The sequence below is a fragment of the Capra hircus genome, chromosome 18 (genome assembly GCF_001704415.2).
Source record: "Capra hircus breed San Clemente chromosome 18, ASM170441v1, whole genome shotgun sequence".
Classification (NCBI taxonomy): domain Eukaryota; kingdom Metazoa; phylum Chordata; class Mammalia; order Artiodactyla; family Bovidae; genus Capra; species Capra hircus.
The window spans coordinates 503,682-792,039 of NC_030825.1; the positions used below are offsets into that span (position 1 = coordinate 503,682).

Below are 288,358 nucleotides of genomic sequence, written 5' to 3' on the forward strand. Positions count from 1 at the left end.
GAGAGTAGATTCATATTTTTATCATTCCACCTGCATAGCATTTTAGACACATTTATATTCCTGAAAGCATAATAATACATAACATTTAGCATTTAATTTATGACTCCTGCCACATCTGGTAAAAAACTCCTTTTGAAGCAATAAATCAACCTCTTCATGTCAAATTGCCATTCATTCTTTGACCTCCTCCATAATTTATGGTTTGTGAGTGCAAAATGGGAGAAGCAGCTTAAATCAAGTGGATTTTAATTAACAATCTTAGAAAATTCAGAAGAATATTTGCAATTTATTCATGAGGGGAGAGGACTTGGTTGCTAGAAGGAAGAGAAAAAAAAATGCAGCTCATTTCCATGGGTACAAATTGAAGTCTATTCTGGGTGCTTCGAAACCACAACATGAAGATTTTTCTCCGCTTTGAGTTAGAAAGACAAAGTGATTCTGATAGAAAAAGCTGTCCAAGCTCCCAGGACAGAATCAATTTTCTAGTAGAGATTTTGAGGGAAAAGAGTAGGGGGAGACATGTAGCCATCTTCTGCTTATGCAGGCTTTAACAGAGTTGCCTGGCTGCTGACACGGTGCCTTTCATGTCAAACAATTTTATTTCTAAGCTTTTCACAGTGTGTCCTAAGTACCTTCTATTAGCATTGTCCTGTCCGTTTCCTTGGCAACAGAGCTGGTCAATTTAGACACCATTTAAGAGCTGTGGAAAAAGCAACAGCCAGCAGTGTGTTGGGCAAAATTACAGAGAACAAGCTGAATACAATCCTCACTGGAGGAGATGCATTTTCTTCCAGGGCCCATTTTATTTTAATTAAAATTGAAAAGCTCTTTTAAACAGGGCCCTAGATTAAGTACAAACCAGAGTCATCTAGTGTACAACCACTACAGCTGCATTCCTTAATGTTATCTCTTTAACCTTAATGGATTGCTTGCACTTTTAAAAATAAACAAGGAGGGAAAACCTCGGGGCAATATGGTAACTTCTTATTATTCATCTTTAGAGTAAATAGAGAATGGAGAGAGACAAATCTTTTCCTGTCTGGAGTCATGTTTAAATGGAGCACAAGATCCTCCAGCTTTACATACAATAATTCTAGTTTATCCTGCATGAGAAAATCAACTTTTACTTAAATGTCATCAGTAGTCTTGTTTGCTGTTAATCTCGCTTCATTACTTGTGACTTTATGTAGCCATTTTCTCCCAGTAAATTTACATGAGTCATTTTGAACATGAACTCAACTAGAACTTTGAAAAATTTCAGGACTGAGTTTTATGTTGGTATTTGGCTTTGCACTTACCATTGCACTCACAGCTTTTCGTATGTAGGATAGGATGGAACATAATTTGAGATAGGGGAGAACTATTCTTCTAGTACAGGGTATTTTAAAATCCTTGTCCTCTGGGATGAAAGGAAGTTGATTTATATACTATGTATATTTGCAAATGAGACAAGAAGATTGATTACTTCTATAGGAACTTGTTCAGTTCAGTTCAGTTGCTCAGTCACGTCCAACTCTTTGTGACCCCATGGACTGCAGCACACCAGGCCTCCCTGTCCATCACCAACTCCTGGAGTTTACTCAAACTCATGTCCACTGAGTTGGTGATGCCATCCAACCATCTCATCTTCTGTTGTCCCCTTCTCCTGCTGCCTTCAATCTTTCCCAGCATCAGCGTCTTTTCCAATGAGTCAGTTCTTTGCATGAGGTGGCCAAAGTATTGGAGTTTTAGCTTCAGCATCAGTCCTTCCAATGAATATTCAGGACTGATATCCTTTAGGATGGACTTGTTCTTGCAGTACAAGGGACTCTGAAGAGTCTTTTCCAACTCCACAGTTCAAAAGCATCAATTCTTTGGTGCTCAGCTTTCTTTATAGTCCAGCTCTCACATCCCTACATGACCACTGGAAAAACTATAGCTTTGACTAGATGGACCTTTGTTGGCAGAGTAATATCTCTGCTTTTTAATATGCTGTCTAGTTTGGTCATAACTTTTCTTCCAAGGAGCAATCGTCTTTTAATTTCATGGCTGCAATCACCATCTGCAGTGATTTTGGAGCCCCCCAAAATAAAGTCAGCCACTGTTTCCACTGTTTCCCCATCTATTTCCCATGAAGTGATGGAACTAGAGACCATTATCTTTTTTTTCTGAATGTTGAGCTTTAAGCCAATTTTTTCACTCTCCTCTTTATTTTCATCAAGAGGCTCTTTAGTTCTTCTTCACTTTCTGCCATAAGGGTGGTGTCATCTGCATATCTGAGGTTATTGATATTTCTCCCAGCAATCTTGCTTCCAGCTTGTGCTTCATCTAGCCCAGCATTTCTCATGATGTACTCTGCATATAAGTTAAATAAGCAGGGTGACAATATACAGCCTTGATGTATTCCTTTCCCGATTTGGAACCATATTCTGTTCCATATCCAGTTCTAACTATTGCTTTCTGACTTGCATACAGATTTCTCAGGAGGCAGGTCAGGTTGTCTGGTACTCCCATCTCTTTCAGAATTTTCCACAGTTTGTTGTGACCTACACAGTCAAAGGCTTTGGCATAGTCAATAAAGCAGAAGTAGATATTTTTCTGGAACTCTCTTGCTTTTTCCATGATCCAGTGGATGTTGGCAATTCGATCTCTGGTTCCTCTGCCTTTTCTAAAACCAGCTTGAACATCTGGAAGTTCACAGTTCACGTACTGTTGAAACCTGGCTTGGAGAATTTTGAGCATTCCTTTGCTAGCATGTGAGATGAGTGCAATTGTATGGTAGTTTGAACCTTCTTTGGCATTGCCGTTCTTTGGGATTGGAATGAAAACTGACCTTCTCTAGTCCTGTGGCCACTGCTGAGTTTTCCAGATTTTCTGGCCTATTGAGTGCAGCACTTTAGCAGCATCATCTTTTAGGATTTGATGTAGTTCAACTGAAGTTCCATCACCTAGCTTTGTGAGGAACTTTAAGATAGCTTTAATTTCATTTTCACTTTAAGAAGTTTGGACAGAGAGTTTGTATTTAGGAATACTGCCTCTACTGCCTCTACTATGGTGAGTTCACTGGGGCACTTCAGAGTTCGCATGCTTCTAAATTCAGTTCAGTTCATTTCAGTTGCTCAGTCATGTCCGACTCTTTGCGACCCCATGAATCACAGCATGCCAGGCCTCCCTGTCCATCACCAGCTCCCGGAGTTTACCAAACTCATGTCCATCAAGTTGGTGATGCCATTCAGCCTTCTCATCCTCTGTCATCCCCTTCTCCTCCTGCCCCTGATTCCTCCCAGCATCAGGGTCTTTTCCAATGAGTCACCGCTTCTCATGAGGTGGCCAAAGTATTGGAGTTTCAGCTTCAGCATCAGTCCTTCCAATGAACACTCAGGACTGATCTCCTTTAGGATGGACTAGTTGAATCTCTGCAGTCCAAGGGACTCTCAAGAGTCTTCTCCAACACCACAGTTCAAAAGCATGAATTCTTCAGTGCTCAGCCTTCTTCACAGTCCAACTCTCACATCCATACATGACCACTGGAAAAACCATAGGCTTGACTAGATGGACCTTTGTTGGCAAAGTAATGTCTCTGCTTTTTAAGTTAGTCTCATCTAAATGGAACCTTGTAAGGCAGTGGATGCCTATTTATAGAAAACATCAAAGCAGAGACATTAAACTTGCTGTTGGAGATATCTTAAGCAGGGTTCATGCCCCAGTAGAATGCTCAATTTGATGATTTCTAAAATCCATTTTTATGCTGACACTTCATGGTCCTGTCCTTGAATTTGGGACCAAATATATATTCCCCTAAGTAGTCCAGAAGTTAGTGAGAGAAAATGACCCCTGAACTTTGTTTTTCCACCGTAATCATGCTTTATCTCTTTCTATAGGCTCCTCTGTTTAGGGGGAGGGGTGGAGAAATACAGATATGTTCATTTCCAAGCCTTTTGGATCCCTTTCTGATCTTATCAACAAATATAATAAATGACTCTGTTTCATGAAAGTTCTTGATTAAATGTTACTAGGATCATAAAGTTTCTGAGATTTATCTGTATCTTTTTTTTCCATTCAGTAAGAATCAGCCTGAATCATGCTTCCTGTTGAAAGGGTTACTGGAGCCTTAAAGCCATCAGGATCTCCATGACTAGATAACAAAGATGCCAATTAATGCTGGTTGTAAAGGGGAACAGCAGGGCCCCCCAGTCATTTTCCCATATGGCACACAAGAACAATTAGATACATAGGCTGACATTTCATCTTTGGTATTTACATAATGTATACTACGGTGATTGATAGGAAAGAGGTGCATAGACGTGACAGACTGACAGAGGATAAGGGCAGGAGCCGTCCATCTTTTTCATGATGATGACCATTTTAACGAACAGACCAACTCATTTCTGCAGTCCATTAAATCATTTGACAGTGTAAACATGTGGAGAATAGCCCTGGGAATTGGGTTTGTCAGGTGAGGGCTCTTCAGCTAGCAGGGAGGGGTTGTGAGACTCTTCTGGGGCTGCTGATTCTGGGGAGAGCCACTGCCATCCATCACAGGGGACCCTGCTTTTCTCATCACCAGAGGCTCAGGATGTGGAAAATATTCGTGCCTCCAAGATGGCCTCTAGCAGAGAGCACTTTTCTGTCCTTTTACATTCTTTTGGAATTCTCTGCAATGTCAGGTCTCTGTTTCCTGAGCTCTGAACCTGATTCATTGAATAACCTTGAGCAAATGACAGCCCCTCCTAGCCTCCTGTTTTTTCATCTGTGAAATGAGGCTCGCTCCTACTCCCAGTTCCCTTTCCCGATGGAATAACTCTTTCTGAAAACCATTTTGATCTCCATAGGGAAAGGTGTTATACAGCAGCACAGAATTGTATTTGATTCTGTGCCACCCACAAGTTCAATTTGTGTGGTCCCAGCCTGACTCCATAAGCAAGCTAAGTGCTTCTCGGTGTGTGTAGGTAATAAACACCTGAGAGAGGAAGCCGTTTACATTTCAAAGTGAGGAGCACGAGATACCATGTTTCTCCTGCCCTTGATCCAGTAAAGCAGGGTTTCTAGTTTTGGCTCTGTTGGCATTTGGGTGTGAATAATTCTTTTCCGTGAGAAGCTGTCCTATGCATTGTTTACTAGATTTACTGTGCATGTTTATTAGATCCTAGTATCACCTTCCCCTCCTTCCCTGAGTTGTGACTAGCAAAAAATGTCTCCAGGCATTACCAGATGTCTGCTGGGTGTAGAATTACCCAGTTGAGACACTCTGCTCTCAAATGTGCTTGGATAGTCACCCCGCAACTCAAGATGGGGCTTGTACTTGAATCTGGCCTATGCTGGTGCTTATATAAACTTCCAAGATTTGAAGCAAATTCAAGAAAGAAAAAAAATCCTTTTTTTGTATTTTAGTACAGCTAGTTACATGAGAGTCTCCTGGCATTTCCCCCCACAGGATTGCTGCTGCCTCTCACGGTGACAGAACAAACAAGGAATGCTGGTCTCTGTGCTGTGAGCTTTTCTTAGTTGAAGACTAAGGAAACTGTTGGGTCTATTTAAAGTCTATGGATTGAAAAGCAGACACCCAGTCATGCTATATGAGATACAGTCTTCTCTACTAACGATGCTGTATGTTTTCTTGGAAAAGCGTCCGGCTTCACAGTTGTGGCTCATTAGCTGGTTTTGTATCCAACAAGCATACGCATCGACTGTTCGCATATTCAGGGTGCTGGCCCACTCTGCTGGGCCGGTATAGTCTAGAAGCATAATGTAATCATCATAATTAAGTCATAAAACAATCAGAAAGGACCCTGGCCCGAATAACTAAGAGATGAAATACTTCATCTGCGACAGAAGGCCAAGGAACAGAAAAGTATTTGGAGATATGGTTAATTATTCTGCCACCTGAAAATGCTGCGTGTATTTTTTGAAAAGCAAAATTAAATGTTACCAGAAGAAGGTCTTTTTTTCTGAAAGAAGCCAAGCATTTAAGAATTTAGAATCCTTTTTTTTTTGTTGTCTCGGAAAGTGCCATGGTCACACGTGTGTTCACTGAATGCTATTTTCTGCAGTGAAATTTATCAGATACTTTACAGAACTGGAATTTGATAGTTTCTTCTTTCCAGGAAACAAATATGGAATCAGGGGGTTAAAAAATTCTCTTAACAATCAGAAGAGATCCCCCAAACTTAGACATCAAGATTTGTGTGTGTTAATTGATCAATTAAATAATTAATTTCACATCCATTCAATGATGATCGGTTCCCAGAGAAGAAGCTCAGGTCTGGGAAACAGGTTTCATGCTGTCTACTGAGAGTCTAGAGGGGGAATGTGGGCTCCAGGTGGGCATTTTATCTTGTCTCTTTGGACTGTGTGGCCTACATGGTGAGGGGCACTGCTGGGAAAGGGGCAGAGTAAAGTCCTTTAAAGGCCAAAGACCAGAGGAGGGACTCTTTCACCTACTTGTCTTAATAATCAACCCTGTGCCAGAATCTGGTTGAAACAAGAGCAGATATTGTTGGCCTGAGTTAGGTGTGTTAATATACACGAGCCACTGGAAAGAGTATCTGGCACAAGTAGGCACTCTGTAGATGTGAGCTACATATACTGTTATTAGTGCTGGAAAAACTAACCAATTTCTGGCTCTCAATTTATTTTGGCACACTTGAAAAAAGTGTACAGAGATCACTTGAAAAAGGAAAAGTTTTAAACAAATTCCATTGTAGCCATTGCATTCCTACAGACAGTAGCCCTCTTGGTAGTATATGCTGCCTGTTGCTTTAGGGGTTCCCTTAGGGACCTTGCAGATAGCCCTTTCCTGTAGGTATTCATGGATGGCCTCATGCTGTCCCTAATGTAGGCTCCAGACAGGTATGGTGGTGCCTTTGGAAAGCCCCTGGGCACAGTGACCAGGGTCCTCATTGGACAAGGTATAATGCCCATCTGTAACAAGCTGAAGAACAAAGAACATGTGATTGAGGCCCTACACAGGGCCAAGTTCAAGTTCTCTGGCTGTGGGAAGATCCACATCTCTAAGAACTGGAGATTTACTGAGTGTAGTGAGGATGAATTTGGAAGCATGGTGGCAGAAGAGCAGTTCATCCCAGGTGGCTACAGAGTCAAATCCATCTCAAATTGCAGCTCCCGGAAAAATGTCAGGTCCTGCACTCATGAGGGCTGTGGTGGTGTCCCTGTCTTACTCATGCCCACCAATAAGTCCTACTCTGCTGTCAAATAAATAAACGCATGAACACAATTTTGAACAAACAAAATTTCCTGGTGCTGCAGACTTTGAGGATTGGTGGCTTACTGAAAAATTGTTGAGGGCTCAAGATCACACCTGTGGCCCATCCCACCACGTCTCTGGATCAATGCTTCTGTCTGTCATTCACAGTGCCCAACACCTTCTCCTGGACCTTGTTTTACTATCTAATAAATATTTAGCTTAGTCAGGGGAAGAGTCTGATGACAGAGTAGACAAATCAGTCTAAGGTCACTGGTGCTGCTGGGAAAACTACTCAAAGTATATCCTGTAAGTGGCTTCCCTTCAAGGATTAACTACGATTTTGACCTTAGAGCTCAATTGTTTGGTCAGGTGCTTATTGATCTATTATTTAGACTTTACTTCCAGAGCAATAGTTGGCTTGCTTGTTTTTTCTAAATGTGTAATAAATTAAAACAAGTTCTGGCTATATGAGTAACTGATTTTCTTAGTAATCTGCTTCACGAATCCTTTAAGAATATTGCTGGCTAACTGTGTCAAAACATAGATGATAAATTGAGTTTTAAAATTTTAAAAGTGATGCAACTTTTTTCTGCTTCATCACCTCTGCATCATTGAACTCCACATGAATCCAGAGTGGGACTGACTGTGGATTTTCTGAGTTAACATATCAAGGTGTCAACTCAGGCTCATTTATTACTTCTGAATGCCAGAAATTCTGTCCAAAAGTCTGAAAATAGCAAGGGCCTCCAGAATGAATCATCTCAATTCATTTTCGGCTTTCAGCTTCCACTGAGTAATTTTTACAATTCAGTTCATCTAGTTGGGGAGAAGTCTAACCGGTGGGACTGTGACAAATCAGGGTTGGAAACTTGATAACGAAAAGGAGGACTTGGTAATGTCAAACTTAAAAATTTTTGGTTTTCACTGCTGGGCAAAATGTGTTGCAATTCAATCAGTAAGAGGCTGGCTGTAAGTCCGAGAGAGTGATCCAAAGCTATTTAAAAGCTACAGGATTTATTTTATGCCATGTTGATCCATTTCATGCTATCAGAATTAGTTCCCTAGCAAGATAATTGTGTCATGACATAAAATTCATTCAAAACATGAACATATTTATTTTTTTCTGAAATAATAAGGTCATCTGGTAGGGAAACATTTGTCTTTTTTCCCTCATATCCTTGGTTCATTCCCCTTTAAATTGGTACTGCCTTTCTCTTTCCTCATTAATAAATCTCTTTGTTTCCTGCAGAGGAGAATAAATAAACCTTTCCCTTCTCCTTGCAGAAGAGCCTACTGTTTATGTGTATGTTGTCTACTCACTTTTATTTGTGATGAATTTGTGATTAGAAAGATCCCCACATTGCCCTGTTCTGTCAATCAGCTGAAGGAGAGCTGAGAGCTCACTCATGTAAACATATAGGAGAATAGCTACGTATTTTTAATATCTTCATCTTATAGGAATGTTAATAGAATGATCACTCTTAGTAGTTTCTGAGTCACTTGATAAAAACCTCATTTAATATGCGATGGTCTCTTGAGATTAGACATTAAACTGAGGCTCTTGTCTCAGTATCAAGACTGAATCAGAAAATAATTTAAGTGAATCGAGTTTTTCTTTGGGAAGATGATCTCCTTTGGGGGCGTATCGTAGCATCTAGTTTTCTTGTGTTGACCAAGATCCTCGGAAATATACCAGGCTCTTGATTTCCTTTTTCCTCTATTTCCCCCTTGCACATGTGTTCATCTTTTTATATATTCCCTCAGCATTGTTCTTTGTTCTTTCAAGGTGGCAGCCGTCTAAACGGAGAAGTTAATGCTGACAGAATTTAGATATATATTTAGGAAGTGTCATAAGGAATTCTAAGTCCACCCCTTCATTTTATAGAAGTGGGAATTGTGTCCAAATGAAGTCAAAGATTGTGCACAAGAGTCCGCTATGACTTAGAGACAAAATGCTGGCATGGGAGCCTGGGTCCAGACTGGGGATCTTTTCCTGGCAATTTCCACCTTTCTGATTTGCCAGTGGCTGCTAGCCCCCTTCTCAAGATCAGTTTGATTTAAATGGGAACTCCGGAGAACACATTGCAAGAAGCTGAAGAAAGGACTCTGGCAAGAACATGAGAGACAGTAGCAGGCTGGTATGGGTGCTCTTTTAGGGGAGAACAGTCTTTTACATGCTTTCAAATCCACACTGCTTGGTGATGGTGAGATCTGCCTAGCAACCAAGGCTGGCCACATGTAGCTGCTGCTGAGTTGTTGCCATTTGCCTCCAGTAAGCTTTGTGGGACCTGTCCACCCAGCTTTCTTCCAGTTATATAATTACAGTCTTCACTTTCATTTCCAGGCAATTAAAATGGAATAAGGCAACATTTTCTTTCCAGTTTTCCTTTGTTCCTCAAAGTGCTTTTTAATTAAAAATACTTATTCTTTGTAGAAAATTTGAAAAATACCAGACGGGTTGAAAGAAAAAAAATCGTCACGTACTGTCTTGTTAAAGTCAGTCACTGTTAACACTGGTATTTTGCCTTTCTATTTTAATCTCATTCCTTTTTCAAGGTAAAGACTAAGGGTAATATTTTTCTTTCTTTCTCTTTTCTCGACCACTCTTTTTTTCCCCCTGAAAAGTAATATATGACCTTTAAAGAAAAAATGGAGAATGTAGGCAACTAATGAATTATTAATAGGCTTGCACCCAGAGCTAGTCTGAGTGACATGTTTGTTTACAGCCTCTTAACAAAAAATAAATCCATATTTCCCCATTTCACTTCTTAATCATAAGTTAACCAGCGTAAAGCTAAAAGGAGTTGCTGATGTTTTGCAGTTGGGTAAGGTGAAGACCTTTCAATTAGTTGCTAAAATCTGTTTGAATTTGAGGCAAAATCAGATACAGGTGAGCTCTCGATTCAAAAGAAGACTTCAGGTTGGACTCCCTATCCTAGTTCACATTTTAAAGCCTATGATGGAACATTTTGAACACAGTAGAGGTGCATTCTAAAATGTCAAGAATAATTGTAACCTCTTTCAGCAAGGTCGTTTTTTTGTCCTTTTCAGAATGCTAGAGATGAGGCAAGCAGAATTTGTGGTCATAGGTGGGGATCTTGGTAATATATAATATGAAGCGATCTCTCGTAGAAAGGATGCTCCCAGTTTAAGTGCACTCCAAGGACTGTGGCCCGTTACTGCTAGCTGTCTCTGAGTGAGCATACTTTATTGTTAATCTCAGATCACCAGTGTCTTAAGTATTCCTTCACTTTCCTTGGCCTGTGTCTCTTCCTTTTGACAAAAGGGAAAGTGCAGTCTAAGAACAGTGTCTGATGGAGCCAGAATGATTGGCTGACTCTTCTCCTAACGTACCTTTAGCTCAGCTTGTGCCTCCAAATCACAGTGGTCATGGTTTAGTCATTAAGTTTTGTCCGATCTTATGACCCCATGGACTATAGCCCACCAGGCTCCTCTGTCCAAGGGGTTTCCCAGGCAAGAATACTGGAGTGGGTTGCTATTTCCTTCTCCAGAGAATCTTCCTGACCCAGGGACTGAACTGGGATCTCCTGCATTGCAGGTGGTTTCTTTACCTACTAAGCCCCCAAGGAAGCCCTCAAGTTGCAGTACCCTTGATTATCTAATGGAATTATTTATAGCCTTCTTGCTCATGTACCCCACCACAGGTACTCTTTCTGAGCTCCAGTGGCAGTTGCTACTCTGATTTTTACTGGGGGTAATGAAGCTTAGGATATGTGGGCATTGTTCTTATACCTACACCTTCTCCGTGCAACATCATAGATCTTCTGCCTATTTTCTTCACTTCCTAAATTCCCAAAGACTGCATGAGGGGGAGAGAAATCTCTATTCTCTTCTTACTCAGTACCATAGGGACATCTGCAAAAATTTAACCCAACTCAGTGACAATCAAAACTCTCCTTCCTCTGCAAATAGCTCTCCAGTTGCTTCTTTCAGGCCACAGAAAAGAAGCGCTCATCCAACGATCAGAGAGATCCCTGGGTGGGCACAGCCAGATATGTCTTCCCTGGATGAGATGTCATAGGCTTTTAACTTGTTTCCAAGTTGGGGGAAGAGTGAGTCCCCTCTGAATCACACTAGGATAATAATAGCCTGTCCCAAATGTTCTGAACTGTGTGTGTAGACTCAATGGGGGCAATCCATCATCTTCAAAATGTGTATCTTTTGCCATCATTCCCCTGACAGCCCCACCTCCTGCACTGAGGTGACTGAGTTGACTTTCTCTTCTCTCTGGTGAAGAAAGAAAAACACTGTGGTCAAGTGTCAGTGACAGATAAAGTGGAAGGAAATATTTTCTGACATTTGCTGCCAGGATCACCAGATAAGTGACTTAGTCTGAGTCAACGGTGAATATTCCCTTATTGCCAAGAAAGGACTGATGGGTCCCACTACATTTGACATGTACTGTCTTTGATACATATCGCTCCTCCCCACGAGTCAGTGACATGAGCAGCCCTGGCTTTGGATGGCTGACTTTCAACTAATCTTGCATTTTACCTTTAATATGCTTTTTTTCAAGTCTTATTTATTTATTTCTCCACCTATTTTAAAATCCACTACTGGATTTATATATATTCACCTCCCCAAATTAAAGTACGGTAAACATGTAGGCTTGATCTGAGAATTTTTAAAAAATTGTTTTCTTACTAAAAGAAGTTGAGACAGGAGCCTTAGTTTCTAGTTTCACAGAACAGTAGATGCATTGCTCAGACCCTCTGTGACCTGGCTCCCCTGCCTCATGAATGAAACAGATGATACCTGAAGAATTTATCAAGAGGAATAAAACTGACTGTTTTTGAGATGTTCCCTGTCAGTTGTGCTTTTCATTAGGTGGGGACCAGCTAGTAAAACTAGCTCCCGGCTCTGTTCCTAGGTGTTTTGTTTAACTTTGTTTTGCATTTTCTAGACACAATTCTCTGATATGAGTGGAGGATCCATCACTTTGAGCTCTTTAGGTTTATTTCAGTTGTGGGTTGAATTGTAAATCTCTGTTTTTATAAGTGCAGAGATGGGCATATCCACGCAACACATGCTGGAATGTGTTGTTAGTTATTGCCATGTGTCTGAGGACCTGGAAACAAATGGTGTTTAGAATCACAGAGAGCTAGCCAGAGAGGTGAGCGATAGTTGAGTGGTTGTGATCAATCTGAAATGGACAATCCGATCAAGTGGATAATCGGTTTAACGTAGATGCTGAGCAGCTCTCCCGCCTTTGCAACAGCAGGATGCAGGGGTAATTATTTAGGTTTTAGGTAATTATTTCCACTATTCAATTTCACCTTTTCTGGGACAGTACATAAGATGGTCACCTCCTCTTTAAAAAGTAAGTTCTAAATGTTAGTAACTCTGATCTAAAGATGTTTAAAAAGGAAATTATTGATCTTTACTGTCAAGAGTCCTGTTACAAGGTGATTGTTTCCCTACTCATAGCAGAGACTGAAGGTGAAGAAAGTGTTAGTCACTCAGTCATGTGACCCCATGGACTGTAGCCTGGGAGGCTCCTCTGTCCATGTAATTTTCCAGGTAGCAATACTGGAGTGGGTTGCCATTTCCTTCGCCAAGGCATCTTCCCAACCCAAGGATCGAATCAGTGTCTCTTGCATCTCCTGCATTGACAGACAGATTGACCTTCTGAGCCACCAGGGAAGTTCATAGGAGAGATTAAGACTCTAAATTTTGTGAGGTTTCTGTTTTTAATATAATAAAATTATATTATATTAGCTTTATTGATGTATGTTTTAAATACCATTCAATAGCTGTTATATTTGCAAAGTTGTGGAACTATCACCATCACTGATTTTAGAACATTTTCATGACCCTGAAAAGTAACCCTGTATACAGTAGCAGTTACTCCCCATTTGCCCTGTTGCCCATCTCCTGCCCAGACTTCTGGCAGCACTGATTAATTTTCCATAGTGGTTTAATTGCTAAGTTGTGTCTGACTCTTGTGACCCCAGGGACTGTAGCTCACCAGGCTCCTGTGTCCGTGGATAGCTTCCAGGCAAGAATAAGGGAGTGGGTTGCCATTTCCTTCTCCAGGGGATCTTCCTGACCCAGGGGTTGAACCCCAGTCTCCTGCACTGCAGGTGGATTCTTTACCCACTGAACTACCAAGGAAGCCCTATGGATTTTCCTGTTCTGCACATTTTAAATAAACAGAATCATACAGTTTGTGGTCTTTTTTTTTTTTTTTTTTTTACTTTTTCATGTGGTGTAATGTTTTCAAAGCTCACTTATTTTGTAGCATGTATTTATAACTTCTATTTACTCTTCACTGGATCATCTTGAATATTCACATTAAATTTTTAGTTTCATACAATCTCACAAAAATAATTATATTATCCTACTCTAAGATCTTTTAAAAAAATGCCTGAAAACATTATTTATCTTGAAAATTTTGTAAACAAGATTTAAAAAATACAGATCTCAGAGTTACCCTTAGATATTTATTTAGTACAAAAAATAATAATTTTTATGGACTTATTCCCCCATTGTTTTTTCTTTTGAATTTCTACATATTCTTTTTCAGGCTGAAATATGAATTAGAAACATTTTTCAGGAGTGTTTGTGTGCCATGGTTACTTTAGAAGCTTCATTGGTTTAAGTAAAATTCAATAGTTTTCCAAATTTGGATAGGTTATCTCAACAAACAGAACAGATTCCTAGAACCATTTAAAATCTATTCATCTGAAAGTTTTGGGGGACTCTCTTTTCAAAGAAAGCAAAGAAAAAAAAGATATGCTAAAAGCATAGTTTGGAAATAAGGATAATTTTCTCTTCTAATGACATACCCCTTTTTGTGGATTCCTTGCCTTCATCCCTCACCTGGAGGATGGTGTGGTGAATGAAAGATGTGATCATTTTGATGGCTTAGGCCTTGAAGAAAGACCTAAATTGTTTTAGTGTATTGGTCTACTACTAGTTTTGGAACACTGTTTTGTCATTTTCAACAGTGAGATTAAATGACTATAGAGAACAAATCACCAACATATTAATGCTGACGGTTTATGAGAGCAAATGCAATCTATTTATTTGTAGATGCATCCACTTTTATCTGTGTCCTTCCTATGTTCCTGAGACAAATAGTGACTAGGTAGAACTTTCTAGAAGGGAATAAAGGCTATTTAGCTACACCCGTGCATACCGTGCTCAGTTGCTCAGTCTTGTCCGACTCGTTGTGACCCCATGGACTGTAGGCTCCCAGGCTCCTCTGTCCATGGAAATTTCCCAGGCAAGAATATTGGAGTGCCATTTCCTACTCCAGGGGATCTTCCCAACCAAGCAATCGAACTCGTGTCTCTTGTGTCCCTGCATTGGCTGGCACATTCTTTACCGCTGTGCCACTTGGCTTAATCACAGCTAAATTTAAAATGTGAGCTGTGAAGAACAATCAATTAAATGGAAATCATAGAAATAAAAAGGATAATTCTGATTGTAAAGCCAGGTAGGTTCAAAAGGGGCTTTAAGATTATTACAGGATGTATAACTGTAATGAAAATAAGGACCCAACATATTATGGCCAGTTCTTAATTACATTAGCATTAAAGAAGTAATTAATAAGAATATGTGCATACTATGCAAATCATCTTGTATGTAGTGATTTGCAGGACTGTTTAATGCATGGTGAGCCAGAGTTCATGGATCCACAGAAGGCTAAATTGTATTGCTTGATATAAAATCTAATTGGGCAGTTTAAAATTTTATGACCTCCAGCACAGCATGCTTCTAGGAAATTAAAGTGAATTGTTCTGTTACTCAGAGATCATTTTTTAGGATATCCAGTATGTCCTCCATATATGTATAGTGCTTCTGTAACATTCCTTCTTATGTTAGCCTTCCTTTCCTTTAACATAGAACACAGAAAGAATACATTAATCATTGCCATTGCTTTTTGAACTCTACAAGTAACAGGTTTAGCATAAAGAGTACACAGTGAACAAACAGCATTTTTGTTATGAAATCTTAGAAGTGTCGATTGTATTTATTTTGGAACCAAAGGATTTGTACAGTGGACAGTATTTTTTCATATTGTTATTATACCAAAGACTTGTGATATTAAGAAATGCAGGTTTTGTTTATTGTCTTTTTGGTTAATAGCCTACACTTGAGAAAAGAGATGTAATTGGAATCTTGGACTAAAGAGGAATTCTGATTGAGGGTTCAGTTTTGCTGCATGTTTGATTTTGTTATACATCAGTAACCTTTGCAAAAATATTCTCCTGGCAGTAACAACATTAAATCTCAAGTAGCATACGATGCAATTTGTGTCAACTACCTCATTCTAGATGCTGGGCTAAGACAACATTGCCCTAAGTGCTTTGAGCAATCATCCTTAACTGGAAAGGCCATGCTAACCATACTGTAAAATGAGTTGGTTCAAAATGAGCAGGCTGAAATAAGAGATGATTTAGTTCCATGATCCACTTGGAACCTGGGGCATATTCAAAATCAGCTGTGAACTGCCAGATGTTATTAGAAGCATGCAGCCTGCTAGGTTAAACTTAAAGCCCAATTTTTACAAATAAACCTGCTGGGAGTGGGCTGCCATTAGTGGCCGAGTGATGCCACAAATTGCTTTTCAATGGCAAGTCACTTCCTGTGCTGTTTCCAAAATACTATGAAAAGGTATAAAGAGCAGGAGGAGAGGGATGACTTTTATCTCCTTTAAAAAGTGTTATATCATGTAAGACACAGTTTTGGGACTTTACTGTGTGAAGCATCTCCAGCCCGCAAGGCCTCCTGAGAGGACAGGGCTGCCTTTCTCTTCTCATCATAACTGTGAGGACAGCCTTCTGGAGTTTGCTAGTGATTGAACTGACATTTGGTTCCTGTACTTTTTTTAGTTGTATAGTCAGACTCTATACTTTTTAGTTGACCTGTCTTTATACTTAGAAATGTCTCTTAATAGAAGGCTTCCCTGGTGGCTCAGATGATAAAGAATCTTCCTGCAATGCAGGACACCTGTGTTGGACCCCTGGGTTGGGAAGATCCCCTGGGGAAGGAAATGGCAACCCACTCCAGTATTCTTGCCTGGAGAATTCCATGGACAAAGGAGCTCACCAACAGTTCATGGGGTTGCAAAGAGTCGGACATGACTGAGCAACTATCACTCACTCACTCACATGGTCAGGCTCTGTGATATATTTTTGAGTGTCCTCTCTTTATCTATATTGTATTAACTGCTAATGGAGTGGGGGAAGAAATTAGAAAATGAAAGCTGTGGGTCATTGTCCTCAGGAAGCTTATACTGTGGTTTTCTTAGTCAAGAAACACTGAGGCCCAATGTCTTCAAGTTATGCTGGATTTTTTCTCACCAGGTGTATAGTTGTACACCCAGAACTCTGATGGATGAAAGAGGAAAGTCTACTTGGGACTCTAGAGTTTGCAATCAAGGTGGAAAAAAGGAACAGACCTGTCTCTTTACTTTCAGTCATTTGCTACCATAAGTTCTGGTTGAGTCTGTGAAATTAATGATTATTATTACAGTGCTGGAAAAGTAACGTGTGAACAGATTAATCAGAAACACCTCTTTGGATGTGGCAGATTGATGTTTCTTGGTGTTACCAGAAACTGTCAAACTTCTCATGTTTATGCCAAATATTGCTGCTGGTGGAGAATTAATTTCTAGTTTGGATACCTGTTAGGTAGCTGTTCTTTTTGCTAAAGTGGATGAAATATATCTTCCCTCAATTTGTTTATTCATACATGTTTATTGTGCACCTATTAGCTTTGGGCTGCCTGGTAAACTAGATGAAACAGTCGTTTCTCTTGGAGCTTATGATCCAGATATGTAGAACATGAATGATGAGAAAGAACAAGGATGTAAAATAAAATTAGAGGGAAATCACTCCCAGTTGATAAGTCAAATGATGGGTAGCTTAATTTGCAAAGCATATATATACATATAGGCATGTACATATATATAGCTTCTGAACATATTGTTAGTTCTAAAAGGTCTTGTAGGTCATATAAAACCGTTCAACTTCAGTTTCTTCAGCATTACTGGTTGGGTCCGTCCCTGACCTTGGACCTGCGGGCATAGACTTGGATAATTGTGATATTGAATGGTTTGCCTTGGAGACGAACAGAGATCATTCTGTCGTTTTTGAGATTGCATCCAAGTACTGCATTTTGAACTCTTTTGTTGACCACGATGGCTACTCCATTTCTTCTGAGGGATTCCTGCCCGCAGTAGTAGATATAATGGTCATCTGAGTGAAATTCACCCATTCCAGTCCATTTTAGTTCTCTGATTCCTAGAATGTCGACATTCACCCTTGTCATCTCCTATTTGACCACTTCCAATTTGCCTTGATTCATGGACCTGACATTACAGGTTCCTATGCAATATTGCTCTTTACAGCATCAGATCTTGCTTCTATCACCAGTCACATCCACAACTGGGTATTGTTTTTGCTTTGGCTCCATCCCTTCATTTTTTCTAGAGTTATTTCTCCACTGATCTCCAGTAGCATATTGGGCACCTAATGACCTGGGGATTTCCTCTTTCGGTATCCTATCATTTTGCCTTTTCATACTGCTCATGGGGTTCTCAAGGCAAGAATACTGAAGTGGCTTGCCATTCCCTTCTCCAGTGGACCACATTCTGTCAGACCTCTCCACCATGACCCACCTGTCTTGGGTTGCCCCGCAGGCATGGCTTGGTTTCATTGAGTTAGACAAGGCTGTGGTCCTAGTGTGATTAGATTGACTAGTTTTCTGTGAGTATGGTTTCAGTGTGTCTGCCCTCTGATGCCCTCTTGCAGCACCTACCATCTTACTTGGGTTTCTCTTACCTTGGGCATGGGGTATCTCTTCGCGGCTGCTCCAGCAAAGCACAGTCGCTGCTCCTTACCTTGTACGAGGGTTATCTCCTTACTGCCACCGTTCCTGACCTTCAACGTGGGATAGCTCCTCTAGGCCCTCCTGTGCCTGCTCAGCCAGCTCCTTGGGTGGCTCCTCCCAGCTGCCGCCCCTGGCCTCGGGCTCGGGGTGTCTCCTCCTGGCCGCCACTGGCCTCAGACGCGGGGTAGCTCCTCTTGGCCGCTGCCCCTGACCTCGGACGCGGGGTGGCTCCTCCAGGCTGTTCCTGCACCGTCGCAGCCTGGCACTCTGGGCCGCTGTCCCTGACTTCGAACGTGGGGTAGCTCTCAGCTGCTTTGGAAGGAATGATGCTAAAGCTGAAGCTCCAGTACTTTGGCCACCTCATGCGAAGAGTTGACTCATTGGAAAAGACCCTGATGCTGGGAGGGATTGGGGGCAGGAGGAGAAGGGGACGACCGAAGATGAGATGGCTGGATGGCATCACGGACTCGATGGACGTGAGTCTGAGTGAACTCTGGGAGATGGTGATGGACAGGGAGGCCTGGTGTGCTGTGATTCACGGGGTCGCAAAGAGTCAGACACGACTGAGCGACTGAACTGAACTGAACATATTGGAGGCAGACACTTTAACCTCTGAGCCACCAGGGAAGCCCCTATATATATGTATGCCACCGAAAAGGCACATCTACTGCAAAAGGACTGATGTGTATAATATATCTGAACAAAAAGACATGGGACCTCTTCCTGGATCTGTGTGGGCATCTTGCCCCAGTTATACACCCACCTTATTTTGAGCCACATTTTCTGAGAAGCGCTCTCTCTCTATATATATATATAGAGATGCAGGTTCAACCCCTGGGTCAGGAATATTCCATGGAGGAGGAAATGGAAACCCACTCCAGTATTCTTGCCTGGAAAATCCCATGGACAGAGAAGCCTGGTGGGCTATATAGTCCAGAGGGTCACAAAGAGTCAGATATGACTGAGTGACTGAGCATGCATGTGTATACACACACACACACACACACACATATAAATCTCATTAGAACTACATATTCAGATAAACTGGAAAGGGTTTCATGCTTGATGGGGTTTTCCTAAAAATAGCATACTGCATTTCTTTTATGTTGCATATTATTATGGCATAAAAACAAAGCCAAAAATACTTATTGAATTTTTATAAAATTTCCAAATAATTTATGCTCAAAATTTTTAATGATAAATTTGTGCTTGCTCCTCTGAACATTACCACTTTATATCAGGTTTTATGTTTGAAATGGCTAATGAAAGTCTTGATTAAGACTCAATGATCTTTCTGAATTCTTAAGAGATGAATTCGTTTTGCATTCTTATGAGAATTATTTTTCACCAGCAGGTGATTTCAAATTTAAAGCCATTTTACAACCATTCAAAATGTATAATTATTGATATTTTAGGTAAAGGATCTAACATTATTCATATTTCAATATTAACCATAATAATGAAATTTCATGTGATAATATGAATGAATTTTGAGTTTTATCATAGTATTTTTATATCAAGTTTTTCAAAATGAAGATTGAACTGAATTTGCAGACGATGCATGTGAGTGTTAAAGCAGTCACTTTACTACTGACTTGGATGCCGCTGAAAAGGCGCATCTACTGCAAAGGACTGATGTGCATAATATATGTGAACAAAGAAATGTGGGACCTCTTCCTGGGTCTGTGTGGGCATCTTGCCCCAGTTGCACACCCACCTTATTTTGAGCCACATTTTCTGATTCTTGGGAAACTGGATTAACTCCTTCAGTGTTCCTTGTCCACAATGGCAGTAGTGCAATCACAGCTGGCTACAGGACTTGGTATCCAGATGGTCACCTTGTCCAGAGCCACAACGTTGTGGGGTTAAGCAGCATGTTCTAGAGGGCCCTCATCATATGTGCTGCCTACAGGGACTGTTGTATGGCCATCAGTCCCTTTTACTTTCAGGGTGTCTTCTGAGAATCCCAGGCAAGACTTCTCACAGCTGCAGAGGGGTCATCTGGGGATTCCTACAATCTCAGGTTCTGGCAGGCTACCCTGAGAGCTGATGAAAGCCGTATCTCCCACTTAATTGTAATGCATTCTCAGCTCATCAAGAAAACAGCCCTTGGAAAGCTCTGTTCTGAGTAGGGACTTTTGAACATTTGAAATAATGACCCACAGATCTACTCAGGACGTCCTTACCCACCAGTGCACACGCCTGAAACAAATGGTTTAGAAATATTTAGTCTTATATAATTCCTTCTGATAGTTTTTCTTCTATTTTATTTCAAATTTTAAAACTCCAGTTATGATGCACTAAATTGATTTTGCTGTGTACTGGAAGGTTGTGATATGCAGTGTGAAAGCACTGCACTAAAATAGTAATGAAAGATGAATTCTACCCTATGTGACTGCAAGGCCATTTACCAAAATAATGACTGCAAAGTCGTGGTTGATTTTTACTCTTTCTCTTTGGACTTTCCTGTATCTTCTATACCTTCTGATGTAAACTGCTATTTGACAAGCAGTGCACTTCATTTAATGTATCAATAAATTTTCTTATCTCTGTTCTGTGAGTTTAAACTTTATTACCAATTTTTTTTTCTCTCTTGAAAATTCTTCACATGTTGGCTGATTCCATGAATATTTTTTCCAATAATGCTTTAATATTGATTTGTTGGTTTTTTTATTCCAATGACATGAAACAGAATTTACGGGGAAATTTACCTTTCAGCAACAAAATAGGACTTACCTGAACAAAGGCCAAACACGAGCTGGTGGTCATTATGCTCATTCTACTGGATGGTACTCCAGTGAAAGGCAGCATGGAAGAAGTTAAATCCACATGCCATTAAAAGTAGAAAGCTTTTGTCTCTATGGATTAAAACAAAGGATCTATTTGGAGTTAGTTACCTTAAAACTGCAAAGAGTCTTGCCAAATAAGCTTTCCCTGGAGAGAGTCTTACCAAGAAGGACATCATGGTTAATGAAGCATGTTGGTTAGTCCTCAGTATTGAAAAAAATGATACTCCATGCCAAGCCGACACTTTTTTTCTTTTGCCTTCTGAGCTGGAAAAAGATAAATTAAAATTTCTAGTGGTCAATAGACATAATATATTATTAAACAAAATAGTGAAGACACAGAGCAGCTATGTAATGATTACAATTTTGAAAAAAATGCAAAGGAATAAAAAATAAGGGGAAACAATAAAATAATGACTGCAGCAAGAGTCATGGGTAATTATACTCTTTTTATTTGAACTTTCTAGTATTTTCCACACCTTCTACCATAAACATTTAGGCATCTGATAATCAAAAGACTAAAAGTAATTTGAGTTTTTGATAAGCTTTTGGCAAGTGTTTGTTTACTCTTTTGACAATATCTAATAAAGTCACTTAAAGTATAGCATGAAATAAATCCTTACAAATAGTTCTAGAAAAAGTTTGAAATACTTTATTTCTTTGCCTGTAAGCTGTAATAGTTTGAGACCAAAGAAATATATGCTCTTATTTCTAGTTCCCAATTTAACCTAATTCCATGGACATATCTCTTCATAGTAATTTGAACCCAGGATTTTGTTAACTTCTACTTTTCAAAAATCACTAATTCTTTAGTTGCACAATAAATTAGGAGCTTGGACTGAAGAAAGTTAAGATTAATTTTTAAACACTTAACCAAAATATATGTGTTGAAGAGAACTGTATACTCTTTAAGTTATTGTTTGTATTGCTATCACTCAGATCTATGAATTTTGTCTTAGACACTACCCAAGAGCACGTTTATAAACCGTACTTAAACTCAAATGGTTTTTTCCAAGAGTTTGCTATTCTATCATAAAGACCTTTGATAAATTCAAAAGAAAGTCACATCTGTCCTCAAAGGATAAAGATGAGTGCCAGCCCCTTGCCTCTTGTCAAGTACAGCATATGTATTGTCTGCTTCTCAAACTTGTACATTTGATTAGGCTGTTGAGACGCCTCTCTTCTTCTTTCTTTGTAAAAGTCTTACTTGTCCTTGGAAGCCTAGAACCTCCTAGTGAGAACTGGTTGTGATCTTTTTGTGCTGCGCAAGTGGTTCACACCTCAATTTTGCTACATAGCTCTGTAGTGCATTTTCACGTGTGGCTTCATTTTTCATAGAATTTATATGTTTCTTGATGCTTGATTCCACTTTGAGTCTTCAGTGTCTATCAAAATTCCTGGGTCATGATAGTTTATGATGATTATTTTTTGAACAAATTTAATATGAGAGTAATGCAATGAGATAATCAAAAAAGCAAGAGAGTTCCAGAAAAACATTTATTTCTCCTTTATTGACTATGCCAAAGCCTTTGACTGTGTGGATCACAATAAACTGTGGAAAATTCTGAAAGAGATGGGAATACCAGACCACCTGACCTGCCTCTTGAGAAATCCGTACGCAGGTCAGGAAGCAACAGTTAGAACTGGACATGGAACAACAGACTGGTTCCAAATAGGAAAAGGAAGGAGTATGTCAAGGCTGTATATTGTCACCCTGCTTATTTAATTTATCTGCAGAGTACATCACGAGAAACGCTGGGCTGGAAGAAGTACCAGCTGGAATCAAGGTTGCCGGGAGAAATATCAATAATCTCAGATATGCAGATGACACCACCCTTATGGCAGAAAGTGAAGAGAAACTAAAAAACCTCTTGATGAAAGTGAAAGAGGAGAATGAAAAAGTTGGCTTAAAGCTCAACATTCAGAAAACGAAGATCATGGCATCCAGTCCCATCACTTCATGGGAAATAGATGGGGAAACAGTGGAAACAGTGTCAGACTTTATTTGTTTGGGCTCCCAAATCACTGCAGATGGTGATTGCAGCCATGAAATTAAAAGATGCTTACTCCTTGGAAGAAAAGTTATGACCAACCTAGATAGCATATTGAAAAGCAGAGATATTACTTTGACAACAAAGGTCCATCTCGTCAAGGCTATGGTCTTTCCAGTGGTCATGTATGGATGTGAGAGTTGGACTGTGAAGAAGGCTGAGGGCCGAAGAATTGATGCTTTTGAACTGTGGTGTTGGAGAAGACTCTCAAGAGTCCCTTGGATTACAAGGAGATCCAACCAGTCCATTCTAAATGAGATCAGTCCTGGGTGTTCTTTGGAAGGAATGATGCCGAAGCTGAAACTCCAATACTTTGGCCACCTTATGGGAAGAGTTGACTCATTGGAAAGGACTCTGATGCTGGGAGGGATTGAGGGCAGGAGGAGAAGGGGACGACAGAGGATGAGATGGCTGGATGGCATCACTGACTCGATGGATGTGAGTCTGAGTGAACTCTGGGAGATGGTGATGGACAGGGAGGCCTGGCGTGCTATGATTCATGGGGTCGCAAAGTGTTGGACATGACTGAGCGACTGAACTGAACTGAACTGAATGTGATGAGAGAATTATTATGCTTGTATTAAATAACAAAAATATCTTTAAATCATGTGTGTAACACTCAAGGTTACCACCCTGAAGGGATACAGTCTTCATGAAAATACTTAGGTTTTCAAATGTCTGTTAAAAATATTATTTTATGCTTAAACTCCATGTATATCTGCTCTGGACAAGGCATGTCTTGAGTATCATGGGGCAAAACTCAACTCTTATTCCCAAGGAACTTATGCTGTAGTTTATGAAGTTAATAATTGTTTGTGTGAAAATCATCTTTTGTTCTTTAATGTGTATGTACCAACAAGTGCGGGGCATGCTGGGAGGAATGGGGGGCATACTGGGAACTGGGAGGAGCATGGTTATTCCAGCACCTAGATGGGGAGACGCAGCCTGTGAGAAAAGTGAAAAAAAAAAAAAAAAGAATGGGTAAGATTTGATGTGGGTGTGTGTGTTTAAGGATGAATTTTTCTTTTAAGAAGAAGCCCTGTGTTTTTCTGGATCTTGAGGGAGCTTCACGCCACAGTTTTGGTGGCTTCCCTATTCATGCCTGAATGTGAAGGAGGCCAAGTGCCTCGTTGACATGCTTGCTTTCTTCCTACCGGTTTTTGCTAAACCATATTGTTGAAAAGAGGGAATTCCTAATAAGTTGTGAGAGAAATGTAGAAAACTTATCATCTTCCTTGGAGAAAGCCTGATTGATGTTCAGAAGGTTTGTTTGAAAAGAAAGGAAGTCAGCTACCCAAAACATACACATTTGAAATGCTGTGCAGAGCAGATCTGCTTGAGATGAACTTGTGACTAAGGCAAAGGCCATGTCGGGGAGAAATGCTCTGGGTAGCAACTCATTTCATATTTTTGAAAAATCATCATCCTCCAAGAAGAGTCCATGCTCTGGAAACAAACACACATGCTTCAAAGGAGGTTGGGCTTCAGAGGAGCTATAGGAAAGTGGATGACACAGAAAAGCGACCGGCTAGAAGCTAGCTCCTCATCCTTCTTTTAGACTGGAGAGTAGTGAATGCTTTAAGACACAAGGGAGAGGGTGATGGGTGAGATGCAGAGAACCCTTGCTCTTTGCCAAGTGACTCAGTGAGCCGGGATGATGTTCTGTGTGGGAACAGAGTGATGGTACTATCTACTGACACCATTTATACACCCCAGTTATGTCTGACAACCCACTCCAGTGTTCTTGCCTGGAGAATCCCAGGGACGGGGGAGCCTGGTGGGCTGCTGTCTCTGGGGTTGCACAGCGTCGGACATGACTGAAGTGACTTAGTTAGCAGCAGCAGCAGCAGTTATGTCTGATGCTACTTTGGTTTGTTGAATTTTTTTTCTTTTTTAATTTGGTAAATAGTTCCATTCTAAGTACTTACAAGGAGATGGTGTAGGGCAGGCAGTCAGAATGAGCTGAATTCCCTCCTGGCTCAACCTGGTAATCTTAATAGGTCACTTAATCTTTCTGAGCCTCAAAATCTCTTCATTTGAAAAAGTAGAGATTACATTTGTCTCTTAAAGTCATTGTGATGGTTAGGAAAAAAATGTATCCAAAAATGCCTACTGGTGTGGTTAGCACATAGAAGCACACGAGATGTTGATAATAATAATGACATCAAGGTCATGTAGGGCTGTTGACAATGGTCTGTTTTTCTAGAACTGCAGACTTTGAAGTAGTGTAATGTGCTCTCCCGCAAAGAGTCCTGGGTTCTGTAAGTTAGAGGACCCTCAGTATCAGAGCCCCACCATGCACTCTCTCATCTGTGGCAGAGGTATGCCTGCAAATCTGAATAGCAGTCATGGGAGTTGCTCACAGGCACTCTCCTGTCTCCTTCTACACTTAAGTTCTGGTTCCACTGGCTAGAGGGCAAGTACCCACGTATGAGAGGAAATTGAAAAAATGTGCTCTAACTTGTTTAACTTCGGTGAGCCATCTCCCACATTAATGAAGTTAGCTTGGCACATGTGGTGCTCAGCGGGTGACTGCCTCCCACACGCACAGTTCAGAGCTGAAGTTGAGTCATCCTCTTACATTTATTCACACACACAAATTTAGAGCCTCTGCAGGCTTTGCAAATTATTTCCTTTCACTTCAAAAATAATTTGAATTTCAGATACATTAAAAAAAGAGAATCCTACTACTGACAGAAGAACACAGTCCTTCCTCAGTTCATGTTCTTTGGAAATGTTGAAGGCCTTTGGGAAGGAGATGGATTGAAATATTTCTTGAAAAATACTGAAACCAAGATAAAAATTGAATAGGCTGGGTAGAAATAACATATAAATCCAGTGGGATTTGCTGACATATACAGATTCGTGAAATTATATTATTTTTGTATTTACAAGAAATTTATCCATTAAATATGCATCAGGCAGTGGTTTAAAAGAGGACTGAGCAGTTGGGAAGTGGGTATAATGCCAGCAATTACTTTTGAATCTAAACTGGCTAGGGTAGAGGTCTTTTTAAACAATTGGTTGCACCATCCTTTTTTATTTATTTTTAGATTACACTTATATTTTGAATTGGAGAAGGAAATGGTAACCCATTCTAATATTCTTGCCTGGAGAATTCCATGGACAGAGGAGTCTGGCAGGCTACAGTCCAATGGGGTCCCAAAGAGTCGGACTGAGCGACTATCACTATATGTTGAATAAGGAAACATGGTTTAATATTAAAAAATTATAAAAGTTAGCAAAAATATTTCCTTCCCAATGCCTTTCCCCAGTCTCCTATGTTCTCTTTCTTGTATTTTTTCAGCCATGTCTTATGTGTATAAGAAAATGTATGTATTTATATGTGTAATTTTGTTAGACATTGCCAAAGCATTCTCCGAAGAGTACCACCCTTGCCAAATTTATATCGCCTCCTTGGCTGACAGCAGATTTTACCCAAGTTTTCCCTCTAGAAGTTTTATGCCTTTTCCCATATTTTTGCCCCATCAGGATATTTTTACATAGTAGAAAATGAGAGGTTTTTGAAATCAGTATTACTTAAAAAATCTAAACAGTGCATAACATTTAAAATTCTGGGTTCTCAAGGTAAGTTGCTTGGATGAATCCAGACTCCAGTGCTTTCTAGCTGTGTGGGCTTAGGATAGTTATTTCACCTCTTTGATCTTAATATATAGTCCCTGGGGTCCCAAACAGTTGGACACGACTGAGTGACTGAATAACAACAAAGTGGGGAAGATAGTTTGCCTTGCTGACATGGTGTTAGGAATAAATAAGATAATACATGTAAAGTCTGGAACTTTGTTGTTATGTTGCTAAGTCATGTCTGACTCTTTGTGACCCCATGAATTGCAGCATGCCAGGCTTCCCTGTCCTTCACTATCTTCCAGTGTTTGCTCAAACCCATGTCCATTGAGTGGGTGATGCCATCCAACCATCTCATCCTCTGATGCCCCCTTTCCTCTGCCCTCAATCTTTTCCGGCATCAGGGTCTTTTCCAGTGAGTTGGCTCTTCACATCAGGTGGTCAGAGGATTGGAGCTGCAGCTTCAGCATCAGTCCTTTCAACGAATATTCAGGGTTGATTTCCTTTAGTATTGACTGGCTTGATCTCCTTGCAGTCCAAGGGACTCTTAAGAGTCCTCACTGGCACCACAGTTTGAAGACATCAATTCTTTGGTGCTCAACCTTCTTTATGGTTCAATTCTCACATCCATACATGACTACACGACTACTGGAAAGACCGCAGCTTTGACTATACAGACCTTTGTCAGCAAAGTGATGTCTTTCCTTTTTAATATGCTGTCTAAGTTTGTCATAACTTTTCTTCCAAGGAGCATCTTTTTAATTTTGTGGCTGTAGTCACTGTCAGCAGTGATTTTGGAGCCCAAGAAAATAAAATCTGTCACTGTTTGCACTTTCCCCCCTATCTATTTGCCATGAAGTGATGAGACTGGCTGCCATGATCTTTGTTTTTTAAAAGTTGAGTTTTAAGCCAGCCTTTTCACTGTCCTCTTTCACCCTCATCAACAGGCTATTTAGTTCCTCTTTGCTTTCTGCCATTAGAGTGGTATCATCTGCATATCTGAGGTTGTTGATGTTTATCATGGCAGTCTTGATTCCAGCTTGTGATTCATCCACCCCAGCGTTTTGCATTATGTACTCTGCATATAAGTTAAATAAGCAAGGTGATAGTATATAGCCTTGACGTATTCCTTTCCTGCTATTTAACCAGTTTGTTGTCCCAAATCTGGTTCTAACTGTTGCTTCTTGTCCTACATACAGGTTTCTCAGCAGATGGGTCGGGTGGTCTGGTATTCCCATCTCTTTAAGAATTTTCCACAGTTGGTTGTGATCCACACAGCCAAAGCATTTAGTGTAGTTGATGAAGTAGAAGTATGTTATTTTTAGAATTCCCTTGCTTTTTTGTAATCCAAAAGATGTTGGCAATTTGATCTCTGGTTCCTTGACCCTTCTAAACCCAACTTGTACATCTGGAAATTCTCAGTTCACATACTGCTGAAGCCTAGCTTGAAGGATTTTGAGCATTACTTTGGTAGCATGTGAAATGAGTGCAATTGTACAAGAGTTTGGACATTCTTTGGTATTGCCTTTGGGATTAGAATGAAAACTGACCTTTCCAGTCCTGTGGTCACTGCTGAGTTTTCCAAATTTGCTGGCATATTGAGTGCAACACTTTCACAACATCTTCTTTTAGGATTTGAAATAGCTCAGCTGGAATTCCATCACCTCCACTAGCTTTGTTTGTAGTAATGCTTCATAAACCCATTTGACTTCACACTCCAGGATGTCTGACTCTAGTTAAGTGACCATACCATCATGGTTATCTGGGTCATTAAGACCTTTTTTTGTAAAGTTCTTCTCTTTCTGATTTACTTCACTCTGTATAATAGGTTCTAGGTTCATCCACCTCATCAGAATGGACTCAAATGCATTTCTTTTTATGGCTGAGTAATATTCCATTGTGTCTATGTACCATAACTTCTTTATCCATTCATCTGTAGATGGGCATATAGGTTGCTTCCATGTTCTAGCTATTGTAAATAGTGCTGCAGTGAACAGTGGAATACATGTGTCTCTTTCAATTTTGGTTTCTCAGAGATATGCCTAGGAGTGGGATTACTGGGTCATATGGTGGTTTTATTCCTAGTTTTTTAAGGAATCTCCATACCATCTTCCATAGTGGCTGTATCAATTTACATTCCCACCAACAGTGCAAGAGTGTTCCCTTTTCTCCACACTCTCTCCAGCATCTATTGCTTGTAGACTTCTTGATGAGCCATTCTAACTGGTGTGAGGTGATATCTCATTGTAGTTTTGATTTGCATTTCTCTATTAATGAGCAATGTTGAGCATCTTTTCATGTGTTTGTTAGCCATCTGTATGTCTTCTTTGGAGAAATGTCTGTTTAGGTCTTTTTGCTACTTTTTGATTGGGTTGTTTATTTTTCTGGTATTGTGTTGTATGAGCTGCTTGCCTATTTTAGAAATTAATCCTTTGTCAGTTGTTTCATTTGCTATTATTTTCTCCCATTCTGAGGGTTGTCTTTTCACCTTGCTTATAGCTTCCTTTGCTGTGCAAAAGCTTTTAAGTTTAATCAGGTCCCACTTGTTTACTTTTGCTTTTTAGTTCCATTACTCTAGGAGGTTGGTCATAGAGCATCTCGCTTTTATTTATGTCATCGAGTGTTCTGCCTATGTTTTCCTGTAAGAATTTTAGTTTCTGGTCTTACATGTAGGTCTTTAATCCATTTTGAGTTTATCTTTGTGTATGGTTTTATAAAGTGTTCTAATTTCATTCTTTTCCATGTAGCTGTTTAATTTTCCCAGCACCATTTATTGAAGAGGCTATCCTTGCCCCACTGTATATTCCTGCCTCCTTTGTCAAAAATAAGGTACCCATAGGTGCATGGTTTATTTCTGGGCTTTCTATCTTGTTTCATTGGTTTATAGTTCTGTTTTTGTGCTAGTACCATACTGTCGTGATGCCTGTAGCTTTGTAGTGTGATCTAAAGTCAGGAAGGTTGATTCCTCCTGCTCCATTCTTCTTTCTCAAGACTGCTTTGGCTATTTGGGGTTTTTGTGTTTCCATATGAATTGCGAAATTTTTTGTTCTAGTTCTGTGAAAATGCCATTGGTAATTTGATAGGGATCACATTGAATCTGTAGATTGTGTTTGGTAGTATAGTCATTTTCACAATATTGATTCTTCCTACCCAGGAACATGGAATATCTCGCCATCTGTTTATGTCATCTTTGATTTCTTTCATCAGTGTCATAATTTTCTGTGTACAGTTCTTTTGTCTCCTTAGGTAAGTTTATTCCTAGATATTCAATCTTTTTGTTGCAATAGTGAGTGGGATTGATCCCTTAATTTCTCTTTCTGATTTTTCATTGTTAGTATATAGAAATGCAAGTGATTTCTGTGTATTGATTTTGTATCCTGCAACTTTGCTAAATTCACTGATTAGCTCTAGTAATTTTCTGATACTGTCTTTAGGGTTTTCTACGTACAGTATCATGTCATCTGCAAACAGTGAGAGCTTTACTTCTTTTCTGATCTGGATTCTTTTTATTGCTTTTTCTTCTCTGATTGCTATAGCTAGGATTTCCAGGACTATGTTGAATAATAGTGGTGAAAGTGGACACCCTTGTCTTGTTCCTGATCTTAGGGGGAATGCTTTCAGTTTTTCACCATTGAGAATAATGTTTGCTGTAAGCTTATCATATATGGCCTTTTCTATGTTGAGATAGGTTCCTTTTATGCCCATTTTTGGAAGAGTTTTAATCATAAATGGGTGCTAAATTTTGTTAAAGGCTTTTCTGCATCTATTGAGATGATTATATGGTTTTTATTTTTCAGTTTGTTAATATGGTGTATCACCATATTGATTGATTTGTGTATACTGAAGAATCTTTGCATCCCTGGAATAAACCCAACTTGATCATGGCGTATGAGCTTTTTGATGTTTTGCTGAATTCTGTTTGCTAAAATTTTGTTGAGGATTTTTGCATCTATATTCATCAGTGATATTGGCCTGTAGTTTTCGTTTTCAGTGTTGTTTTTGTCTGGTTTTGGTATCAGGGTAATGGTGGCCTCGTAGAATGAGATTGGAAGTGTTCCTTCCTCTGCAATTTTTTGAAAGAGTTTTGAAAGGATAGGCAAGCTCTTCTCTAAATGTTTGATAGGATTTTCCTGTGAAGCCGTCTGGTCCTGGGCTTTTGTTTTTTGGGAGATTTTTGATCACAGCTTCAATTTCAGTGCTTGTAACTGGACTGTTCATAATTTCTATCTCTTCCTGGTTCAGTCTTGGAAGATTGAACTTTTCTAAGAATCTGTCCATTTCTTCCAGGTTATCCATTTTATTGCCATATAGTTGTTCATAATAGTCTCCTATAATCCTTTGTATTTCTGTATTGTCTATTGTAACTTCTTTTTAATTTATAATTTTGTTGATTTGATTCTTCTCTCTTTTTTCTTGATGAGTCTGGCTAAGGGTTTATCTTCTTAAAGAACCAGCTTTTAGTTTTATTAATCTTTACTATTGTTTCTTTCATCTCTTTTTCATTTATTTCTGCTCAGATCTTTGATTTCTTTCCTTCTACTAATTTTTTTTTTCTTCTTTTACCAGTTGTTTTAGGTGTAAAGTTAGGTTGTCTATTCGATGTTTTTCTTGAGGTAGGATTGTATTTCTATAAACTTCCTTCTTAGGACTGCTTTTGTTGCATCCCATAGGTTTTGAGTTGTGTTTTCATTGTCATTTGTTTCTAGAAATTTTTTGATTTCCCTTTTGATTTCTTCAGTAACCTGTTGGTTATTTAGAAACGTGTTGTTTAATCTCTGTGTGTTTGTGTTTCTTGCAGGTTTTTTTTTTTTCTTGTAATTGATATCTAGTCTCATAGCATTGTGGTCAGAGAAGATACTTGATATAATTTCAATTTTCTTAAATTTACTGAGGTTTGATTTGTGACCCAAGATGTGGTCTATCCTGGAGAATGTTCCACTGCACTTATGAAGAATGTGTATTCTGCATTAGTATGGAATGTCTTGAAGATATCAATGAGATCCAACTCTTCTAATGTATCATTTAAGACTTGTGTTTCCTTATTAATTTTCTGTTTTGATGATCTGTCCATTGGTGTGAGTGGGGTGTTAAAGTCTCCTACTATTATTGTGTTACTGTCAGTTTCTCCTTTTATGTCTGTTAGTGCTTGTCTTATATATTGTGGTACTCCTATGTTGGGTGCATAGTTATTTACAATTGTTATGTCTTCCTCTTGGATTGATCCCTTGAACATTATGTAGTGTCCTTCCTTATCTCTTGCAATATTCTTTATTTTAAGGTCTATTTTTTCTGATATAAGGATTGCTTCTCCAGCTTTCTTTTGCTTCCCATTTCCATCCTCTCACTTTCTGTCTATATGTGTCTTTAGGTCTGAAGTGGGTTTCTTATAGACAGCATATATATGGGTCTTGTTTTTGTATCCATTCAGCCAGTCTGTGTCTTTTGGTTGGAGCATTTAATCCATTTACATTTAAAGTAATTATCAATATATATATATATTCCTGTTGCCATTTTCTTAATTGTTTGGGGTTGCTTTTGTAGATCTTTTTCTTCTGTATAGTATTTCTTGACTATATAAGTCCCTTTAACATTCATTGTAAAGCTGGTTTGGTGGTACTGAATTCTCTTAACTTTTGCTTGTCTGAAAAGATTTTTTATTTTTCCATCAATATTGAATGAGATCTTTGCTGAGTACAGTAATCTTGGTTGTAGATTTTTCCCTTTCAGTACTTTAAATATATCCTGCCATTCCCTTCTGGCCTGCAGAGTTTCTGCTGAAAGATCAGCTATTAAGCTTAAGGATTTTCCCTTGTATTTTACTTATTGCTTCTCCCTTAATGCTTTTAATAGTCTTTTCTTGTGTTTAGTCTTGTTAGTTTGATTAGTATGTGTCTTGGTGTGTTTCTCCTTGGGTTTATCCTGTATGGGACTCTTTGTGCCTCTTGGACTTGATTGACTATTTCCTTTTCCATGTTGGGGAAAGTTTCACATTATAGTTGAAAATAGTCAAAAATTTTCTCATACCCTTTCCTTTTCTCTTCTTCTGGGATCCCTATAACTTGAATGTTGGTGCATTTGATATTGTCCCAGGGGTCTCTGAGATTGTCCTCAGTTCTTTTTATTCTTTTTACTTTATTCTGCTCTTCAGAAGTTTTTTCCACCATTTTACCTTCCAGCTCACTGATTCAGTCTTCTGCTTCAGATATTCTGCTATTGATTCCGTTTAGAGTATTTTTAATTTCAGTAATTGTATTGTTTGTCTCTGTATGTTTATTCTTTAATTCTTCTAGGTCTTTGTTAATTGATTCTTGCATTTTCTCTATTTTGTTTTCAAGGTTTTTGATCATCTTTACTATCCTTATTCTGAATTCTTTTTTCAAGTAGTTTGCCTATTTCCTCTTCATTTATTTGGACTTCTGTGTTTCTAGTTTCTTCCTTCATTTGTGTAGTATTTCTCTGCCTTTTCATTATTATTATTATTATTTTAACATTGTGTTTGAGGTCTCCCTTTCCCAGGCTTCAAGGAAAGTTGAATTCTTTCCTTGAAGAAGGTTGAATTCTTTCTTTTGTTTTCTGCCCTCCTAAGGTTGGTCCATTGGTTTGTGTAAGCTTCATATAGGGTGAATTTTGTGCTGAGTTTTTGTTTGTTTGTTTTTCCTCTGATGGGCAAAGCTGAGTGAAGTGGTAATCCTGTCAGCTGATGATTGGGTTTGTATTTTTGTTTTGTTCGTTGTTTAGATGAGGCATCCTGCACAGGGTGCTCCTGGTGGTTGGGTGATTCTGGGTCTCCTATTCAAGTGGTTTCCTTTGTGTGAGTTCTCACTATTTGATATTCACTAAGGTTAGTTCTCTGGTAGTCTAGGGTCTTGGAGTCAGTGCTCCCACTCCAAAGGCTCAGGGCTTGATCTTAGATCACTGGCTTATTATAAAAGGATCTGACTCAGGAACAGGCAGATGGATGAGATGCAGGGGGCAAAGGCTGGGGAAAGGGTGTGGGGCTTCCATGCTCTCTCCAGACCTTCCAATCTCTCTTGCCACCTCTTCTTAATCTCTTCTGTTTCTGTTAGATCCTTGCCATTTCTGTCCTTTATTGTGCTCATCATTGCATGAAATGTTCCCTTGGTAGCTCTAATTTTCTCAAAGAGATCTCCAGTCTTTCCCATTCTGTTGTTTTCCTCTATTTCTTTGCATTGTTCACTTAAGAAGGTGAACATTGTTCACTTATCTCTCCTTGCTGTTCTCTGGAAGTCTGCTTTCAGTTGGGACTTGGAATGATGCATGAAAGATGCATCATGCTGAAAGATGCATGAAAGATAATTTGTATGATAGTTAGTGCCATTATTAACAAAATCTGTGCCATGTGCTATTCATACTTCATTGAATATATAAATAGACTTAAATGGTATATATAAATAGACAGGTTAGATGTTAATGGCAACAAAGTTCACATTTTAAGGGGAAACTTTTATACTTGAATATTAAAAAAAATCCATATAATGAAGAATCAGGGTGGTAGAGAAAACAGAAAACAAACACTGAATTTGGGGTCACTTTCTATTTATTGGTTGTGGAAGAGTCACCAAAAAAACCTGTTTGCCAAGCAAAGCTAAGTTCATTAGACTTACTTCAAGTCTAAAGCAGGATGCTATGTAAGACTGTTTCTTCACTAGAGGCAAATCAGTGAAGGTTACTTATAGGGACTTGGGGGCGTGGGCTGGGTACTTTTACCAGTTGGAACTGGACAGAATTTATGACATAAGACTTTGGATTGGTGGGCACAGTGAGGTAAGGATCTTGAAGTCAGCATTAGTATGTGGGATGCTAGTTTCAACAAGTTAATTTTATTTGGTTGACAGTCTTACCATTCAGGAATAAGTACTCCCTGGAGCAAAAAGTTGTTATTTTTTTTTTCTGGATCAGTTATTGTTTAGGAAATTGGAAGTAAGAAATTGTTTTAAGAAATTATAACCATTAGGAAATTGGAAAGAATTTTTCATCCTAAAATGTTTTCACACAGGCACAGGAGAATCTGCTTTGTCTCAGAATTAGTTAGAATTACTATGTCAGTTTTCGTTCTAAATCCCAGCTTTGTTGCAAATAAAATATGTAACTCTGGGCAAGACACTCAATATGCCATGTATTTCTTCCCCTCTTCAATGCCTGAAAAGGCGAGTGGAAGCTCTGTCTTCTGAGGAAAATGAGATTCAGGGCAGGGAGGCAAAATGGAGAGCATTCTGGGCCCTGGAGGAAATAAGACCTGGAGGAAGGGAAAGTAAATGAGAGCATGTAATGTGAGCAGAGATTCAGAAATAGTGCTGCACATGAAAATGGAGGTTTTGACGGTGATAAAATGAAAAAGTGAGGAGTCCTTTGGTAGCGAAAGTGCTAGGATGAGGCTGGAGTCAGGTGAAAGAAGCAGGTGGGGAGAGAAGTTCAGAACCAGAGACTGAATGGAGGGTTTGTACTGGGCCAACCTTTCTTGTGCTGCCATTCTGATATTTTGGCATTTGGTTTGGTGGTTAAAGGGGCCCTTCAGCCTGGATACAACCTCAGGTGTCATTTTACTCAACTGAATGATGGGTACAGAAACCTGACCTACATAACTAACAATGACTCCAGAAATCAACTAAAGTAAGAAGTGGAACCTACTTTATATATTGCAATGATTTCTCAACCTAAGATGTGGATTTAGTCATGACTTAGCAACTAAGCAACGACAGCAGCTCAGTGTGAGATGTGGATACTAACATTTTAATTTTGAATCACAGTTATAAAGGAGAGGTTTCAGAATCAGGAATTCCTTATGTATACATCAGGCAACATCATACAGGCAGTTTCTTTTTCTCATTATATGTAAGACCGATTTAGGTTGTAGGACAGCGTACAAAAATGGGGAAAGATACAAATTCTTGGCTATACATCAGGCAATGCACAGTTGATAGAACCAGCAGGCAGGTGGTCAAAATATTTCCTGCAATGGATACTACTTAATTTGGTTAAAATTCACCCTCCTCCATGAGGGATAATAGTATATTTCAAGAAATTTTGATTCAGGTAAGGCTTATTGAAAATCTATTGTACATCTTTGAGCACTGTGTTCTTTTGCATCCATTATCTCATTAGATTCTTACAACCATATGTGAGGTGGGCATGATTATCATTTTATGAAACAGTATCTTGAAACGTTTGCTTGGACAGGGATATTTCAATTGTTAAGATTCACTGCCAGGAACTGTACGTGATGTTTTCTTCTGTCTTAAAACATTTTTCTCATGTTATGTAGTCACAGGCTTAATGTCATGCCCTGGACTTGGTTCATAGAGCAGCAAATGGCAGAACTGAACTGAGATCAACTCTGGAGCATTTGACAATTTACTTTAAAATAATGATCTCAGACTCTGAAGGGAAATGGTCTCAGATATAAACAATTTTGCTTGGTGAAGGCCAAGGACAAGATAATGTTTATTCAGTTACTTTTGGCCCTCTGGAGTGTAAAGATAGATGATCCAGAGAAAGAAAAGAGGCATTTAGACAGGTCAGCATGCCTTAGATCCTGGTAAGGGTGTTTTTATTCCTTTTTTTCATATCTCCAGTAGTACTTAAATAAATAAAAGTCTATTTAGCTAACAGTCTAAGTAAACTTAATAAAAAAGAGGAGAGTCACCTTGACAGAGCCTAATATAGGAACTTGGTTGTATTAATGGGTTTAAATGTGGCCAGTGTTGGGGATTCTCTACCAGCTGAGCCACAGGGAAGCCCAAGAATACTGGAGTGGGTAGCCTATCCCTTCTCCAGCAGATCTTCCCGAGCCAGGATTTGAACCAGGGTCTGCTGCATTGCAGGTGGATTCTTTACCAACTGAGCTATGAGGGAAGCCTAATGTGGGAGACCTGAGTTTGATCACTGGGTTGGGAAGATACCCTGGAGAAGGGAAAGGCTACCCACTCCAGTATTCTGGCTTGGAGAATTCCATGGACTGTGTAGTCCATGGGCTCACAAAGAGTTGGACACAACTGAGCAGCTTTCCCTTTCTAAGGGCTTCCTCCTTCCCTGAAGGAATATTTTGTAAAGCCTCATGGAACAACAGACTGGTTCCAAATAGGAAAAGGAGTATGTCAAGGCGGTATATTGTCACCCTGCTTATTTAACTTATATGCAGAGTACATCATGAGAAATGCTGGACTGGAGAAACACAAGCTGGAATCAAGATTGCCGGGAGAAATATCAATAACCTCAGATATGCAGATGACACCACCCTTATGGCAGAAAGTGAAGAGGAGCTAAAAAGCCTCTTGATGAAAGTGAAAGTGGAGAGCGAAAAAGTTGGCTTAAAGCTCAACATTCAGAAAACAAAGATCATGGTATCCGGTCCCATCACTCCATGGGAAATAGATGGGGAAACAGTGTCAGACTTTATTTTTTTGGGCTTCCAAATCACTGCAGATGGTGATTGCAGCCATGAAATTAAAAGACTCTTACTCCTTGGAAGAAAAGTTATGACCATCCTAGACAGTATATTCAAAAGCAGAGACATTACTTTGCCGACTAAGGTCTATCTAGTCAAGGCTATGGTTTATCCTGTGGTCAGGTATGGATGTGAGAGTTGGACTGTGAAGAAGGCTGAGTACCAAAGAATTGATGCTTTAGAACTGTGGTGTTGGAGAAGACTCTTGAGAGTCCCTTGGACTGCAAGGAGATCCACCCAGTCCATTCTGAAGGAGATCATCCCTGGGATTTCTTTGGAAGGAATGATGCTAAAGCTGAAACTCCAATACTTTGGCCACCTCATGCGAAGAGTTGACTCATTGGAAAAGACTCTGATGCTGGGAGGGATTGGGGGCAGGAGGAGAAGGGGACGACAGAGGATGACATGGCTGGATGGCATCACCAACTCCTTGGACGTGAGTCTGAGTGAACTCCGGGAGTTGGTGATGGACAGGGAGGCCTGGCGTGCTGCGATTCATGGGGTCGCAGAGTCCGAGACGACTGAGTGACTGAACTGAATTGAACATGACAATGTTTCTTATAGTAAAAAAACGCATATACACTATGACCTGACAATTCCATTTCTGGATATATGTCCTAGAATATTCTAGGGTACAAGCTATGCAAATCACAGCATTATTTGTAAGAAGGTAAAAAGAGTCCTCAAATTCTCATCAATAGGGAAATGGAAAAATAAATTGTTTATCCAGGATATAATACAGTGAAGTAAGTGAAATATATAAATATATGTGAGTGGATTTCACAATATCTAAAGTTGAGTAAAAACAAGCAAATTGTGTAAAGTTGCATAAAATATAACATCTATGTAAATTATACTATATTATATATGTATATTTATTTTCAAATGAATATTAATTACAAATACATAAAAATATAAATTGCATGCTCAAAAAAAACACAGGATAGTCAATTGATACTGGGAATAGAGGGAGAAGTATACAATTGAGAAGAGGTTTAGAAAAGAGGTCAATTTTAACCGTAGTATTTTTGAATACTTTTATGAAAGCGAAGATCTAGATGAACTCTGAGTGATGGATACACATATACTTGTATTAATTTTGCTAATATTCTGGAAAAAATTTCTAAAAAGGATTACTAAGACATTCACATAACATAATCACACAATTATTGAGCCTTTAAAACAAACACACAAACAAACAATTTCCTATTACTTTACTTCTCTCTAGTTTTTGTGTATGTTGCCCTCTAGGTCTTTTAGAGTCAGGACTACAGTTTTCATTAACTGAGAAACAGTGATCAGAGGTACACAATTCAACACTCCTTGTCTGCTTCCCCAAACCAGTACCCTATTATTCTAACCAGAACTTGTCTTGAGTCACCTTTCAAAGGCCATCTCCTCCCAAGCCTGCACATATCTCAGCATGCTTTTTCTTATGATCTGGAATTACCAGAACATAATTTTAGAAATATATTTCAAAAAGGCGTTAGACTTTTGGAAACAGAAACAGATGTGCTTCTGTATGGAAGTATGTATCAAAGGAACCGTAAAAAGCTTGCTTTGAGTGAATCAAAACAAAGTTAGAAAATGCTGCTTGGATGCTGTGAAAAGGAAAAGGATTATTATTGATTGCTCAATGTGGTTGTTCAAATTTCCTGTGAGGCCAAAGAATGACATATCATAACACTATGAAATTTAACATGTATGAGGTGGCTTGGAAGTGTGCAACTTTGGAGTGAAATAGACCAGTGCTGTTTTTTTAACCCGGGCTGTAGTTTATAAAGTTCCAGAGTCTGGACACCTGTGTGGCAATCAGAGTTTTAGGAGAGAAAGGACTACTTCTGCATCAAGAACTAGAATCTTGAATAATTGATGGTACTACTTTTTGTCAGTTTTATTTCAGTATCTGATGAGTGAATTTCTGAAGGGTGATTCCTATTTCTGTCTCATTTTATTTATATTTCACCAGTTTTTATAGTTTGTCTAGCAAGTACCAAGCACTGTGCATTGATATGGAGGTAAGAACTATAATTTTCTGCATTTCAGAAATGAAATAGTTACTGATCTTATAAAATAATTAGTTTTGAGGATGTTGTTAATGAATTGAAGGTAGTAAACCAACAAAACTTGAAAGTCCTGACTTCAGTGAAGGATGAAACTGTCTATCTAACTTAATGAATTGGTACCAAAGATATGTAGTAAAAGAAAAATGTACCATTTGCTTCCTTAAAAGCTGTTTTATTGAAATCTTCCCCAAACTTCCTTGTGTAGATAGCCATAGAATTATATAGGAAGAAGGTTTACAGAATCCCATCAAATTTCTAAGTGCAGTTCAGGGACTTTTAGTATCATTTGCCATTTCATTCTCCTGTGATGCTTTGTAAATGAAGCCCTCCATCCCGCTGTAAGGAACAAAGGAAGTCATGGAGTATCTGGGATTGTTGCCTAAGAAAGAACTGCAGAATTTGACCTTACTTTTTTAAGCTAACACTTAGCCTTTTCTGATATTTTGTAACAGTAAAGCCCAAAGTTTTATGTTAGGAAAGGACCTTCAGGTCTGTGCCACCTGGGGCTCCATCTGTTCACTCCCTATTCTGATGAGAGACCTGGACTCTTCTTACTGTGCTAAGCTAAACAAAAGGTGCTTCTTTCATCACCGAGTATAGAAAAACTGAGCCACATAAAAAAAATCCCACCTGAATGAAAGCAACAATAAGCATTTGTGATTTCTACTATTATAAACCAACAGTAATTTATATTCATGTACATCCAAATCTAGGCCAGCAGTACATTTGTGCCTGGCTTCCCTTTTTGTGAAGCCTGAAAAGCCTCGTGAATGGAGAGGGCACAAACCCCAGTCTTTATTCTTGCTTTGGAACCTTTGTGGATTTCTTTCAACCTGATGCTTTTTGGAAACTTCTTTATGGTTTAATATTCCTGAGGTTTTATTGATAAGGATGAACTATACAAAGAGCTACATTAGTGCAGAATATTTTTCCAAAGAAGCATGTCAAAACTCATTATGCAGGAGACAAAGAGAAAAGTGTGTGCAAAATCTCTGTTTACTTTATAGTAGAAAGGGTTCTGTTACCATTCTAGACCTGAAGTCACCCCTCTGTTGCCATTTACAGTCTGGAGAAGCTATGAGTGTAAGTCAGTGAGCAAGAATACCATCTAGAGGGGGTTGAATAGTGTCCTTTCAAAATTCATGTCTACGCAAAAACTCTAGATGTGACCATATTTGGAAATAAAGTCTGTGGCAGATGTGGATTCTTAGTTAAGGATTTGAAGATGAAATCATCCTGGTGTTTTATGAGAAGACAAGAATATCCTGATGTTCTTTATAGGAACACAGGTGTCTTTATAAGAAGAGAAGACACAGGGAGACACAAGAAGGCAATGTGGAGATGGATGCAGAGATGAGAATAATGCACCTTCAAACCAGGGAATGCCAAGGATCTCTGGCAGCCATCAGAAGCTAAGAAAGAGAGGCAAGGGGCAGTTTCTCCCTCTGAGCCTCCAGAAGGAGCCAGTCCCTTGCTTGGGGTCTCTGGTCTCCTGAAATGGGACAATAACTTTTTTTTTCTTGTTCAAAGTTGCACAGTTCCTGGCAATTTGTTATGACAACCCTAGATAAAAATTACAGCATCCTACATCCAGTCATGTTCTCCTGAGGAATTGTCTTGACCCTTGTCCTTGCCACCCCCACCCCCCGCCTTTTTTGGCTGTAATATTTAAGTGTTCTAGGAGATATAAGGCTAGCATATCACAATACAGAAAAAAACTCTTTAGCTTTAATTCTTTAAAGCTATAGCCACTAAATTTAACAGGGTAGTGAAAAGATGCTGTTTGAGCATTTTTTTTCAGTGGCACTTCAACCATCTAGTTCCATAGGATCCTGACAGCTCAAAGTTGTGCTGATTGGAATTTCCATTGAGAAAGCTTTTTTCAATGTCATAAATCTGTAAAATTGAGTAATGGATATATTTCTCACACAGCACACACACACACACAAATATAGAGATGAAAAGAAAGTGAGATTAAAGAAGTATTAATACATGAAATATTAGCAGTAAATATCTTTTATTTTTGGAGTTGCTCTTGTCAATTAGCCATTCAATCAACAATTAAACATCGAGTATCTACCATGTGCCAGGTGCTACTTAAGCTGTTGAAGATACAATAGTGAACGAAGTCAAAGTTTCTGCTCTTACTGGACTTAGTTTCTAGAAGATGAATGTGGCAGGCAGAATAGTAGTCTCCCAAAGATGTCCATGCCCTGATTCCTGGAACCTGTGAATTTGTTAGGTTACATGGCAAAGGGGTATTAAAATTGCAGATGGAATTAAGTTTGCCGATTACCTCTACTCAAGAAAGGGAGGTTCCCCTGTATTATCTAGATGGGCCTAATATATTCCATAAAAATGGCGGAGGGAAGCAGAGTAGGAGTCATTCAGAGAAAGAGTTGAGTACAGAAGGAAAGCAGAGAAAGGTGTGCTGTTGATAGTTCAAGGATGGAGGAAGGGGGCATGAGGCAAGGAAAGGGAGTGGCCTCTAGAGGCTGGAAAAGGCAAGGAAACAGACCTAGAGTTTCCCAATAGGGAACACAGTTCTTCCAACATCTTGATTTTAGCATGTAGAACCATTTTGATCAGAGCTGTAAGGTAAGCAGTTTGTAAGAGAAAATTACTATACGTGAGAAAGAAAATAATCATATAAATAGATTAATAACAAATGAGACAGGATTACTTTAGCTCTATACATTCTACGAAGAAGACAAAATAAGTGCAATAATGTAGTAAGAGTTTCACCTGAAGTCTTCCTTCACTCCTTGCTTTCCTCACTTTAGGGAAAGTACGATTCCTGTGCAGAAATAGAAGGCTTCTGTTACACTTTGTGGTCCTTTGTTATTACGCTCAGCACAGTGCTTTGCGTTGGTCTCTCAATAACCTGTGAGTTTCTGATGGGGACTCTGGATTTTATATTTGTATCTTCCTGGGATTGTTCTATACATTGCTGATCCTCAGCACATGATCACTGAATGAATTAGGCTTCCAAAGAGAAAGTCTTAAGTAATCCAAATGTGTGACAAAGGAAGAAACATGTCAAACAATCTCTGAGCAATATTTATTTTCTTTTTTCTATGTCTTTGAAGGGAAGGAGGACTTTGGATGATGAATGAATGGATAGAGCAAGTGTAGCTCATGATTCCAGCAATTCAAGGAATAGTTATCTCCAGAGACTGTTCTTGTGGGTTAGAAAAGAGCTTTGAGTATGAGTTTGCTTGTGATCAATTTTATTCACACTACACAGAGAACTGCACGATGTCAGGGACTGGTATTCATTCTTGTTTCCCTGGTGCCTGTGTGTTTGTAGAGTGCTACTTCTGTGTCTGAATGGTGGCTCTGTTCAGCTGCTTTAGTATGTGATGCAAAAACTGAGGCTTGGTAAGGGTAAGTAACTTGCATAAAGTCACACAAGAAATCAGTGGCAGGACCAGTATCAGGACTCAGATATCCTGAATCTAGACCTTTTTTGTTTTTAATGAAACTAAGTAAATAATTTAAAAATGAAGCAGATTCTTAAATTTCTCAGAATAATTTCATATAGCTGTCCACTGCCTGTCCCTGAGTGGTTAGCAAGGTCTAATAACTTCAGCACGTGTGTCATCAAAGTGTGCCTCACATTGTTGTTGGTATATCATAAACCACTGACTCGTGCACTCACTGGTCATGAACTGATGGCTTGTGTCAGCATCAGTGACCTCTGTAATTTTTTTTTTAAAGTGGATTTTAGAGAAATAACTAGTAATAGATATGGAAACTAGCTTCTTAATTCACTGAAGTGAAAAAAAAGTCCTAAAAACTTCATGGAAAAGGAGAAGGAAGATTGCCATATACTTGCATTTTTATCAGGCTCAGTGTCAGGGTAAAGTTGCAGAGTAGGTGTAACTGATAACCTATGGGATTCATATTGTTGAGACAGCTAGTCCTCTTTTCCAGGAAGTTGCGAAAGCTTTGGTTTCCTCTCCTGGATGATCCCAGATGCACCTCCTCTATTTTCAGTTCACCAGGGAATCAGAGGAATAAACTCACTGCCCAGCTCCTCTGCCCCATTTAGTAGGAGAACCATGAACTGGATTCGTTTGATTTAGAAAGAAATTACTGATTTGAGTGGGCAGAAAATGATGGGCACTGTCAAGGTGCTTTCAAAAACCTAGAATGTTTTGAAGGTTGGAATGGGGTAAAAGTAAAACCATTTGAGTTCAGGCCATTTAATAAAAGGTTCTTTGGAAAGACATCATTATTTACCCTGTCTCTGGCTATCATAAGGGAGGTGACTGTAAACCGTGAAGAGCTGAGTTATTTGCATTTTAAAATTAATTGTGTTTACTGATCCTCTTATTTTTTAGTGTGCTCTCCTTGTTCTTTTCTGTTTGTCAAGAGCACATCTAATGTTTCTCTTAGTTTCATCATCTGGAAAATTAGGAAAATAACAGGTCTTACTTCACAGTGTTATTGTAAGGATTAATTAATTAATGTATGAAAGTGCTTAGGATAATGCCTGACATGTGTCATCATGATGACAATGAACCTTCAAAATCTAGCTCGGATCCTCTTTACTCTGACTAGCCTTTCTAAACACTGTTATGGGAAATAATATTTTTCTACATCAACTACTATGGTATGTATTGGTTGTGCTTATTTGGGATAGTGTTATTGGTTATTTTATCATGTGCACAGTATTTCATTCAACAGATATTAATTGAGCACCTACTATGAGCTAAACACTATGCTGATCTTGATGAACAAACCATGTGATTCCTTCTCTCATAGAGTTTACAGTTTAGTGGCTTAATTTACTTCTGGACAGACTGTGCTAATGTTAACCTCACTTGTAAGCAAATGGCCTACAGATTAATGCAGATTTCTTTGGTACAGTCTAGAGTACAGAAGGGGCAGGTCAAAAGGGCAGCTTTTTGCTTCTGGTCCCATTAGTTGGTGGTCTTTTACATAGTTACATCACCCCAGGACAGTTGTGGGTTTTTCCTGATGCCTACTGGGACACCCTACTCTTTTGGTGAGAAGAAGTATGAACTTCCTGATGTTTCTTGGGTTGAGGACTCTAGAAACAAGTGTTCAGTGACTTGTGTAGCTCCTCTCCCTCCCCTGCCCCAGGGATTCCCACCTTTTGATTTCAACTTTTGTCTGACTCTATAGCCAGGCAGGTGGCAGTCCAGTATCTTGAGCACTTGGCCAGCCATTCCCTGATCTGGACAACTGAACACATCTTTGACTTGAGTTAACAGTAAATATTTATTTCTGCTCAGAGCAGCCTTTGATAGCATCAGACTTGTTTAACTGGGGCATGGAAAGGATTTGTTTTGTGTAAAGGTACCTTTGCTCCTCAACACAGTTTTCTATGAAATCTACAGGTGCAAAGACCATGTGTATAGACTTAATCTTTTCTTTTTCTCTTGGTAATTCCTTTAAGGCCTGGCTCAAATATTACTTTGGATGCTCTTTGCATTTTACTACTCTTTAAGTAGAACTACTTACCATCCTTTTGTCCAGCTACTTACCTGATTATACTAATATTTAACTCCTCTTTCAGAAAGCTAATTTAGAGTGAACAATTAATTCCTTGACAATGGGAACTTATAGGTTCTGCCATCTAATTTACCACTCTATCCTTATCTCATGGTTGTCTCCCCACTACTCACTAAGTCCCAGCCTTGCTGACTCTTTCACAGTTTCCACTAGAAGAAGCTCTTCTGCCAGAGGCCCTCTGCACTGGCCTTTCCTTGTGCCTGGAATAAATTTTCTCTTGGCACCATCTCACCCTTGAAGCATCAGCTTCCGTAACTCCATCATATCAAATAGGTTTTTCTCAGTTGCAAAATTTGGCCTATTTTTTCATTATGATCTTTGTTTGATGAATGTGTTTCTGTGTTAGCACACCATTCCATGAGGATAGGGACTCTATCCTGTTTCCTATTATATTCCAAATACAGTACATGGCACATAGTAAGCCATCAAGAATATGTGATGTTGTTGATAAGTAGAAAACATAGACATAGATCAAATATTTCTACTAATCATGGTTATCAACTGTGCTACATGTCATAAAGCCAAAATTTTGGAGCTTTGAGGACATATTACAGAGAATTAGGGATGGCTTCACTTCACTTCACTTTGCTTCTCTGAGAAAGCAGTATTTATTTTGACGCCTGAAGAATGAGTAATGTGTTCCACAGTAAAGGCAAAGGGCACTTTCCAAGTGAGAGGGAGGAGTGTATGTTTAGGCCCTGGGATAGGAGGTAGCATGACGCATTCAACCACCTAAATGAAGCCCAGTGTGCTGGCATTCAGAGCATGAGCAGAAGGCAAGATAGCAAAGAAGGACAGACTGTGTGCATGCTTTTCTCCCCCAGGAGATTGCAAACTCTCTACATGGAGTTGAGTTGAGTTGGGGTTGGGTATGAGGATGGGGTGGTCAGTGTCTTCTTTTCTTTTCTTTTTTTGCTATCTCTATTATAATGGCTGACAGGTATATGGAGCTCAATTAATGATATTTAAGCAGAAGGGGACTGGAGTTAGTACTTCTTCCCAAAGTCAGCTCATGTGCGGCATTGAAGATCAGTAATTGCACAGCATAGGAAATGGCTATTTCTGTAGGGAGCCTGGCTCCCATAATTGTTGGTGAACAGAATCATCATTTATGCCTAGACTTCCTTATTTCATCAACAAAACATCGTCACATTTTGTTCCTTATTATCTCAGTGGTATCAAGTTTTAGAAAATGTCTGTGTCCAAAAAGCTGACCAGTATAATCTGGCTAACCAATGAGCAACATCAGCATTAGACTTTGGTTTACAGTATAGACCAAACAGTACAGTCTTACAGCAGCAGACTTCCTGCTGCCAAGTCGCTTCAGTCGTGTCCGACTCTGTGCGACCCCATAGACGGCCGCCCACCAGGCTCCCCCGTCCCTGGGATTCTCCAGGCAAGAGCACTGGAGTGGGGTGCCATTTCCTTCTCCAATGCATGAAAGTGAAAAATGAAAGTGAAGTCGTTCAGTTGTGTCTGACCCTCAGCGACCCCACGGACTGCATGCAGCCTTCCAGGCTCCTCCATCCATGGGATTTTCCAGGCAAGAGTACTGGAGTGGGGTGCCATTGCCTTCTCTGAGAAGGATATCTATTACCCACTTAAAAATTATTTATTTGGCTGCACTGGGTCTTAGTTGCAGCATATGGGATCTAGTTCCCTGACCGAGGATTGAACCTTGGCCCTCTGCATTGGGCCTACAGTCTTAACCACTAGACCACCAGGGAAGTCCCTCTGTCACCCATTTTTAAAGGCAGAATTAAACTCTGATTTGTGCTTTGATTAGAGAAAAAATGTTCAAACTACTCCAAACAAACACGCTTCTCTCAAGATCTCATTTATTTCTATTTTTTAAAGTATCTTAAATAGTCAAGGGAATTTGTTTAAAATAAAGCAAAGTGGAGATGAAATGCTTTCCTTTTAAAGCATCCTTGCATTTTGTTTATGAGATTGCAGTTCTTTGAACATGTTCTTGGTGAGTTAAAAATTCGAGAAGAATGAGGGAAATCCAATAGATTTAGGTACCAATAGTTAGTAGAAACATGCAACTGCTTTATATTATTTCTGTAGAAGTAAGACCAAAGCGTTTTGTAAGGAGCTTTGCCCTAGAAGCTAGTCATGAGTATATTTGAAAGTAGAAGGTATTAACATTCACAAAATAAAGCTTTGTTGCACATTTATTTTAAAACTTACTTCACTTGGTTATTGCTATGAAGGTCAGATTAACTGTAGTCAAGAAATGCATTCTAACAAGATGAAATGGAATTGCACACTCCTATTGCCATGTTTAATTTGTACTTTATACCTTAACATTCAATATGATGGAATGTCATTAAACTGTGAAACTGGCATTAATGAGGTCACCTGGTTTATGTCAGGCTTTCTCGTGCATTTATTGATTTGATTGACTTCAGAAATTCTATTTTGAATAATATTTTAAATGAAAGATAGGAGTGTTAAGAAATGTCCTCGTTCTTCATCTTAAACATGGAGTTTCAAAGGTTTAAAAGAGGACTTTATTCCACTTTTATTCTAAACAGCTTTCCTTATTTAGCATACTCTATCAAGTACCCATGAAAAGTTTTAAACATAAATTTAAACTTTTAGTTATTTTGTGGTGTTATTTTATTATGCAAATTGTATTTTTAAAAAGTGCTGATAATCAGAAAGAGTAATTAATATAATTATAAAATTCATATTAAAATTCTACTAATGACTGTTAGTGATATCTAAATTTGTATTAATGCCAAGATAATGTTGAAAAATGATAGTTTTATTATGAGCTTAATTTCCCAACCTATTACTTATCTCTCTCCCCTGTGTTCTTTTTCATTTAGATATGACAGATTCTTTGGCAAATAAATCTTGGAGGGTTAAGTAGAGTATTATTTAACCTCCAAAGCATACTAACAGACAAAAAGTCTGTTTATTAAGTAGAGCGACTGATTCAAAATAGGCCAGGATGGATTCAAAAATAAGTATATAACTGCAAATAATTTTCTTGCCCAGGAGATTATCTCCATAGCAGCCAACTTTTTAGAACTAAATGGCAGTTATTTATGACTGACTTAGAAGTATGGTTTTAATATCTGAAGAGCAAGATCAATGGTTTTCAGTGAACCAAATATCATAGGTGTGCAGGATGACTGACACACGGTGGGTGCCTAGCAGGTAATCAGCTTTCTCTCCTTTGCTGTCACTGCAGCTCTCAGTATGTAGTGCCCAGACCAGCAGCATCACCACCATCTGTGAACCTGTTAGAAATGCAGTCTCAGGCTCCATCCTAGATTTACCAAATTAGTTACTCTGGAGCTGAGGCTTAGCAATCCAAGTTTTAGTAAGCCCTCCAGAAGATTGTGAGCTCTGCTCTAGAAGCTTGAATGTGTTGAGCTTTCATTAATTTTCTAGTATATTGGTAACTGAACCTGAATTCTACTTAATTTTTCTTTAACACTTTCTTAGCACAGCTAATATTTGTTAAGTTCTTCGCATTGTATCTGCATTATACCTGCCTTTTAAGAGATTATCTCAATCATTATAAAGTATACTAATATTATGGTCAAGGATGCTGGGATTGAAATCCAAGTTGTCTGATATTTGATTTTCATCATTGCTCTATATAGCTTTTCGTTATTGCATACTTGGTGGTGGTGAAGTCGCTCAGTCGTGTCCGACTCTTTGCAACCCCAGGGACTGTAGCCTACCAGGATCCTCCATCCGTGGGATTCTCCAGGAAAGGATACTGGAGTGGGTTGCTATTTCCTTCTCCAATTATTGCATAATTATTGCATAAGTATAGTGTAGCTAAAGCTCCTAAGAAAACCTGTTCTGACAAATCTGTTATTCCCCCTTACCCTTGATCTTTCCAACCGTAATCTAAAACGAGTGATGATATTCTGGACTAGTAGTAGTAGTTCAGATTGATATGCCCCCAAAGGTTGGAGCTGGTCGTAACCTTAAAAATGTACTAGCCAACAGAATTTCACTTTGACTCCATGCTCAGAACAAATGTGCATGGAATACAGATATTTTACTGCTTGGAAAACAGTGGCATATGTTGACCCAGTGAATTAGTAGAAGATAAAACAGAGAGGAGAAAACCACTGTTTTCAGCGAAACTGGGGAGCTTGGAAATGGGGGCAGATAAGAGAATGAACAACACCGACACATACTCCAGGGAATAAGAATACCAAGCACAGCATCCTTCTTAGAACGGTGGAATTCGTGACCAGTTGTATGAATTTTGTACAGAGTTTTATACAGTTTTGTACAGGTTGTCCAGAGTTTCCGGTTGTAAAGCCCCAAGTGAGCCATATCAGCAAGCATTCTCAACACTAGGCCCTGGGTTTTATTTAATGGGCTCAAATATGAGAAATTATGGAATGAGAGAGTTCAGCTGAGAGTGAAGAGTGCCCTAAGGAAAGCAGATGATTGGAAGGGTTGATAGAGTCAGGCAATGTCTCTGCTGTTCAGTTCTCTTTTTTTTCTTTACCTTCCCTCAACCTTCATGTTTTAAAATCAACTCTCAATTTATTTGTGTGTCCTTGGAATTTCTGTATCATATTTGTCTTCTGTTTGTCACTTGTCAGTGACAGGCAATGATGCTGGAATTCAGATGGGGAAAATGATCCAATTATATTTAGGGGCACTTCAGGTCTTCAGTAAGCAGCGGAGTTGGGCTGTTTTCATCCTGTAATGAAGCTTCATCTTCTGCCATCAGTGGCTTGGCTTGTGGAACCTCATAAGATATCTCTAGAAGGTCAGCTCCTCAACAGCGCATTTAAAGAACTGGACCCTACAGGTCACAAGAAAAGGCTTTGAACAATTGAGTGTAATCTTCTTTTTAATGTTATGTTTTCCCCAGGATAATACCTAATTGCTTTGTAAATGGTCCTGGTTTCTGCCTTTAACAATCTTGCATGGAAGGCAATTAAGAATTTTTTTTTTTTAATGTGTAAAATACTTTCTTAGGTCTATTTCTTTCAACTTGTATTTATGCTGCCTGGTTATCATAGCTGTAAAGCTTGCAGTTATTATTCCTTGTCATCTTCCAAGGTATGTCCTTCGTTCTTAAGATTTTCATTTTCTTTGATGAAGAAGTGAATTACCAGGTGGCCACATCATCTGTACGTACGTGGCTTGCTATCAAGGTGAAAAGGGACTCCTTCATTTTTCATGTAATTGACGTGGCTCTCAAATGCTCAGATCTCTGTTTCTAAGATTGGACAGCAGCCTTGGGTAGAGAATTTGGGAGCCATGAAAGCAGGTTCTTGTGGAGACAAGCTAGATGCTAAAGTGACCTTCCTAGAAGCTATTAAATCTTAATTGCTGTTCAGATTTTAGAACTGGGGTTATTTCTTAAATGCAAAGTGCACCTTTCCTCTGAGCAGCACGGCAGTCTGTAGTAGGAGGGTGGGCTCTGCATATCAAATCTGTGTGCAGAACCATTTTAGTCTTCAGAGACCAAAGCTATTAGATCTCAATTTTTTCCCTCTTCCTTCCAGGGCAGTGTCCCTGTTTTTTTCTTCACAATTACTCTATTAGTCCTCATTGCTAGAAGAATGGGTCATTTCTAGATCTTTATAGTCATGAATCTTAATTATTCTGCCCACATTACTTGTCTATATGACTGTGAGCCAACCTTTTATTTGAAAAATTCATGAAAAGGGGATTTGGAGTATCTTATCTTTGTAACTAAAAAAAAAAATTTCTGAGATTATGCAAGTTTTATTACCTTGTTCTTCAGAAAAATGTAATTGTTATGTGTAATAGTATTTGTTCTCTTTCCATTACCGTTTTTTGATGACCAAATGGCACTATGGATATTTGTGACCTTGAAAGATAAGAATGTAACTGTTACCTATGCATAAACTGCATTAGAAGGGATTTGGTTTTTCTCTTTTTTGTTTGGTTATTGGTTTGGTTTTAAATATTGTTTTCATTTGACTATAAAGGTAAAGCAACTTCGATGATTTATTGCAAAGCTATTATGGATTTAAATACCTTGTTTTTGTTGTCTCTGATGAAACCTGTGTCCTTTTTCCTATTAATTTATGGTTAAGCTGATTTTGTGAATACATTGGTGTACTTCCACTTGGAGATCAGGATGCTTGGGACAAATTCAGGGACCTGCAAATTCTGAGATTTGGATTCTCTGTCAGGCTGCACCTTTAGCCAGCTGCTGGATCTTGTCCAGTCAGGTAACTGCTCTGGACCTGTGTTTTCGCAAGCATGCATTGAACAAGTCTTCTGCGTGGATGCTGTCACTCAGTCATGTCCAATTCTTTGTGATCCCATGAATTGTAGCCCACTAGACTCTCTGTCAATGGCATTTTCCAGGCAAGAATACTGGAGTGGGTTGCCATTTCCTGCTTCAGGGGATGTTCTCAACTCAGGGACTGAACCTGCATCTCCTGTGTTTCCTGCATTGGCAGGTGGATTCTTTACCACTGAACCTTTTGGGAAGCTGTGCAGAATTGATGCTTTTGAACTGGGGTGCTGGAGAAGACTCACGAGAGTCCCTTGGACTGAAAGGAGACCCAACCAGTCCATCCTAAAGAGAAACAACCCTGAATATTGGTTGAAAGGACTGATGCTGAAGCTCCAATACTTTGGCCACCTGATGCAAAGAGCTGACTCATTGGAAAAGACCCTGATGCTGGGAAAGATTGAAGGCAGGAGGAGAATGTGATGACAGAGGGCAAGGTGGTTGGATGGCATCACCAACTCAATGGATATGAGTTTTAACAAGCTCCTGGGACATGGTGAAGGACAGGGAAGTCTGGCATGCTGCTGTCCAGGTGGTCACAAAGAGTTGGACATGACTGAGTGACTGAACAATAACCAAAGTTGTGTTTCAGTTTTAAGTCTTGATTTCTTGTTTTATATGTCCAGTGATCAGAGAAGTACTAATAGGACATAAGCTAATAAAGACCCTCCTTTAGAGGGATGGTGTTCTGTGCTAGGTCAGTTTGATCCTATTGCTGAAGTGTGAGGCAAACTTGAAGTAATTGACAGTATTACCATCGGTTAAATAAATGGAGATGGTTTGCCTGAAGGGCTCAACTTTCCTGGTAAGATCTTGAGATAGGAAGTCAGTATTCATCAATAATTTCTCCACAAAGGGAATGAATCTCACAGATCCTTAGAAGTTATCTTTCCAAACTTTTCATTACATTTTGTGTTGCTTATAAACAAAGTAATATTGAATGTAGAGTTATGTATCTTGTTCTGTTCTCTTATCTTTAGATTATGTTATTAAAAATTTTCAAAAATATTTCTTCTCTGAGCCTCATTGTACATTAGTTAAATGTATATTTCTGGTCTGTTTTAGTCCATTTTGAAGATCCTTTTTCTTCATACTCCATGGCTTGGATTCACTGAGTACTTTCTACCTACTAATTACTTTAAATGTGTGATCTCTTTCATTTTCACAATACTGTTATGAAGTAGGTATTATGATTATTGTCATTTCACAAACCTGGCAGCTAAGCGTTAAAAATTTTAAGTATAATAACTTTCCTGAAGTTACCCAGCTAGTAAGTGGAGAAGCCAGGATCCACACCCACGAAATCTGAATCTAGATCACAGGTCCTTAGCAACTACTCTTAACAATGACACTATAATACTCAGACTACCTTTGTCTATTAAGTCATATTCAGTCAGTTCAGTTCAGTCGCTCAGTTGTGTCCGACTCTTTGTGACCCCATGAATCACAGCACACCAGGCCTCCCTGTCCATCACCAACTCCCGGAATTCACCCAAACTCATGTGTATCGGGTTGGTGATGCCATCCAACCATCTTATCCTCTGTTGTCCCCTTCTCCTCCTGCCCCCAATCCCTCCCAGCATCAGGGTCTTTTCCAATGAGTCAGCTCTTCGCATGAGGTGGCCAAAGTGTTGGAGTTTCAGCCTCAGCATCAGTCCTTCCAATGAACACCCAGGACTGATCTCCTTTAGGATGGACTGGTTGGATCTCCTTGCAGTCCAAGGGACTCTCAAGAGTCTTCTCCAACACCACAGTTTGAAATCATGAATTTGTCAATGCTCAGCTTTCTTCAAAGTCCAACTCTCACATCCATACATGACCACTGGAAAAACCATAGCCTTGACTAGATGGAACTTTGTTGGCAAAGTAATGTCTCTGCTTTTTAATATGCTATCTAGGTTGGTCATAACTTTCCTTCCAAGGAGTAAGCAACTTTTAATTTCATGGCTGCAATCACCATCTGCAGTGATTTTGGAGCCCCCCAAAATACAGTCTGACACTGTTTCCATTGTTTCCCCATCTATTTCCCATGAAGTGATGGGACCAAATGCCATGATCTTCGTTTTCCGAATGTTGAGCTTTAAGCCAACTTTTTCATTTTCCTCTTTCACTTTCATCAAGAGGCTTTTTAGCTCCTCTTCACTTTCTGCTATGAAGGTGGTATCATCTGCATATCTGAGGTTTTTGATATTACTCCCAGCAATCTTGATTCCAGCTTGTGCTTTTTCCAGCCCAGCGTTTCTCATGATATATTCTGCATAGAAGTTAAATAGGCAGGGTGACAATATACAGCCTGACGTACTCCTTTTTCCCTATTTTGGAACCCAAGTCCTGTCTGTTGTTCCATGTCCAGTTTTTATACACGTCGGTGCTATAAAGCAAATAGATGTTCTAACTCTTTGCTTTTTATATTTTTTATTTGGTTTCTTTTCTAACACTGCAGCTGATTCTGGTTCCATGTGAGCTGCTTGGTTTTATTTCTCATATGAGTGCTTTTTATTTGCATTTTATTGTTTCTTTAATGGATGCTGTTCAGTTTGTGGCTCTGGTATTTCTCAATGAGTGCAGCACTTTCATAGCATTATCTTTCAAGATTTGAAATAGCTCAACTGGGATTCCATCACCTCCACTAGCTTTGTTCGTAGTGATGCTTTCTAAGGTCCACTTGACTTCACATTCTAGGAACCTGACTCTAGGTGAGTGATCACACCATCGTGATTATCTGGATCATGAAGATCTTTTTTTGTACAGTTCTGTATATTCTTGCCACCTCTTCTTAATATCTTCTGCTTCTGTCATTCATATTAGAGACTCCTTATTCTTATTTTTTATATGAAATATTTGTACAATTAAGAGAATGACCATCTGACCTATATAAGTCATTTCACTTATCCAAGTTTTAAATTTCTTATCTATACAATGGATGGTTTGTTAACAACAATTCTTAACTCCAAAGACTGTAGTGAAGATTGAAATAGCAAATGTGAAAATGCCTTAGAAACTGACAGCAAAGCACATTGCCTTCCAAGGAGGGATTCTAAGTAAGTGGCTTTTAAAATATCCTGAACTTTGAGGTATTTTTGGCAAGAAACACCCTGATAACTAAAATCAATTTTCTCTCTTGAATGAATCATGAATCAGATTTTTCCTTGACTGTCAGACTTCCATTTGAAAAAATATATTTGAAACTCTATAAGACTCTTTTTCAAAAGAGATTTGAACAAGGAATGAACTGATTGTGCCACAAAGGATTTAAGCATTCATTGAACAAATCATAACTGTTTCCACAACATGCCCAGGCACTGGTGTATGCTGGGACAACCACAATAAAGAGGGGTCTCAACCCTGACAAAGCTCTCCATGGCCATTTGTCATAAAGCTTGGCTAACAGGTCCTCTAATAAATGTGAGGGATGCCACTGGTTTATCATTTTACAGATGAGAAAATTGAGGCCTGGAGATATGAAAAAACTTGACCATGTTTGATCAGCTGGCCAGTAATCCAAATGGAACTAAACATAACCAGCCCCAGAACCCCATGCTCCTTTTTAGTTCCAAATAAACAGTACCTACACATGAGCAATGAATTAGAGGGAGATGCCAGTGCCTTTGTGCTTGAAAAGTACTAGGTGGATGTTTGTGTACAAGACACAGTTGATTTTTCTTTCCATCCTAATTTGTGCAGAAACATTTCTGGCTTCCTTGGAAGCTTGTTTTCGGGGTGACCAGCCTGTGTTTGCTTCCCCTCCTGATCATAAATGCTGTAGCACTGTTCCCCTGGTCTCAAATTCACTTGCTATATTTCTTGGCCACTTGGCACATTATTTGACAGTTATTTACACTTATCTGCATTTTCCATCTTCTAAGTCCACATATAACATGTAATAATGTAAAATCCTAGGCTGCCGCTTGGCATTTGGGTAGCTTATTATTTACTGTGCTCTGTCTCCCTCCCTGTTTAATGTGATCTGCAAATCTTGTCCTCAGTACCAAGTCACTTGTATATGTAATTAAAATATGCAGTTCCTTCCAATACTGATCCTTGTCATATGTCTTCCTAGTAAATTTTCCCAAGATGGTGAATATTTTGCTTTCATTTATTTCACTCCTTGAAAAGAGATGGGCCAGGGTATGCTCAGTGACGTTTCAGAAGCCTAACCCTATTCTTTAAAGTTCTAAAGAATGATGGCAGCTTTATTAGCCTTTACTCCTTTTCTGAATGATCTCTGATGTTTCTTTTTAGTGAAAAGTCCTGACCATTGATGGCAGTAAATGTATATTAATGGCCCATTTATGATGGGGAATCATTTCTCCCATTTACAGGCTTTACAACTGGAGATAAGATTTGAGTTTATTAGCACTGGTGCCAGGCTGCTCATTGTTTTCCTCTCTAATGTCATGCAGGGACCATTTCTGGATAAAGGATATTGCACCAGACAACTGGTACTAAGATTTTAATGGCTCTGAAGCTGTTAACTAGAGGCCTGATTGCATTGGGACCTAGAGTGAGTTAACTCTCAGAGACATCTGGCAAATTGCTTCCCAAACAGCTATTGCATGGTTGGGAAATTCTCTGATGTTTGGAACTTTCTGCTATTTGAATAAGGAGTATTTAACGGTGTGAACCAATGAAGCTGTCCTCATTTTTAAGCAGAAGTGTCCGTGTGGAGTTGTTTATAAGCACTCCGGCACCCACATATTTATTCCCAAACTTCTTAGACTTCCTTCACCAGCTTAGATGTTTAACAGGTGTCATATATCTGCCATTTCTTAATTAGATGAGGTTTTAACATTCATGGGCCTTTGGGATAGTACTGGATTGATTTAAATGAACATTGATGTGTACAAGAACTAATTTCCAAAGTTGAGGGCTATCAGGGAGGGTTGAGGGGAGAGGGAAAAATGCCAGTGGAGTGAGGTGGGAGGGAGGAGGGTGTAGTGTGTGGTATTTTCCTAAGTGAAGGGACCTTTAAGGCTCTAAAAACTGCTGCATTAATGCACAGCATTGCTTGAGATTTAATCCTCCACGTTGACACAATTTACCCACACTCAGGGTTATAAGGACAGCCTGTTGAGAGCCTTCTTGGAATGCAGTCGTTTGTACCTTTTGGGAACATTTAAGAATTAAGAAAGACTGGGATTTAGAGAGTACGATAAAATGTAAGAGATTGAGATTTTTGTGGGGACCAGACTATATGAAGTTAAGTCTTGATGGCTTGAAATACGGCTGATGTTGCATTCATCCTTGGCCTTTTATGGGCATAGCCTGACTAGAAGACTGAATGACTCAGGCCATGATGTATTTTCTTTGAGTGGTGACTACAGCTTGGGGGACCTGGGTTTACAGGTGGGTGTCTCTTTTCACATGGGCCTTGAGTAGCCGTAGGGCAGTGGCTCTATCTTGATGCCAAGAATCTGAACCAGGCTTATATTTGTTACAGAGTAATAGGAGATCTGAGCACATGATTAGGAAACTAGAACCTAAGCCCTTCTTTTACTCCCAACTTGTTAATTAATATTTGATGTCTTATTATTTAAGAATCTTTTTGATTAAGATACGATAAACTCAGTAACTCTATATTAGGATATCAGTTACTCATGGAATGGTGGATAATATAGACGTTAGAAACTAACCACTGAGTTTCTTATGACATTCAATGGTAGAGAATATGGCCCTGAGAAAATAGTAGGCAAACACCTCCAAATTTGATGGAAAAAAAGAGATTTTCAAGAAGTCTCATATCCTGTTGGTTAAAGTATAAGTCGAAATAGCCACTTTAGAAATTGTTTGACAGTACTTACTAAGGTTGAGTGTAAGTATGCATTATGACCAAAACTTTAAAAATATATTAGTATTTTAATAAATGTAAATGGTTAATAAATATATATAATACTAAACATATACATATATTTACTGAAAGAAATGAATTAGAGTATCTATAGCAGAGTTATTCATAATAACCCCAAGTTGGAAGCTATTCAGATGTCCATCTGGATGAATAAATTGTAACATATTCACACAAGATGTGTTTATAAAAATGAAAATAAATGATCTACAACCATGCAACAATATAAATGAATGTCACTAGCAAAATATTGAGCTCAAGAAGCCAAACACAAAAGAGTTCATGCTATATGATTCCACTGATACAAAGTACAAAAGAGCAAGCTATGTTGTTAGAGGCCAGAGTATTTTTTACCACTGGTGAGTCACATTTTCTGAAACAAAGTACAAAAGCAGTTTCTGGGGTGCTGGTAATAGGATTCTCTTCACAATATAAGTGCTCATTATACAGGAGTGTTTGGTTTTGGAAAATTCATTGAGCCAGTTGTGCAGTTTTCTATATAAGTATTTTACTATCATAGAAGATTGAAGAATTCACCTACAAAAAAAGTAGTCAGGGTGGTAACCAGGATTGCTAGGGTAGATGGGATTACACAAAACAAAAGTTATTGTGGGGTATATCCAAGATAAATTTGGGCCAGTTATGTGTATTTGAGGGGCTCCAAAATCACTGCAGATGGTGATTGCAGCCATGAAATTATAAGACACTTACTCCTTGGAAGGAAAGTTATGACCAACCTAGACAGCATGTTAAAAAGCAGAGACATTACTTTGCCAACAAAGGTCGGTCTAGTCAAGGCTATGGTTTTCCCAGTAGTCATGTATGAATGTGAGAGTTGGACTGTGAAGAAAGCTGAGCACCAAAGAATTGATGCTTTTGAACTGTGGTGTTGGAGAAGACTCTTGAGAGTCCCTTGGACTGCAAGGAGATCCAACCAGTCCATCCTAAAGGAGATCAGTCCTGGGTGTTCATTGGAAGGACTGATGCTGAGGCTAAAACTCCAACACTTTGGCCACCTCACGCGAAGAGCTGACTCACTGGAAAAGAGCCTGATGCTGGGAGGGATTGAGAGCAGGAGGAAAAGGGGGTGACAGAGGATGAGATGGCTGGATGGCATCACTGACTCGATGGACATGAGTTTGAGTGAACTCGGGGAGTTGGTGATGGACAGGGAGGCCTGGCGTGCTGTGATTCTTGGGGGTCACAAAGAGTCAGACACAACTGAGCGACTGAACTGAACTGAATATGAATGTAGGAAACTCTGTTTCCTGGAGGTGATTCTGTGGGCTCATGGGTCTATACTATATGATATGACCTTCATTCCCTGACATATTCAAATATAATATTCAAGATTTACAATGTTTATTTCTATCCTGATTTCATCTTTACAGAGGATTTGAGACAACTTAAAAGAATTGTGGGTCAACTACTTGGTGATCAGGTTTTTTGATAAAAGTCAAATGACATAATTTAGAGAAAAAAATCAGTAGAATTTTCCTTTGTTGTACAGAAGCTTTTAATTTTAATTAGATCCCATTTGTTTATTTTTGCTTTTATTTCCAGAATTCTGGGAGGTGGATCATAGAGGATCCTGCTGTGATTTATGTCTGAGAGTGTTTTGCCTATGTTCTCCTCTAGGAGTTTTATAGTTTCTGATCTTACATTTAGATCTTTAATCCATTTTGAGTTTATTTTTGTGTACGGTGATAGAAAGTGATCTAGTTTCATTCTTTTACAAGTGGTTGACCAGTTTTCCCAGCACCACTTGTTAAAGAGATTGTCTTTACTCCATTGTATATTCTTGCCTCCTTTGTCAAAGATAAGGTGTCCATATGTGTGTGGATTTATCTCTGGGCTTTCTATTTTGTTCCATTGATCTATATGTCTGTCTTTGTGCCAGTACCATACTGTCTTGATGACTGTGGCTTTGTAGTAGAGCCTGAAGTCAGGCAAGTTGATTCCTCCAGTTCCATTCTTCTTTCTCAAGATTGCTTTGGCTATTCGAGGTTTTTTGTATTTCCATACAAATCTTGAAATTATTTGTTCTAGTTCTGCGAAAAATGTGGCTGGTAGCTTGATAGGGATTAATTAAAATTAAAAGCTTCTGTACAACAAAGGAAAATATAAGCAAGGTGAAAAGACAGCCTTCTGAATGGGAGAAAATAATAGCAACTGAAACAACTGACAAACAACTAATCTCAAAAATATACAAGCAACTTCTGCAGCTCAATTCCAGAAAAATAAACGACCCAATCAAAAAATGGGCCAAAGAACTAAGTAGACATTTCTCCAAAGAAGACATACGGATGGCTAACAAACACATGAAAAGATGCTCAACATCACTCATTATTAGAGAAATGCAAATCAAAACCACAATGAGGTACCACTTCACATCAGTCAGAATGGCTGCGATCCAAAAATCTGCAAGCAATAAATGCTGGAGAGGGTGTGGAGAAAAGGGAACCCTCCTACACTGTTGGTGGGAATGCAAACTAGTACAGCCACTATGGAGAACAGTGTGGAGATTCCTTAAAAAATTGCAAATAGAACTACCTTATGACCCAGCAATCCCACTTCTGGGCATACACACCGAGGAAACCAGAATTGAAAGAGACACATGTACCCCAATGTTCATCGCAGCACTGTTTACAATAGCCAGGACATGGAAACAACCTAGATGTCCATCAGCAGATGAATGGATAAGAAAGCTGTGGTACATATACACAATGGAGTATTACTCAGCCGTTAAAAAGAATTCATTTGAATCAGTTCTGATGAGATGGGTGAAACTGGAGCCAATTATACAGAGTGAAGTAAGCCAGAAAGAAAAACACCAATACAGTATACTAACACATATATATGGAATTTAGGAAGATGGCAATGACGACCCTGTATGCAAGACAGGAAAAAAGACACAGATATGTATACCAGACTTTTGGACTCAGAGGGAGAGGGAGAGGGTGGGATGATTTGGGAGAATGGGAATTATAACATGTATACTGTCATGTAAGAATTGAATCGCCAGTCCATGTCTGACATAGGGTGCAGCTTGCTTGGGGCTGGTGCATGGGGATGACCCAGAGAGATGTTGTGGGGAGGGAGGTGGGAGGGGGGTTCATGTTTGGGAACGCATGTAAGAATTAAAGATTTTAAAATTTAAAAAAAATAAAAAATTAAAAAAAAAATCAGTAGAATTACTTTCAATAGTTTTCTAATGATTAGAAAAGCCAACTGCACTACCCAATATCCCAAATAATTATCAACTTTAATTTTCTGTACACTCTGTTCTATTCTTATTTCTTAGTAATTAACTATGCGTGATCTTGAGCAAGTCATAAAACTCTCCAACCCCAAGAGTAATTTGATTACCTTGACTTTTTGTTACAGTTAAAGTACTTGTTACTATCTGAGATTATCTTTTTCCCCTTGTTATTTTTTTTTTCAGATTCCCTTCTGTCTCAAAATTCCTTAACTCCATATTTTAATTCATTGCTATTTTCTTTGTGCTAGAACAGTGCATGGCACATGGTGGAAAATCATTTATTTAATGAATGAAAAAGTTGAGCTAGATTACCAGGCACTTTCTGGGTATCACTTTCTGGAACTCTGACATTGCACAAGTGATTTTTCAGGTCCAGAAGGGATTCAGGAGTTAACAAAGTTCTGATTCCAGAATCAGAATAAAGGTAAAGTGTAGGACAGTGGTTCTTAGAGCATGATCTAGGAACACTAGAGGGTCCCAACAACACTTAGGAATCCATGAGGTCAAAACTACTGTTACAATAATGCTAAGATATTATTTATAGTTATAACTTTTATTTTCTCATGCGTATACACTGGAATTTTCCAGAGGTCACATGACTTATGTGCAACAGACTGAATGTATAAGCAAATATTACAATCCTGCTATCTTCTATTATGCTAAATATTAAAGAGATTTGTGAGACTGTAAATTATTGCCTCTCTTCTTGTTATTTTTTGTTTAGGGAAATATAATTATTTTTTTCTTAAATCTACTTTTCATTAACATATGATGAGTTTAGTGTTTTTATTTTTTAATGAATTAATAATTAAATATATTTAAAATTATAATTTCTAATGTTAAATGTAAATTGATTATAGCCCACATAAAATGAAACTCTCTGCAGGTCCTCAGTAATTTTTGAGAGTTTAAATGTAGCTTGAGACAAAAACTTTGAGGACAAGTGACGCAGGGAGCATTTGCAAGAAAAGAACAGGGAAAGTAGGATGGCCTAGAATAGGCTGACAAGAATGGAATAACTCTTTTTGACTTACCCTTTCCTCCTTCAGGCTGTGAACCTACTCTATCAGTTCAGTTCAGTTCAGTCACTCAGTCGAGTCTGACTCTTTGAGACCCCATGAATCGCACCACGCCAGGCATCCCTGTCTATCACCAACTCCCCGAGTTCACTCAAATTCATGTCCATCGAGCCAGTGATGTCATCCAGCCATGTCATCCTCGGTCGTCCCCTTCTCCTCCTGCCCTCAATCCCTCCAGTCAACTCTTCGCATGAGGTGGCCAAAGTATTGGAGTTTCAGCTTCAGCATCAGTCCTTCCAATGAACACACAGGACTGATCTCCTTTAGGATGGACTGGCTGGATCTCCTTGCAGTCCAAGGGACTCTCAAGAGTCTTCTCCAACACCACAGTTCAAAAGCAGCAATTCTTTGGCACTCAGCTTTCTTCACAGTCCAACTCTCACATCCATACATGACCACTGGAAAAAACATAGCCTTGACTAGACAGACCTTTGTTGGCAAAGTAATGTCTCTGCTTTTTAATATGCTATTTGGTTGGTCATAACTTTCCTTCCAAGGAGTAAAGTGAAAGTGAAGTCCTCAGTCATGTCTGACTCTTTGTGGCCCCATGGACTGTAGCCCTCCAGGCTCCTCCATCCATGGGATTTTCCAGGCAAGAATACTGGAGTGGGTTGCCATTGCCTTCTCCAGGGGATCTTCCTGATCCAAGGATCAAACCTGGGCCTCCTGCATCACAGGCAGATGCTTTACTCTCTAAGCCATCTAAGTCTGGTCCAAGGAGTGTGTCTTTTAATTTCATGGCTGCAATCACCATCTACAGTGATTTTGGAGCCCAAAAATATAAAATCAGCCACTGTTTCCACTGTTTCCCCATCTATTTCCCATGAAGTAATGGGACCAGATGCCATGATCTTAGTCTTCTGAATATTGAGCTTTAAACCAACTTTTTCACTCTCCTCTTTCACTTTCATCAAGAGGCTTTTTAGTTCCTCTTCACTTTCTGCCATAAGGGTGGTGTCATCTGCATATCTGAGGTTATTGATGTTTCTCCCGGCAACCTTGATTCCAGCATGTGCTTCTTCCAGCCCAGTGTTTCTCATGATGTGCTCTGCATATAAGTTAAGTAAGCAGGGTGGCAATATACAGCCTTGATGTGCTCCTTTTCTTATTTGGAACCAGTCTGTTGTTCCATGTCCAGTTCTAACTGTTGCTTCCTGACCTGCATATAGGTTTGTCAAGAGGCAAGTCAGGTGGTCTGGTATTCTCATCTCTTTCAGAATTTTCCACAGTTCATTGTGATCCACACAGTCAAAGGCTTTGGCATAGTCAATAAAGCAGAAATCGGTGTTTTTCTGGAACTCTCTTGCTTTTTCCATGATCCAGCAGATGTTGGCAGTTTGATCTCTGGTTCCTCTGCCTTTTCTAAAACCAGCTTGAACATCTGGAAGTTCATGGTTCACGTATTGCTGAAGCCTGGCTTGGAGAATTTTGAGGATTACTTTAGTAGTGTGTGAGATGAGTGCAATTGTGTGGTAGTTTGAGCATTCTTTGGCATTGCCTTTCTTTGGGATTGGAATGAAAACTGACCTTTTCCAGCCCTGTGGCCACTGCTGAGTTTTCCAAATTTTCTGGCATATTGAGTGCAGCACTTTCACAGCATCATCTTTTAGGATTTGAAATAGCTAAACTGGGATTCCATCACCTCCACTAGCTTTATGCATAGTGATGATTTCTAAGGCCCACTTGACTTCACATTCCAAGATGTCTGGCTCTAGGTGAGTGATCACACCATCGTGATTATCTTGGTTGTGAAGATCTTTTTCATACAGTTCTTCTGTGTATTCTTGCCACTTTTTACTGCCTTCTGCTTCTGTTAGGTCCAGACCATTTCTGTCCTTTATTGAGCCCATCTTTGCATGAAATGTTCCCTTGGTATCTGTAATTTTCTTGAAGAGATCTCTAGTCTTTCCCATTCTGTTGTTTTCCTCTATTTCTTTGCATTGATCTCCGAGGAAGGCTTTCTTATCTCTCCTTGCTATTCTGAACTCTGCATTCAGATGCTTATATCTTTCCTTTTTTCCTTTGTTTTTTGCTTCTCTTCGTTTCACAGCTATTTGTAAAGCCTCCCCAGACAGCCATTTTGCTTTTTTCATTTCTTTTCTATGGGGATGGTCTTGATCCCTGTCTCCTGTACAATGTCATGAACCTCATTCCATAGTTCATCAGGCACTCTTATCTATCAGATCTAGTCCCTTAAATCTATTTCTCACTTCTGCTGTATTCTGTATAATCGTAAGGGATTTGATTGAGGTCATACCTGAATGGTCTAGTGGTTTACCCTACTTTCTTCAATTTCAGTCTGAATTTGGCAATAAGGAGTTCATGATCTGAGCCACAGTCAGCTCCTGGTCTTGTTTTTGCTGACTGTATAGAGCTTCTCCATCTTTGGCTGCAAAAAATATAATCAGTCTATCTTGGTGTTGACCGTCTGGTTATGCCCATGTGTAGAATCTTCTCTTGTGCTGTTGGAAGAGGGTGTTTGCTATGACCAGTGCGTTCTCTTGGCAAAACTCTATTAGCCTTTGCCCTGCTTCATTCTGTACTCCAAGGCCAAATTTGCCTGTTACTCCAGCTGTTTCTTGATTTCCTACTTTTGCATTCCAGTCCCCTATAATGAAAAGGACATATTTTTTGGGTGTTAGTTCTAAAAGGTCTTGTAGGTCTTCATAGAACCGTTTAACTTCAGCTTCTTCAGCATTACTGGTTGTGGCATAGGCTTGGATTACCATGATATTGAATGGTTTGCCTTGGAAACAAACAGAGATTATTCTGTCATTTTTGAGATTACATCCAAGTACTGCATTTTGGACTCTTTTGTTGACCATGATTGCCGGGGTTCAGTCCCGGTGGATCCAGGGAATTCGAAGGGTGGACGGAGTCGGCGATTGACTGAGAGAGAGATAGATAAGGAAAGAATGTTGTAGATAAGAAAATAGAGGAGAGAAGAAAAGAGGCTGATGTTCCTTGGTTTATACAAAAAATCAATAAATTCTCAAGACAAGAGACTTGCACTGTCTACGTAAGGCCACAGGTGCCCTCCCGGTCTCCCGAGGGAGTGAAGGCGCAGGGCACCTTCCCTTTCAGGTCTTAGAAACCCAGGCAAATAAGTAGACATGGTGGACCTCTGTATTCCAGATGGGAACCAGCCTGAAAGAGAGAGTAAGAGGAGGAGAGAATGATTGACATAGGGAGACCAAGCTGTTTCGGTGAACAAAGCCCAATAACTTTATTTTTTAAAGGACTATATACCTTTCCCACAAATGATGTTGTGTACATTATCTTCTGGCCTTGGAGGCCTGTGAAACATTTTAAGACCCTCCTTTTGATGAAGGCTGCTCAACCAGAAGACTTATTTTCCCTTGAAGTATTTTTTCTTTATATTTCTAATCCATGTCAGCCTCAGAAAGTATCAAACAAAGTTACATTTTCATGAAGCAATGCAGCAGTTACAACAAAGAACCAATTAGCTCAAAAGTCTGATGTGGTTAGTTTCAAGGCTACACTTGTTTTTCTTACATTCTTGCTATGTTAACTAATGCACTCCCAGGTGCACAGTGGATAAGAGATACGGGAACTTAGCAACAAGCATTGGCTCAACAGTGAAATCTTACACCAGCACTACCCTAATAACTTTTAACTCTTTGAAAGGCTTTATGTTTTAGGCTTCCCGTGCCTCTCACAGTTGGGGGGCTGTAAACAATCACATGCATAGTTGTAAAAGTCCAGGTAAGGCAAGTTAGAGAGCCATCAGAGGGGTTTGAGCTGAAACACTCCTTTCAAATGCAGAAGACTGAAGCCCTAAGTTAACTTTTTCCAGAGAGTGTCAGAAGAGTGGAAAAGCACAGTACAATAAGGCAGGCAGACTCTGGTTTTTGGAGGTAGATGTTCAGGAAAACTCAGGGGGAACCCCTGAAGCCAGATCACGCCTTTGCGTTTTGTCGGCTTCCTTCCTCATGACCTTTGCCATGGGTGGGATTCCTCATGCTGGCTCCAGGCACATGATGGCTACTCCATTTCTTCTAAGGGATTCCTGCCCACAGTAGTAGATATAATGGTCATCTGAGTTAAATTCACCCATTCCAGTCCATTTCAGTTCACTGATTCCTAGAATGTCGATGTTCACTCTTACCATCTCCTGTTTGACCACTTCCAATTTGCCTTGATTCATGGACCTGACATTCCAGGTTCCTATGCAATATTGCTCTTTACAGCATCGGACCTTGCTTCTGTCACCAGTCACATACAAAACTGGGTATTATTTTTGCTTTGGCTCCATCTCTTCATTCTTTCTGGAGTTATTTATCTACTGATCTCTAGTAGCATATCGGGCTCTTCCTGACCTGGGGAGTTCCTCTTTTAGTATCCTATCATTTTGCCTCTTCATACTGTCTATGGGGGCCTCAAAACAAGAATACTGAAGTGGTTTGCCATTCCCTTCTCCAGTGGACCACAATTCTGTCAGACCTCTCCACCATGACCTGTCCATCTTGGGCGGCCCCACATGGCATGGCTTAGTTTCACTGAGTTAGACAAGGCTGTGGTCCATGTGATCAGACTGGCTAGTTTTCTGTGATTATGGTTTCGGTGTGTCTGCCCTCTGATGCCCTCTTGCAACACCTACCGTCTTACCGGCCACCCCTCCTGACACTGAACGTGGAGTAGCTGACCCTGCTCTATAGTCTGCCCCACTGACAATGCATCCTACTCAATCCTGTTTTCTAGAAATCTCCATCACTGTAGTACTCTTCCTTTATGTCAGTTGCTGAGATAGCAACAGCATGAATAGGAAATTATTCCATCGCTATTTAGCAAACATCCACAGAACCTGTGTATCGAATGTCAGTGTTTGACCAGGAGAATTTCTCTTGCCTGGCTTTCATTGCTTTCCATTTTCCATGGCTGAGAGTTGTATTTTCCCTGGAGAGTGGACTCCGACACTTTAGCTGCTTTTCTTCTGGTGCAATTCAGCACATTTCAGAAGTGCCAGGGCAGCATCTTTTCGTCTGTCCACACCATTTCTTACCCTGAGCAAGGAGCCTCAGGAAAGGATAAACACAGTTGGCTGAACAGCTGCTCCCAATGATTTTGGTTGGACATGTGTGCCTGCCTTCTACTTCAGAGCCACGATCCCTAAGGAGATGCTGGCTCTGTTCAGATGAGTGCAAGTTTGGAGGAGGACCAAGATTTTAAAAGACAAAGCTACCCCTAATTCCTCCTGCTTCTTTCCCCACTATCCTTATTTACTAACATAATATAATGTTTCACTATTAAGAGGCACATATGTTTTAGGCATTTTTAAAATGAGAATTGGATGCTAAAACTAAAATTACTTTGTGATCCTGGAATTTCAGGTAACAATGAAAAGTGGAGGGAACCCCCCAGAGAGTCTCACCTTGTTGGGGCACAGAGAATGAAGTGAACTAGGACCAAGGTCCTCTTGCATATTGATGACAGGTTTATCTTTATACAACCTGTTCCTGTATGACATTTTAGTTGATTTTGAGGACAACTCTGTGAAGTCACTTAACAATCATACTTTCTTTTCCTTAGTGCTACAGGGTGATGCTGTGGAAATAGTACAGGGTCCACAGGTTAAGGAACCTTAAATCTTATGTTGGTTACGTGCTAATAGTATGATTTTGGACAAGCTGCTTAACAGTTTGGAGTCTCATTTTTTCTCTCCATAGTAAACCTGGGATAATACTTTCTATTTCATAGAATGATTGTAAGTTGCATTAGGTATATTTGAAATAATTTCTCAATGATAAAGCGTTCATGAGTTTAAACATTTTTTAAAATCATATTACTGTCATTTGTGAGTTTTGATTTAGCCCTGCTATTACTGTAATTCTACCTGATAAGTTTCATTTTTATTCTAAGGATAATAGTTCACAACTCTTCCACATCTGCCTGCTCTTGAAGTGAAAATTATCTAGTATCATCGTTCCTTCTTGAAGCTTAAGTGAACTCCAACACTCAAAAATTAAGTTTATAATTTTCAAAATTCCCCCAAGAAGTTGAATGGTAAAATAACCTCACTTTTATTATTATTATTATTTTTTTTTTACTGTTTCATTACTTACCAAGGGAAGGCACCAAAGAGAGGAGAGACACAGCTCTTTGCTCGGAGGAGTGGAATACGTCAGTTCGAGTCCTCCTCCCATGGTTCCTCCTTTTCCAGACGGCTCCACACATGGTGGCAAGCTGGCTTCTGTGGTCTTAACTGTCACTTTTATAATTTTGTTCAGCTAGAACCCCACTCCAGTACTCTTGCCTGGAAAATCCCATGGACGGAGGAGCCTGGTGGGCTGCGGTCCATGGGATTGCTAAGAGTCAGACATGACTGAGCGACTTCACATTCACTTTTCACTTTCATGCATTGGAGAAGGAATAGGCAACCCACTCCAGTGTTCTTGCCTGGAGAATCCCAGGGACAGGGGAGCCTGGTAGGCTGCCATCTATGGGGTCGCACAGAGTCGGACATGACTGAAACGACTTAGCAGCAGCAGCAGAAATGTGATAGGGGCTTCCCTAGCATGACAGTTGTTGTTGTTCAGTTGCTAAGTTGTGTCCGGTTTTTTGCGACCTCATGAACTGCAGCCATGCCAAGCTTGCCTGTCCTTCACTATCTCCCCTAGTTTACTCAAACTCATATTCACTGAATCAGTGACGCCATCTAACCATTTCGTCACGTGTTCCCCCCTTCTCCTCCTGCCTTCAATCTTTCCCAGCATCAGTATCTTTTCCAGTGAGTCAGCTTTTCGCATTAGGGGGCCAAAGTATTGGAGCTTCAGCTTCAGCATCAGTCTTTCCAATTTCTTTAGGATTGACTGATTTGATCTCCTTACAGTCCAAGGGACTCTCAAGAGTCTTCTGCAACACCACAGATTGAAAGCATTGATTCTTTGATGCTCAGCTTTCTTTATGGGTCAGCCCTCACATCTGTGCATGACTACTGGAAAAACCATAGCTTTGACTACGCGGACCTTTTTCGACAAAGTGAGGTCTCTGCATAAGAGTTAATTTTGGAGTTTGATATACCTAAATCTGAGTTGCAGTTTGGTCTTTCATTAGCTCTGTGACCTTTGGCAAGTGTGTAATGTAAGTGTATTAGGTTTCTGTTGCTGCTGTAATAAACAGCAAACAATTAGTGACTTAAAATAGATTTATTATCTCTCAGTTTTGTAGGTGTAGACTGGTTCCTCCAGCTCAGCTGGTTTTTCTGTTCCAGGTTAACAAGTTTAAAATCAAAGTACTGACTGGACTCTTATTGGCAAACTCTGGGAAGAATCAGTTTCCATGTCCGTTCAGGTTGTTGGCAGAATATTGTTCCTTATGGTTGTAACTCACGGAGGTCCCATTTCCTCGCTGGCTGTCAGCTGGGGGTGTCCTTAACTCCTGGAAGGCTCTCCCTGGTTCTTGCATGTGAACCCTTATACCTCAAAGCCAGCAGTATTGCATCTTCTTTCTCAGGCTTGAAATCTCTTTTCCTTCCTCTTCTGCCATAACTTTTCTCCTAGTCAGAGAAAATTGCCAGCTTTTAAGGACTCAGATGATTAGATTGAGTTCCCCTGGATAATCTGGGATAATCTTTCTGTTTTGAGGTCTATAATCTTAATTACATTTGCACAGTACATGTAATTACAAAGTACATTACCATGTTCTCTAGCATAAGCACAAATTCCAGGGATTAGGGTGTGAACATCTTTGGGGTCTTTTTTGTTGTTGTTCAGGCATACCTTGAGATACTGTGGGTTCAATTCTAGACCACTGCAATAAAGTGAATACTGTAATAAAATCACATGAATTGTTTTGGTGTCCCAGTGCATATGAAAGTTATGCTTATACTCTGCTACTGCTACTGCTAAGTCACTTCAGTCGTGTCCGACTCTGTGCAACCCCATAGACGGCAGCGCACCAGGCTCCCCCGTCCCTGGGATTCTCCAGGCAAGAACACCGGAGTGGGTTGCCATCTCCCTCTCCAATGCATGAAAGTGAAAAGTGAAAGTGAAGTCGCTCAGTCGTGTCCGACCCTCAGCGACCCCATGGACTGCAGCCTTCCAGGCTACTCCGTCCATGGGATTTTCCAGGCAAGAGTACTGGAGTGGGTTGCCATTGCCTTACTATAGTCTATAAGTATGTAGAAGGCAGTGGCATCCCACTCCAGTACTCCTGCCTGGCAAACCCCATGGATGGAGGAGCTTGGAAGGCTGCAGTCCATGGGGTCGTTAAGAGTCAGACACGACTGAGCGACTTCACTTTCACTTTTCACTTTGATGTATTGGAGAAGGAAATGGCAACCCACTCCGGTGTTCTTGCCTGCAGAATCCCAGGGATGGGGGAGCCTGGTGGGCTGCCATCTCTGGGGTCACACAGAGTCGGATACGACTGAAGCGACTTAGCAGCAGCAGCAGCATTGTGTTTTTAAAAAACAATGTATAAAGGTTAACGAAAAAATACATTATTGCTAAAACATGCTAACCATCATCTGAGGCTTCAGAGAATTGTAGTAATAACATCAAAGATTACTAATCACAGATCACTATAATAAATATGATAACAAAAATGTTTGAGATATCGTGAGAATTACCAAAATATGATACAGAGACATGAAGTGAGCAAATGTTGTTAGAAAATGGCATCAATAAACTTGCTCAATGCCAGGTTTTCACAAACCTTCAATTTGTAAAGAACACAATATCTGTAAAGCACTGTAAAGCAAAGTACTATAAAGTAAGATATGCCGTATATAAAATCTTGACACGCATGCCTTCTCCACAGGGCAATTATGAGGATTAAGCGAAAGAAACTTTCTAAAGTTCTGTGAGCTAATCAACCTCATTGGCTGTCTAAAAGCTACCATGTCACATTTAAATCTTGATCATAATATGCTCTATAATCTAATAGTCTAAATAGTGTACTAGTGTTTCTTCTCTCCAGTATGCTACACCAGTCTATTCTGATCTCTTAAGGCAGTTTTCCTCTTAGTGTCTTGTGACTATTCTCTCATCTTTAATTTCGCTCATGCTGTGCCTTGTGTGGAATGCCTTCTCCTTTTCTGCCTTTGAGTCCTAAAACCTTCAACTCAAACCCCACCTCTTTTCTTTAAGTCTGCCATGATTATCACAAATCATGCTGCTCTATCTCTCCTAAATACTCAGAATGCTTTTATTCTAGGCACACCATTCTGTTTTAGTTCTGGAGGAGTTTCTTTCCCCTCCTCTGCCTGCAGTTAATTAGTGTGTCTGACTTGCTCTTGAGCACTCATCATAATGCCATATTTCCTACCTAGCATTGGTGTTTGGAGTGACCACTTCAGATAGTGCAAGAATACACCATTAGACAGTAACAAAAATTCACATAGTGAGAAAGTGATTTTCTTTTCTGTTCTCTTTCAATTCTTCTGAACGTGCAAAAGATTAAGTCTCAATTTAGTTGTAATACTGTTTTCTCTTTAAGTCAAAGAAAGAGTAAACGGTAATGGTTAGCTATATGTAATAACAATTATTTTGTTTATATCATATATTTATATATCAATATACCTAATTATATTGATTAACATACGTACACAATTGTATAATATTTATAATATATATATCACATGTTATATATTATATATTTTATGTTGAATTATATTGAAATCTCTATATATATACTGCACAGTTGATATTGCTCAGGTGGTGATACAGGAAAATTTCTGGAAGTAGTAAATGAATGATTGGTCAAAGCTGAGTGTGTTGACTATTGTAGAAAGTCAGATTCTGAGTTCTGTCATTTATGTGTGCTTAAGCCAGAGACTGGACTTCTCTGAGCCTTGGTTTTCTCACCTGTCAAATGAGACTATTTACCTATTTTAAGGGGTACTTGTGAAGTTGGAAAGAAATTATGGAAGGCACTTGGGACAGTGGCCAGGGCATAGTGACTTCTTAGCAAGAATAACCATTATACCTCTTTCTGATGCTATTCCTGAGGTGGATCTTGGCATACTGTTCGTTCTAGGTTGGATTGTCCTTGTGAGGAGGGTATTCAGATATATCTCTAATTTCCCCAACATGCATTTTCATGTATGTATTTTTCTTCCCATCTATTAATTGGAAACAAAGAAGAGGTTGCTGGGAATAGTCTTATAACACTCTTGTGTCTTCTTCATCATGGTCTTAGCATATAACATTTTTTCACTGAGATTTTACAGGGCTGTATTAAGATGTTTGCCTAATAAATATCTGCTTGGACCTGGGAATTCCTTCTCAGATGCTTTCTTGAAGCAAATGACACTCAACATGAAAGGCCTTGTAGTGAGCGTAGAGCCCTATCGGGTTATTGGAGGTCATAGCCCAAACTGGGGTCTGTCTGACAACTTAGGCGCTTTAACTACCAAGGAAGCAGAGATGAACATAAGACGGTCCCTGGGGAAGTGAAGCAAGCCGCTGTGCTCTGTTTTGTGCTTGCTGCTGTTTTTGCTGACTGCTACCTTATATAAATGTCCCTTTCATGAATGCCATCATTTCACTTCTGTAAGTGATTTTTAATGAAAAATAATTTATCTTTTACAATTCAAAGAAAAGGACAAAATTCTTGCCTTCACATTTTGTTCTGATATCTGGTTCGTAGGGTTTAGGAAGACCTGACCTCGGCTCACGGGTGGTGCGCCTGACCTCTGACCATGGGTGGCGCGCCTGACCTCTGGTAAGTGTAATTGACATTCAAGGCCCTTCCCCTACCATCCTACTGTCCTGCTCCCCTGCCTCACCCTGCAAAACAAAAACAAAACACAACAAAACAAAGAAACCCCAAAGGGCAAGAAAAAGTCTCTAACCAAACTATCAATATACTAATGCTGTTAGCAAAGTTTAAAAACAGTCTTTGAATTTCCATTATTAGAAATCCATTGTTTTCTGTTAAGATATAATAAAAAGAGCTTATATTTTGGAGTCATCTGACTTGGAATCCCAGCACAACACTGGATCTTGAATAGTTTCTTCATCTCCCTGAGGCTCAGCTTTTTCAACTGTGGAAAGAATGAATAGTCCCTCCATCACACTACCTACCTATGCTCTTTTAAAACATTAAATGAGATTCTGTGGTAGAGTACCTAGCTCCATGTACCTAGTACATATTAGGCCCTCAGTAATTAACAGGTACCACTGCTACTCTCTTAAAGGGGTTGACTTAGTTACTATTACATTTTGTAAATACCATGCTAAATTTTTCCATGGTAATGGATGAGGAGAGTGCCCTGAAGTCATAAAAAAGAAAGTTTGGTTAGAGAATGAAAGAAGAATCTCTAAGACAAGAAGTACTCCTTAAGGGTAGGCATCAAGATGGACTATAGGGGTCACCAGTAGAGAATACCATGTCTTGCTATAAATTTGATTTGATTTAGCTGGGAGCAGGGTTACAGAAAAAGTCCCAGGCCAGGGAATATCTGGTCATTAAACTTATCTGCATCTGAAGGAAAATACGAGGAGGAGGAGGGAGAGACCAGGAGAGGAGGAGGATCAGGGATATTCATTTTTCTTACTGATGTGGCGTCTTTGTAAATCAACTCAGTAGTTCTTTTTCTCCTAGATTTAAAATGTCAATATATTAATGCTGTTAGCAAAGGACAGATTAAATCAAAGTTGGTAGAGGCATCAGTCTAAAGGGACATAAGTCTTCAGTTGTGAATATTCTATCTAGGTAAAGGAAAAGAAGGTTAACATTTGAACTATCTCAATAACTTCGGTAATGTTTAAGATTATATAGTTCATCATTCCAGCAAAAACTGTGTTTGAACCTGCTTATAATTTTCTACCAGTTAAATCATGCCTAGTGAAAATTTCTATAATCTTTCATTGAAGAATGTTTACTGATAATTTGAGCATAATATTATATATGCTCCCAAGTAGTATAATAATATTTATAAAATCCAGGAGTACATATATATATATATATGCACATATATATAAAATTTATGCTCAACTGAGGTCTTATGCCAATATAAATCCTATGTTTAAATGGCACAGTGGTAAAGAATCCACCTGCCAGTGCAGGAGACACAAGTGATGTGAGTTTGATCCCTGGGTCAAGAAGATTCCATGGAGTAGGAAATGGCAACTGACTTCACAGTATCTTGCCTGAAAAATTCCATAGCTAGAGGAGCCTGGAAGGCTATAGTCCTTGGTGTTGCAAGAGTCGAACATGACTGAACAACTGAGCACACACACAGCACAAGAAGATATTATGGCAACTTGGGTGGTAAATTATTTCTAGTTCTGATCCAAGTATATTTCCCAAAGGAAAAGAGTTTTGGAGATCAGAGTAATGACATAATTGAAAGATAAAAATCTCCAATTTTCTTTACTTGCTATTGCCTTTTCTTCAACTATGTTTAGTGTCATGGGCTGCCCAGAGTGTGCCTAATCAAGTCTTTTACATCCCTGTTAAATATGATGCTCTCTGCTATCACAAAGTTGCTTCCAAAGGACAAGACTCGGAAACATTGCTTTTAAATTTCAATTGACTAAACACAGAACAATTTTGATGGACTACTGATATGCATGCAATCAAAGTGAGATATCTATTCAACATATTATTCATTCATATTTTAGAGGGTAACCTCTGTAGCCTGAGAGCCACACGTGGAGCCTGCCTCCATCACAGCCATTCCCACACTGTACAGAGATTTTGCTTGGAGTTGCAGCATCTTTATCTTTTATATCCTTAGTCTAAATGTATAGCACAGAGAAACCATACATGTTTGTGACATGTTGATTATGTACTTCTTGTGGGACATCCAAGAAAAGCTGTTCAGTAGACACTAGGACACATAAGTTGGAGCCCAAGAGACTGATTTTGAAGTCATCAGCCAAAACTTGTTTCTTGAACCTCAGGTTAATGTTCTTCATCTTCCATTCCACTTCCCTTATTTTATTGCAGCTGAGATAGACTGCAGCAATCATCCAACATGCCATTTATTCATCCACATTTCAAGCCATCTTGCAGGCAGTTGGGGCTATATGGCTAGATGTATCCAATGAGTGAGAGCTGGAAATGATATCTTTCACTTCTGGGTCAAAATTTAGAAGAATGTATGCAAAATCCTCCAGTTCCCTTTTATCGTGGCATAGCAAACAGAAGAAACCATGAATTCTACATAGAAAAGCTAGAGGATGGGCCACGAGCATTATACAAGATCTCTGAATTACTGCATCAAAGACTGTTGCTCTGGAGATCCCCTGGGGCTGCAGTAGACCATGTGTGTATGAGAAATAAATCCTTGTTATGTTTAAGCTTGTTATGATTTAAGCTATTTTGAGGTTGTTGATTATTGTAGCATTATTTAATCCAATTGCATTAATACACCTCTGTTCTTGCTTGAGTCAAATTGAAAGAAAAATACTTAATTCACTGTTAACGCCAATTCTGGGGGGAATTATATATTTATAAATATAATAATGTAGCGATATGTTGTCAAGGAATGCTTGTGGTTCTTGATAATAAATCAATGCTTTGGTATTATACATGGAGTCATTTCTAGGGGAAAAATTCCGTCATCTACTCTTTTGTATAAAATTTCTAAAAGATAAAGAGAAGTTTAAAATTTTCTTTGAGGAGCTTCAACTATCCACTGAGGTTATTGGTAAAAGTACTTGAAGTGGATAATATAGTAATAGTTGTTCATAGACAGTTTCTGAACATGACCTGACTTTGAATAAGAAAATCAAAGAACCGTTGTCTCTCAGAGCAGGAGGAGGTTTTCCAGGTATCTACCAAATCATGCCTTTTCTCTTTCTAAAGGGTCAGTCACCCTTGGATATCTCACCTGGTGACTCACTGCAGATGGCACTATTTTTAAGACCGTTCTGATTTGAAGGGAGGGACCGTTAAATGTTTTCTTCTGGTTTGTCTGACTCCTTCATTAAATTACCTGGTAGATCTAGCTCCCTGCTTCTTTAACGTAACCTTTGCTTTTATGTTTCCTTTCTTTTTTAAGGCTTTCCTTTTAGGTTCCTACACTACATTCTCTTTTATCTAGACAGAGTATCTGACCATGGTAGGCCTGGCTTCATGTTGCTGCCTGTGTTTTTTCGCTCAAGGTGTACTGGAAATTCCCATGAGAATGGTGCAGTCGCAAACATTCACGCTTTTCAAGTACTCGAACATTTCTGTGTTAGGAAGTAGGGAGACTCCTGGGGTCTGGGTGACAAAAGCCACAGAGATGAAGGGAAACAAAGATGGGGATACTGGGGAGAACTTACACAAAGGACCCCTTTGCTCTACGGGCCTGACTGGGCTTAGTCATTTTGGTGGCTTAGCTGGGATGAGGCTGAGTTTTGTTACTCCAGAATCACAGGGAAAGACACACAGTCCAAGGTGCCCCAGTCAGGGACAGAGGAGAGTGGCGAAGGAGAAATGATCTGTGTGTAGCATGAGGGTGTAGAATTACAATGGTTTTATCCTACTTTGTAAAAAATGTACTCGTTGTAATAACAGTTATTAGGTGTTTCTGTGGGAAAGACCACATGTTTCTATAAAAAGATGTTTTTAAGTGATACTGTTTAGGTGTGTTGACTATTTTTTATCAGCTTTTGAAATGCAGTATCATTAGCTCTCGTATCCAGAGTGATCTAGGATACTTTGCTTATTAGTGAGCTTTTATTATCACTAGGTAACCTGCTAATAAAATGATCAATGTTTCCTTAAAATCTGAATAAAAATAAACCTTAAATTCCCCGATTCAGACCAGTTCCCTTAGGTGAATCACAAATGCATAGATTTGAGTGGATCTTTATTTTTGTGCTTAGTAATTGAAGTTGGGAAAACTAGTTCTTTTAATGATTTTGTTTTGCTTAAATCCGAGAATGCTTGTTAGTGACTCAAATACAATTGCTTCCTTTATTCTTTCCTTATTGAGCTATCAGATGGTTTTGCCAAAGGCTTCTCTGTTTCCCTTGCTATTGTTTTTTCCCTCATGAATTATGGTGCAATTCAACTGGGTCCAGTGCTTTGTCAAACTGCATAGTTTTAATTGCCTTATTTGCAATATTTTAATATTCACTTTGCCCCTCAAGAAATTATATATTTATCTGTGTGCCATTTCTCTCTCTCTCATTTAAGAAAAACAAGATAAAGCTACATGTTTAGACCTTCATTTATAGATCTTATTATCCTCTCCCACCTGTATCTTTACTTGTGAATGCAAAAAGGGATAGACATTTAACTCAATGAATCCTTTTTATGTTTCCTTTTTTTGGTAGATAATCTTTATATTTCTCTAACCAGTGTATTTCTGTGCTGAGAAAAGGTGTAACTGCTTAAGTTGTATCTAGTAGCTTCTTTTTGTGGCCTCAGAAGCCTTTTCTGCTCACTTGCCAGGTTCTATGTCACTGTCCTGGTGTGTGGTGAGGGGCCATCATCCTTTGCTGGCTTTTACATAAGCCAACCTAAGAGAAGAAAGTCCTTCAGACCAGAAATAACAAGGGGGCAAATGTGTCAGACTTTGGTGATTGTGGGAATAAGAAGATGGAGAATTTTCAGTTTCCATTATCCATGCTCTGCTGATTTCCTTTGAATATTGCTTCTTGCCGGGCCATCTGACATCACTCTCCTCATGCAGTTATGTTTCACTTTTTGTTGCTGTTGTTGTTGCTGTTCAGTTGCTAAGTCATGTCCAACTCTTTGCAACCCCATGGACTGCAGCATGCCAGGCTTCCCTGTGCCATCTCCCAGAGTTTGCTCAGATTCATGTCCATTGAGTTGGTGATGCTATCTAACCATCTCATCCTTTGCCGCCCTCTTCTCCTTTTGCCTTCAATCTTTTCCAGCCTCAGGGTCTTTTTCGATGAGTCAACTCTTTGCATCAGGTTGCCAAAGTATTGGAACTTCAGCATCAGTCCTTCCAAGGAACATTCAGGGTTGATTTCCTTTAGAATTGACTAGTTTGATTTCCTTCCAGTCCACAGGACTCTGGAGAGTCTTATTTAGCACCACAATACGAAAGCATCATTTCTTTGGTGCTCAGCCTTCCTTACGATCCAACTCTCACATCGGTACATGACTACTGGAAAAACCATAGCTTTGATTATACAGACCTTTTTCAGCAAAGTGATGTATTTGCTTTGTAATATACTGTCTAGGTTTGTCATAGCTTTGACTACACAGACCTTTGTTGGCAAAGTAATGTCTCAGCTTTTTAATATGCTGTCTAGGTTGGTCATTACTTTCCTTCCAAGGAGTAAGCGTCTTTTAGGTTCATGGCTGCAGTCACCATCTGCAGTGATTTTGGAGCCCCAAAAAATAAAGTCTGACACTGCTTCCACTTTTTCCCCATCTATTTGCCATGAAGTGATGGGACCAGAGGCCATGATCTTAGTTTTTTGAATGTTGAATTTTAAGTCAGCTTTTTTATTCTCGTCTTTTCATCCTCATCAAGAGGCTCCTTAGTTCCTCTTTCTGCCATTAGAGTGGTATCATTTGCATATCTGAGGTTATTGGTATTTCTCCTGGCCATCTTGACTCCAGCTTGTGATTTATCCAGTCTGGCATTTTGCATGATATACTCTGCATGTAAGTTAAATAAATAGGATGACAATATACAGTCTTGGCATACTCCTTTCCCAATTTTGAACCAGTCACTTGTTCCATGTAAAGTTCTAACTGTTGCTTATTGACCCACACATGGGTTTCTCAGGAGACAGGTAAGGTGGTCTGGTATTCCTATCTCTTTAAGAATTTTCCACAATTTGTTGTGATCCACACAGTCAAAGACTTTAGTGTACTCAGTGAAGAAGTAGATTTTTTTTTTTTTTTGGAATTCCCTTGGTTTCTCTGTGATATAACGAATGTTAGCAATTTGATCTCTGGTTTTGCTGCCTCTGCTAAACCTAGCATGTACCTCTCGAAGTTCTTGCTTCACATACTGCTGAAGACTTGCCTGAAGGATTTGGGGCATATTTCCCTTTGCTGCTGCAACTGGCTTCAAACAAAATTTGCACTGTGAAATATGCTTTTGAGTCTTCATGCTCAACTCTTGCATGTGTGCATGCTAAGTTGCTTCAGCCGTGTCTGACTGTTTGTGACTCTAGGGACTGTAGCATGCCTGGCTCCTCTGTCTATGGGATTCTCCAGGCAAGAATACTGAAGTAGGTGGCCATGCCCTCCTCCAGGGAATCTTCTGACCCACGGATGGAACCCACATCTCTTATGTCTCCTAAATTGGAAGGCAGGTTCTTTACCACTAGCACCACCTGAGAAGCCCATGCTCTAATCTTATTTTAGTTTAAATCTTGAATTTTCCCCACCAAAAAAAAAATCTTGCTTACGTTTGACATGACTGAATGAAAATTATTCTCATCGTACAACTATGCCCAAAGCATTCTCTTTTGTATTTAAAATTGTACATTTGTTAAAAAGAATTTCCTTAAATGTCTAAAAATGGGTTTATCCATATTCAAAAACTGCACTATTAATATTATCTTTTTATAGCATATAAATCGGTGTCATGAGAGCATATCTAAACCCTTTCTTCTCTTGACCAAAGTTTTATGACTTTATTTCTTGTCTTAAAATTATCTAAAAGTCTTAATATTAATGTGTCTTCATGTCACATGTTCTTTCTCTAAGTACCCACTTATCCTAATTACATGGCTTCATTTGCAAATCTTTCTTGTTTGGACCTAGCGGAGGCAGTGCTTTCTGTGATAAGAAAAACCTTATTGTCACAGGGATAATATTGCTACCTATTTAAGTGGAGGTGATGGAATTTCAGTTGAGCTATTTCAAATCCTAAAAGATGATGCTGTGAAAGTGCTGCACTCAACATGCCCACAAATTTGGAAAACTCAGCAGTGGCCACAGAACTGGAAAAGGTCAGTTTTCATTCCAATCCCAAAGAAACGCAATGCCAAAGAATGCTCAAACTACCACACAATTGCACTAATCTCACACGCTAGTAAAGTAATGCTCAAAATTCTCCAAGCCAGGCTTCAGTAATACGTGAACCGTGAACTTCCAGATGTTCAAGCTGGTTTTAGAAAAGGTAGAGGAACTAGAGTTCAAACTGCCAATATCCGCTGGATCATGGAAAAAGCAAGAGAGTTCCAGAAAAACATCTATTTCTGCTTTATTGACTATGCCAAAGCCTTTGACTGTGTGGATCACAATCAACTGTGGAAAATTCTGGAAGAGATGGGAATACCAGACCACCTGACCTGCCTCTTGAGAAACGTTTATGCAGGTCAGGAAGCAACAGTTAGAACTGGCCATGGAACAAAAGGCTGGTTCCAAATAGGAAAAGGAAGACGTCAAGGCTGTATATTGTCACCCTGCTTATTTAACTTCTATGCAGAGTACATAATGAGAAATGCTGGGCTGGGAGAAGCACAAGCTGGAATCAAGATTGCCAGGAGAAATATAAAAAACCTCAGATATGCAGATGACACCACTCTCATGGCAGAAAGTGAAGAGGAACTAAAAAGCCTCTTGATGAAAGTGAAAGAGGAGAGTGAAAATGTTGGCTTAAAGCTCAACATTCGGAAAACGAAGATCATGGCATCTGGTCCCGTCACTTCATGGGAAATAGATGGGGAAACAGTGGAAACAGTGTCAGACTTTATTTTTTGGGGCTCCAAAATCACTGCGGATGTGACTACAGCCATGAAATTAAAAGATGCTTACTCCTTGGAAGAAAAGTTATGGCCAACCTAGATAGCATATTCGAAAGCAGAGACATTAGTTTGCCAAAAAAGGTCCATCTAGTCAAGGCTATGGTTTTTCCAGTGGTCATGTATGGATGTGAGAGTTGGACTATGAAGAAAGCTGAGTGTCGAAGAATTCATGCTTTTGAACCGTGCTGTTGGAGAAGACTCTTGAGAGTCCCTTGGACTGCAAGGAGATCCAACCAGTCCATTCTGAAGGAGGTCAGCCCTGGGATTTCTTTGGAGGGAATGATGCTGAAGCTGAAACTGAATCTCCAGTACTTTGGTCACCTCATGAAAAGAGTTGACTCATTGGAAAAGACTCTGATGCTGGGAGGGATTAGGGGCAGGAGGAGAAGGGGACGACAGAGGATGAGATGGCTGGATGGCATCACTGACTCGATGGACGTGAGTCTGAGTGAACTCCCGGAGTTGGTGATGGACAGGGAGGCCTGACGTGCTGCGATTCATGGGGTCACAAAGAGTCGAACAGGACTGAGTGACTGAACTGAACTGAACTGAACGTCTTTAGTGCAGCTATTTCAAATTTAGTTTAATATTTGAAGTGAAACAAAATAAAACCATAGCCTGTATATTAGTTTCCTAGTCTTGCCATAACAAAGTACCACAAATGGTGGCTTAACAGAAATTTATTCTCTCACAGTTCTGGAGATTAGAAATCTGAATCAAAGTATCGGCAGGGCCATGCTCCCACTGAAGGATCTGGGTAAGTTTCCTTTCGGCTTCTGATGATTCTCAAATGTCGTTTGTTTTGTGGCAGCACGACTCCAGTCTCTGCCTCTGTCTTCATAAGGCCTCTCCCGTTTGTCTCTGTGCCCCCCAGCTCTCCTGCTTTTCTCTTGTAAGGACCTCTGCCATTGGATTTGGGATCTGGCACAAATTCTGCATGATCACCACATCTTGAGCACCTTAATTTAATGATACTTGCAAAAACTCCCTTTCCAAATAAGGTCATATGCACAAGCTTAAGGAATTAGGATGTGGACATATATTTTGGGAAACACAATTCCCCAGTACATCATGGCAACACCACATCCCATGTCATCACTTCATCCCCTTCACTTTCAATTTTTACCTTTGATTTTCAATTTATTAGTTGAACGTCTTAAAATTTAGGATATCAGCATCGTATAGAGCAAAGTCATATAATTTCTTTGCTAACTGGAATTCTGATGAATATAAATTTTTTTTTATCTTATATACAAGCTTGAGACTATAGAAAGTGGAGATTCTGAAGCTTTTTTTCATAAGCAAAAAAAGGAAAATGGATGCTAATGAAACTTTGCTTAATACTAATTTATTTACCTTATATCTTTATTGATGTTTTTAATGGTAAGCTTTAATTTCAATAAATTAAAAATTTTTTCTAATTTTTTTATTGGACTATGGTCCTAAAATCAAAGATTTTTTTTCATATGTAACAAATTTCCTAACTTTGTGTTCTCTATAATGAGTATGTTCATTAGTTTAAGGCCCTAGGATTTCTGAGGAATAACCAATATTGGGAACAAGAATAAAAATGGACATAGATAAATAAATGAGAAAATATAACAAAAGACAAATACCAGAAAGAAGGAAAGGTGAAGCAAAGAAAAACAGAGGGTATGTATGTTTTCATAATTTCTACTAGTGTGCAAGTTTCTTACACACTATTATTTGCTATTTTTCCTATAAAAGCTCAGAATAAGAGGTAAACCTCATTTATATTATATTATAAGGTCACAGGTAGCTTAGGATATTTCTTCAACTATCTCAAATTTTTTTTTTATTCCAGGTAATTTCTTTTTTCCAAAGATCCCAATCCATTGAAACTGAGGGAAGATGACCCTCAGTATTCCTTTTTAAAATATTTTTTCACATTAAAAATAGGTGCTTGGAATAGATTTAAAATAAAACAGTTTGGAAGCCCCAAATCAAGATCTATATCCATCTTATAATATCTAGGCTTTTAGTGAAAGGAGAAGATATTTGGTTTCCAAGGAGCTGAAGCTGAAGATTTAGAGTTGAGTAACTTACAGAAAGGGACAAGGCAAGATAGAAAAATTGTTCTGTTTGTATTTTTTTCTTTTTTCAATTTGGGGCCAGGAAAGGAACTGGAGAGAGATACAGGAAAGCAAGAATACTGACATTTGTCCTTGTGGTCACAACCTTGCAGTTGGAGAAATATTAAAGAAGCCCAAGGACACTAGGGCCATATGCCCCCATTCCACCTGCAATTCTTGTTTTCAACTGAAAGACACTTAGTTAACTTAAAGTGGCAAGATGAAGTGTTTTCACCTACTGAAAAGGAATGGAGGCTGTGAGCCAGCTGAATTCAGCAAAAATAACATTTCTGTACATCTGAGTGGGACACATGTTAGAGCAGCTAGAAAAAATATTTTTTTTTTTTGTTACATTTTCAACTTTCTGTTGTCTGTTTTAACTCCCTATACAACTATGGCTCACGTAATACTGACATTATGCAGAACTGCAGAAGTCGTAGGGATAGCTGAGAACTTAAAGAAAAGTGCCACTAACTGTCAAAGTATTATCAAAAAAATTAAATCTCGACTTTCATACAAATATACAGTAATGTGTCATATATTTACTTAATTAATAGTCAAGGAAACCAGTATGAGGATAAACCTGGTTCAAAAGATGAATAGAAGAAAAATAGTTAGTCACTCAGGAAAGTTATATTGAGATAAGTTTACTAAGTTGGAGTCTGACTGGTTAATGTCCTCCAGGAAAATAAAACCATAACCTTTGAGCTTATCTTTTCCTCCTGGAAAGAAATAATTTGTATTTCCATCAGACAAAAGTCTGTAACTTAATATGTAACTTCATAAAATGTTGGCTCTAATAAATAATAAATGTCAGGTCAAATGGTGCTGTGTCCCCTGATATAATTAAGGAATCAGTGGGAGGACCTGTTAGTTTTTCCAGAATGACATTTGTTGTTGTTGTTGTTGTTGTTGAGTTGCTAAGTTGTGTCTGACTCTTTGTGACCCTATGGACTGCAGCATGTGATATTAGAACATGAAATGCCCCCTTTGCCTTATTTTCAAGATTTGCACATTTATTAAAAAAACAGATACTTCATTATGATTTTTAAAGTTAGGACCTTATTTATCTCATTGATATACTCTATTGGAATTCAGAGTAAAAATCAAGCCTCAACAGTAGATTTTGTTTTATTTGGGAGCAATGAGAGATAAGAACCCAACTCAGAGCCACTTACCTTAGTGACCAGTGATGTTAATGGAGATGGTCCTTTTGTTCGAATATATTATAACGCTTTTCACTGGAATGCGCTGCCCAATTCATTGCATTTTCAGCCTTAACTTTCAGCTTGGCCAACATCTACAATGACAATGGAAGACTCATTTTGCCTTTGTTTATGTGATCAACTTGGCACCATCTGACAGCTGATTTCTCTTATTCTCTAGAGATTTAAGCTTTGCTTTTTGTAGGTGGAGGTCAGTAATGTGTCATGCACATCATCTTCCTAAGCCCCATTGTCTAGTAGGTCATAACTTTCTCATTCTCTGACCCAGTAAGACTGGATCTAGATATAAATTATATTTAAACAGGTGAGAAACCTACATGAATAGGTGGCTAGGAGGTACTGGAGCAGAGATAAATGTTGGTCTTCTACATTTGAAAGATAAGTCAGTCTGTCTATTCCTGGGAGATCTCTCAGTCTGGATATTTGTTTTTAAGTATATAAGGCCAGGTCATTCTGCGTCCATGATCCCTTGGCTTCCTGAGAAAATCTGCTGCTGTCAGTTTTTCTTGATGTGAGCTACATTGGTTATGCTTTTGTTTTCTGCTGGACTCAGCCTATTGGTAACCAATGTTGTAGCCGCACTGGCCCTTGTTTCTTATTATAATTGCAAGATACCTTCAGCTATAACCATCAAGAAAGTAAAAAAAAAAAAAATATGTATGTATGTATTGCAGGTCCTGGAAATTACATGACGCACAAGGGTAGAAAGAAAGACAGAGCGCACATGGACCTGGGGTTTGCTTTCACTGGGGTAGAGCTGGGGGACCTAGGTTTCAAAAGCTCACTCTTTACTGGTGAATTTAAAAACATAAGAATGGGAAGAGAAAGAACAAGAGCCCCATTGGTCAATTTCAGATATCAACGGAGATCTCTAAAACAAAAGAGCCCACCTGCTTGGGTCAGCGTGGGTAGGACTGGCCTGATTTTCTATCTGTTCTGAGGCTGGCAATGCATTTATCAAGACAGCGGTCTGTAAGCCTGTAAGTCTAAGCAGTCAAGTCTTTGCAGTCAGTCACTTGCATTACAAAAGAGAAACCAACTGTCAGTGCCTTTATCCACATGGCATTTCTACTCTATCTTTTTTTTCCTTTTCTCTAAATTCTTTTTCCTTCTGCTTTTAGTCCAGAATACAAAGTCTTTTTTTTTTTTTTTAAATGTTTTCCCCAAACTAGAATCAGTTCGCCATTTTGGGATATACAGAGATTCATTAGGAAACCACAGTTACTCTTTTTTTTGGGGGGGGGGCTTGGTTTATGGGGAAGAGAGGAGTCATATAAGTAAGGCAAAGACTTAGTTAGCCAAGCAGAAGAGATCTGGACTCATAAGAAGACAAAGAACAATGACAACAAAGAAAAAGTGGTTTCTAAATGTTCAACTTAACTGCAGTGGTTATTTAGGTGGATATACTATGGAAATATGTCCAAAGAGCATGGAGATGAGATTGAACGGCATGTAACTAGGCTCCTGGGCTCACTGTAATGTCTCATAGAGATATTATGGCAGTACTTGTACTTCTGCTAAGTTGTTCAGTTGTGCCCAACTCTGTGACTATGTGGACTGTAGCCTGCCAGGCTCCTCTGTCCAGGCGATTTCCCAGGCAAGAATACTGGAGTGGGGTGCCATTTCCTACTCCAGGGGATATTCCCAACCCAGGGATTGAACCCACCTTTCTTGCGTCTCCTGCGTTGGCTGCTGTTTTTCAGTCGCTAAGTTGTGTCCAACTCTGTTACCCTATGGATTCAGCATGCCAGGCTTCCTTGTCCTTCATCATCTCCCAGAATTTGTTCTGCATCGGTAAGTGGATTCTTTATAGAAATGTGATGCTCTGTAAGTGAGTATTATAGACACTAGATTGTTACAGTAATAAGAGGACCAGGAAAGGTTGATGTATGAGGAGAGATGAAGGCATTGGGCCTGCATGGACCTGTGCAATCCCCGGGGAAATAGGCTCTAGTACTTATAGACTACTCTTTTTGGAAATCTCTGGTGAATTACAGTGGTGAATACAGTTGATTTGATGTATTTAATAATTATCTTGATGGTTTTGTTATTTGGGGGTCTAAAGCAAGCTGTATGATTTAGAAAGTGATTTTTTATAGTTTTTCAGTCACTAAGTCATGTCCTACTCTTTTAAAATCACCATCATATCAGAACTCTTTCTATACCTTTTATACTTTTGGGAATGGATGGTAGGAGGGTAGAATACAGATTTGTTACTGACATTTGTATGGTGGGCTTTTCCCACCACCAGAAATTACCACATGACCCTTAAACTTTGAATCCAGTGTCCTGGATTTTTAGATATATAAGGAAGGAAATTTATACTGTTAGGGAACTAACATCCTTCTTGGTCTCTGAGATACCCTGATTGTCAGTAGGTGGGCATGAGATCAAGATGATTTTATTTATAACCCAGAAGAATCAGCATGCAGATTCTTTAAATATGGTTCATCATCAAATAGGAAAATATTTGGCCTTCTAGTTAGGACACTTTGATTCTAAGCTTGATTTGGCCTTATCAGTTCAGTTCAGTCGCTCAGTCATGTCCGACTCTTTGCGACCCCATGAATTGCAGCATGCCAGGCCTCCTTGTCCATTACCAACTCCTGGAGTTCACACAAACTCATGCGCATCAAGTCGGTGATGCCATCCAACCACCTCATCCTCTGTCATCCCTTTCTCCTCCCGCCGCCAATCCCTTCCAGCATCAGCGTCTTTTCCAATGAGTCAACTCTTTGCATGAGGTGGCCAGTATATTGGAGTTTCAACTTTAGCATCAGTCCTTCCAAAGAACACCGAGGACTGATCTCCTTCAGAATGGACTGGTTGGATCTCCTTGCAGTCCAAGGGACTATCAAGAGTCTTCTCTGACACCACAGTTCAAAAACATCAATTCTTCAGCGCTCAGCCTTCTTCACAGTCCAACTCTCACATCCATACATGACCACTGGAAAAACCATAGCCTTGATTAGACGGACCTTTGTTGGCAAAGTATTGTCTCTGCTTTTCAATATGCTATCTAAGTTGGTCATAACTTTCCTTCCAAAGAGTAAGCATCTTTTAATTTCATGACTGCAGTCACCATCTGCAGTGATTTTTGGAGCCCCCCAAAATAAAGTCTGACACTGTTTCCACTGTTTCCCCATCTATTTCTCAGGAAGTGATGGGACCAGATGCCATGATCTTCGTTTTCTGAATGTTGAGCTTTAAGCCAACTTTTTCACTCTCCTCTCTCACTTTCATCAAGAGGCTTTTTAGTTCCTCTTCTCTTTCTGCCATAAGGGTGGTGTCATCTGCATATCTGAGGTTAGTGATCTTCCAGTCCAGCATTTCTCATGATGTGCTCTGCATAGAAGTTAAATAAGCATGGTGACAATATACAGCCTTGATGTACTCCTTTTCCTATTTGGAACCAGTCTGTTGTTCCATGTCCAGTTCTAACTGTTGCTTCCTGACCTGCATATAGGTTTCTCAAGAGGCAGGTCAGGTGGTCTGGTATTCCCATCTCAGAATTTTCCACAGTTGATTGTTATCCACACAGTCAAAGGCTTTGGCATAGTCAATAAAGCAGAAATCGATGTTTTTCTGGAACTCTCTTGCTTTTTCCATGATCCAGCAGATATTGGCAATTTGATCTCTGGTTCCTCTGCCTTTTCTAAAACCAGCTTGAACATCTGGAAGTTCATGGTTCACGTATTGCTGAAGCCTGGCTTGGAGAATTTTGAGCATTACTTTACTAGCGTGTGAGATGAGTGCAATTGTGTGGTAGTTTGAGCATTCTTTGGCATTGCGTTTCTTTAGGATTGGAATGAAAACTGACCTTTTCCAGTCCTGTGGCCACTGCTGAGTTTTCCAAATTTGCTGGCATATTGAGTGCAGCACTTTCACAGCATCATCTTTCAGGATTTGAAATAGCTCAACTGGAATTCCATCACCTCCACTAGCTTTATGCATAGTGATGCTTTTTAAGGCCCACTTGACTTCACATTCCAGGATGTCTGGCTCTAGGTGAGTGATCAGACCATCATGATTATCTGGGTCATGAAGATTTTTTTTACACAGTTCTTCTGTGTATTCTTGCCACCTCTTCTTAATATCTTCTGCTTCTATTAGGTCCAAACCATTTCTGTCCTTTATCGAGCCCATCTTTGCATGAAATGTTCCCTTGGTATCTCTAATTCTTGAAGAGATCTCTAGTCTTTCCCATTCTGTTGTTTTCCTCTCTTTGCTGATCTCTGAGGAAGGCTTTCTTATCTCTTCTTGCTACTCTTTGGAACTCTGCATTCAGATGCTTATATCTTTCTTTTTCTCCTTTGCTTTTTGCTTTTCTTCTTTTCACAGCTATTTGTAAGGCTTCCCCAGACAGCCATTTTGCTTTTTTGTATTTCTTTTCCATGGGGATGGTCTTGATCCCTGTCTCCTGACAATGTCATGAACCTCATTCCATAGTTCATCAGGCACTCTATCAGATCTAGGCCCTTAAATCTATATCTCATTTCCACCATATAATCATAAAGAATTTGATTTAGGTCATACCTGAATGGTCTAGTGGCTTTCCCTACTTTCTTCAATTTCAGTCTGAATTTGGCAATAAGGAGTTCATGATCTGAGCCACAGTCAGCTCCTTGTCTTGTTTTTGCTGACTGTATACAGCTTCTCCATCTTTGGCTGCAAAGAATATAATCAATATGATTTTGGTGTTGACTATCTGGTGATGTCCATGTGTGGAGTCTTCTCTTGTGTTTTTGGAAGAGGGTGTTTGCTATGACTGGTGCGTTCTTTTGGCAAAACTCTATTAGTCTTTGCCCTGCTTCATTCCGTATTCCCAGGCCAAATTTGCCTGTTACCCCCGGTGTTTCTTGACTTCCTACTTTTGCATTCCAGATTTGGCCTTATATTCTTAGGCAAATCTCTTCTGTTTTCTATGCCTCAACTTTATTGGAACATAAGATAAGTGGTAGATAAATTTGAAAAGCCTTTCTACTCTGCTATTCTGAGGTGAACAGTCAAGAACAAGATTGGGAGATGTCTTTTTATATCTATAGGTTTTTTTTTTGTTGTTGTTGTTATTGTTGTTTTAAATTCTGGGTTTATTTCTTACCAGATATCTCTAAAGTGATGTTCTGGTTAACAAGTGGAGACCTCACTTTCCTCAAATAATTTGAATGGCCACTTACAAGTCACAATGTCTGTCCCTGCTAGCATGGAAGCTGATGAAGCTAAACTGGGGACAGTATATTATTATTTTAATCATATTTTCTTAATGGTCCTAATATTAATGGACCTGGGTGGACTGCATTATAGCTTTGCCCACATCTCAGTTGCAGGTCTCTGAGCCACCCAAGTTCATCTCACTTTATCTCAAGGGCCCATATAGTATTCCAAAGCTGCCAAGGGGGTGTTTTCCTCCTCTTTGGTTACTTTCTCTCCTCTGCTGATAGAGAATGTTACCTGGGATCACACTACTATACACTGTTTAGACTGGCCAAGCTCTGGTTACAAATTCTTCTCCCATTGTGATGCACTGTGATGAAGATTGCCTTAGCAACGTGGAATCCTAAAAGCCCATAAAAGGCAAAATGATAGTGAAAGATTCCTGCTTTTTCATGTAGCTATTATTACTGCTGCGTTTTGTCTGGATAAAATGCAAATGCCCAGGCATACAGAAGCAGGCTTTAAAACTTTCATTTTAAACCTCCTGCTTCATGATAACATCCTTATTAAACTTGTGGAATCTTCATTAAGAAGGCTTCTAAGAGTGGGGCGGGGGGGAGCAAGATATAAAAAGAAAACCTGGGGAGAAATAAGAGATAGGTGTCTGAACAGAGAGAAAATTACTGTGATGAGCCACTACTAGCTGACTAGGACCTAGAAGCAGTCTACTGGGACAATTTCTTCTTGTATATTAGTAATATTTATATAATTATTAATACTGGCATTATTATGCAATAAGGCTCCAATATTTGAAAACAAGCAATGGACAGCTTAACTATTTCAAGGTCCTATTTGATAACTGTTGATGGAACTTTTCTTACTGAGAGCGCTCAAAAATGAAGCGGTAAATCTCGTGTCCAAATTTGCTTCTCATTGTGGGTCTTCAGCTGGTTCATATTTGTGTTAATTTAGCACAGGGCCTCTTCTGAAGCCCAACCTGGCCACATTTTTCAACACTGTTGTCATCTGCCAGGATTCAGTGGAAACAGATCTGAGGCAATAAGGAGTTCATGAGTATAAGGGTTGAGTGTTTGTATATATGTATAGATAGATAGAGGGAGGAGGAGAGAACGAGCATAATAACAGCAGTCTCAGTGTGATAAACTGCTGCTAACAAGCCTCAGTGTGTCTTTCCATTTCCATATTAATGTGAACTTGACATCTTCCAGGGGTCAGTGATGAAACCAATTCATTAAAATTCCTGAATAGCAATCTTTTTCTTAGAATCTCTTGGTTGAAAAGGTTCTCCTTTTATTCAGGTTTTACCTTTGTTCTCTTCCTTTGTCATCTGTAAGCGGATAGTTTTGTACATAATGTCCTGAAAAGCCACATCCACCAGCCTTCCTCTGTGTTGAGAGAGGACCAGGGCTTAAATAGCTGTGTATACTGTTCTCTGCAGAAGAGGACATTGTTTTTAAGAATGTAGAAGACAAAAGGGAATACGCACAACCTAAAATTGGCTCGTGAATCATTCCTTGTCTTCTGAGTGAAAGAGGCTGCATGGTTTGTTAGAGCTGTTTATATCAAGTCTCAGCCATAGAACAAACCCACCAGGCCCACTTCTTTACTTTGCCATAGCTCAGTGCCCTCCACAAACAGAATTAGAACTGTGCTACTACTAAGGGAAATATGTGCTACTATTAAGTGGGATTTATTTCAGATATGTATGGCTGGTTTGGATCAATATTTGAAAATCAACATAATCTACCAAATGAACAGGCTAAAGAAGAAAGTAGTCCTGTCCAGATGTGAGAGTTGGACCATAAAGAAGGCTGAGTGCCAAAGAATTGATGCTGTTGAGCTGTGGTGCTGGAGAAGACTCTTGAGAGTCCCTTGGTCTGCAAGGAGATCCAAGCAGTCAATCCTAAAGAAAATCAATCCTGAACATTCACTGGAAGGACGATGCTGAAGCTGAAGCTCCAATACTTTGGCCACCTGATATGAAGAGCTGAGTGATTGGAAAAGACCCTGATGCTGGGCAAGATTGAAGGCAGGAGGAGAAGGGGACGATGGAAGACAAGATGGTTGGATGGCATCACCGTCTCTATGAACATGAGTTTAGCCAACTCCGGGAGATGGGGATGGACAGGGAAGCCTGACATGCTGTAGTCCATGGGGTCACAAAGAGTCGGACATGATTGAGCAACTGAACAACAACAAAGAAGTCATACGATCATATCAATTTATAGAGCATCTGACAAAATGCAAAACATTCATGATAAAAAAATCTTAGCAAACTAAGAATATCAGGGCACCTCCTCAAACTGACACAGTTTATAGACTCAGTGTTTTCTGCCCAAGATTGGGAAGAAAACAAGGGTGTTTTGTCTTACTGCTCTTAGTCAACATCATACTGGAAGTCATAGATGGAGTAGCAAGACACACACACACACACACACACACACACACACACACAAAGTATGAAGAAGAGGAGGAGGAAGAAAAGAAGAAAAAGAAATAAAATATAGATTGGCAGGGAAGAAACAACACAAGAAAATAAACCATCTTTATCTGCACATGACATTATGATTGTCTATGTAGAAAAATCTAGAATAATCTATTTAAAAACTTTCAGGGTGGGGAACACATGTACACCCATGGTGGAGTCATGTCAGTGTATGGCAAAACCAATACAATATTGTAAAGTAATTAGCCTCCAATTAAAATAAATAAATTTATATTAAAAAAACTTCTAGAACAAATAAGTAATTATAGCAAGGTCACAGTAATTATAGCAAATAATTAATACAAGGTCTATATAGAAGTGTCAATTGCTTTTCATTATGCTAGCACTAAAATATTGGAATTTTTAAATACTATTTACAGTAACACCTAAAAATGAAATATTTAGCTAACATAATACATATAGGATTTGTTTTCAGACAAGCAATTTGTTTACAATACTCTAAGGAAAGAAATCATAAAAGATCTAACTAAATGGAGAGATATACTGTCTTGATGACTCAATACCATAAATATGACTATTATTTCCAAGTTGATTTATTGATTCAATGTACTCCTAAACAAAATCCTGGCAGGCTATTTTTTGACTATTAGCAAATTGATTCTAAAGTGGATATGGAAAAGAAAGAGATCTGGAACAGTAAAGACAATGTATAGTCACACAGAAGTCTTCACATGAATGTTTATAGCAATTTTATTCATAATTGTTAAAAACAAAAGGAGAAGGGGCAGAGGTTGAGATGGTTAGATAGCATCACCAATTCAATGGACATGAATTTGAGGAAACTCTGGGAGACAGTGAAGGACAGAGGGGCCTGGCATGCTGTTGTCTGTGGGGTTGTTAAGAGTCAGACGTGACTTAGCAACTGAACAACAAACAAAACCAGCATGTCCTTCAGTACATAAATGGAAAAACAAACTGTGGTACATCCATACAATGGAACACAACTCAGCAATATAAAGGAATGAGGTATCAAATATCAGCCACTTAGAGACTGGGTTACCAAATTATGTTATATTCATGCATTGTAGGACACTGATCAATAAAATGGATGGGTATATGGGAACTCTCTGTACTATCTTCTCATTATTTTGCTTTGTTTTTAGCTTAATATATGTGAGGGTTTATTGTTATTATTATTTTAAACTTATTTTTGATTGGCAGAAAATTGCTTTACAATGTTGTGTTGGTTTCTGGTGTACAACAATGTGATCAGTCATAATAATACATATATCACCTCCCTCTTGAGCCTCCCTCCTCTCCCCCTGTCTCTCCCTGGCACCTCAGGTCATCACAGAGTGCCAGGCTGAGCTCCCTGTGTTATGGAGCAACTTCCTACCAGCTATCTATTTTACACATGGTAATGGGCTTTCCTGGTGGCTCAGCTGGTAATGAATCTGCCTGTTATGCAGGAGACCTGGGTTTGATCCCTGGGTTGGGAAGATCCCCTAGAGAAGTGAATGGCTACCTACTCCAGTATTCTGGCCTGGAGAATTCCATGGACTGTATAGTCCACGGGGTTGCAAAGAGTCGGACACGACTGAGTGACTTTCACTTTCAGTGTATATATGGTATCTATTCGTCCCACTCTCTCCTCCCCCTACTGTGTCCACAAGTTCATTCTCGACGTCTGAATCTGCGTTTTTTCCGTGCAAATAGGTTCATTCTTCTCATTCTTTTCAGTAAGTCTAAAACTGTTCTACAATATTGTAAAGTAATTAGCCTCCAATTAAAATAAATAAATTTATATTTAAAATATCAACTGTTTTGAGTCAGAAAAATCAATAAACCATTTACTAAGCACACACACACACAAGCTGTTCTAAATAATGATGAATTCTATTTGAAAATTTAAAAGTAAATGGATGATTTCAGTTAGTGATACAGATAATAAAGAACATTAAATGAGGTAATGCAACAAGATATCCTGGGATGGGAGGGTGGCTAGGAAAGGTGCTTAGCAAAGAAAAAAAAAAAGTTAATTACTGTCATACTCAAAAAAATGGAAGAATCTCAAAATCATGGATGAAAGTATTCAGTTTATATATGGCCAAGAAAGTCTAAAACAATCAACACTGAAATGCCACAGAGATTAAAGTTATCTGACAAAGACTTTAAAGTAGCTATTACATAAATGCTTCAACACTCTCGAAACATGAAAAGAATAGAAAGACTTATCAAACAAAAGATACAAAGAATAATTTAATGAAAATTTTAGAACTGAAAAAGATATAGTAACAAGTACAAACTCATTTGATATGCTCAATAGCAGAATGAAAATGACAAAGATGTCAATGACCTTGAGGACAGTAAAATTATCTAATCTGAACAACACAGTCCTTTGGGAAATAGCAGCAGGTGTAGCATTCATGAGATTGGAATCCTAGAAGGAAATGAGAAATATTTTATTGCTGGAAAAATATATTTGAAGAAAGAATGGCTGCAAATTTCCAAATTTGAAGAAAGACATACATCTACAGGTTCAAGAAACTGAATAGGGTAATCTACAAAAATGCGTACCTAGACAAATTACAACCAAACTGCTAAAAACTAAAGCTAACGAAACACATTGAAAGCAGCTAGAGAAAAAGTGATAGCTTACCTATAGGCAAAACCGGAAACTTAAATGATTACAACCTTCTTATTAGAAATCAGGGAAGCTGCAAGAAAGTGTTGCAGACGTTTTTAAAACGCTAAAAGAAAAGAACAGTTAAGATAGGACTTTATATTTAGTGAAAATATCCTTTAGGGATTGAGAGAAAATAAAAACATTCTCAGACGAAGAGAAGCTAATAGAATTTGTTGCCTGCTGACCTGCTTTAAAAATTGCTAAGAAAGTCATTCAGATGGAAGGGATATGATACCAGAAAAAATCTTGGAACATCAGGAATGAATAAAGAACAATAGAAATGGAAATATTTAGGCTAATATAATAAATCATTCTTCTTTAAGTTCTTTAAAATATATATGGTTATTAAAAGCATAATCATATATCCAGGGGGATTGACTGGAAAATATATATTTATGATTATTGAAAGCAAAAGTGAAAACATGGTTTGATTTTTTAAAAATATATGTAGGTGTAATCTATAAAACAACTATAACAAAAGGTGGAGAATAAAAGGATAATTCTATATTAATATCTATATTTATAGTGATAAATGTTTCTACATTCCATACAAAGTGTTAGAATACTGATTCTAAGTTTATTGTAAAAAATTAATTCCAGAGGGACCACCAAACAAAAGTATGCACAGAGATACAGTTAGAGTTGCAATAGACAAATTAAAATGAATTATAATAAATGTTACAATAAACTAGTAGGATGTAAGAAAAACAATGAAAAGCAGAGGAAATAAGCAAAAACAAACAACAAAATGGTAGCCTTAGTCCAAACATATCAATAATCATATGAAATATAAATAGTAAAAACACACTAGGAATTGTCAGGATGGATATAAAGAAAAAAAGTAATCAAAACATATGTTGTGTACAGGAAACTCATTTATAATATAATGACACACACAAATAAAAAGGTGTGTCAAGAAATCCTAATCTTAAGAAAGCTGACATAATTGTATTATTTTTATATAGATTTCAGAAAAAAAGAAAATTGCTAGAGTTAAAGCAGGACATTATATAATGATAAAGGGATCATTATAATCCTAAATGTGTATACATCAAACAACATAGAGTAAAACTACCTGAAGCAAAAACTGACATAACTGGAAGGAGAAATGGGCAAATCCTTAATCATGTTTTGTACTTTGCTACTCTCTCTCCAAGTAGCAGATAGACCTGACAGAAAATTAGGAATGATATAAGAGAACTGAACAACTGCTTGCTGGTAGAGAAATCTTGGAGGGCTGAAGTTGTCTGCAGTTTAAACAATCAAAAACCTTTTAAAGTCTAGGCTTCTGATTTCTTTGGCAATGTAATTTCCGAAAAACAGTTGATTCTGATCTTTTTATGGCTCTAATCTCTTTAGTCAGTTATATGTACTAATAGCTACACCAAAGGTTCTTTCAAAGACATAATTTGCAAACTTACTTGATATCCTTGTTGTCTTTCCCTCGTATCTCTTTCTCAACTAACTGGCAAGTAGTTCAGTGCAGTTCAGTTCAGTCGCTCACTTGTGTCTCACTCTTTGCGACCCCATGAATCACAGCACACCCGGCCTCCCTGTCCATCACCAACTCCCAGAGTTCACTCAGACTCACATCCGAGTCAGTGATGCCATCCAGCCATCTCATCTTCGGTCGTCCCCTTCTCCTCCTGCCCTCAATCCCTCCCAGCATCAGAGTCTTTTCCAATGAGTCAACTCTTTGCATGAGGTGGCGAAAGTACTGGAGTTTTAGCTTTAGCATCATTCCTTCCAAAGAAATCCCAGGGTTGATCTCCTTCAGAATGGATTGGTTGGATCTCCTTGCAGTCCAAGGGACTCTCAAGAGTCTTCTCCAACACCACAGTTCAAAAGCATCAATTCTTTGGTGCTCAGCCTTCTTCACAGTCCAACTCTCACATCCATACATGACCACTGGGAAAACCATAGCCTTGACTAGACGGACCTTAATTGGAAAGTAATGTCGCTGCTTTTGAATATGCTATCTAGGTTTGTCATAACTTTCCTTCCAAGGAGTAAGCATCTTTTAATTTCATGACTGCAGTCACATCTGCAGTGATTTTAGAGCCCCCAAAAATAAAGTCTGACACTGTTTCCACTGTTTCCCCATCTATTTCCCACGGAGTGATGGGACCAGATGCCATGATCTTTGTTTTCTGAATGTTGAGCTTTAAGCCAACTTTTTTGCTCTCCTCTTTCACTTTCATCAAGAGGCTTTTTAGTTCCTCTTCTCTTTCTGCCATAAGGGTGGTGTCATCTGCATATCTGAGGTTATTGATATTTCTCCCAGCAATCTTGATTCCAGCTTGTGTTTCTTCCAGTCCAGCGTTTCTCATGATGTACTCTGCATAGAAGTTAAATAAGCAGGGTGACAATATACAGCCTTGAGGTACTCCTTTTCCTATTTGGAACCAGTCTGTTGTTCCATGTCCAGTTCTAACTGTTGCTTCCTGACCTGCATATAGGTTTCTCAAGAGGCAGGTTAGGTGGTCTGGTATTCCCATCTATTTCAGAATTTTCCACAGTGTATTGTGATCCACACAGTCAAAGGCTTTGGCATAGTCAAGAAAGCAGAAATAGATGTTTTTCTGGAACTCTCTTGCTTTTTCCATGCTCCAGCGGATGTTGGCAATTTGATCTCTGGTTCCTCTGCCTTTTCTAAAACCAGCTTGAACATCAGGAAGTTCACGGTTCACGTATTGCTGAAGTCTGGCTTGGAGAATTTTGAGCATTACTTTACTAGCGTGTGAGATGAGTGCAAAATGATAGGATACTGAAAGAGGTACTCCCCAGGTCAGTAGGTGCCCAATATGCTACTGGAGGTCAGTAGAGAAATAACTCCAGAAAGAATGAAGGGTTGGAGCCAAAACAAAAGCAATACCCAGCTGTGGATGTGACTGGTGATAGAAGCAAGGTCCGATGCTGTAAAGAGCAATATTGCATAGGAACAAGGAATGTCAGGTCCATGAATCAAGGCAAATTGGAAGTGGTCAAAGAGGAGATGGCAAGAGTGAACGTCGACATTCTAGGAATCAGTGAACTGAAATGGACTGGAATGGGTGAATTTAACTCAGATGACCATTACATCTACTACTGTGGGCAGGAATCCCTCAGAAGAAATGGAGTAGCCATCATGGTCAATAGAAGAGTCCGAAATGCAGTACTTGGATGCCGTCTCAAAAACGACAGAATGATCTCTGTTCATTTCCAAGGCAAACCATTCAATATCACAGTAATCCAAGTTTATGCCCCAACCAGTAATGCTGAAGAAGCTGAAGTTGAATGGTTTTATGAAGACCTATAAGGCTTTTTAGAACTAACACCCAAAAAAGATGTCCTTTTCATTATAGGGGACTGGAATGTAAAAGTAGGAAGTCAAGAAACACCTGGGGTAACAGGCAAATTTGGCCTGGGAATACGGAATGAAGCAGGGCAAAGACTAATAGAGTTTTGCCAAGAAAATGCACTAGTCATAGCAAACACTCTCTTCTAACAACACAAGAGAAGACTCTACACATGGACATCACCAGATGGTCAACACCGAAATCAGATTGATTATATTCTCTGCAGCAAAAGATGGAAAAACTGTATACAGTCAACAAAAACAAGACCAGGAGATGACTGTGGCTCAGATCATGAATCCCTTTTTGTCAAATTCGGACTTAAATTGAAGAAAGTAGGGAAAACCGCTAGACCATTCAGGTATGGCCTAAATCAAATCCCTTATGATTATACAGTGGAAGTGAGAAATAGATTTAAGGGCCTAGATCTGATAGATAGAGTGCCTGATGAACTATGGAATGAGGTTCGTGACATTGTACAGGAGACAGGGATCAAGACCATCCCCATGGAAAAGAAATGCAAAAAAGCAAAATGGCTGTCTGGGGAAGCCTTACAAATAGCTGTGAAAAGAAGAGAGGCAAAAATCAAGGAGAAACGGAAAGATATAAGCATCTGAATGCAGAGTTCCAGAGAATAGCAAGAAGAGATAAGAAAGCCTTCCTCGGAGATCAATGCAAAGAAATAGAGGAGAACAACAGAATGGGAAAGACTAGAGATCTCTTCAAGAAAATTAGAGATACCAAGGGAACATTTCATGCAAAGATGGGCTCGATAAAGGACAGAAATGGTCTGGACCTAACAGAAGCTGAAGATATTAAGAAGAGGGGGCAAGAATACACAGAAGAACTGTACAAAAAGGATCTTCATGTCCCGGATAATCACGATGGTGTGATCACTCATCTAGAGCCAGACATCTTGGAATGTGAAGTCAAGTGGGCCTTAGAAAGCATCACTATGAACAAAGCTAGTGGAGGTGATGGAATTCCAGTTGAGCTATTTCAAATCCTGAAAGATGATGCTGTGAAAGTGCTGCACTCAATATGCCAGCAAATTTGGAAAACTCAGCAGTGGCCACAGGACTGGAAAAGGTCAGTTTTCATTCCAATTCCAAAGAAAGGCAATGCCAAAGAATGCTCAAACTACCGCACAATTGCACTCATCTCACACGCTAGTAAAGTAATGCTCAAAATTCTCCAAAAACTGGCAGGTACCTTGAGGCTATCTAAAATAACCTGTTGGCAAGATTGTACTGTTAATGAGTTTTACCAGTAGGTTGAATCACTCTGTTCTATTAAAATGTCTGAGACCTTTTCTCTCAAAGCTTTTAAAAATTCTGTTCCTTATAGTTTGAGGCCAAGAATTAGATTTCTCGATGATACGAAGGTTTAAATTTCTTGACTCTACTTCCTTTCTCCTTTCAAAGAATCAATTTTATTTTTATGGGACTTAAATTTTTCATGAAATGTTTGCTGTAACAGCCAATACCAATCAGTAAATACAATTTTCTTTTGTTCATCTTGACCTAGAGATGCAAGCTCCATAGACACGTATGCTTTTGAAGGTATGATAAGCAACATTTTAACCAACATTTTTGTCACTGAATAACTTAAATGATCACTTTTATATCCTGTATATTAGCAGTCTTGCCTTCCTTCTGCATGTCTAATAAATTAAAGCCACAAATCTCGTGTTTTTCTTATAGCATCTTTCTACTTCTGGGTATAGGTCTGTATTAGTTTGGGTAGATTACCTGTTCTAACAAACACTACAATTGTGTAATTCACTCAGAGTCTAACATGTGTGTTCACGATACACTGGTTATCCTGGGTGATTCCTCTCCAAGTGATGACAGGAATCCAGTATTCTTCCATTATAGAGTTCTGTCTCCTACAATATGTGGGCTGTGTATTCAGGGTTGAAAGGGGAGAGAGACTGTGAAAGAGTGTGAAAGATATGTTAAGGTCTAGAAATGCAAATATTTTCACCCTTATTCCCCTGTACGGAACAAGTAACATTTTCTTAATGAATGCAGGTGAGAAGAGTTTGAAGGGGACTTCTGGAGGACTTGATATGTTTCTCCTGGAGTTTGGACTTGAAGCAGCAGAGCAAAGAAAAGAACTGTGCTTCTACTAATAATGGTGTAGGGATGTGTGATTTTTCCCATGAATTTAAGACACTTCCAAATGGGAACTACCTGGGATCATTTTAAAGGAATCCTTTTAAGAAGACTACCTGGAGAGGAGGAAGGTAACACAAAATATCGGGTTGACCACCAAAATCTGGTAACTAAGTTAATTTTAAGCAACCACTGGAAGGGAGGAATCACCAAAGTAGTCAGATGTACATTTTTTTTAGGAAAGTCCAGCAAGGAGGAACTCTTAGGGAGAAAAAAGTCCCACCAAAGAAAAAGCTAGCAATTGCGCATCTGACGCATCCAGAGGGAACTAATGACACTCACAGTTGTGCTCACCATGTTGTGAGCTGCAGAATGCTTTAGAAGCGTAAGCTATTTTATTATGCTAATTCCTAGATGTGTTTGGACACTTAGCTGTGCTGGTATAAATCTTTCTCATTTGGGATTTTATACATTTTTTAATAAATTGGAACAACCTAGATAGGTTTTGTATGGCACATGGGTAGCAAGCATATTTGTAACTGTAGATAAGTTAAAAAAAAAAACAACTTATGGTCTGCCAACATTTTCTGGAAAAAAAAAAATTCAGCTTCATTCCTGCCTTTGCAGTGTTTTTCTATATAACCAGACTGGAAATGTCATTCGCTCAGATCCAAGTATACATGTAGGCTTATTTACTCACAAAAATTTCTATGACAGCCATTAAACGAATATGAGAACAGAGCCATGGAGAATTAGAACTAAAAGACAAGATAAGTAGAGATGCTGTAATGTAGAATTGGAAGGAAAAAGAAGAGTAAAAAAAGAAAGGAGAGAGAAATAGAAGCAACACACAATTTAACCAAATATTTGACCTCAAGTTAACATATTAGCTTGAAATTATAATCAGCTAAACATTGGAGGAACGGTGGATTTTCTCTACCATTTTTTGAATTTTGAAGTGTTGTTAAAGGGGGTGATTTGGTAATTTCATTTTAGTTTTTAACTTGTTTGGCTCACACAGGTTTATAAGAGTGAAGGTCCTTGGGACCTGCTAGGGTGCCATGTACTGTTGAAATTAAGAGAAAAACACTCTGATAAAACATTGCAATATTGTGGAGGAAACCAAAGATGGTTTCACTCCTTGATACTTTGAAAAGCCTAAATTCCAAATCTATATATAAAAAAACGTTTTCCCCTTCCATTCTCTCTCCTCTTCTGTTGATTACTCAACAGTCTGATTTTTGGTTGCTTTAGAAAGGAAAGTAGCTACCTTAAACAATTTAAGGAGGCATTTATCACAGTGGTGTTAGTGGTAAAGAAACTGCCTGCCAGTACAGAGCCGTGGGCTCGTTTCCTGGGTAAGGAAGATCCCCCTGGAGGCGGGCATGCAACACACTCCAATATTCTTGTCTGGAGAATCCCTTGAACAGAGGAGCCTGGTGCAAAGAGTTGGACATGACTGAAGTGACTTAGCATGCACACGGACATATTGTAGTAATATTGATCGTGGAACAGATGGAGACTCTGGGGATGCTGTGATAGGGTGAATGCATTTTACTTATGAATCTTGAAAATCAGAGGGTAAATTGGGGTAGGCAGAATAATGATTCCCCAGAGGTCTATGGACGAATCCCTGGAAGCATGATGATCTCATGCTAGAAGCTGGGCAATAGAGTACTGCAATAAAAGAAATCTCATTTGTTTTCTTAGGCGTCTGAGTTTTATATCAAGCTCCCTACTACTTCCCTCCCCAGTTCTGTCCCTATTCATGATTACAATTTTTTGACATCCTGAGCCTTATAATGTCTGTTATGTTTGGGACATGAAATCTGAAATGTGACAGATGGGGATGGTCCAAGAGGGAGCAGTGCCAATTCTTCTCTGTGTCTCTAGGATCCAATAGTTTTTAAGAACTAAGAGAAGCTTGCCACCCTTTTCTTTCCTCTTAAAAGGAAATAAATAACCACTAGAAATGTGCCCATGATAATTATGACAACTGAGACCTCCAATGTCAACATAGCTTTAGCGAGTATTCCAAGAAATTCTTGCCCAGGAAGAAAAGGATGAAACCAATGAATACATTTACTGTATGTTTTGGGAACTTCCTGAAAACCAGTTTATCAGAGCACATACTTATCTCACCTGGGTAAACAGGCCATGCACGGGACAGTAGATGGCTCACTTGGGCAAAGAGCTCACTTAACAAACACCTATTTACACATCAAGGCTTATTTCAAGACCATAACCTCACTGTGTCTACCTAAAATATTGCTTCAAGGGTGTATCCCAGTCCCAGATGGAGCCAGGCCTCACACTGAAAGACCTGCCTTAAATCATGTGAGTCCAGATCCAAGAGTCCTATAGAAATCTGCTCCTGACCTGAACCTTCTGAGCCATTTTTGAGTAATGGTGTTCTCTCTTACTGCGGCTGGCTTAATAAACTTATCTTTGCTGGATAAACAGGTGATTTGATGGAGTTTGGGGAGAAGATTTGGGACAGTTGACAATGTCTGAGAATAAAGAAATAGGAAGAAAGAAACTTCTAAGATGTTTCTGTGTGCCACGTGTAGTCATGAGTTGAATAAAGTTAGGTTTGAGCAAATCATTTCTTGATTTATTAGATTAAGCTTACTTAAAGGAGGACAGTATAAATACAGACACTGATTGTTGTTCTAGGAAATAAAAGATGTTTCAAATATTTGACAGAATGAATAACAGCAAATAGTTGAAAATACATCTTGGAGGATATGTTCACAATGTTTCCCCCCAAATTGTGTAGCTGCCACTGCTATTTATGTTTCATCTTTGTTTATAAAACCTAGTTAGTTTTTCTTCTTTTCCATTATCTGGTTTAAGTGTATGGTTTATACAAAGTAATAAATGTCTGTTGTGAATATTAGTAAAAAAAAATCCAAGAGGTTAAGGATGGTTAATCAGATAGTGTCAAGATTGTCATTTAAAAATGTATATGCAATTTGAGGTTGGGCTACTAATATTGTAAGCTTTACAAAAAGTAATTTCCACTTCTGTTTCTGACCAAATACAGTTGCTTTTGGTGTTGCTAAATGTATGGTTTCCTTTACTTCAACTGATGGCATCCTCAAGCAGCACTGAATTTGTTTCTGTACAAAATAATTCACTCATTACAAAAGGAGACGGTGTGAAGGACTAGCAAGACACACATACTGAATTTTTTTCTAGTCTGGTTGCATAAGGCCCTCTGTTTTCTGCTACATGGACAAAATTCTAACCCTTTCTTTTTTAAATTAACCATATGAAAACAGAAGATATATTTTGATGTTTCCTCATATTGGCCCAACTATTTGTGAATTAGATGATAGTTTATATTAGTGTGAACCAGTAGCGCAATCACTGAGAATGCTGTGTTCTAACACTGTTGACTTATCTCTGCCCCTTATCATTCCTTAACTTGCAATTATTGCCATTGACTCTTTACAGCTCTCTGCTTTAGTCTGGTACTGGCCCCCAACCTGATAATTTATTGTCTACATTATATTGTGTGATATTTTTTCCCCTAAAATGCTTATGTTATATTACTCTTGCTTCAGTTCAGTTCAGTCGCTCAGTCGTGTCCGACTCTTTGCGACAGCATGCCAGGCATTTCTGTCCATCACCAACTCCCGGAGTCCAACCAAACCCATGTCCATCGTGTCAGTGATGCCATCCAACCATCTCACCCTCTGTCATCCCCTTCTCCTCCTGCCCTCAATCATTCCCAGCATCAGGTCTTTTCAAATGAGTCAGCTCTCCGCATCAGGTGGCCAAAGTATCAACACCAGTCCCTCCAGTGAACAGCCAGGACTGGTCTCAACCTTTTTTGTTGTTGTTGTTCAGTTGCTAAGTTGTGTCTGACTCTTTGCAGGCGGCCAGGCTCCTCTCTCCATGGGATTTCCCAGGCAAGAATACTGGAGTGGGTTGCCATTTCCATGTCCAAGGGATCTTCCCAACCCAGGGGTTGAACCCGAGTCTGCTGCACTGACAGGTGGATTCTTTACCGCTGAACCACCGAAGCCCCCGGAATCTTCATACTCTTAATTTAATTCACCAACTATGGGTCTCTCAACACAATGATATGATATATACAAACACTGATATACTAATATGTTTTGTAAACATCTTTCTGGTATATAATTTACCTTTTGATTCCATTTATGGCTTTTAAAGTAAATATTTTCATTTTTACATTAATCTATAAATCTTTTTATTCAGATATTTAGGAAGTAACATCTACAACTTTCCTTTTAATATAAGTTTATGAACACCTAAAGTAATAATCTATCTGGGACTTAGTATAAGTGAGGAGGAGATATAACTACATTTGTTTTCAAATGTTTAGTCATTAATCTCAATGCCATTTATTGTATAGCCATAAATTTCCCTTTGATTAAAATGGCCGCTTTCATCCCCACGTCATTCCTGAATTGTTAGCTCTAATTTCATTTCTCCCAGTTTACTATTTTGGCCTTAGTCTTTGTATTTCTGATTTAACAGAAATGGCAACCCACTCCAGTATTCTTGCCTGGAGAATCCCATGGACAGAGGAGCCTGGTGGGTTCATGGCGTTGCAAGAGTTGGACACAACTTAGCTACTAAAAGACAACAATAATGTTTTCCTTTTACCAGAGAATGCCTATTTGGGAGTACGTAGTTGGAAAAGATTCTGATGCTGGGAAATATTGAGGGCAGGAGGAGAAGAGGGGGACAGAGAATGCTGGTTGCGTCGACACACTGGACATGAGTTTGAGCAGACTCCAGGAGAGAGTGGACGGCAGGGAAGCCTGCTGTGCTAATCACCGTGTAATGAGTGATGCTTTCTTACATCTTTGCATAGGTGGATGGGCTTATAGTTCATGATTGTCTTCTCTCAGTTTAGCAAAGTTCTGTGTTTTCAGTGCATTGTTCTTTTTGGGAGGAGAGGGGAGATACTCGTTCATCTTATTTTATGGTTCCTTTTTTCCCCTGCTGCATGTATTTCCTCCTTTTGTTTTTTCCCTTTCTCTACCTAGACTCCTAAAGGTACTTCTTTTTTATCCTTTTTATTGCGAGAAACACTCCTTTTTAGGGCTGCCTGCTTGAATCCTGCACACCTCTATGTCCCTTCCTTGAACTCAGTGTGCTGATCTGCTGGGACCTTTTCCCCAGAATTTTTAGACATTTAGTTCATTTTATGTCTTCTGTTTCCCTTATAGCTCTCCACAGCTTGTCTAGATTCCTTTCTGTTTTCTGCAAGGTTTGAGTGGGGTCTCAGAACATAGATATTCTGATAATTCCTGTGTATTTTTCTGCTCACAGGTATTTGTGAGTTTGCTTATGATAGTCATCATTTATTTCTGATGTTCTTTGTTTTCTAGTCATGCTGAAGGTCTGGGAACCATCTTCCTCTAGTTGATCTGTAAGGTTTTTTGTGAGCATGTGTGGTGAGGGTCAGATTAGGTAGTAACTACTGAACTGACTTGTTGGTACTTTATAAAAAAGTTTTAAATGCTAGTTTCACAATAATTTTTTTAAGTGTTCCTTTCTTTAAAAATTTTATCTCGTTTCTTTCACTTATTTTTCATTCCATTTGAACTTTTATTAAAAATTTTTGTTGAAGGATAATCAAATTTTTATCATTTGACAAATAACATTATATAATATTAAATCTTTGTATGTAGGAACATAACTCATCATTTAATTTTTATTTATTCTCATTGTAAAGGAATCTATATGCTATTGATAGTCATCATATGTGAAATGTGACATTTGATAGCAAATATCAAAGTCATTTGATAGCAAAAATAAAAAATCAAAATTTACTACTATTTAGTGTAGTAAATATTGATAGTACATATTTGTTTATTTCAAAACAACTTAGACACTCATTCACCTTTATTTTCTAGAAAGGCAATGTACAAAGGTGGCCAAGTTATTTTTATCATCCACTTTATAATTATAGATCAAATGCCAGAAAATTTAAATGACTTGCTTAAATTTGTGTACTTATTTGGCTTTATGTTTGGGCCCAGGTTCTATATTAAGTGATTCTCTATTTAAATTCTTTCTCTCTACCATAAGACAATGTTTTTAAATTTCTATATACTAAATAATCACAGTGAGACATCTGCCATTGTATGTGCTTTGGTCATTTTATTTTTAGATATTGCTTGAGTTTTCTCAATGTATAGCTTGTATATATATATGTATTTGTCTCTCTGTGTCTTTCCATAACCTAAAGTCTTACCCTAACGCATTGTCTAAAACTTGTTGAATGAACAAAGGAGGTTAATATTCATTTAGTTTCACAGCTTGGTGACTAACATATAAAAAAGAATTTATCTACAGTAATGTTGAGTATGCCACTTTTTGTCTACAAGATGATGCAATCTTTTTTGCTATGTGGCAGTCCGTCTTTTACCTTTCTCTGCTCTTTACCTCCCGCCAGTCCCTCTCCTGTTCACTTCTTCCTCCTTTCCTCACCTCTCATCTGGTGTCCCTTCTCGTCTTTTTATTTTCAAACAGAAACAATCTTAGTGATTACAAATGAATAAATATTGAAGATTTGGGTGCACTCTGGGTTCAGTAGATACTATAAGCCTTCTCAGATCATTTCATGTTTAGGTATTAAAAGAACTGTAACTTGAAAATTCAGTTGAGGACTGACTACAAAATGCAATAGGTATTGGAAAAGGATGCAGTTTTCTCTTCTGAAATGGAAGAACAGGTTATATACGTATAGTAACAATCAACACTCAAGTATGGTTAATATTGATAGAAGAAACATTTTAAAACACATATTTACTTGAATACCTGCTCTGCATTAGGTAAGGAATCAGTCAATCTTACATTATCAAATGTAATCCTTGGAATAATTTCCTGTTTTGCTTGTGAAAAAGCTAAAGTTAGGCGAGGTTAATCACCTTTGAGGAGGTCAGTTGGGGGGTCAGTGAAGGACCTAGGGACTGGGAGAAGGTGTCTCTCATAGTAAACGTATTCTCTTTCCATCAAAATGTGCAGAAAAGAGTAACTATTCTGATAAGATCTCTAATTATAGTGTTTGTCTGGGGGAAAAAAAAGAGGTCATCATCTATATATGTCTGTCTGTGCATATTAAAATAATTTTCTGAGATAATTTTAGATACTATTTCATATAATCCTTTCTCCTTTTGAAAGAGGAAACAGTCCTTTGAGTGCATCTTTATTGAAGTATTTCTTATCTTGTCTGCTGCAGGCTACAACATCTAAACCCCTGAAAGTCCCCCATAGATTTTAGGTCCAAATGAATAACGTTTGTCTTCTGTGTTATTACTTTTAGAAAGCAATTTGTGGTGCAAATGTTTCTGGGGCCTGTGGGTAACAAAAAGTCATACATTGAGGGAGCAGTATTGCCTGTTACTTGATTTGGTCCCTTAAAGCCCAATTTTTCAATAAGGAGATCACTTCTCTGCTTTCAATGCTTTTCTTTTTATATCTCTCCAAAAAATGAAATATTATTGAATACATCATTGTTGATGAAATTTCTTACATTTAAAATATATACCCTATATATAGTTAAATGAGCTAGCAGTTACCATTTAGAGGGAAGGATGCAAGAAAGCAGGCAGATCGTAGTGATAATGAACATTAGTAAATCAATATCCCATAGGTGGAGAGATTAAAGTTTAGGTCTGTTATCATCAACGGTACTTACGTTTTAGTAAGATATATTGTCTTCTCATTTAACGTATTTCCTTATAGCAACATGGAAGTAATTATAATAAACCATGGTGAATAATTAATATAAATTAGATGTAGTGAACAGGCATATATGCATATAAATAAGTGCAAATGTGTGAAGTAATGCATGTGAAAGCAATTAGTCTTGAACAAATGGATTGCTTCTGAGAAGTCTATAACTATTTGAGGTAGTCATTAAGATTTGTTAGTGCTTTAATAGTGTTAAAACTGAGTCGGTCAGGAGACTAATTTAGGGAGCTTTTATTAAACAAATTTCTTAGATTATCCCTGGTGTACTGATTCAGTAAATATGAGCGGAGCAGGAAGAAAGTTTGCAAAGGTCCTTGGTGATTCTTGTGACTACTCAGAATAGGGGATAATAGTGATGACTTGAATTTATTGAGCTTTATTGAGTGTGTACTGTGGGCTAGACACTGCATAACACTTTACAAATACTGACTGGGTTAATATCCATGAAACTCCGTAAAGCAAACATTATCTTATAATGTCCAATTTACAGATGTGGAAACTGAGACACAGAGCAGCTAAGTAACATGCCTAAAGTTATAAGGCTACTAAGAGGTAGTGATGGGATTTAAGACCAGGGAATTTGACTTCAGACTCTAAGCTACTAAACAACACATTCTGCTCTAGTTTAGAGCACATCGCTGTGAAAACAGTCCTCCTTGACTTGGAGTCCATCATGTTGATGTTCTATGATCTTGGGCAAATCATCAGCCACTGGCGGGATTTTACTTTGCCTTGTGGCAAAGCCTATAAGAATTGTGATATAATCTGGGGTTTTTCAAATGAACACCTGGTTGCTTTTGACATTAAAAAGACAGATACAACCTAATAATTAAATTGAAATGAATGGTTTTTCACTTTTCCCCCCATAGTTTCACACATTTGAAAGTAGTTGTTGATAATTCAGTATATATATTTTATAAATTTCTGTTATTCCAGCTGTAATGCCAACCTTTTCCCTTAAGGGGAGACATTAGATATTCAGTGAGAGACAGGGTCACTGTTAAAGAGAATCTGACTCTGCTCTATAATGAAAAAAGCAAATTATTTTGTGTTTTATATATTTCATGGTTTAATTTTTATAAGTAACAAATTTTTTGCAGTGCTCCTCATAGACGATGATGACACATCCCTATATGTCTTCACCAGGACTGATTTAGCAACAGCACCACAGAGATTTGATTTGGCTGATAGGACTTAATCCAACTGCTTGCTTCATTGAACTGACCAGGCAATATTGTCAAAATGGCTGGTTCAGTCCCAAACAGCTCAGATCCTCCCCCCGACCCCCCTTTTTACTTTGATGTAAATTGGAATGGAAATAATCCCGCCTGTCCTTCCTAAGTTTCCCTGGTAGCTCAGCTGGTAAAGAATCCACCTGCAATGCAGGAGTCCCTGGGTCAGTTCCTGGGTTGGGAAGATCCCCTGGAGAAAGGATAGGCCACCCACCCAGTATTCTTGGGCTTCCCCGGTGGTTCACCTGGTAAAGAATCTGCCTGCAATGTGGGAGACCTGGGTTTGATCCCTGGGTTAGGAAGATCCCCTGGAGAAGGGAACGGCTACCCACTCCAGTATTCTGGCCTGGAGAATTCCATGGATTATACAGTCCATGGGGTTGCAAAGAGTCGGACACATCTGAGTAACTTTCACAGTTCACAGTGCCACCTGGAAAGCCCTATTGTACAGCATACTGAACTATATTTAATATCCTGTGATAGACTTTCACTTTTCTTTCATCTTTCCTAAAAACTGTGGGGAAAATTTGGAGGAATATAATTGGAAGTACTATGAATTTTTCTGGACAAATTTCAAAATGAAATATTTTCATAAAGGGTTCATCTTATCTGACATATTAAAAATAACTGTGACAGTAACAGGGCAAAGCTGTCAATTACTAGATATTTAATATAAGCCTTTGGCGGCCTATTGGTAAAAGAACATATTAGCTCAGTGTGACACTGGTGGGGAATTGTGTAATTATATTAGAACATAGCACAAAAGATAATTATTGCCCAGGAACAGTTTGAGAGTCATTTCATAGTTTTCCAAAGCTGCTTTTAGTTGCTCTACTCACAAGGGCATTGACTGTGGAACGGATAGTGAGGGTTTTAGTTTATCTGATATCAGTGTTAGAGAGAAACTGTTTTGGAGGGTGGAGGAGGGATGTTCTCTGCAGAGTTCCTGAGATCTCCCATAGTGGTGGTCTTCACAAATGCTCACTTTGTGCTGTTTAGTACTTCATTGCACTTCACAGTCCCTCAGTTTTCCCTTGGAGCTTTTTCTTACTTAAATGATTTGTACCAGACCTTTTCTTTCTAATGAAAAGAATTTTGGAGTTCGTCTTTTGGATGCCATTTAGCAAGGCCATGAAGAGACCTAGGCTACCCTGGTGGCTCAGCAGTAAAGAATCTACCTTCAATACAGGAGGCCTAGGTTCGATCCCTGGGTTGGGATGATCCTTTGGAGAAGGAAATGGCAACCTCCTCTAATATTCTTGCCTGGGATAATCCCATGGACTAGAGCCTGATGGTCTGCAGTCCGTGGGGTCTCAAAAGAATCGGACATGACTTAGCAACTAAACAAAACAAAAAATAAGGAGACCCAGTGCTCTTCGTGGATGTTCTATAGGTAATTTGAGACTATGATGGTGATGGAGCCGTTTATTGTATTGGAGGTCAGAAGAAGATCAAGTGGATATGTGGTAAAATGTTGAGCATTAAACCACATGAGATGGGGGTGGCTATAGTTCTAGGTTGCCATGTTATCTATGTGAGTAGCTCTTTTGCCAGTTTCCTTTGTAGCATTGGCTCTGCCACCTTCATGGATGAATTATAGCACCCAGTTAATCAATCAAAACTCTGGATTGGGTTTTGTTTACAGTATACACAGTAAACCAAAAAGACTGTCTATATTGTCTTCACACAATGAAGTTAATTTTTGTAACAGAAGGTAAGAATACATGCTTCTTAGATCAGGTAATGATGTGGAGAGTCACTGGGAAACTGATAATTTAGTTTTAGTGTTTCTTTAGAGGAGGTAATTTCTTATTTTTGTAAACATATATTAAAGTTCCTCCACAAAGTATGCATATTTAGAGTGGACTTAATTTATTTATATTAAATGTACCATTGCGTTTGTCTCATTAAGAGATAGTACTCATCCCTTCCTTGCTGATTATTTTCATTATATTATTTCTTTCAAGGCTATTTGAAGACTTGGGGGTCATCTTCAAGTAATGAGCTTCCAGGGACCAGAACAGCATTGTTTGTTAAGATGCTTTAGGTTTTGATTAATTGGGAGGCCAGCCCTGGTCTTTTCTGCCGGCATCATTCATAAATCATTCCCTATGGTTTGCAGTAAAATTATCTATACTCTATTATTGGCAAAGGCTCAGCAACACCTTCATCACCCATTGGAAATGAACTCTATCCCCACATATTAAATTGTTTCTCCATAACTGTGCCCACATAGAATCTGACAAAACACAGGGCATCCAAATGCTTTTACTTGATGTATAATGGAAATTGTTTGATCTGGTAAATAACTGGTTGGTGGGGAGAGGATAATAAGAGATGATAATGACAAAGCCACATGGTTAACCAAGCTGAGCAGGAAGCATTGATTTGGGCAATTGGAATATCCTTTGAAATCTTGCCTGCTGCTTTTCTCCCTAGATTGCTTTGCAGTTCTGCATTTTGTTTTTGTTTTTGAGTGAAATCTCTAGGCTCAGTAGCAACTTTGAATTTTTTCTGTCATTGTTAGGTGTTAACATTTTAGAGAGAAGGCTATCATACAGATGACAGTCCTTGAAATTCATTTTCTAATGCTATAAATATTTGATGCTATACATCTTTTTAAGAAAGTCATTCTTGATAAATTTCCTCTCTATCCTGCTTAAGATTTACTGGCATCTAACCTAGTCCTAATCTGTAATTGGCATAGCATTTTCCTCTGTATGATGGAATATAGCAATTATAATAAAAGAATTTGCACACCACTCCTGAGAGATAACCCTTATTATAGTCATTTTGCAGCTAGTTAAGTAGAGAAGGCACGTTCATCTCTCAGGATAAGATAGCAAGTTAGTGGCCCAGCCGGACATAAAACCTAGAGTCCTAATTTAGAGTCCACAATAAAAAATAGTGGATTTAAAAGAAAAGAAATGAACTGGCAGCAGACTCTGTGTCTTTTTGAGCACCTGGGAAGTATAATCCCCCAAAGGGTTCCTTACAGTCTTGACCTAGGAGATTGAGGTGACCACCATGGAGGGCATTAGAGAAGTGCAGTTTGACTACTGAGTTTCTCTATGTTCTAAGGAGACTGGGATGTTTGGAGTCCTCTAAATTGAGACCCATCCTTCCAGGAAGCCGTGTTGTACAATCAAGGCACGAAGAGCTAGGTACCCCAGATTGTCTCCTGTCCTCTCCACCACCACTTGATTGGATCGATGAATAGGTCATTAACCTCACTAAATTGCAGTTCCTCAACAGCAGAATGAGATCATACCACCTTCCCTTTCTGTCCCATAAGACTGATGGAGGACCCTAGGAGGCAGAGCGTGGGAGTCATGCGTGTGTACTCAGTCCTGTCTGACTCTGCGACTCTGTGGACCCGCCAGGCTCTGTCCATGGAATTTTCCAGGTAAAAATCCAGGAGTGTGTTGCCATTTCTTCCTCCAGGGGATCTTCCTGACCCAGGGATCTAACCTGCATCTCCTGTGTCTACTGCAGTGGCAGGCAAATTCTTCACCACTGCACCACCTGGAAGGCAGTAGGTGCTTCATAACTATCCATACCTGACATTCTATTTCAAGGCCTTCTAAAATAATATGAGATTGAAAAATACGCATTTTTCTTTTTCTTTTTTTAAATTTTTTAATTTTTATTTTTACTTTATTTTACTTTACAATACTGTATTGGTTTTGCCATACATTGACATGAATCCACCACGGGTGTACATGCGATCCCAAACATGAACCCCCCCTCCCACCTCCCTCCCCACAACATCCCTCTGGGTCATCCCCGTGCACCAGCCCCAAGCATGCTGTATCCTCCATTGGACACAGACTGGTGATTCGATTCTTACATGATAGTATACATGTTTCAATGCCGTTCTTCCAAATCATCCCACCCTCTCCCTCTCTCTCTGAGTCCAAAAGTCTGCTATACACATTTGTGTCTTTTTTGTTGTCTTGCATACAGGGTCATCATTGCCATCTTTCTAAATTCCATATATATGTGTTAGTATACTGTATTGGTGTTTTTCTTTCTGGCTTACCTCACTCTGTATAATCGGCTCCAGTTTCATCCATCTCAACAGAACTGATTCAAATGTATTCTTTTTAACGGCTGAGTAGTACTCCATTGTGTATATGTACCACAGCTTTCTTATCCATTCATCTGCTGAAGGACATCTAGGTTGTTTCCATGTCCTGACTATTATAAACAGTGCTGCGATGAACATTGGGGTACATGTGTCTCTTTCAATTCTGGTTTCCTCGGTGTGTATGCCCAGCAGTGGGATTGCTGGGTCATATGGCAGTTCTATTTGCAATTAAAAATATGCATTTTTAACAGACGTTTGGACTCTAAGTTTACTAGTACAAATGAGATCTGAGAAGGATGTAACGATGGAACCAGGAAAACATTTTCTTCTGGTGATTCTCAATGGTCTATGTTAGAATAATTGCAGCTGGAAGATGATACTACATTTCAAAATTAATTGTGATGGGGAGCTAACAAATTCCTATAAATTGTTTTCCTTTACCAAGTTGACTTGAGAAACTACATAGAGGTTTATATCAAAGAAAAACAGGTCCCAAAGGAAAGACACTGGAATGTGAATAATAAGTTGAAAATTTAAAATGGATGTTTTTTACTCTGGGGGAGTTTATGAAGAATAAATATGAATATATAATGTGAGGATAGCAAATTATATTGCTCTACATTTTCTATAGAACCTCAAAATAGAAGAGAACATTGACACATTAGTCTTCAAATTTTCTCTCAAAGATCTATCAGAAAAGATCTCAGCATCTTAGGACAAATCTAAATCCAGAGAAAAAGAAAAGCAACAACAAATACATCCTTGGAAAAGCTACAAGTCCCACCAGTATATTTAATGTTTTGTTTCTCAGAAGTTCCCACTTTCACTTCTATTATGCATTTCAGTCCACGGAATTTCTCCACTTATACATCACATTTTAAATGTTTTAAAATGTTTTAATCATGGGGCTCTAAACTGTGCCAAAGGAATCCTTAACACCTACATAAATGTTTCAGGAGAGAATTATGAAATGGCAACATAATTAATTTTTCTATCGAAGGAAGCCTAATGGATCATAGAAAATGCCCTAGTTGGCATGTGTAATTTCAGTGCATGGCTCTTAGCATTTTTCTAAAGTTGTTCAAATAATGAAGTAAGTAATATTACAAATAGCAGTTTGCTTTGCTTTATTTACACAGTTTTGTTGCTTCATGGCCTGTGTTTCTCAGTTTACCAGTGAAAACTAACTTTGGGCTGTTCTCAAGATTAAAGAAAAAAAAAAAGCCAGCCTGATATGATCAAATAAGGTGGCATTATGTTTTCTTAGTCTATCATTGTTGAGGATATTTTGGAAAAACTTAGTTGAAAACCTGTCTCAGGGAATGATTTATTGCTTCTTTTAACTTAAAATGTTAGAACTGCTAAGCAAAAACTAAATACCAATTTAAACTAGATTTAAATCTTTTGAAAATGGGAGTACTTATTTTAATATCAATTGACTTGAATCTTGGTGGATTGGTTCCTAAAACCTTCTTTTGTCAGTCTCATTTGGTTTAATCTTTGTCTCTGGAGTATCATGGGAGGCACACTGAATCAAGTCACAGTAGATAAGTATCACTTTCCCAAGTCTGCTTAAAACATAAATCCTTCCTCTCACCCTCTGCCAACCCTCTTTGTAGAACTTCCTCGTAGCCTTCGTGTTTCTGCTGACTGTATCACTATATTCCACATATTTTTGTAGAGCTAGATTTCTGGGTGTTCTGAAACATGAAAAATAGTTGACTTCCACAGGGAACCATGGAACCAATAGCCTGTCTAGCCTTTATCAGAAAGAACACAGCCCAGTGACTCTAAGGGTGACAGTTTCAAGGGAGGAAGGTTTCTTCTGCTTATAAGCAGATTTTTGGTTCTCTTGAAATAGTGCTAACCTGTGGCATTTGGCAAATAAAAGAGCATATCTAAGGGGGCAGAAATTGTTGGGCAGTAGGGTATGGTAACTTTAAAAGGCCACAGACTGAAAAGTGATAACTGCTTTTGATTATCCACCAGGTTCGTTTCAGACTTTCACCTTGACATCAGACTCAGCATACAGATAGAAGCATGGTCTCAAAATCTTTCATAACAGATGTGTTGGTGTGCCTCCCTGGACGCATTCTCCTGTTTCAGGGCTGTGTCCCTTGGATTCTTTTTTTTTTTTTTTTAAATTTTTTTTAGTTTTTTATTTTTTAAATTTTAAAATCTTTAATTCTTACATGCGTTCCCAAACATGAACCCCCCTCCTACCTCCTTCCCCATAACATCTCTCTGGGTCATCCCCATGCACCAGCCCCAAGCATGCCGTATCCTGCATCAGACATAGACTGGCGATTCAATTCTTACATGATAGTATACATGTTAGAATGCCATTCTCCCAAATCATCCCACCCTCTCCCTCTCCCTCTGAGTCCAAAAGTCCATTATACACATCTGTGACTTTTTTCCTGTCTTGCATACAGGGTCGTCATTGCCATCTTCCTAAATTCCATATATATGTGTTAGTATACTGTATTGGTGTTTTTCTTTCTGGCTTACTTCACTCTGTATAATCGGCTCCAGTTTCATCCATCTCATCAGAACTGATTCAAATGAATTCTTTTTAATGGCTGAGTAATACTCCATTGTGTATATGTACCACAGCTTTCTTATCCATTCATCTGCTGATGGACATCTAGGTTGTTTCCATGTCCTGGCTCCAGAAAGCAGGAATAGAAGGAACATACCTTGGATTCTAAAGACGCTATCATCTGGGCTCCTTTGCTGAATGGCTCTCAGTTGAGTCTGCCAATGGGAAGCACTGGCAAATATTGGAAAATGCAGGAAAGAGGCCGGGCTATTTTGTCCTTGCTCTTTTCTTGCTCTAGTGCTTTGACCTTGTTAAACAGCTACAGCTCCTCTACACTCATACTGTTTTCTTCCCATCTTCTTTTGGCCTTGGTTTCCTTCTGTTGCTAATCTCTGTGAACATCAACCTACATCCTCTCTCTCTTCATTAACCTTGCCAACACCTCTGCAAAGAATCTCTTCATTTAAGTCTTATGGTGTGGGCTCAATATTGTTTCCTGTTGCCAACTGTGTCTGATACAAGAATTGTATGATATCAAGATTGCAGGATTTGTTCTCTGCAACTCCTCTGTGACTATAGAATTATCTGTGATTGACTAGTCTCTGACTGACAAGTAGAATTAAGCAGAATGTAGGGTTTAAGAGCAAATGAAAGGGAATAAAAGAGACGGGTTTGATTTTCTGCAAATAACTGAACCACTACAATTGCCACTTTTCTCCTCTGTAAAATGGGGATTTTAATTGTATTAATATCATTATTTGTTTTGAAGACTAAGTGGGATACACTTGTAGAATTCTTAGCGCAGTACATAGTGCTGTGTACACAGTCTAGTTATCTGGTAAATAGTAAGTACTCAATACATTTTATTGTCATGATTATGTATTTCTCAGGTACAAATGCGGTGATACTTAGAGGGAATAATCGGTGGATCTGTAGAATAGACAGAATTTGCCCATCATTGTGCCATATAACTGGACAGTGTGGCTTTGTTAGAAAATGTGGATGAAGAAGAGCTAGATGTGAAACGTTAGAAATGGAAGCTGCTCTCTGATCGTAGTCTCTTTCCTTGTGGTAGCTAGTTCCGCTCTGTTTAAGATGAGCTGGGGGACATGTGGCATGCTGTTTTGTCTGTCTCTGATAAGAGGCTACCATCTGCTATATGATCATCAGGATTACTGTTGTTACCAGTTGTTACTTTTATTTCTGTTTTAATCAACCTTCTTCAAGGCATGTTTCCCAAATGTGAAGAGCCAATTTGCTGAGAAAGCCATCTCCTTGAACACAGCAAAGCTAAAGAATTTATTTCATATGTCTCAAAAAATGTCCTTATTAATGAAACAGAAATCTACATTTTTGATTATGTTTCCTAGGTTTATTGTTCTCTTTGGAATTAAAAATGTTTATGTCAACAATACCTGGCTTTCATGGATTGCTTGCAGAGTTAATGGCTCTGGGGAGAAAAATCTAGGTTTAAAGTCATTAGCTTTCTAGTTTCTGTCATTCTCAATGATGATACTAGGCAGTTGTCAACAGTTACTGTTATATCCAAGATTTCCAACTCTTCTGGAAGGATTTAATTATGTAGATGCTAGTGGTATGTCTGGGAAGCTGGTGAATGTATATTACCCTTTATGTTATCCAAAGTGTGAAGGTTAGTAATTTATTAACTAGGCTTGATGTTCCTGTGGCACTGCTCATAAGTTTCATAACCTTTTTCTGAGCCTTGGTTTCCTAGTGTATAAATAAGGATAATATCAAGATAATATCTCTCACAGCATTCATGTGAAAATAAAATGAAATAATGTAAGGAAAGCATTTACTACATTATCTGTCCCCAAGTAAATTCTTATGAAATATTAGGTATTTAGCTGTTATGTGGCAGAACTGAAGACCCAGTGCCAGACCTTGAAGCCGTGGTGACAAACTGGATAGTCCCTATACTCATGGAGTTTTAAGTCTGTCCTTGGGCTGATTGCTTCCATGATGTTTGCTAGCAAAGAGTAAGCTTTACTCATGCCAGTAATGACCCATTTTCTAGTGTTAATGTTTCAAACCAGAAAGGGAACACACTAAACCAGAAAGGGAACACTTTGAGTGTAATTTAATGGAATCCACAGTTGTTGTAAGCATTGCTATGCAAGTGGTTAAACTTCCATTGTTTTCCAGTTTCGGTACGTTCTGTTCTCCCTTCCTTCTTGGCTATACTTGACACTGTGACTGTCCAGACAAATACAAAAGTTTCTAGCGGTGGTTAAAAGCACAAACTTTGCAGTCAGATAGATTTGTGTTGAAACTAAACTCCCTCACTTATTAGCTGTATGATCTCAGGATAGTTGTCTCAATAATCTATCCAGTTTTTTGCTAGTACAGACAGACTAAAATACAAAGAAGAGATATAGACTTATATACACGCATCAGGAAAACACCACGTGACAATAGAGACTAGGTTATGTTGCTGTTCCCCAGGGAACACCAAAGCTTGCCAATAAACAACAAAAACTAGGAGAAACTCTTGGAACCAGTTCACCCTCTGAGCCCCCAAGAAGGAAACAACCCTGCTGACACATTAATTTCAGACTTTTGACCTTTATACCTGTGAGAAAATTTGTTGTTATAACCACAGTATTCGGATACTTTGTTATGATATCCCCAAGAAACAGATAAAATCAAAATTTTTTATTTATAAGTAAGAGAACTGATTAATTCTTTCGCCTGATGTAAAGGGGTTTAATGTCAGCATATAAATATACTTCAAAATCACTTGCTTTTCCAATATTGAGTAAAGATCAATTTCATTAACATATAACCATATATGATGATAATATAACATGAAATGATTCATATCTTTGTAGATTACATGACAATATTCCTCATGTTGTTTTGTAATGCACACAGTAGGCTTCAATGATGAAACAACTTGCCCAATGTCATAGGAAGAATGTGATTCCCTGATTACTAGTCTGATTCCTGGCTGAAGGTGAGAGTGAGTAACCACATCTGTGATTTCATCTCCCTGACTAATTCGTTTTCTCCTTGAAGACTGAGTTGGCTATCATGAGTGCCCTTCTTTAATATTGTTCCTCACATCACTATTTCTTTAATACTTAAAATTGCCATATCTCTTCAGTGTTCTGTGTTTTATTCTTTTCTCTTATAATATAAAACCTGATTTTTTTTAGTTGTTCCACGAAGATACTACAAATGGAATGCTCTAACACTAACAAACCACATTCTAATCCTGTCAGCTATTACAGTTGCATCTAGCATTCCTTTCAATACCTTTTCAGGGAGGCAAGAGTGAACACTAAATAATGGGGAGAAAATAGTCATTAAAAGATAAAGATTTCATAATTTTCTGAAAGACATCTCCGATGACCATGCTTGCTGTAAATACACAGTAATTTTTGATTTTGTGACTAAAACAATTAATTGATCTAATTACTTTTTTCATTAGTAAGAAAATAGAGAGTGAATATAAAAGAGAAGTGTAGATGTGCTCCTTGATTCGAAGGAACTTGATAAGCTCATTCAAATGGGGTCATAAATGACCAGTTAATTTTAACATATTACCTATCTTAAAGCATTCTTTTGTGGGGAGGGGAGTGTGGTGTGGCACAGAACTCTGAACCTAGTCATGAAATATTATACATTAATGTGAATATACATAGTAGTAGTGGTGGTGGAGTTTCTGGTAGTATGACAGAAACATTTGTGTTTATTGGAATCACAAATAACTGGAGTGGGTTGTAGTTTGGGGGTTACCTAGTTAAACTCTCGTTTTTGCAGGAAATATCAAGGCATGGGGAATTATGTGGCTTGCTGGAGTATAGTACAGACTCAACGTTAGAAAACAGAGTTCTGACCCTATCCCAGTGCTCTTTTCATCAATAGGAGTGGAAAACACGTTTCAATTACGTACCAGCGTGGAACACTGACAGTAGTTGCCTGGCTATACTTTCTCTGATTGTTTAGTTGTGTTTGTCATGGGTTCTGGAAGGGTGGTTAACACTTGTTATAAATTATCATTTCTGATCTACATAGAAGTGTGACCCTGGACCTCTTTTTGACAGTCATATAGTAGATATCTCCAGAGTGAAATGTGGGATGTATCATATGTAGGTGGGAAAAAAAGCTAAGATATATGTGTGTGTATATATAATGAAGAAAGCAAGCTTTTACCCATGGTGGCATATTTTCTTTAATTAAAAACCTGTTAGGGCATTAAGTGAAATAAGTCAGACAGAGAAAGACCCATATCGTATGATATCATTTATCTGTGGAATCTAAAAAATACAACAAACTAGTGAATAATAAAAAAAAAGCAGACTCACAAATATAGAGAACAAACCAATGGTTTCTAGTGGAGAGAGGGAGGGGAAAGGGACAAAAGAGGGGTAAGGGGAAAAAGAAATTATTAATGGGGTTACTTGGGATCACGTGTGTGAAATTTTTGAAAATTGTAAAGTACTATGGAATTAAAAGAGTCTTTCATTCAATTAAAAACTAAAACTAAAATGAAATATATCTTAAAAGATAAAAAAAATTTTTAAAAATAAAAAAATCTAGTAAAAACCATTTGTTGAAGAAAAAAGTCACCACTTCAGAATAAGGTATTTTGGAATTTGAGAGTGACTGATCCAGTGTATGTTTTCCTTTGTTCTTCTCTAATTCCTGCAGCTCTGCTGATGCCTTATTTGTGATTTATAAAATTAAAATTCTTTACCTTCACCTTTGATTTTCTCACTACAAAAGCATACCCATTGTCTCTGTGTAAAGCCTTAGTACATAGAACATTGTCAGAGTAAACCACACACTTCTTCCTTCTATACCTTTCTAGACTGCTAACCTGTCATTTTCTCTTTAATGGTACTTTTGTACTTTGAGATTTACTATTCTGAAAGACTTCAAAGGGCTCCATGAAATGGAATTTTCTATTTGATATGGTTCCCTGCTGAGTTTGGACAGCATTAAGCTACAACATATCTTTTATTTTATATATAGGGAAATGCTAACAGAGAAGGTGAGTGAATAGCCGTAAGTCACACAGCAAGCTAGTGTTGTAACCTTCTGTTTTGACTATTATGCCATATTGTTTCTATTTCTATCCTTTTGCCCTTTTTTGGAAGACCAAGGATTCCAGTGGTAGTGTGTATTTCACGTTACCAAAGCTTTGAACTTGTGTCTTCAGAGGAACTGCACAGGTGGAAAAGAAAGAGCCATGCTCAGTCTCCATGGATCTATATTCTTTCACAGACGCTTCATTTCTGGAGAACGAATCTTTGGGAAGTAGACCACTTTATTCCGAAAATCAGTTTGAAGATTTGTGAGGTTTGTTGGCTGCAGGCAAGGACTGTGTGGATTTTTTTTTTTTTTTCCCTCAGACATGACGGATCAGTGCTCTACCTACAGAAAATGACAGTTAGCCGAAGAAAATAAGATCTAGAGCAATGAAAAAACTTTCAACTGTCTTTAAGTGATAAAATGCTGAAAAACACTGGGATTTCAGTTTCTTTATGAGTGATACCAAAGGCTTGCAAAGTTATTGTTAATATTTTGCTTCTTGGTAAGATTATTAAGGATACTGTTTAGAAGTTTCTTAGCCTGTTAAATAAGAGCTTTTCTTTCTTTTTCTTTTTGTCTCTCTCTCTCTTTTTTAAACAGTCAATCAGTGTGATAATGGAGCTGTCATTGAAAGAAGTTGACTGCTCAGCTGCTTTTTAGCAAGAATTTTTCTCTGTGCATCTCTTTGGCAATTTTTCTTGAAGATCTCTCTGTTTGAGGGTATAGATTATAGACCTTTGCTGATGGCCTCAAGGAAAAAGAATAGTTCCATTCAAAGTGGTGATCATTCTTGAAACCTCTTTGCATCCAAGTGACTAAAAGTTCAGTACTCAAAAAAATTTTTTTTCTCAGATAAATAGCATCTGGGAAGTCCACAGGAGTGATGCTCTATCTAATGTGGGCAATGCTCATTGTTGCCTTTCTTCTCCTTCAAACATAATGATTATAATTTAGTTATCAGTAAAATCCAATGAAAATCTTACCTGTATCTCATTCAGTTTTACAATTCTGTAATCTTTATAATTCTGCCATCAAAATGGTAAGGGCTTGGAGTATTACCTTCATGTTACAGCTCGAGAGCTCCAGATATTAAATGAAAAGAATTCTTACCCAACATTAGCACTCAAGGGGCTTTGCAGCATCCTCTGCTGTGCTCTAAACATACCAACCTCTATCCCCAAGTGTCCCTAAGAACAATAAACAAGGTAAAAGGGAGAGAAAAAATCAATAGGATTTAGGGAGGATTGGTTTTACATAGAATTTTTAAAAGTTCTTCTGTGACTTTTCAGTGGCTTTTTGAAAGTGACTCCCCTTCGCCCCAGTTATAAGGAAAATGTCAGTATGACCTGGTTATAATGAATATCTTGTTTTTTGAAGGTCATTAGCAGTCACAGTCCCACGTCTCTGGCAGGGCAAGCTTTCAGTCTATGCGGTGTGCATACATTTAGAGAGCTCCCATTTCTCTATTCCATGTCCTATTTCCGAAAGCAAGCTATCTGGAGACAGTCTTTCTGTAGCTGATAAGACAGAATTGGAGAACCTGGCACCATTCATTTCAGTGATTAGGGGCAGAAACATGATGTAACTAAGGTTATATTTGCACAAAATCATTGGAATGACCTTTTTCAATGATGAGTGAATGGATAGATGGACGGATTAGTTCACCTTAGCAATCTGCTAATTCATTTGAAATATACTCTTTTTATTATTAAATGTAACACACAATTATTAGAGAATATAGAAAGATGAAAAATACAATTTACCCATAAAACTGTTATTAGAGGTGGGTGAAGCAGGAGGCTGTTAGGCTTTAAGGCATTTAAGACCCACTGGATGTAGGTTAAATGTGTGAGATAGGAGTTGGGGTTAGATCAAAGAGATCACTTCTAAATTCTGGTTTAAATGGGTAGGTGAAGTTCCATAAATAAATAAGGAAATACCACAAGAGTAACAGGTTTAATGGGAAGGATAATTGCAGTGATTATGCGGATTTGAGTTGCTTTTACATCTTCCACTGTAAGATATTCAGGTGAAGCCACAGGTATTTTGTTTCTGTTAAATGCTTCTTCTTGTTGTTTGTCCCAGTATTATCATGTGACTCTTGCATTCCTCAGAGATGGATTTAGATTTTATTTTACAAGATGTATATTAGGACTAACAAAATTGATGTAAATTAGGTGTCGAAAACAATAATTATTCTTATTTTTAATTTATATTGTAGCAGTGTTACAAAAGTATATGATTATTGGGTAATTTATTAACCAAATGTAAGTGGATAACGGATGAATAAAAATCATTGTAAGATTGATTTCCTCAAAAATGTGTTATTTGTTGACATTTTAGATAATTTCTTATGTTAAATTAGTATAACTATCATAGGCTAAAATATACTTAATTTTTTCTATTTTTAATAACTTTATGCTGTAAATATAAGCATTTAGACATATAAATATAAAATACAGAATTCAAAAACAAATCTTTAAAATTTCAGATAAATTGATACGGAAATTCAAAATATTGGGTGGAAATTAGAAAAAAGGCAGTCTTTATGGATTTTTTCCCTACTATTTCAAATACTATATAATTAGAAACTATTTCTTTCTAGGAAAAAATATGCCATTATAATGGTTTGCATATACTTTTAAAATTTGTTATAATAAAATAACTTGAAAAATATTTACATTTAAGCCTTATTTTACTAGTAAAATGCATTAAAATTGACTACAAGCATGACCTAGATTATGTTTATAAGGATAACAAACAATATATCACATTTTAAAAACAGAAAAGAGGGAGGGAGACCACATTTTAGCTGTATTTTAGACTGAACTAGTCAAAGGTGAAAATACTGCAGATTCTGAGGCTTAAATTAAAAAACTTCAGTAGTTTAATAAGAGAGGTAAATTGATTTTATTTGCAGTAAGATTTAATGCATCTAGCATATTCTCTTTATTTAGAGCACAAGCAGTTTTGCATAATGTAAACTATCTCTGCTATGGAGTGAACGCATTCAGGACAGAGTTAATTAGTAGCTATGGTAACTCTTAGGCCTACCATGTCCGAGTGTGGTGGAAATGCTTGCCAGGCAATAGAGAGCTACATAATGTGCTTTCAGCTTTCATGAAAAATAATAAGATAATAAGTTTCCTAAAGAAGGTAGTGCTCAGGGATTGAAGATATGTTGCTGAATTTCTTAGATTGTTGGTTTTTTCCTCTCTTCCTAAAACCTCCATCTGAGCAAGCAAATGGTCCAGATAAATATTTCTCACTAAGGAGTTAAAAGAGAAAAAAAGCAATAGATAATGAACAAAATGATAGAGGTGTTTTGGGACAGTTACATAATAGCATCATGTTCTCCTGCTTTGAGAAGTCCTTTATTCTGGCATAAAACATTATCAAATAAGAATATCTTTCTAAATGATAATTCAAAAAATAAATTTGCAGATGTTTCTAAAATTTTATTTCACAAAGTTAGGGAAAAGAAGAAAGCATCTTTTTAAAGTCTTTTTAAATGATTTGCTATTCTAGGTAAGATTGAATACCTTTCTCAAGAGGAAAAACAAGCAAGCAAAACACTAAGGTATTGCTCAATTTGGGCATGAGGAAGTAGCTGTTTGTTTTTGTGAGTGAGTGAAAGTTAAGTCCTGTCCGACTCTTTGCCACCTAGGCCGGAATACTGGAGTGGGTAGCTGTTCCCTTCTGCAGGGGATCTTCTCAACCCAGAGATCGAACCCAGGTCTCTTGCATTGCAGGCAGATTCTTTACCAGCTGAGCCACCAGGGAAGCCCAAGAATACTGGAGTGAGTAGCCTATCCTTTCTCCAGTGGATCTTCCTGACCCAGGAATTGAACCAGGGTCTCTTGCATTGCAGGCAGATTCTTTATCAGCTGAGCTACCAGGGAAGCCCCTTTATTTTTGAGTAGTATTCAAGAAGCTCCTTAATTTTTTTCCCTCATCATACCATTGAAACTGTAAGAGCCTGATTTTCTGCTGAAATGTAAACTTTCTCCAGGTTGGTACTTTTGTTATTGCACGTTTGCATTATTTGGAGACATCTTATGTGAAGCAAATTCCTGTATCTGAAGCAATATGTTTGTTATACTTAATGCATAAAAATTTTAATCTTCTGAATAGAAACTATTTTATTTTAGTTATAAAAATTTTATTTCTTAATTGAATGTTTTGAGATAATTGTAGACTCACATTGAGATGTAAGAAATAATACAAAGGGATCTCATGTACCCTTAACTCAGTGATTCCTAATAGAAATCATCCCTCAAAACTGTATTAGAATATCACAACTGGAGTATTGACCGTGACACTATCAAGATGAAGAATATTTCCACAACTGCAAGAATCCCATATGCTCCCTTTTTATAATAACCACATCTACTTCCTTTCCATCCTTAACTTCTCCCTAACCACTGCCAACCACTAATCTGTTTTCCTTTTCTGTAATTTTATAGATTTTAAAAATGTTTAAATATTATATATGGTTCAAGAATCAAATAGTATGTTTGGGGATTGCCCTTTTTTCCCACTCAACTTAATTCTCTGGAGATTAATTCAAATTATTACATGTAATAATAATTTATACCTTTTTATTGTTAAATATTATGCCATAGCACTGGTGTACAATGGTTTAACAGCTTATCCATTGACGGTCATCTTGGTTGTTTCCAAGTTTTGACTATTAAAAATAAAGTTGGTTTAATTCATATATATATATTAATTCATATACAGGGTTCTGTGTGAACCTAAGTGTTCATTTCTCTAGGATAAATGCTCATGTGCTATGTTAAGTTTTGTAAAAGAAAACAAAACAAAACTGCTAGGCCATTTTCAGAGTGCTGTTTCTGTTTTACATTCCACCAACAATGTATGACTTTCTCTATATCCTTGCTAGCATTTGATGTTACTTTTTTTTTTTTTAGCCATTATGATAGAATGTAGCGGTATTAAATTGTAGTTTTATTTGCATTCCCTTACGGCTAATTCTGTTGAAAATCTTTTCATGTGTTTATTTGCCATCTGTATATCTTCAGAGAAATGTCACTTTGTGTCTTTCGTTGGTGTTTTAATTGGATTGCATGTTTTTTGTTTGTTTGTTTGCTTGTTTTATTTTTGTCTCTGTGTTTTTTGCAACTGAGTTCTTAGATAACAATTTTTTATCAAATGTATGGTTTTCAGGTAATTACTTCCAATCTGCTGCTTGTCTTTTCATTGTGTTAACTGCATTACAGAGAAAAAAAATTATTATTTTAATAAAGTTTAATTTATCAATTTTTCCTCTCATGGATTATGCCTTTGGTGTCAAGAGTTTAAAAACTCTTTGCTTAGCCCTAGATCCCAAGACTTTTATCCTGTTTCTTTCCTAAAAAATTTATTTTTTCCTAAAAATTTTACACCTTATATTTAAGTTTGTTATCCATTTAGAATTAATTTTTGCATGAAGTATGAGATTTAGGTTGAGGTCCAATTTTTTGTTTGCTTGTTTATACATACCTAATTGCTACAGTATCACTTACTTTCTCAAGGGAAGCTATCTTTCATCTCTTGAATTTGTTTTGTGTCTTCATCAAAAATAAGTTATACACAAAAGTATCCGTGTGGATACTACTGGGTTCTCTGTTCTGTTCCACTGAACTAAGTGTCTGTCCCTCTGCCAGTATACATAGTGTTTCAATTACTATAGCTATTATATAATAAATGTTTACTTTGGACAGACTGATTTCTCCCATTTAACTCCTCATTTTCAAAATTATTTTAGCTATTTTAGTTTCTCTTTCTTTCCATACAGCTTTTAAGTACTTTTCTCAATAGTTACAAAAATGTCACTGTTATTTTGATAGAAATTACATTAAATCTGTATGTCAATTTGGGGAGTATTTACATGTTTTTTTTTTTTTTTTTTAATGTTGGGGTTTCTAATCCATGAACATGGTATGTCTTTCCGTTTATTTAGACCTTGATTTCTTTCAACACAGTTGTGCAATTTTCAGTATATAAGTCTTATACATGTTTTGTTAGATTTACTCCTATGTATTGAATTTTAAAAATAATTATAAATAATATTTTCTTGTTAGTTTGTGTGCCCATGTGTTTATTGCTAGTATATGAAATACAATTGATTTTTTATGTGTATTTTATAATCTGTAACCTTACTGAACTCACTCACTGGTTCTAAAAGGATTCTTTTATAGGTTCTTTGGGATTTTTATACATAGGCAATTATGTCATCTGCAAATAGGTCTAGTCTTACTCTTTCCTTTCCAGTTTCTATTTTTTTAATTTTCCTTTCTTGTCCTCTTGCATTAGTAGGAGCTCTCAGCACTGTTGAATAAGAATGGTGGGAGTTGACAACCTTGCCTTATTCCCAACTGGATGGGGAGAGGATGTATTCAGCCTTTCTTTACTAAGAATATGGTTACCATTAGGTTTTTAAAAAATGATCTGTATCAAATTGAGAAAACTTTCTATTTTAAATTTTTTGAATGTTCTTATCATGAATGAATGCTGAATTTTGTCAGATACTTTTTTTTCTGTATTGATTGACCAAATAAGTACATTTTTTTCTTTATCCTGTTAATATGCTGGGTTAAATAGATTTATAAATATTAAATCTACTTTTCATCCCTGGAATAAACCCACTTAGCCACCCATGGTGACTGGTTATTTGCATGTTCTCTCCCTCTATTTTCCTTTCTCAGTTTTGCTAGAGGTTTGTTAACTTTATTCATCAGTATTCATCAGAAAGTCTGTGCATCTTTCAGGTTTTCTTACATTTGTTTTGTGTGTAATGCCCAGAGTTCATACTTGTTTCTGCTGCTGTTGCTGCTAAGTCGCTTCAGTCGTGTCTGACTCTGTGCGACCCCATAGACGGCAGCCTACCAGTCTCCCCCATCCCTGGGATTCTCCAGGCAAGAACACTGGAGTGGATTGCCATTTCCTTCTCCAATGCATGAAAATGAAAAGCGGAAATGAAGTCTCTCAGTCGTGTCTGACTCTTCATGACCCCATGGACTGCAGCCTACCAGGCTCCTCCATCCATGGGATTTTCCAGGCTAGAGTACTGGAGTGGGGTGCCATTGCCTTCTCTGGTACATATGCCTAGTAGGAATATAAAAGTATTTCTACTATATCTCCTCAGAAGTGCAATAGCAAATTTGATACATTCTGACTCTTACAAGTTCTGGGGAATCCTGGTTTTCTCTTTGCCTTTGAAGCCAGGGTGAACACTCAGTTTTCATGATTCAATAAAGGGAAGCCACAGGGGGGAAAAAAAAATGTTTGTTCTCAATCCTTGTATTATTTCTGTAACAGAAATTTCTGTTGAGTTTCAAACCAGATCTTTTGTGGGACTGGGCAGTGAGAACTGCCTGAAACCATAATGTGACTTTAGGAAGATATGTGACTGCTTTCTCTTTCTCTCTCTCTCAGGCAGTGAGAACTGCCTGGAATCACAATGTGACTTTAGGAAGACATGTGACTGCTTTCTCTCTCTCTGTCTACCTAATTATATGGCATGGTTTCTAAGGAGTGTTAAAGAGACTCTGAAAGGCCAAACAGAAGGCTTTATCTGTATAATATCCATAATTCTACTGTTAGTAGATTTTAGTGATGAATTTCTAAATTTGCCCAAGTTCTTATAAACAGGCACATTAGAAAATGTTTAAGTAGGGACGAAAATGATTGAGGAGAGAAAGAATAGAGTAGAAAATTGTGAGAAACATTCAGAAGAAGAGGTAAGATGATTAAGAGGAGCCGTGATAAAAATGACAAATGAGTAACTGGAAGGCTCAAAGGGAAGGCAGGAGGGAACGTGGGTGGTGACAGGTGGACACCAACTCACAGGGAGGGAGGTGTTTAATGAGACGTATTAGTGGGGCGGAAATGAGGATTATGTCAGGGTTTCTAAAAGCGAATGACAGAAATGACATTCATTTGGCAAAAACATAAGATATTTTAGGAAACAGAGAAGAACTATTAGATAAATGAACAAGAACAACAGCCAAACACCTGAAAGTTTTGTGGAGTGGAATCATCAAAGGTGACTGAAGACATTTGGGATTTTAAGTAGGGGAATATAGCAGTTTTAAAGTAACAGAGGATGAGATGGCTGGATGGCATCACTGACTCAATGGACATGGGTTTGGGTAGACTCCGGGAGTTGGTGATGGACAGGGAGGCCTGGTGTGCTGTGATTCATGGGGTCACAAAGAGTCGGACAGGACTGAGCTACTGAACTGAACTGAAAAAGCATGTGGCTCAAGGATACTAGAAATTAGAATAAGAGAAGCAACATGAAGGACAAGAACAAATTCTGTTCCATTGAGTAACTCTTCGAGTTTATTTACACATATACTATAAGATATTAAAAGTAGGTGATACAAAAATATCATAGCTCCCTGTGCAAGAAACTTTATGTGAGATAAGGACATAATAAATATAAAACGGCAGAATATGAAAGTACCATAAAAAAATAAAGGGAGAAAGAACTCAAGGAAGAGAGAAATCCAACTCAGTTGGAAGGAATTCATGAAGGAGGAGATATTGGGCAGGGATCTTAAAATGAGAGTAGACTATGGATAGGAGGAAATGGGGGAGACACTCCAGGTGTGGGGTGCAAAGGCCCAGGGGCAGGATATGAGGATGTTTAGAAAGTGATAATTAGTCAACTAGAGACAAGTTATATTAATACTTGAGGGCTAGGTTAAGAAGGATATAAACTGAGAAGGATCTTAGTGGATGCCTGGATGCCTTTTCCCCTATTTTTTTCCTTTAGATGGATTCCCGGATGACTCGAATTTTGGGAAACATTGACTGGACAGGAGCCAAATAAAAGAAAGACAGAACTGAGAGTCTGTAGGATACAATAGTGATCAATGGTTAGAAATGTAGCTTGATAAATGACCATACATAAAATGTGAATCATATCAAAATTTTTTTAAAAAGACAAAGAAGATAATACATGGACAAATATATTAATTAAAATAGTTCAAAAATTGAATAACACAATGACAAGAAGTATAGAAGCACCCAAAATTTGAATAACAACTGAATTTTTAAGATACAGCCTTTATTCAATTTAAAACGTACTTGACATCAATAAATGTTTCATACAAAAGAAATGAGAAGAATTACTTTTCTTATATCTTAGCGAACAATCCCAGAGGTGAACATATTTATTGAAAACATAAAAACAAATCTCTCCCCAAAGAGGGAAACAAGCCATATAAGTGAACTCATTTTTTTTTTTTTTTTTTAAGAGGGAAGCAGAGACTCTGGACAGTGTTTTACTTGCTTAAATATTAAAGCTGGTTTCTCACTACTCATGCATCAAGAGTGTCTGAATTTTCATTTGGCCTCTATGTACCAGTCACTTCCTCTCTCCTTTCTGGCATTTTCTTGGCTGGCTTCTAATTGGCAGATGTACCTTCTAACTTTCCTACTACCTTGAAAATTTTCTAACTCTTGGGATCAAGTGCTGAAGCTGCAGTTTCCTAGGGTTACACAGCCAACCCAGTTTCCATTGATGAGAGCATATAACTCCCATTATAGCTCATGGGGACTCCAGGAGGTACTTTAAAATAGAATAGGTTCCCAAAGGAGTGTTTGTTTCTCCCTCCTTTATCTACTGAATGTCCTATTTAAGAGTAAAGTAAGGAATACTTAAATTTTTTCCCCTCACATTTCTTAAAGATCCATACCTTTTATTTATACTTTGATAGTCTCTAAGTGAGAGTATTTCAGAGATCTTGGGAAAAATGGATTGCTGTCTGATTAGCAAGAGAGCAGGAAAATGTGGCTTTAAATTTCTTATAACATCTTTCCTCTCAAATTGGTAACTATTTATGCAGCTTCTGTCTCTGGAGGGAAACACAAAACATCAATCCTTAGCATCCCCGTAACATTTGCAGTGTGCAAGTGGTGTCAGAATGTTAGCGGCTGGAAATCGGTTACTATGGTTACCACCTATAAAAAGGTCACCTTCAGGAAATTCTTTCTGTGTGCAAGATAATACGGGGATAATGAAACTTCCTTTGGAAGGGATAAAGAACAGAGTTTGTTATGCAGGCCTGTAATTACCTAAGCGGTTTTGGAAATCTGTACATTATAATCAGTGCTCTATATTTCAATCAGATAAACTACAATCAGATATTATCTAAGGTAGGATTCCATAATAATACCAACAATAATGTTCTGATGGGGAAGTAAGCTGTGATGACGGAGGGATTGCAGTTTGTTTCTTCAGTGCTGAAATTCTTTTCTCTGTTGCAAATTGCTTGATTGGTTTCAGTCATCTAATAAGCATCCAAGGAAAGGAACTCTTCCTTGAGGATTAGGCTTCTTGTAACTACTTGAAGAGTATTTAGCTGTATGTGCAGAATGTTCTCAATCAGATGTGACTCAAGTTTCTGAAGTAGTAGTGAAACTTTCACTTCTAAAATCTGGGAACCCTTTACATGTTCATCCTCTCAAGTACCTACATAGTCTCTGTCATTAGAGATTGAATCTAATATTTCCCACTGAGAGCTTTATTATCACTTTTTAACTTCTTTCTAGTATCTCCATCTGATTTGCTTTTGGCTGTGATAAAGTTTGGTATTAATGAGTTCATGAATTGAAGAAAGAAGTTTAAGTCTTTGTGCATGGACACAGAACCTCTCCATTGAATTATGGCCTTAGTGCATCTGCCCGGGCTGCTCTCTGTCTGTCTCTGTGAAATACACTCTCTACAAAAGCTGCTCTCACTTAGCATCTCCACATGGTATCATGGGAAGAGGCCTGAGAGGCCTGAACAAGTGAAGGTGTCTCTGGGGCATGAGTGATGAACATGTGACTTTTCTTTTTGCAACTACAATCAAATAAACATAAAGTCACTTTGAGGGTAACTTTCCTGCATCATTTTAAAAGAAATCTTAGGTTGTCAAATATGTGAAAGATTCCATATTCATAGGTGAATTCCTTTTGTTGAGTTTTAGGGTAATTCTGTTCTTGCCCAGAAAGCAGTAAGACCTTGACAATTCTTTAAAATCGGAGACTGATGTCTGAATGCAAAGCTATACTTGCCAGTCATTGAGCAGTGTTTCGTTTACTATGTAAACCTCTGAAATAAACACTAAGCATACATATTATCTTCCTGTTTTCTGGCTCCAGAATGTCAAGAAGGGCCTTTCTTTCCAGCATCAGTTCAAAGATTTCTGTTTTTTTTTTTTTCCTAAATTTCTCATTTCCATACCTCCAGGGATTCTACCAAAGAATATCCTTGTAATCTGAAGACAGGATAAGTCCTAGGGGCCTAGATGGGGAGAAATGCATTTGCAGAGGCCTGCCACCAGCTGTCTTTTTGCACATGAGCTGGGTAACAGTGGGATGATAGGATAACAGGAAAACGGTCTCAGAGGAATAACTTTAAAACATAAATCCTTAGAAGTTCAATCTCATGTTTGGGCCAGCCATGTCTTACTTGAATCTTTTACCACAGCTTGGTAATACAGCTAACGGAATTTTTCCAAAGCAGGGAAACTGCTCCCATTTTGCTTATTTCTTTCACATACACACCATCAGAAAAATACCCATGTCTGGATTATTACAATAGAGAAAAAGATTGAGCATTGAATTGGGCTTAATTCCGAGTACTACCTGGGTGGGTGGAAACATATAGCCAGGTATCAGAGTGGGGATCAGTGGAAAATTAATAAGAGGAAACACCAAGTATGAAGAGAATTCTGATTAAACTTACCTAACAGAATTCTTTTAGCTGAAGACCAGTCAGGATGATTAACCATCACTTGGAGGATGTTGAAGATTGAGGAACCCAGTCAGATTTTAAGGGAGATCAAATATAGAGTATAAGGGATTCTGGTTAAAGTACTCAGAGTTCTGGCTAAAACTAGATTTTACAAGGAAGTGGGCCTAGAAGAAGGTTCGGGAGACTGACTCCAGTTTGATCAAACAAAGAATCTTTGTCAATACACATACACATACAGCTGCACACACACATGAAGTCGTGCACACACATGTTTATAACTATACTACATATTTCAGAGAAGGCAATGGCACCCCACTCTAGTACTCTTGCCTGGAAAATCCATGGACGGAGGAGCCTGGTAGGCTGCAGTCCATACGGCTGCAAATAGTAGGACACGACTGAGCAACATCACTTTCACTTTTCACTTTCATGCATTGGAGAAGGAAATGGCAACCCACTCCACTGTTCTTGCCTGGAGAATCCCAGGGACGGGGGAGCCTGGTGGACTGCTGTCTATGGGGTCGCACAGAGTCGGACGCGACTGAAGTGACTTAGCAGCAGCAGCAACATACTGCATATTTAATAATCTTGTACATCCAGTTTCCTATTTTACTTTTTCACCTATTATTTTTTGCACATTTGATAGTATCATTAATTTTTAAGGATGTTATTTTTTAATCACTAGATGGGTTAATGATTAGACATTATCTTTTTTTTTCAGTAATTTAGATTATTTCCAAGTTTATCTACTTGCTTGTTTGTTTTTGCTATTTATTATCAGCAAATTTACTGTAATGACCATACATGAATATCTATTGCCATATCTTTGATTATTTCTTTAGAATCTTAGAGGTGGCATTGTTAAATCAGAGTATGGTGCATGTTTAAGGCACTTGCTTCATATTTAAAAACACTTCTATATAGGTTATACCATTTACTATTTGTACCATTAGTGTTTAGAGGATAAAAACTAATACTTCCGTATTCTGCACTTTACAAAGTATTTTATAGCTGCTACCAGATTTTATTCTCACGACAATCTTTTGAAGAATGTTAGCAATATTTTTCTCCATGCTACAGGTGAAGGGATTTTAGAAAGTAATAAAAATAAACCTGAAGTTTCCTGTATAAAATGGTAGAGACAAAACTGGAGCCAAGTTTCCCAAATTTCTGCAAGGGAGGCATTAAGATTTTTCATAAATCTTATTCAATGCCTGAAGTTCTATAATAGGAAGATCTTATTTCACATAAAACTTTAACAATGGCACCTTTGCCCTGGGTTTACTGCTAAATGACAGCAAAGGGAGGCAAGCCTGAATGGGACTTCACCATTTTTTAACACTGGTTATTCCAGAAGTAACTGAGTCTGCAGACCATCTGATTAAGTTCACTGACCAGAAGCTAACAGAACACCTTTCCAGCTTCTTTGGATACACCTTTTAATAAATAATGTTCTTTACAGTAACTTTCTACCTCCTCAGACTTCATGCTTCACTATAAAGACTTTACAAATAAAATCTCTTAAGATACTTTGAAGACTGCCAGTATTCTTGCCTGGGCAATCACATGAACAGAGGAGCCTATCAGGCTACAGCCCATGGGGTCGCAAGAGTTGGACACAACTTATAAACTAAGCACAACCACCACCAATTATATCAATATTAAAATTTGCATTACCAAAAAAATGATCTCATAATGAAAGTATGTAAATGTACATAGTTTGTATTTATACTTTCACCAAAAATTGTTCTTGTGCTTCCTGAAAGAATGACTTTCCACATGATTTGATTTGTCTTCTAGTATTAATAACTGATTTCAGCCTTCTCAGTATGTGTGTGTGTGTATTAAGTCGCTTCAGTTGTGTCTGACTCTTTGTGATCCTGTGGACTGTAGCCCACCAGGCTCCTCTGTCCATGAGCTTCTCCAGGCAAGAATACTGGAGTGGGTTGCCATGCCCTCCTCCAGGGGATCTCCCCCACCCAGGGATGGAACCCATGTCTCTTACGTCTTTTGCATTGGCAGGTGGGTTCTTTACAACTAGCGCCACCTGGGAAGCCTCCTTGTTAGTACGAAAAGTGAAAGTGAAGTCTCTCAGTCATGTCCCACTCTTTGCGACCCCATGGACTGTAGCCTACCAGGTTCTACTGCCCATGGGATTTTCCAGGCAAGAATACTGAGTAGGTTGCTATTTCCTTTTCCAGGAGATCTTCCCGACCCAGGGATTGAACCCAGGTCTCCCGCATTGTAAGCAGATGCTTTACTGTCTGGGCTGCCAGGGAAGTCCCTTCTTAGTATACTCATGAGGTAAAAGTTCTCACAGAAAGACAATCACAGCTAACCTTTCTATGTATTATATGTTTTCTTTCTTTTTTAAAAAATATTAATGGGAAAGTAAACACCACCTAAAATAAGTTATAGCATAGAGAATTATTGTTTTCTTGTTTTTGTTGTAGGAGAACATACTTAAAGAGAAAAGCTACATAGAGATAATTGGCATGTTGATAATTTGACTGAAGCATGAAGGCATCAACATAGACAGCTGAATACTACATCGCCCATGTTAATAGAAAGCAAAAAAAAAAAAGAGAGAAATGTTTAAATTTATGCTTACTTTCATAGAAAGCAAGTGTTAATCATACACAGACTGCAGAAATTCAAGAATAAGAACTTTTTCTAATATTCAACATCAACTGATGGAGAAAGAGCTGGGCAGGATTCATAAGAAATAGATTCTGGTCCTCTCCTTGTCTCTATCACAGACTACTTAAGTGACTAATTTAAATCTCAAATTTTTATGGCTTCATTTTTCTTTTTAGTGAAAATAGAGATAATTTAGGTAGTCTTGCAAATTTATTCTAATTCTAAAGTTCTACAGTTAAAACAAAAGAGAACTCGAAATATTTGCTAAAAACTAGGATAGTTGACTATACTAGTCAGAGGAGAAGAGGCCATCAGACGATGAGTTGGCTGGACGGCATCACCGATGCAATGAACAGGAACTTGGGCAAACTCTGGGAGTTAGTGATGGACAGGGAGGCCTGTCGGGCTGTGGACAATGGGGTCACAATGAGTCTGACTTGACTGGGTGACTGAACAACAGCAACAGTATAGTTGAGACAAGTAGAGCAGATTGAAAAATATTTTTAAGGTTTACTTTAAGATACTGTGGCTTTGAAAAAAAAAATCTGAAATATTCAAACTAGTAGATACCAGTATCTGAGGAAGGAAGGAAGCCTAGCACTGCGTTCAAGGTTATATAGCCTTGTCACAGAGACAATGAGTTTTCCTGCCTTCACTTAGTGCTTTGCTAACTGTGTAACTTTGGAAAATTTAATTTTTCTAAGCTTTAGTGAAAAATTAAGAGAATACATTTCTTTTAGTGTCGTGAGCCATGATGGAGACTCTCTGGTTAGAGATTAAAGTTAGTGATACTTCTTTCAGTGATCTTAATGAACGTTAAATTGAGTCTAAAAAAATTTTCCTTCTATTATGTAGATCAAAATTGCTTCTACACAATAGTTACTTGTTATATTTTTCAGACAGATATGACCGTAACAGTAAAAATGCTGGCAACCATACTTTATTTTGATTTCTTTTAAAATGTGCTTCTGTGTGTCATGTCAACAGGTATCAAAAATGTGTATTGTAGGCAGGATGTTGTCAGAGTAATTGTTATTGACAGATGGCACACATAGCTGTGATTCGCATCGCAAGAACTATTGTCTCTGTAATATTCTAGCCAAGCCCAATGAATCTAAGTACAATTGGTTAAACAACAACATTCAGAATTGCTTTCTCCCTTTGAAAAAAGAACATAACAGTATTTTCAAAAGACAGCTGTCAAGTAAACAGTATTTGTCTCCCTTGAAAATAAGAGGTTGACAACTATGAAGGCTGGCATCATAGTTTTATCACCAAAACCACTGAGGTTTGCTAAGAATATAAGCATCAGTATTGCTTTGTTAATATGCTTTATACTTGAAGGACTAAAGAGTCTAAACTGACGAAAATGGCCAAAGTCTGGAAGTGTTTTTACCTTTCTGAAAAATTTCTATTTCTCTTTTCTTCTGGAATATACTGTTTGTACAAAAGTCATAGCTCTGTGGACTGTTGTAGGCAACCGTTTCCTTGTAAGAAAAGCCTTTTAACATCTATGTAACTAAAATATCATGCCTTCCATTTTTAGAATGCTCCGCCTCTCCAAGAATCCCTAAATGGGTGAATTCCACTTCTCATGGAACTTTAAAATTTCAAACTATGTGTGGAAATGTTTATCTTGATATGATATTTTTGTGCATAGTCATTATCTTAATTTGTTTTTAATTCTAATACAGAAATTTTCAGAGGAACCAGACTGGTATCAATTCAAACACTATATGGGAAAGTGTGTGAAACTCTGTACTTAGAAGTTTAATCAGTGTCTCCACTGGGTCTAGACCCGGTCAGTTCAGTTCAGTTCAGTCACTCAGTCATGCCCGACTCCTTGCAACCCCATGGACTGCAGCACACCAGGCTTCCCTGTCCATCACCAACTCCAGGAGTTTAGCCAAACTCACATCCATTGAGTTGGTGATGCCATCCAACCATCTCATCCTCTGTCATCCCCATCTCCTCCTGCCTTCAATCTTTCCCAGCGTCAGGATCTTTTCCAGGAAGTCAGTTCTTCACATCAGGTGGCCAAAGTATTTGAGTTTCAGCTTCAGCATCAGTTCTTCCAATAAATATTCAGGACTGATTTCCTTTAGGATGGATTGGTTGGATCTCCTTGCAGTCCAAAGACCTGGTCAGGGACTCCACAATAATGAATTTAACCTTTTGGAACCATAAATTGGGAAAATTCTCTTTGGGTTTTTATTCAAATTTTTGCTAAATTAAAATTTATTTTAATTTCATCTTTCATCATCTTATTTATATTTATTATTATCTTTTTATATATAATTTTATATTTATTCTGAAAGTGAAGTCACTCAGTCGTGTCCGACTCTGGGACCCCATGGATTGTAGCCCACTAGGCTCTTCTGTCCATGGGATTTTCCAGGCAAGAATACTGGAGTGGGTTGCCATTTCCTTCTCTAATATTTATTCTAGCCAAGTCCAAATCAACAAATCACTCATATTCATTACTTATAGGCTTCTTCCTTAGAAAATCATTTCCACCTATCAGCTCCTAAAGTGAAAGTGAAAGTGAAGTCTCTCAGTCATGTCCAACTCTTTGAGACCCCATGGACACCAGGCTCCTCCATCCATGGGATTTTCCAGGCAAGAATACTGGAGTGGGTTGCCATTTCCTTCTCCAGGGATCTTCCCAACCCAGGGATCGAACCCAGGTCTCCCACATTGTAGACAGACGCTTTACTGTCTGAGCCACCAGGGAAGTCAGTACTAAAGGTCCACTGAAATGCTTATGAAAATACAGTAAAAACAAGACAGTTAAAATACCACTGAAAATCAATAATAATAAATCACTAAAAATATTTCAAAAACAAATGGAGCAGGACAGAAAGAAACTTAAAATAGGTCACAATGCATAGCCACCTAGTTCTTCGTGTTAGGTCATTTTATTGCTATTTTGTAGTATTTTCTTAATTCTTTTTTGCTTTTTATAAACCATGTTTCGATTTTTTCCCCAATATTGTGGAAAATCTATTTTCTGTCCTTAAAAACCTCCTTTAATCTACATTTTTCTCATTGCCAGTCAAGGATAAAATACATATTTTTAAGTCTTCACTATTCAAAGCAAGGAATATCATTTGCTTTTTTGCCCTTCCCCATTCATATTGTTTTACTTTTAATATAAGTTTTAAAATTCAGATTGTTACTCTTAAATATTTTACTTAACAAGTTTTATTTTTGGGAAGTCATTTTTAAACATATTCATTTTATCACTATAATAATTATTTTAACTTAACTTGTTGTTTAACAGGTTTTTGTGCTCACTGTCCTTCCATACTCTAACATCCCCTGTTTGGATGCAATCCTTTCCTTTCAAAATCAGAGTACATATTCAGTTTTGAAACTTTTTGCAGGTTAATACTTTCTCAATCCTGAAAATATCTTCATTCCTTTACACACTGTGTGGATTTACAGTTTACTAATCCCAATCCTTCCTCTGAAAACTCTATAGAAATTGTTCAACCATTTGTAGACATTTTTATTGTTATTTGCTTGTAAGACTTGAAAGTTAGGTTATTAGAGGTAATACCCATTTTTTTATACCCATTTTTTTCCTGGATTCTAAATCTACATCTATTTTTCTACATTTCAAGCATTTATCTGAGAGATAGCTAATTATTTGGAGCAAGAATTTCTACTCTATGTTTATAGGTCTTTCCTAAGTTCAGGAAGGCCTTCTCCATTGTACTGTCGTGGTGGTTTAGTCACCCAGCCATATCCACTCTTTAGTAACCCCATGGACTATAGCCCACCAGGCTCTTCTGTCCATGGGCTTTCCCAGGCAAGAATACTGGAGTGGGTTGCTATTTCCTCCTCCAGTGGATTTCCTGATCCAGGGGTCAAACTCTTGTCTCCTGCATTGGCAGGTGGATTCTCTACTGCTGAACCACCAGGGAAGCCCTCTCCTTTGTTTAGACCCCAGCTTTTTGAGTCATAAAGAGTTTTCCACCTCTTTACCGACTCTCTTTCATGAAGAACTAGGTGACTATGCATTGTGACCTACTTTGTTTAAGTTTCTTTCTGTCCTGCTCCATTTGTTTTTGAAATATTTTTAGTGATTTATCATTTATTAATGTTAATAAGTTAATTACATATTAATTATTATTCTTGACTTTCAGTGGTATTTTTAACTGTCTTGTTTTTACTGTGTTTTCATAAGCATTTCTGTGGACCTTTGGGAGCTGATAGGTGGAAATGATTTTCTGAGAAAGAAGCCTATACATAAAGAATATGAGTGATTTGTTGAAGGGCAGTCAGGATTAAACAAATGAAAATTGTTGCATCTTCTTGTCTTAAGACATTATCTTCCTAATCAATGATCCAATATTCATCATAGTTTGGAATACATTTAGTGTAAGTGATATACAGAGCCAAATGAACAGCAGAAGAATGCAACTGTAAATTAATTCATCCCTCTCCCTCCATCTACCCTAATTATAACTACACAGGAGACTTCCATCTATTTATTTACCATTCCCTGAGTCAATGCAGGTTTTCACATTCCCATCAATCCCTTATTTCTTAAAGGTGGTATATTTTTACCATTGACTGGTAAACTCAAGAGTCACTAAAAAGTTAAAAAATTGTGTATTTCCTATGAATCCTAAGATTCATATAACGTTTTATTTTTTGTTGTGGTAAATTTTTTTAAAAGACAAAAAATTTAAAACACAAAAGCAATAACATTTTTTCCTAGATGGAAAGTAAATAGATGAATATTCATATTATCATTTATTAGGGAGTGGCTACTTTAGTTTCACACTAATGTCAAGAATAATAAAATAAATTGGTAACACAATTAATCTCCCGTGAAGTAAAGTCTCTACCTTTATTTCTAGGGTTAGTCTTGACAGTTTTAGTGTGGATTCTTGGCCAAAGGCACAGGTGTCTATGAACATCTCTCCAAGCTGGCTGAGTCTGAATGTCAGCTTTCCCCAGGCACTGTGTAGCACCAGAAATCACTGTGCTGATTCTTCAGGCAACCAGTGGCCATTCTCTGCTGGTCCAGGTAGACTGTGGTCCTGCTTGTGTGCAGCTATGATGGTGGTCTTAGACACCATAGAAATTTGTATGCTGATATGAATGCACCCTTTTCTGAAGCTCTTTACCTCTTATAACCTAACTTTCAAGTCTCAGCTACATGGCAGCCCCTGACTCTAATCCATGTTTCTTCCACTGACTGAGAATAGCTCTCTTTGCCCTCAGGAAGAAAGCTGGGTGATTGAGATTTGGTAATCATCTCCTGTACATCCCTTCTCTTAAAAATATTAGTCCTGTTCAGTGTCTGCAAACTATTGTTTTATGTATATTGTTCAATTTTTATGGTTGTTTATGGAGTAGTTGGGCTTCCCTGGTTGCTCAGATGGTAGAGAATCATGGAGACCCGGGTTCGATCCTTGGGTGGGGAAGATCCCCTGGAGAAGGGAATGGCTACCCACTCCAGTATTCTTGCCTGGAGAATCCCATAGACACAGAAGCTTGGTGGGCTATAGTCTATGCGGTTGCAAAGAATCGGACATGGCTGAGTGACTAACACTTTTACTTCACTTCATGAGTAGTTAAGTTTTATATCAGCTGTTTCTGAAAATTTTTTCTTGAGTATGGACTTATAAGACTATCATAACCTTGCCCACCATTTCTGTCATTATCTTATTCTGTTTTCTTTGTCTTAATAACCTGCGTCGCTATCTCTTATTATCTCAATTATTTACTTGCTTCTTTCTTTCTTGATTCTTTATCTGTCGTCCCTACTGAAAGCTTTATGAGCTCCATCTCCATGGATTATGAGATCTAATCTGTCTTGTTACATGCTATAGCTCCAGCAGCTAACAAAATGTCTAGCATGTAGGAGGCAATAAAGAAATATTTGTTAATTGTTCATTATTTTATTTCGATGACTATATTACTGTCCAAACCGGGATGAATAGCTAACTTCAAGACCTGTCATATCCATGTATTGATGACAAAGGAAAAATACTTGTTTTTTTTTCAATCTTCTTCTCATTCCGTATTAAAGCATAGCATTTTATATGAGGGATTAAATTTTCTTGAAATGTATAAACACTTATATTTTTATTTTAAAAAATGAATTAAAGGATCCTTGCACAGCAAGCCTGTATCTATTCTATAATATGAAGCATCACTTTAACTTCATAGCTAACCCTTTGTATTTTAGTTTTTTTACCTCCCTCAAATCTGGGAAAACATAAAATAGCTTTGTGAAGGCTGTTTGGAAATTTGCTGTCACTATTCTCCCCTGTGCTTTGTTTGTTGTTTCTTTGCACATGTGCAAAGATTTGTAGATGAAACGCTGTACAGATTGTTTGGCTGAAAATATAAGACCTCCCTGGCCGGCAGAGGGGAATAATAAATCAGTGATATTAAAATTTTCTTACAATGTATTTCTGTGTCAGAAAGATACAAGTACAAAATAAAGACCCTTTCCATTGAGAGAATGCTCCTGGATCAGTATGCGGCTAGAAATTTTATTAGGAAACATGCATCTTTTGGTAATAAAAGTTGTTAATAAAAAACAAATAGCACAGATTAGTTTGTTCTGTTCTTTTTCTGGAAGAAAAAGTTCCTGGAACAGAGTCCTTATGAGTAGAGCTACGTGGAATTGCTGAGAAAGGCTGCTGCTGCTGCTGCTGCTAAGTTGCTTCAGTCGTGTCCGACTCTGTGCGACCCCATAGACAACAGTCCACCAGGCTCCCCCGTCCCTGGGATTCTCCAGGCAAGAACACTGGAGTAGGTTGCCATTTCCTTCTCCAATGCATGAAAATGAAAAGTGAAAATGAAGTCGTTCAGTCGTGTCTGACTCTTCGCAACCTCATGGACTGCAGCCTACCAAGCTCCTTCTTCCATGGGATTTTCCAGGCAAGAGTACTGGAGTGGGGTGCCATTGATAAGGGCAAATGAATGACAAGGAATGTAAAGCTCCCTTTTAGAGGAGCAATTCATTATATGGAGGGGCCTTGGATACTGAATGGTGGAAAAGGTATTGAGATATAAATAATGGAATATAATATAGCGTAATGCTTACAAATTTAGGTTATGGTATGGAATGGATGGTTTTGGTGGCATTGAAGAACCTATAAAAGAGAAAGATGGCTTAATATCTTGAACTTCCAACTCAAGACTAAGATGGGGAAAGAGAAAGCTTTATGGTAAGCATAAAGGAAAGGCAAATATGAATGACTGAGATCAGAAAGACCTTATTTTATTTTTCTTTTTAACTATGTTTTAAGTTAGGGCATTTGTTGGGAAGATAAGGCCCCTGAAGTCTATGATGCAGATATATGGAAATATTCAGAAAAGAATGAGGCATTTCAACCCTATAATCTAAATGAAATCTATTTGTTACTGGAAGTATCACCTCCTGCCCCTCCCTGGAGTCAACCATTCTTCATATAAAACACTGGGACTGTTGACTTGTAAGCAAAATGACATCAGTTCTTCTAAGAATCCTCGCCCACAGTGCTCTTTCACCTGAAAATGTGACTTTTTGTAGCCCCTTGAGAACAGTATTAAGAGCTGTTATAATCAGCATGAAATAACTCACATAATAATTATTCCTCTCCAGCTCCCGAAGCCCCAAAATACCAACACGAGGACAATAATCACTGTGGTTACTTGATTTTCTTCTTTCCAGAAAATGTTGATATTTATCAAAGACATGAAGGTTTTTTAAAAAAAGGAAATCGACATAATATTGATTATAATCCCAACTGTAACTCCAGAAGCATATCCTACATTCTTCACAATTTAATGCAGTAATTTTAATTGAGAATTAATCTCACTTTGACCATGAATAGCCTAATCAAGGGTGAATTTCCAAAAGGTGAAGAGGGAAGCAGTTACTTGTTCCTCCTTGAAATATAGCCTAATGACTTGCAGTTAAGGTGATTCCCTTGGTTTATTTTGTGGAATATTTCAACCACACACTGTGGGTACACAAAACAGAATTTCCTTATGAAATGCTTACAAAGAATCTTGCATATCATAAATAAATAAGTTGAAGAGACCAAATTCATGAGATGATAAATTACAGTAAATGTCTTTATGCAAGAAACTTCCTTGTTATTTTAAATTTACTTTTGAAATATTTAGGTATAATGTCAATTCTTTGCTCAAAATTATTTTTTTCTGATGTATACAAGAAATAGAATGTAGTTATCCAAATACAAACAAACAAGAAGGAATATATTAGAATTAATAAATGAATGTGCATTGCCTTGAGGTTTTTTGAAAAGCCTTTGTAAAGCTGATAAAATATGTTTATTAATTCATATTTTTTCATTTAACAACATATTTATTGAGCCCTTTATATGTTTTGGAGATATTTAGAAATAAATAAAGCATAGATTCAAGTTTCAAGGACTTCAGGCTAATAAAGGAGACAAAATGTATACATGTAAGTATAAAATGGATAAAGTAATAGATGCTATGAAAGAAAAAATCTGTTTTTCTGTACATCCATAACTTTTTTTATTAATTAATTTGTTTTTTATTGAAGGATAATTGCTTTACAGAATTTTTCTGTTTTCTGTCCAATCTCAACATGAACCAGTCATAGGTCCATAACTTTTTATCCTTTGTTGAAGGAGTCAGGCTACCACTTCTTGAATAAGAAGAAAGTTAATTTCAAAAGAAAAGATATATTTAGCTACATAAATTGAAAACTTTTATAAACGAATTAACAAAGAGGCAGAAGGCAAATAAAATCATGGAAACTACTTACAATGACTTGATAAGAGGGTTTATAACAATGTTATGTAAATATCTTATATAGTTGTTAAGCAAATACTAAAAACATCACTAAACTTAACAAAAGATATAAACAAAAGTTCACTGACAAGTTTCAGCCTATAAAATTAAACATCAACTAATCAATACAGCTACATAATACAGCTCTTTGCTTATGAAAACAATATAGATGTTCTTGATAAGAGATTGTACTCAGTGTTGACAAAGATGGAATGATGTAAATACCTCTGGGTGAGTGTGAATTCCTATAATATTTAAGAAAATATTTTTAATATCTACTTGGAGTATAAATTTTTCATATCTAGCAATTATGTCTGTTTCCTATATTTCCTAGGAAATTAATTATGAATATGGTCAGATTTGGTTTTATATACAAGCATGTTTAATACAGAAGTGTTTATAAGTGAATGATCAGAGGAAACCTTAGTGTTTAACCATAGAGGACATGTTCACATCAATTCCCTGAAATTCCAGACAGTTATTAGTAATGCATGTGGGCGTAGAAAGCAAGGAATAAACCATGCATGGCTGGTATGGTGCAACTTCATTTCTGTATCTGATGACAAGGCCTTAGAATGTGCCCCACAGCTTTCTTTCTTCCACCACACATTTTAAGTTTTCTACCCCATCAACCAAGGACCTCAACCAATTAGTGTTCTGTTACTTAGATGGATGATCCCGATTTCATTTCTGGAGGGTCTGAATCCTCAGTAGGTGTTCTTTTTTTGGGAAAAGAAGTTGTGATCCTCCATTTACTTTTACTCAGACATGAAAGTACAAAGAGATACCCAAGGAAACCTTGGCTTCTGTGTATAGTTCTCTTGCCTAATTTCCTTGCGAATTAGGGTCAATCATCCTAACCAGTAGTATAAAGCACACTTTTTGTCTGTAGGTAGGTTCAGTGGCTTGTAGAACTGAAATGACCAGATAACAGCTTTCACTCTCAAGTTGTTAGAAGCCTTCTTGCTGTCCCACAGAGAGAGCATTGCTTTGCTGGAAAAATAGACAACCAAAGCAGAAGAATTCAGAATTCCATGGAGAGGAATCAGAAACTGTGAATGGGTTTTAGGTGTGAGGATGAGAGGAGCCACTTCCATCCCCTGATTCTTGGACCCATGAATTCAGCAATAGGAGAGACAGCACTCTCCTAATAATGGGAGAAAATTCAGTCTCTTTGGAGTGTGTTGGTACATCTCTGCCCGGGACACATGTGCCACCAGAAGCTTTTATGTATGAAGAGGTGGCCATCTCTCCATGCAGAGTAATTTGCAGGGTTCTGATAGGAAATAGGAAAGAGGTTTTGATGGGAATACATAACTAAGGGAAAAACCATTATTTCTATCATAAGTGATTTTCCTATTTGCTTCTTTATTTACAGATGTGTAGAAACCTGGCTTCAGGTTATACCCATGTCTACTTCCTTTGCTTGGCTCAAGTAGTAATTGCTTGCATCCGTTCTAAGTTCACCATTTCTCCCCTCTCTATCAAATATTGAATACATTCTTTTTCTAATATGTGAACTACCATTCAGAAGTCCTGGAATTGGATTTAGTGTCAACAGACTGGAAAATTCTTGTGTTATAACTGAGTCATATGTGTCCATATAATCTTTGAGATATAGTGCTACTTTTCTGTCTAAACTCCTTCTTCCTGTTTATAAAATGGCGTTGTTTCTGAGATAATGATCCTACTTCTATTTCTACCCTACATAGAATTTACTTGATCGGGTACTTCAGTTTTTCTCTTGTGGTTGAACTCAGTTCTGCACCTAGTTCTGATACAGCCTAGCAGCTGCCTGGTCTTCATCCAAATGATTGGATCCATTGCTTCAGTTCTCTCTAGGTGGAGTACTGCAATGAACAAACCAGTCTTTCAAAACCTGTTCCTAACTTGCTTAACTTCCTGCAGTACTTACAACCTTGAATTTTCCAGTGCTGTCTGCATTGGCTAGATATGCCTTTGCAGATCTGCATTTGCTTTACCATACTCAATTTTAGCTCATCAGCAAGACACTTTACTTTAGAAATGTCTCTTCTGCAACGTGTTTTGCTTCTCTGATCTGAAGTTTCTTCCCAAATGAAAGCAGAACACACTAACCAAAGAAATAATTTGCTTAAAGTACAACTTGTCTTGCACCAAGCCACGTTTATTAAATAGTCCATCTTGTTTCAGAATTAAAGAACCCTGGCATTAATGTTTAAGTCTTAGTTTCTAGCTCTTAAATTTGCTCAACATTTAGATTCTCCTTTGCCCAAATATGGCTATGTCATATGACTTGACATAATTTCTCTTTACAGCACAATCTCTGAAATATTTTCTAGCTGATACACAGTCAGTGTTTTCCCATCATTTGTGAGACATAATATTGAGCTGCTAAAACTAATTATCTGTTAGGTGATGTCTCATTGCATACTTGAAAGGTGCAAAAAGATTAGCATGTTTAAATTAAATCAGATCTATTCATAGAAGATTAATTATTTAGCTTGCCAACAAGAAGTCATTATATTAATAATGTAATGAACAAAGAAAAGTGCTTCTATAAGAAAGAATGATAGTGAATGATACTTTGCCAAAACATCAGAATATGGTAAAAGAAAGAGATGAAAATATTTATAGATGTTGTCTAGATAAAAATTTTAAAAAAGAGTAGGTCTCAATTATTATTCCATTACCCAACTATTAATTTTAATAATTCTGTAAAGAGCTCATATTCAGATATCATTGGTATATGTAAATGATGTCAGAAGACTAAGTCTACATTGAGAGTATGCCAGACGTTTGTCATCACTTTCATTAGAATGCACTATAGACTGTCAGTTGTCATGACCCAGAAGATGAAGCGCTTGTAACCTTTCCCAGAGCTTAAAAACTCATCATGAGTTCATCCATGTGACTGTGCTTAGATATATGAAATGATGTACCACTGAAAAAATGTTGCAACAATCTGACAGCCCTGAAAACAAATATGTCAGTAGCACAGGTGAGAGAAAAGGAAAAAATAACATCACAACTATATTAGAGAGAGGAAGAGGAAGACAAATTACTCTTATGTTAAGCACATTGAAAAATTAGCCATTGTCTTTTTAAAGATTAAGTTTAAACTGAATTTAGCATATGGTTCTCTACTAAATTTTTGGTGCAGAAATTTTAGGAAAGTATAAAGAAGAAATTTAAAATTACCTCTATTCTCATATCTTTGAAGATATTTCCTTTCTTCTGTTTTGTAAGATGTTATAAATAAATAATTTTACTTGAGGAAGTAGTTATATTTTTCCAGAAAATTTGTTTGATATTACATTATGAACACTTTGTTAGGTTATAAAATGTTTTGAAAAATGTCATTAATAATGACACTATGACATTTCAAAATTATTGAACGCTTAAGTTTTCTCCAAACATTTTCTATTAAAACTATTTTACTTTAAACATCTTTATATGTAAACCTATCCATATTCAAGTTATTTCCCTAGGATTAAAGCCCAGAAATATAATTATTGACATTAAAATGCTATCATTGTTTTTGTTCGGGGCCTCTCAGGTGGAGCTAGTGGTGAAGAACCTGTCTGTCAGTGCAGGAGATGTAAGAGATGGCGGTTCAGTCCCTGGGTTGGAAAGATACCCTGGAGGAGAACATGGCAATCCATTCCAGTATTCTTGCCTGGAGAATCCCAGGGACAGAGGAACCTGGCAGGCTATAGTCCATAGGTTCACAAAGAGTTGGACACAACTGAAGCAACTTAGCACACAACACATTGTTGTTGTTCAGTTGCTAAGCTGTGTCTGATACTTTGCAACCCCATGGACAGCAGCACACCAGACTCTTCTCTTCTCTACTATCTCCTGGAGTTTGCTCAAATTCATGTCTATTGAGTTGGTAATGCTATCTAACCATCTTATCCTCTGCTGCCCCTTCTCCTTTTACCTTCAATCTTTCCCAGCATCAGGGTCTTTTCCAGTGAATCAGCTCTTTGCATCAGGTAGCCAAAGGAATGAAGCTTCAGCTTCAGTATCAGTCCTTCCAATGAATATTCAGGATTGATTTCCTTTAGGGTTGACTGGTTTGATCTCCTTGCAGTCTGTGGGACTCTCAAGAGTCTTCTCCAGCACCACATTTCAAAATCATCAGTCCTTCAGCACTCAGTCTTCTTTATGGTCTAAATCTCACATCAGTACAGGACTACTGGAAAAACCAAAGCTTTGAGTATATGGACCTTTATCAACAAAGTGACATCACTCTGATTTTCAATGCAATATCTAGATTTGTCATAGCTTTTCTTCCAAGGAGTAAGCATCTTTTAATTTCATGGCTGCAGTCACCATCTACAGTGATTCTGGAGCCCAAGAAAGTAAAATCTGCCACTGCTTCCACTTTTCCCCCATCTATTTGCCTTGAGGTGGTGGGACTCGATGCTATGATCTCAGTTTTCACTCTTCTCTTTCACCCTCATCAAGATACTTCTTGACAAAAGTGAGTTTCCAGGCCAAGATTCACAGGGGATGGTAACTCAGGAACTTGAGTACCATAGCTGGGGTTGTGTTTTTACTGGGAGTATTTGCTAATTATGAGAAATTCAGTTGCAAGCCAGAGTTCTTGAACAGTTTCCACTGCCTCTTAGGCTTAGATAAAAGACTTGGCTGAGAAATACAGCAGAAAAATAGTATCTAAAATAAAAGTAATATATCTGAATAGAAAAATATAAAAATTACAGAACTGAAAATAAAATGAAATTAAAAACACAGTGGGTAAGCTTGATAGCACATTAGATATAGCTGAAGAGATTGTGCATGAAAAGGAAACTAAGTTTAAGAAAATACTTAGATTGAAATATTAAGAAGTAGATGGAAAATATAGAAGAGAATGTAAGCCTTATTGATTCAAGTTATTTAGGAAGAGCTCTGTCCATAAATTAACTGACCATTAAGCTAACTGAGAAAAGACTTTAGTGAGTGCACAAGACAAAGAATGAAGGCTTTGCAGAATTCATACACAAAAGTTACCATGCAAACAGTTACCACTACCACCAATAAACCATAACCACCAACAGATTATGGGTCAGAGAGAATTCTAATTTCCAGAGTTTCACCACTACATTATTTTAAATGAATAGTTTCAGTCAGTCAGTCAGTCAGTTCAGTCACTCAGTCAGTCAGTTCACTCACTCAGTCATGTCCGACTCTTTGAGACCCCATGAACTGCCGCATGCGAGGCCTCCCTGTCCATCACCAGCTCCTGGAGTTTACTCAAACTCATTTCCATCAAGTCGGTGATGCCATCCAGTCATCTCAGCCTCTGTCATCCTGTTCTCCTCCTGCCCCCAATCCCTCCCAGCATCAGGGTCTTTTCCAATGAGTCAGCTCTTCACATGAGGTGGCCAAAGTACTGGAGCTTCAGCTTTAGTGTCATTCCTTTCAAAGAACACCCAGGGCTGATCTCCTTTAGAATGGACTGGTTGGATCTCCTTGCAGTCCAAGGGACTCTCAGGAGTCTTCTCTAACACCACAGTCCAAAAGCATCAATTCTTCAGCACTCAGCTTTCTTCACAGCCCAACTCTCATGTCCATACATGACCACTGGAAAAACCATAGCCTTGAGACCCGCATAAATGAGATATGAAAACAGGAAAGTATCTGATAAAGACAGAGGGGAAGCAGTCAATAGAAATTTTTTCCAGAAAAAGCTTAGACACTGAATTTACTAGATAAAAAATTTTAAATTGGCTATTATAAACATGTCAGAGAATTAAAGCAGACCACATCTAAACAATTAAAGGAAAGGAAGCATAGGAATGGATGAGCTATGCTAATAACTGAACTTTTGTCTCAGTTCCAAATCCACCCTTATCTGTTTTTTGATTCTGGAGCTGGTACTTTAACCAAACCACATTTCTCCTTTGCCAGTTGGTTTCCCCTTATTCTCTGTCAATTAGGGCTTAAGGTGAAACAGTGTGACTGGAGAAGGGTGGAGACTTGATGCTTCTGTGCCTGTCACCATCACATGAATGGTTTTTCACCTTGGCAGTGGCAGTTCATTCAAATAGTTCACTGAAATTCATTCAAATGGTTCATTCAAATTGATTTCAGGTTGTAGTTTTCCCACTTGCCAGAACCAGACTTCTGAGAGATGCCAGTACCAGCTGGCTGAAGCCCCTATCTTAGAAGTCTGGGTCCCAGCTCCATGGGACCATCTCCTGAAGTACCAGTTAGTTACGAGACAGCATCTCTGCCCTAGAAGTACAAGTCCTTTTTGCTCAGGTCCCCTTCATTCCCTCAGCTTCATCCTATAGTAACTGCTTCTGTGATTCCTTAGCATCTTTTATTACTAGTAGTAGGAGTAATAGTAGAAGCAATACATTTTATGTTCTCTGATCTCTGGTTGAAAATTGTTAATATTAAATAACTTTATTAAATTAATTGCACAGGTTTCTATCTCCAAGCTTGACTGATACAGAAATTCCTTGCTTTTCCAGATAATCCCCTAAATATAAGAGCCACGTTCCTAAGTGTGTATCGAATAACCACCTCTTCTAGTTGCTTAGATTTTACATGCAAGTCATTCCAAAGCCTATAATCACAGATTCACTGATCACTTTCCCTAGAGAGATGTCTCATTTAATCATGTCATTGTCTCCTATTGTAAAAGTCAGAGCTCATGTGCCGTGTCTTATGTACTTAGATAATTTCTCAACACCAAAATAAATTTGATTAACCAAATGCCCTTTCCCTGATTATAGTAGATGACAGAGAGCTATAATAAGTTCCTGAAAGTGCTTCCAAGGAAAGCAATGTTCATTCCTGTGGTTTGCTTTTGGACTAAATAGCTATTATAGTAGGTGCTTTGGTGGTTAAGAAAAATTAATTATTTGTTCTTATTTTAAGTGCTTATGAAGGCAACCATAAGCTTTTAAAAACCTCAGAAAAATATTTAGTAACTACATTTTAAAAAGTAAGATACTTGAAATACTCTTGTGATAAATAGCAAAACAAAATGATCACATATATAACTGTGAAAATAATATTTTTGCATGATATTGGCTCCCATTTTCTTCTTATAGAAACATTTGTCTTGTACTATCAATTTTAAAATAAAAAATAGTTTAGCAGAATGTATTTGAGATGGTTACATATTTCTTTCAAGGAAATTTATGTCCGACTTAATTTAAGGGCTTCGCTAGTGGCTCAGATGGTAAAGAATCCGCTTGCAATGTAGGAGACCTGGGTTCAATCCCTAGGTCAGGGAGATCCCCTGGAGAAGGGAATGGAAACCCACTCCAGTATTCTTGCCTGGAGAATTCCATGGACAAAGGAGCCTGGCAGGCTACCATGGGGTCACAAAGAGTTGGACATGACTGAGCAACTAATATTACTACTAATAATTATTTAGCCAAAGTTTGAGGATTATTATTTAAGATCCTCACAATTTCACCCTTGTATTGTTATATCACATATGATAGGTGGGAAATTCTTTAACTTTTTATTATTGACACAAATTATATAGAGTTAATTCTAGACATTTTCAGAAGAAGAGTAGTTATGATTCAGGCTCTAGTTCATTTTCAAATGTTTCTCAGCAAAGTGGAACAAGTTTACTCTAATTTAATATATAAGCGCAAATATAATAAAGATAGATTTTTGGGAAATAGAGCTTGCTACATTGGACCACAAAATCCCCTGGGAGTGGGACTGGCATAGATTTCTGTGGTCAGTCTTTTGCATCTTCCTAGTTTCCATTGTTGAGAAGGTACTGAAGAATTCCACTTTGTGGCTTGTTAGAAACATGATAAACATTTCCTGATGTTAAAATATAGCCACAGGCTTACTATGTGCTCTCTTTTTCCCTGAAACAGTAAATGCTACCTGTTGGTGTTGAATCACTTATGAAATATAAGAAATATAAGAGTCTTTCTACATACTTAACTTACAGAAATACAGGGCATTTAATTTCATTTATGATACTCTTAAAGAGATAAAATAGTCATAAAGTTAAGATATATGCTTATAGAATATATTGTATGTGCTTACAAAGGCAGAAGGAATTTGACCTTTAAACAAATATATCCTTCAAGATGGTGAGATCTGTATGTATAAAAATATTAAATGATATTTAAATTGATGGTGTGATAGTTGAACAGAATTTGTATAAATTTTCCTCCTTTGTTTATCTAGTAGTCCATTTTCCAGAATAGGAGAACATTAGTTTGATTTATTTCACTTTATGTTGTTGTTTTAGTCACTAAGTCATGTCTAACTCTTTTGTGACCCCATGGATTGTAGCCTGCCAGGCTCCTTCTGTCCATGGGATTCCCAGGCAAGAATATTGGAGTGGGTTGCCACTGGGGTTCTTTACCAATGAGCCACCAGAGAAGACCATATTTCACTTTATACTTACCGGTATTATGAGCAGTAAAAATGTATGATATAATATGGTATATGCATGTATTTGTATTGTATGTATATGTATATGGTGTGTATATGTATATTTGTATGTGTGTGTATGTAGTACATATATATTTATATATATATATAAATTTTCTACCAGGAAATTTATTTGACTAATATTTCAGTGTATCAATATTGCATAATTCATTTAATATCTGTTTTTGAAATTTCAGTGTTTTTAGTCTTTTTTTCCTATTCAGTTCAGTTCAGTTGCTCAGTCATGTCCAACTCTTTGCGACCCCATGGACTGCAGCACGCCAGGCTTCCCTGTCTGTTTTTATTTTCCTATTAAAATACTATAATCAAATATTTTTCCCATTTGTAAGATTATCTTGAAGATGGATCTCAGAATTGAAATGACTGGGTCATAATTTTAAATTATGATGGATTGACACGGCATTCCATAATATTACATACTGCTGATGTCCTTACCAGAGCATACTCTTTTAGTTCAACAGGTTACTGAATGTTTATCATGTACAAAGCATGAAATTAAAAATTTTTCCCAAGAAAGTTATTCATCTTTTAACTTTGTTAATGATGTTTTTCATCACAGATTTTCTGTTAAGTATTTTATGACTTAAAGTCATTCTTCGATACCATTTAATTACTTTTATTCAAAACTTTTTATTTTAAAATAATATTCCCAAGATCCCTTTTGGAATTTGAATGGTTTCCATTTTACCAAGCAGAGTTTGATCCATTTGGAATCAATTTTGTATGGAAATTTAGCATAGAGATCCAGCTTAATTTTTCTTCCAAATGATTAGATTTTCAAAGTATGCATTTATATAATATGCTTTACTCACTGAGTTGAAATGCCATATTTATTATATACAACTGGATTCCCTATATTTTGGGATCTGGATTCTCTTATCTTCTTTTATTTACTCATTTCTCTGTCAGTTTTAGACTGCTGGAAGCAATGTAAGTTTATGAAAGTATTTTAATGCTTTTCAAGGCTTGTCCTTTCTCATTATTCTTCATTTTCAGGATTTTCCTGTCTATATTCTCAAGCTTATTTTTTCATGGAGATATCTCCCCCCCACCGCAACCCATACTGAGTAGTTTAAATAACACCAGAAATATATGTTCTTTGAAAGTTTAAAAATTATCAGCTTTGAGGTCATCTAGACCTGGTGCTGTTCTTGGACATAGCTCTTTAGAATATTTGTGTGTGTGTGTGTGTGTGTGTGTGTGCGTGCGTGTTTGTTTTAAAGCAAATTTTATCATTTATAACTTCCTTAAATATATCCTATTTATCCAAATTTTCAAAAAGAAGTGCATCAAGTTGAGGAATATATTCTCATAAATTTGTATGTTATTTGTTTATTAACTCACTTTAAATTTTGATCTATATTTTTTATTTGACTTTATTCTCTTTCTTTCTGGATTTTGCTAACTCCTTTAAATTGAGGGCATTTCAAAGTGCTGCTTTTTAGTTTAATTATTCAGACAATTGTTTTCTAAACAGTATATTATAAAATATATTTTTTATTCCATGTATTGTCTTTTCCTCATTTCTTGATTTCAATAGATAAATTAATTTTTTAAAGATTTTAGAAATTTCTAGTAGAGATTACCTATGCACTTGAAAATAATATGGAATTGTTATTGTGCATACAGTTCTACAAATATTAGGTAAATTTGGCTGATTTTATTGTTTGGGTTTCTGTTTTTTTACTGACTGTCTATCTATTTTTTCTGTCAGTTACTCAGGGATGAGGTGTTGAAGTCTCCTTAATGAATTAACCCTATAACCAGAAGAAAACGTCTCTCTTTATTCCTTCAATAGTTTTAGTCCCGAAGTATTGTTTATCTGTTGTTAATACGGTCACTTCAGTTTTGTTATGATTAGTGTTTGCAGAGTATAACTTTCTCACAATTTTACTTTTAATCTATCTCTGTCTTTATATTTAAAATGTTTTCCTGCAGGCAGGCCTTAAAAAAATCAACACACTCTGTCTTTGTATTGATGTGTTCAAATATTTATATATAATTTTACTAGTATTATCAATTTGACTGCTGTTTTATCTGCCTCTTTGCTATTTGTCTTCTGATTGTACCACCTATTCTTTATTGCTTTTTTCAGTCTTTGCCAGCTCTCTCTTATTTTAACTGTTTTTCAGTATCCCATATTATCACCATTGTTAACTAATTTTTATGCTGGTATTTTTATTATTTGGGCTTCCCAGGTGGCTTTAGGGGTAAAGAACCCTCCTGCCAATGCAGGAGACATAAGAGACATGGGTTCTTTCCCTGGGTGAGGAAGATCCCCTGGAGTAGGAAATGGCAACCCACTCCAGTATTCTTGTCCTGGAAATCCTGTAGACAGAAGAGCCTGGCGGGTTGTGAATCCATGGGGCTGCAAAGAGTCGGACACAACTAAACACATGTTTTACAGTACTCTTGGGAAGTTATTTTTAAGCTACCATTTTTAGTAATAGCTCTAGCTTCTTCAAAATATATCTCTAACTCTCATAGTCTACCTACAGCTAATATAATAACAATTTCTCATATAATTTATGACCCTCACAATATTATAATTCCATTCCCCCCATCCTATTTATTTTGCTACACATTTTACTTTTTCATATGTATATAATCCCCTTAATACATGTTATACTTTTTGTTTTAAACTCTCAGCTTTATTTTAGAGAATATAAAATAGGAAAAAATGTTTTATATTTATCTTTACTTACCACTTCTAAAACTCTTCTTTATGTAGATCCAAGCCACTGTCTGATACTATACTTCTGCTTCAAGAACTTTAACACTTGTCATTCAAGTATTTTGACAGTAAATTCTCTCAGCTCTAAACTTCTGTTGTTTGAAAAATCATTTTCTTCTCATTTTTAAAAGATATTTTTGCTGAATATAAAATTCTGTGTTTATAGTGTTTTCCACCCCTCCGTTTAGCACTTTGAACAGGTCATTCTATTGCCTTCTGGCATGTGTATTTTTACTTGTGAAGTTTAGTTATATATGTTTTTGATCCTCTGTATAAATGTTATCCCCTCTACTTCACCTGGATTCTTTAAAGCTTTTCTCTTTATTTCTGATTTTCAAAATGTTTGTCATGCTATGCCTCAGCATGATTTTATTATGATTTATTGAGCTTTGAGTCTGTCAATTTATAAAGCTTATATTTCCAAAAGTTTCAGCCATTAATTTTTCAAATACTGTTCTTTCTACCCGTCTTTCTTCTTGGACTCCAACTATGCATTTATTAGACTGGTTGGTTTGTCCCATAGGTCACTGTATTTTTCTATGATTCATTTTAGACAGCTTCTTTGGCTATATCTTCATGTATTTTGATCATCTGTCTTATCTAATCGATTAATATCATCAGTGAATATTTCACCCAATGTATTTGTGTTTCAATTGTAGGAAGTTTTATTTGATACTCATTCATAGTTTCCATTTCTAGTCAAGATGATGTTTTCTTTTAAATTCAGGAGGGCATTTATAATAGCTTTTCCAGTGTTCTTTTCTTCTAATTTCTTGTCTCTGTCATTTTACACTTCTGTTTCCTTTGACTTCTATGGGCTTCCCAGGTGATACTAGTGGTAGAGAATCTTCCTGCCAGTGCAGGAAATGCGAGAGACTTGGGTTCCATCCCTGGGTTGGGATGATGCCCTGGAGAAGGACATGGCTACCCACGCCAGTATTCTTGTCTAGAGAATCTCATGGACAGAGGATCCCATAGAGTCAGACATGAGTGAGCATGTGTTCACTGCACTGCATCTGCCTTCTACATATGGATCAGATTTTTCTGCTTATTTTATGACTGGGATTTTTTTTTCATCCTGGAATTTAGAATTTCACTTATTTGATTGCCAGGATTTGATGTATGCTATGAATTGAATTGTGTCCTCTCCTCCCAAAAATTCATATACTGAAGTCCTAACCTAGATACCTAACCCCCAGTACCTCAGAATGTGACCTTATTTGGAAATAGGGTCATTACAGATATAAATATGTGGTTAAGATGAGGTAATACTGAAGTAGAATGAACCCCTAATTCAATATTACTTTTGTCCTTATAACAGGAGGGAATTTGGTTATGGTTTATATATAGGAAGAATATTATGTGGACATGGATATGACTATCCACAATGCTAGGAAAGGGTCTTGGAACAAAGCCACCCCTTACAACCCTCAGAAACAACCAAGCCTGCTGACACCTTGGTCTAAGACTTCCAGAACCGTGAGACAATACATTTCTGTTGCATCAGTCAGTTCAGTTCAGTTGTTGATTCATGTCCAGCTCTTTTGCAACCCTGTGGACCACAGCATGACAGACTTCCCTGTCCATCACCAACTCCCAGAGCTTGCTCAAACTCATGTCCATTGAGTTGGTGATGCCAACTAACCAACTCATCCTCTGTCATCCCCTTCTCCTGCCTTCAGTCTTTCCCAGCATCAGGGGCATTTCCAATGAGTTAGTTCTTCGCATTGGGTGGCCAAAGTATTGGAGTTTCAGCTTCAGAATCAGTTCTTCTAATGAATATTCAGGACTGATTTCCTTCAGGATAGACCCCCACTACTTTGTAGTACTTTCTAACCCCAGCCCAGCGAACTAATGTAGTGTATTCTATTAAAGATCCTTGGCATTTGTTCTGGAAGTCAGTTAAGTTACTTGAGAACTGGTTTGATCATTTTCAGAACTGTTTTAAATCTTAGTTAGGGCAAGTTTGGAATAACCTTTACACTAGTGCTAGCTGAGCTCTGCTGCCAAGGCATGACTTCCTAGTTGATTCTACTGAGGGCTCTTGGTATTTATTAACAAAGACTCTCTACTCTGGCTTGTTAGAACTCAAACATATCTTGGAACTGTGTGGCTTGGGAACCGTTCAGCTCACAGCTCACCAATTCACTGTGTAGCTGAATGGAGTCTACTCTGTGCCTATCAAAGGGGAAAAGTTGGGTATTCAGCAATAGGCTCACAGGGAACTCAGCTTCTTGAAGGTCTTTCATTATACAGTGTTAATCCTGGTATTACATATTGCAAATTCTATCTACTTCAACCTTCCTAGGCTCTTAGATTTGTTTTATCACTCAGTGATAAGTTTTAAAGTATCAGCGACAGTTGATATTTTGAATTAAAGGTCTAATTGATTATGAACTAACTGTAATTTATTCTTATTATTGCTTTATCACTTAAACCCCCAATAATCTTAGAACATATTGTTAAATGTAATATGCATAGATGTAGGTAGTTAATAGTCCATTGTACTCTTCAAAGTTTGTATATTTTCTGAGTATTTCTTTTAGTTTTATGTTCAAGTGATATTAAATAAAACTAAATTATTGTTCTTCCTCAATCCTAGGAATTAGTGTCAAGCAGTGATGATTTGATCCAAGTTTCATTTCCTGCAGTTATCAATTTTTCTCTGTTTAATCTCATGAGGATACAGCTCAACTCTGCAGCTGTATTTGAGGTTTGGCATTCAAATCTTCAAGAATTGATAAATGGAAGCAACCTGGCAAGGAGTAAGAAGAGTGATTAAGAGTCTGACTTATTGGACTGGGACATATATTTCCATTCCTAAATTATTAGATTAGAAGCAGGAGATAAGATAGAGCATAAAAATAGATAGAGCTAAAAATCTAGGAATTTAAGGAGTTATGTAGAACTGTGAAAGGAAGTAAAACAAAACTAAGATAGATAGGAATTGGATAGAAGAGAAATGTTTTGAGCTGAAGATCTGCAGGTCTTTGAATTCATAGAGCAAAGACCAAATAAATGCATATTATTACTTAATGAATCCCTATCTCTATTGCTAGGCTGGTGAGACCTTTAAGTATTGAATGGCATTGTTTAGAACCATTGATTACTAGGAGGGGTGTGATGTGATATCCTGTGCATGAACAGAGAAATAACTAAAATGAATTTCATTTATGGACCATAAAAACTATCCTACAGACCCTTCAAACATCAAAATCAATCTGCTTATGCTCTATTAGGAGAAAATATTTTTAAACTTGCTTGAGTAACTGCCAGTGGTTGTATTAAGATCATTAGAAGATTGTACTACTGACTCATTTGTAGATGTGGATGGTCACTATGAAAAATTTATTATAACTTCATGAACTAGCTCATGAAATATCTCTAAGTTAGGAATAGTTCTTTGAAGGATTATTTCTCTAATGGCTGAGGCTTAGTTTTTGTTTCTCCCATATTCACACACACGTGTATTTGTTATAGAGGTGATAGAATCGTAGCGTGAAAGGACCATAGAGGTCATCTAGTTAAATGGTATTCCATAATTTGGGCTTCCCTGGTGGCTCCGTGGTAAAGAATCTGCCTGCCAATGCAGAAGATGTTGGTTTGATCCCGGGCTGGAAAGATCCCCTGGAGAAGGAAATGGCAACTCACTCCAGTATTTCGCCTGGGAAATCCCATGGACAGTGAAGCCTGGCGCGCTACAGTCCATGGGGTTGCAATGAGTTGGACATGACTTAGTGACTAAACAACAACAATTCCATAATTTAACAAACTAAAAAAAATAAGAAAGAGATCCTTTGGTGGCAGTTACATAACTAGCGTGAGGTAGGATCAAGTCTAGTCTCAATCCAACCACCTTTGAGCTATATCCTGTACACTTTGATGTTTTTTAATGACCTAAAAAGATCATGGAGAAGGGCATGGCAACCCACTCCAGTATTCTTGCCTGGAGAATTCCATGGACAGAGGAACATGGCGGGCTACAGTCCGTAGAGTCACAAAGAGTCAGACGTGACTGAAGCGACTCACACACACTCAAAGATCAAGGATTCTGACTGCACATAGTGTTGATATTATTATTCAGTTGCTAATATATGTCACAGAAAGGTCAGACATGAGTGATCCACTAAACAAAAACAATATATGGCTAAATTTACTGATGCGTGATAGATTTCTTGATACTGTAATATAGCGTGGACATATTCTCTGTTGTAGATGTTGCCTGCTTGGCTTCTTAGTGTGCCATTTATTTGCTCTATAGGCTGTGAGAATCATTTCTTCACATGGAAAAACCTCTTTTCTGGTAACTACACCCTAAATTGGTGCATTGGTTGTACCAAAGCTACAGAATGATGCCATATTGCTTGAAGTTTTTCCATTAGACCAACAGAGGAGTTCATGACTCAGCCCTCCTGATATTACCTCTCTGTGTCAGCCTTTTTTTGAATAGCCATTGCTTAAGAAAAAAGCCCTTATTTATACCCTACACTTGTCCAGTTTTGATGAAATTTTTTATTCAAAAAGCATTATTTGGGGTGTACAGAAATATTGATGTTCACTGCTATCAATATATTCCTGTCTCTTCATTTATGCTATATGATTATAAATTATGCTAATTAACTTGCTGAAATTTGGATGTGGAAGTTTGAGGCAGAGCCAACACCAAGTGGTTCTAGACATTTAGTGACATAACTTTGACTTGGAGGAGGACTTTAAAACTGAGCAAGGTTAGCCAGGCTCCTGTATTTCATAGTGAAGTTCATAAAATATTATGCTATCACCTCGGTATTAGTTTTTGCTTATTTTCTTCCAACTGGATCCAGATTTCACAAAATCCAATATAGAAAAGCAAATATAATTATGAAACACATAAATTAGGGGGTAATTATTTGCATGACAGACTCATTCTTAGCCTCTCAGTGTGAAGTCCATCTGTGACAGGGGATTCTTTCATGTAAATGCTAGAATTTATGAACTTAGATACAGATTATGAATTATTTGACAGGCTGAGTATATGATTGTTTGGGAGATGATCATAAATAGGGAAAAAAAACTCAATGTAAGACTTTAATATAATTCTAAACTGATGAAAGAATAATTAGAAAAAAATTTCCCTGAAATTTTAACATGTCATTGGGAGAATGACATTTTAACATGTCACTGGAAGTGATTTAACAGATCATATTATGTTTTATGAATAAAATTAAAAATAGTATCTCTCAAAATCGATAACACTAGTGAAGCTACTGCAAACTGAGTTATAGTTGGGGAGGTGGGCAACAAACACCAGGGAGCCAGATAAATATAGTTTAAAAAGAAGAACAGTTAGAAATAATATTCTTCCTTTGTTGAGTACTATACTAATAAGTAAATGCATAAACATTAGAGTTTTATATTATGTTACTCTACTGTTAAATATAAGATTCTGCTGATCTTTCAAGAATCCTCACCTTAGAGGTGCACCTCGTTACACTCAGGTGCCTTTCCAAATCACTAGAGCCGTGACTCAAAGTCTATTCTGCTACTCACGAAGTAGTAGCCTCCTCATTGTCTCTTCACTGTAATAAAAATAGAGAACCTGGCTCTGAACATGTGCAGAAAATACTGATTTACTTATACTAAGTGTGTTTTCTGTCTATACAGTAGAGTAGTGAATAACAGTTGCATGATTTACTTTATCATATAATCCAAAAATCTTTGATTTAATTAGGTAAATTCTTCAGTTAGTTTAGTTGTTCATTCGTGTCCAACTCTTTGTGACCCCATGGACTGCATCATGCCAGGCTTTCCTATACATCACCAACTCCTGGAGCTTGCTCAAACTCATGTCCATCGAGTTGGTGATGCCATCCAATCATCTTATCCTCTGTTGTCCCCTTCTCCTCCTGCCTTCAATCTTTCCCAGCACCAGGGTCTTTTCCAATGAGTTGGCTCTTTGCAGCAGGTGGCCCAAATATTGGAGTTTCAGCTTCAGCATCAGTCCTTCCAATGAACACCCAGGACTGATCTCCTTTAGGATGGACTGGTTGGATCTCCTTGCAGTCCAAGGGACTCTCAAGAGTCTTCTCCAACACCACAGTTCAAAAGCATCAATTCTTTGGCCCTCAGCTTTCTTTATGGTCCAACTCTCACATCCATACATGGCTAATGGAAAAACCATAGCTTTGACTAGATGGACCTTTGTCGGCAAAGCAATGTCTCTACTATATTCTGTCTAGATTTGTCAATGTTTTTCTTCCAAGGAGCAAGCATCTTAATTTCATGGCTGCAGTCTCCATCTGCAGTGATTTTGGAGCCCAAGAAAATAGTCTTTCACCGTTTCCATTGTTTCCCCATCTATTTGCCGTGAAGTAATGGGGCCAGATGCCATGATCTTCGTTTTTTGAATGTTGGGTTTTAAGCCAGCTTTTTCACTCTTCTCTTTCACTTTCATCAAAAGGCTCTTTAGCTCCTCTTCACTTTCTACTGTAAGGGTGGTGTCATCTACATGCTGCTGCTGGTGCTGCTGCTAAGTTACTTCAGTCATGTCCAACTCTGTTCGACCCCATAGACCGCAGCCCACCACGCTCCCCGTCCCTGGGATTCTCCAGGCAAGAGCACTGGAGTGGGTTGCCATTTCCTTCTCTAATGCATGAAAGTGAAAAGTGAAAGTGAAGTCGCTCAGTCATGTCTGACTCTTAGCGATCCCATGGACTGCAGCCTACCAAGCTTCTCCATCCATGGGATTTTCCAGGCAAGAGTACCAGAGTGGGGTGCCATTGCCTTCTCCGGTCATCTACATATCTAAGGTTATTGACATTTCTCCCTGCAATCTTGATTCCAGCTTGTGCTTCATCCAGCCTAGCATTTCACATGATATACTTTGCATATAAGTTAAATAAGCAGAGTGACACTATACAGCCTTGATGTACTCCTTTCCCAGTTTCAAACCAGTCTTGTTCCATGCCCGGTTCTGTTGCTTCTTGACCTGTATACAGGTTTCTCAGGAGGCAGGTAAGATGGTCTGGTATTCCCATCTCTTTAAGAATTTTCCACAGTTTGTTGTGATTCACACAATCAGTCAAAATCGGATCCAAAATCAGATATACACGTCAAACGGTGGGCTCAAAACTTAGTGTGCACCAGGACCCAGAGAACCCACAGGAGACTGAGCCAGACCTGCGTTTGAGTGTTTGAGTGTCTCCTGTGGAGGCATGGGTCAGCAGTGGCCTGCCACGGGGACAGGAGCTCTGGCTGCATCAGACCTGGGAGGCACGGCGTGTGGCATAAGTCATCTTGGAGGAGGTCACCATTAGCCCCGTCATAGAGTAGATGACCCACAAACAGGAGAACAATTAGACCAAAGAAGTTTTTGCACTGTTATAAAAGTTCTAGGACCCACAACAGATTTCCCAACCAGGGGATCTGGCAAAGGGACTGGGTAGCTCCAGGGAATTTGACTTTGGAGGCCAGTGGGATTTGATTATAGAACTTCCACAAGACTGGGGAAACAGACACTTGGCAGGCACAAACATAACCTTGTACATACAAGGACCCAGGAGAAAGGAGCAGTGACCCCACAAGAGACTGAGCCAAACTTTCCTGTGAGTGTCCAGGAGTCTCTGGCGGATGCGTGGGTTGTCAGCTGCCTGCCACAGGGCCAGGGGCATGGAATACAACAATGGTGGCATAAGTCCTTTTGAAGGAGGTTGCCATTACAACAGGGAAGGAACACAGCCCTGCCCATCAGCAGAAAATTGGATTAAAGAATTACTAAGCATGCCCCCATCCATCAGAACAAGACCCAGATTCCCCCACAATCAGTCCCTCCCATCGGGAAGCTTCCATAAGCCTCTTATCCTTATCCATCAAGGGGCTGATGTCAGCATCAGGGCTGACAGAATGAAAACCACAATCACAGAAAACTAACCAATCTGATCTCATGGATCACAGCCTTGTCTAACTAATGAAACTATGAGCCATGCCATGTAAGGTCACCCAAGATGGGCAGGTCATGGTGGAGAGTTCTGGCAAAATGTGGTTCACTGGAGAAGGGAATGGCAAATCACTTCAATATTCTTGCCTTGAGGACCCCATGAACAGTATGAAAAGGCAAAAAGAGAAGACACTGAAAGATGAACTCCCCAGGTCGGTAGGTGCCCAGCATGCTACTGGAAAAGAGTGGAGAAATTCCAGAAAGAACGAAATGATGGAGCCAAAGTAGAAACAACACTCAGTTGTGATTGTGACTTGGGATGGAAGTGAAGTCTGATGCTGTAGAGAACAATACTGCATAGGAACCTGGACTGTTGGGTCCATGAATCAAGGTAAATTGGAAGTGGTCAAACAGGAGATGGCAAGAGTGAACACTGACGTTTTAGGAATCAGTGAGCTAAAATGGACCAGAATGGGCAAATTTAATTCAGGTAAATTCTTAAAAGTGGATAATTTTTAAAATAAGTTTATTCAATTTGACTGTCTACACTTACATAGACCATTACTTCTTTTACAGTAGAGGCCTCTGTAAGGCAGTACAAAGAACAAGGGTTTTCTAACCATGAAAATGTGGATAAATCAGCTTTTACACTTTGACTATCTATAAAAAGGAGGCAATGTTATCTATTTTGCACATGTTCCAAGGTTTAAAAAATTAGCGCACAAAGAGACACTTAACACATTGTATGATTTGTAGTGGACACTCAATGGAAACTGAGTACATTATTTAATGTGCTAGTAATAATATTATTACTATTAAAATAGTAGTTCTCAAACTTGTCTTCTCCAAGGAGCCATCTAATTACCTTCTCTTTCTGGACTCCATGGTTTGGAATTTCATCAGTAAAAACTACTTTTATGAAGTACTGCCTGATTAGTTTTTAATATTTAAAAGTCAGTGCTATTCACAACTCTTAAACAGAGATTCTAATGAATACTGATTAAGTGGGTAATCAGAGTGAATTAGTATGAAAGAAAGTGAAGTTGCTCAGTCATGTCCGACTCTTTGCGACCCCATGGACTGTAGCATACCAGGCTCCTCTGTCTGTGGGATTTTCCAGGCAAGGGTGCTGGAGTGGGGTGCCATTTTCAAAGAATTCAGTGCTATGTGGAACCTCTACAACTTTACCTTTTCTGGAAGCACCATTTCCTCTAAGTTTCTTGAATTTTGAAAATAAGGTTCTCAAACCCTTTTGTACCTTGAAGAATCTCTAGTAGTCCAGAGACTCCCATATTGGAAAATAGTAAATAAAGTGAAATGCCTTTGAGGTACTGTAAGGATTTTTGAGGGTACATAACAGTTCAGGAAACTCATCAGTATGTATTAAAACTACACAGGGAAAACTGTCAGGCTTCTAGAAGCCAATAACATATCAAAGAGACAAACTATCTGCTGCTAGGGTACAGGCTGACGGGAATAAATTTCAGACTGTGGGAAATATGGCTAGACCTAACCGTAAGAAGGGTGCTGAGCATACACAATGCATGACTGATTACAGGCACCAATTGGTGCCCCCTCCCATAGGCAAGACAGCAGGTCCCAGGACAAGCAGCGTATGTGATAAATCTGACTTCTTCAGAGAACATAAAATGCCTGCTTCATTCTTCGACTAAAGAGAGTAAATCTTTAAACATCATTTGCATTCTAGTGAAGACTCCGAAGACCTCTCAGAGGTGTTTCAGAGGATGGCACAGATCAGGAGACATTGTTTTGTGCTGCCAGTATCAGAGAAAAGAGGAGAAAATGCCCCATTAGAGAAAAGAGATGAGCCCTGCTTAGAGATGTGATAAGACTAAATTTCTAATAGTGGAGGCGTAGGATATCTTACTGTGGAAATCCATAGCGGTAATCCATGAACTTGGCCTGAATTTAATTTATTTTAAATCCTTCATTCAGCAACTTACATAGATAGTATCTATGTGTACTTGGCAATTTGCTCACCCTCTCTGGGTAAGTAAATTTTTAGCAGTGTAAATTTAGGATTGTGATATACACTTAGAGAGTTACCATGAGTATTAAGTGGTGTAAAGAGGCAAGCTGTCTAGTAGAGAATGTATGTTCAATGCATGATAATGAAGATGACAAAGATTATTTACATATAATCAAACCAGCATGTTATAACAAGTCTCTTTTGCTACGCAGTGTGCCAATAATCGTTGACTTTCTATTTCTTTTGCTGAGATATTTATCTCCTCCATTCCCAATTACCTATATCTTTGTTGTTCTGCAGAAAATTCTGAAAGAAGTTATCTCTCTCGAGGTGATTTCTTTTTATCAGTCTGAGAGATAGATGATATAGTTCTGTACTGAGAGATAGAGAAATTTAGGTGAGCAAGATAAGGAAAATGTGCAGTTTCAAATTCTGATCCCAGTAATATATTATCAATGCATGATTTGATTATATCTTATGCAGTTTTCAGAATCCCAGATACCCTTAAGCATCATTTAGATGCTGGGCTTTATCTGGTATTTAGTATTATCCCCAGTTTTGTTCCTTTGCATTAGTGCAAATAATTAGGAAATTACTGCATACCACTTAAAAATGAAAGCCAATGTTTTACACATTATTAAATACTTTCAAAACTGCAGTAGTGCATTGCATGTATGATGGCTGGTATAAATTGCAAGTTACAGTAATCTATCAAAAAAGCGCTGCAGCAATACATTATTAGCAAATAGAATAAAAAGAACTTTAGCATAATATAAATAGCTCTGGTATTTTTATAAGAGGTGGTTATTATTTTCTTCAAGAAAAGAAAAATCAAGGTTGGCATTGGTAACTATGAGCTACTTAAATCAGCACAATAAAAAATGAACCTATGATTCTCTGTACTACAAAGACTGTAGATTTCAGATCTGTATGAACAAAGAAAACTAGAGATTATAGTGTGCTGGAGAAAAATGTGTTAAGCTCCATGGATCTAAAAGATTGTCTTTAGGGATATGCTGAATAAAAGCTCAGACAATTGAATGTCTTTGAGAAGATAGACCATAAAGAGAAGTATCTAATAGAGTTTCCCTTAAGAATTCTAAAAGATTTATAGCTTAAGGGAAATTTAAAGTGGAAATAGTAGGAAAAGGGGAAAAATTAACTGTTGAATAGGTGTGTCATTTGATGGTGGTAAGAGGATTAAAATAAAAGTGAAAAATAATATAAAGGTAAATATAAAACATTTATATAAAATTTTAAATTTATAATTTAGAAATTTTATTCCCATACCTTCAAAAATAGATGCTATTTCCATAAATATAGTGAGGAGAAAATATGTTTATGGTTAAATAAGTTGTTAAATAAAACCTCCTATCAGATTTTTTTAAAGGCATGAAAAGATTATTATTCAGAGCTATAGAAATAAACAAAATAGAAAACATACAAACAAAAATTATTTTAAGATTGAGAGAGACTAAATATCTAGGCACCACATCTTTGGTATTATCTGACTGCCAGCAAGTATATGTAGTGCTAGTTTGAGGAAATAATAGGATGATGTATATGAATTATTATTGATTTATAATTTTGTTTGGAAAAGATAATAACTTTGGAACAAAAGGTGAAAAGATATTTATTATGGCCACAATACTATTATTGCTAAGTCCCTTTCCCAATACCATCTACTCAACGGAAATGAATGGTTTGTGGATAAACAGAAAATATTTTCAAGTGCTTTTCAGTTTAACTTGAAAAGACTATTTAATTAACTATTCATATATCAATAAGAATCTCAGAGTAGCATAAAGGATAATTTATATAAGGTTAAGGTCCATCTAGTCAAGGCTATGGTTTTTCCAGTAGTCATGTATGGATGTGAGAGTGGACTGTGAAGAAAGCTGAGCACTGAAGAATAGATGCTTTTGAACTGTGGTGTGGGAGAAGACTCTTGAGAGTCCCTTGGGCTGCAAGGAGTGCAACCAGTCCACTCTAAAGGAGATCAGTCCTGTTCATTGGAGGGACTGATGTTGAAGCTGAAACTTTAATACTTTGGCCACCTCATGCAAAGAGTTGACTCACTGGAAAAGACCTTGATGCTGGGAAGGATTGGGGGCAGGAGGAGAAGGGGATGATAGAAGATGAGATGGCTGGATGGCATCACCAACTCGATGCACGTGAGTTTGGGTGAACTCCGGGAGTTGGTGATGGACAGGGAGGCCTGGCATGCTGTGGTTCATGGGGTCGTGGAGAGTCAGACACAACTGAGCAATTGAACTGAACTGAACTGTGGATAAATACTCATAATAGTTAAAGGACTGCCATTGGGTTTATGCAGATTTTGTCACAGTACAGGACTAAAATAAAGTAGTTATGAGGAAGCAGATACTAGCTCAACGCAATGATAGACCTTCTTCACTTAGTAGTATCAAGTAATAGAAGAGAAAATTTTAGCAAGTTTGCTTATATTGGAAGTATTTTACCAGAATCTATATTATGACTTACTGGGGAATTTTCAGATGGAATATCTTCATTGAGAGGAAATTAAATTGATTGACTGATGAGCTTCATTCCAAAAATAATAGTTGAGACTTCTTGAGTACCATGTTCTAGATACTTTAAGCACATCAATCTCATTTAATAAAAAATCTTTTGGCTTCAGTAATAATATATACTAAAGAAAGCTGAGCGCCGAAGAATTGATGCTTTCAAACTCGGGTGTTGGAGAAGACTCTTGTGAGTCCCTTGGACTGCAAGGAGATCTAACCAGTCCATTCTAAAGGAGATCAGTCCTGAGTGTTCATTGGTAGGACTGATGTTGAAGCTGAAACTCCAATACTTTGGCCACCTGATGTGAAGAGCTGACTCACTTGAAAAGACCCTGATGCTGGGAAAGATTGAAGGTGGGAGGAGAAGGAGGTGACAGAGGATGAGATAGTTGGATGACATCACCGACTCAATGGACAAGAGTTTGGGTAAACTCTGGGAGTTGGTGACGGACCGGGGGGCCTGGCGTGCTGTAGTCCATGGGTCACAAAGAGTCGGGCACGACTGAATGACTGAACTGAACTGAACTTAGGTAATAATATTGCCTACATTTTAGAACTGCTTAATATTAAGCTCTTTCTTAGCATGACTAAAGACACTGTGTAATGTCACAGACTTGTCAGGTTGAAGACCTGAGAATACAATCCAGGTGTTGACACAGAAATGATGCACTTGACCACTGTGTCATGTGACACTTACTCCAAACCTATGAGCCTCTGAGTCCATTAGAAATAGTACCTCTATTTGGGGACACACTACAACTAAGCTTTTTAGATTCATCAAAAACATTTGAAACACAAAATCAGTTTTTAAATATACATAGAGAGTGAAGAATTCTGTTTATTATATCTGTGCTATCAATAACAGATGCCCAGATAAATCTCTGTAAGTAGTATCATATTCCAATAGGATTTGTGACATGGTTTTTTGTTGTTCTTGTTGGAAAGAAGTAGTGGGAGAGGCAGGGGAAAGCTGAAGTTAATTACAGCGTGCCTTTGCAGTATATCTTATCTCTTTTATAGGAAGAGTTACAATATTAATAAAGACATACCACATGTAAGTCAGAGATATATTTTGGTTACAGTATGTGAAAAAGACTTTTATCTGCACACATATATCATCCAAAGAGAAGCAACTGAGAAGTGTGTGGTGACAGGTGGTTATCAATCTGTAACTAAAAATTAGCCATGGGTGAGTAATTCTCAAATAAATAACCATCCTGCAGGTCACTGAAAGTTTATGTTATATAACTATGTTACTATATTTGTTTCTTTGAAAGAAAATCAAACTAAATCTTTATAATAGTGAAATTAAAAATGCCATTTATAGATTAAGATCATAACTTCTACAAAAGCAATCATAGAATATGGATCACTATACCCAGTCTGAGTGAACTCCGGGAGTTGCTGATGGACAGGGAGGCCTGGCGTGCTGCAATTCATGGGGTCGGAAAGAGTCGGACATGACTGAGCAATTGAACAAACAAACAAACAAATACCCAAATTGGTACATGTGTAGAGAATTCTCTTCTTTTTGTTTTTAAAATGTTAATTTATTTCTTTTTGGCTGTGCTGGGTCTTTGTGGCTGTGCATGGATTTTCTCTAGTTGTGGCAAGTGGGGGCTACTCACTAGTTGCGGGGTGTTGGCGTCTCATTACAGTGTCTTGTTGCAGAACTCAGGTTTTAGGTGTGTGGACTTCAGTAGTTGTGGCTTGTAGGCTCGAGTGTAGGTTCAGTAATTGTGATGCAGGGGCTCAGTTGTCCTGCAGCGTGTGGGATCTTCCCAGACCAGATATTGAACCAATGTCTCCTGCATTGCAAGGTGGATTCTGAACTACTGGGTCACCAAGGAATACATAGAGAATTCTTTTTTTTTTTTTTTAAGGTTTTAGTTTGACTATTATTTTCAGGACTATTTGTCATGCTAAAGAAAAAAGTTAATTCATTAATTCATTCAATAAACAGGCTTTATTGAATGATTCAGGCTTTTGTGTGAGACCAAGAAATAATCAGGAGTTAGGACAACTGGGTTTTATTTCAGATTCTCTCATTCTCTAGCCTATGTTCCTGGCAATGATATTTATTTCTCAGCCCTTAGTTAAAGGCCTTTAATTCTAAAATTTAGGGATTACATTTCGGTGCCTGTTAGGTACAAGGCAGGTGGCTCATATGGTGTAGAATCTGCCTGCAATCCAGAAGGCTTGGGTTCGGCCCCTGTGTTAGGAAGATTCCCTGGAGAAGGGAATGGCAGCCCACTCCAGTATTCTTGCCTGGAGAATTCCAAGGACAGAGGAGCCTGGCAGGCTACAGTCTGTAGGGTCTCAAAGAATTGGACACGACTGAGCAACTAACACACACAGGTATAAGGCAAGTTAACTGCTCTGTACATTTCCAGACATATTTAGGGAAAAATACCAATGTGTGCTCCTGTGTTAATATCATGCAAAATCATGCATATAAGTGAAAATATATTTCTACTTTTTGTCAAGAGATAAAAATTGTAACACCTTAAAAAAAGATTTCTTTATTTCTTGTTTAACATGAGTCTACGCTAGTTGTGACAGCTATCCAGAAGTAATTATATGTTTGACAATATGTGTTTACCTGGTAGTGATGAAATACAGAATCTGCAAATCATTTTAATGGAGAAATGGTACCTGGAAATACATGGGTTTATTTAGATCAGCTTGGCTGCCTACATGCGCCCATCCAATGTATCTGAATGGAAAACGGAAAGCAGCTAATGATCACTGAACAGAGCATCAGCAAGAATTTAGCAATGCTGCTGACTTTTAAAATGTAACTAGCAACTCCATTAGATACCACATTGGCCTCTAAGCGAACACTAATGTGATGCAAGCTGCCTGTGAAACTTTCTTCTCTATTAAAAAAAAAAAAAAAAAACTTTCTGAGCACATACAAAGGAAAGGCATTAAAAAAAAAATCCATCAAACGGAATAACCTGGCTTAGTCAAAATGAGGAAAGGAAAGCTTTCAAAAGCAGCCAAACATTTCTAGAACAGTTCTTTCAACTCAAACTGAGATGAGAATGGCAGAACAGAGGAGAAGACAAGACTTGACTCAATATGGTGGTGGCCAGGAGCCAGGAAAACACTTTTTGCCCCCCCTCATTCATTATTGCTCCCCTAAACACACCAGATGGGGAGGCTTCATCAATGTCAAACCTGCTGTTATCATCAGAGAGTTTACTTATCTGTGGGTTTGGAACTAACACCTCAGTCCCCTCTGAGTAGTGGACAGGCAGATTTATCCATTGAAGTCTTACCAGCTTCACAGGTTAGAAAGGTGTACTCCAATTAGGACCGAGGTGGAAAGGTCATCAGGTTCACATAGGCGGGTGTCAGGGGCTCTCTGTTCATCTTAAGGTCCTCTGCTTTCTTTGTGAAGATTTTATGCAGAAATATGTGTAGAACTGTAGTAGCAGATTTATCTTGTGGGGAAAAGCATGACAAAGAGGGGACTGTAAAACAGATATCAGGATTATATTCCATCTAGAGCAGAATTAAGTCATTAAATGTATGTGCATTCTTAGGTCATTAAGCTTTCTGTAATAAAAGTAAAGAGTTAATATTTCACTTTTGTACATGAATGGCTTCATTTACATATGTTTCATGTGTTCATTAAACATATATTCATGTGCCAAGACTACTTTAGTTGCTGAAGGCACAATAGTGAAAAGACAGAGGGGTGCCTGTCCTCACTGTGCAAGAGTGTCCAAGTACAAGATACTTTGGAACTCACAACAGAGAAGCTTGAGATGGTCAAGAGACCTCTTGTGAAACTGAATTTCACGTTGGAACCATACAACATTTAGCTGTGCTGGAGAAAAGCATCCCAGGCAGAAAAATACAGCAGTTCAATGGCCTCATAGTGGCAAAGCATATTGTAACTTGTGAAATAGCAAAGCGACCCTTATATTTAAAAGGTAAAAATGTAAAGGAAAGTAATGCTATTTGATGCAATATATATAGGCAGGGGGCCAGATTACACAAGATTTGGGGCTTGGGTTTAAGGTTTTAAGGTTTTATTCCAAGAGTAGTGTTATGTAACTGAAGGGTTTTAAATGGGAAAGACTGACTTGTGTCCTCAAAAAAAGTTCTCCTGCTTGCACTTAGAAGGAATGGATTGATCAGAACAAGAGTAGATAGGGAGAGAGGCCAAGAAGAGACTATCACCGTGGTCTCTGTTAGAAATCGTGGTGGTTTGGCCTAGGCAGTGACAGTGTAAATGGAAAGAAGGGACAGATTCTGGAGATAGTTAGATGGTAGAATTGAATCCCCAGAATTTATCTTCAAGGCATTTGTAGTCTCATGGGACAGGGAGACATATGAACAATTAATTTGAAAATAGAGTGACGTGTAAAATGAGAACAAGATAATCATAGATGTGTGTGTTGTTAGTTTGCATAATACTTCCTAATGCCTCTTGGCTGTGAACTGAAGAAAGCTCATAGTGAATTGCAAATAGCAGGAAATCTAGAGTTTGGTCCGTATTAAAGAAGGAAAAGGGGAATGAAAAGAAAATTTGCATTTATTGAGTTCCTCAGTAAAGGTCCAGGGTGCAACAACTGTATGGGGCTGCTCCACAGCACATCCTAGGGGCAGCTGTTCCTCCTGGAAGCTGCACAGTATCCAGAATTCATTCCAGGAAGCTATCCCTTCCCCCTCCTGGAGCCCTTCACCTGAAGAAAAGACTCAAGTAATTTGATATACTGCCCTGAGCCCATGAGTGTTTTAAATAGAAAATTCTAAAACATGAAACTGTCACAGTTTCTTGTGTTCTCCAAACACACTTGGGAATTGAACTCTCTTGATCACTTGCAACCCAAGAATCTGGCAAAAGTCAGTGGTCCAGGAAAATGGCCCAGGCTGTGTTTGGCATAGAGCCACTTGTTCTAAGAACAGTCCTGGTGTCCTCCTTACAGGACTTCAGAAATAAAGACTGACCTTTGTGACAATAAACATTTATCAATTTTACCATTGAAAATCTGCTTATTTAGCACTAGTATAATGTGTACTGTTGGAAGGACTGATGCTGAAGCTCCAGTACTTTGGTCACTTGATGCAAACAGCCAACTCATTGGAAAAGGCCCTGATACTCAGAAAGATTGAAGGCAGGAGAAGAAGGGAGCGAAAGATGAGTTGGTTGAGTGGCATCACCGGCTCAATGGACATGAGTTTGAGCCAACTCCAGGAGGCAGTGAAGACAGGGAAGCCTGGTGTGCTGCAGTCCATGGGGTTGCAGAACCAGACACAACCTAGCACCTGAATGCAATGTGTACTGTACTTTGGAAAATGCTGTTGTAAATCCCACCTCAGTTCTGTGGCTCTTTCAAACCCATCTTATTAGAATTTGAGACAAGGAAGCATATGGAAAGAATTTAGATGCTTAATCAGATGTGGGTTTTAATCCCAGCTGGCATTGACTCATTGGAAAAGACTCTGATGCTGGGAGGGATTGGGGGCAGGAGAAGGGGACGACAGAGGATGAGATGGCTGGATGGCATCACCAACTTGATGGACATGAGTTTGGGTGAATTCTGGGAGTTGGTGATGGACAGGGAGGCCTGGCGTGCTGTGATTCATGGGGTCGCAAAGAGTCGGACACGACTGAGCGACTGAACTGAACTGAACTGGGCCACTCAGTAGCTACAATTCACACTCTTGAATTTTCTGTGTCTATTTTATTATCTTTCAGATGTGAATAAAAAGACTTTCTTTTCAGGAATATGAAACTTAATTGGGGTCATTTTGAGACAATGACCAGTGATGATAAGGGTCATGAGCCAGATTCCTTTCACCGAGACTGAGACAGGGACTCTGGCACCCGAGTGTTTTCTCACCCCGTTGAGCTTCCAAGATCCTCCTCCAGGGTCCTGCTTCCTCTGAAGTCGTCACAGAGGCAGGGGCTCTGGCCTGATTCCTACATTGTATGGGACACCCCTGACACTCTCCCTGCCCCATCTTCAGCCCCAACCAAATGCACATGTGTGTGCGCTCGCACACACGCACACACACACACACACACACACACATACAAATATTTGATGTTATCTAGGTCACATGGGGGTTGCACCCTGTGATACTCTTCATACGCCTTTAGAACACAGAAGCCCTACCAAAGACTCCCAAAGACAATCTGGAATCTGTATTTGCATGAGGTGTCAAATAATAGATGTGGCTAATAAAACAGCTGAAGGAGAATGCCAGGAATTAACCAATATCTGCAATAAGGTGGTGGAAAATCAAATCAAATGCCACCAAAGATATATGGAACCACATACTCCTATTGCATTGTTTATAAGCAAAGAATAACTCTTTGGGAAAACACCCTTGGGCTTTCTAGAGGTTTCAGAATATCACTTGGTAAATTGCCATTTTGTATACTAATTGTTACCTAGGTTAGCTAAAAAATTAATTTATTGTGTGTATCTGTTAATCTCAGGACTCTTTCAGAAAGTATAAGAACACTACAAAACTGATTGGTTTTCTATTTTAGTGATTGTTTTAGCCATAAGCCATTCTACTGCTTTTCCTTGTCAGGTATTTATTTATTCAGTGTGGCCTATGTTGAGAATGGTTTTTAGAAATAGAGAAGTAAAATATGACCTAAGACAAATAGAATGTTAACTGCAAGAGTAATTTAGGTCAGAGTAACAGAAAGAATTTATTGCTAAGTCAAATATTAGATAATATCCCGAAAGACATTTATCTCAAGTGCCCAGTAGTCCACCTAATGTTAACAGTGACATAAATCCCAATCAATCCAGGTGAAGTTGTTAGATTATTCATTTCTTAGTACCTGCTCTCGTTACCTTTTCTCTCTAGTGGTTGTAAATCCTTGAAACAGGATTCACTGATCTATTCATTTGTACATTAATTCATTCCATAATATTATTGAATGACTGTCTTTATTTATAATTTTTATGTAAGTTCTTAATGCAGCAAAACTAAGATAAAGGTACACAAATCATAAATTATGGCTCAGTGAATTATCATAAAATAAATAAACTCATGGACTCACCATGACCCAAGTCAGGAAACAGAAAATTTCCAACATCCCCAGATCGCCTTTGTGCACGCTGCTAATCACCATCTCCTTTCAAAGGTAACTATTTTGACCTCTCACCTGTTTTAGACTGTTTACACATGGACTCATCCTGGATGTATTTTTTATGTGTCTGGATTCTCATTCAATGTTATTTTTGGAGATTTATGCAAGTTATAAATAAGACATTATGTCACTGGTTTTTATTACTGTGTTATTCTGTTGTCTGAATAAACCACAGGGAATTCAGTCATTCTTTAGAGGATATTCCCATTTTGGGGATACTGAGAATAATGTGACTTTGAACATTCTTACATATGTATGCCTGGTGCATGTATCTGTGCATTTCTTTTGAGTTTATACCTGCAATGTGTATTGTAAAATAGACATCTTAAGCAAAAAACCCATTGAATTTTTATCCATGCTTACTCTTATATAATTACCACCAAGATCAAGATGACTCCCAGAAAATTCCCCAGGATCTTTCCATATATTTAGACAACTAGAAATTAGTTGTCTACCATGATTATCCTTCTCATAATTCCTTAAGCATATTATTAATAGTTCTTTTAAAGTCCTGGTGTGATAAATCCAGGGGATCTTCCCAACTGAGGGATTGAACCCAGGTCTCCCACATTGCAGGCAGATTCTTTACCAGCTGAGCCACCAGGGAAGCCCAAGAATACTAGAGTGGGTAGCCTATCCCTTCAGCAGATCTTCCCGACCCAGGAATTGAAGAGGGGTCTCCTGCATTATAGGCAGATTCTTTACCAACTGAGCTATCAGGGATGCCCCAATTCTGTTTTATTCACCTTCTAATAGTCTATTTTCTGTTCCCCCATTTTTCCATAAATTCTTATATTCTCATATGCCTGATTATTTTTGATTGAGAACTAAACATTGTATATGGAAATGCATAGAAACAATTTGAGGCTGTCTTTCTCCAGAGATGATTTACTCTTGCTTTCAATAGGCAGTTCTGCTCTTGATACATCACAGTAAGTCAATCAGAATGAGATGGCTTGTAACTGGGCTTTAGACCTTAGGAAAGCTATTTGTTTTCAGCTCACTCATTGCTGGGCTAAAGTCTTGCTGCTTTTCAACCCCAAACTGGGGAGGTTTACCTGGCCTTCTTGTCCTTGGGAGGCCATGATTTCAAAAGTGTGTTTCTAGTCTCTCCAGAAGTGGCAACAACTCTGGGAGAGTCCCAGACACTCAGCTACTTTGGAAATCAGTCATCACTCTCAACCTACCCCCTACCCAGGCAAATGCTCTTCCAAGTGTCGGGCTCACCTCACTGCATTTTCTATTTTTATATATCCTCATTGTTTAGTCCTCCAGTGCATTTGAACATGAAAAAAGATTTGTGTTTCTTCATCTAGTTGCTGTCTGAGGGACATTAGGACCAAAGCAGATTAGCCTGCCTTTGCCAGAAACCCAGCTCCTTGAGTGCTTTTTTAAAACGCAGTCTCTAAGTTGCAGACACAAAGTTTAATAAGAAACAATTCCTGCCCTCAAGCAACTCTCAATGTTTTAGGAGAGACAAACCAAAATCTGACATCACCTTGCTATTAGGGCTGTAGTAGAAGTAAGGATTTGGAGAAGGAAATGGCAACCCACTCCAGTATTCTTGCCTGGAGAATCCCATGGACAGAGGAGCCTGGAGGGCTACAGTCCACGGGGTTGCAAAGAGTCAGACATGACTTAGCGACTTCACACAGACACACACATAGAAGTAAGGACTAGGGACGGCAACGGCCTAGTGTGTCAGCCTGAGAATTACAAAAGAAAAGGTGATTTCTTGTCAGACAGTATGGCATAAATGGAAGAGATCAGAAAGAGTGCCTGGTAAGTCAACCAGAAAGTAACCCTTGAGTTGAGATTTAGAGTAATTAGGAATTTTCCTGTGGCTCAGGAAAGGAAGGAGGGTAGAGTATGTTGAGCCTAGGGAAAATAACACACAAAGTCTAGGCTGATATCCAGGTCTCTCTCCTTTGTCCTCCTTCCTTCCTTCTAGGTGAATATTTAATAGTTGTGAGGATGCTGAGAGTGGGTTGCCACAAAACTCCTTCATCCATCTTAGGAGGTGTTCCCAAACTTTTTATTTTCTCTATCGTCACTTATAGACCTTAAGTTCCTGGAACTGAAGCCTAGAAGAAATCCAAACCATGCCTATTTCGAGCAAAGCTTGCATCTTTGTCTTCTCTGAAGGCTAGATTCATAAACACAACTGGTTTGACTTTTAGAATGATTGTCAGTTCAACAACAATGGCAAGAACCCCCAAACAAACAAAAAATAAAATATGGAATAGTCAGACCTAGAAATAGAAGCAGAAAACCCAGAGCACATGAGGACAGGATTTTGGCCATCTGCTTCATATAAGCTTATTTCTAAACTATGTTGTGTGATTGGACTGGATCTATATAAACATCTGGTTCAGCCTTTACAAGAGTCAGTTTTTCTCTTTTGGCTTGACTTAGTTTTACTGAACTTGGCCTTCTCAACGGGCTCATCAGTTTAGCTTGCAGACATAGCCTGTGTATATTATATTTTCCAAACAACGTGGCAGAATTCAGGAGCTCCTTTATGAGAAGCAGACTGGTAACCGAGAGCACACTGACACAGGGCTTTTTTTTCTGCTTACATCTATGGAGTTTTATTTCAGCTGTCTTGGAATCTTGCTTGAGACAATATGAGGGAAGATTTCCAAGAAGTTGTTATGTCTTGCTATTGTTGTGGGAATAAGGATTCCATTAAGACAGATTAGTCAAAAAAGATAGACAGACAGTGATTCCAGGCGAAACAGTTTGTTATTTTAGCTGTCTATTCGTGTCAGAAATCTTCTTGTGTAAGCTAGGATAGAAATCTAGTTCACACGTGTTCTTTCCTTTCCTCTTATCTTGATGCTATTCAGCTTTTCGGTTCCTTTTCCAGAGAAGAACATTCTCAGTCATATTTGCTAACGTCAAGGGCTCTTAACAAGTCATAGACTTTAGTTATATCTTCAGAGCACTCTTTAGTACAGTTGGTCTTATGTGGAATTCATTCAAAATGTCATTCAAATCACATGAGCCAAAATCATCTTCTGTTCATCTGTAGCTGCAGACTTTTTGGAGGTTATTGTTGGCTTTTCTTGTTGTTATTTGTCTGTTTCTTTGGCAGTAGTGATGTGGCTTTGGGGAGAAGGTATGAGTGAACTTAGGGTTTCAGGCTAGGACAAAAAAGAAGGGGTTGACAGATTGGATTAGATGGCTATTTGGCTATCTTTTGAAGCTTATCCTCTCATAAGATTATATTCTTCTGATGCATTGTTTTCCAAGTCTAAAAATACTTTTTCTTTCCAGTTTTAGTATGCTAACTCAGGGAATTATTACACTTCTGCACAATTCTTAAGGAAGTCATACCTAAACTTCTTTCATGGTTGAAATCTTTGTTCTCTCTTCTGCAAGATAAGTCCAATAATGTTTTTCCATGGCTTTTCAGCCAAAAAAAAAAAAAAAAAAACCCAAAAAATAACACATCATATACAAATTACTAGCTAAGGTATTATGTCCTGTTTATCACTTTATATCCAGCATCTTGGTGGAACTTAATAAGATAGATCAAGTGAAGAGAGAACCAAAGTTTTTGGGGGGCCATCTCCAGGCTATGTATTTCACTTAAGGTATGCTGCTGCTGCTGCTAAGTCGCTTCAGTCGTGTCTGACTCTGTGTGACCCCATAGACGGCAGCCCATCAGGCTCCCCCGTCCCTGGGATTCTCCAGGCAAGACCACTGGAGTGGGTTGCCATTTCCTTCTCCAATGCATGAAAGTGAAAAGTGAAAGTGAAGTCGCTCAGTTGTGTCCCACTCTTAGTGATCCCATGGACTGCAGCTCCTCCAGGCTCCCCGTCCATGGGATTTTCCAGGCAAGAGTACTGGACTGGGGTGCCACTGCCTTCTCCATAAGGTCTGCTAGTTAATACTGATAATTACCTTTGTAAGGAAGATGTTTTCAACAGTTTAAAGCTGAGAACAGAGTCTGCTATGTGACTCGTGAGTTGCAAAACTTTGTTGTCAAGTGTTGGTTGAAAAGAATTTTACTACCTGAAGTTTTTGCTCAGTTGCCTAAGATACATTGTTAAGCATTTTATATCTTGGAGACACTGCTTTCTTGGGATTTGGCAGAATTTTCAAGGCTGAAAAAGAATGAGGAATGTGATTTTCCAATTATATTGATCACCTGAAGGAAAAAGAGAAAAGTTATTATTGGTTTACCTTCAGAAGTGAATATCTACGTTAGGAATGTGACTGAATGTGTCTTATCAAATTCATTGTACATTTTGGCTACTTTTAATCTTGAAGTTATTTTGGGCAAATAAGCATATGTATTCTACAATACCAGTGTGATGAATTAAAATGGAATTAAAATGGAAATATTATTTATTTATTTATTTATTTTTAAAGTTAGTTTTAATGTACTTTTAAAAAAATTTTTATTTTTACTTTATTTTACTTTACAATACTGTATTGGTTTTGCCATAAATATTTTATATTTATATCTTTTTTTATTTCATCATTTCACAGTTTTAGAACATTTGCTTACATTTTACTTTGGGAAGTTGGGAGTGAGATGGTGCTATGCTTCCATCTGAACTTAAGGTCTCTGTAATGTTGGAATCTATCACTGTTCATCAGTGTGACTGATTCTCTAATTATTTTATGCCCATTTCCAGGCATATTGACCAAGGATTCTTTTGATTTTACTGTCTTAAATGCTCTGTAAAATAGAAATGTATAGACCTATGTGTTAGAAGGGCCATTAAAGTAAAGAGAAAGGAGCAATTTTCTTAGGTATCCACTTGCACCAGGAGTAGTGTTGCTAGATTTAGCAAATGGAAACACAGGAAATCTAGTTAAATTTGAACTTCAAATAAACACTGTAATGGACAAACATATTTAAAGCATTCATTGTTTATTTGACAACATTAGGCACTATACTAGACACTTAAAATCTTACTTATTTTAATCCTAATATCACTCCTCTGGGGAAAAATAATATTGTGTCAGTCCTTTACAGATAAGAAAACTGAGGCTCAGGTAGCATGTGTTAATGTTCCATTAGTAATGTTGCAGCTGGAATTTTGAAGCCCAGATGTGTCTGATTCCAGTGTCTACTCACTTTTTCCTACCCCATGCTGATTCCAAGAGTATTTCCATTCATTTCAAATGGGCTAACAAAATTCTAACACATATACACCTAAAATATCAACCAGAACTCTGCTTCCCCAAATAAAATTGTTTTGGTTCATTCTTTCAAATTGATATTACTGTTAAGAATTCCAAAGCGGAAGAATGGATGCATTACAAATTCAAGATATAACAAGAACTGGACGGAGAAGGCAATGACAACCCGCTCCAGTACTCTTGTGGGGAAGGTCCCATGGAGGGAGGAGCCTGGTAGGCTGCAGTCCATGGGATCGCTAGGAGTTGGACACGACTTCAATTTCACTTTCATGCGTTGGAGAAGGAAATGGCAACCCACTCCAGTATTCATGCCTGGAGAATCCCAGGGACAGGAGAGCCGGGTGGGCTGCCGTCTATGGGGTCGCACAGAGTCGGACACGACTGAAGCGACTTAGCAATAGCAGCAGCAGCATAACACCCCTTAAATAATCCTTGAGAAACTGACCCTTAAGTCTTTGTCCTTCATCTAGACAAAGCAGTCTCCATACAGAATCCTTGATTAGATCCTCTCTTTTATGTTCAAGCTAGTTTTAAGAAAGGCAGAGGAACCAGAGGTCAAATTGCCAACATCCGCTGGATCATCAAAAAAGCAAGAGAATTCCAGAAAAACACCTATTTCTGCTTTATTGACTATGCCAAAGCCTTTGACTGTGTGGATCACAATAAACTGTGGAAAATTCTGAAAGAGATGGGAATACCAGACCATCTGACCTGCCTCTTGAGAAATCTGTATGCAGGTCAGGAAGCAACAGTCAGAACTGGACATGGAACAACAGACTAGTTCCAAATCAGAAATGGAGTACGTCAAGGCTGTATATTGTCACCCTGCTTATTTAATTTATATGCAGATTACATCATGAGAAATGCTGGGCTGGATGAAGCACAAGCTGGAATCAAGATTGCTGGAAGAAATATCAATAACCTCGGATATGCAGATGACACCACCCTCATGGCAGAAAGTGAAGAAGAACTAAAGAGCCTCTTGATGAAAGTGAAAGAGGAGAGTGAAAAAGCTGACTTAAAGCTCAACATTCAGAAAACTAAGATCCTGGTTTCCGGTCCCCTCACTTCATGGCAAATAGATGGAGAAACAGTGGAAACAGTGTCAGACTCTATTTTGGGGGGCTCCAAAATCACTGCAGATGGTGACTGCAGCCATGAAACTAAAAGACGCTTACTCCTTGGAAGGAAAGTTATGACCAACCTAGACAGCATATTAGAAAGTAGAGACATTACTTTGCCAACAAAAGTCCATCTAGTCAAGGCTATGGTTTTTCCAGTAGTCATGTATGGGTGTGAGAGTTGGACTATAAAGAAAGCTGAGAGCCAAAGAATTGATGCTTTTGAACTGTGGTGTTGGAAAAGACTCTTGAGAGTCCGCTGGACTGCAAGGAGATCCAACCAGTCCATCCTAAAGGTGATCAGTCCTGAGTGTTCATTGGAAGGACTGTGTTGAAGCTGAAACTCCAATACTTTGGCCACCTGATGCGAAGAGTTGACTCTTTTGAAAAGTCTCTGATGCTGGGAAAGATTGAGGGCAGGAGGAGAAAGGGACAAGAGAGGATGAGATGGTTGGATGGCATCACCAATGCAATGGACATGAAGTGAAGTGAAGTCGCTCAGTCATGTCCAAATCTTTGTGACCCCATGGACTGCAGCCTCCCAGGCTCTTCCACCCATGGGATTTTCCAGGCAAGAGTACTGGAGTGGGTTGCCATTGGGTAAACTCTGGGAGTTGGTGATGGACAGAGAGGCCTGGTGTGCTATGGTTCATGAGGTTGCAAAGAGTCAGACAAGAGTGAGCAACTGATTGGAAATGTATGTAAATGTTTTGAAAATTTGATTCTCAGAGTTCTGTATTAAGATTTAATCTTTAAATTTTCATAGAGGATCTGTACTCTTCATGTTAAGGGAAAATCAGAAAACAGTAAATAAAGATAGATAAATATTCAGAAAACAAAATCCCAATGTCCACTCTTTGCTCCATTAATCTTTAATTCTCTTCTTTAACAGTGAAATGTGCTATCAGCGTTACAGGATCAGAAAGTAAATACAACAGTGATTATTCAAGATTAAGGTGCTTAGTAAACATATAATACTCTGTGGTTCTCCACTTGATGTGTGTTGTAGAATACTTTAGGTAGTGATAAGTTCTTATTTTGCTTGAAACAAAGTTTGTGATTGATCAACCCTTGCTTGTTTCTACAAATACAAGTTAACATTCTGGATGGATGCAGAATGCTGATGAAGAAAATTCCATTCTAACATCAACTTTGGACCCCAGATGACCCACAGTATGAAATTTTCTTTTTTCTATCTACTTATTCCAAATAATTGCTATTCTTTCAGTGAGAACACTGTTCTTTGACAGCTGTTTTTAATATGCTTCTGTTTGTTCCATTGTCTCATATATACCAGATCTTCAGTCTGAGCTGGGATAACATTATTTACCCACTTTAAGTTCTTGCTGTACAATTAAATTTGTGTATCTCTTTCTTTCAACCTTATAAGCTTTCTGCAAATCTTCCTTCATAATTTGTTGTTATGAACCTCTTATTTGTCTCACAAACAATTTATTATTTAAAAATTTTTGTTGGATGGGATAAGCATTCTGAACACACTCTTATAAGAAACAGTCACTAGTCCGTATCTTTTAAAATATTTTCTTGCACTGAATCAAGATTGCTTTTACTGGAACAACATCTGACATTTTAATCTTTTGGTTCCCTTTCTTGTTTTATTTTTAGACATTAAAAATTTTGTTCACTTCGGGGAGGTATTTATAATAATTTGTTTCCATAAATGTTTGTCAAACATGTTTCCATAATTTCATTTCTAATTTAAAAGCAAGCCAAAAAAGTTGTTATTGAAAGTAATTTCATCCTTTCAAAAATTTTGCTAAGATAATAATATAAGGAGCCCCTGAATGTCAGGTACTCACTCAAATTCATCGGTTCTTATTGTTCTTCTCCCCCTCCTTGTATGTGTGTGTGTGTGTGTGTGTGTGTGTGTGTGTGTACATGTACACATGTGTGTGTATTTCTGTCATCTATTTATTTAAATTTCAATATATGTGTATATGGAGGGGGATTTCCAAACAAGAAGCAATGCTTGAATACCAGCTGAATGTCCTGCAGTTCATCTCAGTTCTGATACTGTGTGCCTTGAGATATTGTCAGATCCCAAAAGTTGGGGGCTCCGTTCCCTAAGAGTGTCCCCCCTCCCACCACCTCAAGTGCTGGTTGAAAGTCCAGGTTATCACCTGAGCTCTTGAGGACTGGCTTTCTATAGACCAGAAATTCCAGTGACTCTTTGGGTTCAATTAATTTGCTAGGGTGACTCACAAAACTGAGAAACATATTACTTACCAGTTTCTTATAAAGAGACCAGTTTATTATAGGAGGATATAACTCAGAAATAGTCAGAAGGAGGAGATACACGGGGCAAGGTATGGGCAAAGGGCTTCTGTGCTCTCTGAGCGTGACGCTCTTCCCAGATATCCAAGTGTTCATCAATCCAGAGGCTCTATGAATCCTGTCCTTGTGTCTGTATGCAGTCTTCATTACAGAGGTGTGATTGAATCACTGTCATTGAAGGCTGAACTCAATCTCCATCCTTTCTTCTCCCTTTCAAGGAGGTCTGGTTGTGGTGGTGAGGGGAGGGCGGTGGGACTGAAAGTTTTAACCCTCTAGTCACATATTGGCTCCCCCAATAACCAGTCCCTGTCCTGAGAAGCTTTCCAAAATCTCCTGTTAACGTAACAATTTATACTTTACTGCCCTGTTCACTTAGGAAATTCCAAGAGCTTTAGGAGCTCTGTGCCAGGAATGGAGATGAAGACCAAACATATATTTGTTTTTTTCATCATAATTTCATACTATTTATTTTCTTCATCATCTGCCTTTGCTTTTTCCATTTTACTGAGAATGGAAAAAATTTTTTTTTCAAGAAATAGCATGCAATGTTATGCTTTCTCTATTTTTTCCATAATTCCATTTTTTTTTGCTCTTCTTCAATCTTTCACTGACTACTTGTTGTTATTCTTCTTCTTTAGTCAACTTAAACATGCATAAGAAAATAGCTTTCTATACCTAGTGTATGCCAGTACACTAGCACGCTGTGTGCCAGTAAAGAGTATGTAGTTATGCTTAGTTCCACCCTGTGTTGGTCAGATCTGTACAATAGATTAAGTTGTATAGCTTCATCTAATCATTAGTTTCCAGAAGGTTTCTATCAAGTGAGGTTCTCTAAATTTTAAGTTTGATTATTTTATTGCATTGTTTGGATTTCTGACATTGCTGCAATAAAGGATGGTACTCCTGTAACTCTTAGTCTACTGCGCTCCTTCCACCCTTCCCGTTCTACTCCCATGAGAGCACTTTGTCTTGGAAGTTGACACTTTTCAGAATGAAATACACCACTGCTGACCTCCCAAATTTCTTCCTTAATTGTTTTTCTGAGCATTGATGTTTCCAAATCAATGAAGAGAGCGATTGATGATGGAACAATTCTACTCTGGCTGCCACAAAAAATAACAGTTATGTATTTTAGGGACAGAGTTTAATGTTTTGGTGGGTACCTTCTTAAAAGTGTGATGAAGAGTTATTTCTGTGTACTTTCAGATGCACTGGGTTTTTCTGTTTGTGGTGACATAGCATGGATGCTGCCTTCACTGACTTTTCAATACAGTTTCTGAAACTTCGAATTTAGTGGCAGTTAATCCAAAATTTGTAGACAGTTGACTCAGTTCTACTTAAAAACATGAGAATGGAAATAGTGCTATGCCTGGGTTAAGTCATTCATGCCTTATAATATTTTAAGTGTTTTAAATTACTGACCAGGTAATATTTATTATTTTAATAGTTATACTCAAGGCAAAATTTATTTGCTCTGGCTATAATATAAAATTCATTTAGATCGTGTTAGAGCTAAGACATTCAGTAGAATTTGCTATGTGATAGAAACTATCATTCATTCTTTTTTTCATTCATTTTGAATGATTGAGGAACATAGATTTTTAAAAGAATCAACTTTGGATTTTAAACATAAACTTTGAATCCTGGGTCTACTTTTGATGGTTTTATTACCATCAGATAATTTTAACTTTTCTAGTTAAAGAATTTTAACTTCACTAGGTCCCATTTGCATGCTTTGACTTTAGTACTCTGTATTTCAAAAGTAGCTATGAGGATTGAAGTTATCTTGAAAAAATGTAAATTCTGTGGCATTGCGTGTGGCTTTTCAAGTTGGTGCTCCATATACGAAAGTTGATGTTGTTTTTACATAGTTTCTGTTTCTGGGAAAAATCCCACTATTTGTCTGTGCAGCAGAACTAGAAGGACAATTCACTGAAAACAACTACCTAAGCTAGCAGGTTATGTCTCTGCAGCATGCAAACCTTACTTATGGATGACGAGCCCTCTCGTTTTCCAGTAAGTTACTTTTGCAGTTGATTGTATGGATCTGAATGAAAGATACCATATGTTCCAGGTCTGGGCAATACATATTAATAAGCAATAGTGTAAAAAGTTTATAAACCGAAATGTCAGTTAAATAGAGCTGGGGGAGCTCTCAAATCCTGATGTTAGCAGAGTCCCTAACAGAAAGACTATTCTTCAATGAAAAGCCATGGCTCTCTGTCTACTATAGCCCTCTTGACTTCCTTTGCTTCTCTATGGAGTGTTTTTCCGTGCTTGTAGTGTGGGGATTTGTGCATGAATCACATGGTTGCAGACCCGCCATTGCAGTTCTCTGTCAATTCTCAATAAACCCATGTTTGCTGGGGAAATAGCTGGCCGTCTGTTTATTTCAGGTCAACGATAGAACACTGACTGTACTTACGCTGATGCACTCAGCAGAGCCACACCACCTTAAACTGTCGCAGTCTGTACAGTTAATTGCCACATTATATGCCAATAATTTTAAAAACTTTATTAAACTCTACTGTAGGATGCAATATAAAGGTACTTTTATAGCTGCTGCAGTTCCAACTTGAACTCCAGGCTTACTCTGTGCCCTGGGTCACATAACTGGGTTTTTATCTTTCCAGCTCTATCTCTGTGCTTCTCTTGGTGATAATAGCAAATCCAATTTCCAAAAGGAAGTCAGTGTTAATGGCAGGTGGGGGCATTTGTTCAGTCTGCTCTTGTATTCCTTAGCTTTGATGCCTCTACATGTACACGCCTCCTGTATTGGTAGCTCCGTGGCTTTATGTGAGATTTCCTGGTGCTTACTGTGTTCCACAGCCTCTGGTGAACATAGTACTTCCTGCCAGAGTGAGCTTCCTCTCAGCATCTCTAGTGAGAATAGCGTTTTATAATTTTATAATTTTTCCTCTCTAATGGTCTGGGCCAGTCCCAGGTGTTGGCTTGTCTTAGACTGCTTCATGCTGTGACACTTAACTGAGTTATACTTAGCCAAGTTCCAAGCCATGATTAATCCATTTTTAGTATTTAGGCAATGGAAAATGGTTTCAAGATATATCTAGGATAAAGTATTTATTCTTATTCAATTGGTATATTAGAGAGAAGCAAAATACTTATTTTACTTAAATACTGTACTGTGTGAAAATTTATTTTCTTGAGAGGAGTAAGAAAATCATCTCATTTGTTTTTTTCTTCATGTTCACAATGGAAAGCCAAATTAAGTCCCATAATACAAATAAATAAAAACTGTTTAATGGCATGTCAGCTTGAACAATGACATAGCAAATGTGAAATTAAATTTTAATGCATTTTTGAAATATGAGGAAACGATAACCATACAGAAAGCTATATTATGAGCCCAGAAAGCATTAACCATTTTTATAAAAATATTAATAATTTACCATTAACAAAAGGTGGAATGAAAAATCATTGCAAATACTTTGAAGCTCACATCTTAAATATGCTGGTGATTTGCAAATAGCCTGTCAGAATCTTGCAGTTTTATTTGAAAGTTTTATTTTATTTATTTTTAGAGGCAGTTTGTACAGGATATTTAAAAAAATGAAATAATTTGGTAAAGGAAAATACCTTTATATTTGTGGCAGTAAATGACATTCATTTTAAAAGCCTAAAGGTCTGCACATTACTTGTGTTCCCTCTTTAGTCTTCATCCCAAGGACACTGAAATGTGACCACAGATGTGTTTATTTTCCTAGACAGAACACATAGCAGAGTAAGAGGGACACTCAAATGCTTCATAAACAAATAAACTGTCCATTTTGTTAGTTGAAATGCAGCCACGTCATGTGTCTGTGATCAGTCAGAGCCCCATTCTTGCTGGGGGTGGAGAGAGACAGACTGCCACGCTGTGCAGGATTTTTGCAAACTTGACTGTGTAAATGCTTTTAGACAGTTACCACATAAGCCCAATAATCACTTTTCAGAGGAGTTTGAAATTATGTGCCTTCAGGGTGAAGTAAATTTTGTTCCTGGACTTTGATACTACTTAACAAAGACCCTCTTTTCTGTAATACCAGCTGGAACACCATATTTCAAGGGTAAACTCTTGAAAAAACTTCCAAATTGCTGTTTTATTATTTTTTTAAAATCTGAATAGGCAGAGGAATTAACTAGGTTTTTCCAGTTTTAATTTTTTAAGAGACTGACTCGTTTGGTCTGATTATGAGATTATATGTCTTACAAGGTGTATTATGCTTTCTGGGACTCCTCAAAGCCTTATATTTTTCTTGCACCAGAAAGAACTATCTGTGGCAGCTACTTGCAGCCAGCTTGGAGTAATTGGTGTCACTCAGGCTTGTCTTTCTGCCATTAACAGCTAGAAAACAGAGCAAAGTGTCTGAACCAGCTGTTCGCAGATACCAGATACCAGGCAGTGTGTTTGAGGAGGTTGAGATGGGGCAGAGTCTTGAAGAAGAGGGAGATTTGCAGAGAACATGTTTCAGGATACTTCACTGCACATCTGCAGACTAAAACTTCACAAAACCTGGCAAAAACCAAAGTATTAGAAAAGAATCAGCTGAAACATTCCTAAGGCTTACATGGGGCTAGAAGAGACTTGAACCAACTAGCGAGAATGGAGACACCTCACCGAACACGTGGGGACATCCAGTAGAGACAACACAGGGTTACGCCTTGGTCATGGGGCCAGGCTCGAGTAACAGAGCCCCTTATCTTTCTCTAACCAATCTTGAAAACTGACTAACTGCCAGAACAAGTCATGAAAACAGGCTTTAAAACCTGACTACCAGGACAAAGTGCCACACTCTTTAAAGGAAAGAAAGAAAACCCCCTGAAGACTCAAAAACATAGCATTCAGAATTTCTAGTATCTAATGGAAATTGTATAATGGGGGCTTGAAAAAGCAAGGAGAGGTATCCATAAAGCGGGGGGAAAATGAGAGTCGATAGAAACAGACTTGAAATGACAAAAATAATGGAATTAGCATTAAACCTAGTTGCAGTTTCTGGAAATGAAAAATGCAGTGTGTGAAATGCTTAATTCACTGGATGGTTTTAAGAAAAACTTAGACACTAAAGACAAAAGAAAAGATCAGTGAGTTTGAAAACAGTGTAATTGAGAATAGGATGACAAATGATCACAGGGAGAAGAAGAGGGTAAAAATAGAGCCCAGTGCTATATGAGGAATTAAGAAGTAGGCCAAAATAACATACAGTTGGATTGAAATTGCAGACAGAATAGGGTCAAAAGTTTTTAAATATTGACTTAAAATCATTCTAAATTTAGTGTAAATTACCAAGCCATACATCTGAGGAACTCAACACAGCGAAGTAGCATAAACACAGAAGAAACCAAAGGAACACAACAATTGTTTAAAATCAGTAATAACATGAAATTCTTAACAGCAATTAGAGAAAAGAAACACACATTGCATAGAAGGGAAAGTAGATAAGAATCACTGAAAACATTTTATTTTAAAATTCAAGCTAGAAAGTAGTAGAAAAGAAACATTAGAATTCTGAAGGGGGAAAAAAAAAAGGCCCATCTAAAATTTTCTGTTTCAGTGAAAATAATCTTAAAGAGTGACGTTTAAGTAAAAACTTTTCAGAAAAATAAAAACTTGGAGAATTTGTCACCAGTAGATGTGCATTGCATTGGAGAAGGAAATGGCAACCCACTCCAGTGTTCTTGCCTGGAGAATCCCAGGGACGGGGGAGCCTGGTGGGCTGCCGTCTAGGGGGGCACACAGAGTCGGACACGACTGAAGTGACTTAGCAGCAGCAGCAGCAGAGGTGAATTGCAAAAAATGTCAGAGGGAATTCTTCTGGTCAAAGGAAAATGATACTAAACTTGCAACTATGTATAATAATGTAGTGGGTCAAGATAAGCAAATCTGGAACTTCTTTCCTTTCTTTTATCATTATACATTTGTATTTTAAAAACAGAACAAATCATGAAAACAGGCTTTAAAACCTGACTACCAGAACAAAGTGCCACACGCTTTAAAAGAAAGAAAATTCAAACACTCAAAAACATAGCGTTCAGAATTTCTAGTATCTAACGGAAATCATATAACAGGGACATCATGACATCAAAAGCATGATCATAAAATCCAATTAATTATACTTCATCAGTATTTAATACCTTTTGCTCTTGATAAATACTGTCAAGACAGTGGAAAAACAAGCTACAGACTGGGAGAAAAAGTTTTAAAATCTTGTATGTGACAAAGAGTTTGGATCCAGAGTATTTAAAGAATTCTCAAAATTCAGTAATAAGAAAATATACAACTTAACTTTAAAAACAGGCAGAAAACATAAATAGCACTTCGCTAAAAAGATGGCAAATAAGCACATAAAAATACGTTCAATAACATTAGCCATTCTGGAAATCCCAGTTGAAGTAATACCATACGTGTATTAACGTGGGTAAAAGAAGCAATACTGATAATAACGCTGGGCTGGAAGAAGCACAAGCTGGAATCAAGATTGCTGGGAGAAATATCAATAACCTCAGATATGCAGATGACACCACCCTTATGGCAGAAAGTGAAGAGGAACTAAAAAGCCTCTTGATGAAAGTGAAAGAGGAGAGTGAAAAAGTTGGCTTAAAGCTCAACATTCATACAGGGTTATTGTTACCATCTTTCTAAATTCCATATATATGCGTTAGTATACTGTATTGGTGTTTTTCTTTCTGGCTTACTCACTGTATAATCGGCTCCAGTTTCATCCTCCTCATTAGAACTGATTCAAATGTATTCTTTTTGATGTGTATGCAAGACAGCAAAAGAGACACAGATGTATAGAACAATCTTTTGGACTCTGTGGGAGAGGGAGAGGGTGGGATGATTTGGGAGAATGACAGTGAAACATATATAATATCATATAAGAAATGAATCGCCTGTCTAGGTTCGATGCAGGATACAGGATGCTTGGGGCTGGTACACTGGGATGACCCAGAGAGATGGTATGGGGAGGGAGGTGGGAAGGGGGTTCAGGATTGGGAACATGTGTACACCCGCGGTAGATTCATCTTGATGTATGGCAAAACCAATACAATATTGTAAAGTAAAAAATAAATTAAAAAAAAAAGCTCAACATTCAGAAAACGAAGATCATGGCATTTGGTCCCATCACTTCATGGGAAATAGATGGGGAAACAGTGGAAACAGTGTCAAACTTTATTTTTTTGGGCTCCAAAATCACTGCAGATGGTGACTGCAGCCATGAAATTAAAAGATGCTTACTCCTTGGAAGGAAAGTTATAACCAACCTAGATAGCATATTCCAAAGCAGAGACATTACTTTGTCTAGTCAAGGCTATGGTTTTTCCCATGGTCATGTATGGATGTGAGAGTTGAACTGTGAAGAAAGCTGAAAGCCGAAGAATTGATGCTTTTGAACTGTGGTGTTGGAGAACACTCTTCCCTTGGACTGCAAGGAGATCCAATCAGTCCATCCTAAAGGAGATCAGTCCTGGGTGTTCTTTGGAAGGAATGATGCTGAAGCTGAAACTCCAGTACTTTGGCCACCTCATGCGAAGAGTTGACTCATTGGAAAAGACTCTGATGCTGAGAGGAATTGGGGACAGGAGAAGAAGGGGATGACAGAGGATGAGATGGCTGGATGGCATCACCGACTTGATGGACGTGAGTTTGAGTGAATTCTGGGAGTTGGTGATGGACAGGGAGGCCTGGCGTGCTGTGATTCATGGGGTTGCAAAGTGTTGGACACGACTGAGCAACTGAACTGAACTGAACTGACAATATAGGTCCTGACAAGGATAGAGAATGCCTGTAACTCTCATACATTGCCAATGGGAACAAAGATGGTACAGTCACTGGAAAATCATTTGACAACTTCTTTCAAGGTTAAACATACACATACCATGTGACCCAGCAGTCCCAAGTCTGGGTGTCTACCCTAGAGAACTGAAAACTTAACGCTTACACAAAAACTTATACACAAATTTCATAGCCTCTACATTCATGATTGCCAAAAACAAAAAAAAAATAAAAAAACACTCACATGCTCTTCACCTAATGAATGGATAAACTATTTAATTTCCATAAAATAATGTATTGTGAACAATATAAAAGTATAAACTGTTCATACACAACAACTTGGTTAAATTCTGAATATTTTACGTGAGAGAAGTCAATTTCAAAAGATTATATGTACAATTATTTAATTAATATGATATTCTCAAAAAGACAAAACTATAGTGATAGAGAACAGATAAGGGGTTTCAGGAATTAGTTTCAGCCTGGAAACTGTAGAGCAAGATTGAGCCCCGAAAAGCAGATGTTTTCAGTTTAAATCTTAAGGGAGAAAAAAGATGATGTCCCAGTTAGAAGACCATTTGGCAGGAAGAAATCTCTCTTACTAAGTAAAAGATCAGCCTTTTTGTCCTAATCAGGCCTTCAGTTCATAGGATGAGGCCCACTCACATAAGGAAGGTAATCTTCTTTAATTTATTGATTTAAATGTTAAACTCATCCACAAACACCCTCATAGAAACACTTAGGATAATATTTCACCAAATATCTGGACAGCCTGTGGTCCAGTCAAGTTGTTGTATAAAATTAATCATAACAGTATGTACATATCTACAAGTTGGTATCACAAGGAATTTGGTGGGAATTTGGAGGTTTTCTATATTCTGATTATGGTGGTAGTGACACAAATGCATATGTATTAAAATCCAAAGAGTGATACACAAGAATTAAAATGAAGTCAATTTTACTATATAACTTAAAAAATAAAAATAAAAGGTATTGAGTAAAATGGAGATAATACACTATGAAGTTTGTAGCATATGCAGAGACAAAACATACCACAACAAGAGCACAAAATCTGGAAGGGGGTAAATTGAAGTGTGTTGTTTTTACTTGATACATGATGAAGCAACTAAACCCTCCAATAAAAAAGCAGAAATTATCAAAATGAATAGAAAAACAAACACAAAGTTCAACTGTATGCTGTCATAAGGAACGTTCTTAAAACATGAAAACACAAATAGGTTAAAAACAAGAGGATGGGAAATTATATATAAAAAGCAAGAGGATGGAAAATTATACAATCTCCGAATAATAACTGCAGTAAAGTTTGACTGGAGAGTAAATTATACCCCATGACAAAAATATTATTGAGGATAAAGCATATAGTATGAAATGATAAAGAAGAACAATTCATTAAGAAAATGTAACCTTTCTAAGTATGTAAGGATCCATAACAGAGCCTCTAAATGTGTGAAAGTAGTACTAAGAGGGCTGAAAGGAAAGATAGATGAAACCACAATTACATTTGGAGATTTAAGTGCTCCTTCTCAGTAACTGAAGTTTGAGCCAACAGAAAAATCAGTAAAGGTATAGAAAACTTAACACTACCAACATGAACTAACTGATATTTATAGAAAAGTACAAGAGCAGAAAACACATTTTTTTTCCCCAAGTAATATGGAACATTAGGGAAACTAGGCTTTGTTCAGTGTAATAAATCAGTAAATTTACAATAACTTAAATCACACAGAGTTTATACTCTGTCCACAGGAAAATTCAATTAGAAATGAAAGATAGAAAGCTATTTGGAAAAACACAAAATATTTGGAAAGCAAAAACACTCTTCTAAATAACCCATGGGTTAAAGAGAAAATGACAAGACAAATTAGAAAATAGTTTGAATTGAATGGAATTAAAATCTCAACCTAACAAAGTAGTTGGAGTGAAATTCAGTTGGTGCTTTGAAGAAAATGTATAGCATGTTAAGTCGCTACAGTTGTGTCTGACTCTGTGCGACCCCGTAGACGGCAGCCCACCAGGCTCCCTCGTCCCTGGCATTCTCCAGGCAAGAACCCTGGAGTGGGTTGCCATTTCCTTCTCCAAATGTATAGAATAGGCATATTAAATTGTCAAATCTCATTGAACTATACTCTTTAAATGAGTGAATTTTATTTTATATAAAGTGCCTCAATTAATTAAGAAATATAGCTACTAAGTATTGGGAGAAACATTCCACCAACTTGAGGGCTCAATAATACTTTCCTGAATATCATACTTTTGTTGACTATGTAGGACTGTTCATTATGTGTTAATGAATAATATTAGCATTTATTGAGTGTCTACTACTTTATAAACACGCTGCCAATTGTCAAGGATGCCAGTATGATTAACATCAGGCTCTGCTGTTGACATACCGCCTTGCAGGGTTAGACTAGTCCTTGGCCATACAGTGCCAGATGGTACCAAAGCCCACACTGTGTATTCCTCATTAGCAATGTTACTCATAAACAAAATTGAGCACAAAGTGATAGGTGAGCCCTTGTCATCACCACAATCAATAAAGTCTATAAATACATGTTGATCTGTGCTTTTCCAATTTTTATTAATTCTAAGCTTCTTTGGGGATCTTGAGAACAAACTCATACCCCCGTTTGGTCATCTCATGTAGAAAATTTGAATCTTAGTCATTTTTTTTTGAGGGGGGGTGCTTACAGACCCCTTTAATAAAACAATAATCCTTGAAATAATTTAAAAATCTACAAAAGACACCCAAACTCAGACGCTGTGGCCTGGGGGTGGGGTTGGGGTGGAGCTTGATCGTGGCTTGTTAATTAAAACATTCCCACATCAAACCCACACTATGGAGTTCAGAGAAATAGCACAGCCACTGAGAGAGGGAGGGACCGGGTTGCATCAACACAGGGGCTCGGATACTGTTCTGTCTAGTGTTGCCTCCTCGTCTCTGGGGAGACACCCAGTCTCCTGTGTCCCTCCGGAAAAGCCAGACCCTACCTCCTCCCTGCCCACCCTCCCTCTCTCCCTTCCTGTGCCAAGTCCTCGAGCCAAGGGTCATGGTTAGGATGGTCTTCGGTGCAGTTAGGCAGTGGAGTCCCGAGGACTGGCCAGTTCCCAGTCACTGTGCCCAGGGCCTTGGGCCATCACGATATCACGCACTGCAGTTTGTGGGTGCCCGTGACCTAGTCTCCCCAACGTTTGGTTTTCTTCTTCCTCGTCTGGCTTTTTTTTTCTGGATCTGTTGCCTAATTAATCAGGTCGTGGAAAGCTTCATCAACGCTGAGAGGTGGGTCCTTGGCTCTGGTCTCTATATATGGAATATTGTGTTTGGTCACCATTTCTTTTCCTGCTCCCTGGTGATTTTCCTCAAATGAATCAGATCAACCTTTTGACCATGAGTATCATCGGGAATGACTCCCTGTCCGTGACGCGCAGGATGAGCTGGTGGAAGTGGTCCACGTGCTCGAAGGTGGCCTTGTCCGTGACCGAGAAGACTGTGGGGAAGCCGTCCCCCGTGCGCATGTACTGCTCCGGGTAGGCGCTGAACTCCTCCTGCTGGCCGTGTCCAGAACATCCAAGATGGCACACTGATTGTCGATATCTGTATGTTTCAGGGAAGAGTCTTGGATGGTGGGGTTGTAGTCAGGCACAAAGATCTTCTGGAAAAGCTGAATGGTGAGGGCGCCCTTGCCCATACCCACTCCCTGCCCCGCCCCAGCTTATACGTAGGGAGGTTGTCACTGAAGGCCACACTCGTTACCATGTTGCTGGTTGGTCAGACCATGAACGGGACTTTTTAGGCAGTGAACAGGCCCATCTCACTGGGGTCCCAATCGTCACCGACTTCTCTATTGCACACTGTTACCCTGGAGCCTGCGGTGGGCAAAAGGGAATCTTAGTCTATTTTGAAATAACACTTTGAGTTCATACTGTCATCTGCCCCAGTAAGTTGATTCTAAGTCTAAGCTTGTGTACTATGGCCATGATGATCAACTCTGCTAGAACCAACACTGGCAGAATGGGAGGGGTAAACCAGACAACTGTAAATGTATCTTTCCCACTGCCAAACGATGATCAAGTAAAAAACAAGAACCAAGATTGTGAGCTTATTCATGATCAACACCAGAGACAAGTCAGAAAAATCCTGACCTATTTCTCAATGCTAATATTGAGTTTTTATAGTCAATTAAATTACTATTTTTATATTTAAATACTTATCTAAAGCCACAGGATTTTTGTTTTCTTTTAGTGAAAGATTTCTAAATATGTTAGTTAAATTTTATCAGATACTGATAAATAAAATGAATATGGATTAAAAGGAAGGTTGGAGATAAGTATGTTAATTTAGTGAGCTGATTTTTTTTTTTTTTGGTATGAATCAGAAAAAACCCAGAAAATGTTAACATTTAGGTAAGACAGGTGAAAAACATTTATTTTAAAATTAACATTAATCTTTTCAAAGAAACACTTGAGAGCTTATCTGTAGCTAAAATGTTATTCGGTAATAATTTGGTTTGGTAGGTAAGAAGTGAGAGGAAAAAAGGAAATGAGTTGAAGGGAAATGATGGAAATCATCTATGTACCTATTTAAGACATTTCTAAGTTTAGGGCATTTGCAAATGAAAACACGGAAGATGATTGAAGCTAGCAGATACTGAACCCATCTTGTTCTCTTTTTTTCTTTATTTCCTATAATTAATGCTAATTTTTATTTTAGAAAATCTGTAACACCAAAACAGTTCTAGAAAAACCAAATCTTAATTACACTAACATACAACATGATTATATCTTTATATTTCAGTGTACAAATATCTACTATTAAATTAGTATTAGAAAGGTGCTGTGACCAGAATATGGACAATATGTGACTGAAGGCCATTTTATTTAAATATTTCCTTACCTTCACTATTCAGGTTATTGTAATACATTCCTAGATAATAATGCCACAATCAACATCATTGTACAGAAATTTGTATCATAGTTGTTTATTAGAAGGGAACCAGTATTTTAAAGGCTTTTCAATGTATTTCCAGTTTTTTTGGGGAAAGATTTTAACAACTTATAACCTCATTACTAATCTGTAAGCATGCTTATTTTACTATGTCCTTGTTAATAACATTTTTTAGTATCTTGTTATCTTAAAAACTAAAGGTTATGTAAGTTTTCACTAATTAGATTAGCTGTGAAGATAAATTTTTTTGTCATACTGTTTGTAGTTTTTACTTCGTAAATCATCTATTCCAGTGCTGTCCTATGAACATAAAAACAGAGCTACAAATTTAATTTAAAATTTTTTCAGCAGTCACATTAAAAATTATAAACAGTATGGAAAATTAATTTAGGTAATTTAGTCTACTTAGCCCAATTACCATTTCAACATATAATCAATATAAAAGTTATTAATGAGAAATTAAAACATTTTTCATGCTAAGTCTTTGAAATCTCTACTTGACACAACACATCTCAATTTAATTGATCACATTAGATGTGCTTGTTCTTATCTCAGGTATATTTCAGAGACAACAAAACTGACTTAGAAGAGTCAAAAGAGAAACAGGAGAACAGAGTCAATTTTTAATGGATTTGAGCCTAGGATTTCCTTTACCTGATTATACCTTCCAGCAATGAAGCACTTCATGCACTCTAGTCAGAAGTTCTAGACCCTCATCTCTGAGCTGTAGGACACTCACAAAGGATTGGGGAAGGACAAGGGGGAGGTGAGTCTATAGTCTCTCCATCTGCCAGGCAGCCAAGCAACTCTGTCTACTTTGCTTGGGTCTAGATCAACTCTGGGGTTTCCCATTTTCCAACTTCATCCTTTCATTGTATCATATATTTAGCTTAATGCAATTTTCTGTTCATTCCATCTGTATCCCAGATATGATCCTGGTTCCCCTTTTCCACTTGGGAATTTCAACTTGAACCTCACCAATTCTACAACTTTTGAAAGTCTTGATTCTCCCTGGAATTTCTGATAATTCCCAGATATTTATACTCCAGCATATTCTTTGTGCTTCCCTGGTGGCTTAGAGGTTAAAGCTTCTGCCTGCAATGTGGGAGACCTGGGTTCGATCCCTGGGTCGGAAAGATCCCCTGGAGAAGGAAATGGCAACCCACTCTGGTATTCTTGCCTGGAGAATCCCATGGACGGAGGAGCCTGATGAGCTACAGTCCGCAGGGTTGCAAAGAGTAGGACACGATTGAGCATTTGCTTATTATATAGTTATATCCTTTGTATTCAACTCCAGGCTTTCCCACAGTACATGTTTTTGCCTTAAATCAACCCAGACATAGTTCCCTTTTTATTTTCCCCAAAAGAATCAACATTGATGGAAAAAGCTTAGTGACAAATGTAACATTTATTAAAGCACTATAAGACAGAAAAAGATAAGAGATAGGTGCATAGAAAACATCATGGTAAATGACTTAAAAATCCCCTCTTTGTATTTCTTATTGCAACAAAGTCCTTTTCAGATACTCCGTCTTTGTGGGCTGTAGCTTCCCACCCTTGTGCCTGTGAAGGGCCTTGACTCACCCGTTTCTCTCACCTCTTTCTTCAAATTCATCTTCATGATGACTCTTCCAGCTAACTTCTCTATTTCTTCTTTATTCATTGATCAGAAAAAATGTAGTTCTTCTAAATATCTACTTCAACATGTACTTGCCAAACTTCCTCCCTTGTGAAGAGAGGCTTCTTTTCCTCTCCAGATTTTTTACATTTATATATTATCTCATTGCAACTTAAGATATTACTTATAATATCACAAAATTCACTCTCCTAAAATGTACAATTCAGTCTTTTTTAGTTTATTCACAGAGTTGTACAAGCAACACCTCTGCTTTTTTGAAAAAAACATAATCTATCCTCTTCAATGGTAGTTGAATCAGGTATAGCAATATATATGATATATTTTGTTTGAAATCATACCTAGTGTTAGTTTATGTGACATATCCTGATTTTTCATCTTTCTAGTTTTTTACAGAAATATCAATTGCCTTTTCTATACTATTAAAATGATTAATGGTATCATTTTCTTTGATGATGTTTATATATCTGTTTTATCTCCCTGTCTTAGCAAGACATATAACAGAGTTGTGGTCTTATAGCTTCATTATTAAGGTTATAAACTGTTGAGATTAAGCACTGTATCATTTCTTTACTTTTGTTTCCTTCCGCTAAGGCTACCCGTATCACCTACCCATATGATGAGACTTTATTAGATCTCACAGCTTTCTTTGCCTCTCTTCTACATCAACAGCTACTTCTCCCTTGACCTTGGAGTGTACACTTCAAGTTCATACTCTCTTTCTGCTCTTCCTTGACTTCAGAAGTTCTCTGTATTCAGAGACATCCTTCAATTTCTGCTTATATCTCTTGTAACACCCATTATGGATTGATTGCCCACTTGACTGGTACTAAAGGTCTCAGAATTCATAGATGGAAAATTTTCCTACAAATTTGTTGTAAAGACAAGTTCTATAAAAGCATTTCCAGGTCAGGATTAGGAGCTATAAGCATGGTCCACCAAATATACTCTCCAAAAATATGAATATCATAAAGAGAAGAAAGCTGAGAAAGGCTTACATTAGAGGATGTTAAAGATAAAATGGCAGCTAAATACAGTATGTATTTATACATGCATATGTATGTATACATGCATATGTATGTATGTGTACCTGCAGTCTCCAATATGGCAGCAGCTAGTCATGTATCAACTATAAAAGTTGATATTAATTGAAATTAAATAACGGTAAAGTGCAGTTTTTCAGCACAGTGGCCACATTTCAAATACACAGTGTCTATCTGTGGCTAATGGTTACTGCATCAGAGAGGGGAGGTCTATTCATATACTTTCACTTTCAGAATATGTAATTCTTTTTGAAGAATTCTTGGGTCTCAATTTATTAAAAATTTGGGTAGCATATCACTATAGCTAAAATCTCTAGTGTTCAATCATTTATTATGTATCTGCTAAATTTACTCCTGAAAAATTTAAATAAAAATGACCTGATACTTATTTACATTTTCTGAGTTTTTATGATTGTAAAATGTAATTTACAGACAACTCTTTTTTGACATTCTTGCTTTAAACACTAAAAATAATGGCTAAAAAGAAGATATATAGCACCATGAATTCAACCATGTTATTGGAAATTTAAAATTGTAGTTTACCAACAAAAGGAAATTTTAAAATTGCCATCTTCAGTTTTCTATTTTAACCCCCCTTAAAATTATTAACGCAATTGCCCAGAATATAAGTTGCAATGGAATGGTCTTGTTTTAACAAGAAAACCAAGGAGTGCATTTACAATAATGTACAAAAATTATTTCCTAGAACAACGTTTTTGTCTATGTGCTTTGGATCTCTTTAATAAAGAGCCCTGTGCATAATAGTCATTGTGCATGAAAGACCACGGTAATGTTGCATTAGTGAAGAGCACAAATACCTAATTTTAAAGAGTAGCCCTTTTGCATTTATGACCTATACATCAGAATGAAATCTCATTGCATTTCTGGATTTTGGTAGTTGTAAAGTCATTTATCTAAAAAAAATATTTATTTTTAAATGTTTGGACACACTGGAGAAAAACTCAGTTAAAAGGAAATCAAACCCACTGTTAGTCTGGGCTTCAGTGTCAGTAAATGCAGTTTCGAAAGCAGTTGTTATGATGGGTTCTCTGGAAGTTGATATGTTCTGAGAGAGGAGTGGCAGAGGCCTCATAATTAGGCTAGTAAGTTGTCTTGATACAGCTGCCAACTAGTCTTGTCCCAGCTCTGATTAAGCAAACTTTTTAGGGAGTTCAAATTGCGACAAACTATATTGATCTTTATGAAAACAATCTGATTGGTACTGAATAGGACTGTATTAATCAATATCTTGGGGTCAACCAGCTTTATTTTTGACACTATAAATTTCAACACAGATGTGAGTAGATTACAGTATTGATTTTTATATATTTTTTCCTTTGAGCACCTAGTATTATGCCTAAAGTATAATGTCTGCTCAATAAATCTTGAATGAGTAAATAAATAATTTTTTAAAATTTGCTTTTGAATGCAAAAGTATGCTTAAAACTAATATGCCTCTGGAAGCAATTTCAGCAAAATACCACATGATGGGGTTGCTATTCTATGAACAAGGATTTCTAAAAAGAAAATACCCCTGCCGCATTCTGGTTGTGGTGAATTAATTTAGGAGTAGGTAGAAAACATTAATACAGATTTCTCAAAAAAGATCAGCTTCCTTTTTTTGGTTAAATATTATATAATTATTTTAAAGCAGATGCCTTTATAAATAATAGAGCAGCAACTCTCAGTGTGGTTCAGAGTTGAATTAGCCAAAAGTTTGGGAAAAAAAAAATCACAACACAGGTCCTTTTGCCTTACCTTGGACATTCTGAATCAGAAATACTTGGAATAAGAAGGGGGATCCATAGTGAAAAACAAGAAAACAACCCAAACAGTCTTTCCTGATTCTCTGTTTCAGCTAGAATTGGGACACTAAACTAGTAGAATATGCTATTAAATTTATTAAACTTTTGCCTGTTACAGGGCTTCCTTGGTGGCTCAGATGGTTAAGAATCTGCCTGCAATGAGGAGACCTGGATTCAATCCCTGTGTCTGGGAGATCCCCTGGAAAAGGATTTTAGGAGGAAGTAGAATTGTTTGATAGCAAAAGAAAGATACTTCCAACCCAATGAGAGACAAGAAAGAGATCGCAAAAGCAGATGTGATAGTTTGTAAGTTATACAATTGGGGGGCCATTTAGTATATAGGCGATTATTTCTATAACTGCCTGTGGTCCTTAAGAATTCTTTCAATACACATTACAGTCATTGACATTCATAATGATTCCACTGAAACATTTCTTTCCAGAATACATTATAATGCATTTCCAAAGATCCTTGCAAAAACAGAAACCACCAACATGAATAAAAACATAAAATAAACTTTCAGATTATTCCCCAGAGTTGTAATTTACTATTCAACCTCTTTACTTCCTATTGTATAGTAGAACTTCAAGACTAAATTTTGTCTGCTTTTTACTGTGAATCTTTGTTTATACACCTCTGATTGCTAAGGGCAAAGTCTATATCTTATCTTTTTCTTTTTTGTGTGTTTAACACAGTGTTTTACCAAAAAGAGACATTTGATTTATTTGACTTCAGAATAAGCTCAGATAGCTGGAAAATTCATTCATATCTAATTCTCCTGAAATTTCCGAGAATTGAGGCTAATTTTATTACTTTATTATTTTTTATTAGGTGAAGCAGGAAGGGATTTGTATGAATGACTTCTCTAGAAATCATCTAACTAGAATTCTTTAATTTCACTCAGTGAAAGGCTACCCACTCCAGTATTCTGGCCTGGAGAAATCCATGGATTGTATAGTCCATGGGGTCCCAAAGAGGTGGACACGACTGAATGACTTTCACTTCACTTCACTTCACTATGACTCTATACCTTGATAATCCTTACCAATAAAAAACAATAGGGTGTCTTAAGAACACAACAAATAAGTGTTTTAATTTATTAGCATACACAACAGTAACATGATATATAGATTATATAACTATAGATAAATATTACCAAAAAGTGCCAAAATAAATTGATTTTTTTAAAAGGGTGAATTTCTAAATGTATCATAAGCTATGAAAAATACTTATGAGACTCTAAAAGGAACCATATTTATAATACTCCTTGGGATTGAATGGTATATTAACCCTCCTATATTTTGAATAAAGTGTTTTGGGTGAAGGCACTGCACCCAGGGAGAGAAGAATATCTAAAATATTTATTTTCATAATGTTTTCCTCCTAGTTTCCACTCTAATGATATCAAAATTGCATGGATTTATCTTCTGTTAACAACCAGTCATTGTAGGATTTATGCATGATTCATAATTTGCTAAAATATAATTAGCAATTGGAAAAGATATCTCACATGTGGCTGAAGGAAATCATTCCATTGGCTATGATTATTTTTCCAGATTTGATGGATAGTACTTACATTTTAGGTAAAAAGAAATTTCAATTTACAAGTTTAATTTCACCAGTCTTTATGTATGTTTGATTGAACAAAATGTGATTTGTTCAAATATTTTGTCTTATTATCTTTAATTAAATTCTACTTTATGATCATGAATTTGTAATGGCATTAATAAGAATAAGGCAAAAAACGATAATGGAGTTTTAATTTAGTGCTTATAAGATCAACAGAGCTGAGAAGGGGCCACCTATCATTTATTTCACTGACAATTTAATGAGAATTTGAAGAAATACTATTGGGCAAACTTTAATACATGTATTAGCTTAGATTATGTAACACTGAAAGGATCTGCAAATACCTTAAAATGACCATTTCTTTTTAAATTGTAATCTGAAAGTGAAAGTGAAGTCACTCAGTCCTGTCTGACTCTGACTCTTTGCGACCCCATGGACGGTAACCTACCATGGTCCATGGGATTTTCCAGGCAAGAATACTGGAGTGAGCTGCCATTTCCTTCTCCAGGGAATCTTCCCAACCCAGGGATCGAACCTGGGTCTCCTGCATTGCAGACAGACGCTTTACCATCTGAGCCACTAGGGAAGCCCCTAAATTGTAATCTAAATATTTATTAAATGTTAATAGAGCATCTGCTGTCAAACCATGGCCCTTCTTTTTAGTATTCTAAACAGTACTGGTCCCCTGTTATTTGTGAGTTGAAACTACTGTGGTCCCCTGTTATTTGTGAGTTGAAACTGGTCTTTTAAACATTGTGTTGCTTGTTTAGAATTATTTTTTTTTACTAATTGGACCCATCTCTTAGAACTCCTGTTCTGGTGCCTTGAAAAAGTTGAGCCAGAGCTCAGGTTCAGAATGCCCCTTTTATATGCCTCTGTATAACATAACATAAAGTATATGATATAAATAATGAATATGATATGTATATAATCCTATGTACATCTGTATGGTGTGTGTATATGCATGAGTTTATGCATATGTATGGCTTCTCTGGTTGCTCAGATGGTCAAGAGTGTGCCTGCCATTGCAGGAGACCTGAGTTTGATAACTGGGTCAGGAACATCCCATGGAGAAGGGAATGGCAACTCACTCCAATATTCTTGCCTGGAGAATCCTATGGACAGAGGGACCTGGCGGGCTATAGTCCATAGAGTCACAAAGAGTCAAACACGACTGAGCAACTAACACTTTCACTTTCTTTTCATGTATATGTACATATACACTTCAACCCATTCTCGTGGAGACCTAAGGTCTTCATATATCTCCATTTGGTGGTTGGAAAGGGGGCCATGATGGCTGACCATTCAAAATTAACAAAACAAAAAGAACAAGTATTAATGTGAGGACTGTGACGTTGAGAGGAGAAAGCTCACGAGTGTCTTCCTTAAAGAGAAAAGAATGGCCAGCAGTCCTATGGCAAGAAGCAGTTACCCACTTTAATGGTTTGATTTGAAGGGTCTGTGAAGGCTATTTTCAACCAAATAGTTTACTGCTCCAATTCTTGAGCTTAATATTTGAGCATGCACTGAGTGCAAGACACTGCACTAGTGGGTGTGAGTAGAATGGTTTGAAAAAGTCAAGGAAACTGTTTTTAAAGAGATTGAAATTTAAAGAAATTAATAACATACTTTTTTAAAACTCAGTTTTTGTAAGCATTTTCCTTTTGAATGAAGAAACCATCATTATTTTAGAACCATGTAAATAAACCTTTGAGATCGAAACTGAGACCCTGAGGCAAATGTTAGTGAATAAATAAACTAACCAATATTAATTTTATCTTAGAAATATGTGAGATTTTGAGTGTGGATGAGGAGAGCTCAAAGACAGCAAAGCATCACAGTGGTTGGCTCAAGAAATTTAATCAAAACTTTAATTGAAATTGTCTCTATTTCTGGGAAAAACATACTCAGTTAGTGTGAAACAGGAGGCACAATGATAAGAGAAGGCTGCTGTTTAGCAGGAATTGGTAAGACAGCTCAAATTGTGAGTTTGACTGGGGCAAAAGGGTGGGGAGGCACAGTCCGGGCAGACGGAAAAGTGTGTGCAATGGCATCAATCTGGGGAAGTGTCTTTCCCCCAGCTCATCCCAGAGAAGGTCAGAAAGCCTTAGGATTTGTAGTAGAAAGGTAGGCTACGCCAAGGAAGACAGTGTTTGCACTAGGTTTTTGTTGGGAAAATTGCGTAGTCATTGTCTTAGTCTAATCAAATCCCTTATGATTATACAGTGGAAGTGAGAAATAGATTTAAGGGCCTAGATCTGATAGATAGAGTGCCTGATGAACTATGGAATGAGGTTCATGACATTGTACAGGAGACAGGGATCAACACCATCCCCATGGAAAAGAAATGCAAGAAAGCAAAATGGCTGTCTGGGGAGGCCTTACAAATAGCTGTGAAAAGAAGAGAGGTGAAAAACAAAGGAGAAAAGGAAAGATATAAGCATCTGAATGCAGAGTTCCAAAGAATAGCAAGAAGAGATAAGAAGGCCTTCTTCAGCGATCAATGCAAAGAAATAGAGGAAAAGAACAGAATGGGAAAGACTAGAGATCTCTTCAAGAGAATTAGAGATACCAAGGAAACATTTCATGCAAAGATGGGCTCGATAAAGGACAGAAATGGTATGGACCTAACAGAAGCAGAAGATACTGAGAAGAGATGGCAAGAATACACAGAAGAACTGCACAAAAAAGATCTTCATGTCCCAGATAATCACGATGGTGTGATCACTCATCTAGAGCCAGACATCCTGGAATGTGAAGTCAAATGGGCCTTAGAAAGCATCACTATGAACAAAGCTAGTGGAGGTGATGGAATTCCAGTTGAGCTATTTCAAATCCTGAAAGATGGTGCTGTGAAAGTGCTGCACTCAATATGCCAGCAAATTTGGAAAACTCAGCAGTGGCCACAGGACTGGAAAAAGTCAGTTTTCATTTCAATCCCAAAGAAAGACAATGCCAAAGAATGCTCAGACTACCACACAATTGCACTCATCTCACATGCTAGTAAAGTAATGCTCAAAATTCTCCAAGCCAGGCTTCAGCAAAACGTGAATTGTGAACTTCCTGATGTTCAAGCTGGTTTTAGAAAAGGCAGAGGAACCAGAGATCAAATTGCCAACATCCGCTGGATCATGGAAAAAGCAAGAGAGTTCCAGAAAAACATCGATTTCTGGCTTATTGACTATGCCAAAGCCTTTGACTGTGTGGATCACAGTAAACTGTGGAAAATTCTGAACGAGATGGGAATACCAGACCACCTGACCTGCCTCTTGAGAAACCTGTATGCAGGTCAGGAAGCAACAGTTAGAACTGGACATGGAACAACAGACTGGTTCCAAATAGGAAAAGGAGTGCGTCAAGGCTGTATAGTGTCACCCTGCTTATTTAACTTATATGCAGAGTACATCATGAGAAATGCTGGACTGGAAGAAACACAAACTGGATTCAAGATTTCCAGGAGAAATATCAATAACCTCAGATATGCAGATGACACCACCCTTACGGCAGAGAGTGTAAAGGAACTAAAAAGCCTCTTGATGAAAGTGAAAGAGGAGAGTGAAAAAGTTGGCTTAAAGCTTAACATTCAGGAAATGAAGATCATGGCATCTGGTCCCATCACTTCATGGGAAATAGATGGGGAAACAATGGAAACAGTGTCAGACTTTATTTTTTTGGGCTCCAAAATCACTGCAGATGGTGACTGCAGTCATGAAATTAAAAGACGCTTACTCCTTGGAAGAAAAGTTATGACCAACCTAGATAGCATATTGAAAAGCAGAAACATTACTTTGCCAACTAAGGTCCGTCTAGTCAAGGCTATGGTTTTTCCAGTGGTCATGTATGGATGTGAGAGTTGGACTGTGAAGAAGGCTGAGTGCCAAAGAATTGATGCTTTTGAACTGTGGTGTTGGAGAAGACTCTTGAGAGTCCCTTGGACTACAAGGAGATCCAACCAGTGCATCCTAAAGGAGATCAACCCTGGAATTTCTTTGGAGGGAATGATGCTAAAGCTGAAACTCCAGTACTTTGGCCACCTCATGCAAAGAGTTGACTCATTGGAAAAGACTCTGATGCTGGGAGGGATTGAGGGCAGGAGGAGAAGGGGACGACAGAGGATGACATGGCTGGATGGCATCACAGACTCGATGGACGTGAGTCTGAGTGAATTCCAGGAGTTGGCGATGGACAGGGAGGCTTGGCATGCTGCGATTTATGGGGTCACAAAAAGTTGGACACTACTGAGCGAGTGAACTGAACTGAACTGAACTGTCTTAGTCTATTTGGACTGCTATAACAGAATACCATATACAAAATGGTTTATTAACAAAAGACTTCATTTGTCACAATTCTGGAGGCCGCAAATTTCAATATCCAGACACTTGAAGATTTGGTGTCTGTGAAGGTTCACTTTGTCCCCATGTTAAGGAAGGGGTGAGAGAATTCTCTGGGTTTTCTTTTATAAGGGCACTAATCCCATTCATGAGGTTTCATCCTCATGATCTAATCATCTCTCCAAAGCCCCACCTCTAAATACTCTCACATAGGGTTTAGGTTTAAACAAATGAATTTTGGGGGAACACAAGTGTCAGTCTGTAGTGATCACTGATAGTCTTCAAGTGGATCACAGATATGATTGGATTTTAATTTTAAGGAAATAATGCTGACTTTTCTATGAAGAATGAACTGAAGATTGCAGCGGATAAGATAGCTGGTGGCTTTATGAAAAATGAACTGAACAAAGGGTATAAAAATGATAGAGACTAACTAATACGTTATATCTGTAATCTCAATAACAGATGATGGTGTCTGGATATTTCTGGGGTTAAACATTGGAAAAGTCTAAGGTCATAATGATTTTTAAGACTAAAGCTTAAATCTCTTTGCTCCTGGTGAAGAGAACTTTAGTAAGCTTCATATATTTAACAAGGTATTGCTAATAAAGTTCCCATTCTTTTTCATTCACCCTTTGAACTTTCTGAAAATTTGTGTGAAGTCATTCATGCATTTTCAATTCATGAGAGCAGCATAGCATAACATGTGATATTCCCACTTGCATTATGCTAGGAGTTAGCTCTTTTTGTAATGATATGTATGAAATTAGTACAGTAATTAATAAAGAAAGTATATCTGCTATAAAGTTGGAGCACTGAGCTGGAATTGTTACTATTATTTTTTTTTTTAACTAAGAAAGTCTCTTCTTTGGTTAATTTGGCATCAGAGTTTTGAACTGAATTTGAACTTAGTGGTGTATGAATTAGTTTCCCCTTGCTTAAGTGTGACTACATTTTTTCCAAGAAAAACAATTTGAAAGTCTTGGAAAAAAGCTCAAAAAATCCTCTTAATATATCAAATAACTCTTACAAAACAAGTCTTTGATGTTAAGTGTGAAAGTATCAGAAACATGGAGATTAAATTTCCTCTGGGACATTTCTACATGAATGGAAAAAGTGCTTAGTAAAACACCTTTTGGGTTTTGCCTATTCCCAGAAGCATTTTAAAAGGAAAATAGGCATTTAACAAATCCAAGAGCAGCTGAATTTTTACATCCTTTATACAGACATATTGTGTTACTTAACTTCTTTTCCAGTTCCTTTAGTTTGATTCTTTTAATATATTGGGATTTTCTAAACTTTGCTCAGTTGGTTTTAGTTTGGGATGTATATTTTCAAGTAGGACCAACAGTATGACCAGAAGTCATTGCCAACAGAGATGCTACTCCAAGGAATTTCTGGATTTAAAGTATAATATGTCCTACCCCATTTACAACCACACCTTCCTCATTAAATGTGACTCTCATTCAGTGAGATCAAAGCTGGCCTTGAGAAAACTGGGATATAGTCAAAATTTGTGGGTTGTGAATAAACTTGGCTTCCATAAAATGCTCCAAGGAATCACCATGCCTTTCTTGAAGAATCAGTGCGTTTTCCCTGAGTTCTGTTATTCAATGACTTAAAACAAACAAACAAAAAGACACACTTTTTATTAGTTTGTATTGGTTTCCGTGATTCACTTTTTTTCAAAAGAGTAAGTGTTCATGAGTAAGGAAATTAACAAATGAACTGAGCTAAACGTTTATATGCATTATATTAATATTATATTTGACCTGGTGAAAGCTCAAACGGTAAAGAATCTGCCTGCAATGCTGGAGACCTGGGTTCGATCTCTGAGTCAGGAAGATCCCCTGGAGAAGGGAATGGCAATCCACTTCAGTATTCTTACCTGGAGAATTCCATGGACAGAGGACCCTGGTGGGCTACAGTCCTTTGGGTCACAAAGAGTTGGACACGACTGAGCAACTAACACGAACCCCTTATTTTCAGATGAGCAAACAGAGTCAAAGGGTCAGTATTCACACTCCGGAAATCACGAAAGTTAATTTTAAACTTTGGCTGTTCCTCCTACTCTCAAAGTTATGGTTCTTTTAACTTTTCTGGCTTTACTTTTTCTCTTGTCATTTAAAGATGAATTTTGGTAAGGATCTATACTTGGCTTTCTTCTAGCTATGATTTCTCACAATATGATGCCATCCAATTTTAGATTTTCCCTTAATATTTCTGCATAGATGATTCCTTTGTATCTATGCCCTTTCCATCATCACCAATATGTCAGGTCCTAATTGAATTCAAATTTAATTTTACAAAAAAAGTTACTTAAGTATATAATTCACTTTGAAAAACTTGAAAAATGTTAAATCTTTATTCCAGTGGGTAAGTAAACTATCCACTAGTAATACTCATATTTAAAATGGGCCTATATTCAGACTTGTATGAAAGTTTTGGATATTTGTGTGGCATACAGTTAATAGCACATATAAATCTTGTTGCTTCCCAGGTGGCTCAGTGGGAAGAATCTGCCAAGCAGGAGATGTGGGTGGGTTCAACCTCTGAGTCAGGAAGATCCCCTGGAGAAGAAAATGGCAACCAACTCCAGTATTCATGCCTGGGAAATCCCATGGACAGAGGAACCTGGTGGGGTCACAAAGAGTTGCACGCAACTGTCTCAACAACAACAATAAAAACAACAACAACAGCAGCATAAATCTTGTTAGAGCAGATGTACTAAAGGCTTGATTTCAGTTTTATATAGGAGCATTTTATTTGTAGGTTACAATATAGAACAATATCCTGAGATGAAAGAGTTCTGAGTTTAAGCTTTCATTTTAACACTTCCCTCCTTATACTGCATGTATACATACATGCTTATAATGAAGGCATATTTTGACCTCTTTCATTGAAACAGAATCCTACAGAGCATCTTTTCTCTGACGTATGAGATTCTTTGGCAAGAGAATAACTGGGTTTTCTCAGCTTGCAGTTTCTCCTATGAGACCAGCAGGAGAGAAAACCAATGGGAAATTCATTTCCCAGTTAGCATGCTCCCCTTTCTGTATTTCAAAGTGCGGTCCCTTGTAAAATCTTACATGGAGCTTTCATTGTATTCTTAAAATATTCAGTTCCTTTGCTGTATCAGATTCTCACACACACACAAATTTTCAATTATAAAAAATATGTTTCCTTTACAGACGGTAATAAAATATTACATTGTGGTTATATGAGTACTCACACCTCAACCAATGATAATTGAAACCATTGCCCACCGTGTGATAAGCTTCAGACATAACCATTCAGGAAGCTAATATGAAACCTTTGGCTAATTTGGCCAAATTTCTCTAATTATCTTCAAGGTGATGTCCCTGCCATCATTGTTAACTATATCTATTAATGTATTAGTTTCCTAAATAGAATTTAATGAAATAATACATAACTATTTATTATGAAAACTTCATAAACATTTTTGAATTTTTAATAGGAGTCATAGATGTACAGAGAATTCCAAATTATTTCACTTTTGAATATTTATTTCAAAAATATTGAAACAATTATTTCACTTTACTCAGTCGGTCTCTTTGTGACCCTATGAACTGTAGATAGCCTGCCAGGCTCCTCTGTCCATGGGGATTCTCCAGGCGAAAATACTGGAGGTTTTTTTGCCTGTCCTTCTCCAGGGGATCTTCCCAACCCAGGGATCAAACCCAGGTCTTCTGCATTGCAGGTGGCTTCTTTACCGACTGAGCCATCAGGAATTAGCCATTTCACTTTAAGTGGTTTAAATATTTAAATTATTTTTAAATATTAGTTTATTTAAGGTGGTTAGTTATCTTTTTAAACAATAAACTTTTAATTTAAAAATTATTTTAAATTTGCATAAAAATTGTAAAGATTGTACAAAGGGTTCTTGTGCATTCCATATTTAGCTTCCCTTCTTATTAACATCTTACCTATATGACACATTTGTCACAATTAATGAAACTATAATGATAATTATTAAAGTCCATATTCTATTCAGATTTCTTTAGTTTTCACCTAATGTCCCTTTTTTGTTTCAGGAACCCATTCAAAATACCATAAAATACTTAGTCCTGATGTAGCCTTAGTAAACTGTTGTGGTTTTTCTGTTTTTCCTTATTTTTGGTGACCTAGATAGTTTTGAGGGGTACTGGTCAGGTATTTTGCAGAATGTCTCTGAACTGGAATTTGTCTGTTGTTTTTCTCATGATTAGAGTAGGTGATATTTATGGATTTCTAGGAGAAAGAACATAGAGATGCAGTGTCATTCGTACCACATCAGACCAAGTGTATATACTATCAACGTCCTTCACAATGTTGATATTAACCTTGTTTATTTGGGTGACGTCATGTTTGTCAAATTTCTCCACTATAAAATTACTTCTTTTCCCTCTTTTTCCATACAGTATTCTTTGGAAGAAAGTCACTATGCACAGAAACATTTAGGAGTGGGATATTCTGCCCATCTTCTTGAGGGCAGAGTATTTGAATAAATAGTTTAGAATTCTTGTGCATGGGAACTTTGTCTTCTCCCATTTATTTAATTATTCATTCATTTATTTATGTTAGTATATGCATGCAATTATATATGTGTTATAATTATTTGTATTGTAATATGTAAACATATATTGCATTTTTTTCATATTGTTATTATATATATATATATATATATATATATATATATATATATATATATGGCTTCCCTGGTGTCTCAGATGGTAAAGAATCTGCCTGCAATGCAGAAGACCCAGGCTTGATTCCTGGCTCTAGAAGATCCCCTGGAGAAGGGAATAGCACCCACTCCAATGTTCTTGCCTGGAAAATTCCATGGACAGAGAAGCTTGGAAGGCTATAGTCCATGGGATCACAAAGAGTCAGATGTGACTGAGCAACTAACACTTTCCCTGGTAGATTAATGGTAAATAATTCGCCTGTAAATGCAGGAGATGTGGGTTCAGTGCCTGGGTCTGGAAGACCCCTTGGAGAAGGAAATGGCAACCCACTCCAGTATTCTTGCCTGGGAAATTCCATGGACAGAGGAGCCTGGTGGGCTACAGTATTTGCAGCCGCAAAGAGATGGACATGACTTAGCAACAAAACAACAACAATAGGCATTATATTTATGTACATATAATATATATACATACACATTTATATATATTCAAACAGAGGTTGAATAGGAAATTGGAACATGTATGTGACTTTTAGGTCATTATTCTGAATCCAAGAGGCTCATGTGGCAACTAGGAAGGATAACTTTGGATTTATTGAGATAACCAGATAATCATGACAAGGAAATCTTTTTCAATACAGTGAATTCTCTGGTGATGTTATTAGCCTGGAACTGGGACACATAGTTGAGTATCAGTTCAGTTCAATTCAGTCACTAAGTCATGCCCCACTCTTTGGACCCCATGAATTGCAGCACCCCAGGCCTCCCTGTCCATCACCAACTCCCAGAGTTCACTCGAACTCATGTCCATTGAGTCGGTGATGCCATCCAGCCATCTCATCCTCTGTCCCCTTATTCTCCTGCCCCCAATCCCTCCCAGCATCAGAGTCTTTTCCAATGAGTCAACTCTTCGCGTGAGGTATTGGAGTTTCAGCTTTATCATCAGTCCTTCCAATGAACACCCAGGACTGATCTCCTTTAGGATGGACTGATTGGATCTCCTTGCAGTCCAAGGGATTCTCAAGAGTCTTCTCCAACACCACAGTTCAAAATAATCAATTCTTCAGTGCTCAGCTGTCTTCACAGTTCAACTCTCACATCTATACATGACCACTAGAAAAACCATAGCCTTGACTAGATGGACGTTTGTTGGCAAAGTAGTGTCTCTGCTTTTTAATATGCTATCTAGGTTGGTCATAACCTTACTTCCAAGGAGTAAACATCTTTTAATTTCATGGCTGCAATTACCATCTGCAGTGATTTTGGAGCCACCCAAAATAAAGTCTGACATTGTTTCCACTGTTTCCCCATCTAATTCCCATGAAGTGATGGGACCAGATGCCATGATAATTTTCTGAATGTTGAGCTTTAAGCCAACTTTTCACTCTCCTCTTTCACTTTCATCAAGAAGCTTTTGAGTTCCTCTTCACTTTCTGCCATAAGTGTGGTGTCATCTCCATATCTGAGGTTATTGATATTTCTCCTGGCAATCTTGATTCCAGCTTGTGTTTCTTCCAGTCCAGCATTTCTCATGATGTACTCTGCATAGAAATTAAATAAGCAGGGTGACAATATACAGCCTTGACATATTCCTTTTCCTATTTAGAACCAGTCTGTTGTTCCATGTCCAGTTCTAACTGTTGCTTCCTGACCTGCATACAGGTTTCTCAAGAGGCAGGTCAGGTGGTCTGGTATTCCCATCTCCTTCAGAATTTTCCACAGTTTACTGTGATCCACACAGTCAAAGGCTTTGGCATAGTCAATAAAGAAGAAATAGATGTTTTTCTGGAAGTCTCTTGCTTTTCCTATGATCCAGTGGATGTTGGCAAGTTGATCTCTGGTTCCTCTGCCTTTTCTAAAACCAGCTTGAACATTTAGAATTTCATGGTTCATGTACTGCTGAAGCCTGGCTTGGAGAATTTTGAGCATTACTTTACTAGCATGTGAGATGAGTGCAATTGTGCAGTAGTTTGAGCATTCTTTGGCATTGCCTTTCTTTGGGATTGGAATGAAAACTGACCTTTTCCAGTCCTGTGACCACTGCTGAGTTTTCCAAATTTGCTGGCATATTGAGTGCAGCACTTCCAGGATTTGAAGTAGCTCAACTCAAATTCCATCCCCTCCACTAGCTTTGTTCATAGTGATGCTTTCTAAGGCCCATTTGACTTCACATTCCAGGTTGTCTGGCTCTAGGTGAGTGATCACACCATCATGGTTATCTGGGTCATGAAAATGTTTTTTGTAGAATTCTTCTGTGTATTCTTGCCACCTCTTCTTAATATCTTCTGCTTCTGTTATGTCCATACCATTTCTGTCCTTTATTGAGCCTATCTTTGCATGAAATATTCCCTTGGTATCTCTAATTTTCTTGAAGAGATCTCTAGTCTTTCCCATTCTGTTGTTTCCTCTATTTCTTTGCATTGATCTCTGAGGCAGGCTTTCTTATCTCTCCTTGTTATTCTTTGGAACTCTGCATTCAGATGCTTATATCTTCCCTTTTCTCCTTTGCATTTCACTTCTCTTCTTTTCACAGCTATTTGTAAGGCCTCCCCAGACAGCCATTTTGCTTTTTTGCATTTCTTTTCCATGGGGATGGTCTTGATCCCTGTCTCCTGTACAATGTCACGAACCTCATTCCATAGTCCATCAGGCACTCTATCTATCAGATCTGTCCCTTAAATCTATTTCTCACATCCACTGTATAATCATAAGGGATTTGATTTAGGTCATACCTGAATGGTCTAGTGGTTTTCCCTACTTTCTTCAATTTAAGTCTGAATTTGGCAATAAGGAGTTCATGATCTGAGCCACAGTCGGCTCTTGTCTTGTTTTTGCTGACTGTATCGAGTTTCTCCATCTTTGGCTGCAAAGAATATAATCAATCTGATTTCAGTGTTGACCATCTGGTGATGTCCATGTGTAGAGTCTTCTCTTGTGTTTTTGGAATAGGGTGTTTTCTATGACCAGTGCATTCTCTTGGCAAAACTCTATCAGCCTTTGCTGCTTCATTCCATAAGGCCAAATTTGCCTGTTACTCCATGTATTTCTTGACTTCCTCCTTTTCCATTCCAGTCCCCTATAATGAAAAGAACATCTTTTTTGGGTGTTAGTTCTAAAAGGTCTTGTAGATCTTCATAGAACCGTTCAACTTCAGCTTCTTCAGCGTTACTGGTTGGGACATAGACTTGGCTTACGGTGATACTGAATGGTTTGCCTTGGAGATGAACAGAGATCATCCTGTCATTTCTGAGATTGCATGCATCCAAGTACTGCATTTTGGACGCTTTTGTTGACCATGATGGCTACTCCATTTCTTCTGAGGGATTCCTGCCAGCAGTAGTAGATATAATGGTCATCTGAGTGAAATTCACCCATTCCAGTCCATTTTAGTTCGCTGATTCCTAGAATGTCGACGTTCACTCTTGCCATCTCCTGTTTGACCACTTCCAATTTGCCTTGATTCATGGACCTAACATTCCAGGTTCCTATGCAATATTGCTCTTTACAGCATCCGACCTTGCTTCTATCACCAGTCACATCCACAACTGGGTATTGGTTTTGTTTTGGCTCCATCCCTTCATTCTTTCTGGAGTTATTTCCCCACTGATCTCCAGTAGCAATTGGGCCCCTAGTGACCTGGGGAGTTCCTCTTTCCGTATCCTATCATTTTGCCTTTTCATACTGTTCATGGGGTTCTCAAGGCAAGAATACTGAAGTGGTTTGCCATTCCCTTCTCCATGGGACCACATTCTGTCAGACCTCTCCACCATGACCCGCCCATCTTAAACTTTCACATGAATATTTCTGTTATGTGAATTTTCAGTCAGTCTAGCAGTATGATTGTGGAGTCATACTGTAAGACTGTGTAGATTTATAAGAAATTGCCAGCTGTCTTCCAAAATGGCTATATCATTTTTCATTCCTACCAGTAATAAATGAAAGTTATGCTCTGTGTCTTTGTCAACAGTCAATATTGCTATATTTTTGGATTTTGACCATTCTAATAGATGTGTAGTGGTATCTCATTGTTTTAATTTGCATTTCCCCAATTACAAATAATTCAACATATATTAATATGCCTATTTGCCATCTGCATACCTTCTTTGGAAAGGTGTATGTTCAATCTTTTACCTTTTTCTAAACTGGGTATTTTCTTGTAGTTGAATATTAATATTTACATTTTTAAACTAAAAAGGATAATATTACCGATTGTAATTTTAAATATCCTTCAAATCGCACTGAACTTGACCACACCTTTGTGATAGAAAGATTTAATATTAACGAGTCAAAATTGAACTGATACTTGTAATCTCTCTTGGAGCTTGATGGGGTCATGTTACTACCCAATGGGATGTAATTGGAAGTGTTATATCGCTTCTGTTTCCTTTATCCTTCCCATTGACTGGAATGTTCACATGATTATTTGTAGCTTTGGTTAGTTGTACCTTTTACATTTCCTCTTACCATACTGTTTTTTTCCATTTGTGGCACTTGTGATGTTTTGTGGGAAGTTCTCATTTTACTGTTTTCCTCCTTGCTAGGATATAAATTCCATGAAGACAAGAATTCTGATTGTTGTTTTTTATTTTCAAATCTCATAGTGCCTAGTAAATAATATTTTCTAAGCTTTTATTGGATATGTCAATAACTTACTAAATGATCATCATATGATTAGAACTTTTATATGAAAGCTCAAAGTTATTTTTCTGCATACATTCTGTCTTGATGAGAAGATATTCTAAATGCTTTGAAATGGTATTATCACATTGAATCGTAACAACCCCAGGGGTTAGGTATTACTACTACTTCCATTTTGGAGAAGTGAAAACTGAGACAAAAAAATTAGGTTACTTGTTGTTGGCTATTTTATATAGTGATCATATAACGTATACAGTGATTTTCAGAAAGATAGTTCTAATCCAGACAGTCATGAATCTGAGACTGAAAGGATCTTAGACACAGCAATGTGTTGCCTCTCTGATATCTGCAGAAATGTATGTGCTATTCTGTATATCTGTCTAAAGTGGTTAGTTTTCTGAAATTATTCTTGGGGATTGATAAATGTTCAAAGATTACTAGAAAATACTTCTGGGGAGAAGTTCATACTTAGATCACCCTATTTTACATAGTTGTTCAAAATCCCAGAAGATGGAACTTCTGCCAGACCTATACAGTTTTTCTGTGAAGGTGAGATCAGATTTAAAACAATTTCATTATGAGATTAGAGTTTTAAATTTTGACTCATGAGGCTAAATCAACTGCTAGTCATATTTACAGTGGTGATGATTTTTACTAATAACAAATAAACACATTCATTCAGGCATTCAATCAGCAAATCTTCATTGGGCACTGACTGTTTGCTTAGAACTCCATTATATGCTGGGAATACAGAGAAACTTTTCCCTTTAGGAGTTCACAGTGGAGGAGATTCACAAAGAGGTAATTGCAATTATTGTGGTTGCATGCTTTCATGGATGTATATGTAGGTATAGATATGAGAACTAACATTTGTAGCCTGGAATGCAGTGGGGCAGGTCAGAGGATGTCAGGGCTAAGATGAATCCCAAAGGATGAATTGACCAATAGGAGTTAGAAGGTTTATATATATATATAATATATATATATATATATAAGCAGTATCTTTTATCTTAGGAAAGATGCATTACTCAATAGGAACTGGAGACAAAGTCAATGGAGAAGGAAATTCCAGGCAAATGGGTGAGCAGGATAGAATGTATGGAGGAAAAAGAGTCTAGAAGAGTATGTAGTAAGTTACAAATGATTTGGTGGTGTTCTATGAAAAATTTAAGGTAAGAAATGGCAAGAGTTTAGATTCACCACTTACTTTTCATAGGTAAACTGTAAACACTTTCCAAGACTTATCTTAAATATCTTACATTTAATTGTATTACCAGTTCTAAGCTTGCTCTGTTCACCACTTGAGAGGCCAATGAATCTGAGGGACAAGATATTGACGCAAGGAACACAACTTTATTCGGAAAGCTGGCTGACCTAGAAGATTGAAGACTAATGTCTCAAAATAGCCATCTTATAGAGAGCTGGATGCCAGGTTATTTTACAGATCAGAGATGAGGGGGGAGTTGAGGAAACAAAGTTAAAAAGGCCATTTAATCTTGCAAGTATCTCCTAGAATGGCAAGCCTCAAGCAGAAGGATGTATTAATTTCTTCCTTCCTGCCATCTGCAGGTGGGCAGGGTTCTGAACAAAGGCGCTTTAGCTTTACAGTGAGGCAGAGCAGCAGAATTCTCTGAGGCAGGCTTTTACATGTGATTATAATAACAAAATTGGCCAAAGAAACAGATCTAGCAAGGAAGAGTCAAAATGGACTCTTCCTGGTTGCAAACCTAATCCACAAAAAAGCAACATTTTTTTCAGAGGGTCAGCTAGCAATGGGAGATAAAAGAAAGCATCACCAGGAGGTACTGCTGCTGCTGCTGCTGTTGCTGCTGCTGCTGCTGCTAAGTCGCTTCAGTCATGTCCGACTCTGTGCGACCCCATAGACGGCAGCCCACCAGGCTCCCCTGTCCCTGGGATTCTCCAGGCAAGAGCACTGGAGTGGGTTGCCATTTCCTTCTCCAGTGTACGAAAGTGAAAAGTGAAAAGTGAAAGTGAAGTCACTCAGTCATGTTCGACTCTTCACAACCCCATAGACTGCAGCCTACCAGGCTCCTCCGTCCGTGGGATTTTCCAGGCAAGAGTACTGGGATGGGCTGCCATTGCCTTCTCCGAGGAGGTACTGAGAATCCATTAAGTTCAAATTTTGCATCTAGTGTTTCAGGGAATCTGACTCAGTAACTATCCCAAATGGCAGATTTGTTTTTGATTCTTCAGAAATGAGATGCTTGATTGGGCTACAGTCCCAGAGGTATGCATGCATCCATGGGTTTTCGGTTGAAGACTTGGGCATATCATACCTTTAACATAATTCATGGCATCTGGTCCCATCACTTCATGGCAAATAGATGGGGAAACAGTGGAAACAGTGTCAGACTTTATTTTGGGGGGGCTCCAAAATCACTGCAGATGGTGACTGCAGCCATGAAATTAAAAGACGCTTAGTCCTTGGAAGGAAAGTTATGACCAACCTAGATAGCGTATTCTAAAGCAGAGACGTTACTTTGCCAACAAAGGTCCGTCTAGTCAAGGCTATGGTTTTTCCAGTGGTCATGTATGGATGTGAGATTTGGACTGTGAAGAAAGCTGAGTGCCAAAGAATTGATGCTTTTGAACTGTGGTGTTGGAGAAGACTCTTGAGAGTCCCTTGGACTGCAAAGAGATCCAACCAGTGCATCCTGAAGGAGATCAGTCCTGGGATTTCTTTGGAAGGAATGATGATAAAGCTGAAACTCCAATACTTTGGCCACTTCATGCGAAGAGTTGACTCATTGGAAAAGACTGTTGCTAGGAGGAATTGGGGGCAGGAGGAGAAGGGGACGACAGAGGATGACATGGCTGGATGGCATCACTGACTCGATGGACATGAGTTTGAGTGAACTCCGGGAGTTGGTGATGGACAGGGAGGCCTGGCATGCTGCGATTCATGGGATCAGAAAGAGTCGGACACAGCTGAGTGACTGAACTGAACTGAGAGGAAGGCATTCTAGTAAACATGAGGCCCAGTGTACCCATTTCAGATTCAAGTCTCCTAGATTCAAAGAATACCTGATACCATCCCTATCTTCCAGGGGCTTTTAGAAGTAAGGCGGACAAGTAGGTTAAAAGGCAGTGGTATTGGAGAAGACCCTTCAGACTCACTTGGACTGCAAGGAGATCAAACCAGTCAATCCTAAAGGAAATCAGTCCTGAATATTCATTGGAAGGACTGATGTTGAAGTCCAATACTTTGGCCACCTGATGCGAAGAGCTGACTCATTAGAAAAGACCCTGATGCTGGGAAAGATTGAGGGCAGGAGGAGAAGGGGATGACAGAGGATGAGATGGTTGGATGGCATCACTGACTCAGTGGACATGAGTTTGGGCAGACTCTGGGAGATGGTGGAGGGTAGGAAAGCCCGGTGTGCTGCAGTTCATGGGGTTGCAAAGAGTCGGACACGACTGAGCAACTGAACAACTGAACAACAACTTAATTCATCCTAAAATTATGGAAGATAAAGTATCCTGGAAGTACTTGAGAAGTTGCTAGATTATCTCAAGTGGCATCTGTCAACCACATAATAACCTTGTTTACCAGCTGTATGAAATAGATCAGGATGTATAATAATTCATTTTGTTCTGCTTTTTTTGTCCCTGTCTCTAAATTGAAACTCTACTCTGGGTTCAAGTTATGTCATATCTAAATTAACTCCCCTAAATTCAAGTTTTCATAATTCAGGTTCCATTTTTTATATATACATTTATGTCATGTCAGTTCAGTTCTGTCACTCAGTCATGTCTGACTCTCTGCGACCCCATGGACTACAGCATGCCAGGTTTCCCTGTCCTTCACCAACTCCAAGAGCTTGCTCAAACTCATGTGCATTGAGTTGGTGATGACATGCAACCATCTCATCCTCTATCGTCCCCTTCTCTTCCTGTCTTCAATCTTTCCCAGCATCAGGGTCTTTTCAAATGAGTCATTTCTTGGCATCTGGTGGCCAAAGTATTGGAATTTCAGCTTCAGCATCAGTCCTTCCATTGAATATTCAGGACTGATTTCCTTTAGCATTAACTGGTTGGATCTCCTTGCTGTACAAGGGACTATCAAAAATCTCAAACACCATAGTTCAAAAACATCAATTGTTTGATGCTCAACTTTCCTTATAGTCCAACTCTCACATCCATACATGACTACTGGAAAAACCATAGCTTTGACTAGATAGACCTTTGTTGGCAAAGTAATGTCTCTGCTTTTTAATATGGTGTCTAGGTTGGTCATAACTTTCTTTCCAAGTAGCAAGCATCTTTTAATTTCATGGCTGCAGTCACCATCTGCAATGATTTTGGAGCCCAAGAAAATAGTCTCTCACTGTTTCTGTTGTTTCCCTATCTATTTGCCATGAAGTGATGGGACTGGATGCCATGATCTTCATTTTCTGAAAGTTGAGTTTTAAGCCAGCTTTTTCACTCTCCTCTTTCACTTTCATCAAGAGGCTCTTTAGTTCTTATTTGCTTTCTGCCATAAGGATGGTATAATTTGCATATCTGAGGTTATTGATATTTCTCCCTGCAATCTTGATTCCAGCTTGTGCTTCATCCAGCCTGGCATTTCACCTGATATACTCTGCATATAAGTTAAAAAGTAGGGTGACAATATACAGCCTTGATGTACTCCTTTCCCAATTTGGAACCAGTCTGAGGTTACATGTCCAGTTCTAACTGTTGCTTCTCTACCTGCATACAGATTTCTGAGGAAGCAGGTCAGGTGGTCTGGTATTCCCATCTCTTTCAGAATTTTCCACAGTTGATTGTGATCCACACAGTCAAAGGCTTTGGCATAGTCAATAAGCCAGAAATAGATGTTTTTCTGGAACTCTCTTGCTTTTTCCATGATCCAGCGGATGTTGGCAATTTGATCTCTGGTTCCTCTGCCTTTTCTAAATCCAGCTTGAATATCTAGAAGCTTATGGTTCACATATTTGAAGCCTGACTTGGAGAATTTTGAACATTAGTTTGCTAGCATGTGAGATGAATGCAATTGTGAGGTAGTTTGAACATTCTTTGGCATTGCCTTTCTTTGGGATTGGAATGAAAACTGACCTTTTCCAGTCCTGTGGTGACTGTTGAGTTTTCCAAATTTGCTGGCATATTGAGTGAAGCACTTTTACAGCATCATCTTTTAGGATTTGAAATAGCTTAGCTGTAATTCCGTCACCTCCCCTAGCTTTGTTCATAGTGATGCTTCCTAAGGCCCACTTGACCTTGCATTCCAGGATATCTGACTCTGGGTGAGTGATCACACCATCATGGTTATCTGGGTCATGAAAATGTTTTTTTTATATAGTTTTCCTGTGTATTCTTGCCAACTCCTCTTAATATCTTCTGCTTCTATTAGGTCCATACCATTTCTGTCCTTTATTGAGCCCATCTTTCCATGAAATATTCCCTTGGTATCTCTAATTTTCTTTGAAGAGATCTCTAGTCTTTCCCATTCTATTGTTTTCCTCTATTTCTTTGCACTGGTCACTGAGGAAGGCTTTCTTATCTCTCCTTGCTATTCTTTGGAACTCTGCATTCAAATGGGTATATCTTTCTTTTCTCTTTTGCTTTTTGCTTCTCTTCTTTTCTCAGCTATTTGTAAGCCTTCCTCAAACAATCATTTTGCCTTTTAGCATTTCTTTTTCTTGGGATGGTCTTGATCATTACCTCCTGTCCAATGTCACGAACCTCCATCCATAGTTCTTCAGGCACTCTGTTTATCAGATCTAATCCCTGTTTTTCAGGCACTCTGTCTATCAGATCTAATCCCTTGAATCTATTTGTCACTTCCACTGTATAGTCATAAGGGATTTGATTTAGGTCACACCTGAATGGTCTAGTGGTTTTCCCTATGTTCTTCAATTTAAATCTGAATTTTGCAATAAGGAGTTCATGATCTGAGCCACAGTCTGCTCCCAGTCTTATTTTTGCTGACTGTATAGAACTTCTCCATCTTTGGCTGCAAAAAATATAATCAATCTGATGTCGGTTTTGACCATCTGGTGATGTCCACGTGTGGAGTCGTCTTCTGTGTCATGTCACTCCCTGAAATTAAACACCCAGGATTATTTTTTATCCTGACTCAAGTCAAAATCATTGTCAGCAATTAAAATCTCCCCTTCACAATATCATATGTTTTATTAAACCCTATACTTTATTTGATCTCAATATATATTATCTGTCTTAATTATTTATCCTTTTTGTACCTGAACACCTGCTGTTCTACTTAGCTAAGATGTTGTCACACTTTCCATTTCTAGTTTGGCTCTTTGAATTCTTACTTATTTTTTGAATCTTTGTCCAAGGTCTATACCTTTCATGAAGACTTTCTTAATTATTCTAGGTAGTGGAAGATAAAATGATAAACAATAATATTGCTGAAAAACTATGTGATTATATTAAGGTTCAAATAGTACTTTAGAAATATGTAGATCCACTTAAAAAGTCCAAGGAGAAAAATGTGTGTGTACATATATGTGCATACACATTTGCACACTCAAATCATAAAAGAACTTTGGAAAGGCCAGTTTAAACCAAGCAATAATGAAAATTAAACATCAGACTTTCTGCCTAATTTTGACAATATTCCAGTTTGCTCACCCTCAGAATGAAAATATTTAGTATTTGCATTATCATCAAAGAAGGACTATTGGGATGCTGAACTAGGTATACTATCAAACCTCTTTCTTTTTTTTTTTTTCACTAAAAGAGGAGGTGAAATATGAAGCATTGAATATGCCCCAAGATCAGTACAGAGTGGCAACCTGGTTGCAGACAGCAATGGAACAAAATAATCCAGTCTTAATACTATGTGTCTCTGTGTGTGTGTATTCTGCAGCCCTGTAGCTTCTTCCACTGCCTTCTGACAGATCAATATGGTCAATGAATTGTGTAGCTGCACGTCTACATTGCCCCATCTTTTCCCTAGACATTGCTGCAAGCAGGAAAAAACAGTGGGGAAAGATGGATGCTCAGAGTCCTTGTGCTCTGTGGGTTGGGCTTGAATCAAATCAAGGTGGCCAGGGGTTTGGCATAGTCTCCTTACCCTCATCAGGTCTACCTGTAGTGGGATGCAGAACAGGGAGTCAGCGCCAGACCTCACTGATCTCACTTGCCTTGGATCCCCTATAGTAATTAATGTTATTAACCTAATTAGCACCTAATTATATTCTCTCTTTATTTTTCTCACTCTTTCCAACTGTATTGGAGATCCTTCAGGGCAGAGACTGTTCTGCAGAACTGTTTATGTACTGTCAGTGTTTAACACAATGCTGAACACAAAGAAAGTGCACCGTATGTTAACACATACCCTTTTTGTAGGTGGCTCAGAGGTTAAAGCGTCTGCCTCCAATGCGGGAGATCCGGGTTCGATCCCTGGGTCGGAAAGATCCCCTGAAGAAGGAAATGGCAATCCACTCCAGTATTCTTGCCTGGAGAATCCCATGGATGGAGAAGCCTAGTAGGTTACAGTCCACGGGGTCACAAAGAGTCGGACACGACTGAGCGACTTCACCTTCACCTTTTGTACATAAAGACAAGAGAAGTCCAGTGCATTTAAGAGTGTATTTTAACTAAGACATGATTTTAATAGTTCCATCATCAGTAGTTTGGTTTTTATTTGAAGCAATTAAATTTCCACTAGATAAAAATAACAGTAATTGTGCACTTATTATGTGGAGAGTGTTTTCACATATGTTATTTAACTTAATTATTACAACCAGAGCCAGATTAAGCAGCAGATCATCCTTGACATTGCCCAGAGTGCCATTCTGACTGGCACTAAAAATCTATGGCACTTAAATATTGCTGGAAGACAAAGAAATTCTTATTTATTAGAAATATTCTAAGGTCTTCTTGTGGCTTCCCAGGTGGCGCTAGTGGTAAAGAACCCAGCTGCCAGTTCAGGAGACAAAAGAGACACAGGTTTCATCCCTGGGTGGGGACGATCCTGTGGAGGAGGGCATGCCACCCACTCCAGTGTTCTTGCCTGGAGAATCCCATGGACAGAGGAGCCTGGTGGGCTACAATCCACAGGCTTGCAAAGAGTTGGACACGACTGAACAGACTTAAGATGCACAAGGTCTTCTTACTCAAACTGGGTTTCAAGAGCCAGCAGGACAGGATCACCTGGGAGTTTGTCAGAAATGTCAAATCTCAGATTCCACCCAGACCTGCTGAATCAAAATTTATTTGCATTTTAACATGATACCAAGTATCACACTGAAGTTTGAAAAATAGTCTCAGGGATAGTATTTGTGTGGTTAGAGGTATTATTTTTATAAACTACTTAGGTGGAGTTATACTCCGAGAGACAAGCTCCAATAAAAATAGTTTACTGGGGTCCAGTCCCGGTGGATCCAGGGTGATTTGAAGGTGGGGGGACGGAGTCGGCGTCTTTGGAAAAATACATATTTAATCACAGATATAGAGAGATTAGAAATGGATAGTGTAGTAGGAAAATTAGTGGAGAAAAAGAGGCTGAATAACTTGGATTACGTGGAATAGCATCCATGCTCCAGATGGGAATTCAGCCAGAAAAACCGGGAGCAAGAAAGAAGCGACATGGGGGAATCAGTCTTTCTGGAAACTGATCCGATGTCTTTACTTTTGGGTTTGCTTATATACCTTTTGTTACACATAGGGATGAATACAGAGTCACGTGGGGGGTCAGCAGTCCTGACCTTTATCAAAATCAGGTGCTTCACATAAATGTATAAAAAAGGTCTTAGGGATATTACATCATCTTCTGGCCATGAGTGAGACCTGCTGACATTTTATGATCCTTTCTTTCAAAAAACTTATTTCTTCCAAGGGTGTTTTTTCTTAAACCAGGCACCACCCTCCAAATAAAGTTACATTCCTATAGGGTGAGAGTGTAGTGAGTTACAATCTAAAAAGGAATTTATTTAACCCAAGGTTAAATAAATCTTAAAGGTTAATACTTATTTCTCCTATATGCTTAAAGGTTAATACTTATTTCTCCTATTTGTTAGTTATATTCATTATAAGGGTAGGGAACATGGAGATTTAGCAGCAAACATCAGCCCAACAAATGAAAATCCTTTCACCAATGCTCCCCTTAAGATCTATTTAGTCTTAAGATATGATAAAGTTACATTCTTACATAGCAAGGACACAGTGATTTATAACAAAGTACAGTGGTCTATTACAAAAGAGAAAATCCATTAACTCAAAAGTCTAGTATTGCTAACATCAAAAACTACCATATTTCCTTTGCTATATTCCAAATACATTGATTAATATATTCCCAAGTGCCTAAGGATATAGAGGCCTGGCGGCGATCATTGACTCAACAAGAAGAAAAAGTCCTATGCTAATTAAGACTCTCAAAATACTCCCAAACTCTCTGTGCTGTTTACAGTTGAGAGGTAGTAAACAATCATATGCCTAGTGGCAGTAGTATGGATAATCCTGTCACACAAGCTAGTCTGTCAGCAGAGAGGTTTGACCTGAGACATCCTTGTCCCACCCAGAGCAGGGAATTAGCAGCAATTATTGACACAACAAATGAAGAACCCTTCACCAATATAATTCCTAACCAACACACTATACTAATAATTTCTAACTCCCCAAAAGATTTTGCCTTTAGTAAGTCTAAAACATCTCGTGCCTCTCAGGTTGGGAGGCTGTAAACAATCACATGTGGCCGGACAAACCTATACAGGTGGGCTAGATAACCTTCAGAGGAGTCCGTAAGCTGAAACACTCTTGTCACGCCCAGGAATTTTTATTGCCTTGGAGCTGCACGTTTACTCCTTCTCCTAGAGAAACGGTTATGGGGGAGAGCCCCCCGTAGAGTCAGAGGTGTAGGTGAGAGCATAAAACAGACTCTGGTTTTGGGGTTAGATGCTCGGGAACAGGGGGTTTCCTGAGGCTTGATCACGCCTTTGCGTATGCCAAGCCTCCTTCCTCATGACCTTTGCCATGGGCGGAATTCCTCATGCTGGCCCCCGGCAATAGTTGCTCACTAAAATGACTCTTCGGACCTGTGAGTTTAGCAGATTTCAGAACTTTTGCTTTGCTTAGTAGTGTATGCAAGTTTAGGGCCAGAGCTAAGTTGCTCATAATATAGCAGAACCTGAGTATTGCTAATAATACTGGCAAACTTGGCTTTTAAGTCAGAATGAAGACAGACAATATTCTATGTGCAATTCAAATGTTTTAAAAGTGTGAATATTAAAGGACATTGGATTAGGCATCCTCTCTTTCCCAGGGTTCTTCAGATGTAACCCACACAGCAGGACACTTTACACCTGCTGCTTCCTCCTCTTGGGATGCCTTTTCTCCAGGTCTTCGCCTGGCTGGCTCCATATTGTCATTTGTGTTGCCTCACTGGGGGTTTTTCCTTAGGCATCCTCATTAAAATAGCCTGGAACCTCTAACCCTTCAATCTGCCAATAGCATTTATCACTTTCTAAACTCATTTATTTATTTACTGACTTACTTGTCCTCTCCTCATAATTGTTAGCTCTGTGAGAGGAGAAATTTTGTCTGTTTTTTTTAACATCATATTCCCTGTTCTAGTAGATGACAGATTCTCAGTAAATAGTTGCAGGATGAATGAGTCAACAGGTTAAGAAATTAAAACAGTTACTGACACCAATATGCTACCATACACTATATTTTATATATATATATAGAATATATATAAAATAATGAACTATGTAATAATTATCCTCAATTCAAGTTCATCCCAACTTTGCATTAGATTTTTTAAAAAATTTTACTTTATTTTACTTTACAATACTGTATTGGTTTTGCCATACATCAACATGAATCCGCCACGGGTGTACATGTGTTCCCAATCCTGAACCCTCTTCCCTCCTCCCTCCCCATACCATCTCTCTGGGTCATCCCAGCACACCAGCCCCAAGCATCCTGATCCTGCATTGAACCTAGACTGGCGATTCGTTTCTTACATGATAGTATACATGTTTCAATGCCATTCTCCCAAATCATCCCACCCTCTCCCTCTCCCACAAGGGCTCCCTTTGAGAAGCAAGATGGTTTGTTATAAATACATGGCACCTCAAAATCTAGTTACTAGTAAATAGTTAATTAACAGATATCAAGGTTATATTAGAATTCTACAGGCATCCTTATTTATCTAGGGACTTGAAAACTTTTGTGTTGGTTTGGGTTTCCTGTTTTTAAGGCTCATAAAAATAAATGCTAACATCTTCAAAAAAATAAAATAAATAAATACATGGCATAGATGAGACCTAGAAACCTTTTCATGTTTTCACAACTATTGGCTAAGTGCATCCAATACACTCACTGACAAGCACTGCCCTAAGGACCTAGTTCTGCTGCATATTAATGTATGATTTTGCTCAAATTACTAAGCCCGTTTAAATTTAAGTTTCCTCAAATGTTAAATGGCACTAATAATATTACTTTTACCTGTTTAATGGGGATTTTGAGACTATAAATTGGGGTAGTACATTCAAAATTCTTGTAGAGTCTGATGTATTCTAAGCACTCAATAGATCAATATTAGTTTCAGAAAAGTTAGACAGTCAGTGCTCAGGAGGATGAAGAATTATCTCATAGATATAACATTTGCTTTTGTGAAAACAGTGATAATAGATGGTATTCACAAATAATATGAAATATTTTCCGAAGTACTCTCACCACATTCTCCTCTATTATTGTGACATATTTCCTTCATTTTATCTTCAGAGAGGAAATGAATGTGTGTTTGACAAATTCCTTTCACTTGCTTTAATCTTTCCCTGTTGCATGACTGTGTTGGATTACAATACATTAAAATGGGATATTTTGCACTTTTTTGCAATTATTATTATTAATAAAACAAAACATACATGTTAGGCATGTGTGAGTGTGTGCTCAGTTGCTAAGTCCTGTCTGACTCTGCAACCCTGTAGACTGTAGCCCGATAGGCTCCTCTGTCCATGGGCTCTCCCAGGCAAAAATACTGGAGTGGGTTGCCATTTCCTTCTCCAGGAGATCTTCCCAACCCAGCAGTTGAACCTGCGTCTCTTGTGTCTCCTGCATTGACAGGCAGATTCTTTACCTGCCGAGCCACCTTGGGAAGTCCCTACATGTTGGGAGTAGATTGTAATGTACAACTTGATTACGTTTTGCATATGTCTACACACACATAATAAACATCAGATAGGAATATAGAACAAGATCAGGTCCTCAGAAGTCATCCTCATTCCAGTACCCAATCAATACTGTCCTCTGCCATAATTACCACTAATCTGACTTAACATTATTATAGATTGGTTTTGCCTGGTGTTTATATATGGAGTTTATATATGGAGTCATTAATGGTTCTTTTTCTTTGACTTCTTTTACTCAACATTATGCCTGTGAGAATTATTCAGATAATGTACATTGCAATATATTGTTCATTTATTTGCTGCATAGTATTTTGTTTTATAAAATACTATCTGTGGAAAATTCTGAAAGAGATGGGAATACCAGACCACTTCACCTGCCTCTTGAGAAACCTATATACAGGTCAGAAAGCAACAGTTAGAACTGGACATGGAACAACAGACTGGTTCCAAATAGGAAAATGATTATGTCAAGGCTGTATATTGTCACCCTGCTTATTTAACTTATATGCAGAGTACATCATGAGAAACGCTGGGCTGGAAGAAGCACAAGCTGGAATCAAGATTGCTGGGAGAAATATCAATAATCTCAGATATGCTGATGACACCACCCTTATGGCAGAAAGTGAAGAGGAACTCAAAAGCCTCTTGATGAAAGTGAAAGAAGAGAGTGAAAAAGTTGGCTTAAAGCTCAACATTCAGAAAACGAAGATCATGGCATCCGGTCCCATCACTTCATGGGAAATAGATGGGGAAGCAGTGGAAACAGTGTAAGACTTTATTTTGGGGGGCCTCCAAAATCACTGCAAATGGTGACTGTAGCCATGAAATTACAAGACGCTTGCTCTTTGGAAGGAAACTTATGACCAACCTAGATAGCATATTCCAAAGCAGAGACATTACTTTGCCAACAAAGGTCCATCTGGTCAAGGCTATGGTTTTTCCAGTGGTCATGTATGGATGTGAGATTGGACTGTGAAGAAAGCTGAGCGCTGAAGAATTGATGCTTTTGAACTGTGGTTTTGGAAAAGACTCTTGTGAGTCCCTTGGACTGCAAGGAGGTTCAACCAGTCCATCCTAAAGGAGATCAGTCCTGGATGTTCATTGGAAGGACTGATTCTAAAGCTGAAACTCGAATACTTTGGCCACCCTCGTGTGAAGAGTTGACTCCTTGGAAAAGACTCTGATGCTGGGAGGGATTGGGGGCAGGAGGAGAAGGGGACGACAGAGAATGAGGTTGGCTGAATGTCATCACCGACTCAATGGACACGAGTTTGAGTAGACTCTGGGAGTTGTTGATGGACAGGGAGGACTGGTGTGCTTCGATTCATGGAGTTGTAAAGGGTCAGACACGACTGAGTGACTGAACTGAACTGATACTACATATTTATTTATCCACTCAAGGATCCTGCTGAGTGTGTGTAGTGGTATTACACTGTGATTTTAGTTTCCATTTTCTCAATGTTTAATGGGAGGATAATATTTTATATTTATCAGACAATTGTGTACCTTTTTGTTGTTGATTTGTGAGTTTTACAAAATTTGGATATAAGTGTTAGTTGAGTAAATGTGTTGTAAATACCTTCTCCCCACCCATGTCTTGCATCTTTACTCAGTAATGAGATCTTTCGATGACTAGAAGTCTTCATTTTAATGTAGTCCAATTCATAGTCCTTTTATTTATGGTTAGTGTTTTGTAGTCCTGCTTAAAAAAATCTTTGTTACTGCAAGAACATGATGATTTTCTTGCATTTTATTGTACAAACTTCATTTTACCTTTCATATTTCCTATTTTTCAAAGGATATACTAGCTGGTATAGAATTATCATTCAGTAGCATTTCACTGGGCTTCCCTGGTGACTCAGACGTTAAAGAATTCGCCTGCAATGGCGGAGACCTGGGTTCAATCCATGGGTGGGGAAGATTCCCTGGAGGAGGGCATGGCAACCCATTCCAGTATTCTCGCCTGGAGAATCCCATGGATGAAGAAGCCTGGCACAGGGTAGCAGAGTTGGACATGACTGAGCATCTAAGCACACGACACAGCATAGCATTTTATTGCATTTTAAACAATGCTGTTCTGCTGTCTTTTGGCTTCCAGTTTCAGGTGGAAAATTTACTCTGTGTCTGATAAGTACTCCTCTGAAGGAAATGTTTCCTCTATCTCTGGTTGTGCTTTAACTTTTTCTTTTTCATTAGTCTGAGTATAATATGCCTTGATATGATTCCCCTGTATTTTTCCTGTTGGAGATTTATAAAGGTCTTTGAAATTGTGACTCAAGGTGTTTAGATGGTTTAGAAAAATTGTCAGCTACTGTTTCTTCATATATTGCTCCGTTTTTTACCTTTTCACTTAAACGTATTTTTCTCTGTTCCTCATTGCGCAGATGGTAAAGAGTCTAACTGTGGTGTGGGGGACCAGGGTTCGATGCCTGGGTCAGGAAGATCCCCTGGAGAAGGAACTGGCAACCCATTCCAGTATTCTTGCCTGGAAAATCCCATGGCTGGACAAGCCTGGCAGGCTACAGTCCATGGAGTCGCAAAGTTTCGGATTGAGCGACTTCACGTTCACTTTCTTTTTATAATCTATATAGTCTGTTTGTGGCTCAGATGGTAAAGCGTCTGCCTACAATGCGGGAGACCCAGGTTCAATCTCTGGGTTGGGAAGATCCCCTGGAGAAGTAAATGGCAACCCACTCCAGTATTCTTGTCTGAAGAATCCCATGGACAAAGGAGCATGGCAGACTACAGTCCTTAGGGTTGCAAAGAGTTGGACACTACAGAAGCTACTTAGTATGCACACACTTAAAAACTATAAAAGTTATATGTGCTGTTTTAAATGATTAAAATAACTAGACAGGTATCCTAAGGAGATAATAAAAAGGAAGGAAAGAGTATTGTCTATGAAATTATTCACAGAAGCTTTTGAAAATGAGAAAATAAAAAAAGCTGTAATAGCTAGAAGTAGCCATAGTGTCTAACAGTAGAGAAATTGCAAGAAAATATGCTAGCTTCAATATGATGGAGACATTAGAAAAATAACTATGAATGGTACATAGAACACATAAATGAATACTATTTATATTACATGAAATTATATATATACACACTATATCAACAGAGATATACTATAAAATTACAACTGCATAAAATAATTAAATATACTAGAAGGCCATACAAAAGTTAATAGTTTTATAGTCCAGAGTATTTATAAATTCAGATGGATGCTGAATAGGTAATTATGCAAGATGAGCTTTATGAATAGTTGCAGTGGGTGGTGTGGTTTAGAAAGTGAGAAGGGATCTATGAGGCCTCCTGGAATTAATGTCTAGCTTTGCAACTCAGAGTTCAGTACCCAGAGGCAAGTCTCAATATCTTTTTGGGCAAGATGCATAGTATACCATATCTTACTCACATGTTTTGTGATGCTCACATTAAAAAATAGAGGTAAGAAAATCTTGAAACTGTAAAGCATGATGTAAATACTGAAGATTATCATCATTTTCTCTGGCTTTCATACCAATACTGGTAGTTCTATTAAATCTTGAAAGTTCTTAATATTCAGTCCTTTGTCAGTAAGTCTATAACCATGGGAGGGCACAGACCTTAAATGCTCTTGGGCTGGCCATCAGTATTAGTAACTGGAAGTGGCTAGAACCAGATCCAGGCTGAGTATTCCAAAGCTGGAGGAAAGGAGAAAGAGAAAGGGATTATTGATTCTGTGCTGCTACCATCATTTTTCTATATGCAGGAAGGTTCCTCTAGACACAACACAAGTCTCCAGTTAGTATTTGCTAATCATTTACTTTCTCTCCTGAGACATTGTCTTTCAAGTGCCCAGTCTAAAGATAATTACATTTATACTATTTGCTACTACATAGATATTTCATTTTTCTTTGCCTGTGTTATTTGTGCCTTTAGGTGATATAAGAACAGAACTATTCTTTTTTTTGGGCACAATATGTCCTACTTTTGTGCACTGGTTATAGAATTCTAGCAAAACTAAAAGCTAAAAACAAGATTGCAGGATAGAAATAACCCAAAACCTCTCTGGAGAACATGAACTTGGTAATGTGTGTAGAGGATATAAAATTAGATTGTAGCTAAGGAGGGTTAAATTACATTTTTTGTTTTATCTTTGACTTTCTGTACAACCTTGGAAAAAATTACCTGTGTGTTCTGCTACAGTGCCACTGTTTGAGACCTCTGTTGCCTGAATACTGCATTATGCATTTGAAAGTTGCTAAGGAAGTTAAAATTTCTTACTGCTCACACATATACACACACACTTTAATTATATGAAGTGATAGATGTATTAACTATATTAACTAACTAAGCTTATTGTGGTACAATCATTTTGCAATATATACATATATCAAATCATTATAGTGTACACCTTGAACAAGACTACACAGAAGAACTATACAAAAAAGATTTTCATGACCCAGATAACTACAATGGTGTGATCACCCACCTTAAATCAGACATCCTGGAATGTGAAGTCAAGTGGGCCTTAGGAAGCATCACTACTAACACAGCTAGTGGAAGTGATGGAATTCCAGTTGACCTATTTCAAATCCTAAAAGATGATGCTGTGAAAGTGCTACACTCAATATGCCAGCACATTTGGAAAACTCAGCAGTGGCTGAGTTTTCATTCCAATCCCTAAGAAGGGCAATGCCAAAGAATGCTCAAACTCCTGCACAATTGCACTCATCTCACATGCTAGCAAAGTAATGCTCAAAATTCTCCAAGCCAGGCTTCAGCAGTACATGAAGTGTGACCTTCCAGATGTTCAAGCTGGATTTAGATCCAGAGATCAAATTGCCAGTATCCACTGGATCATCGAAAAAGCAAGAGAGTTCCAGAAAAACATCTATTTCTGCTTTATTGACAATGCCAAAGCCGTTGACTGTGTGGATCATAACACACTGTGGAAAATTCTTAAAGAGATGGGAATACCAGACCATCTTACCTGACTCCTGAGAAATCTGTGTGCTGATCAAGAAGCAACAGTTAGAACTGGACATGGAACAACAAACTGGTTCCAAATTGGGAAAGGAGTATGTCAAGGCTGTATATTGTCACCCTGCTTATTTAACTTATATGTAGAGTACATCATGTGATGCCGGGCTGGATAAATCACAAGCTGGAATTAAGATTTCCTGGAGAAATATCAATAATGTCAGATACACAGATGCCACCACCTTTATGGCTGGAAGCAAAGAAAAACTAAAGAGCCTCTTGATGAAAGTGAAAGAAGAGTGAAAATGCTGGCTTAAAACTCAACATTCAGAAAAAGAAGATCATGGCATCCAGTCCCATCACTTCATGGCAATTAGATGAGGAAACAATGGAAACAGAGAAAGACTATTTTTGGGGGCTCCAAAATCACCGTGGACAGTGACTGCAGCCATGAAATTAAGACACTTGCTCCTTGAAAGAAAAGCTATGACCAACCTACACAGCATATTAAAAAGCAGAGACATTACTTTGCCGACAAAGGTCTGTCTAGTCAAAGCTATGGTTCTCCCAGTAGTCATGTATTGGTGTGAGGGTTGGACTACAAAGAAAGCTGAGCACCGAAGAATTAATGCTTTTGAACTGTGGTGTTGGAGAAGACTTTTGAGAATCCCTTGGACTACAAGGAGACCCAACCAGTCCATCCTAAAGGAAATCAGTCCTGAATATTCAATGGAAGGACTGATGATGAAGCTGAAACTCCAATACTTTGGCCACTTGATGCGAAGAACTGACTCATTTGAAAATACGCTGATGCTGGGAAAGATTGAAGGCAGGAGGAGAAGGGGATGACAGAGGACAAAAATGTTGGATGACATCAGTAACTCAATGGACATGACTTTGAGCAAGATCCTGGAGTTGGTTATGGACAAGGAAGCCTGGTGAACTGCAGGCCATGGGGACGCAACGGAGTGACTGAACTGAATGGAACTGATACATCAATTACATCTCAATAAAGCAATGTTATATGTCAAGTATATCTTTATTTTATTCTATACCAGGATCATCCTAGAAAAATTAAGAAAGCATAGAGATAAATCTTATCTTCCCAACACAAACAAAAGTAAACCAAAAAACCTGATAAGTTGGTCTACAAGGCCTTGAGGGGAAAAGGGCCCCATTCTCTGCTGCTGGTCTGTGAATATGCCCACTTGACAACCGCTGATGCACGGTTAAGCCATTCCTGTCTCAAATTGTTTTGCTGATGTCTGCTACTGTTAATAGCTGATGAATTCATGGTATAGTCAGTTTCTGCTATAATACTTGTTTTAAAAACATGATTGATATATTAGGGAATAATTGGAGCATGAATCCTACCTCCATTTGCTTATGCTCAATTTCTTGAGCAGGAAACACTAGGGGAATACTGAAAACTTCCCCAAGCAGAACTGAGCCTTTGGAGGAGTATACAAACACATGCCTCAGACAGCTCTCAGCTGCCTCCTTTATCCCATGTGTTGTGAATCACTCTCATCTTCATCTGGGTTTGTAACTGTTTCTTTTTGCACTACTTCCCAGTAACTCTCGGCTGTATCTCTTTCAGTGTCCATGTCCAAAGACAAATTTCAGGTCATTTTCATGGTAAATTGTCATATTTATATATTTCTTAACTATTTAACATTTATAAAATAAAGCTTTCATTTTAACTGGGTCCCAGTACTTATTTTATGTGTCACTGATAAAAATTTTTGAGTGTTATCCCAAACCTCATTTTCCCAGTAAGCCCTGAGGTTTTATTCTGTTATTTTGCCAAGCATGGTGATTATTAGGAACACATATGTCTTCTAGAGCAAAGCTGACTATATAAACTATTTAGGCCAGGCCAGGGTCCAGCTTACCTTTCCTTCAAATCTGCCTTTTCTTCAGCTCTCATTGAGATTACAGATCTCTTAAAGCTTCTGCCTTATTTTTAACCCAAATCCTGGTCTAGATGTTTGACCTGACATGAACCTTCCACTCTTCCCTGTTCTTTCAACTTCACTGACCCCATGGCAGGTTTGCAAACCCCAGATTCATCTTGCCTGACACAGTGGGGCTGAAAAAGGCCCAAGAGGCCAACTGCATCATGATGCCATTATCCGTGCTCACAGGTGCCACGTAGTCTTCTCCAAAAACCCAGACTGGGTAGAATAAGAATCCCTTTAACCTGAACTTTCCTCTAATCTTGTTCTCTGTACATCCTCTCTCCTGGACTTTAAAGATTTGGGATGATGAGATAAAGGCACATGACTTCAGTGAATCCTTCCTTTAATGGTTCACTTTCTGCCCTTCACTAGCCCCTGCTTGATACATTTCACCCTATTTTCTCCTCCAGATTTTACCTGAAACTGCTCTCTGCCAATTTCTCCAAGACCTTCTCTTGGTCACAGGCAGTGAACACCTTTCCAACTTTATTTGATGGGGCCTGCTAAAAGAATGGGTGGTGGTTATCTTTCCTAAATTCAGCGTGGCCTTCTTACCCTCTCCTCTCCCTGGTGATTGCTTCTCAGATTCTCCTCCAGATTAACTTCTAAATTTGGGTTTTCTCAATGTTCAGGCTTGATATCTTTCTCTTCTCTGTCCTCAACATACTCCTATCCTCTGTTACCTTAGCTTTAGATATCATCCATCTGTTGGCTTTCTCACCTCTAGTTCACACTTTTCGTCTCAACTCTAGACATATATTCAAGTGCCTGCTGGAAATCTCTACTTGAAAGTGACAAAGGGCTCTTAAATTTAACATGTCCAAACTCAGAGTTGAGTTCTCCTGAATGTTATTCCCATTGCTGTCTCTAAAATTTAGACAGAACTCTTCCCACCCTTGCCAGAATGGAATCTTTACATTATCTAGTCTTTATGTCACTAGATTCTTATTGAATGCCTGGGTTTGCAGTATTTGGTGCACAGAGGCTGTTATACAGAGTTTTTCTATATATAAAGAAGGTGTAGGTGACAAGAAAGAATAACACATAATAGTGATGGTTGGTGGATTTGTGAGGAATTTATTCTCATATATTGCTAGTAGAATTGGAAATTTTAATAAGCTTTTTGGTAAGCAATATGGAACTATTTGTTCATCAGTTCTACACCTGAGAATCTCTAAGATAGAAATTAAAACACCAATATATAATAAAGATATTTAAAACAGCATTATTTTTAGTGATGACAAACTATCAATAAAGCTAAAAGCCATCTATGGGGAAGGAATGAATCAACTGCAATACAACCAGATGATACAACTATGACCTAATTACAAATGAGTCAAATGTATATAAGGTAATAGGGATGAAGAAAGCAAAATGGGGAAATGTGTATCTAATATTATCTTGTGTGTCTTTGTGAGTGTTTGCAAATGTTTCTGTGTGATTGTTTGAGCGTGGAGAAGGGTGTCTGATTCAGGGAGATAACATTTGGGTTATGTTTTTACTTCCTTATTCTTTTGTCTGATATGCACACACATAAGAATGAATTATTCATATAAAGTTGCACAAAAGTTATTTTACTTATTGCAAGCAAGAAAAACCTTTCTTTTCCGCTTTTCTCCCTTCCTCTCTCCATCTCTCCTGCCATTTTTTTTCCATCTCTATCACTCCCACCTCATCTAAAGAAGCACTGGTTTTGTCAGTGCTATTGCCATAACCTGGTATTTTTTCCCAGTGCATTTTCTACCTAGCAGTTAGAGTAAACATAAAAACATTAATTATACCTTCTCCCTTTCCTGATTAGCCTCCCCTTGAGCTTAGAATAAAACCCAACACCTGATCAAGGCCCTGGATGATTTGGCCCCTGTCTAACTCCTCTCATGATGCCCTCTCCATTTGCTCACTATTCGGTAGTAGTGACAAATGGAATTTTTTTTTTTTAATGTGGAGGTCTTTTCTGTTTCTCCTGAAATGCTCCTTTTTGCACCCTTCGCTAGTTTATTTCACTGTACTTCTCCTGAGTCTCCTGCATTGGCAGGTGGATTCTTTACCACTGAGCCATCTGGGAAACCCCATGCATATACACAGATGCACACAAATACTCTACTTTATTTTGTGTGTATGTAGGTAATTCTGCTACATTTAATTTTTTAAAAATGTGTTACATGCAGGTGCATTTTTCACAAAATCATTTTTTTAAATATTTGGAAGATGAACCTTATATGTCTTGATTTGTGCATGAGGTAAAACAGTAGGTGAAAGAAATTTCAAATCAAATCTTAACGTATATCATTCCCTAACATTTTGGGTGATTTCTTTCTGTCCATACATAGTATTATGTTTCCTCAATCACAATAAGTAAAGTAAAGATCTAGAGTTAAAATTAGATTCCACCTGAAATGCCAGATATGTGCCAAAACCTCAAAGGAAATAAATGAAATATTCCTGTCTGAAGGCTGAGACCAAACATGATTTTGTTTATATCAGCAGAATTACTAATAAAACACCAGGTACTTCCTGAACTCCAGGAGAGGTGAATGATGCTTAATCAATAAATGTTTAGCTGAAGTGCATTTTGGCTAAGAATATATATAGGAGAGAATGTAAAATGTGACGTCTTCTAGCTGTTATTCTTACTTTCAACAGCACTAGTGTTCAAATATGTATTTACATTCATACATCCTTCTCAACATAGAAATGCAAATAAATGTATCCTCTAATTAATGTAATATTTTATTATCTCCATAACTAGAATGAATACTGTAACAACCCCAAAGTAAAATCAAGACACTGAGTGAAACAGTTCATCAGCCATAATTCAACTCATGATGGAGTATATAAGATGAAAGTACCAGAGTTGAGAAGCCAAATTAACTGATCTTTGAACTTCTTTATTTTGGCCACCTGATGTGAAGAGCTGACTCATTTGAAAAGACCCTGATGTTGGGAAAGACTGAGGGCAGGAGGATAAAGGGACGACAGAGGATGAGATGATTAGATGGCATCACCAACTCAATGGACATGAGTTTGGGTAAACTCCAGGAGTTGGTGATGGACAGGGAGGCCTGGTGTGCTGTGATTCATGGGGTCGCAAAGAGTCGGACATAACTGAGCTAGTGAACTGAACTGAACTGAACTTCTAGGCTGTTCTCTAGCTACATGAGCTTAGAAAAATTATATGACTTGTTTAAGCCTGACTTTGTTCATCCATAAAACTGAGAAAATAATATCTGTTCATTATATTTTGTGGCAACTAATTTAGAAAATATATGTCAAATTCCCTACTCAGTATCAGCATTATGATAAGCACATGGCAGAATATATTATAGGTACATGGATGGTTCTTTGATAAGTATTTATGTAGTTAAATGTAGTCTAGTATAATTGGAAGGTTATTGAGGATATAAATTTAGCTAGAGTTTTTGTTTTGCAAGCAAAATATCTGGTTAAATTAAACAAAAGAGATTTACTCAGGTGGATAGAAAGTAGCTTATAGAATGGTTATGAATGCTGGAGAAAAGGCTAGGAAATAAGTCAGACACAATAGGAGCCAATTTGGCCAAAATTTCTGGCCTCAACAACCTGAGATTCCAGAGACCTATTTGGATTCATCACCCAGATGAATGTACTTTACCATTATTTTTGTCAAAATTTTGAGGTTTTAAAGAAAAAGTCTGATTGACTTAGCTTGAGTTACCTGAACATCTTTTATCTAAAGCAGTCACCTCTGTTTTTGGACCTGTCAATATTTCTTGCAAAGGAGAGAAAGTGATTCCTCAGATCAAAGTTCAGGCTGTTAAGAAGGGCAAAATTGAAATCAATTGGCAAGTAAATACTTAATTAAAATTAAAATGTCACTAAAAATTTCCAAGTGACCCATACTGGCTCTTGAAAAAAATGGAAAATCATTGAATATAATTATATTTAGAATAATTTTTAAAATACTAAAAATATTTATTAGTTGTGATCACAAATATGTGGTCACAAATAAGGGAGTCATTCAACTCTGACTAGCTGAGCCGTGGATTCTACACAGGTGTACCAGGGGTGGCTTGGGCAGGAGGGTCAGCTTGTATCAGCGGGCCTCCCCTCCTATTTTAAGTGGTTCAATATCTTTTATTCTCTGTTTTGTTTTTAAATATAATGTTATTCCACATGAGCTTCACTTAAAAGAAAAGAAGAGTTTTGCTGCTTTTGGTTGTCATGTTTAGTCATGTCTACTCTTTGGGACCCCCTGGACTGTAGCCCTCCAAACTCCTCTGCCTATGGAATTTTCTGGGCAGGAATGCTGGAGTGCCATTTCCTCCTCCAGGGGACCTTCTCAACCCAGAGTTTGAACCTGCGCTTCCTGTGTCTCCTGTGTTGGTAGGCAGATTCTCACCCCTTGTGCCACCTGGGAAGCTGCTAAAACAAATGCATTGGAAAAATAAGAACAGAGATTTTTCAAGACTACAGAACAAAGAAATAACAGTCACAGAGTCTGCATAGTCTCCAAAGTCCTTGATATTGTGAAGGAAAACAGGCTAAGAGTTAGCTTGCAGCATCACTATGGAATTTGTCGCCGCTTAGTTTGTAAGGCAGCAAAGGCAATGGCACCCCACTCCAGTACTCTTGCCTGGAAAATCCCATGGACAGAGGAGACTGGTAGGCTGAAATCCATGGAGTCGCAAAGCGTTGGACACGACTGAATGACTTCACTTTGACTTTTCACTTTCATGCACTGGAGAAGGAAATGGCAACCCACTCCAGTGTTCTTGCCTGGAGAATCCCAGGGACGGGGGAGCCTGGTGGGTTGCCGTCTATGGGGTCACACAGAGTCAGACACAACTGAAGTGACTTAGCAGCAGCAGCAGCAATTTGTAAGGTGTGTCTGACTCTTTTGTGACCCCGTGGACTGTAGCCTGCCAAACTCCTCTGTTCATGGGATTTCCCAGGCAAGAATACTAGAGTGGGTTGCCATTTCCTTCTCCAGGGCATCTTCCCCACCTAGGAATCAAACCTGTGTCTCCTGCATTGGCAGGTGGATTCTTAACCATTGAGCCACTGAATAGTTTTTGTTAAATAGGTAACATATAGTCAGCATCATGCTACAAACGCCACATTTGTGTTGGTATTGTATCTTCTAGTTTTTCAAAGACCTTTAATAAGCATCAACTCATTTGATCTTTATAGAAAGCAAAGAACCTAGTGTTATCTTCATATATAAATGAGAATCTAAGGCGCCAGAATATGAAGTCTCAATGGCAAAACTAGCACCCAGCTGTCCTGACTCAGTGTATTACATGTTATATCAATATTTTCAATTAAAAATGGGTGAATTCTTTCCCCAGATAAAAATTAAGTAGAATCACAATGTTTCAGTTCAGTTCAGCTCAGTTCAGTCGCTCAGTCACGTTCGACTCCTTGTGACCCCATGGACTACAGCACGCCAGGCCTCCCTGTCCATCACCAACTCCCGGAGTTTACTCAAACTCATGTCCATTGAGTCGGTGATCCCAACCAACTATCTCATCCTCTGTCATCCTCTTTCCCTCCCATCTTCAATCTTTCCTAAAGCCCACGTGACTTTGCATTCCAGGATGTCTGGCTCTAGGTGAGTGATCACACCTTTATGATTATCTGGGTCATGAAGATCTTTTTCATATAGTTCTTCTGTGTATTCTTGCCACCTCTTCTTAATACCTTCTGCTTCTGTTAGGTCCATACCATTTCTGTCCTTTATTGAGCCCATCTTTGCATGAAATGTTCCCTTGGTATCTCTAATTTTCTTGAAGAGATCTCTAGTCTTTCCCATTCTGTTGTTTTCCTCTACTTCTTTGCATTGATCACTGAGGAAGGCTTTCTTATCCCTCCTTGTTATTCTTTGGAACTCTGCATTCAAGTGGATATATCTTTCCTTTTCTCCTTTGCCTTTCACTTCTCTTCTTTTCATAGCTAGCTGTTTGTAAGGCCACCTCAGACAACCATTTTGCCTTTTCGCATTTCTTTTTTCTTGGGAATGGTCTTGATCACTGCTTCATGTACAATGTCATGAACCTCCGTCCATAGTTCTTCAGGAACTCTGCCTATCAGATCTAATCCCTTGAATCTATTTGTCACTTCCACTGTAGAATCATACGGGATTTGATTTAGGTTATACCTAAATGGTCTAGTGGTTTCCCCTACTTTCTTCAATTTAAGTCTGAATTTGGCAGTAAGGAGTTCATGATCTGAGCCACAGTCAGCTCTGGTCTTGTTTTTGCTGACTGTATAGAGCTTCTCCATCTTTGGCTGCAAAGAATATAATCAATCTGATTTCAGTGTTGGCCATCTGGTGATGTCCATGTGTAGAGTCTTCTCTTGTGTTTTTGGAAGAAGGTGTTTGCTATGACCAGGGCGTTCTCTTGGCAAAACTCTGTTAGCCTTTGCCCTGCTTCATTCTGTACTCCAAGGCCAAATTTGCCTGTTACTCCAGGTATTTCTTGACTTCCTACTTTTGCATTCCAGCCCCCTATAATGAAAAGGACATCTTTCTTGGGTGTTAGTTCTAGAAGGTCCTGTAGGTCTTCATAGAACTGTTCAACTTCAGCTTCTTCAGCATTATTGGTCAGGACATAGACTTGGATTACTGTGATATTGAATGGTTTGCCTTGGAAATGAACAGAGATCATTTTGTCGTTTTTGAGATTGCATCTAAGTACTGCATTTCAGACTCTTTTGTTGACTATGATGGCTACTCCCTTTCTTCTAAGGGATTCTTGCCCACAGTAGTAGATATAATATTCATCTGAGTTAAATTCACCCATTCCAGTCCATTTTAGTTCACTGACTATTAAAATGTCAATGTCTGCTCTTGCCATCTCCTGTTTGACCACTTCCAATTTGCCTTGATTCATGGACCTAACATTCCAGGTTCCTATGCAATATTGCTCTTTATAGCATTGGACTTTACTTCTGTCATTGGTCACATCCACAACTGGTGTTGTTTTTGCTTTGGCTCCGTCTCTTCATTCTTTCTGGAGTTATTTCTCCTCTGACCTCCAGTAGCATATTGGGCACCTACCAACCTGGGGAGTTCATCTTTCAGTGTCCTATCTTTTTGCTTTTTCATACTGTTCATGGGGTTCTCAAGGCAAGCATGATGAATTTGGCTTGCCATTCCCTTCTCCAATGGGCCACATTTTGTCAGAACTCTCCACCATGACCTATCTGTCTTGGGTGGCCTTACAGGGCATGGCTCATAGTTTTACTGAGTTAGACAAGGTTATGGTCCATGTGATCAGATTGGTTAGTTTTCACTCTGTTTGTGGTTTTTCACTCTGTTTGCCCTCTGATGGATAAGAATAAGAGGCTTATGGAAGCTTCCTGATGGGAGAGACTGACTGAGGGGGAAACTGGGTCTTGTGGTTCTAATGGAAAGGGCTCAGTAAATCTTTAATCCAATTTTCTGTTGATGAGCAGGGCTGTGTTCCCTCCCTGTTATTTGACCTGAGGCCAAACTATGATGGAGGTAATGAAGTTAATGGTGAGCTCCTTCAAAAGGCTGCTTGAGCTGTGTGGTGCTGGAGCGGCTGTGAGGAGATTCCCCACCTAGGGCAGAGAAGCCCCAGCAAGACAGTAGGAGGGGCAAATCGCATTTAGAATCAAACCCCATACCCACCAGAGATGCTCAGAGGGCTCAAACAAACCTTGAGCACACCAGGACCCAGAGACTCCACAAAGGCTGACACAGAACTGTGTTTGGTGTCTCCTGAGGAGGGATGGGTCAGCAGTGGCCTGCTGTGTGGGCAGGGACTCTGGGTGCAGTAGACCTGGGTATGGCATATGCCCTCTTGGATGAGGTCACCATTAACTCACCAGAGAGCTGCCAGAACTTACAAAGGACTAGGGAAACAGACTCTTGGAGGGCACAAACAGAACCCTGCATACACCAGGACCCAGGAGAAAGGAGCAGTGACCCCATAAGAGACTGATCCAGACTTGCCTGGGAGTGTCCAGGAGTCTCTGGAAGAGGTGTGGGTTGGAGGCGGCCTGTTGTAGGGTTGGGCCACTGAGTGTAGCGTTGCATGTATGGGACCTTTAGAAAAAGATTGTCATTATCTTCACAATGTTTAAAAACAGAAAAAGTGGAATCTCTATGGTTGGGTTGGGGTGAAGGGTCTGAGGGCTCCTTGCTGCTGCTGTTGCTGCTGCTAAGTCGCTTCAGTCATGTCCAACTCTGTGTGACCCCATAGACGGCAGCCCACCAGGCTCCCCTGTCCGTGGGATTCTCCAGGCAAGAACACTGGAGTGGGTTGCCATTTCCTTCTCCAATGTATGAAAGTGAAAAGTGAAAGTGAAGTCGCTCAGTCGTGTCTGACTCTTTGCGACCCCATGGACTGCAGCCCACCAGGCTCCTCCGTCCATGGGATTTTCCAGGCAAGAGTACTGGAGTGGGGTGCCTTCGCCTTCTCCGGAGGGCTCCTTGCAGCCCTCCCCAAACACGAGTAGGACTCCTGAGATCCCTGGGAAAATCAATGCTCTGTGTTTCACAGTACAAAAACTGCTGCCAGGTTTATTTCCCAGGGATTTAGCTGGGTCTCCCTCCCTCCATTTGCTCCCCATCATGTAATATATTTTTCTGTGTGACTTGGATCCCAGAGGTCAGCTGAAGTTAAGGAAGCAATGCAGGTGGCATTGTTAAGAAAACAGTCTGGAGACAAGGAGGCAAGATGCTTCTTTGGTTTTGTTTGCCTGAAGTTGACACTGATTTATGATGGTGCCTAAAGCAAGGCATGGGACTCATATGCCACCATTTCTGTGTTATGAAAAGATACCAAGGGGCCTTTTGTGGAGTTTTTTTCTGTGTTAACCTGAGGAAGTTTCTCAGGATCTAAAATGCTCTCCTTTCAGACACAATTACAACATTTGAAAGAACATCCATGATCCTGATCAAAGCTATTCTCACTTTTGCATGAATCCTTATTGGGTTCTTCTTCTGTGTGACGGAGAAGACAGTGGCAACCCATCCAGTTCTCTTGCCTGGAAAATCCCCTGGACGGAGGAGCCTGGAAGGCTGCAGTCCATGGGGTCGCTGAGGGTCGGACACAACTGAGCGACTTCCCTTTCACTTTTCACTTTCATGCATTGGAGAAGGAAATGGCAACCCACTCCAGGGTTCTTGCCTGGAGAATCCCACGGACGGGGGAGCCTGGTGGACTGCCGTCCATGGGGTTGCACAGAGCCAGACACGACTGAAGCGACTTAGCAGCAGCAGCAGCTTCTGTATGCATAGTTCCTAACAGAATTATATAAATGCTTTCATATTTGCTTTATTTGAACTAGCCATGTTATAATGCTCCTTCTTCACCCACTCATGATATGAAATTCAAGTTCACCATATATGTAGCACATATACAAATACATATTCACATTCATATACATCCACCTATGTATACACTACTCAGTTCAACCAAACCCAGGCCATAAAGGGTCTTCAGTTTTATCAAAGCTAGTGTCATCTCTAGTGGTGGACTCAGAGCCTAGGATTAAATGTTTCTGGATTCCCAATGCTGTACAAAAGAGTGACAAATAGAGGAGTAGGAGAAATCAGTGTGATTTGGTGACTGTTTGGATGTACAGAGTGGGGAGGAAAAGGTGATTCAGGGTTATGGAGTAGGAAGATGTGATTAAGAGTTCTTACTATAGTGAACAACTTGCTGAAGCTTCATAGGGGCTATCAGGAAGTTATGGACAGGAAGAGTAATGGTTAGTAGAGGTAGGTTGAAGGAGAAAAATGGAAGAAAAGCTGAAAAAAACCTTTATTTTGCATTGTGACTAGGAATGACTGTACCTCTGACTATGAGTGACTTTGTCTGTATGCGTAAATCAGTAATCTGATGGCAAATTAAATTGGTTAGATATTTGTCATGTATAAATGTTGTTTGTGTATGTTTGTGTTTGTTTGTGACAACTTTTCAACATGTTGTTTGCCCTTCTTGTGATGTAGGTATATCTTGCTAACTATTAAACAAGAGAAAATGGGTTGTTTTAGGAAGAATAATGAATTTGGGGTGGTATATTAGTTTTCTCCAAAAAAAAAAAACCCAGAAAAAATAAGATGTATCCATATATAGAAAGAGACATTTTCTAAGAAGTTGGCTCATGCAACTATGGAGGCTGGCAGTTCCAAAATTTGCAGAGTGGACCAGCAGGCTCAGAGCCAGTGGTGAAGGTCTAGTTGGAAGACCGCAGCCTAGAGACCCAGGAAAGCCAAAGGTGCAGATGATGTCTAAAGAGAGCTTTCTGGAGAACTGCTTCTTGCTTAGGGAGACAGGTCTTTTTGTTCCATCAGGACTTCAACTGATCGAGTATAGCCCAAACACATTAGGGAAGGCAATCTGCTTTACTCAGAGTTTATCATTTTTGATGTTAATCTCATCTGAAAACTCCCTCGAAGGACTGGAATGACACAAAATTCATCATCACAAGCAGATGCCATAAAGATATAGAAATGGAGATTATTTTAGGTTCCAGGAAGCATGAGGAATATCTTAGGAACAGAAACATGTGTTCTATGCATAGGCTATGAGAAGACATCATGGTTTGATGAGAAACAGTCCTGATGGTGGGAAATGTTAGCGTGCATATCAGTACCTGGGGAAATTCTCCATGTGATACAAATAGTCTTTAAGATCTATCAAGTGGTATATTTTACTTTGAAGTCCAGTGCCTTTACTTTTATATTTTTAATACTAGCCATACTATCTTATTTATATTTCTTTCCACAAGGCCTAGTTTAAACACATGTGGGTTACATTTTGAGTATCATTTATAATATTTGACAAGTTGCTGATCATTTCTTCCTTGAAAGAAAGACTTATTCACTTCATCATAAACTTTATAAAGTATGTGTGGGGAGAAGAGAGTTAATTTGTACAAAGTAGTGCCCTAGACTCAGGTTTTCTGATGGTAACCACCCCTCACATAAACACTTTCTCTTAAAAGGGATATCAGGGGCTATAGGGGAAAAAAGGAGAGAGTCAAACTATCCTGACTTTTTTGCACCCCTCTTTATTCCATTGCCCTCAACCCAAATGCCCTCTGGAATTCTACGGTTTGGAATTTAAATGATGAGAACATTTAATTTTTAAATTTGCATATTTGGGTATATAGGTATATCTCATAATACTATCACAAGATATGTAGGATATTGTGTACTATTTCAGTTAGCCCACTGTTGGCCCATGCGCTGCTGTAAACTACTTACTGAATTTTCTCATATTAGTGTGCTTCTCATAGGTTTGCCCAAGTTAAAAAGCTTTGCCCTAAGGCCCAAATGTTTCCTGTGTTTCTGCATCCTTTCTTAGTCCTATCCCCCTCTCCAGCTCCAGTGGTACTACCAGCATCCTCCCATCTGGACCACTGCAACAGTCTCCGTTTCTTTCTCCTCCAGTCAACATTCTCCCCTGCTTCCAGCTTAAGCTTGACTACAGTGAATCTGCCTTTGCTGTTTCTCTGCTTCAAATTCTTTGGTAGCTGTCCATCATCCAGAGAAGAAAATCAAATCTAAACCCTGTCCCCTGTCCTGCTGTAGCTTCATCTTTTAACCCTCAAAGTTTATCTTGCTGCTCCTACCCATCTACTCACTTCCGTACTCTTTGTTGGCCTATAATAACCTCCCCTGTGCTGTCTGGCAAACTCCTATTCTGTTTCAAATCTCAGTTCAAGTGCTCGATATATTTAACTTTTATATATGAATTCCTTCATGCCTGTGGCTAGATTTACATTCTCTTCTACTTTAGTGTGGTCTCGATAAAAACTGTACATAACACCACATTGCTATAAAAATCTCACATGATGTTGGAGTCATTTTTATGCATCTGTGTGTTCTGTCTGGAACTATGAGCTCTTTGGGGGTCTACATGTTCTATGTCTTCATACTGTTACCAGCCAACAGAATTCTTGACACATAACAGGGGCTGAAAAAATACCTGCTAAATGAAAGAATGAGTATCCTCCACCACTTTTTACAACTACAACTCACAATTGAAAACTGTCATATATTTATGGGCAATGATTCGTGGGAGACCCATGGACATTATCAAAAAGACTGTTTTCTGAAAAATGATAGTTAATTGTAAGTTAACAGTGAAAGAGGAAATTGTGTCCTCCTCTTCCCACCCCTGCCTTTCTCTAGCCCTATGGCAGCTCCTTTTGATTCAGGAAAGGACATTTTTTCCCTTCAAAGTGGTTGTGCCTCCAAGACTGCCTTCCCACTTACCTAGGAACTATTTAAGAGCAAGAAGGAATAAAAGAAAACTTAATTACAGTATAAGGATGTTTGAAGAGAAAGAAAGCAATAGGTCAAGTATGACCATGCTTATTACTAGACCGTGGTTTTGGGTGTTACATGAACAAAGTAAGATTACCAAGTAGTTCTTTCTCATAGTAATTCCTGTCCAGCACTGGAGTGATGAATGCAGATATGTGACATGGAAAGACTTGGAAAAGACAGCCTGTTAGTAGATTCTGTGGTTTCTCTTAGATTCCACTTCACTCATAATTCTTACTCTTCTAATTTTCTGCTTTTGGGTTAAATGGGGCAGCAGAAATAAGTCATTGGAGCAACATATTTGAGAAAGAATCTGAGTTCCTCCCTATTTTTTAAAAAAGATTTTTACAGATACACACACCAAAATAACTCATCAAGATTGGAGGTAATTAAGGATTCAAACTTACATAAAGGTGATAACATTTTATGACTTCCTCTTTGGGAGGGAAGTTGCTGGGGAGGTGTTGGATGTATAGCTGAACATGTTCATTACCTTTGAGTCACAAATTTGCTCCTAGTGGCTTGTGGGGGAGCAGAACAGATACACTCTTTTGGCTGATCAAATTCCCTGCAATATGTGGAGCAGAAACTTACCAGTTATCTTATAATTAACATTGAAACTTGGCTCCTGGCTCACTGCCTTCAGAGTGAGCTTATCTGTGCTTGAACGCTCTACACCCTACTATAAATGATAGTTCTCAAGGCTGCCTGTGTATTAGCTCAGCCTGGTCTCTCTTTCCAAGTCATTCTTTCTTGGTGTCTTCTGGGTTAAATTAAGCCTGTTTGTCTACTACCCCTGAGGTAAGTTAACTTAATGGGTCATGAGTTTCCTTCCAGGCATCCTGCCAGAGGTGTCATGGATAAGGGAACAGGGGATGAAAGACTGAAAATGGAGATGGGTGTGCATGTGGGAAGAAATGAATCTCAAAGTTTCTGGCTGATGCAAGTCCAGGATTTTTAAGGACATGAGTAATTCTATGTCTTTTATAGACCAACCTATAAACATAGGAGTTTCTGGCTAACAGAACTAGAATTCAAGGATAAAACTCACTAATAGCAAGCCATGATTTGTTGCCTGCATAGAATAAGGTCAGCATGATTTCTCTGTAGCCCTGAGTAAGTGTATTTGTTAAGAATCATCTGCTGTGCTTTAGGATTGGAAGGAAGCTGATTCTCAGAGGCCATGGCCACAATTTTAGGAAATTATATATATATTTCTTAAAAATGTACCAACTCTTTAAAGTTAGAATTATTGTTCTCAATTTATATGGGAGAAAATTAAGGTTCATATAGACAGAGGTTACCCATAAAATAAGTGGCAGGTTTAGAATTCAAATTCTATTGTGCCTGACCTCAAAGCCAAACTCTTTATTCCACACTGTTAATCATCGTTTGACCAAAAGGGATTTGTCCCTCAGGTTGCTTACTCTGGTTTTGACGGTGATCTCTGTGTCTGGGGAAATGTGTCATTGACCACAAATCCCACAGATTGTTAATCACATCAGAGTTTGGCCTACTGGTGCTACCACTTTGTTCTGCTGATGGGATAGGCTCCAAGTAATTCTCTGTGTGAGGTTAAAGAAGTTGATATTCTGAATACAGACTGGCAATGCTTGGTTATCTGTTTCTCTTCAAATTATAAGATTGTAGATTTAAGCCAGTATTTCAACTCTGGCTTAACATTAAAATGGCCTGTGAAACTTGAAAAAAAAATTCATATCTGTACATTGCCCACTTCCTCCAAACAAACACAAAGGCGAATTCTGATTTATTTATTCTGAAGTGTGTACTAGACGTCAGGATTTTGTTAAGCTTCCTACATGATTCTAAAGTGCATCCAGGGCTGTGAAATGAGTTTTCCATTACATAAGTAAGTGTTTTGTCCTATTCCAAAACAACTGTATTGGCAAATAAATATTGGATAAAAGAATGAAAAGAAAATTGTATTTCTTTAAAAACTCTAAGAACAATTTTGAAAACATCATGATATTGGTTAATTGCTTCCCCATAAAAAGAAATAAAGCAAGATTATGGAAATTTGATTCAATTTAACAAACATTTGTAGGTGCCATACAGGATTCAAAAAGCAGTAAGAATCTCTAAGGGATTAAAATCTAGTCAAGTAGATAAAATGTAACACATAAATAAAAACACTTCTGTATAAACTTTGTCAAACCTGTCAAAGTTTATAAAGTAATTGTTGCATGAATTATAAAATAGGTCAATATGGCTGGAGTATAGGATCTGAGAAGAGAATGGCAGGAGATGAGCTTGGAAAGGGGCAACACCTGGAAGACCAAGTATTGCCTTTTGTCTGCTGTCTCTTCAGTTCATTTCAGTTCAGTTGCTCAGTCATGTCCGACTCTTTGCGACCCCATGGACTGCAGCACGCCAGGCCTCCCTGTCCATCACTAACTCCTGGAGCTTGCTCAAACTCATATCCATTGAGTCAGTGATGCCATCCAACCATCTCAGCCTCTGTCGTCCCCTTCTCCTCTTGCCTTCAATCTTACTCAGCCTAAGGGTCTTTTCCAGTGAATCAGGTCTTAGCATCATGTGGTCAAGTATTTGGAGTTTCAGCTTCAGCATCAGTCCTTCCAATGAATATTCAGGACTGATTTCCTTTAGAATGGACAGGTTGGATCTCCTTGCAGTCCAAGGGACTCTCAAGAGTCTTCTCCAACACCACAGATCACAAGCATCAATTCTTCAGCTCTCAGCTTTCTTTAGTCCAACTCTCACATCCATACATGGCTACTGGAAAAACTATAGCTTTGACTAGATGGACCTTGGTTGGCAAAGTAATGTCTCTGCTTTTTAATAAGCTATCTAGATTGGTCATAGCTTTTCTTCCAAGGAGCAAGCCTTTTAATTTCATGGCTGCAGTCAACATCTGCAGTGATTTTGGAGACCCCCAAAATAAAGTCTCTTACTGTTTCCATTGTTTCCCCATCTGTTTGCCATGAAGTGATGGGACTGGGTGCCATGATCTTCATTTTCTGAATGTTGAGTTATAAGCCAAAATTTTCACTCTCCTCTTTCACTTTCATCAAGAGGCTCTTTAGTTTCTCTTCACTTTCTGCCATAAGAGTGGTGTCATCTGCATATCTGAGGTTATTGATATTTCTCCTGGCAATCTTGATTCCAGTTTGTGCTTATTCCAGCCTGGCATTTCTCATGATGTACTCTGCATAAAAGTTAAATAAGCAGGGTGACAATATACAGCCTTGATATACTCCTTTCCTGATTTGGAACCAGTCTGTTATTCTATGTCCAATTCTAACTGTTGTTTCTTGGCCCCCATACAGATTTCTCAGGAGGCAAGTCAGGTGGTCTGGTATTCCCATCGCTTGAAGAATTTTCCACAGTTTGTTGTGATCCACACAGTGAAAGGCTTTGGCATAGTCAATAAAGCAGAAGTTCAGTTCAGTTCAGTCGCTCAGTCGTGTCCGACTCTTTGCCACCCCATGAATCACAGCATGCCAGGCCTCCCTGTCCATCACCAACTCCCAGAGTTCACTCAAACTCATGTCCATCAAGTCAGTGATGCCATCCAGCCATCTCATCCTCTGTCGTCCCCTTCTCCTCCTGCCCCCAATCACTCCCAGCATCAGAGTCTTTTCCAATGAGTCAACTCTTCGCATGAGGTGGCCAAAGTACTGGAGTTTCAGCTTTAGCATCATTCCTTCCAAAGAAATCCCAGGGCTGATCTCCTTCAGAATGGACTGGTTGGATCTCCTTGCAGTCCAAGGGATTCTCAAGAGTCTTACTTATCTACAAAAACAGATTTCTCTCTCTTCATTCGCTCTCACTTTTTTCCTGCACCAGTCACTATTATCTCAACACATTTGATCCTCACAGAAATCCTAACAGTATTTAATATGATTATTCTTATCTTATGTATGAGAAACCAGAAGCCCAAGAACACAGATTGAATAGAAGTATTGATGGAGTTGACTGAGGAGATCTGCGTGTTAGAGGACTCCAGTGTAGAGTCTCAGGAATTGGACAAAGTGGCCTCAGTAGATGCAGAGCTTTCTCCAAAGCTGGAGTGGCATTACACCCTGTCTTGCCATTGGGATCAAAACCATTCTCCTATCTCCCACGCTTCTCTTTCTGTTTGACCTAATGTCACAGTGGAAATCAAAACATGGTGCTGGGATGGGTTATAGTTTCCATCAATTAGGAGTTAGTTTTACTTTACAGTAGTCTTCCCTGGTGGCCCAGACGGTAAAGCATCTGTCTGTGGTGTGGGAGAACAGGTTCGATCTCTCGGTTGGGAAGAGACCCTGAAGAAGAAAATGCCAACCCAGGCAAGAATACTGGTGAATCCAATGGACAGGGGAGCCTGGCGGGCTACAATCCATAGGGTTGCAAAGAGTCGGGTGAGACTGAAAAGACAGCATGCACACACGCACCAACCATGTACTTCTTACAGTGAGCTAGGGCATAGCCTTCCAAGCCACACAGCACTGGGGCTGAATCCCATCACCAGAGTTTACTAAGTGTTCAACCATTGACCAACTGCTTAAACTCAGTAACTTCACCTGCAAAATGAAGATTAAATGGACTGAATTGATCTTTTTCCTGTCCTTATGCCATAAGGCTACCAATGATATCCACAGTTTATTACGATCCACACATTCAAAGGCTGTGGCATAGTCAATAAAGCAGAAATAGATGTTTTTCTGGAACTCTCTTGCTTTTTCGATGATCCAGCGGATGTTGGCAATTTGATCTCTGGTTCCTCTGCCTTTTCTAAAACCAGCTTGAACATCTGGAAGTTCACGGTTCACGTATTGCTGAAGCCTGGCTTGGAGAATTTTGAGCATTACTTTACTAGCATGTGAGATGAGTGCAATTGTGCGGTAGATTGAGCATTCGAAACTGCAATACTTTGGCCACCTCATGCGAAGAGTTGACTCATTGGAAAAGACTCTGATGCTGAGAGGGATTAGGGGCAGGAGGAGAAGGGGACAACAGAGGATGAGATGGCTGGGTGGCACCACTGACTCGATGGACATGAATTTGAGTGAACTCTGGGAGTTGGTAATGGACAGGGAGGTCTGGTGTGCTGCGATTCATGGGGTTGCAAAGAGATGGACATGACTGAGCAACTGAACTGAACTGAACTGAACCAATGATTCCACTCACAAAGAAGATCAAGAAATTAAGACATCCTTTATTTCATTGTCACATTTAGAGATAAGAAAATAACTATTATCTTGCTGTTTAAGCTCAAATCTCTAGACCAGTTACTAAGAGGGCTAACAGAAGGCAAGCAGGATGTCTGCAATATTCCGAAGGAGAGGAATCCTCAGATGCCATTTCCCTCCTTGTAAATGTTTAAAAAATGGGACTGTATAAGGAAAACAAAAAAACATGTTATTTTTTTTTTTAATTTGCCCCTTGATCTCTGCTTGGCTCTCGATATTCCTCCTGATGCTTGGCAAATTGATTCCTCCTGATTGCAAATTGGCTGGTCCTGATTTGCAGTAGTTAACCTCTGTAGGTTACAATCCTAGAGGAATTCTAGAAAGAAAGAATATGCTTGCTTTTCTTGAAAATAGGGGTGTGATAAATGCCTTGGAGATACCCATGAAACCATTAAAATCTTGGACCTCTGGTGGATTAGCTCCCAAAGTCCTCAAGAATGAATATACCATTCAGACTTACAGATAAGTGTGGAACATTTTTACAAAGATAGATTGGTCATAAAAATGACCTTTCGGATTCAGCAGCTTTGTGACTCCTTTATATTTTTATAGTATTCTACAGTTTATAAAGTCCTGCATATACATTATTTAATCCCTCCCAAATTCTTGAGAGAGATGAAGGGAATTATTAGTATATATTTTCAAACAAAGAGAGATTGAGGGAGGTTAATAAATCTTTCCAAAGTGGCTAATAGCTCAGTTGGTAAAGAATCCGCCTGCAATGCGGGAGACCTGGGTTTGATCCCTGGGTTGGGAAGATCCCCTGAAGAAGGGAAAGGCTACCCACTCCAGTATTCTGTCCTGGAGAATTTGATGGACTGTATAGTCCATGGAATCGCAAAGAGTCAGACATGACTGAACGACTTTCACTTTCACAAAATGACTCCACTAGTACCTACCTGAATCTCTCTAGGTCATAAAAACCATTGTTTATATATAACTTTACAAGTCAAAAGAAAATGAAATAGACTTATTTCACTAGGATGAAATACACTAGGATTTGTGCTACATAGAAAAATAAGAAGTAGGTTAATTTCTCTCAAATCAATTCATTGAAAGCCAATTTGCTTACTGATCAGTTTGCTGATTTTTATCAAATATGTCAATTATATGTTTTACTTAAAAGCTTTAAAAGGATTGACATCAAAATATACATTAAAAAATATTAACAAAACTATATATATTGTGAGAGAAATTAGTCAAAGGGCTATAAAAAAAAGCTTGAACATACTGGTGTAACAGAATTTCATAAAAAATAAAAAATTCCTACATGGAATACAATTTTTTTTTTCCAACCTGAAGGAATGAAAATATTTGAGCTATTTCTAAAAATTAAAACCTAGTATAATTATGGTACACAGTATTTATATTCACAAATACCTGAAAAAATAAATTTTTACTTAAATGTAATGTAAATTTATAAATTTTTCACTGATTAGCCCAACACTCTGGATATACAATAAACAGACCTAGTCCCTGCTTTCATTGCCTGAAAGTCCAGTGGGAAGGGGAGATTTTAACCAAGTAGTCACACTCATGAATGTAAAAGCATAAATGAAAAAAGAAAGGAAGTAACACATAAAGAGAAGAGAGGATCAAGGAAGGTTTCCCTGTAGAAGGGACAGAAATAAAGATCTGGAGAATGTATAAAAGTTAATTGAGGAAGTCTGGAAATACATACCTAGTGTAAATTTTAGTTAGTTTTAAATCCTTATATTAGCAAGGTCTTGGAACTTCATTGCCATGTTTATTTGGATTTTTAATGAATGTAGCTCTTTCTGCTGTGGCCAACACTACATGATTTTCCATTTTCTGTTTTTCAAGGGATCCTAAAATGTAAATTCACTAATGATATTGTTAGAAATTATTTGCATTTCAACTTGTAAGTTTTTCAGAGGGTTGTACTAACTTGTTTAGCTGCACTTCAGTTAACATAAAAGAGTGGACTGAACACATTCATTTATCTGAATTAGACCCTGAATTTTGATAATAACCAGTACAATCACTGGTTTCTTTAAACCATAGTCAAGCTTTGTAACTTTCCTTTATTCCTGTCTCTCGCTTGAAGAACTGGGTTAAATATGTTTGTTCCCAGATTTGTAAAAGTAGTGAAATAACAGTATATAGGCAAATATAACAAAACAAAGAAAACTGAGGTTTCATAAGAGTGGTGATAACCATGTTAGCAATCAGAAATTATCTTCATAATATTCAAATCTATAAATCTTTTATTCATGAAAAGATCTGAATGTTTTTTCTATTTTATTTTTAGGAAATGAATTTTCTTTTATTTTCCTGGGTTTCAGGAACCCAAAACAAAAAAGAATAATGACACCTCAAGTATATTATTAAATTGTTCCATTTGACTGATATGCTAGTTCTTTTTTTAGACTTTTCCTGAAGCTGAGTTGTCTTTAAAATAATCATCTTTTCATTGAAAAGTTTAATGTTCACTGAAACTTGCAAATTTTGTATGTTCACAGTATATGCAATATACATTTTTCTCAGGGAGGTATTAGTACAATAACAGCAAATATATGGTTACATTGAAATATATTCTTGGAATGACATCATCAAGTTGGCAAAATAGGTCATTCTTGACTTTGCTCCCATTGATAAAGAGAACAACTAACAGCTATTTAATAACAAGTTACCCCTGAAAGAATCCTAGAACATAGCGGCGAGGCTGAAGCAACCCTATGGGCCCGAGAGATGGAGACTTTGAGAGTAAGAGAAGCAGCTATCCACTGACTGTGTTGCTCCTTCCCCAGGTCAGTGCAGAAAGGTGTTGAGTAGATCCTAAGGGTTTTCACCACTTGGGGAGAATTTGGATGTTAGCTGCCTCTGCTGTGGTAATCATTGCAGACTGCATGTAAATCAAATCATCATGCTCTATGCTTCAAACTTACGCAGTGATGTATGCCAGCTATTTCTCAATAAAACAAAAAAGGTCATATTTTTGTGTAAAATTACCTCTTTTTTGCTTTTATTATCCATATTTTTGGATTTATAAATGTTTCTTAAATGAAATAACATGATTGTTATAAGACTGAAATTTTAAACTCTAAGAAAGATTATTAATTTGTGATATACTTCTCGAGTTTTTGCCTCATATTGAAGTTTGAAATTTTATTTTATTTATTTATTCTTTTATGTAATTTATTAGTTATTAACAAAGACTATTACTAGTACAGCAACCAGTATGCCTAAAACTTCTTGCTACAAGCAGTCGACAGTTGTTAATTATGCAGGACAGATAGCACACCATAAAAGAGAAACCTACTTTCTAAATGCTGAAATGTTACTTATAAGCAAAGGAGATCAGTATGAATTCGTGGGAGAGTGATTAAAATAGAAAGGATGATGTATAATGAATAATATTGTAATATTTTTACTACTGTTGGAATCATTTAACAGAAGTGTTCCATAAAAATCCCACCGCAGAATCAAGATGCTAATGTTATACCTCATTTATTGCCAGCATATTCAGTGACATTTTATAATGTACATCTGTCAGCCAGAGATATAAATGAATGAGGTGAACCATACGATTTACCCTCAGGAAGTTCCATTAGAGCCCCCAAAGTATAATATTTATGAGGTCAGAATCAATTAATCAGATAGATGTATTTGCTTTTCAGCTCAGCAGGCTCTCTGTTCCACCAAATTGTAGCATTTGAAAATCTTTCATATTTGGCAAAAGAGTGAGTTTTGTATGTGCTACATAAAAGCTATTTTGTAAATCAATTACTTTAGTAACAGGAATGTATTCAGTAGTAATTCATGGTCTAAGTGGAAAGAATGCAAAATATGTTCTTATCAGAAATGTTTCATCTCAGTAGGAGTCCTAGATAGTCTTTATGACCTATGGTGTCCTACCTATCCCACCGTTTGCTGAATGAAACGCAATTATGAAAGAAATATAGTCTTATGCTTGTTCAGCATGATAATTCAAACTTTGGGTGTGGCAAAGTCATAGGAGAGGGTGGCAGAAGCAAAGCGCATATTGCTGTCGGAAACAGTCTGGGCAGAAATGGAGGATGACCATAAGAATTTTATAGCAGAAATGGGCACTGTTCTGATGAAGAAGAGGCATGCGCAGTTAACCTCAGAGCCTATAATAAATGACAGTTGCTTGTTATTCACAGTGAGCTACTAGCTTCTCTGCCTGGAAATCAGGTCTCAGAGCAATTTTAGAAATGGATGCTGAATTAGAGGAATTCTGATGGTAAAAATATAATATCAATTAAAAAATTTTTTTGGAATCAGGAGAGAGAACAAAGATGATAAAGACTGCTAGTCTATTAATAAATATTCTGGTAGTAATTCTTTCCTGTGATTTGGCGACCTGGATAGACATCAGAAATCAAGAAAAAGGATTGTAGGTAATACAAAAATTTACTCAAGAGACAATTTTTTATCAAGCCAAGGAATTTACATGGTACTCCTATTATTTGCCCAGATAAATCCTAGGTATTATCCACAGTCTATAAGTCAGCGAAAACAAGAGTGGGAGCTGACTGTGGCTCAGATCATGAACTCCTTATTGCCAAATTCAGACATAAATTGGAGAAAGTTAAGAAAACCACTAGGACATTAGGGTATGACCTAAATCAAATCCCCTATGATTATACAGTGGGAATGACAAATAGATTCAAGGGATTAGAACTGATAGAGTGCCTGGAGAACTATAGAGAAAGTTGCTCAGTCGTGTCTGACTCTTTGCGACCCCATGGACTGTAGCCTACCAGGCTTCTCAGTCCATGGGATTTTCTAGGCAAGAGTACTGGAGTGGGTTGCCATTTCTTTCTCCAGGGGATCTTTCCGACCCAGGGATCGAACCCGGGTCTCCCACATTGTAGGCAAACGCTTTACCCACTGAGCCACCAGGGAAGCCCAACGGAGGTTTATGACACTGAACAGGAGGTGGAGATCAAAACTATCCCCAAGGAAAAGAAGTGCAAATGCAGAATGATTGTCTGAGGGGGCCGTAGATAGCTGAGAAAAGAAGAGAAGCTAAAGGCAAGGGAGGAAAGGAAAGATATACCCATCTGAATGGCGAGTTGCAAAGAATAGCCAGGAGAGATAAGAAAGTCTTCCTAAGTGAACAATGCAAAGAAATAGAGGAAAGCAATAGAATGGGCAACACTAGAGATCTCTTCAAGAAAATTAGAGATACCAACGGAACTTTTGGCCTGCAGTGCAGGAGATCGGGGTTCAGTCTCTGGGTTGGGAAGATCCCCTGGAGAAGGAAATGGCAACCCACTCCAGTACTCTTGCCTGGAAAATTCTATGGACTGAGGAGCCTGGTAGGCTACTGTCCATGGGATCGCAAAGAGTCGGACATGACTGAGTGACTTCACTTTCACTTTCAAGGGAATATTTCATGCAAAGATTGGCACAATAAAGGACAGAAACAGTATGGACCTAACAGAAGCAGAAGATATAAGAAGAGGTGGCAAGAATACACAGAAGAACTATACAAAAAAGATCTTAGTGACTCAGATAGCCATGATGGTGTGATCACTCACCTAGAGTCAGACATCTTGGAGTGCAAAGTCAAGTGGGCCTCCAGAAGCATCACTATGAACAAAGCTAGTGGGGGTGATGGAAGTCAAGCTAAGCTATTTCAAATCCTAAAAGACAATGCTGTGAAAGTGCTTCACTCAATATTCTAGCAAATTTGGAAAACTCAGCAGTGGACACAGGACTGGAAAGGTCAGTTTTCATTCCAGTCCCAAAGGAGGGCAATACCAAAGAATGTTCAAACAACTGCACAATTGCGATCATTTCACATGTTAGCAAAGTAATGCTCAAAATTATCCATGCCAGACTTCAACAGTGCATAAACTGAGAATTTCCAGATGTACAAGCTGGGTTTAGAAAGGGCAGAGGAACCAGAGATCAAATTGCCAACATTCATAGGATCATAGAAAAAGCAAGAGAGTTCCAGAAAAACATCTACTTCGGCTTTCAGTTCAGTTCAGTTTGGTCGCTCAGTCGTGTCCAGTTCGCTGCCACCCCATGGACTGCAGTACACCAGGCTTCTGTGTCCATCACCAACCCCTGGAGCTTACTCAAACTCATGTCCATAGAGTTGGTGATGCCATCCAACCATCTCATTCTCTATTGTCCCCTTCCCCTCCTGCCCTCAATCTTTCCCAGTGTCAGGGTCTTTTCAAATGAATCAGTTGTTTGCATCAGGTCGTCAAAGTATTTGGAGTTTCAGCTTCAGCATCAGTCCTTCCAATGAATATTCAGGACTGATTTCCTTTAGGATTGACTGGTTGGTCTTTGCAGTCCAAGGGACTCTCAAGAGTCTTCTCCAACACCCCAGTTCAAAAGCATTAATCCTTTGGCGCTCAGCTTTCTTTATAGTCTTCTTCTTTATTGACTATTAAAGCCTTTGACAATGTGGATCACAACAAACTGTGGAAAAATTCTTCAAGAGATGGGAATATCAGACCACCTTACCTGCCTCCTGAGAAACCTGTATGCAGGTCAAGAAGCAACAGTTAGAACCAGACACAGAACAACAGACTGGTTCCAAATTGGGAAAGGAGTATGTCAAGGCTGTATTTTGTTGCCCTGCTTATTTAACTTATATGCAGAGTACATCATGCGAAATGCTGGGCTGGATGAAGCACAAGCTGGAATCAAGGTTGCCAGGAAAAATATCAATAACCTCAGCTATGCAGATAACATCATTCATGGCAAAAATTGAAGAGGAATTAAAGAGCCTCTTGATGAAGGTGAAAGAGGAGAGTGAAAAACCTGACTTTAAACTCAACATTAAAAATGGTAAGATCATGGCATCTGGTCCCATCACTTCATGGCAAATAGATGGGGAAACAATGGAAACAGTGAGGGACTTTATTTTCTTGGGTTCCAGAATCACTGCAGATGGTGACTGCAGCCATGAAATTAAAAGACGCTTGCTCCTTGGAAGAAAAGCTATGACCAACCTAGACAGCATATTAAAAAGCAAAGACATAGCTTTCCTGACAAAGGTCCATCAAGTCAAAGCTATGGTTTTTCCAATAGTCATGTATGGATGTGAGAGTTAGACCATAAAGAAAGCTGAGTGCTGAAGAGTTGACGCTTTTGAACTTTGGTATTGGAGAAGACTCTTGAGGGTCCCTTTAGAGTGCAAGGAGATCAAACCAGTAAATCCTAAAGGAAATCAATCCTGAATAGTCTTTGAAAGGATTGATGTTGAAGCTGAAGCTCCAATACTTTGGCTACCTGATGCAAAGAACTTACTCATTAGAAAAGACTCTGATGCTGGGAAAGACTGAGGGCAGGAGGAGAAGGGGATGACAGAGGATGAGATGGTTAGAGGGCATCATTGGCTCAATGGACCTGAGTTTGAGCAAGCTCTGGGAGGTGGTGAAGGACAGGGAAGCCTGGAGTGCTGCAGTCCATCGGGTCACAAAGAGTCGGACATGACTGAGAGACTGAACATCAACAACAACAGTATGTGGCGGTGTTCATGTGTGTAAAGATGGGGACTGAGTACAGTGAACTTTGAGCACCCAAGGATACCCACAATGTGTAGTCTGCAAGTATAATCTGGATAAACTGGGCTGCTTTATAGTCCTCTTAGCATAGCTTTACATTAAAAGAAAACAGGAAAACAAACATCACAAGTGACTTACTAGGTTGGTCATAACTTTCCTAGATAGCATATTCAAAAGCAGAGACATTACTTTGCCAACAAAGGTCCATCTAGTCAAGGCTATGGTTTTTCCAGTGGTTATGTATGGATGTGAGAGTTGGACTGTGAAGAAAGCTGAGCACCGAAGAATTGATGCTTTTGAACTGTGGTGTTGGAGAAGACTCTTGAGAGTCCCTTGGACTGCAAGGAGATCCAACCAGTTCATTCTAGAGGAGATTATATATCCCATTCTAGAGGATATATATATATATATCCCATTTCCTTTTTGAAACAAGCTAAAAAACAAAAACAAAAAAAACCCAAAACCTCCTTTAATATAACTAGTGATCCATTGTTGCCATTATGGGATGTAAGTTTTATAAGGAGGGAGATTTTCATTTGTTTGGTTTACCAGTGTATCCCCAGAACTTAGAGAGTGATCACCATTTGTCAAATAAATGGACTTTTGTTTTTAGTAGCATCACATGCTCTTTTAATTGCATTCAAGTAGTAGAAAAATCCTTTTCATATTCCTTTGCTTTTCCCTCCTTCAAGCTATTATCTCTTGGTTTCAGCGATTGAACCTGTTGGTCTCCACTTTCCAAGGGGAAAGGAGGACAAGTTCAAATGCAGAGAGAAACACAGTCAAACATGCTCCTTTAAGAACCCAAGGGTTCATTATCCTAAAAGCTGAAGGATGCTAATGGGGGTTTTTGAAGGATGATTTAGATTATATCCAATTTTTGCCTGATCTACTGATTTTAATATCTAACCTGCTTAGGCAGAGACACCACTCAGAAACACAATAAGCGTGGATTAAGCAGTTTTCACGATGTGGCAGGAGTCTAATACATAATCTTTTACTCAAGATGGCAAGGCTTAAACATTTAGAGTAACTCCCGGAGTATATTGAGATTTCCTACATACAGAAAATGTTAGGAGTGGTGGAACTGTATAATGGAAGGGCATGCCATCCCCCCAAATACAGGGCTGCCTGCAGTGAAGAGAACCCATAGGAGCCAATCACTCTGCACTGCTGAGCAGAGGCTGAAGAGAAATACTTTCAAGTGCTAATCACCACCCATACTCACCATATATAACTCAGGGACGTGTCCAGGTTACCACATCTGTGGTCACATCGAGAATATGATGACTTGAGTTAATACCCTCTCCAGAGGCCCCTGAATAATATGCACATGTGAAAAAACATACCCAACAGGAGGCACCCTTCTTTCAGCCCAAACTCCTAACTTTGGCACATTTTCTCACCAAAGAGAGGCTTGGGCCAAGTATCTCTGCTTTGAAGCATACGTGACAAATAGTTTTCTTTACAGTAATATGTTCTGACCTTGAAGGGCTATGATTTTTCCAAATATATTCTAGTTACTTGGTGCAAAAATAATTAGCTTTCAGAGATGTCAGTGTTTACTCAAGAGGGAACATCATGCTTCTTTATCTGATGCTACAATTCAGTCTTTCCAATGTATCCTTCCTGATAAATTGGGTTGTATTTCCATAGTTTTAACTTTTCTGAGATATCTGTATGTTTTATTTCTGCAGCAAGTATGCAGTAACCTTAGAATTGGCATGTTTTAATTATTAAAATATTTATGTTTACACTATAATCTACTTCTATAACATTCTAAGTTCCTTTTGCTTGTACATGTAAAGAAAGAAAACTTTTCAGATGCGTTAAAAATACTTGAAATAACTCCAATGGAAATGGCAGATATCTAAATAAAAGTTAAATATGGAATTGTAACTGGACTGACCTCAATAATCAAAATACTGTTGACAAAGCATAATAATGAAAGAGGAAAAAAAGGGAAGGAAAGAGTGGAGCTTCAAGGAGAAAACTTTCAGAGCTGATATTGCTCTTTATTTTGTGGTTCCCTTTTATTGTTCATTAAATGAATAGTGGAACTCCATGCACATCATTAGGTACTTTTGTTTTCAAATTAGTTCTTGTTCCCTGGGCTTATTTCCTTTCCAAGTCAGAAGAAATGTTTTAGTAGTTTGGATCTTTTTAGCCTCAGGCCCCTATCTTGCCCTTTCCCCTCTTTCCTCTCCCCACTGGCAACCACAGTTTGTTTTCTATACCTGTTAGTTTGTTGTTTGTTTTACTATTATACACACTTGTCTACTTTATTTTTTAATTTTCCAAATAAGTGATATCATACAGTATTTCTTCGTCTGACTTAGCTCACTAAGGACTAGGTCCATCCATGTTGCTACATAGGGCAAAATTTTATAATTTTTGTGACTAATATTCCACTGTATATATATATATAATATACATATATATATGTATATACATGTATATATGGAGAAGGCAATGGCACCCCACTCCAGTACTCTTGCCTGGAAAATCCCATGGACGGGGGAGCCTGGTAGGTTGCAGTCCAGGGGGTTGCAAACAGTTGAACACGACTGAGTGACTTCATTTTCACTTTTCACTTTCATGCATTGGAGAAGGAAATTGCAACCCACTCCAGTGTTCTTGCCTGGAGAATCCCAGGGACGGGGGAGCCTGGTGGGCTGCTGTCTATGGCGTCACACAGAGTCGGACATGACTGAAGTGACCTAGCAGCAGCATATATATAAATATCCCATGGGCTTCCCAGGTGGCACTAGAGGTAATGAACCCACCTGCCAGTGCAGGTAGATGTAAGAGATGGGGGTTCGATCCCTGGGTTGGGAAGAGCCCCTGGAGGAGGACATGGCAACCCACTCCAGTGTTCTGGCCGGAAGAGTCCCATGGACGGAGGAACCTGGTGGGCTGCCATAGGGTTGGACACAGCTGAAATGAATTAGCATGCATGCAGATATATCCCATCTCGTCTTCATCCATTCATCTCTTGACAGACACTTACAATGCTTCCATATCTTGGCTATCATAAATACTGCTGCGGTGAACACTGGGGTGCATGTAACTATTCAATCAGTGTTTTTGTTTTTTCCAGGTATCTACCCAGCAGTACAATTTCTGGATCTTATTGTAGTTCTGTTTTTAGACTTTTGAGGAACCTCAACTTCTTGCCACACTTGACCCTCAGTTATCGAGCACTAATTTCACCTAAGGCAACTAGAACTTCTGGGAGAAGAGCTAATACTATATCTTAAGGTAGAACGAATATGCATGGACCTGAAATAATTTCTTGCAAGAAAGCAAAGATATTTTCAGAAATGTTTGGTGCATGTTGTGTTGAAAAGGACTAAGAGGCTAGCACAAAAGAATTTTATTAGTGGCCAAACCCTGAATTTGAGCACCAGAAAGATAAAAATTATAGCCAATTGGAACAGACAAGGATTTTAAAAAGCATTGTGGCTATGATTAGGTGCCTTAGGGAGCTTCCCTGATAGCTCAGTCAGTAAAGAACCTGCCTGCAATGCAGGAGACCCCGGTTCGATTCCTGTTCGGGAAGATCCTCTGGAGAAGGGATAGGCTATCCACTCCATATTCTTGGGCATCCCTTGTGGCTCAGCTGGTAAAGAATCCACCTGCAATGCGGGAGACCTGGGTTCAATTACTGGCTTGGGAAGATCCCCTGAAAAAGGGAAAGGCTACCTACTCCAGTATTCTGGCCTGGAGAATTTTATGAACTCTATAGTCCATGAGGTCCCAAAGAGCTGGGCATGACTGAGCGACTTTCACATGGCTATGATTACACTAAAATGGGGAAACTAACACAAAGTGATAAAAAGTATTTGTAACGTACTTGAGTTTCTAATGTTATCTATGTGTGTGCCTGAGTACTCAATGCTCAATCGTGTCTGACTCTTTGCGACTCCCTGGATTGTAGCCCACCACGCTTCTCTATCCGCACAATTTTTCAGGCAAGAATACTGGAGTGAATTGCCATTTCCAACTCCAGGGGATCTTTCCTACCCAGAAATCTGTAATTCCTGCATCTCCTGCATTGGCAGGCAGATTCATTACTACCGTGCCACCTGGGAAGCTCAATGTTTTCTATAGGAGATGCTGTTTATTGTATAATCAAATGACAAGTAGTAGGCACTATAGTTTTGACTGTAGTCAATCAAAAGATTATAAAATATATAGATGGATTTTTTAAAACAGAAAATGGAAATGCAGAAAGGCATGTAAAATATGAAAGAAATTTGCATTAAGTGTTTGCCTCATTCAGTGTTTCTTGTAATGAAATCATCATAGCTCTTTTTTTTGGACTAGTATAATAACTTATACAGCCTGTAAAATTGTGGTTGTCCTTCATGAGACAAAATTTAATAGTGTTGTGAAATGTCATATGGTTGTCTGGAAATGAAAGTTTATATAGAGAACTGAGCCCAAGATTGCGGTGTGGCAAGGACATAATAATCAGGGACGGTAATTATATTATATGCCGCCTTTTTGGGCAAAGAGTAACTGCCTTTCGTGCATGTCTATGGGGAGATGGAGTTGTGCCTCTAATAACAAACTTTGGTCACTGCAACCTCAAGACTTCTTTTAGGGACTGGTTTGGTTTGTGTCTGCCTTGCTGCTGAGACTCTGTGGGGGCAGCTTGTATGGAAAATTACAGGATTTTTTTTCTTGGGGGAGGAAGAAGAGTGTGCTGGGACAAGCAGGAAATGCTTTTTCCTCACTCATGATAATTTCTTGCATAGGAAGGGGAGCGATTCTTGCTGAAGCATCCCTGGCCTCGCTTGCCCTTCAATCATTCTTTGCCTGGGGCAGGGGAAAGTATAAATTAGATTGCTGAGATTGAAAGGAGAAATGGGCATGTGTGGCCCAGCCTCTTCTGCCTGCATCCCACTCTAAGGAGTAGATTACCAGTAAGGTACGGGCGGTACCTGCTCCTGAGTGCACAAGTCTTTCCCGGGCTGTGACATCCCTGTGGTGGAATGCCTGCTCTGGGCCAGTCTTGGCTGTGACTGCATGGCAGCCTGATTCTGTGATTCATTATTAGTAGGAACACCTGCCCAAAGACAGAAATCCATTCTACAGTCTGTCCTTTATCGGGAATATAGGTGCCCGTGTATTTCAACAGCTGTGATGTTCTTCTCATACTTGTTATTCTTGGAATTCCAAAAAGCCTTATAATCCATGAGATATTCGATTTGAAGAAATACAGTCTTATTTCATAATTGGTCCAGATCCCGGGTAGGAAAAAATAGCTACTATTTTTTGGGGCCCAGCAGATTGTAACATATATGTTTAAAAAACCAGTAAAATTCCTAATTAAAGAAGAAGTCAAAATGTTTAATCTGTAGGATATTTTTTCCATACTCAGAGAACACCTCCAAGTAGAAGCTACATTTCAGCCACCAGACAGCAAGAAAGCTTGAATTTATTCTGCAATGGAAAAGACAAAAACACTGAAAAACCATGGTACATATAGAAACCAGAAACAGTAGGTCAAGTATATGGGGTTTAAAAAATATTTTGTCCCAATGAAACACATGGGGCTTGTTAAGAGCATACTATATATTGGAAGAATAAACTGGAGGACTGATAGTTTATGTAGCTTAATAAGTGGATTACAATGATAAAATATATTTTTTTCTACTAGCACTAAACTATTGTATTAAAATAATATTGTGAAAAAAGTAATGAGGCAAAGACATGCAGAGAAGAAAACTATATACTCTTTTCTTATGGAGATTCAATAAAGAATAAAAAGATGCTTTAAGAGATTGAGGCTTATTGAATTGAGCAAATTCAGAAGTGAACTCAGAAGAGAAATAATATTTTATGGGAGAATGAAAGGCATAAAGGTTATCTGGTGGAAACAATTAATAATTTCAAGAGAACATACTGTTCAGCCCCACCCTAAGAAAAAATAGAAAAGGGAAATCTCAAAATAAAGCAAAAATACATCAAGAACAATAATAGCAGCAACAAAACAAGAGAGAAAGCACCTAGCAAGGGTAGAATATTTCCATTCTTTTAATCACAACATTTTATGAATTTGAAAACAAAGGGACAGTTTAGTAAGATGAAAGTTTCAGTTGTGACTGCACTGGGCAGAATCTGCAGGACCCAAAACAGGAAGACCTACTGTATGTATGGCATAAGGAACTCTGTTTAATATTCTGTAATGACCACATGGGAAAAGAATCTAAAAAAGAGTAGATATATGTATGCGTATAACTGATTCACTTTCCTATTCAACAGAAACTTACACAACATTATAAATCAACTATACCCCATAACAATTTTAAAAACAAAAGCAAAAAACAGACAGACAGACAGACAAACAAACAAAAAACCATGCCAGTATGAGTCTTGCTTATAGTAATGCCATTATAATGAGGAAACCATATGCAAACTTTAGAGACAGAATCCAAATGGTCTTCTGAAACCTACCCGAGCAGAGATATAAGCTGGTATTTGGGAAGGATTTGTGCCACAGACAAAGGGTGCAGGTACAAAGAAAAGAATTCAAGTATAATTCAAACATGTACTCAAAGAATCCAAGAGTGTAACTTGAGTCTATGTGAAGATGAGTTGTTCCTCACAGACTCGGGTGGCTCAGACAGTAAAGAATCTGTCTGCAATGCGGGAGACATGGCTTTGATCCCTGGGTTGAGAAGATCCCCTGGAGAAGGAAATGGCAACTCACTCCAGTATTCTTGCCAGGAGAATCCCATGGACAGAGAAGTTTGACTGGCTATAGTCAATGGTCACAAAGAGTCAGACACTACTGAGCGACTGGTACTAATACTTGTGAGGCCATATTGCTTTATCTTGTCTACTAACCAATATCTATACCTAGAAAGACAGCTGAACTGATGAAGCAAGCTTTCTGTTCATTCACTTGATTCAGGACCAGAGATATAATAAGAGCCTGCTTTCAGGACTGAGTTTGCCAGAGAATTTTCTAAGCATAGAATAGAGATTACACAGAAGCTGCATCTTGCTCAACTTTGAAGCTTCCAGAATGAATGTCATATAGGCAGTAGAGAGTTAATGCACCTACTGTGATTTGAATTAGCTGACAGCAATTAGGGCAGCTCTGAAGGAATCAGGAGCAGGGTTCATACGCTTGATGGAAGATGAATGGATGGAGGCTGGCACAGAACTTCATGTGGTTGTAAGTGTATGTACCTCTATAGTCTTGGAGGTAGGAAAGGTGTCACAGATTGAAGGGCTTGTAGTATATGAATTTAGTTCTGCTTAACTAAAAGTAGACAGAATCTCACTGTTTAATGAGGACCTGGTTACTCTGCGTGTGTTAGTCACTCAGTCGTGTCCAACTCTTTGGAACCGTAGGGACTGTATAGCCTGCCAGGCACCTATGTCTATGGGATTTCCTAGGCAAGAATACTGGAGTGGGTTGCCATTCCCTTCTCCAGGGGATTTTCCCTACCCACGGATTGAACCTGGGTCTCCTGTATTGCAGGCAGATTCTTTGCTGTCTGAACCACCAGGGAAGATTGCTTACTCTAGTATGTCAACATAACTACAATGCTTAAACTATCATTTCATCATTTTAAGAGAACAGTAGTCAATGAGATTTAATGGTAGGTAAGATCTTGGGCTTTCTGGGTTGAACAAAATAGGTAAGGCCATAGTGTAGAGCATGGTATTTTTAGGAAAAACATTCTAGCGTTATAGCCAGTCATAGTATTTCTGGAAAACTATGTATTTCTATGTAAAATCATAGTATTTCTGGGAAACATGGATTTTTGGGTAGAAAGATCAAGTTCATATCTGGGCAGAATGAGTTAATTTAGAAAATACAATCTTGAACAAGGGTTAATGTCTTCACAAAGTAACTTGTGATGGACTTGATTCCGAATTTGTTGGCATACTGGAGAAACTGGAGCACTAGGTTAAAAACAGTGACAAGAAGAGTGTCAAACCAGACAAAATAATGGAACAATGGAACTAGTGTCTGCTGGCACTTGGAAAGAGGGCAGCAAGGTGGGCATAAGCAAGTGGTCATAAAACTTAAAGATACAACTCATACCTTCATCAGCTTAGAGAGCCAGGGGTGCCTAATCTTTGTTTTAATTATTCCTGTCCCATTTCCCCTCTTTACTAGTTTGGAGGTTTTACACAGTTTTTCTTCATTCAGTTGTTATCCTAAAATCGAACACACACATTTAACATATTGGAGTCTAAAGTTAATATTATCAAGGACCTTACTACATGTTGAACCCATTTATTTCTTCCCATGTTGTATGCTGCTGCTTTTTTTGTATTTTAAATCCATCTTGTTACTTTCAAACTCACATTAGATTTTTTAAAATGTAGTGTTACTTTAGATTTTCTTTGTTTCTTATTCATGTTTGTATGTATCTGGTATGACTATATATATATATACATATATATATATATTATTTTTTACTTTTTTTCTAAGGCGTCTGGCTCTAGATTAGTGATCACATCATCATGATTATCTTGGTCGTGAAGCTCCTTTTTGTACAGTTCTTCCGTGTATTCTTGCCACCTCTTCTTAATATCTTCTGCTTCTGTTAGGTCCATACCATTTCTGTTCTTTATTGAGCCCATCTTCGCATGAAATGTTCCCTTGGTATCTCTAATTTTCTTGAAGAGATCTCTAGTCTTTCCCATTCTGTTGTTTTCCTCTATTTCTTTGCATTGATCGCTGAAGAAGGCTTTCTGATCTCTTCTTGCTATTCTTTGGAACTCTGCATTCAGATGCTTATATCTTTCCTTTTCTCCTTTGCTTTTCACCTCTCTTCTTTTCACAGCTATTTGTAAGGCCTCCCCAGACAGCCATTTTGCTTTTTTGCATTTCTTTTCCATGGGTATGGTCTTGATCCCTGTCTCCTGTACAATGTCATGAACCTCATTCCATAGTTCATCAGGGACTCTATCTATCAGATCTAGGCCCTTAAATCTATTTCTCACTTCCACTGTATAATCATAAGGGATTTGATGTAGGTCATACCTGAATGGTCTAGCAGTTTTCCTTACTTTCTTCAATTTAAGTCTGAATTTGGCAATAAGGAGTTCATGATCTGAGTCACAGTCAGCTCCCAGGTCTTGTTTTTGTTGATTGTATAGAGCTTCTCCATCTTTGGCTGCAAATAATATAATCAATCTGATTTCAGTGATGGAATTCCAGTTGAGCTGTTTCAAATCCGAAAGATGATGCTGTGAAAGTGCTGCATTCAATATGCCAGCAAATTTGGAAAACTCAGCAGTGGCCACAGGACTGGAAAAGGTCAGTTTTCATTCCAATTCCAAAGAAAGGCAATGCCAAAAAATGTTCAAACTACTGCACAATTACACTCATCTCACATGCTAGTAAAGTAATGCTCAAAATTCTCCAAGCCAGACTTCAGCAATACGTGAACCACAAACTACCTGATGTTCAAGCTGGTTTTAGAAAAGGCAGAGGAACCAGAGATCAAATTGCCAACATCCACTGGATCATGGAAAAAGCAAGAGAGTTCCAGAAAAACATCTATTTCTGCTTTCTTGACTATGCCAAAGCCTTTGACTGTGTGGATCACAATAAACTGTAGAAAATTCTGAAAGAGATGGGAATAACAGACCACTTGACCTGCCTCATGAGAAATCTGTATGCAGGTCAGAAGCAACAGTTAGAAGTGGACATGTAACAACAGACTGGTTCCAAATAGGAAAAGGAGTACGTCAAGGCTGTATATTGTCACCTTGCTTATTTAACTTCTATGTAGAGTACATTATGAGAAATGCTGGGTTGGAAGAAACACAAGCTGGAATCAAGATTTCTGGGAGAAATATCAATAACCTGAGATATGCAGATGACACCACCCTTATGGCAGGAAGTGAAGAGGAACTCAAAAGCCTCTTGATGAAAGTGAAAGAAGAGAGCGAAAAAGTTGGCTTAAAGCTCAACATTCAGAAAACGAAGATCATGGCATCTGGTCCCATCACTTCATGGGAAATAGATGGGGAAACAGTGGAAACAGTGTCAGACTTTATTTTTTTGGGCTCCAAAGTCACTGCAGATGGTGACTGCAGCCATGAAATTAAAAGGCGCTTACTCCTTGGAAGAAAAGTTATGACCAAACTAGATAGTATATTCAAAAGCAGAGACATTACTTTGCTGACTAAGGTCCGTCTAGTCAAGGCTATGGTTTTTCCTGTGGTCATGTATGGATGTGAGAGTTGGACTGTGAAGAAGGCTGAGCGCCAAAGAATTGATGCTTTTGAACTGTGGTATTGGAGAAGACTCTCAAGAGTCCCTTGGACTGCAAGGAGATCCACCCATTCCATCCTAAAGGAGATCAGCCCTGGGATTTCTTTGGAAGGAATGATGCTAAAGCTGAAACTCCATTACTTTGGCCACCTCATGCAAAGAGTTGACTCATTGGAAAAGACTCTGATGCTGGGAGTGATTGGGGGCAGGAGGAGAAGGGGACGAGTGAGGATGAGATGGCTGGATGGCATCACGGACTCGATGGACGTGAGTCAGTGAACTCCGGGAGATGGTGATGAATAGGGAGGCCTGGCGTGCTGCGATTCATGGGGTCACAAAGAGTCGGACACGACTGAGCAACTGAACTGAACTGATATTTTTACTTTTTATTTTATACTGGAGTATAGTTGACTAACAATATTGTGACAGTTTAGGTGTACCACAAGTGATTCATTTATACATTTTTCCATTGAAATTGTTACATAATATCGAGCAGAGTTCTCTGTGCTATACAATAAATAGGTCCTTGTTGGTTGGTTATCCATTTAAAATATAGCAGTGTGTAGCTGTCAATCCCAAACTCCCTAACCATCCCTTCCACCCCCACGACCACTGCCACCCTGGCCTTCTCCCCTGGTAACCATAAGTTCATTTTCTAAGTCTGTGAGTCTGTTTCTGTTTTATAAATAAGTTCATTTGTATCCTTTTTCCCACATGTCATTGACAATATTTTATTGGCCTTTTGGATAGACATGGCACTTTATTTGCCAGGAAGGATGATCCCATCATACTTCTGCTGGAGTCAGCACATCACCTCCTCTCTGCTGATTCTTTAGCCCCAGTGCAGCCTGTTCTGTGCTTCTTGTCTGAGATGATGAAACCCAGCTTACCCAGTGCCAGATACCACATGTAAGTGATATAACATTTCTTTTTCTCTGACTTCCTTCAGTCAGTATGACAATCTCTAGGTCTGTCTGCTGCTGCTGCTGCTGCTAAATCGCTTCAGTCGTTTCCGACTCTGGGCGACCTCATAGATGGCACCCCACCAGGCTCCCCCGTCCCTGGGATTCTCCAGGCAAGAACACTGAAGTGGGGTGCCATTTCCTTCTCCAATGCATGAAAGTTAAAAGTGGAAGTGAAGTTGCTCAGTTGTGTCCGACTCTTAGGGACCCCATGGACTGCAGCCTCTCATGCTCCTCCTTCCATGGGATTTTCCAGGCAACAGTCCTGGAGTGGGTTGCCATCGCCTTCTCCGCTAGGTCTGTCTATGTTGCTGCAAATGGTATTGTTTCATTTTTTTAAATGGCTGAGTAATATTTCATCATATATATGGACTACATCTCTATTCATCTGTTGATGGGCATTAGGTTGTTTCCATGTCTTGACTGTTGTAAACAGTGGTGCAGTTAACATTGGGATTCATTGTTCCTTTTTGACCATCTTTTCCCAGGAGTAAGACTGCAAGATCATATGATTGCTCTAGTTTTAGTTTTTGAGGAATCTGCGTATTGTTCTCCACAGTGTCTGTACAATTTATATTCCCACCAATAGAGCTAGGAGGGTGTCTTCTCCGCACTCTCTCGGGCATTTATTTTTCGTGAATTTTTGGTTATAGCATTTCTGATTAATATGAGGTGATATCTCATTGTAGTTTTGATTTATATGCCTTTAATGAAGGAGATCAACCCTGGGATTTCTTTGGAAGGAATGATGCTAAAGCTGAAACTCCAGTACTCTGGCCACCTCATGAGAAAAGTTGACTCATACGGAAAAGACTCTGATGCTGGGAGGGATTAGGGGCAGGAGAAGAAGGGGACGACAGAGGATGAGATGGTTGGATGGCATCACTGACTTGATGGACGTGAGTCTGAGTAAACTCCGGGAGTTGGTGATGGACAGGGAGGCCTGGTGTGCTGTGATTCATGGGGTCACAAAGAGTCAGACACGACTGAGCGACCGAACTGAAATGAACTGAACTGAACTGAACTGAACTGAATGCTAACTAGTAATTTTGAACATCTTTTCATGTGCCTTTTGGTTATCTATATGTTGTCTTTAGTGAAATGTCTTTTTAGGTCTTCTGCCCATCTTTTGAGTGGGTTCTTTGCTTTGATGATATTAAGCTCCCTGAGTTGTTTGTAGATTGTTGATATATCTCTTTCAGAATCTCCCTTAGTGAAAGTCTATTGGTCGTAAATTTTTTGTTTTTCTTTTTTGGTAATCACGTTTGCTCCATTTATAAAATCAGTATTTCTGTGTATAAGATTTTAGGGTTGGCAGTAACTTTATCTTTCATTGAAGATCAATATACTGTCTCTAGTTTATAGTATGACTATTGGAATTGCAGATGTATATCTGTCACTTTTTTAAAGGTAACCTTACACTTGGGAGCTTTTCAGATTTTCTCATTTTCTTTATTGTTCTTAAACTCTATTATAATAAGTCGATGTAGGTTTCTTTTTAAATATCCTAGTTGGGATTCATCAGTTTCTCCATATTCATGGGTTCATGTCTTTCATAAATTAGTAACCAGTATTCAAATATTGCCTCTGCTGTACTTACTGTTATTCCCATCTAGACTTCAATTACGTGTGTACTACACATTCATCCTTCAACTTTTGTGTTTCAACTTCTGTTCTCTTTTTTATCTTTCTGTTCTTTTAATGCTACTCATTAGATAACGTCTTACTAAACCAACACTCCAATTTATTGTCTCTTCATATCTATCTAACGGCTATATATTTATTCATTCACTTTTAAATTTCAGTTATTACACTGTTTCTTTCTAGAGGATCTATTTTGTTATGTTTTGCATACTTTTAATTCATTAAAATTATTTGAAACTGTCTTTTACTTCTTTAGAGATTATCAATTAAAATAATTTTGTATTTTATCTTTGATTATTTCAATATTTAAAATCTTTATGGTGCCTCCTTTTGTCTACTGTGTCTGTGGACTGTCATTCAAGGCAAATTTTTTTCCTTTGCTCTCTGATTTTTAATTAAGAAGCCACTCATTTTTCTTGGAAAAATATTTCTGAGTCTCTTTGACAGCTATTGTGATATATTTTCTGCAGATGATACTGCACTTGTTTCTGCCTGGTACTTTGGGGTGGTAAAAGTTATAGTATATCCTTGACTTACTTAATGACTTGAGATTATCTTGGCTGATATAGGCTATGTAATTTAAAACCACTAATCCTTTTGAGGGCCAGCTTGTAATTATGATCTTTCATGTTGAAACCTGTCTGCTAGACTCTACTCATGTTTTAGTTCCTGGGCGGTTTTCTTTGTTGTTTCTTGGAAATGGACTTCCATCTAGGTTTACTTCTGCTTCACATTTACAATGAGTATATAGCTCTTGTGATTTCAGCTTTATAATGGGGTATCTCTTGTTAGAACCACCATTTGGAGGACACTAAGCTTTGTCTTCTCCTTCAAGTACTATGAAAGCCCATAGAAATACAAACTAAATTTATCTAGATTTGAAAATTTCTTTTAGACTATATCTGACTTCAAAAACCTGTTTATTTCTCTGAATGTTCAGCTTTGCTTCTATATTGACTAGTAAATTCTTTATTTTTCTATTTGAAAACCTGGGATTTTCATTGTCTTTAGCAGAAGGATGTATCTAACCAGTCATATTGAAACAGACAAGACTGGGAAAGAGGAAGGCAGAAAATGAAAAAGTATCTGAAATAGAAATTTATATTTTATTGGAGATTTCAGATGTTTTCTTAATCCATTATCATATACAATAGAGAATTGAAGCATTATTATTAGCATAGAATGAGCCCTAGACAAATGTGTCCTTCATCCATATTGGTCAGCAACAAGGGTCTTTTCTTAGATTTCTTACTCAAATGTGTTTCTTTCTGTTAAGCCAACATGCAGCCCTAGTTTAAGGCTTCCCAGGTGGCTCTAGTGGTAAAAAATCCACCTGACAATGCAGGAGACCCAGGTTCAATCCCTGGGTTGGGAAGATCCCCTGGAGTAGGAAGTGGCATCCCACTCCAGTATCCTTACCTGGAAAATTCCGTGGACAGAGGAGTCTGGCAGGCTATATAGTTCATCTGACTGTAAGGAGTCAGACATGATGGAGCAGAGCACATAGCCCAAGTATACTTTTATCTTTCCTCATGTTTGCCTTTGATCCATTTATCAAAAAATCACAAACCTTCTTGAAAGGGGCAAGATTTCCAGTCAATATAGTATGATATTGCTAATAAAGAGAACTCTGTTGCCATCGTGTCTGTTGTTTTTGTGGTTGTTAATATTTTGCACATGTGCTGTGTTTTCGGTGAGTACTTCAGTGGAAAAGAGTTCTGCTATTTGTTTCTTCGTTGACTTATTTTTACGAAGGATCTGCCCAGAATCTATGAAAAAGATGATTTTTCCTTGTCTTTAATGATCTTATGCAAAATTACTCATTACAATTGTGATATGTATTTTCTGTATCATGAATGACTTTGATTCATTTATTTTGGTGGTCTAGACATTTTAGATATTTCCAAATAAATTCTAACTGCCAATATCTCTGTGGCATAGTCCATTGCTTTTCTGTTAATTTCTTTGTCCAAACAAATCAACTGGAAGTTGATTTATTCACTTTACTATTGCATTCAATTCAGCATTGTCCAGAAAATAGATTTTGGTGTCTTATTTTATTCAGTCTGAAAACTCTTGGCCTGTTTCATTTGCCTTCTCCCAAGCTCTGTCACATTATAACCTTCTTTAACTGCATGTTCTATTTTATTTTATTTTTTATTGCTGCTGTAATAAATTGCCACAAAATTGGTTGCTTAAGATAACATCTTTTTATTGTGTGTTTACAGTTCTGGAAGACTGAAATCAGTTTTCCTGAGCTAAAAATCAAGGTATTCCCTTGGTAATTTTTGTTGAGTTTCTGTTCTCTTGCTTTTTCCATCTTCTAAAGCCATATTTTTGCATTCCTTTCCCCTGGGCCCTTTATCTTCAAAGCCTGAAGTGTAACATTGCTTTCTTTGCATCATACATATCCTACTGCCTCTCTCTTATAAAGACATCTGCTATTAAGCACCACCCAAATAATCCAGAATAAACCTCCCATCTAAAAATCCTTAGATTATTTGTATTTGGGAAGTCATTTTGCTGTTTAAAGTAACACATGGCTTGTGCCTTGCCAGCTGGATGAGTCACAAACTGGAATCAAGATTGCCAGGAGAAATATCAGTAACCTCAGATATGCCAATGTGTGAAGATGTGCTCAGTCGCTCAGTTCTGTCCAACTCTGTAGTCCCATGGATTGTAGCCCCCCAGGTTTCCCTGTCCATGAAATTTCCCAGACAAGAATACTGGAGTGGGTTGCCATTTCTTCCTCTAAGAGATCTTCCCAACAAAGGGATTGAACTTGTGTCTTTTGCATCTCCTGCATTGAAAGGCAGATTCTTTATCATCTGAGCCATCAGGGAAGCCCAGATATGCAGATGATACCACTCTAATGATAGAAAGCAAAGAGGAAGAACCTCTTGATGAAGAAGAAAGAGGAGAGTGAAAAAGCTGGTTTAAAACTCAACATTGAAAACACTAAGATCATGGCATTGGGAAAAAAAAATGGCAACAGTGATAGATTTTATTTTTTTGGGTTCCAAAATCACTGTGGATGGTGTCATGAAATTAAAAGATACTTACTCCTTGGAAGAAAAGCTATGAACAACCTAGGCAGCATATTGAAAAGCAGAGACATTATTTTGCTGACAAAGGTCCGTCTAGTCAAAGCTATGGTTTTTCCAGTAGTCATGTATGAATGTGAGAGTTGGACCATAAAGAAGGCTGAGCACCAAAGAATTGATGTTTTTGAACTGTGGTGTTGGAGAAGACTCTTAAGAGTCCCTTGGACTGCGAGGAGATCAAACTAGTCAAACCTAAAGAAAATAAACCTTGAATAGTCATTGGAAGGACTGATGCCTGAAACTGAAACTCCAATAATTTGGCCACCTGATACAAAGTGGAGACTTGTTAGAAAAGACCCTGATGCTGGGAAACATTGAAAGCAGGAGGAGAAGGGGATGACAGAGGATGAGATGGTTGGATGGCAGCACTGACTAAACAGACATGAGTCAGAGGAAGCTCTGGGAGATAGTGCAGGACAGGGGAAGCCTGGCTTGCTGCAGTCCATGTGATTGCAAAGAGTCAGACATGGCTGAGAACCTGAACAACAGCAACAAGGGAAGCCTGGTGTGCTGGGTCCATGTTAGTGACTGAACAACAATAGTCACTTCAGCCGTATCTGACTGTGACCACATGAACTGTAGCCTGCCAGGCTCCTCTGTCCATGGAATTTTCCAGGCAAGAATACTGGAGTGTGTTGCCATTTCCTCCTCCAGGCTAATCTTCCTGACCCAGGGATCAAACCCACATCTTCTGCACTGGTAGGTGAATTCTTTACCTTTGAGCCACCTGAGAAGCCCTTCCAGGGCTTAGGAGCTGAATATTTTAGGGGCACCATTTTTCATCCTACCATATCAATTGTTTCAGTTCTTTCCTCTGCCATCACAGTTTGTAGCCATCCTTTCAGTTTCGTTTGCTAACAAGATAGTAAAGCCACTGTCAGAAGGCTTAAACTTGTAGTAGTAAACACTGATAATGATACCTTCATTTCCCCTTTTCATCTTATGTGGAGTCACCTATTTTGTTCTGTTTTCAGATATAATATTTTATAATTTCAAAATGGACTAGAATAGGCTTTAAAAAGTTAAAATAGCAAATATTGCCTCTCAATGTTTTTCCTATCTCCATTATTATCTAATACTGAAAATTAGGTTCAGTGTGTTCAGCCAGGATGCTAGTTTCCTCCTCAATTAAGATTCCTGGTCATTGTGTACATTCATGGTCAACTAGGAATGCAAGTACAGGGTTGTGATGTGTATATGTGAGGTTGGGGGGCAGACAGAATGGGGCAGAATATGCTTACTGGCAAAAAATTAGATGTTGAGCCTGAGAGGAGCTATGTGACTACAGCACATACAGAATTGGGTATTGATAAGCAAAATAACAATAAAATTTGAATGACCTAGGTCCTTACTCTTCTGGGTTACATGGTAAAATACAAAAAAAATAAAAAACAAAAACAAAAACAAAGCAGGAAATTAGGTTTCCTGAAATGTAGGACGTTCAGTCTACACTTGGGAAAGTCATGGGGCATATTGAGACAGGTTGTTAACTTTTCTCACAACCCACTTTTCAACAACTTCCTGAAAGTCTCCATTGGAGGATTCCCTGATCTTGTGAAAAACAAAGACCATCAGTCATACATTTTGATTTGGGAACATCATTTTGAGGGAATCAGATCTGACGTTCTCACGCAAAACCTATGTCAGGCTAGGTTCTTGTGGTTTGCCATCTGTGCTGAGAATTTGAAGGATTTTTTTTAGGATTGCCTTTCCTTCTGGTGGGGGCCTTTGACTTCCCCCCAAATTATATAACTGAACTGGTGTTTCATTAGAGCTCTTTCTCAATCGGGAGACACTATCCTGTTTGTCCTTTACTTTTTTCAAGCACTATATTTTACAGACATAAAGCATTGCGTAAATTATAATTGTTTAGAAAAGTGAAGTGTTAACATTATAAAGTGTTAATGCCAGAGTCTTGGTAGAGCCAAGTTTCTGACTCTCTAAGCCAGTGTTCTCGAATATGCTTTTCCTAACTTCTTAATATCAAATGAGGAAGAAAATGGATACAGCTCACTTCTTGCATTTGATATCCTGCAATGAAAACAGGATGTTAGCACATGTGAAAGGAAGACGTTTAGCATAGGAAGTAGCATATGGACCCCTGAAAAACATTATTTTGGGTTGGATTATGAATTAACCCTGGGTTTCCTTTTTCTGAATTTACATACTTCAATGTTGCCAGCATTTCATTTATATTTGGAACAATTCAAGTGTCTTGAAATATTGTTAGCATAATACATATCAAAGAAAAAGGATCATCCTTTTAGAATATTTTTTATCTATTTTTTTTTCTCAGAAAGCCAGATTTGAAATTAGCCTATTCTGGTCAAACATGATGCGCTGTCTGGTGTTTTCTGTGCTTTTAATTTTAATTAACCTGCCAAAGTTTTCAAAAAATTATTAGAGGACGTTTTGAGAAGATGAGACAAGTATAATGATTTTAAAAGACTAAAGTTATGAAATTAAGGTAGCATGTTAGAAAAGCCATTGTCCTTGAGTATTTATGAGGGCTCTCTGGCTGTTAATATATTTTAATCCCAGTAAATAGCCACCTAATGAGTAAATACGTTTTATTAAGAGAAAATATATTGTAGGTATTAATGGCTTACCTACAACAGGAAGGCCAGGGTCGTAATGAATGACCCTTTGCTTTTATAGCCAGAAAAATGTATACTAGTAAGGGTCTTGAGAGGTTATCAGATGGATGTTCTGTTTATCAGACGGATGTTCTGTTTAAAGGACTGAGGAGAAGGGAACGGCAGAGGATGAGATGGCTGGATGGCATCACTGACTCGATGGACTGAGTCTGAGTGAACTCTGGGAGTTGGTGATGGACAGGGAGGCCTGGCATGCTGCGATTCATAGGGTTGCAAAGAGTTGTACATGACTGAGCAACTGAACTGAACTGACTGATGTACTGGACTCAGTTTTTAAAGGGAAGAAATGATAAGTGGGCACTTAGTCTTACACTGGTCATGGAAGACAATTAGCAGGTTATAACAAATAAAAATCTAGAGCTTAAGGTACACTATTTGGAAATGTTTGCTTTCCTTACTAAGTTAGGAGAGCTGACATAGGGAACTGAATAAATAAATGCATTTTTGCCCTGGTAAGTTTATTTCATTTTTTCCTGCATAACTAACAATAGCAATAGCAAAGGAAAATGACTACAGGACAGAATAGCAAGTAAAACAAACCTATACTAACAAGATGGGATTAATGTGTCTAAGGCCATGGCAAGGTCCCCTGGTGGCTCAGACAGTAAAGCATCTGTCTATCAATGTGGGAGACCTGGGTTCAATTCCTGGGTCAGTAAGATTCCCTGGAGAAGGAAATGGCAACCCACTCCAGTACTCTTGCCTAGAAAATCCTATGGACGGAGGAGCCTGGTGCAGGCTACTGTCCATGGGGTCACAAAGAGTCGGACATGACTGAGCGATTTCACGTCACTTCAAGGCCATGGCAACCCACTCCAGTACTCTTGCCTGGAAAATCCCATGAAGAGAGGGGTCTGGTAGGCTACAGTCCATGGGGTTGCAAAGAATTGGACATAACTGAGCGACTTCACTTTCACTTTTCACTTTCATGCATTGGAGCAGGAAATGGTAACCCACTCCAGTATTCTTGCCTGGAGAATCCCAGGGACAGAGGAGCCTGGTGGACTGCCGTCTATGGGGTCACACAGAGTCGGACATGACTGAAGTGACTTAGCAGCAGCAAGGGAACTATGTCAATACATGAAAATATGTTATACATTAGTATAGAAGAATATGGATAAATTTTCTTGAATTACCATTGCATTAGAAACATATATCAGTTAATGCTAAAATGGTATCGTTTTATTATCCATTTTTATGAAACATGATTATTATTTATTTTCACAAAATAATAGTTTTATAATTTAAAATTTAAATAGCTTAGGTTTTAAAATATGAAGTTATTGTATGCAAAAATATTTAGCAGTTTACTTAGAGAACATATTTTTTTTTGTTCTGACTACAGGTGTACTTTCTTATTTGCTACTTAATCCTTTGTTCCTTCCATTGTATAATGTTTTTGCCAAAACACAGATATTGGACAAGTTAAATGGAAATTCAGATCTTCTCAAAAGATTTTTAAGAAAGCTTTCTCTTGATTTAAAGATTAAGTTCTATTAGTTGTGGAGGCTTAAATGTCTTTTCTACCCTAGTTCCATGTACGTAAAAGCATGCTAAAGAGAGAGATAGTAGTAGACATTTTCTTGAGATGTACATTAAATTTTTGTCCTAAAAATTTGACACAGTAAGAAAATTATATAGAGCATAATGTCTATTTTGAGTATGCCTCTATTTAAAGATCAGAATAATTGCATATTATAATTTTAAATGGTCTCACAAATCATTTAGTTTTACTAAGACCTATTAATATTAAATTACCTGCCTAAGCAGATAAGCTAGTTAGTTTTAGAGATAGGATTGTGCGCATGTGTACTAATTGCTTCAGTCATGTCTGTCTCTTTATGACCCCCTGGACCGTAGCCTTCCAGGCTCCTCTGTCCATGGGATTTTCCAGGCAAGAATATTGGAGTGGGTGGCCATGCCCTCCTCCAGGGTACCTTCCTGACCCAGGGATTGAACGTGCATGTCTTATGTCTCCTGCATTGGCAGGGAGATTCTTTACCACTAGTGCCACCTGGGAAGCCCAAGCTAGGAGTAACTCTCAAATTTTCGTATGTTTTAGTGCAATGCTTTTTCCATTATGAATGATTTGTAACTAAATTGATATGTGCATTTTTGTATTTAATATTTTGAGATAATCGAGATTATTTAATTGAAAATTATTTCTCAGCTATATAAAAAAACGCAGAAGTGGAGTCTTGCAGGAATAAGAATTGAGTAGAAAAAAAAAAAAAAAAAAACTTGGGCAACACATTTGGGTCCCAGTTTATCAGCAGTTAAACCTGAGATGGAAACTACATTGAATTACAGTGTTGTCTGGTTTCTGACAACAGAGAACCTATATATTCATCTAAGGAGACAATTTATTTTCTTGAAAGTGAATTCAAATTTCAAGATATAAGAAAAGTAAAAAAATTTTTTCAGAGCACGTCCTATCTTCCATGGATTGTATTAGCTACTATATTATGACACCTCAGTTAATGTCCATAAACACCCTATAAGGCAAGTATAATTACAGTTGTAGATATGAAGAACCAAGTCTCAGAAAGGTTAAATTAATTGCCAGTTACTCTCCCTCAACACCTACTAATTCCCCTCACCAGTAAGTCATGATTTGGGCTTCACTGGTCTTAGCTGAATAACAGGAAAGAGAGGAAATAATTAGGTACTATAACGTTTAAAATGGGGAAAAGATCTGAGCAGATACCTCATTATGAGCCACTGCTGCTGCTGCTGCTGCTGCTAAGTCGCTTCAGTCGTGTCCAGTTCTCAGCGATCCCATGGACTGCAGCCTACCAGGCTCCTCCGTCCATGGGATTTTCCAGGCAAGAGTACTGGAGTGGAGTGCCATTGTCTTCTCCATATGAGCCACTAAGGAATTGCAAATTAAAACAATGAGAAATGACTACACACCTGTTAGAATAGCCAAAATCCCAAACACTGACAACACAAAATGTTGAAAAGGGTGTGGAGCATCAGGAACTCTCAGTCAAAGAGAGGAAATGCAAAAATGCTACTGCCATTTTGAAAGACAACTGAGCAGTTTCTCAGAAAACTAGACATACTGAACAATTCAGCAGTCATGCTTCTTGGTATTTACTCAAATGAACTGAAAATTTATGTCTACACAAAAATCTGTGGATGTTTATATATACTTTATAATTGCCAAAAGTTGTAAGCAACCGTTTTTCAGTAGGTAAATGGATAAATAGACTGTGGTGCCCTGGAGAATGTAATATACACCATAGAGACTATTGTTACAATACTGTATTATAAACCTGAAAGTTGCTGTGAGAGTAGATCTTAAATTTTCTTACCTCTACCCCCACACAATAGTCATATGAGGTGATGTATGTGTTAACTAACTCTATTGTGATCATCATTTTGCAGTATATGTGTATTAAATCACTGTGCTATACACCTTAAGCTTACAAAATGTTATATATCAATTATATTCCAATAAATCTGAAAAATTATTAGTGATAAAATAATAATTTTTAAAAAAACAACCTCATAGCACCCAGGTAATGGAATATTATTCAGCACTAAAAAGAAATGAGCTATCAATCCATGAATAGATGTGGAGAGATGCATATTAATTGAACGAAGTCAATCTGTAAAGGCTAAACACTAAGATACAGCTATATGACTTTCTGGCAAAGGCAAAACTTATGGAGAGAGTTAAAACATCCATGCCTGCCAGGGCTTAAGGGAAAGAGTGGGATAAATAGGCAGAGCAGAGGGTGTTTTTAGGCAGTGACACTATTCTGTATGATCCTATAATAGTGGATATAAACCATTATACATTTGCCAGAATCCATAGGAGGTACACAAAGCATAAACTTTACCCTAAACTACAGAATTTGGGTTATAATAACGTGTCAATTCGTTGATTGTAACAATTGTACTATGGTGTGGAAGAGGCTGTCCTGCATGGGGCAGTAGATATAAGGAAACTCTACTTTCTGCTCAATTTTGCTGTGAATCTCAAACTGCTCTAAAAAATAAAAAGTTTTTTTTTTTTTTTTCAAAAGACAAAAGAACCACGTGGACCAGAATTTTGGGAAAAAGTGTTTATGGAGAGAAAGGGGCCCAAGTGAGAAAGAAGGAACGGAGAGCTTTTTTTTTTTTTTTTTTTTAAGTTCAGGGAGCTCCTTGAGCAGAGATAAGGCTGGTCACAAAACACAAAGGAATATACTGAAATGGATGGATCCAGTGGAGTATCCGCCACATGGAAATGGTAAAGATTAGTGAACTGAAGTTGAATCCTTGTAGCCACACCTCTTGGAGCGGAGGCAAATAAGGCCATTTCTGTGTGGCCAGCCACGGGGCTGGGCGCTGTCACCATAATTAGACTTCTGCCGAATGGAACACTGAAGCATTTAGGTGCCTGAGACTTATCTAATGGCAGGCATAATCTGATTCTGGGTTATCTAATTGCCAGCTGCTGAGTGGATACTTATAAAATGCAATAATTATCTCAGGCAGTTTTTTTTTCTTTTTCTTTTTAGCAAAACTGCAGTTGCTGCTAATTATGAACAATGCAGTTGGTATTTTATTAGGGTGTCATCTACAGTACACTAGTCACAGGTCAAAAGCATTCAGCTTGTGTTTAGTTTTTGGGATTTTTCTTTTCGACAGCAGCAGAATAGCACAAAGAAGGGAAATTTCATGGAGGTTTTCCCCAAAGAATTATGGTTTTGCAGTAGCATTAATTTATCATCCAAGAGACTAGTTCATAAAATAAAAATGTAATAAAACATAATGGGAATGGTTTTCCTCATCCCTTCACATAGCTCTTATTAACATTAATGGAAATTGTACGTGCATTTGGGAAGAAGAGGATGCCTGGTTTTTCTAAAGGCTTTATATTTAAACGGATTCAATCAGAGGGTCTCATGTGTTTTATTCAAGCACAATATAGAATAAAGGCAGGGACACAAGGCCCCTCTATGGAGATTATTCTCCTTTTTGTTGGGGTAATTTGATTTATTTTACAGTTCAGAAGTGTGGCAAGATAGCAGAGGAACCATGAGACACACAGAGAGAAGGGTGCTGTTTTATTACAAAGCCCAATGCACTGTGAATAAATTCACTTATAATAATAATTTCAAAACACACCCTTGCAAAAGGGATCTATTTCTTCATGATTTAGTATTCCACATGGTATATTTTATTCTACTTCTAACTCTGAAAAGGTATTAAAAACATCTTAGATGGGGGAAAAAATGTAATGATTTTTTTCCTTCTCTAATTGAATCAGTCCTTCGAGTCTCTGGAATTGCAGCCTTTTGCCCTGAGCAACTAACCTCCCCCACTTGGCAAGTGTTATCCATGGGGTTGCAAGTGTTGCTGAGCAAATAACACAGCTCTGTTTATTTTTTTGATTAAAAAGATACATAACAAAAAATGAAATAATGCCAGAGATTATCATAATAAGTGAAATAAATTAAAAAACAAATATATGATAAAAACAAATATATGATATCCCTTATATGTGGAATCTAAAAAGCAGTATAAATGAACTTATTTACAAAACAGAAACAACTCACAGACATAGAAAACAAACCTATGGTTACCAAAATGAAAGGAGGGGAGGAATAAATTAGGAATATAAGATTAATAGATGCACCTTACCATATATAATAACAAGCATTTACTGTATAACACAGGGAACTCTATTTAATATCTTATAATAAACTATAATGGAAAAGAAGCAAACAAAAAAGAATATAGTTATACACATATATAGGGACTATGCGGGAGACCCGGGTTTGATCCCTGGGTAGGGAAGATCCCCTGGAGAAGGAAATGGTAACCCACTCCAGTATTCCTGCCTGGAAAATCCCATGGACGGAGAAGCCTCGTAGGCTACAGTCCATGGGGTTGCAAAGAGTCGGACACGACTGAGCGACTTTACTTCACTTCACTTCATACACATATATATTTATAACTAAATCGTGTTGCTGTACACCTGAAACTAACACAATATTGTAAGTCAACTATACATATATACACATATATATATGAGAAACACATTTTCATCGTGCAAAATTTGAAAATATTAAGAAGGTATAAAGAAAATAAAAAATGTTCGTGATCTCAACCATCCAGAAACATTACTTGATTGGTACATTGTATATATAGCTGTGTGTGTGTGTATACATAGATACATCTATATATATATGTGAGTGTTTATGTATGAGTTATGAAACTGATGCTATATATGGATTTTTATACCTTATCTTATAAAATTATTTTATGATAACTATTTGTGCAAGTCTATATACAGTCTTTGAATACATGATTTTAGGTAGATATATTCCTAAGTATTTTATTCTTTTCGTTGCAATGGTGAATGGAATTGTTTCCTTAATTTCTTTTTCTACTTTCTCATTATTAGTGTATAGGAATGCAAGGGATTTCTGTGTGTTGATTTTATATCCTGCAACTTTACTATATTCATTGATTAGCTCTACTAATTTTCTGGTGGAGTCTTTAGGGATGATTTGGGAGAATGGCATTGAAACATGTATATATCATATAAGAAACAAATCGCCAGTCTAGGTTTGATGCAGGATACAGAATGCTTGGGGCTGGTACACTGGGATGACCCAGAGAGATGGTATGGGGAGGGACATGGGAGGGGGGTTCAGGACTGGGAACACGTGTACACCCGTGGTGGATTCATGTTGATGTATGGCAAGACCAATACAGTATTGTAAAGTAAAATAGAAAAAGCAAAGAAACATGATTTTAATCGCTAAATAATTGGCTGTTTATTCATTTTTTCAAATGTATTTATTTTCAATTGAAGGATAATTGTTCTACAGTATTGTGTTCAGTTCAGCTCAGTTCAGTCCCTCAGTCGTGTCCGACTCTTTGCGACCCCATGAATCGCAGCATGCCAGGCCTCCCTGTCCATCACCAGCTCCCGGAGTTCACTCAGACTCACATCCATCGAGTCCTGCCCCCAATCCCTCCCAGCATCAGAGTCTTTCCCAATGAGTCAACTCTTCGCATGAGGTGGCCAAAGTACTGGAGTTTCAGCTTCAGCATGATTCCTTCCAGTGAACACCCAGGACTAATCTCCTTTAGGATGGACTGGTTGGATCTCCTTGCAGTCCAAGGGACTCTCAAGAGTCTTCTCCAACACCACAGTTAGAGATGATATGGTGTGGGAGGTGGGAGAGGGGTTCAGGATTGGGAACTCATATACACCCGTGATGGATTCATGTCAATGTATGGCAAAACCAATACAGTATTGTAAAGTAAAATAAAGTAAAAATAAAAATTAAACAAAAACAACAACAAAAAAACAAAAGCATCAATTCTTCAGCACTCAGCTTTCTTCACAGTCCAACTCTCACATCCATACATGACCACAGGAAAAACCATAGCCTTGACTAGATGGACCTTTGCTGGCAAAGTAATGTCTCTGCTTTTCATATGCTATCTAGGTTGGTCATAATTTCCCTTTGGTTTCTACCAAACATCAGCATGAATCAGCCATAGGTTTACCCATGTCCTTTCCTGCTTATCCGTTCACTCATTTAATCATCCTCCTATTGTGGAATATTTAGATTGATTTTTAATGGGAAAAGATCCTTTTGTATAATCTTTTTTGTGTGCATGTAATTGACACAACATATTCTGATTTTAATGATATTGGCTATTTTGCCAGGTAAAAATATTAGGTTGCTGTTTTAACTTTACCTAGTTTGATTGATAGAGCAACTGAGCAGTTCTTCAAATGTTTATTTGGCCATGGGGGTCACTGTTTGGTAACTAGACAGCATAATTTTTAATAATACCACACAGGTCCTCACATCTGAGGCTGGAGTGTTCATTTTGAGCTGTATTTTATTATTACCTGTTGGCAAATTCTTTAGGGCTGAAAGCTACAGACTTTATATAAAACTCTAAGAAATAGCTTATTTAAAAGAGAGACATAATTATTCATGGATTAACAGTGTCCATGTCCCCAGATAGCTATAAAATCTGTAGGCTAATGGCCTACATGTAAGAAAAATTCATGTTTTCTTAGCAATTTGAAGGTAAATTTATTGTCTCAGTAGATAAGGTATGTTGATGTCAAATATTACTCTAGCTAAGTTCAGCTGTGAAACTTGCTATAGACCCTATGTGAATACAACTGTTCTGAGTTTAACTGAGGCAAACTCCAACACTGGGAAAATAAAAAAATGCCTACTGGCAAATTGAGATGACAGCGAGTATTATCTCTGGACAAATGGAATAGGATGGAAATTTTTCTTTTAGAGACTCAACATTCTCTTCTTTATCTCATTTCCTACTCTCATCCTCGTCTAAACTTGGGATTTCCAGACCTGACAGCAGTAGAATATTCTAATGACCTTTAAACAAATATGGATTCAGTGGCTGTAACTCAAAGCGACTGACTCAGAGTCTTCTGGGGTTAGGAGTGAAATATTGCAGAGTACATTCCTTATTTTCTTGTTACCTTGAGTTCCAATAAAATATATGCATTACCTTATCTGAAAGACCAATTCAACTCATCCACAGTAAGGTATAGATGACACCAGTGGCTTGAAAATCTTAATCCTTTCAGCATCTTGGTATGTTGACTGGAAACCATGCCCAATATCATACTACCTACTATTTCTCAAAGTGTTTGCAGCAGGATGATTCTTTGTGGTGTGGGAACATCCCCTATATTGCAGGATGTCTATAGTAGCAACACCTTCAATAACAGGTATGTTCCCAATATGACAACTCCCCAAATGTATGCTTGCTTTTCCAATAGCCACTGGGTGGAGGTGTGGAAGGACCACAGGATAAAAGCATGACATTTCCCTTTAAAGAACTTATAATCAGTTAGTGAGACAAAGTAGATGCTCATAATATACAAGAAGGAAGCAACAAGGTCTGGTTGAGTCTAAGAGGATAGAAAGGAGTCATGAGTTGATATTCAATCTACCTTTAAAATAAAATTTTAAACTTAAATATTACAGGCAGCTAGTTTAATTCAATCTCATATAAAGTCATACATCGAAAGCAACATCAACATTTGGCTCTCCCAAGGCAATCTCTTTGTTTTGTTAGCTACTTATTCTCTGGCATTTATTTTGTATCTCTAAAGATAAATGCGTAACAGTTATTTCTTGATTTACTTTTAAAATTTTAAGCCACCTATTATGATATTTTAGGATTTGTTTTTCTTGCCTTTTACATACTATCATCATTTATTATTCATTGGTTACTTTATATTTTCTTATACTTAGTTTCTTTATATTTAGTTTAGTTTCTTCATATTAGTTTTTCCTGCAGAGAACAGGAAAAAATATATATTTCCCCCACTGTATACGTTTTCCTTATTGCTGTTTTTTCTACTAAACTTTCTGACAGCACTGTCTCTTCTTTTATTGAAGTCAGAATTTCTCTGATGATACTATATTCTGTCCTCTTTCTTCTTTTGACTTTTTTATTCCTTTACTTTCATTTTGGTGTGGTTTGACAGTGCTGAAAAGATGGTGAATATTTTTATTCGGTCCTCGACATTTAACAGTTGAACTGAGTATCTCCAAACCTGATTTTGACAGGAAGATTTGGAGAAGATTTCATAGACCCATGACTTTAGAGGTGGTTCTTTGTACTGGGTTGGTCCAAAAGTGGGTTTTTTGTAACATCCTATGGAAAAACTTGCGTGACTTTTTGACCAACCCAGCAACTGTCTTACATTTGTACGGAGAGCTGGGATAAGAAGGAAATTCACTCAAACAGCGTGACAGATGCAAAGCACGAGATGCAGGAAAGGGTCTAGCCTCCCCTCCTCCCACGGAGACAGAGAGATGCGGATGCATCTGTGGGCTGAGTTCCACCAGGGGGGCCTTTAATGATCCAGTACAGTGGTGACGGTTACACGCATCTGTGGATGGCACTCCAAACCATTAAACTGTACACACGCTTAAAAAAATGTGAGGAGCCAGTGGTGGCTTCAATAAAAAGTTTTAATCACTTATTGCAAGAGTCACCAGATAGGGAAATGGGACAGGTTATATGAGGGGGAGAAATAAGGTTTTATAGTGTCCCTAAATAGAAGCTCTTTCACTTTTGACAGAAGCATAGCAATTTCTTCATCAATGTTGGTTTGAATAATTATCAAGATGATCTGACTAGCTTTCAAATTAGTACATCTGACTCTCAGGCATATTGTTATCTCAGAAATACTTTAATCCACCCTGCATACTGTTTTGCTAAGAAAGTCTTGCTCATTGCGTCTTGACTGCAGAAAAGCTTCTTTCTCCCTCCCCAGGTCTGAAGTGCCTGCAGCCCCACTGCAGACAGTCCCTTCTTTCTGAGGAGGGCAGTAGAGACCCACAAATCACACTTCATTCCAAGCTCTTTGTTTCCTTCTTTATTCAGGCTGGGTTTTCATTCTTTCCCTGAATTCTTAGTTTCTCATAATTCTATCCTCCATTCCCAGGGGAATAATGTTGTCTGTTGGGAGGTCCTCATTGTCTGTAACTCAGCACACTTGTATTTAAAAATCTTAGTGACAAACGTAGCATGTGAGGGCTGAAAGCTACGTTACAGATTGGTGAATAACCCTGGTTCTTACAGAATCTGAAAATCATAATAGTGACTTGACTTGCTCAAGGTCTCAAGTTATATATTAATAACACTGGAACTAGAATCCGTGTCTCAAACTCTGTAGCTTTTGCTGTATGATTTTAGTATCATTTTTGGCAACTGGCATCCATATGTGTTTACCAACACAGAACGCATAACTAGTTACCATGAAATTAAAATGTTTGCTCAAGTCTTTTTTTAATATTACCATTTCTGTCCCAATTCAGTTTGTACTAAAATTAAAGTAAAATTCTTTCCCCCCTTGTCAGAAGATATTTTGTTTTTCTTAATATGTGCCATGTATAAATATATGCCATATTAAGCCCTATGAGAGATATGAAAAAGTATAAATTGAATGTCTATTTGGAGAGACAAGAGATAAACAAAAACAGCCAAGCAAATTAAAACAAGATCATGAAGGAAGGATTGTTATAACTAGTTTCCAGGTGAATGATCTACACTATCAGAGCTCTGAGTTCTGATGGAAAAAGTTGTTTAGGAGAGATGTGGAATTTCATATAGGCCTTGAGGGATTTGGATATTTGGACCAAACGTAGGCGACATTCAAGGTGAAAGAATGGTTCATTCATAATGCCTATGCTCTCCTGGGCTGAATACGGGCTGAGCAGTAGGCAGGCAGATAGATATGCCCTTGAGTTCAGAGTCGAGTGCAAAACTTACGCTGGACTG

At 38.3% G+C, this 288,358-nt stretch overlaps 1 non-coding gene and 1 pseudogene across 1 annotated transcript; both read right to left on the reverse strand.

Moving 5' to 3' along the window:
* LOC102183836 lies at positions 192,840-193,459 on the reverse strand (annotated as a pseudogene).
* Positions 201,215-201,286, reverse strand: TRNAC-GCA. The gene has a single exon. It is a non-coding gene; the product is annotated as a tRNA-Cys (tRNA).